The sequence below is a fragment of the Chelonia mydas genome, chromosome 2, assembly GCF_015237465.2.
Source record: "Chelonia mydas isolate rCheMyd1 chromosome 2, rCheMyd1.pri.v2, whole genome shotgun sequence".
NCBI lineage: Eukaryota > Metazoa > Chordata > Testudines > Cheloniidae > Chelonia > Chelonia mydas.
Window position 1 is genome coordinate 203,012,084 of NC_057850.1, and position 288,358 is coordinate 203,300,441.

At 42.4% G+C, this 288,358-nt stretch overlaps 6 protein-coding genes, 1 long non-coding RNA gene and 1 other non-coding gene across 35 annotated transcripts; 5 read left to right on the forward strand and 3 right to left on the reverse strand.

Moving 5' to 3' along the window:
• Window positions 1-4,529: 4,529 nt before the first annotated feature.
• Window positions 4,530-88,958, forward strand: FAM126A (family with sequence similarity 126 member A). Of its 11 annotated transcripts, none has more exons than XM_043541072.1 (12): window positions 4,562-4,676; window positions 11,195-11,251; window positions 42,570-42,658; window positions 45,891-45,992; window positions 51,442-51,621; window positions 57,529-57,609; window positions 58,042-58,157; window positions 61,188-61,283; window positions 70,398-70,514; window positions 71,390-71,477; window positions 72,040-72,199; window positions 84,081-88,958. In XM_043541072.1, exons 3-12 carry the CDS (start codon window positions 42,608-42,610, stop codon window positions 84,641-84,643), a joined length of 1,554 nt encoding a protein of 517 aa, XP_043397007.1. In that variant the 5' UTR covers window positions 4,562-4,676; window positions 11,195-11,251; window positions 42,570-42,607; the 3' UTR covers window positions 84,644-88,958. The 11 variants fall into 11 exon arrangements, with proteins under 11 accessions (XP_043397006.1, XP_043397007.1, XP_043397001.1 ...); XM_043541066.1 differs by lacking the exon at window positions 11,195-11,251 and adding an exon at window positions 82,892-82,906 and having other exon boundaries at window positions 4,565-4,676; window positions 51,421-51,621; XM_037890548.2 differs by lacking the exon at window positions 11,195-11,251 and adding an exon at window positions 82,892-82,906 and having other exon boundaries at window positions 4,565-4,676.
• Window positions 88,959-93,817: 4,859 nt separating this feature from the next.
• On the reverse strand, window positions 93,818-151,100 carry LOC122464708 (zinc finger MYM-type protein 1-like). Of its 17 annotated transcripts, none has more exons than XM_043541081.1 (7): window positions 150,926-151,100; window positions 149,324-149,445; window positions 146,374-146,489; window positions 144,015-144,378; window positions 140,179-140,235; window positions 104,366-104,796; window positions 93,818-103,924 (listed from the first exon to the last, which is right to left on the reverse strand). In XM_043541081.1, exon 7 carries the CDS (start codon window positions 100,877-100,879, stop codon window positions 99,710-99,712), a length of 1,170 nt encoding a protein of 389 aa, XP_043397016.1. In that variant the 5' UTR covers window positions 100,880-103,924; window positions 104,366-104,796; window positions 140,179-140,235; window positions 144,015-144,378; window positions 146,374-146,489; window positions 149,324-149,445; window positions 150,926-151,100; the 3' UTR covers window positions 93,818-99,709. The 17 variants fall into 17 exon arrangements, 5 of the variants coding, with proteins under 5 accessions (XP_043397016.1, XP_043397014.1, XP_043397015.1 ...); XM_043541079.1 differs by having other exon boundaries at window positions 144,015-144,381; XM_043541080.1 differs by having other exon boundaries at window positions 144,015-144,381; window positions 150,583-151,100.
• On the forward strand, window positions 109,009-119,346 carry LOC102935694 (solute carrier family 40 member 1). 2 transcript variants are annotated; one of them, XM_037890554.2, is made up of 7 exons: window positions 109,012-110,300; window positions 110,912-111,008; window positions 112,648-112,715; window positions 112,950-113,109; window positions 113,673-113,788; window positions 114,676-114,802; window positions 116,010-119,346. In XM_037890554.2, the coding sequence occupies exons 2-7, from the start codon at window positions 110,921-110,923 to the stop codon at window positions 116,270-116,272; spliced, it is 822 nt and encodes a 273-aa protein (XP_037746482.1). In that variant the 5' UTR covers window positions 109,012-110,300; window positions 110,912-110,920; the 3' UTR covers window positions 116,273-119,346. The 2 variants fall into 2 exon arrangements, with proteins under 2 accessions (XP_037746483.1, XP_037746482.1); XM_037890555.1 differs by lacking the exon at window positions 113,673-113,788 and having other exon boundaries at window positions 109,009-110,300; window positions 114,676-114,778; window positions 116,010-116,133.
• LOC119563558 (solute carrier family 40 member 1-like) lies at window positions 122,177-123,205 on the forward strand. The gene has a single exon (XM_037890557.2). It carries the CDS (start codon window positions 122,371-122,373, stop codon window positions 123,070-123,072), a length of 702 nt encoding a protein of 233 aa, XP_037746485.1. The 5' UTR covers window positions 122,177-122,370; the 3' UTR covers window positions 123,073-123,205.
• Window positions 140,007-140,095, reverse strand: LOC114020924. The gene has a single exon (XR_003565646.1). It is a non-coding gene; the product is annotated as a small nucleolar RNA SNORD93 (small nucleolar RNA).
• Window positions 146,090-213,107, forward strand: LOC122464709. The gene is made up of 3 exons (XR_006289001.1): window positions 146,090-146,212; window positions 180,198-180,264; window positions 207,836-213,107. It is a non-coding gene; the product is annotated as an uncharacterized LOC122464709 (long non-coding RNA).
• TOMM7 (translocase of outer mitochondrial membrane 7) lies at window positions 153,566-170,411 on the forward strand. The gene is made up of 3 exons (XM_037890559.2): window positions 153,566-153,961; window positions 167,817-167,865; window positions 170,181-170,411. Exons 1-3 carry the CDS (start codon window positions 153,859-153,861, stop codon window positions 170,194-170,196), a joined length of 168 nt encoding a protein of 55 aa, XP_037746487.1. The 5' UTR covers window positions 153,566-153,858; the 3' UTR covers window positions 170,197-170,411.
• On the reverse strand, window positions 173,631-181,821 carry IL6 (interleukin 6). The gene is made up of 5 exons (XM_043541083.1): window positions 181,558-181,821; window positions 181,250-181,437; window positions 180,422-180,535; window positions 180,102-180,248; window positions 173,631-178,338 (listed from the first exon to the last, which is right to left on the reverse strand). Exons 1-5 carry the CDS (start codon window positions 181,574-181,576, stop codon window positions 178,147-178,149), a joined length of 660 nt encoding a protein of 219 aa, XP_043397018.1. The 5' UTR covers window positions 181,577-181,821; the 3' UTR covers window positions 173,631-178,146.
• Window positions 213,108-288,358: the final 75,251 nt, after the last annotated feature.

The following is a 288,358-nucleotide window of genomic DNA, read 5'->3' on the forward strand; positions in this document are numbered from 1 at the left end:
AGACTGAAGTCTTCTGTATAGCTACAAGGGAATACATCATGGGTAGGGGAATTGCAAGCTTTCACACAATCTTCTACTACCATGCCTCACCCTATTCTAGAAGGACAAATTTGAGGGTCAAAGTATAGTTCATTCCGGCACTAGCCTGGCAGACTTTTAGGGTCCCAATCCATAACAAAGTTAATTGCATTCAATGGAAGTCAGTCTATTGACTTCAGTGGTCCTTCAGTCAACTGCTTTGTATGAAAGTAACTTCACACGTGAATAGTTCTATTTAATGGACCTGGTTTCAGGTTTAAGTGTCTGCATCATTGGGACCTCAGCCCTTGATCTCTTTGAGATTGCTAACCAAGGTTCCAATGAGTGTCCACCTCGAATCTAATTCTGAGATGTGGATAAGTTTCTGCTGAAAACTGAAGAATGACTACTCCATTCACACAGGCCACCAATGGTCATCAGATGATAATGACTTCCAGCTGCAATTGATCTGACCTAGATTTGAACTGTGACCCAGGAACAAGAAGTCTTAAGAGTCCCAATTTCAGTACCCCTTTCTAAACAGTGTCCTCTATAATGTCTCATATGCTATAGATTTGATATAAGATAATATAACCAGAAGTAACTTCAGATTTTTCATAGCAAAGGCTCAGATTTGTTATTTTAATAATGTGTTACTAGTTGAATTGAGCTCTGGGTACCTAATCATATGACCCCAGATTACAGTTAAGTATTAGTTATCAAGGATTTCTGCTTTTTAAAGAAGCTTACAAATGCATAGTAGTTTGCAATCTAAATACATGAAATTAAAATTAAAACTTTAGTGCCGAATGAACTGCTAACAAAACAAGTGAAGTTGAGGGTTAGAAATTATTTTCCTGGGGAACAAAAATATTTTCTGAAACCTACAGTGAAACAACTTTCTGGAACACTTATTTTAAAGGCAGCACTGAGTTTCACCAATTGTCAGTGGAAGTGCAACTAGGGTGACCAGATGTCCCGATTTTATAGGGACAGTCCTGATATTTGGGCCTTTTTCTTATATAGGCTCCTATAACCCCCCATCCTCTATCCTGTTTTTCACACTTGGTATCTGGTTACCCGAAGTGTAACTGAAGGTTTTATTCTTTATAGTCCTTATCAGCCTGAAAGGAACTCTTGCTGGGTAATTTGAAATGGCCCTTTGCTAGCGATAAGAGAGCTGCAATGAATAAAAGAAAAAAAGGTCATAAATTTGGGTCACGTGCACACAACAATAAAAATATGATTACTGAAAGAAGAATCCACATACTCCTGGGAAAGTATGTGGACCATTAATAACAGTACAAAGCCACTATAGCTAGAAAAGCCATTTAAAATGCTTGAAGCACCAAAATAGTTTAAACAGTATTAAAACCTGTTGAGATAATACAAGGAAAACTAATTTATTTTGATAACATGACCTAAAATCTCAGTATTGTCAGTGTGAGGTATTCACCTTCCTATCACTTTATGGGATTCATAACACCATTACTTGTGTTAACTATTACAATCGTAACTCTTCAGTGACAATAAAACTCATAATTGATTAGCTGCATTTAGGATTATGATCATGCTATACCAGTTTTGCAATTAATAGGTGCAATCAGGATGGTTGCTGCTTCTAAGTCACTTTCAAGCTATAGAATTAAAAATAAATCAAAACTCTCTCTCTTACCTCACTGTATGCAGATGAAGTACCCACCATGCTCCTAGCCCAGTACACACACTGCAGCTGAATCTCCTCTCACTTACATATATCTAAATTAGAAGACTCAAGCCCTGTTGGAGTTATTCAAATTTATCCTCTTCCTAAGATTAGCCTTTATTTTTAGCTTTACTGAACATAAACAACCACTTGGTTGTTCCAAAAACGATTCTCTCTAACAGTCCCCATTCCTCTTTACCATGGACTGTTGGGGTTGATAAGACCCACCTCTTCCGGCTGCCAGCCTGAGTAAGGAAAATCACTGCATTTTTATCCCATGTCACAAAAACTACCACCCTATTAAATTAAGACTTTTCAGTGGTAACACACTAGGAGTGTGGCAGAGATGAATAACTGAGCAATGGAGGCATACGTAATTATAAATGAACAGGTCTTTAAAAGTAATCATAGATTTGATTGGAAACAAAATAATCTGATATAATTTGATATACACATTGGATTATATGCTTCTACATGTATCTATGTCAAAACATCCAAGTATACATCCAGTTCAGCAAGTAAGATATGAATAGGTAAATACAGAGACCTGGCTAAGGCCCCAATTCTGCAACAAGATCCACACATCACACAGACATATGTTGAAGTTAGGGTGACCAGATGTCCCGATTTTTGGGTCTTTTTCTTATATAGGCTCCTATTACTCCCCACCCCCGTCCCGATTTTTCACACTCGCTGTCTGGTCGCCCTAGTTGAAGTCAACAGAGTTTTGTTGGAGCATAGGTATCTACTAGTGCAGGACCATAGGGTGTACTTCACCTGTTAATATTGTCCATATGATATATAAGGGCAGGGCTTTGAAATGAATAATTGTTTGAGAAAACAGCATTATAGAGTAAGTGTCAAAGGGCCCAATCCTGAATTCCAGTGCTGGGTCTGACACTGATTATCATTTAACTTTTGGCAAGTCAAAAATCTCTATGCCTTAGTTTTACCATGTGTAAAATCGCACTACTAACAGTGACTCATTTAATCCTTATAAATCCTTGAAATTACTGTGTAGATATATTTTCATAATTAATACATAATCTTTATAGCACTTTTACAAATGATAAAGTGCCTTCAATTTTATTTTAAATTAATTCTTCATGATCATCCACATGGTTACTCATAAAAATAAATGACTGAGAAAAAAATTAATTTTGTCTTGTTCCTCACCACTGTAACAGCATAAATTTGACCTTATCACTTAATTTTTCCTTTTTAAAAGTGAAGTATTTTTTCTTTTTACAGTGTAGGTTTTGAAATTACAGAGTGTCTGTGATAGAAGAAAGACTTATTTATGATTGATGCAAAGTTGAAATCATCCATCACAGTTGTTTCATTTCCAGGGGGTTGGTAAGAAGACACTACATATGCACATAAAAAAGTTGACAGCGCTGATCAACATTTAACATTTATTCTTTATAAATGGAAGAGATTAAAGGCGAGATGTTCTCATTAAGGCTTCTGAATGCACCACATAAGGGTCTGTCAGCATTTCCATTATAAGCATCTATTTGTCAGGGCTGTGTAACTCATACTTCAGATCACTTTAGGTAATAATTTGCTTACATTGTCAACCCTATTATTATTTCTGAACAATTATCAAAATTGGTTGAGATATAGAGAACAGTAAAACAAGTATATGTGGCTGTTCATGCTACCCTACCAATGTGCCTGAACACTGACTTAAAGTTTAAATTGACACATTTCAGGCCTATTGGTCCTTAGTGGGGTTTTTAATTCATGAAAATTTTCCATCCTTTTTTGAGCTCCAAATCTGAGACAATTTTTTTTAATCTTGAGTTAAGATTTTGTTTTTGCCAAATTGTATCCTAAAATGAAAGCATCAGTCCTTAAAGTGGATCAAGCTCTTTCAGTGTACTAATTTCTTCCTGAAATTTCATTACGATAATATTTTGTCTGAGTAAGAAATGTTTCCTGAACCTGTGGTGAATGAAATCAGGGAGTGTAGAGCTAATTGGTTATTATTAATAATTTATGTTACAATTTAAGTGTACATGGTTCACATTATTTGGTAGCTAGTGTACTTGCCCTGATTTAAATGCACAACCAAAAGTAAGAGAACTAGGCAAAACAGAACATATAGGAATGGGTGTGTGACCACTACAGTTGCTATACTACATAGACTAGCTAGCTTTAAGAAGGGTTATTAAAGGAGGAGCTGGTATGTATTATACAGATAGAGCCTTGTAGTTCAGAGCAGGATCCCCAGTGGTTTGGGCCTATCTCTGTTTAAGAGTGAGGCTAAGGTAATGGATTTGCTTCCATTAGTTTCCCTGTAATCCAGGCCATAATGTTGTCACCGCCTCTAATGTTTATGGGCTCCATCATGTGAAGTGCTGAACCACTGCTGCAAGATGCTGAGCCCCTCCACTCCCCTCCTCTGCAACAGCCATCCAGGCAGTCAGCATCTCACAGGATCACGTTCCCGTGTCACTGTCAAGGCACCCGGGCCCCGTGTCCTGACAGAACAGAGCAGCTGCACCCGCAGGGGGACGGGAAGGACACTCTCACCGCCCCTGACCCCAAAACACTGGGGGCTGAATGGACCCTCTGCTATCAATCAGATGTCGAAAGAAGTCTGGAAACCACGCCCACAGCCTGTATCCCCGCCCACACACTCCGCCTCCTCCCTCTTCTCCCCCACCCGCTCGAACAGGACAGCTCCAACCAGTGGAAAAAGGAGGGAGGAGCCCGTTCTAAATCCCACCCTCTGTGCCATCCCATAGGCTAGCGTGACTGCTCGCCGCCTCAGGATTGGCTGACGCCGCAGCCAGGCAGGGACAGGCTGGGCGGGGTTGGCCCCTTACTTTCCCCCCTCGGCGCCAGGCAGCCCCCGAGGCTAGTAAGTCAGTGAGCGGAGGAGCGGTGGCATCTCGGGGCGAGGGTGCGGCGGACCCCGGAGCGCCGGCGCCGCTGGGCGGGAGGGGTGAGTCTGACTAACGGGCGTTCGGGCTGAGGGAACTTTTCTTGGCGGGGCTGGGAGACTTTGGCCGTTGGGACTGTTGGAACCGCCGGGTAACGGCAGCGTGGGGAGGTACCGGCGGCCTCCCGGCTCCCTCTAGTCCCGCGTCCGAGAGCTGTCAGGCGCTCCGTGCAGCGGAGTTCCCCTCTCTTCCCCGCCGCCGCGCCTGGGGCTGAGCTGTCACTGCCCGACGGGCTCCAGGGTGCGGATGCCTGGTGCTGCCGCTGCCCCGGCCTGGCGCCCTGGGCTGGCCGTGCTGGGGCGCCGTGACCCGAGGCGGCGGGGACGGTCCCCCGGCTCGAAGCCGGCAGCAGGGGTCGGTTTGCGGAGCCTGCCGACCCCGCCTCGCCTGGGTCATCACAGCGGCGAGGACTGACCTGATCGCTTGTGCCGGGCTTGGGGCCGCGTGTTCCCGGCGCCCTCGCAGCGGGAAGAGAGAGGGTCTCTGCCCCAAGGCGTTTGCTGGGGCGCGCCCGGGCAGCGCCTGGGGCTGGCGGGGCTGGGAGCGCAGCCCCCTGCTATGTGCCCGCACAGCGCGCCGAGAGGCAGCTAGGGACCCCTCCCGGACAGATGGGAAAGCGGAGGCACAGGCAGCCTAAGCCACTTGCCCATCGTCTCACAACCAAGGAGTCTGGCGGAGCGGCCTGCGCGTGTTTCGCTTTAGGAGAGGGCTTGTGGCGTGTGTGTGTATGTTGCCTTGTGGCACTTTGGTTATCAGCACTGGTGACTCTCTGATCTCTTGTTCACATCTTCACAGGTTGAGAGTCCCCGAGTCTCTTGGTCTCCTTTCACACAGAGATGGGGTCATGGGGAAGACCCGGAGAGATAAGGGGATGGGCTTGCTGAGACTGCTTATTCATAAATAGCTGTACATATCCATCTTGCTTCACAAAACGTAGAAAAGACAGCTTGTGCCTTGGAGTGCTTGCAGTCTGCTACAGACAAGACAAAGACGGCTGCTGCTATTTATCTCTTCTGTTACACTAGGATGAGTGTTTCAAATGTCACTTGTGATGTGCTGTTACTTGTAGAATTTCTGCTTCTTATGCTCAGTTATTAGTCTCTACTTCTTATGTCACTTCTGTTTGTGTTTTTGTTTAAGCATCTGTAATTATAACTTTTTATGGAAAGATTTAAAAACCAATTTAGTGCTGTGCTGGTTACATTAGTGAAAATTAATCTGCTTTCATTAATCTCTCCACTGCTTTTCCTTTTCTGCATTGATTTCAATCCACTCAGGCACGGGATGTGAAGGTAGCAGAAAGAGCTGTAGTTGTTAGGTAGTAGGTGGCTGGGTTTGCTGCTATGCAGATTTCCTTATCCAGTTGCTTGCATATTAAATTCAGGTAACTTAAATTTTGTGTTGTGTACTTAACATTTTTTTGAAAGGCAGAGATCAATGTCTATAGACTTTAAAAAAAAAAGTCTCTAACCCTGGAAACCACTGAACTTATCCCTCTTCTCATCTAATAGTATCTCTGCCTTGAAAAGCCTTTGGAAGGATTTTCCATTCAGAAGTGTCAGATGGCTGACTGCTATATTTTCACATATTTGGAGGGTTTGTGTGACTTCTCTGATTTGATACTAACTTTGGCAATTTAGATTGTTCACAGTGAAATGTTTTGGAAGTTAGTCCTTTGAGAAGAAGGAAATGGATGGGTAAAAGATGCAGGTGTCTGTGTAATGGCTACTTCTGAGTAGTCTTGATGGCTGCAAGTTCAGACTTCAAAATAGGAACAAACAAATGGTATATCAAAGAATATTTGTGAAGCAGACTGTGTTGTAACATTGGTAGTTATTTTAGTGAGATTTTACAAACATTGCTATTATAAAATAGGATGGTGGAAACTGACCCCTTTTGAAGGTTTTTCTTTTTACAGATTAGTGGTCTATTTTTGGGGTACAAACTGATTTTTAACAAATGAATACATTTGGAATATGCTTTAGTCCAGTGGTTCTCAATCTATTTACCATTGTGGGCTGCATATGCAGCTCTTTGTGTTATGTGCGTCACATCCATACAATATATATACTACCTGTGTGGAGTTGAGGGTGTCACATGGGCCAGAGCTGTGTGCCGATTGGGCTGCAAGTGGGTTGAGAAGCAGTGCTTTAGTCTGCTCTTCATAGAATATCTTTCCTCTAGCATATCAGGTTTAGTTCTCTATTGTTTTGCAAGTAAAATCTTTCTTCAATTTTGTTGCTTTGGCAATAGGGAATACCACTATAATGCTTGGTTTAATTTCCAGAGTGTTTTAATTCCTAAGATGAAATTTTATTAAGAGTAAAATACTTTAAGTGTAATTTGAGGGACACAATTTCTTTGTCTTAATTTCTTTGGCATACTTTCCTTCATTGTAAGAAAACACAGCATAAATCTTTCTTCCAAAATGAAGATTTTATTTTTGTGTTGTACCAAATTAAGATTTTATTTTGTGTGTGATACCAAAAATACAAGTCACAAGATAACAAGTTTTTAACAAAGCTTACGGCAATTTTGAACTATAGTGTTTTGTTGGCTGTATTTCTAAGTGTAGTAGTTCTTTTGATTTCAATATTGAGGTGCATTTTAATAGATAAAACTGTTAAAGGAATATCTTTTTTTTCCCTGTATTACGCTTTCACTGGTGGTGGTGATATATTTCTGGTCTGCCTGTTGGTTCCCCTCCCCCATTTCATTTGTTTCTATCAAGAGATTGTGCCACAGGAAGATTGACAAATAAGCAGGAACAGCTGGATACTTACTTCCTTAAGCCCCAATCTTGTAAAGACTTTTAAACACATGCTTAACTTTACTAACAGTGTATAAAGTTAAGCAGCGCATGTGCTTAAGTTGTTGTAAGATCAGGGACTTATGCCAACGTCTTGTTTGAACTGTGCTTAGCACAATGGGACTGGCCAGAACCCATGACTGGGGTGGCCCCCTCATGGTACTGCAATACAAATTATTAATAATAGAACTGTTTTTGTGTACAAAATTGAACGGTATTGTTGTGATATGTGCATGCCTTGGACATGTTCCTTTCAGGCAGGTGATAACAGATGCTTATGTCTCTGTCTGGTCATTTTTGTGTTGTCTGCCTCACAACGAAAGGTTATTTGGATACTGAGCCAGGTGCCAGTCAAAAGGTTGCAAAATCTGCAAGAGAATCTACAGGAAGAAAGAAAACAATAGAGGGGTGGGGAGTGACAGCCTGCTTATGAATGAAGTCAAAGGATGGGATTTGTATATATTGGGAGATAAGCTAACAGCATGCCTGCCTTGTGAAAGGAGAATCACAGCCTAGCATGTCTATAAAATGCTGCAAGACCTTTGGGTGAGCATTACTCTACTCTACAAGACACCAAAGTATCTAGTTAATTAAGTCTAGGTCCTAGAATGTGTGTTAGGACTTCGTTTTATATGTAAACATTTGTTTTCAGTGCTACTACTTGCTATTACTTGAATCTCTATGCTTTGTTAAATAAACTTATACTTGGTTTCAATATAAATATATCTAAGTTCCGTGTGTTAAGTGGAGAGAGAATCTGAGGTGGAACTGGTAAATTGGGGCGCCCTGTTTCTTTAGAAGCAGCAAATTGGTTAATACTGTGGGTATAATAACATAGGTCTTCCCCATGTTAAGTGGAACAGAGGCTGGACACTGAGCCCTTCGAGCATCTCCTTTGAGGGTTGGAGTGTACATATTGCTAACCTGTAGAGTAACAGTGGGGCTGGTGAGGCCTAGAGAGAAGTGCTTGTGTTGCCTGTGGCCATTGGATTTGGGGATATGACCCACGGAAGGCACAAAGCTTCCTCATGCTAAGGTTATGTGGTAGTGAGGTGCCTCTCAATCATGGGTACCCTGGGAAGCATTTTTACAATGTTGGTTAATGGGTTAGGAGAGAGCTTAGTGTTTCCCTTGATTTGCTAGCACATGTTAAAATTTTAGCTGTGTTGTACACACTATTAGAGAGAGGAGGTGGGGGCAAAAAACCTAACTGGTTTCAAGACTGACCTTGATAAGTTTAAGGAGGGGATCGTATAACCAGACTCCCTACAATGGCATGTAACTGATCTGCAACTGCTAGTAGCAAATATCTCCAGTGGCCAGTGATGGAACAATAAATAGAGAGGGATTTGAGTTACTACAGACAGTTTTTTCCCCAGGTGTCTGGCTGCTGGGTCTTGCTCATGAGCTCACTGTGTAACTGATCACCATATTTGGGCTTGGGAAGGAATTTCCCCTGAGTCAGATTACATATGTAAGAACGGCCATACTGGATCAGACCAAAGGTCTGTCTAGCCCAGTATCCTTTTTTCTGACAGTGGCCAATGCTAGGTGCCCCAGACGGAATGAACAGAACAGGTAATCATCAAGTGATCCATCCCCTGTTGCCCATTCCCAGCTTCTGGCAAACAGAGGCTAGGGACACCATCACTGCCCATTCTGGCTAATAGCCATTGATGGACCTATCCTCCATGAATTTATCTAGTTCTTTTTGGAACCCTGTTATAGTCTTGTTATAGTTTGGCAGAGACCCTGGGAGTTTTTCACTTTCCTCTGCAGCCAGGGTCACTTGCAGGTTTAAACTAGTGTAACTTGAAGTCTTTAAATCATGATTTGAGGATTTGAATAACTCAGCCAGAAGTTTTTGGTCTATTACAGGAGTGGGTGGATGGGATTCTGTGGCCTGCAATGTACAGGGGCTCGGAGTGGATGATGATGATGGTCTCTTCTGGCCTTAAAGTCCTGTGAGTCTCGCCAACAGAAGTTGGTCCAATAAAAGATGTTACCTCATCCATCTTGTTGTCTCTCTAATATCCTGGGACCGACAAGGCTGCAACAACATTGTCTGCACAATGATTTTACTTTTGTACTAGGCCTGATCTACACCTAAAACTTAGGTGAATTCTTCCATCAACCTAGCTATTGCCTCTCAGAGAGATGGATTACCTACGTGAACGGGAAAAACACCATAAATTGCAGGAAGCATCTACATTAGAGCACTGTAGCTATGCAGCTGTAGTGTAGACATGGTGGTTAACCCATGGTAAAAATGCACCTTTTTTCCTAGTTAAGATGAGGCCTAAATGAATAGAATATGTTTACTAATTATGCCTCCCATAATAGCAGATGCATAGTTTTGAGGAATTCGCATGAATTATAACAGGGAAAAACCAATTTTAAAGCAGAGTTTTTCTTTAAAAGTTAAGGTATTGGGAGCACACTTGATACTTGAGCTTTTAAAATGAAATCTACATTTTTTAATTGAAACTTGAATGTTAAGATTGCTGGATGTATTAAGTATACTAGAACTCGGGCACCTATCAGAATTACACTAGACACTCTAGAAAAACATGCTCTTGCAAAGACACTGCTCTTGTTCTGGACAACTTAAATTAATTGATCAGCTGACAATCATTAATGGATTGATCCCAAAGTCTTTATACAAGGTAACACCCACTGGAGTCAATGTGGAATTTTGTCAATCTCGGGGCCACAAGATTGTGCCCAAAATATGTTGTTTATGTGCTGTGGGAGTTTATGCAGGTAATGTGTGAATCACTGTGCTCTGGAGGGAGTATAATTCAAAGATTGGCATTAGTTGTCAAGCATTCTATCTTCCAGAAGTAATATGCATAAAGTTTAAACAAGATATTCTCAAATTGTATCGATATGAAGTACCATGATATAATCATATAATTATACTTTATACTACTTTAAACAAGATAAAGTACAATTATACTACTTTATTTATAATTTTATAAATTTATTTATTTATAAAGTACAATTATACTACTTTAAACAAGATAAAGACAATTATACTTTAAACAAGATACTCTCAAACTGTATCGATATGAAGTACCATGATATAATCATATAATTATACTTTATACTAATCTTGATACTGTACATGCTGCTTCTAACATTTTATTGGAATCTAGAAGGCAGGGTCCAAATTGTAATCTCTTCTGTTTTTACCCATTAAATTTGGAAAACTGGCTCAACCAATGAGTATAAAGTAATTTACAATGGTGTAAGTGATATTATATAAAAGACTGTTTCCAATGCATGATGAGGATGTGGGTGAAAAGCAAATCTGACTTGATTCTCCTGGTGTTGTGTATTGGAAAACTATTTCTTAGAGATAGTATCAGATTACAATATGCTAACTGCTCAGCTAAATTGTGGGTTTTGACTTGTTAATGCCATTGCACTTATTTATTATTAGTATTATAGTGGTGTCCAGAGGCCATAATTAAAATCAGGGCTCCCTCGTGCTCAGTGATGTATAATCATATGTAAAAGACTACGAACTGTTTTAAGCAGGGACTGCCAAAATAATCAAGATGTAACTGGTGACTCTAGACCAGCATTGTAGAATGACAATGATTGGGTAGTCATCTGTTTTTTAAACCTCATAATCCACTGTTTTTGCCTTAATTTATATAATATCAGAAAGATTCTTTTTAAAGCTTACATCCTTTTTTTCCCTAGGCAAGGATGTGGAGACATGTGTAAAGCCATTTTTAAGACTTCAGTAAAGGGTAACAGGTATGCACTGGCTGTTTGTGGGGAAACTAACTTAAATGTTTATCAGTATAATGACTTAGTCTGGACTTCAGTGATATTAAAATTTAAGCTCTGTATTTTACCTGCTTTTTTTATTTTCTTCCAAGATCTTTGTATGGAATTTTCTTTGAATACAGCTTTGTTTTTGTATAGTATGTGTGAATGCGTAGTGTTCTCTTGTACGGATGATTGGAGTCTGTCTTTTCCTTGGTGGCCTGCAAAGGATGTTTCTAAACTGGTTTAGTGAAATTGGCACAACTTTTGTGTGTAGACTGTTTTACTTTAGAAATATTAGGGCTGTCATCTCTGGTCTTTCCTGGTTTTGCTGGAGTGAGAGCCCCTCTGCGAAAGGCTCTTATGGAAGTTTATTTTGAGCTGTCACCTGAATTGAAGGAGTGGAATGCTGATTCATTTAAAAAACAAAAACAAACCTCCTTTCTACAGGTATTAGGTATTGGAACTAAAGAGACATTGACAAACTATCCCCATATAGCATTTTTTTAACTGTCTCATTAACAATTCCTTGCTTCTCAAGTGCTTCAATTTCTTGTGATATCGTTATTTGGCTAATGCTCAGGTTGACCATAGCCTTACAATCTGAACAAGATTTAAATTTCTTATTAAAATGAAAGTAAGCGGAGGAGCATCCTCCCCCACCTCTTTAGGCTTTCTTTATACATAATAAACAAGTGAGAGGGCATAAGATCAATTTTTCCCATTTGATGGTGACTTTATTAAATGTGATCAATTTATTGGTGACTTTATTAAATGGGACTTATTTATGGAAGTTAGTCTTCATTGTGTAGGCACTTGTAAAGGTACTGTAAGCAACTTTATGGGTTTCTCTTACATTATTCCATTTGATGTCTTTGTTGACAAGTCAAGGTATGATTAAAAATTGCAGAATATAAACACACAAGGGCAAATCTTCAACTGGTATCAAGTGTCATAGCTTCATTGATGTCAGTAGAACTATGACAACATACACCAGCTGAGGCTCTGCCCCATCTGATGGAGTTTCACTAGTATCAAGCTAGAACTAGCTGCTGGCTGATACCTTGTCACAAGGTGACACTAGCCCTTTAAGAGGGAAGAGACCTGTGTACTTGTGACTGGTCAGAGGACCCCTTGTTAGGCTTAAAGTAGGGGTGGGCTAACTTTTTGGCCCAAGGGCCACATCTGGGTATGGAAATTGTATGGCGGGCCATGAATGCTCACAAAATTGGGGGTTGGGATGTGGGGGGGAGGGCTCTGGGGTGGGGCCAGAAATGAGGAGTTCAGAGTGTGGGAGGGGGCTCCGCGGACTGGGGAAGGGGGTTGGGGTCTGGGGGGGGGGTGTGAGGGCTCCATCTGGGCATGTGGGCTATGGCGTGGGGCTGGGGATGAGGGGTTGGGGGTGCAGAAGGATGCTCTGGGCTGGGACCGAGGGGCTCGGAGGGCAGGAGGGGGATCAGGGCTAGGGCAGAGGGTTGGGGCACAGGAGGGGGGTCAGGGGCACAGGCTCTGGGTGGTGCTTACTTCAAGCAGCTCCCAGACGCAGCGGCATGTCCCCCCTCCTACTCGTATGCGGAGGCACGGCCAGGCAACTCTGTGCGCTGCCCCGTCTGCAGGCGCTGCCCTTGCAGCTCCTTTTGGCTGCAGTTCCCAGCCAATGGGAGCTGCGGGTGCAGCACTTGGGGCTGGGGCAGCATGCAGAGCTCCCTGGTTGCCCCTACGCTTAGGAGCCGGAGCGGGGACATGCCCCTGCTTCCCGGAGCTGAGCGGGGCAAGCCCCGGATCCCGCTCCCTGGTGGGAGTTCGAGGGCCGGATTAAAACGTCTGAAGGCCTGGATGTGGCCCCTGAGCCATAGATTGCCCACCCCTGGCTTAAAGGAAGGCACCTGGGCCTTGAGAGAGGAAGATTAGAACGTCAGAGTTGTCTGAGACCTGGAAAGTTGGGGTCAAGTATGTGAGGTGCAGGAGAGAGCTGCCTGAGACTCAGACAGGAAGCAGCAAGAAAGGTGTTCCCTAAGACTGAACTTCAGGAGACCCAGTAGAGGGAACTAGCACAAAGTTTTTGGAGGGAACTGATCAAAGCTGGGGATGCTTGATGGGCAGTGGGCCCTAGGAAAAAGGGGTCTATCCAGCTTGGACAGGGGAAAGCAACCAGAATTAAAGTTTATTGTGTAAGGGTGGATCTTTGCTGCAGAAATTGCAGCTTTTCCGTCACTTTCTACCAATTTGGCAAGATTTCTGAATGGTAAGTTCTCTTTGTTTGACAGCATTAAATATTGTTTTCCCAATACCAGATAGGGATGACAGTTGCATTCTGTTAATGCATGTACAGCTAGAAGCATTTTGCAGAAATCAGGTGGCATGTCTGAGGTGACACTTGTCAGTTGAGCTGGGAATGGTGCCTGTTTCAATCCACATGTTATCTGTGTGTTTTGGAAAGTAGTGAGCAGCCAGGACCAAAACATGTGTACCAGGTGATCTAACTACTATGGTTCCTTTGACAGCAAGAGGCCCAAAAGCATGTTGGCACAGATAGCATGCAGAAGCTTCTTTGTGTCTGCTTCCTCCTCAGTATTGTACAAGTCTTAAGCTTCTTCAGAACCTCTACTGGTAATGGACTTTGCTATTTCGACACAAGAAAAGCCTCCAACAAGTGAATTATACAAGTGCTTGTTAGATGCTACCTTTAGCAACATTTGCCATGGAGACACAGGCACTGGTGTTCACCAATCACCTGGCATATCTTACATTCAGCCTTAGAGCTGCCTGGCGCTGTCTTGCAGTTTTCAGAGTTTGACAGATATGACAACAATAAAACTTTTGATTACGGAATTAGCTTTGTCAAATCCTTTTAGGACCTGCCTCAAGTACTCCGCAGCCAACTCCTCAAATGTGAGGAATTAAGTCTCCAGTCATCATTTGTATGACTGCCATGGCATCTCTGATGTACACTGTGGTTTCTTTGTTGCATGCTGGTAGCTCATGGATTATTTCAGCTTGAGCTTCCAGCTAATACCCTAATTCAGCCTTGTCTATTCTTATTGATCCATCAGCATGGAAGAGGGACATAGGCACAAGTCCTATTGGGTAACTAAGAATAGTTGCCTTTGAAGCATCTGTTCTGCATCTTGCAATTTCTGGACTGATAGCTTCTGGTGGTTGTCTTCTGTGAAATCGACTTGGCTGTGTCAGCAGATGTTTTGATGCCAGATTTCTTGACGACTGAGGAAGCTGTGTCCCCCATCAGAATCAAGTGCACCTCTCTCAAATCTCTCCATTTTGTTTTTTACCAACATCTGCTATTTTCAGTTGAGACTCTTGTAGATCTGATGTCACATGCAGTCCAGTGAATACGTTGATAAGAACCTCTGGATGTGACTCAGGGTGAGATGAATTTGTCATATTGTTGATGTGGTTGGTAAGAGCAGTAACCTGCACTTCATCCCTCTTCTGTGCAGAGGCAAGAACTTGTTTGTGGACTTTGTCTTCATTACTTCTTGGGACATTTCTTTCTTTCATAGCTTTTGAATATTCATAATATGAAGCTGTGTAGTGTCATCTTTGACACTAATACTGATCTGTGCATAAGAGTCATTCTAAAATTAGGTTTTTAATTCAGTATTTCAAAGACTAGTACTGCAGACATAGGCAAGTACAAATTAAAATGTTCTACCAGGCAGACTAGATGCTACATTTGTACGTACAACAACTTATTAATGGAAGAGCATTACATTAAGAATTCATATACATTTGTAACTACCCATTATGCAGAACAAACTATGGGCACGCAGTGTTCTACTACTGTTGCACAACCTTCAGCATGAGACTAATCTGGTCAGCAAATTTCAACTGAATATATAGAAAATTATTATAGTCTTATGAGATACTTTTGACAATTAAGAATATGTGATGTGAAAACACTTCATATTAGTGTATCACAAAAATTGCCATTTTTGCCACGTGCTAACCACCTTGATCATTTCTGGAAAAAATACTTGCCCATGCAAAACCAATAAAAATCTTAACACATTGTAGTTTTGGTAGCTTTGACCAATAAATGACACATTAAGGTGTTGAAATTAACTTAAACTGTAAGAATTGTAATCATAGCCATGTTGCAGTATTTCTGGAACTGTGCAAAAAAAAGACACTTTCTCATTTTGGGTACCATTGTTTCACCTCACCTACCGGCTTATAGCACCACTTGACAGCTCCACATCCAACCTGATCAAAATGTGTATAAAATAAACTCTCAAATGATATGATGTGGGTGTGTGTTAGGGTGTGCACATTACACTCCAGAAATATCTCCCTTTTTGGAGAATTGCCTCATGCCTAATCGGCCTGGTTTTTGTTGTTTTTTTTTTAAGTCACACACAAACTAGTGCATCTACTGCACAACATTAAAAACCAGTGAAATATTCTGGGTGTACTCTGTCAATTATGGTAAACTTTCGGTTCATGTCATGTTAATGTCCTGGATGCTGCTTTACTAGAACTGAATTTTTTCTTGCATTTTTTAAATCTACTGTGCAGTATCTGCCCTAATTGGAATTGCAGTCAGAACCAAAGACATAAAAAATAGTAGGCAGGCTTAAAGTCTGGTAAAGTTGCTGTGTTTAGTTTTGGTCTTTGACAGGCATTTCTTTGCATTCATCACCATGTTAACTAGTGAGCACTTGATTGCCTGAGGCATTACAACTGGAAAGAGTGACCAAAAATATAGTATGTCTTGGATTGCAAATGAATATTACAAGGAAGCAAGTGTTAACATCTGGGACGCAGCCTATCGTAGTCATCATAGTAGTGGCAAGGAATAGGTGAATGTACTTCACCATGCCTAATGATGGGTTCTGTTTCAGTGACTTTCTGTGCAGGTATTTTTGTGACTTTAAGATTACTGGGAGTAGAATTGGGTTGTTTGTCAAGTTAGTGACCTATCCATGACTTTTACTATATAGCTCTAACTAAAACTCTAGGTGGGGGGGCCACGGGTGCTCGGGGGCACTGGTGCTGGGGGGTGGGCAGGTGGGAAGGGCTGGCAGGCTCTCTACTCACCTCTGTGTGTCCCTGCATCTTCTAGGCAGCAGAGGTGCCGGGGGCTCTGTGTGCTGCTCCCACCGCAAGTGCTGGCTACGCAGCTCCCATTGGCCGGGAACCACAGCACATGGAGCCCCCTGGCCCCTCTGCCTCAGAGTTGCAGGGAGATGCCAGTGGGAGCTGGGGAGCCCCCCACCTCGAGGTAAGCACCACCCTAGCCCTGAGCCCAGCACTGGCTGCTGCAGAAATCAGAGGTCATGGACAGTCACGGAATCTGTGACCTCTGTGACAGACTTGCAGCCTTACTCATAGTAACAGTCTATCAAAGGTGGAGCCACCAAGATAGCATGTGAAAAGTAGACAATCTCTTAATCCTATTACATTTTATGGATTGAGACGGTGAGTGGAGGCTCAAATAGGTACTACAAAAAGAGGAAACTAAATGGCCACTGTTGTGGAGGATATGACCTAGCGAGAGGAAGATTGAAAGTTGGTTATCTCTCAAGAAGACATTTTCCTCCCTATTTGACCCCCTGAAAAAATACTGCATGGAAAGCATGGCAGAGAAATTAAAATAAAAGTAATACTGGCTAAACAGCTACGCTAGTGAAGGCATTTTTATATATGCTTATTAGCTTCCTTTGTTTTTTGTGGACGTACATTCATTCTGTATAAGAGGTAAGTTGGCTTTTTTTTCTTTAAAGCTAGAAGTTAACCTTTCAATTAAAACAGCACAGTATGGTTTGAAGCACTGCACAAATACTAATTAATTCACTTCAATGCTAAAACCATGCTGTCTCTTATGGCTTCCTGTTGTTTGCACTGGATAAATGTTTGTGCTTCACCAAGGCATTAACTTCATCCAGATGATGGATTGTGTATAAAAAACAGCTTCACCTTGTAAAAAATTAATAGTGGCACTTAAGATGATTACACGAAACAGGAAGCCTTTAGGGAATCTTACTAAAAGTCCCATTTTAACACAAAATCACTTAATTGCTTTTCTTTTATTTCAAAATATGGTAAGTCGAAACTATAATTTCCCTACTGGAGAATTTCACTTACAGCAATAGTATAAAATCCCTTAAACCTAACAAGTATTCTGTAATTAATTTATTTAAAAAATTTGCACTATTAAAATAACTTAAAGCCATTTTGAGTAACACACACAGTATAGAATTAAATGAAACTCTAACTCCGATGTCACAGTAATACAAAAAAAACCCCCCCACTTTCTTCATTTTGACTTCTTTTGTTTTCAGTTTCAAAAGAGTACTGGTAGAGTATTATTTGGCATTCAAAACTTTAAAAGTTAGCTTAGCTTTTTAGTTTTAAACTGACCTAATAAAACATGGTTTTGAAATACTTCCAATATAAGGAAACTGTTGGAGTATTTCAGATTTTAATTCTATTTTAATATGCAAATTATCTCTTCTGGACATGTGGAGAAGAAAGGAGATTTGAATTATTGAAGAGCTACAGATATTTTCAAACATCAGTGAATCTCAGAAGGCACAATGGTTATGCTTTATTAATATAGACCTTGGGATGTGGAAGTGTCTCTTGTTAAAGTAGTTTTTGTTTTGTTGGGTTTTTTTGTATACAAACGAGAACTTTTCTAGTAACTACTTCTTAGAAACACTTCCTTCTTAGTGGTAATTTAACAGAAAGCGACAATACAGTCGACATCAAGGGAGAAAATGGGTCATATGATTAGGTTGCAACATCAATCATTCTGAGCTGGGATTAGGGATTTGAGAGGTGTGGAGTGGGAGAGAGGATGTGAGGTCGAGAAATAGATAATGGGTCATCCTTCCGCTCTTAGTACTTAAGCACAAGACTGAAAGTTAGGCACTTCACCAGTCCTTGCAGTAGTTTGGGAGTACACACTAGTGATGAGATAATTTAGAATCTGCCCTACCATTTAGGTGTAGCAGCTCATTTTTGGCTGAGTAATTTCCTCTGATAATAGCAAAGGTCATTATAAGATATGCCACCTGCTATCTTCTTGGAGTAGTCATTTACGTACAGATAACATACCTTACAGACTGTATAATTTTGAGAAGGAATTTTATTCCCAAAATGTCCTTTCAGTGGCATTGTAAATACAATTAACTTTTTATTTATTTATTTACCAAATTATTTTAATAATATTGTGGAACATAGCTTGCACTGTCTGAAGTACAGAGAAATTTTTGGTGACTCATGTTTCTTTGTGGCCTATACAAAAAAGGAAACAACTATCTTGTAAAAATATTGCCAATGTTCTTTTAATATGGGAACACTACTGCTATATCCAGTGCCCTTCAAAGGTTAAGACAACTTTAAAAAACTGAAAAGATTTTTGTGTGCCAAGGTCTGAGTTCAAGGTGCTGTTTCTTCTGTTTGCAACAGATAAAAGTACCACTTAAAGCGCACGGGGAGCAGCATTTATCAACTATTCAGGGACTGTTGTTTTCCTGCAACTTAGTTATCCTATGTCAATAGAGTATTTTCTTAGCTATTTTAGTTTAAAATATTTTTAACTCAAGCCTACTAATGTATTCATACATAAACATTTTTTATACAGCACTAACAGTATTTATAAATCAAAGATGGTCTAGAGCTTATCTTGTATTTACAGAGGTTTGGACAGTATTCAGTCATCTGTGTTCATGAAGCTATGTCCAAAGAAGTTAAGTAGAGAAATTTATGCTTGTCTCCCCTTCATTTAATTGAACCATTGTAGTTCCTCCTGAACGTGGTAACAAAAATGGTGTATGAACTTAGAAGCAGCACAGGATTCAGATACCTTTTGTTTTCATATGAAGAAGGAACCACAGAAGGTAAAATGGAGTGCATATTTAACCTTTTTTTAGTGGTACGGTGAAATAAATGTGTAAATGTTAAATTCAGACATGGGGGGTGGGGAGGGAGTATTGAAATGAAACTAGATCAATTCTTATTGCTATCTTGCTGTTTCCCTTAGCCTGCATCTGAAGTAGAGGTAGAATTTAGCTTCTACCTCACAAAGTACGAACACTAGCTATTTTTATACCCTTTGGTTGGAATTTTATTTCTGCTCTTAGAAACCAGGAATTTCTATTGTCTATCTTTAGCAGTCAAGCTAGCCTCTGAATCAAACTGGGGAATATGAACAAGATGTTAATTAGGTGATAACACTAGTAAGTACCAGATTTTGCCACTCTTAACTCTTTTTAAGGAGTTGCACTGAAATCAGTATGATTGAGTAAGGTCCTATTCAGTGTGAGTAAGGCCCTGTCTACACTAGTGAATTTACAGTGGCACAGCTGTCGTGTGCAGCTGTGCCACTGTAAGATCGCTCATGTAGCCACTCTATGCCGGCGAGAAAGAGCTCTTCCCATACAGCAATCAGATCCAGTGTCCCATTTGCTCCATGCTGGAGCTTGTTTGCGATTCTGGGACTGCATGGTCACCTGTACTGCTGAGCTCGCCACGCTGACCAAACAGGAAATGAAATTCAAAGTTCCTGGGGCTTTTCCTGTGTACCTGGCTAGTGCATCGGAGTCGAAAGTGCTGTCCAGAGTGGTCACGTTGGAGCACTCTGGGATAGCTCCCGGAGGCCAATGCCATCAAATTTCACAGTGCTGCATCTACAGTACCCCAACTTCGACCCAGGAAGGTCAATTTTTAGTGCTACTTCCCTCGTCGGGGAGGAGTACAGCAGTCAATTTTAAGAGCCCTTTAGGTCGGCGGAACGGGATTGGTTGTGTAGACTCATTCCTTATAAAATCGACCTAACACAGTTAAATTCAACCTAACTTTGTAGTGTCAACCAGGCCTCAGTCTCTAAACTTGTGAAATAGCTGTTAGAAAGGCACCATGAAAGCAATAAGGGGGTTGTTTAACTATTTTTTTGAGGAAAATCTGTCATTATTTATGTACCAGTAGGTAGCATGGCAGTGCTTATCTCCTCCTCTCCCCCTTCACTTTGAGAGGCTAATGGTAAGTTCTGTCAACTTAGTGCAAAGAACAAAAGGAAATACTGTGAAATTTAAGGATTCCCCAACCGAATGTTTTTTAATATAGCTGTCCCCCTATGTTGACAAAGCTTATCTCTGTCTAATGTAGAAGTTTACTTTGGTATGTCATTTTACTGGGCTACCAAAACACAGGCTGTGTGGTAGATCACATCAAAACTTTCTCACAATTCTAGATCGGAAAAAGTGGTAGAATACTCGTATTGGGAACATCTCCATTATCCCTGCCCTCTTCACATATGCTTTGGGAGAAGTGCTGGAATGGAAAGACTGCATTGCTCATGTATAAAATTATTCAAGGAGAACAATTCTGTGAATAAGCGGACGATATTTGGTGATATGGAGTTGGCAGAATGTTCATTTTATAAATATGAAATATGGCTCTGGCAAAAGAAGGGTCAAAATGAAAATCATTGCCAAAAATTGATTTGGAAAAGGACTAATGTGTCTGAGTTCTAGGGGGAAAAGTGAGCCTAGGCAAAACAGTAATGGCCTATCTGACAAGAGCTAATTACAGTAATTTGGATTCACATGTAATCTAATGTGTCTTCTATTTACCTTGATCATTCTCAGTCTCCTGCCCTCCATTTTATTAATCCAGAACTACAACTTTTCCCACTAGTTCTAAAACTGGATCCACTGCTTGTATTTATGCAGTACTACCAGTGTTAATTGCTGCTTGATATTTATTTTTGCAGCATACGAATTATAGTGACATCCTGACTATAGTGACTAAGGCCTGGTCTACACTAGAAAAATCCACACTCCAGAGCAACATAGTTAAGATGAACTAAGCCCCCCCTCCCCGTAGACAGCTCTGGGCTGACAGAACTGAAGAATTCTTCCATTGACCTAGCTACCACAAAATCTACTAAACTCCCCTCCCAAAAAGCAGAGTCCAGAGTAGCAAAGGATGGATTCTCCAAGAAAATCTGAAAGTTTAAAAAGATCTCACTAAGAAGAATGTTTCTGGCTGACAGCATGGAGAACCCTCTCTCTCCAAGTGAACACATGGCAGACAAATGAGGCAGAAATGCCAGAGCTGAAGATCATCAGATGTCTACCAAAGACTACAGTCTGCAGATCTCTGAGTTTATTAAGGCCATTAGAGATGATCTGACAATCAAGCTTCTTGAAGTAAAGAAAAAAGTTGCTAACTTGAGAGAGAGAGAGAGTGTCCGTGTATGCCTACACATGAGTTAGATGCCCGCAGCTGACCTGTGCCAACTGACTCAGCCTGAGCCCCACAAGCCTAAGGGGCTGTTTAATTGTGGTGTAGATGTTCGAGCTTGCAGTGCAGCCTGATGTCTGAAGCTCTCCCACCTTGCAGGGTCCTAGAGCCTGGGCTCCAGCCTGAGCCTGAACATCTGCATTACAGCCTTTAGCCTGAGCCCTTTAGCCCGAGCTAGCTGGCATGGGTCAGCTGTGGGTTTTTACTTGCAGTGTGGACATACCCAGTGCTAGAGACTAAGAACAAAAGAACGGACATACTGGGTCAGACCAAAGGTCCATCTAGCCCAGTATCCTGTCTTCTGACAGTAGCCAGTGCCAGGTTCCCCAGAGGGAATGAACAGGTAATCATCAAGTGATCCATCCCCTGTTGCCCATTTCCCAGCTTCTGGCAAACAGACGCTAGGGGCACCATCCCTGCCCATCCTGGCTAATAGCCATTGATGGACCTATCCTCCATGAATTTTATCTAGTTCTTTTTGGAACCCTATTATAGTTTTGGCCTTCACAACATCCTCTGGCAAAGAGTTCCACCGGTTGACTGTGCATTGTGTGAAAAAATATTTCCTTTTGTTTGTTTTAAACCTGCTGACTTAAAAGAAGCAGGTGAGAGAGAAACAGCTTCATTTAGTGATGAAGCAAAGAGAAAAAGATGCAGCTTCAATTGGATGATATAGAAAACAAATCAACAAGGAACATCATCAAAATTAAGGGACTGCCTGAAAAAGTGTAATGAGGAAACATAATCTAGTATGTAAAAACTTTTAATTGTGGGAGATATTACATCTTAGTTCTCTGGAAGAGGTAAAAGTGGGAAGAGGACGTGGAGCGCTACTCGACTGATCTGGGCTTCGTCATAATAATAACTAATCCCAGATGGCTAATTGTGAAACATCATGATTATCAGCAGAAAAATTTAATTATGAAAAAAGGCACAGCGCATTCAGCGCTCATCACAAGTTGCAAATTTGAGTGCCTTTTTTTCATGACCTCTCTGCCCTAACTTAAAAAAAAAGAGTGAGCGCTGGGGGAAATAGAGCAGCACTCTGAAGGACAGCTATCTGCTACAGATTGCTATTTAAATTGTCATTCAAAATCAGTGTAATACAATAAGAGATTGTAAACAAGGAAAAATACACTCTAGTCAGTTGGGATAGAAATCCAAATTTCAGATGTACAAGACGACTTTCCAGAGGTAGTAACTTTAGATAAGCTACTAAACGTTCTTAGAAAATGGTGAAAGACAGGAAAAGAAAAGACAAAAGACTCTGGAGACCATATTGGCAATGGAAGAAGTGAAGTTGAACAAGAGAACTCAGATACCTGAGTAGTAATCAAAAACCCTAATCTGAAGGGACTTCTTGGGAGTCACCAGGAATGAACAGCCGAACAGTAGTTCAGTTAATGTTATAAAGAAAATAGTACAAAGTTCACTTTAATTGGGGTGGTCAGTAATAGCTGTGTGTTTTGAATTTTAAAATGTAGAGGAAATAAAGGACAATAAGAAGGGAGTGGGGAAGGGATTTCAAGGTTGGAGAAGATTAGGGGGGAATAAAAAAGAGAGGGGACGGGAAGGAGCCATTAGGGGTTTTGTTTGAATCCTCCACATAACTCAAATGTCAGATGGTAATCTGTTCCTGTGGGTGAGGGTCAAGGTCCCACAGATGGAGAATGTACCTCCTTTGGATTGCAAGAGGAGCAGCCCAATTGCTGATGGGGAAAGTACAGGAGTTCCAGGTTCAGCAAAGCAGTTTTTTGAGGACTGTTTTCTGTGTTATGTTGATATTTTGTTTGTGGATTTAGAGTAAGGGGAATGCAAAAAAGGAGAAGGAACAGGGAAGGCAAGGGGGAATTTAATACAAAACATGGATATGGAAGTTTCCAAACAGAAACTAAGCCATATTCAGGCATGCAATAGTGAATGCAACTTAGCCCTGGTCTACGCTACAAGTTTAGGTCGAATTTAGCAGCATTAGATCAATTTAACCCTGCACCCGTGTACACGCAGCCATTTTTGTCGACTTAAAGGGCTCTTAAAATTGATTTCTGTACTCCTCCCCGACAAGGGGATTAGCACTGAAATAGACATCGCTGGGTCGAATTTGGGGTAGTGTGGATGCAATTTGATGGTATTGGCCTCCGGGAGCTATCCCAGAGTACTCCATTGTGACTGCTCTGGACAGCACTTTCAACTCAGATGCACTAGCCAGGTACACAGGAAAAGCACCAGGAACTTTTGAATTTCATTTCCTGTTTGGCCAGTGTGGCGTGACCATGCAGAGCTCATCAGCAGAGGTGACCATTCAGTCCCAGAATCACAAAAGAGCTCCAGCATGGACTGAACGGGAGGTACTGGATCTGATCGTTGTATGGGGAGACGAATCTGTGCTATCAGAACTCCGTTCCAAAAGACAAAATGCCAAAATATTTGAAAAAAATCTCCAAGGGTATGAAGGACAGAGGCTATAACAGGGACTCACAGCAGTGCCATGTGAAAATTAAGGAGCTCAGGCAAGCCTGCCAAAAAAACGAAACAGGCAAACGGCCGCTCCAGGTCAGAACCCCAGAAATGCCGCTTCTATGATGAGCTGCATGCAATTCTAGGTGGTGCCCCTACCACTACCCCATCTCTGTACGTAGACTCCTGCAAGGGGGGAGTCTCATGCAACAGGGATGAGGATTTTGGGGATGAGGAGGATGAAACCGTTCTCCCCAACAATCAGAAACTGTTTATCACTCTGGAGCCAATACCCTCCCAAGGCGGGCTCCCGGACCTTGAAGGCGGAGAAGGCACCTCTGGTGAGTGTACCTTTTGTAAATATAATACATGGTTTAAAAGCAAGCATGTTTAATGATTAATTTTCCCTGAAGACTTGGGATGCTACTGGAAAAGTCTGTTAACGTGTCTGGGGATGGAGCGGAAATCCTCCAGGGACATCTCAATGAAGCTCTCTTGGAGGTACTCCCAAAGCCTTTGCAAAAGGTTTCTCGGGAGGGCGACCTTATTCCGTCCTCCATGGTAGGACGCTTTATGACTCCAGGCCAGTAGCACATAGTCTGGAATCATTGCATAACAAAGCATGGCAGCATGTGGTCCCGGTGTTTGCTGGCATTCAAGCAACATCTGTTCTTTATCTCTGTGTTATCCTCAGGGGAGTGATATCATTCATGGTCACCTGGTTGAAATAGGGGAATTTTATTAAGGGGACATTCAGAGGTGGCCATTCCTGCTGGGCTGTTTGCCTGTGGCTGAAAAGAAATCGTCTCCGCTTTTAGCAACGCAGTAGAGGGGGGCCCGTTCACACTGAGCTGTTTGCATTTGGCTGGCAGGGATCTTCCCGATACTAGTCACGCGGTGGGAGAAGGGGTGAAGTGATCATCCCAGAGAACTTTAGTTGGGTTTGTGATGCAGTTTAACCCGAAAACCACAGCCCCTCCTTTTAAATGGCCAACCCAACGGGTGCTTGGTATGGGAAAGGAGGGCGCTGCTGTTTGAAACCATTCACCGTAAAAGAGTCTACCCATTGTTCTCTAAAATGTCTTTTTCAATACTGCTCTCTCTTTTTTCCCCTCCCACAGCTGCAAATGTTTCAAACCCTCCCCCATCATCTCCGTCCCAGAGGCTAGCGCAGATAAGCAGGCGAAAAAAACACACTCGCGATGAAATGCTCTCTGAGCTCATGTACTAAAAGAGCTCAGCAGAATGCGTGGAGGCAGACAATTACAGAGTCCAGGAAAGCAGAAAATGAACGCGAGGAGAGGTGTCAGGAGTAAGATGCTAGGTGGTGGCAGCATGATGGGAGGAGGCAGGAGGCAATGCTGAGGCTACTGGAGGATCAAACTGATGTGCTCTGGCATATCGTTGAGCTGCAGGAAAGGCAGCATGAGCACAGACCACCGCTGAAGCCTCTGTGTAACCGCCCGCTCTCCTCCCCAAGTTCCATAGCCTCCTCACCCAGACGCCCAAGAATGTGGGGGGGAGGGTGGTGCTCTGGGCACCCAACCACTCCACCCCAGAGGACTGCCCAAGCAACAGAAGGCTGGCATTCAATAAGTTTTGAAGTGCAGTGTGGCCTTGTCCTTCCCTCCTCCCCCACCTCTCCTGGGCTACCTTGGCAGTTATCTCCCTATTTGTGTGACGAATTAATAAAGAATGCATGAATTTGAAACAACAATGACTTTATTGCTTCTGCAAGTGGTGATCGAACGGGAGAAGGGAGGGTGGTTGGCTTACAGGGAAGTAGAGTGAACCAAGGGGGTGGGTTTTCATCAAGGAGAAACAAAGAGAACTGTCACACCGTAGCCTGGCCAGTCATGAAACTAGTTTTCAAAGCTTCTCTGATGCGCAGCGCACCCTGCTGTGCTCCTCTAACTGCCCTGGTGTCTGGCTGCGCATAATCAGCGGCCAGGCGATTTGCCTCTACCTCCCACCCTGCCATAAACGTCTTCCCCCTTACTCTCACAGATATTGTGGAGCACAGAGCAAGCAGTAATAACAATGGGAATAGTGGTTTCGCCTAGGTCTAACTGAGTCAGTAAACTGCGCCAGCGCTCTTTTAAATGCCCAAATGCATATTCTACCACCATTCTGCACTTGCTCAGCCTATAGTTGAACAGCTCCTGACTACTGTCCAGGCTGCCTGTGTATGGCTTCATGAGCCATGGCATTAAGGGGTAGGCTGGGTCCCCAAGGATAACTATAGGCATTTCAACATCCCTAAGGGTTATTTTCTGGTCTGGAAAGTAAGTCCCTTGCTGTAGCTGTTCATACAGACCAGAGTTCCTGAAGATGCGAGCATCATGTACCTTTCCTGGCCATCCCACGTTGATGTTGGTGAAACGTCCCTTGTAATCCACCAGTGCTTGCAACACCATTGAAAAGTACCCCATTTGGTTTATGTACTGGCTGCCAAGGTGGTCTGGTCCCAAGATAGGGATGTGTGTTCCGTCTATCGCCCCACCACAGTTAGGGAACCCCATTGCAGCAAAGCCATCCACTATGACCTGCACATTTCCCAGAGTCACTACCCTTGATAGCAGCAGCTCAGTGATTGCATTGGCTACTTGGATCACAGCACCCACCCCCCCCAGTAGATTTGCCCACTCCAAATTGATTCCCGACTGACCGGTAGCTGTCTGGTGTTGCAAGCTTCCAGAGGGCTATCGCCACTTGCTTGTGAACTGTGAGGGCTGCTCTCATCTTGGTGTTCTTGCACTTCAGGGAGGGGAAAGCAAGTCACAAAGTTCCATGAAAGTGCCCTTACGCATGCAAAAGTTTCGTAGCCACTAGGAATTGTCCCAGACCCGCAACACTATGCGGTCCCACCAGTCTGTGCTTGTTTCCCCGAGCCCAGAATCGGCATTCCATGCTATGAACCTGCTCCATTGCCACCAGGATGTCCAAATTGCCGGGGCCTGTACTTTGAGAGAAGTCTGTGTCCATGTCCTTATCAATCTCGTCACCACGCTGCCTCCGCCTCCTCGCCTGGTTTTGCAGGTTCTGGTTCTGAACATACCGCATGATAATGCGCAAGGTGTTTACAATGCTCATAACTACGGCGGTGATCTGAGTGGGCTCCATGTTTGCCATGGTATGGCGTCTGCAAGAGAGCAGAGTTGCCGCAGAAGCGGTGGATGATGATGGTTAGCAGGCCTACTGCACAGTCTGCTGCCAGCAGCACAAAGGACACAACAGCGGCGGTGTCGGTGAGCTGAGCAGGCTGCATGCTTGCTGTGGTATGGTTTCTGTAGGAGAGCAGGAAAGCAGAGCTGCAGCGGAAGCGGTGGCTGACGACCTGCGAGGTGGATTCAGGAGAGCAGAATTGAAGTGGGAGCCTATGACAGCCAACATGGAGAAATTTGCTATCGAGACAAGAGCAGGAGAGCAGAGTTGCAGCAGAAGTGGTTTGATGACTATGGTTAGCAAATCCTACTGCACAGTCTGCTGAAAGCAGTATGGTGTCTGCATGGAAAAAAAGTGCAAAACGATTGTTTGCTGTTGCTTTCATGGAGGGAGGGGTGACTGACAACATGTACCCAAAACCACCCGTGACAATGTTTTTGCCCCATCAGGCATTGGGAGCTTAACTCAGAATTCCCAATGGGCAGCAGGAACTGTGGGATAGCTACCCACAGTGCACCGCTCCATAAGTCGATGCTAGCCACAGTACTGTGGATGCACTTGGCCGACTTAATGTGCTTAGTGGGGACACACACAATCGACTGTATAAAATCGCTTCCTAAAAAATAGACTTCTATAAATTCGACCTAATTTCGTAGTGTAGACATACCCTTATAATTAAAAACAAAAGAGACATTGGCAACAGAAAGATTCATGTCCTTATGCAGTTTTTTAAAAAAAAATCACAATTTCAAATTTTTCAGTAAGATAAATAATTACTCTCAATGTCTCTTCCTTTTAAAGTAGCATTTTTGAATGTCAAAAGGCTAAATAATGTAATTAAAAGGAAAAAAGCTCTAACAGAACTTAAAAACCCCCTACTCACATTATTCTATTTCAAGAAACTCCTTTTCAGGAGGGGCAAATTATGGATATGAAAGGTAACTGATTTCGACAGACATATTTTGCTTTCTAAAGAAGAGAAGAGTGAATATAGTATTTGCTAAACATGTACCTTTTCAGATTACAGATCAATTTAAGGATAAGGTGGAACGATTTATACTCTTGAAGGTCACAATCACTGGGTTATTAATAACAATATCAATACATGCTCCCAACCCAAAGCAAAACACCTTTTTTTTTTTTTTAAAAAGGTCTTCTTTAAACAGTGCAACATTTTGGGAAAGGGGAAATTATACTTGGAGGAGACTTCAGTTGTACGCCTATTCCATACTGGGACAGATCTGTTAAAAAAGACTTGGGGTATAGGGAATCAGGTACAGTACTGATGTCTCTGTGCCAGGTCTTTCAGATTGTGAGAGAATTGTACACAGTTGAAAGAAATTGTGTTTTTTGTTTTTTTTTTTTTGCACCTTCATCAGTTATATATTAAAATAGATTTAATGTTAATGACTGTATCCTTAATGAAGCAGAAAAGATCTGCAGAAATTGGCAACATTATGGTCAGATCGTGAACCAATGGCAGTAATATTTGATAAGTGGGTTGGGTCCCAAAGACAACTATATTGGAAAGTGAACTGCTTGATTCTCCAAAGATTGGTTTGCAGCAATTAAAGAGGACATTATTCAATACTTCTAAATAAATGATATGGACAATATAAAACAAGTCTTTCCCTGGGAGGCAGGTAAAGCAGTATTTAGGGTGTCAGTTGATAAGCAGAGCCTCTCAATTTTAAAATGAAAACTCAAGAAAAAATAGAACTATAACCGGAGATGCATTACAAGACATTCATAAAAACACAGGTTCATAAAAAAAAAATTAACTAATATTAGGGGAAAGTTGAATATGTTGATGACAGATGCCACTGAAAAAGCTAATAGGTATATGAAGCAGACGTTTTATGATAAAGAAACTAACAGTGATAATGTATTGGCTCAAAAACTTAAAGGGATTCAAGAGCAGCAAATTATTCCTCCAGTTAAGAACAATCGCAAAAGATCGTTACACACCCTAATGAAATATGTGCTACTTTTGCTGCTTATGATAAGAATCTTGGTACCTCAGATACTCCAAGCTTTGAAGTTACTCAATAGTACCAAAGTAGCAGGCTTGCCAAAGAGAAGCAAAATTGATGATGAAACTTTAGATAAAGAAATAACAGACGAAATGCTAGAGGCAATAGCAAGTATGAAAAGTGTTAAAACTCCAGGACCTGATGGCTTTCCAGCTGAATTTTACAAGGTATTTAAGGAGGTATTAGTGAGTTCCTTGAGAGGTACCTCGAATATCACTCTGTTACAGGAGGAACTTACACAACCTATGAAAGAAGCTACAGTGGTTCTCTCTAAAGATGGAAAGGATTTTACCTCATGTTGTTCCTATAGGCTTATATCGCTGTTGAATTATGGCATAAAGATTTTAGAAAAAATACTAACTAGTATAATGCTAGCAAAAGTCCAGTCTGTGCTCTTATCTTCTATTAATCCAGATCAAACTTGATTCATTAGGGATAGACAAATGTCAGACAATATTCTGAGTACTTGGAATCATCCATAATACCAGATGGAAAAAAGATCTATTTCTCTTATCACTAGACTCAGAGAAAGCCTTTGATGGAATAGAATGGAACTTTCTGTTTCAAGTCCTGTCCCATATGGAGTTTGTCTACCAGTTCCTTAAATGGATAAGGACACCAGTCCAAAAGCAGCTGTGCATTAATGGGGTTAAATCCCCCCCTTTGTGAATTACACAGAGGGATTAGGCCGGGATGTCCATTGTACCCTTGACTTTTTGCACTGGCTGTGGAGCCTTTTGCACAGAGGATGGATAAGGAACAATGGATCCATCACAGGAATAAAACTTGCAGGAACACATCAGAAAATAGCATCATCTGCATATGATGTAATATTTTTATCTAAACCAAGTATTTCCCTAAAATTAATTTCTAAAGTAATCCAGGACTTGGGGAAAGCGTCTGGATTTAAAATAAATTATGCCAGATCTAAAATGTTAGCTACAAACTTGACAGACTCACAAAAACTGCTCCTCCAGAAAACATTTGGGTACAAATGGGCAACAAATTCTGTAAAATCTCAAACAACTTAGAAGAGCTCTGTGATTTAAATGTCAAAACCACTACTTCAGCAGAAATTTTTTTTTTTTTTTAAAAGCCTTGAACATTGAGGGAAGTCTGCAATTTCTTTATTGGGAAGAATAGCCACAGTGAAAATGAATATTCTGCCAAGGATATCTTTCTTATTTCAAAATCTTTCTGTGACCATCCCAGATAAAACCATAGCAGAAATAGAGAGGATATTTGTTAGAATTTATATGGAATAAGAAAAGACCAAAAGTGAGATCAGATACTTTATAGAGAGCCATTAAACATGGTGGACTAGCCATTCCAAATATTCTGTGGTACTGTCAAGCCAGCCAGCTCAAAGCAGTAGTGGATTCAGGATGCTCTAACCCAGCCAAACACTAGGTCTTTCTTGAACATGAAAATTGTGGCAATGTAAACATTGTTCAGCTACTATGGATTAATTAAAAAAAACAACACTCAGTAGAAATTTATGCACATCTTTTAGCAAGGCTGCTCTATGAGTTTGGGATAGATCTAGAGATAAATTCAGTTCTTTTCCCTCACCAATGACTGCCATTGCAAATAATCCAGATTTTAACCCAAATCACAAACCAGAGAGCTTCAAAGATTGGGGGAACCATGGAGTACACACGGTTGGTGAACTATTCAGTAAAGAAACTTTTCTAACTTATTTAGAGATCAAAACAAACCTTAACTGGCCCAGTCTCCCCTGATACCAGTACTTTCAAGTCAGGCACTGTTTCTCAACTTTCTAGAAAACCTCTTTTATACAGAAAGCTAACTTTTTTAAATAAAAGCAATGGCATCTGGTCAATTAAGAAACAAAATTATAACTAATGTATATCAATCTTTACAGACAGCTTTCCTAACAAAAAAGTGTCCATCTGTGACATGCTGGGAAAAGGATGTGGATAGACAATTATCCCAGAGGAGTGGGGTTTGATCTGGAAAAGAGGACCGGCAATGTCAGTCTGGAGCACAATAAAAGAAAATTTCTTTAAGATACTGTTTCAATGGTATCTCTCACACCAGTCAGGTTAATATATAATTATCATTAGAGAGTATTGGGATGCAATTCATAACCAAATATCACAAACTGTTGGATATTTATTACCAAATAATCCTTTGATAATCCTGGGGCCTCCTACTGGGAATGGTACCACAAAAGGAAATGAAGAATTAATCTCTCATCTGCTAGTAGCTGCTCAGCTATTGATAGCCCATGATTGAAAAAAAGAAAAATAGCCTAGCTGTTGAAGAATGGTTAAAAAAGAATTGGAGGTTGTGGTTATGCAAAAATTCACACCGGTTATGTACCCAGCAAAATAGAGGACAGATAACCAAATATCCAAGTGTCTACCTTTTATTTAGTACTCAGAATACATTCACCTGTTCAAAAAACAAACAAAAAACCCAGCACACCTGACCAGTTGTTCGAATATGAACATTTGATAGACAATCCTGATCTGTTATGTGCGTGTATAATTCTTTAATTCAATTTTATAACATCAGTAGAAATGACTGGTGGTATTGTCATGCCCACCTTGTTAAATAGAAAGATCTGATAACTTTATTCCTTTATAATGTCTCTTTAAACAAAAGTTAACTGTTCTAATGATTTTGTTTCTGATATTTACATGGCAAGGATTAGTAAACTTGTTAACACTTAAATCATTTAAAAAATAAATAGAAAGATGTTACATGGACTCTGGTCCAATGTGTGTTGTCTGAGGGGCCAGATGATCTGCAGAGCAGTCAGGGTCTCAAATCCCTTTTCAGTTCCAGGGGATGGTCTGAGTTCTCTTCACACTGGGGGAAGGAGCTTAGATATAAGCTTTCTGCTTTTTCTCCTGGCTGAGGTCATTATCAATGATCAGGCTGTAGTCTTAGGTAGCCAGCTGAACCGTTCAACTGGGGAGTCACTTCCTTTACGATGATATGGTAGGTTCCCATAGGGGCTAACTTGACAGAGTTTCCTAACTGAGACTTGAAAAATTGGAGAAAAAAAAAACCCTGTCACTGTGCCTTAGAGCTGATGCTCTCTGGCTCTCTCTGCTGCATGCTTCCCTCCCACCCACCCCCACTTTCAGCTGTTACCTAGGAGGGAGCTACCACCCCTGACTCCTTCTCAAGTATAGAGACCAGGTGAGTGAAGTAATATTTTTTTTTTTTTTTGGACCAACTGCTTTTGGTGAAAGACACACTTTTGAGCTACACAGAGCTCTTCTTCAGGTCCTTTCTCAACTGTCACTCTAAAGGGAGGAACTACCTCCTTTCTCCCAGGCATCTGGTCTCTGGGTAAAGAACTAATCCGAGCTCTCCTTTTTGGGACATCTGGGGCTGCTGCTTTAGTTCCCGCCCTCTAGCCTCCTCTCTGCACAAGGGAGGGTTGCCTGGCAAAGGGGCAGCAATGCTCCTAGAGTGCAGTCTTTGGCCCTTGCTGGGCTCTGGTAAGATTCACAGCCCCCTAATGGTAATGGGGGTAGGGGTTACACTCAGAAGGCTCAAGAAGTAGAATGGGCAGAATTGCTTCAGAAGCAATAGTTCATATTTGCAGGTGTACAAAAACTTGTCACTATCTGATGCCTTTAATGTGCATCTCCAGTTAGTGAGTTTTTTTTAAACTGTATTTGGGAGTGAAGGGTGGCATTTTTAAATACATTGTCCTTGATATCAATAATTGTGTTCAATAAATTACATAAAAATATTTAATAAGTGTTTCTGAGAAGTCTTTGTGTGTGTGTGTGTGTGTGTGTGGCTGGCTAGAAAATATTTCTGGTAGGACACTTAAGTGACCTATTGTCTAGGGATGGGAACTGAAGTGGCAACAAATTCTGCAGAATTCAGTAAGTGGCAGAGGATTGGTCGTCGCAGGCTTTGAAGGAAGATACAACTCTTCCATTTGACTATATAACTTTTGTCATTCAGTAATGATAGTGGCCCCAAATGCCTTTTCTGCTAGCTTTATCCTTGTCGGCTGTGCTTCTTTACATATGAAGTAAGAAGTGAGATGATTAGAATGGCAGTAGAAATCTGCAGTCTGAGATTTGAAATCTTGTCATTTTGGCTGTGTGGGAGATTCTGGTTTTTTGGCTGCACTGTGGTATCCTTAAAGTCTTACCAGCAGAACTGTTTGGGTGGTGGACAGGCTAGTTAAACCACATTGTCTGTGTTTGGTTAGTTGAGTGTTTTTCTTACTGCAAGAGTTTTGTTACTGAGCTGACTATTTACATGGTATCAAGTCTCCTGAGCAATAAACATTTATATGTCTACTCAACATTTTGGAATAAACCTCCCAGCCCAGGTCGACAGACTCGAGCTAGCGGGGTTTGCACTAGTGTACTAAAAATAGAAGATGGGTAGGCATCTAGGCTTCAGAGCCTGAGCTTCAGTGCAAGCCGCATCTTCAAAGCGCTGTCTGTATGGCTATTGTTAGAGCACTAGTGTGAACCTCGCTAGCCTGAGTCGATTGACCTGGGCCGGGAGGCACATTCCAAAATGCTGTATAGACGTACCCAAAGAAACGGCCTCTCAGTGTTTTAGCCAGTGCTGCTTACTGTGGTGATGGGATGTGTTGAGACCTCTGACGTGCATCCTTGGTTGGTGAAGGTCAGTGGAGAAATACTGTCTGTTCCACTGTATTGCCTCCCCTTACAGGAGAGTGTCAGCTGATCTTGAAGCTATTGTGAAACCTCTGCTTAAGAAACACTCTTGACACTGCTAACTTTGCCACTTACTGATCTATTTACACGTTCGTTTTTTTGGGATAGGTCATTGAAGGTTGTGGCAGGCCAAATCTGGTGATAAGACGATTATTAAATTTCTTTGACCGTTGTCAAACTAATTCAATCAAACAGGAGAACCTGTCTTTAAAATTAGCCTTACCGCAGGTGAGACTGAACTCACTAATAATTAGGTTAAATAACAAGTTTCTGTCTGAACAGCGGTTGGTAATTCTACCTTTTCAGTGGTATTGAGAAGCTGGGGGAGGCACTATGAAGAACTAGAGTTCACAGTACTACAGCAAAAGTACTAGTTTTTGCTCTTAAAAGGGCCTTCAATTGATAATTCAAGCTTTTTACAGTCTGGGTTTCAAAGTAGTTCTTGTGTAGAACAGTATCCTTTCCCTCACCTTATTTATTCATACTTACACTCATACAAGTTTAGAATTCATTTGAATTTGGTTTGGCTTTGGGTGGAACTCCGTGATCACATTACCAAATACCGTACCTTTGGTGCCAAGAGGAATTACAGAATATGATAACGAATATAAATTCCTTAAAGTATCTCAAAGCATAGAAATATGCTTGAAACCAAACGGGCTCCAGATTGCTAAACTTCTGCAGATCCAGTGGTACAAGTTCCCTTATATGAAAAAAGGGTTAAGAGTACTTTTAGATGAATCACATGGGGATGTGGTTGGCAGCTCTAGACAGATTTCAGTCAAGAGGAGAGCTAGTACATGCAAAATGGACACAGTTTTTAACCACAGCTCTCATAAGAGCAGCTTTATGGAACAAGTTACTTTGAGTCCACGTGCCTTGGAATGAAAGTCAAAGAGGCAGAGACCAGAGAAGTGTCCTTTCAGTTGGCAACTTCAGCACTGTGAGTAGCCATCTCTTAATGTTGTTAAAAATAAAGTGTTTATCTAGAGGTTTGTTGTTTACTTCTGGCATTTATTTACATCATTTCTTAAAAGGACTAGCCAACATACATAGCTTTGATCAATATTTGTAAAGAGATTAGTCGTTCCCTCTCCCGCCCTTTTTTTTTTTTTTTTTTTTTAGTTTGAAGGAACAACAAGCATAAAGAAACTTTTTTTTTTGTTAAGTTGGTGTGTGTATATATAGAGTGAAGCATACGGAAGCTAATGAACCACAAAAAACAAACAATGTTTGAAGCATTAAAATAGCTGTTTCCTCTTATAGCCTGGTATGTGCAATACTCAAACATTTTCATTGCATTGTACATCTTAAAAACTATAAGACTCATTGCAACTGGAATGGCTCAGCACATTTGGAATGGAGTAAGGCCTCTGAGATAGAGGTTGTTGATCTGTGGGATATGATCAGGCTAAGTGGAATTGTAGGTAGCCAGCTCTAACTGAGCTTGTAGCCACTTACAGAACAAGAAAAAGCAGCAAAGACAGGGTGACAAAAGGTAAAGTGAGACTATATTTATAAATGGATTGTGAGGGCAAATACTGAGTTACCATTCAAAACTATTATTGTAATACCTTTACTCCCACTGGGGCCTTGAGGGCCAGGTTCTCCCTGCTTTAGGGCAGTCTTGTGCTGCTCTAACCATGCAAGACTGGTTTACTAGCCAAACAGGTATGACTAGGAGTCCTCAAATGGTGGAGAAGCCACTATATGGGTCTGTTGCTTTCCCTGTTGTGACGGATTGGATCACAGAGACCCCCTTTGGACTGCCACCTGATGTGCTGAGACTACCTCTGAGCCAGTTTTCCCTGGCAGTGTGGGACTTCAGAACCCTGCCTTGCTGAGCCAGATACACCAGTCTGCGCCAACACAGACCCAGAGTCTGAACCAAAAACTGCAGACTTAACTGAAAATGGCTTAGAAAGTGCTCCTGTCTCTAGCACCCAGATACCCAGTTCCCAATGGGATCCAAATCCCAAATAAATCCGTTTTACTCTGTATAAAGTTTATACAGGGTAAACTCATAAATTGTCCGCCCTCTAAAACACTGATAGAGATGCACAGCTGTTTGCGCCCCCAGGAATTAATTACTTACCCTGGGTCAATTAATACGCAAAAGTGATTTTATTAAATATAAAAAGTAGGATTTAAGTGGTTCCAAGTAATAACAGACATAACAAAGTAAGTTTTTAATAGATTCATAGATATCCAGGTCAGAAGGGACCATCAGATCATCTAGTCTGACCTCCTGTACAATGCAGGACACAGAATCCCACCCGCCCCCCCCCCCCCCCAGCAATAAACCTCTTACCAAGTTACCAAGCAAAATAAAACAAAACACGCAAGTCTAAGCCTAATACAGTAGGAAACTGAATACAGATAAAATTTCACCCTCAGAGATGTTCCAATAAGCTGCTTTCACAGACTGGACTTCTTCCTAGCCTGGGCCCAATCCTTTTCCCCGGTACAGTTCTTGTTAGCTCAGGTGGTAGCTAGGGGATTTCTCATGACTGCTGCCCCCTTTGTTCTGTTCCACCCCCTTTTATAGCTTTGGCACAAGGCGGTAATCTTTAGTCTCTCTGGGTCCCTACCCCTCCTTCTAAATGGAAAAGCACCAGGTGACATGATCACATGTCCTATGAGACCCCAAGCCTTCATTCTTCCCGGCCTGACTCACAGAAAGGCTTGCAAGTAAACAGAGCCATCTACAGTCAATTGTCCTGGTTAATGGGAGCCATCGAGATTCAAAACCACCATTAATGGCTGACGCTTTGCATAATTACAATAGGACCTCAGAGTTATATTTCATATTTCTAGTTTCAGATACAAGAATGATACATTTATACAAATAGGATGACCACACTCAGTAGCTTTGTAATGACACCTTACAAAAGACCTTTTGCATGAAGCTGTGGAAGTAGATACAGGGAATTTGGATGCAGGCCTCTGAAATGAGCAGGAGTCAGACTAACTCTAGCTTTAATAATGCGAGATTTGTAGAAGAGGGGATTGTGCAAAGCAAGTGGGAAAAGAACTGTGAGAGAGACTGTTGTAAGCTATTACCAGCAGGAGAGTGGGGTGGGAGGAGGTATTGTTTCATGGTCTCTGTGTATATAATGTCATCGGATGCATACTGTGGAAACTGCAGAAGAAGTGAGCTGTAGCTCACGAAAGCTTATGCTCAAATAAATTGGTTAGTCTCTAAGGTGCCACAAGTACTCCTTTTCTTGTTGTGACCTTGTATTAGATAAGAATAGAATGTAGACTATAAGAGAAATTGGTGAGGAAAAATAAGATATCATGAAGGAATATGTATAAACAATATGCAGCTGTTGCTCATTATTGTCTGTAATAAAGGTATAAATGCTTGCTCTAATTGTTTATTTTTAGAGAGACCTGCCCAGGTGAGGGAAACCCTGTGTCCTAGTACACTCTCTCCCTCTGTGCAATTGCTTGAGAAAATAAAGTGTATCTGACTTGCTGCACCCAACCTGAAGAGTGAGAACTGTGTTTTTCTCTGACAAAGCATATTCCAGTTACATTATATTCACACTCATTAGCATATTTTCATAAAATCATATGGAGTGCAACACCCGTCCTTGCAAGTGCCATAACTGGGTTGGTCCATTGGGGTTGTTGATAGCAACCAAAAGTTAGAACAGTCTGGGGACTGGTACAGAGTGACCCCAGGATTGAGGGTGTGCAAGGCTGGCTGAAAGCTCCTCCTCATCTGTGAAAATGTGCTTCTTGATGGGAGCCAAGGATCAGGATGAAAAATTTAAGAATTACAACTACATATAATATTAAAAATCTCAAAGAGTTTTGAAGAGTTGGTGTAGTTCTTGCTTTTCTCCTAATAAACTTAAACAGTAAACAGACCCTGCCAGAACAATAGATGCAAAACCTGCCAACATATACTACAATCAGAGGCAGATTAATATTTATTGGGGCCGTGGGCACAAATAACATTTTGGTTCTGGGGGCCTAGGCACACCAGCGCAGAGGGTGGGGGCAGCATGGCTGCCCACTTTTTAACATGGGCGTGGGAGCCTCAGGCAGGTGTGTAACGGTGACAGCATGGGCATAGTTTGTGAGAGAGGCCAGGGCATTGCCTCCCCCCACAAACTGCAAGCTTCTGGCCAGAGGTGACGGGAGGAGCAGTGCCACACGGGATTGCTGCCTCGGGCACAAAGCCTAGGCAGCAGTGGGGGCAGTCTGTCACTGGGAGCAGGAGGGATGTGGCGGGGACAGCCTAGCAACAATGGGACCCAGTGGGGGGAGCCCGGCAGCAGGAACTGGGCTCAGGAACTGGGCGAGCCCGAGCAGTGTGATGGGTGCTGAGTCTGGGCCAGTAGCAACTGGAGCTTTGCCGGAGAAGCCCTTCTGCCCGGCTCCTCACTGCCTGTGACCTTCCCGGGGTTCCCCACTGGCTCTCAGCCAGGGCAGGCCTTTTCTCCCTGAAGAATGTGTCTGCAGGCCCCGGGGAGAGGGCATGAGGCTGGACCAGAGCCCCTGCCCTTGGGTCCCACTGGCAGTGGCCTGTACCGCAGGGTGGGGACATGGGCTGGGGGCTCCTCTTGGGCACCCTGGACCCTGCCTAACACTTCCTGGGTGGCTCTTACCTTTGTCCAGCTCTAGCTTCTGGCCTGGCTAGGGGGCAAGGCCCTGGGAGGAAGAAGAGGAGCCAGGGGTAGGACCACAGTTCTGGCACTGGTGGCCCCTCCCACTTCTACTCAGGGTCTGGTGCTCCTGAGGGGGCCCCAAAGTTGGCATGGGCCCCTTGGGCCTGTGCATCAATCCACCCCTAAGTACAATGACCAACATCCCCCTCAACACACCTTTCAAGATCCAAGGGTTCTACACACACCTATCACAGCATGTGGTGTACCTCATCCAGTGTACTAAATGCCCCAATAGCAACGACGTGGGTGAAACCAGATAGTCACTACGCTCATGAATTAACTTACACAGAAAAATGATGAGACAAAAACACCACATCACCTGTGCGTGAACACTTTTCACAAAGTTATCACTCTGTATCTGACTTAACAGTCCTCATCCTCAAATGAAACCTACTCAACACTTTCAAAAGACGAGGATGGGAAATTTAAATTCATAACTTTGCTAGACACTGAAAATCATGGACTGAGTAGAGACACTGGATTTGTGGCTTATTACAACAATCTATAACCCACTAACAACCTCCTTCCCCAGCTGCTTCCCCCCACTCTTTTTTTCCTATGGCTGGAGGGGTATTAAAAGGTCACTTCACCTTGAATGAGCCCTTGAAATGTGTTAACTACTTACACCAAACAATCTGTTCCACCTTGTATTTAGCTGTGACATTCTGAGGTAAGTTTCCCAGACCTGAAGAAGAGTTCTGTGTAAGCTCAAAAGTGTGTCTCTGTCACCAAGCTGGTCCAATAAAAGATATTACCTCACCCACCTTATCTCTTTAACTAAAATAGATCTGGCACAAAGAAATGCCTCTCCTCCCTAACCCCCACCCCCACGCACTCTCCTTGAAAGGATTCTAATCAAAGTGAGGTTTGACTTCTGAAGCATTAAGTGAGCAGAGCACATAGCTTATACTGAATTCTCAAGACAGTTCTCAAACTTCTTTCTCTTGGAAGGCTATGTTAATAAGTTACAGGACTTCCAGACTCCTATAGCTCCTGAATATTGATAACAAGGAGCATGCTGAACTTGAAATCATCCTTTTCTTCTGGAATGTTTTCCAGTGCTCTGCCATATTACTCAAAATATACATACAGTTCTGAGTAATTGCTTTTAAACCAACTTTCATAGCTAAGAATTTGCTCAGTTTGATAAATTACTCTTAATGTAGTACATAATTTCTTATCCACTTAATATTTCATTTGCTTATAAGGCATTTAGAACTTCATATATTTACTATAGCTCATATCCTGCAGTTGTATCCATATGGTTGTAGCGACAGAGGAAATAGACATGTAAATTTACCAGAACCATAAATGACTTTCAATAAACATATTAAAGGAACATTGTAATTTAGTCCCAAGCTTTGTTATTTTATGTTAGCTAGTGAAGTTTATACATCAAACAGAGAACTTTGTAAGAGGAAATTCTCATTCTATATCTCCTGGAAACTTCAGATGAATTGGCCTGTTAATAACTAGAACCTGTTGATCTTCCCTTCAGGGCAACCTGAGAAACCTGTGTGCTGGATCTGTGCACCCATCAATGAGGCCTGCCTTAGCTTACTGCTCTACCACATTCTGTCAGCTATCTTTAGTAGCACAGCAGACTGTCAGCCTCCCTGTGCCAGCAGACACTCCACATAGCTAGCATCTGTAGGGGAAAAGGTTTTCTGCTCTCAGTTGTTTCATGTGCGCCAGAGCAGCCCTCTGTCTCCTCAAAGAGTAGCTGTAGGAAGGAAGTTTTCTAACACTCTGCTCCTTCAAAGTCTTAGGAATCCTGAGGTAATGCCCTTGCAGAATGTTGTAACCTGATGTGGACCTAGAAGATGATTGCTGTCATAACCTAACAGCCTCTTCGTCTGAGTCAGGGAAAATTGGATTCTCTCCCAAACTCATCGTGCCACCCTTAATGGGAGTCAGAAGTCTTCTCCTAAGGGAAATTGCCCTGCAATTAATGGGAAACATTGTCTATTCATATGTCATTTTGCACATCACTTCCTATAGTGTTGTCCAAGGTGATATAACATTGATTGCCCTCTTTTTCCATCTGGGCTTTTACATTTACTTTTCTTTAATTGGATGCCCTTCTGATGACTGTCTTCTAAAAATATTTCTCTTTCTATAGAGTCCAGTAACTGCATCAGCACTTTATTAATTTACTGAACAAATCCTTGGTATTGTCCATCTTGGAGCTCATTTTGAGATAGAACAATGGGAGAATTACCAGATTATGTAATTCCTAAAATTCTAGTTTTAATCCTTTTTTGTCTCTCTCAGGTGGTCTCCTTCAAATATTTATTGTTCACACTACTCTATTGGTGGTATGCATATATTGATCTAATGAGACATGTAGCACTCCATAGCTCTTCATCCTGAACAATTGGTGATAACTTGAGATTCTTAAGACTCCAAAGCAGTCAGTAATGGCATTGAAACACTGCTTCACAAAACTCTCCATATGGTTGAATTCAATGCGTCTTGTATTGAACAATGATAGTGACATGTGGACAACAAAAATGTACATAAACTACCAGGGAGTAACAAAGAACATGAATATGAGCAACGAGGCCTTCAGAATCTTTTCATCATGGAGAAGTAGGACTTGTCTATCGGGGAAAAATGTACTGGGTTCAAGGCATAAATCAGCTGGTTCAGTTGTCATGTGCATGCAGCAGACAAATGGGATGATCATCTGTCCACCAGATGACTTTCTTTCATTAAATTTATAATTTAGAACTGGAAGGTAAAAGTATTTCACTCTTAACAATAGCATCTCTGACTGTGGAAGACAGATCACTGTACTAATGTGTGATTATTTAGTTTCCTCTATTTTCTAAAATAGTTCAGAAAATAAGACTAGACAGAACATCTGTAATGCTTTCATGCCATATAGGCTTCACAGACAACTATTTTCTAGGATTAAAAACGGTAGACTGAAAGGCCTGGAGGTTCCAGTTTTTCAATAATCTGCATTATTCCTGATGACTTTTAGTCACAGATTGGGTTTATAGCCTGAAACTAGAGTCTGAACCTGCAACAACATGAATGCTCTTAGAAATTCAACTAATTCCTATCTGTCTTATGTACTCTGATTATGATGGTTTCTAAGGTTTTAGAAAACTTGTTCACACTGTTATGCAGGCCTTTGTCAAAATTGGCTTCAAATGTCTATCAAATCTTCATTTTCTCATGGGTGGCCTCCATGAGGATCAAGTCTTAGTTACCTAAAGATAATGGTTTTCTGTCCTTTGGGTTATTAATTTAAGAGATCTGGCACCAGCCTTCTCACATCTGTTTATTTGCATATAGTTGTGTAAATAGAATGTAATTCTACAGATCTTTGCAAAACCTTTTTTGTTTTCTCACCCCAGATCCTGTAGGTGAATAAATTTTCTTTGTGTAGTAATTATCATCTTGAAGAGTAAATTACTTTGGACCTCTGTCAACCAGACAACCTTGAAAAGATTGTTCTTAGTGTAGGTCCTGACTTTGAACAAATCCAAAACAAGAATAATATACAAATTTAAACCAATCTCGTCTTTTTTTTTTTTTTCTGTAAACTAAATGTTATTAGGAAAACAGTTTTATACTTTAAAATTTTTAAATTCTCATTTCATATCTATTTACACTGGTCCAAAGAATGGAGTACATCATCTTCAAGCAATAAATATCTGATTTAAATCCAAAATCCATTTTTTAAATTATTTTTATTGACCATGGTCATTATTCAGTAAACTTCCTGTCTCAGTGCATAATCTTTTGGAATCTAGTAAACTGCTGCTGGTGAATATTCCCATTTTGTTTTCAGCAGCTGGCATCCGTGAGGCAAAGTAAAAAAATTTGGAGCTGATGTTGATGTATGATAGGTTAGTGAGCTAAAAAAGCAAGATAATAGATTAACATTTATATAATTATGGTGGCTGAGTAAATGCTCTATACTGGAATAACTTCTTAATGATATATGCTATGCATAAATTGTCACTTTTTAACAAATGTGTCTCTTCTTCAGGTATTTAAGGTTGAAGGTATCAGATCAGATGTGGGAAGATGTTGGCTGTGGACACAGGAGTTGTGGAGGAGTGGTTATCAGAGTTCAAGGTAATATATTGTATGATCATTAGAAATAAACTTAGTTTTTAAGCATTATATTATTCAGTAGCAGTAGTAGTACCTGATCAGCTCTTACTTGTTGCTGAGATGGGTGCTGTAGAAAACCCCAAGATAAATTTAAGACAGTTGAATTTCAGTCTGAGAGATGAAAAGATGAAATACATTGTCAAGTATATGACTTGAATTTCCTTTCTTGCCATATTCAGGACTGTATGCTATGTTTGGCTCATGACAGCCCAATGAAATTCATGCTTGGAAAAAGGAATAAACTTTCAATGCAGTAAGATAAAATAAAATAGATAAAATCTGATTTAAAAACAAATCCTTTAAATGTTAGTGTACCAACTAAATACTCTTAGCTGAAGAGCTCTAGGCTTTCATGTTACACCAAAATGGTATTTTTTTAAATCAGGTTCTTACCATACCTGGCATTTTATTTTCATTTAGCCTTCTTCTTGAACGTACCAACAGCACTTACTGTTTGGAATGTAAAGTAACTCCCAAAGATTGACTTGAAGTTTTATCTGTACATTTTAATGCTGTGTGTTAGCAAGATAACCTTACTTACTTAACAAGTATTATCTTACTTCTCAAATTTGTGGTCTTATTCTGGGGTGACCTTCAGGATTTTTTTGTTCAAATCAGTGATTTAGAGGCAGCTGCTAACTTCTCTCCATCTCTTTGCTGTTTCCTGCTCTACCTGTTGGCACATTGTGGTGTCCTGTGTCAGACCCAGTGCTGTATTTGAAGGGAGCAGCAATTTCCTCTTGTGCTGTTTTTCTGAAAGTTTCTTCCCTACACATATTTTCACTTTCTCCACCTGACCTTACGATGGAGAATATGCCTTTGAAGGGAACAAAGGTGTAGTCATGGGATTCCCTTAAAGCCAACTATTTCCTCATCAGCTTTGCCTCCAGCCATCGTAAAAGCAGCTTCAATGGCTAACCAGAGAGCTGCCATTTTACCAGTCCTATCTGAGAGCACCACATGCAGACCGTTGTTCAGCCGGTACTCCAGCAAATATGGGTAAGCTGTGTGCGCACATCAGGGAAGACATCAGAATTCCTGTAGTCAGAACTTCAGGGCAAACCCCTTATAGCATGCCACCGGGCTGTACAGTATTGCTGTTAAGTTTCAGGTGGTATATAGACACACTGAACACATGATAAATTGAAAGTAGTAACTGAGTCCAATTATTCTGATGAGGTGGTGCACCATGACCAATGTCACAATTACCACAAAAGTTGCAGCTTCAGTGGGGTAACTGAATGGCATTGCCATGCTAAGAGGTACTCTGAGCCTTGCTTTGGAGAGCCCAAAGAAAGGAGGATCAGGAAATAGTTGTTGAAATTTTTATGGTGGCCTTTGTTATACAAATCTATCAAAACCAAAACCTACAGTTGGCAACTACCTATCTTTTCAGACTAGACCAGATCTGATCTTCTGGTGTGGGTGAAGTCATGGCCTGGAGAATCTCTCTTCCAGATGTAGTCCAGAAAATTCACAACTATTCCCACCATCTGCCATGACACTATGTATATATTATGTATCATGGAGAAAATGCAAGTCCCTCAGTTGTCCTAAATATATGCATATTACTAGTGTGGAGTTCAACCCTGTTACGTACTGTTCAGAAATGTCATGTTTTACTCCACTATGGAGCAACATAGAGTAGTATTCAGGCCTCATTTTGTTGAGATTTTGTATTCAACAAATCCAAGGTAGTAAATACACAACATCCTTGATTGTTAAATACTACTTTCTAGTAATTCCTAGGAAAATGCCGCAAACCAAGATTGTTGTTGCAATTTTTCATTGAAAGGAGAAGTGGAGGGAAGAAACCAGGTTTGCAGACTTATTTTTATGGGTGGTGTAGATTCACTTGCCTTGGACACACCACTTCTGGAAAATGGGTGCCCTGTACATAAATGAAATATCTTGCTTGAATCTTCTCAACAGTCAATATATTGTATAATTTGTAATAGTCCAACTACAAGATCTTCAAGAATCTAAAGCTAGTCTCCTAAAAGCCAAATTTAGGCACCTAAATAAGTGGCTTTATTTTTGAAAAGTACTGAGCATCAAATGTAAGATTCTGGGTGCTCCATTGCATTTGGAAAATCAGGCCATTCATTTAGGTACATAAATATGGCTCTTAAAGAACAGCTTTAGACTCCTATTTTCGAAAATCTTGGCTTTTCTGTATTTTTCTGGACATGGTTTCAGATATAGAGATTAGTAGTTTTGGTCTCATTTGTAATGTCTCTCTTTCTATAACAACACTCCTTATTTTGGAGTATAGAGAGGCAGTGTTGCCTAGTGGGCAGAGAAACAGACTAGGACTTGGTAGATTTGGGTTCTATTCCTCGTTCTTTCAGTTGCCTGCTAGGTAACCTTGGACAAATCACATAATTTCTGTGCCTGTTTCCGCATCTGTAAAATAAGGATTATGATTGCATCCTTTGTGAAGCACTTTGAGCTTTGTTGATGAAAAGCACTATGAGAGCTAGGAATGATGAGTTTAAGTGTAACAGCTCTATCTGAAAAATTTCGTAAACTATTGAAAATCTAATAGTGACCTCTGTAAGCATTGCCAGTCAGAACTCTGATTGGTGCTGGAAAGGGGGTGAAATGCATGCTCAAATGAACCATATTTGGTGCCCCATGTATGTATGTAGCAAGAACCCTGTAGCTTCCATATGGCTGTAGATATTCAGATCATCTGGAACAGAGGACCCATAGCTGCTTGCAGACAAAAAAACAAAAACAAAAAAGCACGCCTGATTGTATGCTTTTCCCAATCTCAAAGTTGCAGTTCCTGTTGCTCTTTTAAACTTATTATTCTTTTTACACATTGTTCAGGATGGGTAAACGCATGGTGAAATTGTGGCCCTTTAGCTGTATTTTCCACCCAATTTAATTAAATTCTGTACAAAACTCTGGAATGGTAAAATGTAAGTTTTAATAACTTGACTTCCAGCAGTTTGTCTTAAATACTGAGATTTTATTAAACTGTAAAGATGAATAGAAATGTTGTTTCTCTACATGGAACATATTGTCTCCTAGAGTAAATACCAGTGAATGGATACTATTGCAGTTGAAAGGATGTTGTAAAAACAGAAAAGCCAGCTGACACAATAAAATGGCCTTCTTTCAATGCACAGACAATAAGATATTGCAGTAATGACATAAAAGGAAAAATATTTTTGTTTGATTTCAGACCCTTCCAGAAGCTTCTATCTCTAACTATGCTACAAATTTGAAAGACAAGAGTTCTCTGGTTTCATCTTTATACAAAGTTATCCGGGAGCCACAGAGTGAGGTAGGTGCACATATCTCTAAGGTTTTAGTTTGGTGTGGCAGCAGACCATGAATGCATGGATGAACAGGAAAAAAAAAAAAAAAAAAAAGGCCACATTTGTAATTCAAATACTATTTATAATACAAATAGTTACGATTAGACTCTGAGTAGGACTCTGTTCTCTCATAACAAAATGTTAAGATATGGGTATGATCCATTCTTTGGCAGTGATATAATATCACGCAATTAGTTTTTCAGTCTCACTACTCACAAACCATATATAATCTTATAGTTCACATTCCTGTGCTTCAGGACTCAGGCATAGGATTAAAAAGTGAATTGGCAAATTGTATAATCTCAGAGTCTGACATTATGATTCAAGCCCAATTGAATATTGAAGCCTGTGTCTGGTTGTGGTGTTTCCATGAGAGGAGACCCTGATCAGTGTTTCCTCTTGCAGTTTTTGCTATAAATGTTTTATTACTTTGCTTATAGTTTTTAATTTAGGTGAGAACATCAGTGATTGACTTATACACATTTTTATTTTTTGTTTTGGAAGTGTTTGGAAAAGAAACAAAATGTTTGTTTACATTCAGGATTGTGTAGTTTCCTTCTGGTTGATTTACTTTTTTAACTATGACCTTAAGTTTCAATTACCAAAGTTTTTGAATATTGAGTTTGACATATATCTAACTGCCATGCACTTAAGTGCATGGCAATCTCTCAAATTATAGTTTATCATGTTACTATAAAAGTCAATTAATATGTGGTACTCAGTAGGTGTGGAGCAAAAGGAAAGGACTCTCCAATAGGAGTGAAAATCTCAAGCAGCTTGTAATTCAGATGGAAGCTCCTCATTGGACTTCTGGAAAGAAACTAATGGCCTGAGGGCATTAGGAGTCCTGAGTCCTAAAAAATAACATGCTTGTAGCTGATAGTGGCACAAGCAAAGACAAAGTCACAGACACCTCCCTGGGAATTGGAGGGGTCTTTAGCCATGTCCCTGGATATAATTTGAAAGAATGAGGGATCAACTCGCTTGGACCCTTTTTTTCTGGTTGTTGAACTTGCATTTTAGTCCAGCTTGCAACTGGTATTTTTAGGGCTGCTCTAATGCAAAGCAGTTCCTTGAGGCAAGAGAGTCTGTGCTTCCGTGTGTTTAGGTGTACATGGGCTTCCATGCAACTTGCATACCAATATGTCAGTATCTTGGGTCTGTGCTATGAGACACAAACATCTTTGTGGTTCATGTAACATTAAAATTTTAGCACTCTGTGGTGCTTTGAGCCAGTCAAACATCTCTGCATACCATCATGCTATCCCTCCCAAGGGCATAAAGAGTGAAGCATCCTCAACTGTCACTGAGTTCCTTCTTACTGCCTGTGCCTACTCAGTGTTTTCTTAGATACTGTATTGTCTCTTGATTGTTAAGTAGTTGTTCAGTAGTTCTAGGACGCCTGTCATTGTTTATATGAGCTCCTAGCTTCCACCTCCTGGAGGAGTTAATTGCTCGGTAATCACCAAGATGGGATCCACGTGTACAGATACTCAGAGAACAGTTACTTACATTGCAATAACTGTCATTCTTCTTTGTTCTGTATACATGGATTCCATATCCACTATGTTTTCCTGCAGCTCTTGAATCTTATTGGGATTCTGGGCAGCAAAGGAAATTACTTACAGGTTTTTTTGGGTGGGGACAGTGTTTATTGGGGGACAGTGGGGGACACAGCGGGGTAGGGGGACCCCACAGGGGGACCCCAGCTTCCCCCTCAGGCCTGGATGCTCCCCCTGGCGCTCAGGGCCAGGTAGTAGACGAGGAGCTTGATGGTGGCGGCCAGCACCTCCGTGGAGACCCAGGGTCTGCTCCAGGTGCCCTGGTGATCCATGCTGACTGTGAACAGGGCTCAGATCGCCGATACGTCCTTGTTGTTGCGCTGGGCCTTGCGCAGGGCGCTGTACGACTCCTCGTCGAAGAACTTCACTTTGTAGGTGCCCGACTGGGCATTCCTGTGCTCCATACTCCATGAGACCTGGTAGTACCCCACGTCCTGCCCCCGGGTGACAGGGAACTGTTTGCCGTCGACGTCAGCATACAGAGTCACATTCTGCGCCCCATTGTGGCAGGTGAGCGCGATCTCCACCACGAAGATGCTCTCGGAGGAGATGATGGCGTTGGCCGTGGTGTAATAGGACGGGACGATGGTGGGCTCCAGGTCTTGGGAGGGGTAGCATGAGGTCATGCAGGGAGAATACCCACCGCTAACAGATACTGCTGGCTAAATAAACTCTGATCTCCTGTGCATGGGGTGAATGTGCACAGAGTGGGATCCAGGTGTTACAGAACATCTTGAACCACAGTTACTGTAAGATAAGTTCTTTTCCCCTCCATTATTCACCTAACACAATGGGGTTTACCAAGGACTAATGTGCTGGAGAGGAAGACCAGGTTCCCAGGAGCTTCAGATAAATATTCTGCTTCCAAATTGTTTGGAAATTTGGCCTCATTTTCTAGTATCTGATGGTGCTCACCCTACTCTAGATTCTGACAGATCATCTGTACCAGAGGTGATTTGTATTCCTTGTCCAGTGGTGTCATCTCCTTCCTTGGTTATAGCTAAATTGGGGAGAAATACTTCCTGGTTCCTCAACAGTCTCTTCTACAAGCACACTCCCTTATAACTGAAGTTATAAATTTGGAAGATCACATGGGAATTAAGTGGTGCAGTGAGAAATAATTTTCAATTGACTGTACATAGTTTACACATCATAATTACAGTTACAGTAAACCTGAATCTCTATCTCAGTATTTGAGGGAGTTAAAAAATGTTCAATAATACTTTGTCTCATCATAAGTCAGTTCCTTTAATTTATAAGACTTACTTTGTGGGTAATGCAGTGGTGACTTTACTGCTGAATTTACTTTCTCAATAGAAATTTAGTACCACCCTCTCTCATACCCAGCATTATTTTGGTCCCATCATTTTCTAGGATTATAACTTTTGGATTTTGTGTGTGAAAAATGCCAGCAGAGCTGCAGTAGTGGCCAAATATGGTATAGAATCAGAAGTTAGATGACTTGGAATCCATTTCTGAGAGTCTGTCAGATGAACATTTTCAGTTTTGAGTTGTGTGCAACAATATTAATAGAAGGTCTCTGTCACGCTGTCTGGAGTGATTCACAACGTCGAGAGCCAATCTCAGAACAGATTGTCAAAAAGCAGGGCAGACACCCCGAACTGGTGGTACTGAGTTGGTGAAATCTAATTGTAGAACGTAACAAACATGAACTCCTGAAGCACCCTGACCATTTTACCATGGAGTCACAGTCAGTCCAGTCTATATTGCAATCCAGGCAATCTGGACTTGGTGATAAAGGGTTGCTGTGCTCCCCAAATCACAAAATATTCAGGTTGCTTCCAGTCCAAAGAGACCAGTCACTTACCCCGAGGTCAATTTGTACTTCAGATCTCACACCAAAGACAGTGCTTGTAGCCAATCCTAATAGTAAACTAAGGATTTATTAACTAGGAAGAAGAAACGAGAGAGTTATTTACAGGTTAAAGCAGGCTATATATATACACAAATGAGTTACAGTTTACGGTTTCAAAAGGTGACGGAGCAAGAGTCCAGCATATTAGTCATCGTTTCAGAATATTATATGGCCTAGTTACCTGGTTGTTATCAGCAGTGGGGTTGCTTGGTTCCAATAGAAATCCCAATAAACTTCCATTTTTGTGCATTGGAGTTAATCAGTCAAACTATTATGGGTGGTAAGGTTTTCAAAATCACCCACGGGAATTAGGTACTTAGCTTCTATTGACTTTCAGTGGGAATTGGAGGCCTAACTTCCTTAAGCTTTTGGAAATCTCATCCTGTAAAACAAAACTGCGGTATGTTGCAATTTTTTTGCACTGCATGATTTGAGTAAATTCATTCTTTCATCATCAGTAGTTGTTTTGTGCTCTGCAGTGAGTCTCTCTTTAAAAATAGAGGATTGGAAATTCTGTGCCACTAAAGGAATTGATCCTGCCATGAAGCTTGCATACTGTGTTATGTATTTACTGAAAAATGAAACCTGCAATAATTGCCAGCTTCTGGATATGGAAACATATCTTTGATTTAAATGCTGAAGATTGCAGAAGTGGTGCTTGATGTGGCTAACAGTTTCAACACTGAATGGAATAGTGGTATAGGAAACATGCAACTAATTAACACTCACTACTTTTGTTCTGGTTTAGCCCATAGAAGTAACTGAGAAAAAAATCTCCTTTCTGTGGGAGATAACCTTTCCACATGAGACCACATTCTGAAGATAGAACGTGGAATAGTATCATATGCAGTAAAAAGTTGTCAAATAACTTACAGACAGAATTTACATCACCGGGCAAGGAGGACTAGAACATGTAACAACTTGAGCTCTACTCTTCCCTAACACATGGCTGTCTAAATCCTACACTGTTGGATTGTGCATGTGTAGTGTAGTTTTATATACAATATAGAATTGTGCATTCTGTTGCAGTAAGATACATCAAAGGCAAGGTCCGATGAGACCGGGAAAACACTAATCCTCCAAGTATGTGGGTGCTCAGTAACTCAGCAGTATTTGCTCAGGAGTTGTTCTGTCCTACAAGAGTTCAGGAATGTGTAACTTGCTAAAATGTGATCATGGCAATTGTCATGGTTTAGTTATAAGTACTAACTGGAATTGGTTAAAATAAGTTATAAATTGCATGGAGAATCTCAGTAGTGCAAAGCCTGCTAATTTTGGTGCATCAAGGACCTATTTTCTAATCAGTTTCCTTAGGATGGACATACATCTTTATTTTATAGCCAGGATAAGAGCCTCTCCTCTCATTACTTGTAGATAAGAGATTCAGAATCTTGTACTTTTTGTGTGTAGGACTCAGCCCTCTTAAAATTTAGTCCCTGCCTGTTTCATACGGTGCTAACTTTATTCATTTTGGGGTAGGGGAGGAAGTTCTTTGTAGTCTTTTTCCTTAGATTGTGCAGGAAAGCTGTATATGCTGACTCAGTGAGAATACTGTACTGTATTCATACTTAGGTTTCTATTGTTTTGAAAGTTTTTCCCTGTTGTGCTGCTCCTACTGCTACTCACTTATGAATAGGAAATATTCACCAAGATCCTCCTTCATCCAACCTCTTTATGGGATTGGAGAGGGACAAAGGAGGAAGGAAAGGAGCCGTGGGAATTCTTCTGCAGGTAAAAGTGTAATCTTCTGTCCTATCCACTGGGCCAGATTGGAGGGTGAAGGTGGGTATAGGGGAGATTCAGCCAACCTCTCTCAGTCACTTCATACCACATGAAATTAATGTATAATTTGTTAATTTTCAAAGCAGAAGTAACCGAACTTTTAACATTTTGGCCTCCATATTTATTGAGCAGAAGGAGACAATATCCTGTGATCAGGTTTTATTCCATTGACAGTCGCATCTTATATTATTCCAGCTGCTAGAGCCAGTTTGCCACCAACTTTTTGAGTTCTATCGCAGTGGAGAGGAACGACTACTACGATTCACCCTGCAGTTTCTGCCAGAATTGATGTGGTGTTACCTGGCAGTCTCAGCCAGCAGAGATCTGCAGAGCAGTGGCTGCATAGAGGCTCTTCTCCTAGGAGTTTACAACTTGGTTTGTATATGTACATAATTATTCAAATACCTAAAATGTTAGTGGGCTTTTTTTGGTAGCAGATAAACTCTCGTATTGGAGTGGAGAGTAAACAATCTAAGGTTTCTTTCAAGACAAAAATGAAGAGTTTGTGTGTTTCTATTCTAGGAATCCTATATATGTTGCTTATATGCAGCTGAAAATGCAACTTTATATATTATCAGCAAGTCCAGTCCTTTAATTATAAAAGCTGCACTCTCTCCATTTGGCATCATAGGGCAAAGGCTGCCTGGCTGAAATCCATGCTGAAGATGCCTTCTTTAATCTGCTCCATATCAACTCTCCTTTTGTCATAACATCGTTGTCTTCAGTTTTCTGTCTCCCTCTCTCTTTTTTGGAAAGCTCTGTCTTGGAATTGCCAGCAGTCTCCTCTTCACACTTTAAACTATCATTGTTGGGATAAGCTAAAAGAACCAATTTTCTCACGTTCAGATAAAGAACATGTTTAGCCAAATCTTCTTAGCAGGGAGTATTTCAGAGGCACTGCATTTGAGACAGTTTTTTGTTTCTAAGGATTGTCGGATTACTTTGGGGAGATGTGCTTTTGCTCTTAAAAATAAAGGACCAGGAACTTGTTAAATTGTTGAGACTTGGGAACTTAAATTGATCTCCTTTCATGCTGTAAAATTTTCCATGGAGATCTTATTCATATCTAATATGAGAATAGTAACTTATTTTTCATTGAACAGTTCCCATCTCTATCTAATGGATTTTTGTTTTGTTTTGTTTGTTTGCTTGCATCACACCCAAAACTTGGAGCACAGGCACTGGTTGCTTCCCCATCCTGTTATTTCCAGTCTTTCTCTGCCTTGTACCGAGTGTGTAGTCTAAAAGCATAGTGTTTTCTCTTTCAGGATTTTCTCTAATTTAATTCCTTGTACTTTCTAGGAGAGAGACCAGGGCAATGAGGGAGAGGACAACTTTGTGAAAGGGGGCTTGTTTAAAATTCTGAGAAATTAGGAGGGGTGAAAAGGAAGAGTAGATGTGCCCATTTTGTGGCAAAGTAGTGAAAGAAGTTCAGCTCAAGAGTTTTTTCATGCAAACTTCAAAACAGTTCTGTGCAACTTTCTCTCTAATAGGCTAAATGCATACCTTCAACCATGCATGCATGCTTCTCCACAGACTTAACTGCAGCTGAAAAGAGGATAGCATTCCTAGACAATCTCCTGCACAGACAGGACCGTTGACTCTTGCACTGGGTTTATGCCTGGAATTGTGATTCATTTTGAACTAGCATCAATATCACAGGTATCCAGGGTGGTCAGAGTATAGCTGGATAACCCCTTGTGTTTTCCTGCTAGGATAAAGTCACTCACTTGCATTTCAGAAAGAAAAACCTGAAGCTGTACCCACAACCTTCTCCCTTTAGAATAGTCAGTTAAGAGATGTTTCGCAATTATTAATACAACTTTGTCTGCTGTTTCCATCTGTCTTCCAGCTTCTTGGTGCAATAAGGATTTGGTTAAGGTAGACTTACATCTCCAAGAGAGTCTCTGCCTAATATTTTTCCAAGACATTCTGAATTAACACTAACCTACTAATGCTGACTTTTTATTCCTCCTTCTCACACACAGTTACTCATGTAGCCATAAGTACTGTGTAGTGTTTTAAAAACAAACAGGATATTTCTCTGCATTCTGTGGTCCAAAAGATAATTGAAATGAGCTGTTAGACACTTGTTTCGTCCTTTCAGCTAATTTTTTTAAGCTCTCAAAAAATGCCAGCAAAAAAGACACGTAGGCTAATGCAAACAGTGATGATCCCTATATATTGAATGCTCTGGTTTCTTGGGGTAGGGGGAATGAGCCTCTTGAAAACACTTGAAAATTTCCTCACCAAAGGAGTAGTGATTTCAGTCCCCTCAGATGAGCCATTCTTATTGGTTTCCAACTTAGTTTTATATTTAATTTACAGAATTATCTGTAATACAGGGAATCAGTTTCATTAAAATTCATATAACTGGACCAATTGGTTACCTGTAACCAAAACGTAGAGACCTAACAGCTAGGTGAATGCATGGCAGAATGTCAGATGAAAGTGTTGACAAATGAAAGGTAATGCATGCTGGAAGGAATTACTTGAATTACTCATACATGTTGTTGGGTTCTAAACTGGCTGCAACTAACTACTCAAGAATGAGACGTGGACATCCATGTGGTCATTTAAATGGAAACATCCACTCATGCATATAGTGATAGTCCAAAAAAACCTTATTTTTAACATGTGCAAAGGATAGGATAGAAAATACTGAAACTATCATCCCTTATAGAAGTCAGGCTGACCTATCTCAAATAAAGCAGAAATAAAAGGGGTCTATTGATGACAAAAATGAGTTATAAAAAGACTTCCATGTGGCTCAGACTAGAAAGAATTGGGACTCTTTTAATTGAGTGAAGACATGAAGGTATGATAAATGGTATAGAGTAGAGAGAAATCCATTCACTCATTTTATGATAAAGAAAAGTAGTCTTTTAGTGAAATTGAAAGGCAACAAATGTAAGATTCTAGAAAGGGAGGCATTCATTTTTACATAATGCATAATGAACCTGTGGAACTTATTGCCACAAGATATCATTGAGACAAAAACTCGGGAGGTGCTGAAAGATTTTATGTTTATGTGGATGAGAACATCTGTTTACGTCTAGATAAAATAAACTGGGGGATAATCCCTCATGCTTTAGAGCATGAACCCACCACTGGCTGATGGGGCAGGGAGTAGGATGAATTTTCCCATATGGAAATGTTACTCTGTAATTGTCCAGGGTTTCATATACCTTCCTCCAAAGTGCCTGATACTAGCCTCTGTCACGCAAGACCCTGGGCAACATATTACAATTCCTATTGTCTGAGAGAACAAAACAGGTGTTGACTCTTGAACACTCTGCAGACAAATGTCTTAAACTGAGGGTTATATGTGAGAGAGAACATATTCTTCAAAATGTTTCTCTATCCCAAATCACCTCTGTCTTTCCAAGATTAGCTTAATCTAGCTGCTCCTCATTCAGGGGCTGATCTCAGCCAAGCCTTTTGACAGCTGGAGAACGGTGCTGTTTGCTTCTGAATTACAGGTGGGTAAGATCTGCATTTTGCAGACATTTTAGACCAAGCTGTTTCACAATCCCTCCTCAAGGCTTCATATAGATAGACTGGGATGTGGGGAGATGATGGATCCCTGTGGGACTTCTACAGATAAGGGTTTTGGTTGTGTAGAGGCAAGTACACCATCTGTTACACTGAACAGTGGTTTAAGTCCCGGCCAACTGCTTGCATGCCTTAGAAGTTGAGAGGAAGTAATTTCTTCCCTAAAGGAGCTCGTGCACTTAACTCATTTTGTTAAGACGTGCATAGATCAGAGTTTTAGTTCATTGTTCAGTTTTCCTGCTGTGCTTCTGGGCCTATTTCTGGTGTGAATGGGCCCAATTCAGATAGGGAAATTGTTGGCCAGGCCTACGTCTGTATGGTGCTTGGTATCCTGAAATATTGTCTTAAATGTAGTTGACTTTAGTTGAGAAATAAACTGATAGCATCTCACATTGAGAAGAACTAGGTACTGGAGTTGAGTAGAGGAACACTGGGTATATAGTTCAGTGGTGTCTGATTTAGCAGCTGCTACTGTAGAAGGCTCATACGAATTCTTTGCTGCTCCCATAGTCAAACTGCATCTATTCATGGTTACTCCTTTCTGGCTTTGTCTATCAGTTCTAGATCTCTGGAGCAACAAGGAGGGAATGAATGCTTCAGTGGAGTATCTCAGTGGCTCTGGTAACTTTTTCTCAGACTCGAAGTGTCAGTCTAGAAGTGGACAATTAGATAATCATGTCTACCAGCACTCATGGAAACGGCTCAATAGAACAGTTTTAGCACCCAAAGGCTCCCGTAATCATAGCCAGGCATTGCACCACAGTCGGAATTCTGCTTTTTGCATAAGCAGTTTGGTCTTGTAATGCTCTACAGGCAGAGAGAGAACAGTAAAGTACTAGGCATTCCCCCAAAGAGTCTGTTCTTTTTTTGTATGTTCTCTTTTCTTATCTCTTTCCCAGACAGGCCTAAGTAGGGTACTTGGAAAAGACCATTCTGGTGACGCCTGTCTGGCAGGAGGTGCTTTACTTATTCTGGCCACAGAGACTTCCTCCCCCTCTCCATCTTTGGGCCAGTTTGACTATGGGAGCCGTAATCAACTGCCTCTTTCTGGAGATTATGGGTTCATTGGAAGCTTGTGGAGACCAGACTTCTAGTCAATTACTCTTGCCTCCTGGCTAGGGAACGAGGGAATGCCAACAGCTGAAGGATCCATGGTGACATGGAGAATGATGGGGGCTTGTAGTTATATTCTGGCCAAAGAACAGTGTACCTGTGAGATTTCATCTGCTCAAATCTAACCATCTGTCCTGCTTTGCCACTCCCTCACTCCACCTTAATACCTTTGGCTTTCCAACATAGTGATGATATTGTCATAGAGTCCATCTTAAAATCCAATTCTCCTTAAACTTTTTCTCTGCTCCTATCTTTGGAGATATAAATTCTGATGCTGAAGGGTTCAGTTATCTAGAAAATGTTCCATGCTTTAGACAACAAATATTTAGAGTACACAGCCTTCTGTGTCCTGAATTCCATGTTATTTGACTGAATCCATAGAGATAAAGCTAAAAGATGGGGTAAATTATTCATAACTGAACATTTTTTTTCTAAGTATACCATCTATGCAAAATTTTAACTCCTGGATGTTAGGACCTTAACATGAGACTGAAATCCCCTAGCTCCTAGATGTGTTTGACCCTTGAGGAGAGCAGTAGTTGGGGTAGAATGTAAGCCAGACCTGCCTCTGACTGGCAGTCCCAGATGACTGCTTGCTGAGTATACATGTTATATCCTGAATGTCTTGGGTCCTTCGTGATCATATTGGCTGTGCTACATTCTCTGTTGCTCCCTCTTTCCTGTGGATTTCAACAGCACAATTGGGTATCATTTGTTGATTCTGCCCCCACTCTTCCAGTCAGGTTTGATTCAAAGTTTCCCATTTCTGAAGCCTTTGCTTTGAAACGCTGTGGACCAGTGCTCTTCTGTGGTATTGTTAGCACATCTTTGGTCGTTCTATTAATCATGCACTAAGATGCAGGGATAAAATGCCCGTTACTCTGAAGGCCTCATCCTGCAGGAGAGTAATTCCCTTTCTTTGAACCCTTGCATCAGGAATATAGTTTCTTTAGGGTCCTTCCCCCTCACCCATGTGTAGATATGTACTAATAAACTTTGGGTTTCTTGTGCAAATGTTCTGAGATATAATTTCGTGTTAGATCATAGTATTAGGCTGGAGTTGGATTTAAAACTTTTAATTAAAAGTGTTGTGGTTTTTTTTTTTTTTTTTTTTTTTTTTTAAATATCCAGTTAGCCATTATTATGCTATTGAGAAGCAGGTTTTCTTACCAGGTTTAGACACCTTCAGCCTTTACTCCTTAGTAGTAGTAAAGAATAGGTACAGTATAGCTTTTAAAAAAAATGGATAATACTGTTAAATCAAAGAATTATATATCTATTTCAAGACAAATATTTTGCAACAGACTCTATAGAAATGTATATTTCTTTTGTACACTATTAACAATGTCCAGTATGTATCAATTAACAAATACCAACAAATGTCTTTATTTTAAGTGAATTCAAAAATAGCCAACAACACTTAGTTTCGGGGAAAGTATCAAGGCTATGTTAAGCTTCTAGCTGACTATTTGCATTCTAGAGCAGATAATGATATTTAACTAATTCAGAGTTTTCCCCTAGAATATAAAATTTCTTGCATGTTAACTGAGCTCTTCTGATTTTCACAATAAAAATTTTAATATCGTAACCCTTGATGTCTTTTGTGTTTTACAGGAAATAGTTGACAAACAGGGGCATAGTAAAGTGCTGAGTTTCACAATTCCATCCTTGTCCAAACCTTCAGTGTATCATGAAGTGAGTGAAATTACTTAAATGCATGGTTGTCACCAGATGGACTGTGTAACTTCCTTTTATCCTGAGGCCAGTTAAAGAAGGCAATGTGAACATTTTGTTATACCTGATGATGTAATGACACACTTGACTTTTCAAAGAATACCTTTTGTGGCTATTGTCTTCTAATGAGGCCATTTAAGCTTGACTTGTTTTTAAAACAATTTTAAGTGCCAACTTTTTCATAGCTTTGTTTCTTAACTTTTTCTCCTAATCTCAGGGCAGTTGCTATATTACATAACATAAGAAAGCAGCCAGATAGATTTATGTAGGTTCAAAATGTATGCACAGGTACAACTTTTCCATCTTTTTTGTCGTTTTTTTACTCCACTTTCTAATGAAACTTTATGAGGACAAATGTTTGGAATCCTTTATTCAAATACCTGTTTACTTTAGCCTTCCAGCATTGGTTCCATGGCTCTTACAGAGGGAGCTTTATCCCAGCATGGTTTGTCCAGGGTGGTGTACAGTGGACCTCATCCTCAAAGAGAGATGTTAACAGCACAAAACAGGTAAAACTGTAGTAAGATCTTGCATGAAAATCCATAAAAATGGTTAAAGTAGCTTCATTATTTTTGGTTGTGTGTTATCCTGCCATCTTTTTCATCTAATATTTTCTAAGTTTACAGTTGTACGTAGGTATCTTGATAACTTAGAATCTTAGGAATTAGTTGCTAGACATGTGTGTTTAAAAATACTTTCATGAGGCATATTTTTAAAATTACATCTTAATCTAGAAAAAAGAAAAGGAGTACTTGTGGCACTGAAAGCTTATGCTCAAATAAATTGGTTAGTCTCTAAGGTGCCACAAGTACTCCTTTTCTTTTTGCGAATACAGACTAACACGCCTGTTACTCTGAAACCTATCTTAATCTAGATTTGCAAATAACTACTTGTGTTGTATTTCACTACATGAAGAGAACGTTGACTTGCAGATTTAAACCATTTAACTGCTTCTGTCTACAGCTTTAATGATATATGTTGCTAAGTCACTATGTGAGAAAATCAAAAAGAGTAAGGCACAAAATGAGTTACACCTAGCAAGGAACACAAAAGGCAATAAAAAGAGATTCTTTAAATACTTTAGGAGAAAGATGAAGTAAAGTTTAGGTCTTCTACTTAGCGGGAAGGAGAGCTAATAACTGATCACATCAAGAAGGCTGAGATATTTATTTTGGTTCCGTCTTCACTAAAAAGGTTAATGGTGACCAGATAGTCAAAACTTAATATTAACAAGGAGGAAGGAACGCAAACAAAATAGGGAAAGAACATGTTAAAGAATATTTAGATGAATTAGAAGTATTCAAGTTGGCAGGGCCTGATGAAATTCATCCTAGGGTACTTAATAACTAGCTGAAGCAATCTTGGAATTGTTAAGAATTACTTGGCAAATTCATGGAGGACAGGTGAGGTTCCAGAGGTCTAGAGAAGGGCAAACATAGTACCTATCTTTTAAAAGGGGAGTAAAGAGGACTTAGGGAATTATAGGCCAGTCACCCTGACTTTGATACCTGGAAAGATACTGGAACAAATTATTAAGAAATCAGTTAGTAACCACCTAGAGAAATAATAGCATTATAAAGAATCAGCATGGATTTGTCATGAACAAGTCATGCCAAACCAATCTAATTTCCTTCTTTAACAGGGTTCCTGGCCTAATGGATGGGGGGGGGGAAGTAGTAAATGTGATATATTTTGATTTTTAGTAAGGCTTTTGACAGTCCCACATGACATTCTCATAAGAAAACTAGAGCAATGTGGTCTAGATTAAATTATCATAGGTAGGTGCATAAATGGTTGAAAGACTGTAATTACTCAGAGTAGTTATCAATGGTTTGCTTTCAAACTGGAAGGACGTATCTAGTGAGGTCCTTCAGGGTCAGTCCTGGGTCTGGTACTACCCAATATTTTTGTTAATAACTTGAATATTGGAGGGGTGAATAGGTTTCTAAAACTTGTAGATGACGCCAAGCAAGGACGGGTTGCAAACACTTGGAGAACAGGATTCAGAAAGACCTTGACAAATTGGAGAATTACAGTAGAACCTCAAAGAACGAACACCAGAGTTATGGACTGACTGGTTGACTGGACACCATGTGAAACCAGAAGTAACCAAACAGGCAGCAGGAGGGGGAACAAATACTGTATTGTGTCTGTGTGGCATCTTAAAGATAAGCACATCTGGGCTGCCTGTCCCCATCCCACCCCCACCCCCATGTGCGGTGCAGCCACTTACTGCAAGACATGGGCTGCCAGCCAAATGCAGCCGGAGCGAGCAAAGCAGGAGCAGCGCTGGGGTCTGCGCCATATTCACCCTTTCCCCTTCCCCTAGCTGGGAGGGGGATGTGCTATTTTTACCTCCCTCCCCTGGCTGGGAGCGGGATGCACTGTTTTCACACAGGTATGGGTGAGGAGAGGGTCAAGCTTGCAAATTCCTGTTGGCACTGAGTAGGGAGCTCAGCTGCTGCTGAAGCCTGGCCTGGAGTGTCAGCTGCTGGATCTGGAGCCCGAACTGCGCTTTGTTCAGAGTTACAAACATTTCAGAGTTACGGACAAGCTCCATTCCTAAGGTGTCTGTAACTCTGAGATTCTACTGTAGTCTGAATTCAACAAGATGAAATTCAGTTAATAGAAGTGCAAAGTACTGCACTTAAAGAAAAATCAGATGCACATCTACAAAATGGGGAATAACTGGCTAGCTGATAGTACTGCTGAGAAAGATTTGGGCGTTATAGTAGGTCCCAAATTCAGTGAATCAACGATATGTTGTAGTTGTGAAAAAGGCTAATATTTTGAGGTGTATTAACAGGAGTGTTGTATATAAGAAACAGGAGGCACTGGTGAGGCCTCAGCTGGAATATAGTGTCCAATTCTGGGTGCCACCCTTTGGGAAAAATACAGGCAAACTGGAGAGAGTTCGGAGGAGAGCAACAAAAATTATAAAATATTTAGAAAACCTGACCTATGAGGAAAGGTTTAAAAAAAAACAAAACTGGTCATGTTTAGTCTTGAGAATAGAAGATGGGTGCAGGACCTGATAAGTCTTTAAATATATTTAGGGCTGGTATAAAGAGGACAGTGATCAGTTGTTCTCCATGTCCACTGAAGATAGGATAAGTAGTAATGGAAACTGCAGCAAGGAAGTTTTAAATTAGATATTAGGAAAAACTATCAAACTATAAGGATAGTGAGGCTCTGGAATAGGCTTCCAAGGGAGGTTGTGCAATCCCCATCACTGGAGGTTTTTAATAACAGGTTGGACAAACACCTGTCAGGATTGCGCTATGTTTACTTGATTCTGCCTTAGCACAGGGGGCTATACTAGATGACTTCTTGATGTCCCTTCTAACCCTACATTTCTGTGATTCTACGATGCTGTAAATTTGTGTTACTTATAGTAGAATCTCTTTTATATGGTTCCTGTGCATGGCATAATTTGTTAACTTATTCTTTATAGTCACTTTTAAAAAGGGAAAAGTACTAAAAATATGTTGATATTTTAAACTTACATTTTTGATCATTTTGAAAAAAATTTTCTTTAGGTTTGAAGTGCTGACATTCCTCCTGCTGTGTTATAATGCTACCTTAAGCTACATGCCTGCAGTTTCTCTTCAATCATTGTGTCAAATTTGCTCAAGGTAAACTTTCTTTAGGCTGACTATATTAAAGGGACACAGGCAACATGAAGTCCAGGCAGTTTTAAACTAGAGGTTAAAACAGTAATGTAGTATACCTGAAAATACTACTGTTATGTAGAACACCTGTAGTCCCTGAAACATCCTGTAAATTGTTTTGGTTTACAGTCACATTGTCTATACTTTAAAATGGCTTTTCTTTCCCTTCTTACTGTATGAGACTCATCAGTAGGGGAAACAATGAAACAATCTAGAATTTTTTTTTCTAATCTTAGTTATAGTAGTAACTTTTTGTTGAAGCACTGAGTAAAAATTGTCAGAAGTGATTTATTTTTTGATATTCCTTTAATACTAGTATCCCATTGCAAAGTTTGTTAAACAGAGTTTTGATGCTTTACAGTTTTGTTGCTATACAACTGGGAACTTGACTGACTTAATATTTTACTAAGATTTGAGAAGTCTAAAGAACTTATAATTGTCATGATATTGAAAGTGGCAATACATGTGACAAATGTGTATCAGTTCTTTGAAATTTTTTATTTCTTGTTTCTCATTTTATGAATGTTTGTAGTATATCTTACTTTTAAGCTTAATGATAACCTGCTTCATATATTTGTTACCCTTATATTTACCTTAAATCAGTCATTCACCTGAAAACTCAGACATATTTGCTCAAGTGTAAGAAATGCCCTGCATTTTTTTCCACAAGAAATATACAACCCAGTAAAGAAGATGCAGTGAAGAACATGACTCTCTTAAAATCTAAACATCCTGTCACAAATCCTGCAAATGTGTCTTGTGGCTAACTTTGAAGTGAGGTGGTGTTAAGGATGGAGTGACACTCTTATGCAGATAAATACAAGAACTAGAATCCTGAAATTCCATAAACAATAACACACAACAGTTTTCCACTAGTCATTAACTCAAAGATCTCAAGCACCGTCACACAAACTTCAAAAGAGCAGCTATTGCTGTCAGGTTTGGGTTTGTGTGTGTTTTTTGTTTTGTTTTTATCCTGAGGGAATAAGATTAGTAGGATGCTTTTTCTTTTTTGTAAGTACCATAAAGAATCCTTTTATACTTGGAGAAGCGTACCTGACATCTTGTTAGATGGTAATGGTATCTTGGAGACCTGAGGAGGAGGTTTCAGAAATGTGTAGCAGTTAAGGGTTGCATAGGAAAGTGTGGCATTGATTATCCTGCTTCATTAAGTTGTGATAGTTATCTTGAGGTTAACCAAATAGAGTGGCTGCAGATGCGAGGTGCAAACCAAAGTTCATTTCTGAGTAAACACTATGAGTTTGGGTACTGAATGATGGTCCATTTTGATGCTTATAAAACTATAAACATGAACTTCGTAATAGCAGGACTTAAATTCCCTCAGTCCCTCATACAGTCTGCCTTCCAAGTCTATAAGTCTTTCCAAAGATCTCCTGGCTGAAAGCAATTTAGGGAACCAGGGGAATGGAAGAGGTTTGCACAAGAGGTCCAGGATATGTTTCAGTGTGTTTAAGTCTGTAGATGTGGATCTGGTGATGAGCTAAGTCTGAGGAGGATCTGTGGAACAGGTAGTGGGATTCCCTCTAAAGAATTTTCCCTTTCTCCTCATCTTAAGTGAATCAGCAGGATATCTTAGGTGTTTCCGGTTCATATGGTTCTGCTGAAGGATCTGCCCAAATAAAGGTAAAAGTCTGAGTTACACTGAACAGCCTTTCTAGAAAGGTTAATTATTTTTATCAGAGATTTGGAAATGTAACGCTGTTGCTATTCATCATGACAAACCTTTAACAATATCAGTTTACAAAGGTCAAACTCAAGATTAGAGATAACATTGGCAGCACATCAATTATGTGAATTTACCTAATCTTTGATTTTATTATATATACAGAATTCTCTGTTTAGATTTTTCTGTTTAGATACCTTTAGTAATACTGGCGGAATGCCTCTGTTTTTATTATCTTTATCCTACTTTGATGTGGTGTAGCAGAGGAATGGTGCTCCCTTCTTTCCATTTTAGCTCATTTTTTTTTTGTGGAAAATAACTTGGCCTAGGGTACCTATTTAGAGTTCTGAGTGGTATTGGCATCAGATGGGTGGCTAGATTGGGAAGTCTTTCATGATTTTAGCAATTACAATACATCACAGATTTCTATTTTCAATCTAATACATCTTTTAAAAAAAATAAGTGTAGCTGAAAATCAGAACAAATTTCTGGTTATTTTCTGGTTATAAGCAGGGCCTTATGCTTACTCATGTATTACCGGTAATCATTCCATAAAATAGATGTACGCATACTAAGGAAGCTGTGCCCATTAAAGCATATAAGTAGTTGTTGTTGGAACAAAGCTAATGATCCCAATCATTGTAGCCAAATACCTCTGCTTTTAACCATAGTTGGTTAGCTTTCTATATGCCTAGACTCACACTGCTACTAGACTTACCAAGCAGCCATCTGCTATTGAGTGGTAAACAAGCATATTGTTCACTGAAGCTTATTTCATAATCTCTACTCCCTGTCTCAGATGCTGGTTCCAGTAGGAGTACATGAGTCTCAGCATGACTCTTTTTTTGTCTTTTGCTCTGATGATCCAAAGATAAAATCTTTTGGGTTTCTTTCTTGTTGGATGCATCCTGAAATCAACATGCAAAGTGTCAGGCAGAGTGAAAGTGATAACCATTGCAGTTATTGTACATTTATATTTGTCTCCAAAATATGCCTTTTTTAGATCCAGAAAAATGTGAAAGATGAATGGTGACAATACAGACTTTCCCGCAATAACCTGCTAATATACCTCAATCCTATAGGTTTGCTTCAGAAAAGGAGATTGTTTCCATCTTTGTCCTCTCCATGGATATCAGTCTTGTCTGTGGTTTTCTCACCATCTATCCACTAAAAAATTAGGTATGGGTATGCTACAGAATGCATACTGAGGCTACTGTGGTGCTTAGAGGCCCCTATGGGATTATGACCCCATTTTGTCTGCTGTGTAAATAAAATTGGATGTGTTTCCTGCCCTAAAGAGGGTATGATCTAATTTTACAGCCCTGGACCCTAGTCACATGTGCCCTAAAACCATTTATTGGACAATATGTGTTTTAGTTGAATGCTAAAGTGTGTCTTAAGTCCCTAGGCCTTGATCTAGGAAAAGCACTGAAGGAAAGCAAACAAGCATAAGTTTCCAGATCAGATAGAGTATAAGTCTTGTGACATAATCTTTATATATAAGGGACTTGCTGGATCTCAACTCTATCTCTTTAAGTGGACTATCAGAGAGCGTCCTGAGCAAAGATGAAATAGGTCTTGGGCCTCAGAGTGTTGGTGGCATCTCTTGAAATCCCAGCCTGTGGACTCATGATCTCATGTGCGACTGTCTAGCCTCTCCAGGTATATCACAGGGCTGACACCTGCAAGAGCTCCAGGCCAGTATTTGCCCCTGCAACCAGTGTTTAATGCAGCCAAATATTAAAGGACTCTGCTACCTGAACTATAAAGGGAGGAACAGGTGCCAATGTATTTTGATGGAAAAGAGGGATTGTGGGGGAGAAAAAAGTCCACCACCAAAAGATTGTACCTTCAGATAAGGAGACTGATTGAGTAAAGCAATCAATCAGCCATATTTCTCTTGCTCCTACATAGTGCCCATAATGCATACAGCCTGATGTAAAGGCATTGCCTTTCCCTACACATTACCTTCAAGTGGGACCTCTGCAGCAGCAAGAAGCACCAGCACCACTCCAGCCGTTATGCCTGTCCCTGCAGAAAAGCACCATCAGGGACCCTAAAATACCACTCTGGCGCTATCATGTGGGCCACTGTATCCTCCTCAGAAGTAAGAACTGATCATAAGGACTAGTGGTTCTTCAGTACTCACTTACATGTGCTAGCCCAGTCCCTGCACCAACATACAGAAGACATGGAGTTGAGCAGTTAGTGGGTCATGGTGGAAAATTAGTACTTGCCAGTGTCCTGATGTGTTCTTTTGACAGAGATGCAAGATTATGGGAAGATCACAAAGTAATGAAGCTATCATGCCTCAGAAAGTCCCCTAGCACAGAAAAACTGAGACTTTTTTTCTCTCTGAAATGAATGTTAGTCTTTGGGGCTTTTTCTGCCGGCTTCATTTGGGAGCCAGAGATTAGTTTGGTTTCTGCAGCAACAGAAACAAGTAGTTTGAGCAAGATCTTAGCCAAATCTGTCTTGTTCGTCTGCCTCTTCTGTGATAGCATGTAAAATACTACCAGTATGTCTTAATGTTCTATAGCCTCATTAGCCTCTGCTAGAAGGAGAGGGTGTGAATTAAGCATGGAGATGCTATAATGATGAGCATGGTATCAGTGAAGGGGAGGGGAAAAGTAGGTGTGTCCACTGTTCCTCCCTACCAACTAAATCAAAATTCCACAGAACTGTCCTTCAAAACCAAGCTGCCAGCTCTCTCATTTCAAGAAAATATATTTGGCCTTTAAAAAGTTTGTCACTGATTAAAAAGATCCTCCTCATGGGTGAGACATTCAGTATATCTCAAATTCCAATACATAAGAACATCCAAAAATACTAGTGCTTGTTGAGAAGGCAGAGATACCAAAATTGGAGCTCAAGAGAAGAAGCAGACTTGACTGGAGTAACTCTTTTTGTTCAAGGGAAGGTTGACATGAAGATCCAGACCATTCACAGAATGCAGTCAGAAGCAGAACATTTAAAACTATTTTATGCATGAGACTCTATAGCAATAGACCACTCTGGGTTGTATGCTGTGGCACTCAAGTATCTGATGGAGGATTTCATTTTTAACTAACTTTATTTGTTGCACTGTCCAAACCTTTTCAACAGTGAAACCATTGTGGGCTTAGATAAAGGGGCAGCAATAAACAACTTCTGTGAATTACTGACAGATTGGATAGCAGGAAGCATCAAAAGTACAGTGGTTTGATTAAAGTATCTTGCTGGTGAGCCTGGGGAAATGTGAAATCTTGTGGTAGAAAAGGAGATATACAGAAAATGAGACAAACTTTGACAGTGTATGGACCTCCAAAACAAACACAAAAGCAAGGAGGTAGTTCAGGAAGGTTTAAGAAGTCTGGGGCAAACAGATGACTTGATATGGGTTTTTTCTAGGCAGTCTAGCAGAACTTTGCCATGTTTGCATGGAAGTTAATCCTCCTGGCTCCAGACTGATCTAAGGCCCTTGTGCCCATATCTAATAAAGCTGTCCATGATTAAACCATGGACTGAACAGACGGTGAGTCAGAGGATTTCCTCAGAGTCCCTCTTGCTTTAGGCTTTTCTCTGGGAATGAGGCAATCAAACTTTACGAAAGAGGGAGCTGTCAGATTGTGGGTACTCTCCTGAAAACAACCTACCTCTCTAACCTACTCAGGGATTTAGAGATCTTATTCTTCTTTATGCAAGAGAGTGAAAATAGACCTCTCTCAATCTAGAGTTCCAGACATTCTGGAATTCCTGGCTTTGGGTTTGAGTGCTAGTTTAATTAAAGCACATTCCACAGCTTTTGCAGTGCTCTGTGGTGCAGGTATTTTTTAACCCATCACCAGGATCTGGTTCTCTGGGAACTAATTTTTATATAAGTTGAACAAACAAGAGTTGACAGCTCAAGGCTACTTCAATCAGACTCTTAATTAGAGGGGGAGCACCACCCCACAGGTGGTGTCTAACATTTTCTGTCATAAATGGTTGCATCATTTGTTTGAGAAGCTCAAATACCACTGTTTGCTGCAAGCCTTTGAAATTGGGCAGGGATAAACCAAGACCAGGGAAGTGCTTCTGCTTTGTCCCATTTAATTCCTTTCAGGTTTAGCCAAGACAAACTTTTGAAAATCATTTCCCCCTTCTGTCACTTGTTGTGGTTCAGTTATTTTGGCATAGTGCCAAAACTTTGTAACAGGTTCTCATCTAAGGGTAGGCCCATGTCTCTCCTGCAGCTGCAAAACACACTGCATATGGAACTCCAGGAGCAGGAGCGGAGAGAAGCTGAGTAAGGCTCTTCTAACAAACCCCTCTTCCAGGCCCAGCATATGATCTCAGTAGCCCATCTTCCCAAGTATTCACCATTCTTTGCAGGCTTTGTCAGGCATGCAGTAAGAAGGAGACAGGCCATTGACTGGATGATGGTAAAAATGTTGAACAGCTGCTTCATTCCCTGTGCACTGAACGAAGCAGGATCATGTAATTAGACTGTTTTTAATCTATGCACATGAGGGACCAAATTAAAGTTTCAGCGCAGCCTAAATTCAGCCATTTCCTAACTTCTGAGTGCTTGACTTTGCAACCTTAAAAGAACATGGAAAGCCAGAGTGAGTGATGCGAGGAAGTGCTTGATGCAGAATAGAGCAAGCATGGTTACCAAGGAAACTCAAAAAGAAAAGGAGGACTTGTGGCACCTTAAGAGACTAACAAATTTATTTGAGCATAAGCTTTCGTGAGCTACAGCTCACTTCACGAAAGCTTATGTTCAAATAAATTTGTTAGTCTCTAGGGTGCCACAAGTCCTCCTTTTCTTTTTGCGGATTCAGACTAACACAGCTGCTACTCTAAAACCAAGAAAACTCAGTTTCTGGAAAAAAAGAGGAGATGGAAAATGGATCCAGAAGAAATGACAAATGCCTCTGCTGTAGTGACTGAAAGCACTAATGTGGAAACTCTAGCTAGCATACTCATATAACTTAGTCCACAAAACAACTCCATAATCCTTTTCTCCAATCCCCGATTATCTTATAGCCTACAACCTCTTCTATTTCATAAACTATAGAGACTCAGAAAACACCCTTAAATATACAAGAAAAGTTCAGTTTTCCTAATTTCACATCTCTTATCCTTATTGCCATCTATCTAGACGTTCAGTATCAGAGGCAAGACTTTCTTGGTTAAGAAAACTTTTTCATTACCAGAAAAATACTCTAGTTTATGCCCTGCAAAGATGAAAATAGAAAGGACTATAAAAGTGGGATTTTTTTTTTGGAATCCATTAACACATTTTAACAACGTTTGTATTACTGCCTGTTGGAATTTTTCTAGTCAGCATTTGTCCAGAAGTAGAATGTGTAAGAGTAAACTGCATAGCTAAACCTGGCACTGTTTTTCACCCTGGCTGAGCACTTTAAGGAAAAATATTTGTGGGTTTTTTTTCTATTTGCTAAATCACCTGGAATCTAAAGGCTAAGTTGCATGCTTTGCTACTTAACATCATCACCAGTAAGGTTGACCCAACATATGTGTATTACAGTGTACTAGTTTAATTGTAATTGGATTATAGACCTTGGTTGGGTCAAGTTTACTAGTGATGAAGACATGCAGAAAAACACAGCCAGTTGGATCTAATGTTCTCTAAAATACCCTTCACATGAGAAGACTCTGTTATTTTGTGAAGCATGAAATAAAACTCATGAATGGTTGATGAACTCAGAAATGCAGTTTATTTTATGGGTTCACATTCTGAATGTTTCCCTTCATTGACTATCTGTTAAATCACATAAAATCCAAATATAAACTCTGTGGATCCAGATGCTGCTCAGATCACTTATACATCAAAATGAATGCTCGTAATCACCACTGTCAAGACAGCCTTGGGGCATGAGACCACATACTTAAGGATAACTAAATGTAAAATTAGCTTCATTCCCCGACAAGACCATTAAAAATCCTCTTCAGACTTGTAGGAGGCCTATAAAAATTCATGCAGCGTGCCATCACTCCTACCACATAATCAGAGCCCCGCAAATCTGTGGATATCCACGGACCATGTTTGTGGATCGTGGATGAATGTGGATCCAAATTTTATATCGAGAGTCCTGCAAATCTGTGGATATCTGCAGATAAAGCAGATATCCATGGACCATGTTTGGGAGCCTGGTGCTAGAATTATTTTTATTTAAACATGGAATAAATTATAACAGGAGGAAAATATTGATGTCTGAGGAATAGAGATTTGTAAAGAAGGGTTGGCATTACAAGAATAAGATAGAAATTGTGGAGGTGTAGCAAAAAGATTCAAAGGATTGAGAGGAAACATTCAGTCAGAAGTTGTACGACAGTAGTGCCTCGAAACCCAATCACATACAGAGAGAGAAGTTCTTCATCTAAAGAATTTACAGTTTTAAATAGGCATGACAAAGACTGGGTGGCAGAATGAGGCACAGAGAGATGAAGTGATATGTCCAAAAATGCACAGCAAGTCAATGGCAGAACCAGGATTAAAACATAGGACTTCCTAACTATGAAGAACTATGGGCACCTGAAGGCACTGTTCAATAGAAGATCTTTGGACTCAGTCTCAGATTCATTTCTTATGTTTATGGCAGAAAAAGTCAGATGCATGTACTAGTTACTGTAAACTGCAAACAGAAACCAGGGGAGTGTTACAAGGATAGAGTATCTGCTAAGAGAGTATTTCATTATAACAGTTCAAAATTAGTTTCTGATCTTTAATATCTTCCAGTCTCCACTTTGAGGAAGACATCATAACAAAACTTGATTAAAATACTGCAATTAAATTACATTATGTTCTTTTAGTCTTTGAAAAAAGTCTATTCATGTATATTCGGTGATTTACTATGTGTGACAAGTTTGTCATTTTTGATCTACAAAAGCCACATATGTTACAATCTGTGATGGAATCTAATTGAAAACTTGCATCAAAGCAGAAAAGATTTTTACCATTTTTAGATTAACTTTGTAAATGTAGAGCATGTAATATGCTGTAATACTGGCAAAGGTAATTTTCATTTTATGAGGAGCAACATATGGTAGATTCACTAGTGTGTGCGTTTGAGAAGTATAGTACAATGAGTAATCTGATACTTCTGTATTTCGTTGCTATATGCTTGTAGGATGAGTGACTTACATTTCTTTTGTGTGTAAATGAAGTATGAAGGACTCATACTCCACCAGTAGAGGGCATTTTGAACACTTATTTGACACACATTTTTCAAAATGGATACATAAGAGTGATCTGGTTCAGAAAAATTGATTGCTGGATGGATTCGCTTTGTGGTTTCCACTTGTAGCTGTGGCATATAGTAAACTCTTCTTAGCTTTGTAATATTTTAGATAAGGAGTCATCTAAATTAACAGCTGTACTAATGCCAAATGCATGGTTTCTCTAGAATCTGTGTCTGTGGATATCCTCGGCAACAAGTAAGAAAATACAAAGGAGTAAATAGCAGGATTCCAGTTTCTTCTGAATTCATGGTGCAAATGCTAACTGGGATTTACTATGCCTTGTAAGTTTACCATATACATAGGACAGCTTAACTTGTGTATTCTCTCTAGCACAGATGTTCTTTTGTACCTGTTAATTCATGATTGGCAGAATTATGTTTAGGATTATGTTCTCCTAATATTCTCCTAATGGGACAATTCTGTAAGCTGCAAGGAAGTATGCAATTTGAGAAGGAAAATTCCACTTGGTAAATTTAAGTAATATCAGAATATTTTTAATAACCATTTGCAACTAGTGTATCTATTCATCCCATATCCATTCTTACTCACATGTGTGTTCATGCTTAGAAATGACACATGTGGTTCCAGTTTTGGAAAATTTATTTCAATCTTAAATTTTTCTTGCCAAATCCACATTATTGCTTCTCTTGTCTTCAACACTCTTATCATCCACCGATGTTCCAAGGTAAAACTAACTAAATTTTGATGTTGTTGTATTAACTGAAATAACTGATCCCATAGACTTGTTCACAACATTAGTAAATATTCAAAATGTGGAACAGCAGACAGCATACTAGCTATGCAACTTCTATTGAAATTCCATGACTAAAATGCAATAAATTGTTGAACGTTTACCTAAAATTAAACCACTCAGGAGTGTAAGTTATTGATTATAAACAAACTGCTTTTAAACTTGCATTTCTTTTTCTTTAATTAAAAAGTAAAAACTATTTGTTTATAAGAGAATTGTCTCCCTGTACGTTTTGTTCTTATTAGTAGTAAGTTTAATGACTCACCTGAACTGATTTCTGAATAAGGTTATTGTTAATGTTTGAAGGTAATGTGACCAAGGAGAGACACTCGGCTTTTACTTAAGATAAAAATGAGGGTGCAGTTTATAAAACTTGGTAATCATACTAAATTATAATTTTTCTAGTTATAATGGAGAATGGGATCTAGCTCGTAAAGCAATGGATGACATTTTATATAGAGCTCAGCTGGAGTTGTATCCAGAACCACTGCTGGTAGGTATTATGTTGGGATTTTTTATACAAATCTAGATACAAAGTAACTAAACTGTAAATCATGCTGGTGATGCAGCATTATAATGAACCATAGGCCCACAAGGAATCATCTGTGTCCTACCTATGCTAAAGATGTTTGGAAGCATGCATTTTTAATACTCCTTCACCCCCCCCCCCCCCAAAGAAAAAGTAGTTTTACTTTATGCACTCAAACAATGGAAAAGTAGAATTTAAAGCCTTGGGGGAGGCACAAAAGCACCATGAAGGATGTGGTAAGTAGTCATTGTTTTAAATGGGGACTACCATCAAAGCAGCTGTTTAAAGCATTGTGCTGGTTGCTTGATTTAAGACTCCAAACCAACAGGAAATAAAGGCATAATTGCTAACAGATTTTAGTCTAATCTTTGATAATTACTTTGAACCATATGATCATAGCTGATCTCAGATTGCATGTGGTATTATATTTTTTCCAGAGTTGTAAAAATATTCTAATTACTGTAAATAATACTTCTGTTAGAATTCAAATCTTGATAAGAACTTCACCCACATTTTTCCTCCCTAGGTTGCTAATGCAATAAAGGCCTCACTGCCTCAAGGTGCCATGAAATCTAGTAAAGAAGGTACAAGATGTATTCAGGTTGAAATTACGCCCACTTCATCTAGAATATCAAGAAATGCTGTGACTAGCATGTCTATCCGGGGGCACAGATGGAAGAGACATGGTAAGAAACACACTGCACACATCAAATGTTATGCTTTTGTTATTAGAGCTATTTTTTTTAAAAAGTTGAAACTCTTAGAGTAATGCACACATTTTCTATTTAATTTTACTCTTAACCAAAATGTCTCTGGTTAGTGAGTGAAAGCTGCTATATACTAGTCTCTCTTTAAAAATCCAATATCATGGATCTTTCTCTGAAGAGTATGAACAGAGCAGTCTTAGCCACTCACTTGGTTCTGTATTGTGAATTTGACCAGATATTGAGTATTGCCCAGTTGGATGTTTGAGCCATTGTGCTATTGAGTTAGCTTATGCCTAGCTATTATATACTGAGACATAATTGCCAGTAACAGATTCCTTTTTTCTAACTGGGAAATACAGATTTCCTTGCCGTAGCTCTGAGTGAACACTTTCTGTTTCTCTCCTCAGCTATTCAGTTCTTCAAAATTTTTGGTTTTATTTTAAAATGTAGGACTGTACAAAATTCTTGAATCTGTAGCTAAAGAAGTTACACATACCATTTATTTAACTAGAAGCATTAGTATATCAAATATCTGTTAGTGTATCCCAGATTTGTGTCCAGAATGAAGCAATTATTAGTTATAAGAACCAAACTAATTTAAAGCAGGTAATGTTCTCCCCATAGAACCTTCATGCAAAATGTTCAAAGAAAGCTGGGCAGGGTGTAGAGTGGGAGAAGATGGTCATGTTACAATGGTATTAATAATTATTATCATTATGCATGAATAGAAGCTTAAAAAAAAACTTAATCAGAGGTCTTTAATCAGGCCCAGTCTGGGCTGGCAGAAAACAGCACGTTAAGGCTTCTGTTTCTGCGGTAGTCCATTATCTGCACTCTGCTTTTCCAGTCTGAGAAGGAAGAGCAAATCCAGCACAGATCAGTGCTCATGATCACTTGCTGTGCCTAAGGCCTTGTAACTACCACCTTGGGTTGAAAGCCGGTGAAGATCATTAATATTGGCTCTTATATAATATGGTCATTCTTTATCTTTAATTGATGTTTTGACTGTTTTGGGATGGGCTTAGTGTTGGTATTACTATGATAGGCATCATTATTATATAGGCAGTATAATAACTAAATTACTACAAGACTGTTTTAAAAATGGTGTATGACCTAATGATCTTGGATAAGTGCTGATTTTTTAAAAAATTATAACATCCAAATTTGTAGGCAATCTACAAAACTCTTGCTTATTTACCTTGACGTACAATAATGCCCACTGTGGTAGTATTTACATCAATCTCTTCATGAAAAATTTAAAAGTATCAATGAAAACAGGCTGAGTGCAGTGGTCCTAAGGGATGGCTGTTTATGGGTCAGAGCCAGTGCTGGAGAAGACAAGTGCTTAGATAAATTCCAGTAGTTATTACTAACTGAAATCATGGGAGTACAAGGAAGTATATCAGCCTACAGTGTGTGAAATGGCTACTGGCCCTTTCTAATTAGCGGAAGAAAGTAAGGCAGGATCTGCTGCTGCCTCAGACTTGTCAGAATCTCCTTGAAATCAGTAAGGGGCCAGCAACTCTCAAGCAAATGGTAGCACAGCGTTTTAATCAAGAAACCATCTCTGAACATGTTTTAGCCAGTTGTCACTCTGTCTTTAATCTTGCTCCTCTGTGTGGCTTTGGTGTTGGTAATTCAAACTCATTGATACAGGGAAACATAGAGCAAAGACAGTGGATCTGTTGTTGCTTCTTTCTGATAGAAATTGAAGGCAAATTTAACTCTCTCCTGGTGTCTTCTACTTATTGCTTTTGATAATACAGAATAAAAACATGGATTATAATGGGCCAATACTAACAAGTCTTATTTCATGCATTTTAAAGATGCTGATTATCCAGCAAAGATAAAGGTCTTGCAGTCTTTACAAAAATCATGCTTTGATATTGCCTTCTTGCAGGGATCATGCTTCATGCAGATGGCGAAGTTCAAGAGACATTGGGTGGGACAAGTATTTGCTGCAGCAGATAACAGTAAGGCAAGAGGTTTGATAGTGTTAGTAGAGACACAAACTCCCATGAAACATAGAAAAAGCTATTCACTTATGAAGAGAGATGGTGTGACCGTTAATAGAGAGAAGCATAATATTAATCTCATTCTAAGCAACTAGTGTGACCCAAGCAAGGAATTATGGTAACCTTTGGGAAAAAAATAAGGGCTCTTTTACAAAAAAATAAGTTCTTGCCAAGATTCCATTTGATTCAGGGAGGGAACTACAATCTAAGACTTTGGATGGTGGCACCAAGTGGTTTAACGGGAAAAATTGCACTCCTGGAATAAACTTGTGTAGCCAAAACTTTTCAGCCAAAAATGATTGGGTGTCCCTAATATCCTGTTACTAGACATCTCCAGTATGCCAAAAGTGAATCTGCAATATCTGTTCAATGACTGACAAGGCTTTTGGGGGGTTATAGATGGAAAAGGCTCTGTGTATTATACCAGTATCAGTCTACCTCATTTCCAAAATGTTGTTTATAAAAATTCTAGCAAAAACCCTGACTATTGGACAGCAGGAATTTCTTCCTGAATCATAAATCCAGGCCGGACAGGCTTTCTTAACAGGCCATTAAATGTAATATATAGACTGGGGGGGAAAACCCTCAAACATTACAGCTGCTGCTTTTTCTGAGGGGTCAGGGTGTACTTTTCTGGGTGGAGGAAAGACTTGCTTGAACCATTCTCCAAATTTGATGTAGACAAACTCATTATAAAGATCAAAATACTGTGAAGTAACTCTTGTGTTGCAGTGGGAACTGACTTATTAATTCCCGATGAATTTCTTCTGAGGAGCTGGATAAGATTTGGGTTTTGGACATAACTCTTGAACCAACAGCTCCTGCTGTTGATGATTAGGCACTCATAGACCAGAGAATCCTGAAAAAGATATTGCCATCACACTTGGAATAGTGGGGCTCCAAGGGCTGCCTCGCTTTTTCCTGGCCTGTGGGTAGAAGGTAAGAACAAGAACAGCAACCAGGGATTGGATGTGATATATCTCCTACCTTGCTACCTCTTATCCTTTACTATCATGAAGTCTCTCTCTTGTGGTGCGGCGGGGTGGGGGATGGATAGCAGCTGCTTTGAAACTGCGTATCCATCTGTCTACCAGCTCCCTCTCACTTTGCCAACTGCCCCTGGACTATTCAGCCATGGAAGCAACATGTTAGGAGGCAGCCACCTGCCCCACCCATGGGAGTAGCAGGCGGTGGTTGCTGTTTTATGAACTACTTGCAGATGTGGTAAGTCAGCAGAGACACTGAAGGTGGGAATGACAAGATGTGGTAAGTCAGCAGAGACACTGAAGGCGGGGAGAGAAAATTGGAATGCCCTTTAGGGACGTGTGTTGTGGAGAGAGGGTAGTCTGAACGAGGGTGAACATCCAAGTTGGTGGCAAGAAGGGGGAGGGCTTGTGAAGGCTACTCTACTGACTATATTGTTAGAATTCATCATCTCTTGTTTAATTAGTCTGAGGGCTCTTACTAGGATATGCAGAGAATCCCTGTTCATGACATGAATACAAAGTTAGTCTCAGCTGAAACTTGATATCAGTTTTTAAAAAAAAGGAGTACTTGTGGCACCTTAGAGACTAACCAATTTATTTGAGCATGAGCTTTCGTGAGCTCACGAAAGCTCATGCTCAAATAAATTGGTTAGTCTCTAAGGTGCCACAAGTACTCCTTTTCTTTTTGCGAATACAGACTAACACGGCTGTTACTCTGAAACCAGTTTTTAAAAACTAAAGGAGTTTTGAGATTAGTTTATTGTTTAGTAGAAACACTGACAAGCTAGATGTCTTGGTGCAGAAAATAGGAATTTAAATGGACTGCACAGTATAAAAATATTTGGAATACAAATCACACACTCTGACAAGCTGCTATCTCAAGAAAATTCTTTCTTTGCTATAGACCATTTATGGGCAGGGTGTGTGGACTAAGTTAATCAAAATGTGCTATTTACCCCAATCTTGTTATTGCTGGTGGCTGTAACATATAGATTCTGATAAATAGTTCTAAGAGCTTCAGTGAAATACTTTTATATTTGTTTGAGGAAAATGGCTTTGACTATCCAGTAAAATTTCCTCTATGCAGAAATCCAAGAGGATGGGGATTTCCTGATGTTTACAGCTATTAGCTGCTGATGTCAAATGCATTACACAATGAACACTTTACACTGAAAAGCACAGGCTTTGATTCTGTGAAAATGGGGTGACTTCTGACATCTCAAACTTCCTAATACCAATAGTTAGGTACCTGGAGATAGAACACCCTCTTATGAAAACTTTCAACATATAAGCTGAAAAGAAAATGCAGTTAAAATCTGAAAGATCTGTTCTCTGGAGACATTTTGGAATAATTTGAACTCTTAGAATGGAAGTACAGTATTATGATGTCTTCTAGTACAGACTAATCTTCACTAACTTCTGGGAGCATCCAAGTACAGTAGTTTAGTTGGAGAAGTGTGGACTTATGACAAAAAACAAAATAGACGGTTGATTTTTTTCATGTAATGACTTATTGGAATAAGTAGCCCACGAAAGCTTATGTTCCCAATAAATTTGTTAGCCTCTAAGGTGCCACAAGTACTCCTGTTCTTTTTGCGGATACAGACTAACACGGCTGCTACTCTGAAACCTGGAATTAGACACAACTGCAAAACTAAGATGAGAAAAACAGTGGAGAAAAATGTGTTAAACCACTTAATCCCAAAAACTGGGAAATCCATATGGAGATATACAAGGGCATCTGAAAAGCTGTGTAGTTTAAAATAATTATGCTACATAACTCAGTTGGCTCAGGATGAAATTTCAAAAATGTTCTTATTTAATTTTAGAAAGTATTTGCAATTGGAGAGGTTGTTGACAGCATAAAGCCTATTCAGTAGTTAAAATCTGTGGACTGGCTGAGGGTTAGATATGCTCCCTATGGATCTGGAGATACTGCTGTGTAAATTCTGATTTCATGACATAAAGGACTGGAAAGTACTTTGGTTAATTCTGACAACAGCTAGTTACTGCCTTTTATGAGGCTGATGTACTGATCTCACATGGAATGGTTAAATTTGAGCCACCAACCTGAGTATTGAAATTTGACTTATTTCCTAATACTGTGACGTGTATGCCCACCCATCGTCCCCTCCTCGTCATCATACACACACAAAATGGAAGACTGTAAAGCAGGAGCATGGGAGGAGGAGTTGAGTGAGACATCCTGGAGTAGTGGCTGTAGATTTAATAGAAAAATGCATTCAAACACAGAAGAAAATAAGCGTATGTAAATGGCCGTTGTATAGAGTATAGATAGAAAGGATAAGGACTTATTTAATATTAGATTTTTATCATATCTCAATGGTCTGGACTCTTACAATTTATAATCTTTTAGTCTAATTTTAAAATTTGCTTTTCAGGAGTAATCAATCTCTTGATAAAATGCATTGTTACCTAATGTGGAAAATTTGCATTGAAGTAAGCCTGTCCACACCAAGTTCACTATAAAATATAACTTACTGCTATGCTATAAATAAAATCTGTCTTTTGAGAAAGATCTGCATATTGTTTAACAGGCTTAGAAATATTACCCCAGTCTCTCTATTGACACTGAAAATCTAGCGAATAGTCTTCATTATAATGGTCACATTTATATGTAACTTCTACTGAAGAAAAATATCATTGTTCTTAGTTGTCTTTCCTGAACAGCACATGCCCTTTAATACCTGTATTCCAGTCATTACTACTATTCCACTGTTTCCATTATTCCTATAATATGTGGTCTCACTTCCTGCACCAGTAGTTCTAGTTCCTCCATTTCCTTGCAGTGGTGTACAGCCATCTCAGTTGTTCCTTTTTGCCTTCACCCAGATTCCTCACCTGATTAGTCTGTCATTTTACTGCCACTATTGCCTGTCTGACTGTTACTGTCAGTGGTATTGGCACGATCTTTCTTCTTGTTATCCATTCTTCCACCCTCTGTTCTTTTTTTCATTGCTGTTCATTGTCTTTTACATGATTTTCCTTTAGCTCAATATTAGAATGAGGCATGGAGATTATATCTCCCAACCATCTTCCCTGAATACCTAGCTTAAAGCTCTCTTAATCAGTCTGTCCTCTGGGAGACAGATATCTTGATCTTTGTCTGAAATAGTCCACCATCTATTCATCAAATTGTGGCTGGCTTTTTATTATTGTTGCTATTGACTTGGTTTTCCTGTAAATAATCTGCCTAAAGGCAAAATAATTTCTTGCATTATCAGTCCTTATAGTTCTATTTAAAAATAGGTATGTAGGGGCTGTTCTGTCTCCAACCATAAATAGAAAAATATGTAGGAAAATTGCATGTCTTGTATAAGGTTAAAAGTTGTATTATTTAAGGAAGAAAGAAAGAGAAAATTGAAAGCAAATGGGATAAAAGCTCTGGCAGCACTTGTCTAGTGCATCTTAAAGTCTTAGATGCAGACTAACAAATTTATAGTAGCTTTAAGTACATTTTTGTTCAGTTTTGTTTTTATAACGTTTTTGTTTTGTCTTCACTGCTGAAATTTTGACAACAGGCAAGCATATATATCTATATAGATACTGAAAAATATAAACCCCGCACACACCTTTCATCCTCAAGAATTCCAAAACACTTCACAAATATTAATTGCTATCTAGCATGCCAAAAACTACAGTGACCCTTCAGAGTTAGGTGTTTTTTTGTCTTGTTTTGTTTTTTTCTGTCTCATCCCATGTTCTTGGCAATTAGATGTATTAATTCCTTTGGCATCAAATGAGTAGACCTAAATAGTGTCATTTGAACCAAAACTGTAAAAATTGGCTTTTGGGGGCAGGGTGGGAGAGAGGAAACAAGTTGTTAAATTGCAGCTGAAATCTGAAAAATGTGAAGCTATAAATGAAAATACCAATCAATGAATTCTAACTGTGTGTTTAAATGTAACTTAGTAGCACTTTTGAGATTGGCGTTTCCAGTGCATTGTCATAATGGCTACACACTTAGGCATGTGCATGCAGACAATTTTAAACAGAATTTTAAGGTTCCTTATGTCCATTAGAGACAGTTAAAGGTGTTTTTTAGCTATAAAAGATGGGATGTGGAAGAGCTTTGTGGCCAAAATAGGTATTGCCACTGCAAAAAACTGACTTCTCTGCTGCTTTACATAAGTACAGAGGTGTGTAGCCATGTTGAAATGCAGTTGGTTCACCTTATTAGTTAGTACCAGGTGGTGTTCATTTGTTACCTTTCTTCCCTACTCTTATTATTACTCGCTCTAATCAAAAAAGTTCCTGTTAACTGAAATAGACACAATACAAATAGACACCTTTTGGAGGTAACCTTTGTGCCTTCACTCAGACTCCTAAAAAACCTAACAGTAAGTTTTCCTACTTAATCCCTTCCACAAGTGTTGAAATCAGACTTGTCTTCACTGCTGAAATTTTGACAACAGGCATGCATATATATCTATATAGATACTAAAAAATATAAACCACACACACTTTCATCCTTGAGAATTCCAAAACACTTCACAAACGACAGTACTGTGCTAAAGCCACTTCACTTAGAGAGGTTTCAGAGTAACAGCAGTATTAGTCTGTATTCGCAATAAGAAAAGGAGTACTTGTGGCACCTTAGAGACTAACCAATTTATCTGAGCATAAGCTTTCGTGAGCTACAGCTCACTTCATCGGATGCATCCGATGAAGTGAGCTTATGCTCAAATAAATTGGTTAGTCTCTAAGGTGCCACAAGTACTCCTTTTCTTTTCACTTAGAGAGTGGCAGCCTGCCAGCTGATAAAAATCGTGCTAAGCGGTATGGGAAAAGTTTTTGTTTTGGCCATTGACATACAGGCAAACCCCTAACCTAAACCATTAGAAAGGGTCTTCGGATGTTTGCTGATGCAATGCATGGGGGGGCCTTTTGCCATTAAGTTGTTCTTGAAAACGTTTCACAAACATTTCACCATTATAGTAAATTGTCAGGTACTTAACTTACCTTCAAATCATTCTGTCCAGCAGATAGCATGACTCTGGTGGTCAAACAGAGCGTGTAGTAGCTGAATGTTTGCCAGGTTTTATGCCCCTTGGACTTCAGTGTTTACTCAGATATTTATCCTAAATTAGTGTTCCTTCAATATTCATATGTAAGCTTCATATCAACAAGTTTGAAAGTAACCTTACAGCCCAGACAGTTGTTGTCTGCAGTTCTAAAAACTCAAATACTCTTAATCTTGATATTCTTTACTTAGTCCTGATGATTTTGAAAGAACTGTTTCACTAATAAATTAAGCACTTCAGAGTAAGGATGAGCTATCATTTCTGGCTATTACTATGCTTTCATTGGATTTTTTTCATTCTTGTCAAGTTTGTTACTATATGCTCTCAATGTACATAAATAGTATTCTTCTGTGTGATTCTTCTCTCTTCCTGTGCTTGCTTTTGTATAGTATAAATGTGATGATATCAGCTTTCATGATGGATACCCAATGACTGCTTACACTTGGTAGCTTCCCCCATCACAAAATCCAGTTCATAGTAGATCTAGTGATGAAAAGCCATTTGACTCCTGAATGTTTTTATTGTCTTAAAGTTTGGAAATATGTGGTCTAATTCTTTAAAGGTTTTTATAATGCTGGTAGGTTGCTGGGAGTGTAGTTTGTTACATTATATATTGTAAAGTTTGAAAGTTTATTTTTTTCTCTTCCTCCTTCCCCCTCCTCCCCATTCACATTTCTCTCCCTTTCTACCCTTAACCTCTCTTGATGGGTCTTCGTTTATCGGAATCTAACTTTAGATAGTAAACTTTTCAGGGAAGGAATTCCTCTGTAAAGTGCCTTGTGCATAGGGTGGGTGGGAAATAGTTTTTCCATTCTGCAAAAATGTTCATATTTGCAAAATATTTGCATTCAGGTGAAACCAATACCTTTCAAAATTTTGTACAAGAAACTGGAAGGGTGAGCCTGTTTAGGACACTCACCTTGAATGTGAAAGATGAAAGTTCAAGTCTCTGCTCTGAATCAGGCAGGGACTGTCCTCATCCTCGGTGAGTTCCCTAACCACAGGGCTATTGGCTATTCTAGGGAGGGTTTCTTTCTCTCCCCTCCTCCCAAGCCCCCTAAAAATTCCATCCTGGACCCAAGAAACCTTTGCTGATGAATGGACATAGAAAGTGATGAGTTCCCCTGAAAAATTTAGGTTTTAACAAATTGGCATTTTCTGATGAAAAATTGTTTTGTCAAAATTCTTGACCAGCTCTACTTATGCACCATTGCACTTTAGGTTCTGAAGATCTTCCTGTCCCTTTTTACTGTAGAAAAATACCACTTTTCCAGTTCAATGGTACTATTTTTATTCATGTGTATAATATCAAGAACTGCAGCAATCACTGATTTTTGCCACCATTACTGTAAATATCCAGGAATGTCAAAGTATGCTCATACTACTTTTTAAATGATGGCCCCCTCTTCTTTTGCTGTGGCTTTAGTATTGTTTGCTCTCTTCCCCTCCTCATCCATCAGTCAAGTTATAGTACTTTGAAGCTAAGATCATCACTTGTGCCTCAACTTGTTTCCATCATTCTCCAGCATTGCAACAAACTGTTTCTCCCTTATAGCCCATCGTCTCCTGTTTGATGCTGCAGTGAGGTAATTGGCTAGTACTTGAGATCAGTCTGACATGGAAGTGATAAGGATACTATAAACCAAGCTTCACTGTAAGCTCAAATAAGAGCAGAAAATGGGCTGAGGTCAACATGTTTATTGCGCTACTCGAAAGTGCTCAGATGCTATGGAGATGGATGTGATACACGAATTTCTATAGAATAAATATTCCGTGTTACACCTGCATAGCTTTTGGCAGGTGTTATTTTGCAGATTTTATATAAAGGTTAAGTGAGTTTTAAGTTGCTGTACTTGAAAGTTTTCCTAAGTATGCAGACCTGTTCCAGTTGAAAATAATTTTAAAAAGAGCACAGAGATCAGGTACAATTAGATTGCCACTTTAGCTGATCTGGCTTCTCCAGATGTAGGAGTTTCAGTTCAACCACATTCAAGAGATAGTGCTATATCAGTGCATACTGCAGGTATAATCTCTGCTCCTATGTGGTAGTACTTCAAGTTAACATAGAGATAATTGTAAAGATAATTTTAAAAACAAAGGTTTTCTTTACATCTTAGTACAGCTGATACAATATTATCATAGGGCTTGTCTTCCTGGAGAGCTTTCCTGTCGACATAGTGCTATCTACACAGGGGCGGGGGGTTAAGTTGGTATAACCATGTCACTCAAGAGTGTGGATTTTTCTCACCTCTGAGTGATGTAGTTATCCAATATAGGTCTGTACTGTAGATCTGGCCATAGAAGTGAATTGAGGGGAAAAAAGTTAAACTCAATTTTGATGTCTAAAATAACATTAAATTTTTGAATTTTCAAGAACACATGTTTCAAGAGCATTTTTCAGGTCTTTAACACTGAAAGAAAAAGGATATTGGAGGGGAGCATAGCACAGCATGGGAGAAATTCTATCCCATCCTCACTAATACTGTTCATTAACAAAAAGTTAATATGCAAACATCTGGCTTAATTCATAACGCTTCAGCCATCCAGTTCTGTGTTTTGTTGTTTCATGATTTTGTTTCAGACATCTTTTTTTTTTCCTTCTTTCTTATCCATCTTCATTTCTAGAACAACCAGAGAATGGTAATGATGCTCCTGAACTGGGAAACTTTGTCATACCTGAGATTAGTGTCACAAATGTGGCTGGAGAGAGAACCGGGAATGGGGAAAAAACCAGAGCACTAACAGAGAATGATTCTCAGCATATACAGGGTGTGCAGGAAACAGCTACAGATCCTAGAACTGACAGCAAAGGCATGCCAGAAATCAGGAGGCAAAAATCTGTAAGAAAAATGATGGAGGATGGAATAAACTCATCTGGCAGAGTGCAGTTTTAGCAGAGCACTTTGTAGCTGCCCTCTAAGGTACCATTGATGGAAAGGGTCACTGCTGCATGTTTGGAGAGTTGCAGTATGCAGTTACTGTGTTTGCATGTTGTCATTTAATAAAAACACAAATGCATGCACTGCAGACACAATTTCTTGTTGTGTCTGTGCCACACACAATGATGACATAACTTGGGGAAACCACACTGTGAAACTCAACACTGACAGAAAATACTTTCCTATTCTTCACTTTGAGCTTATTTTGCATATTTGTTGGATTTACAAATTAAGTTATCAAGGAAACAAAGTGGACTATTTCAAACTTATGCAAAAAGCATTTCAGTACGCTTTACGTTCCCCCTTCCCCCCGTTATACTATTTGAAACACCTTCATGATGTTGAGACATTCATACTCCAGTGTTAAATTTCTAACCTAGTTATACTGGCAAACAGATAATGCAGAAGGTGACCTTTCAGTCATAAAACTGAAACACTGTTGGGTTTTCTAAACTTTCAGGAGCCATAATGGGTATTTTGCGGCATTGATCTATCTTCATGATTAATTTGCTTTGCAAATAGTATGTAGAAGCATTTGCACATAATAGGATTTATACCGTGTGGTATCTTTCTGATCTGTTCCTAATCTTTTGCATGAATAATAGTGCTTTTTTTTCAAAATCACTACAAAATGAGATTATGCAGGCATGCCTTGTGGTTTAGTAAACGCAACTTGATGAAATTTTAAATCATAATGAATCATTTTCTACAATTTAATATAATAGGTAAGTGTTTTATGTTTTTCTACTTTGCTCCATACTCTATTGCCCTATTGCTTCGTGTTTGAAAATGACAAAGTCTAACTGTATATATTTGAATTAATCACAATATGAATAACACTTTTTAATTAACACTTTTCTTGTTCCTTTGCATAGATAATACTGATCTAGCAATTCCAGAAGAACTGATAGAAGTATCTGAGGTTGATGAAGGGTTTTACTCTAGAGCTACTTCTAGCACAAGCCAATCTGCCTTATCAAACAGCAACAACACCAGCAGCAAGATCCTTTTAGGGAAGAGCCAACGAAGGTCTGGAGGAAACAAAGCTGGGGGGAAAGAAAAAGAAGCTTCTGGGGAATCCTGCAAAGAAGACATTTCTCGAAAACAAACTCAAAGAGCCCTGAGTGAGAATTTAGATCTTCTGTCTTTAAAGAGACTGACATTAACTACTAGCCAATCCCTGCCTAAGCCTGGCAGTCATAGTTTGGCTAGAACTACCACTACTGTTTTTAGTAAATCCTTTGAGCAGGTCAGCGGTATCACAGTTCCAAATAACCGTAGTGGTGGAAATGGTACTGAAGCAAATAGGTTTTCAGCATGTAGTCTTCAAGAGGAAAAATTGATATATGGAGCAGAAAGAATAGATCTTCCCATTTCAAACAAACAGTCAAATCAGCAACGACCTCCTAGCATCAGCATAACACTGTCAACAGATTGATGTTTGACAAATTACTTAATATGAAAAAGGAATCTGGAGATTCCGTTGATAGTGTTGTACATTGTGCTCCCCATCTTCCCCTTTTAAAATCTCCTCCAAATTCTTGATATCGTTAGAGCTTGGCTTGCATTTGACAGTGTGTCTAGATTACAATTTCAAACTATTTTGCATTGTTTCAAATGTTATTAATAGCCTACAGCATTTTTTTTTACACTTGCACTTCCTATTATTTACGTCCCCCAGTTGTTAACAAACATTGGCAGCCTCTGTTTAGCCATGCTGGCATAGAGTGTCTGTGTGTTGTAAAATATAGACTGCAGAGCAAAGGGATCCTCTTTCTCAGGATGTAGCTGTTAAGTAACTACATTGCATCAGTGACTGAAGTTTTCTGTTAACAGGGGTTTGTGACTCAGGAATGAAATTTGGGATGACATTGGAATAGGTCCATACAATAAAATCAAGCATCGCAGACCAGGCCAGAGAAAATGTGCTAATGTGAGAGATGAACTTTGTTATAGGCCTACAGCTAGAAGCACCAGTTGAGTGTTCCATGTTAAATGGAAACTTTCATAACAGTGGGCCAGATCTTTGCATGTGCCTGACTTAATTCACAAACTCCAATGTGTTTGCACACCACTTGAGTTGCATATTCCTGTAAGTATATGGGTATATGCAAACTGAGTTTTTTGTACGATATGTCTCTGTAAACACTTGGTTGAAAACTTGGCTCCAAAAGTCATGCAATGGCAGATCAAACTTCTGCTGGGGACAGGAGTTTTCTGTGATGAAAATGCCATAATACTCAGAAACGTGACTAAAAATGGCACTGGGTGGGTTCCATGTTTGATTCTGAGTTACCAAATGTGCTCAGTTCAAAAGCGCCAAAAATAAACTAAACTAAATAAATAAAATTCCACCAGTCCTGTTAACTTAAAGTGGAGTCTAGGAGGGAAGGTTGTTTTTTTTTTTATTATTTCTGGCTCAAAGTTTCACTGGCAACAAATATTATTCAACTGGAACTCTGTGATCAATTCTGATGAGTGAGCTAGAAGAGCTTCCTGCTGTTTCCCCTAGCTGCATTGACTGCAATACCAGTCTGTTTAGTCACATTTTTTACCCGTAACCATGTTTGAAGATCCAGGATAGTCAGGCTGCTGGGAAAGACTGTAAACAGATTTTTCTTTCCATTTCTTCTGCGGTGTGGTGGGATGCAGAATTACAAAGGAGCAAGTCCTCCTCCCAAACTTCCCTCCTGCCCACTCTGAGCCACTATGTTCTGTCAGGACATGCAGTGACTTTGGTTTCTTATCTAAGTCATCAGGAGTAGGCACAAAGCTACTAATTAGAAAGTCATTATCAGCATTTTTCATCACTCTGTGGAAAATGTTCATAATTACAATATCAGTATGTTTATGCTGATTTTGACACCTGTTGCATTGAATCAAGCACATAATTTTAATGGAATAATGTGTTTAAAGAGCAGGCTTGTTCTTGAATGAGACTAGGACAATATTACAAAAGGACATATACAAATTAAGAATCTTGCAAGCACAAAGGGAAATGATACTGTAATTATTTTATACCTAATTTCATTTATGTTGTAACTTAATGTTGTTGTAACTTTCATTTATGTTGTAACATATAACTCATGTCACCATTATTTTGCCAGTTTGAAACTACAAAATATCAACATTCTTTAAGGTTACTATAGTAGTGTTTTAAAAAAATCTTATTAGCTGAGATTATAGCTTTAACAATGCTTATTGATTGCAAGCTACACACAAATGGGGAGAAGAGAAGCTGGCAATAACCACTCCTCGAAAAGTGAGGGAGTGTTTTACATTGTATAACTATGTGGTCTTTTCTCAGGGGAAGTGGAGAAAGTAAAAGGGAGGTCTAATGTATATCCATTCATGAGTATTCAGATCTCTTTGGTGAGGTTCCTTTATAGGCCAAAAATGTCAAAGGGCAGCATGACACAGAGCAAGGACTAAAGCTTTTTTAGACTTCCCCTAGTTGAGTTTTGCCCTGAGATCCGTTCTTGATTTGACTGAAAACTAAAGCACAAATACATTTAAATAAGCTCTCATTGTAGACTGTCTGCAGCCTCTTAAGCACCTTTTAGAGTGGGGTGACAATGTTGTGTTAAATTTTGTTAATTTCCAGCCATTGCATATTTATAGCATCCAAACCACAGGCAGTGGAAGAGTATTGGGGAGCTGGTAAGAGGTATTACTAGGTAATGTCTACATAATAGACATTCTGCATTTAAGATAACTTGAAATTCCTTCTGGGAGACCAAGAAGGGATGTCCACTAGAGTTTTGCACAAGATCCTTTCCTAGTTCTCACTAAGCAGAAAGCACAGCCTTCCTCTGATTTCCTAGCTGTAGGGTAATACAATTTTAAAATTTAACTTGAACTGTACCTTTAAGTTGACTTATAACTTATTGATTTAAACTGTAATTCCAGTAAACTTTTTATCATGACAGTATTAAGCATGGATTAGCTTTAAGAACAAATTTGTATTTTAAGTAGTTTCTTTTCTAGAGAAATTGTGATTTTTTTTAAAAATTGTCTCCATAGTAGTTAAACCCCCTTTTTGATTCAATAGTGGTAGAAAAGATTTTGCTATACTGGAAGATCCAGCCATTTAAGTTTGAAGCTACAGAGTAACCGAATTAACTGTCTTTTTTAGAAGTGTATTTGAAATGCCAGGGATACAAATGAGTAACTTTAATGTTTACAAAGCTGTCACTTGACTGTTCTCCAAACTACAGATCAAATGGTATTTTTTAAAAGGGTAAACTGGTTTTATCTTGCACATTTAGTCATTCTAACTTTGGCTGTTGGGTTTTTTTCTTCCTAGGCTTAAATAAATGTTAAAACAAAATGATAAAACCCACATTCCTCTTATACAATAGAATTTATATAAGGTTTTATGGTTTTCAAGTAAATGTGATTTAAAGGAAAGATTTCTTAATGCTAAAGGGCTACTGCTTCTTCTTACACATGCAGCTTTATGTACATAAGTCTTTATAAGCCTATCTATATGGTTTATTCATTGAGTACATTTTGTGTAACTGCCACAACCTAGGTCCTGACAATACTGAAATTTTACTCTAACAACCTTTTTATAACCATAAGTATTTAAGCTTATAACTGTATTATTTAAACAACTGCAGGAAAGTTTTAGGAATAAGTATGTTTAGCTTCGTATCTGAGACTGTCCAAATACCCACCAAGACTTCTACTTGGAGACCGTGTTAATTAGTGAATCTCGAGAGTTTTTAAACTTAAATTTTATACTAATCAAGTTTGTATTGAGAATATAAAAGTTTTCTTTTTTTAAAGTAAATGTTATTGTAGTCTTAAGAAATTACATCTATATTGTACAATGGTAGTTCATTTTGAATGAATACATTTCAGGAGTTACCACCATTTAATAGAATATTCTGTAGAAGTAAAAAAAAGATCTCATTTAAAAACAAAAAACTCAAATAAGTGGTACTAAAGAAAAAAATAGCTAATGCTTATACTTAGGTTTGAACTCCATTTCATTATGTCAAATGGAAATGTTTCCAGTGCTGCATTAACACAGCAAAATCTAACATCAAAGTATTTGATTACCTAAAGATTAACAGTGAACTACTATTTCCTGTTGTCTAGAACTAGGACACTTTTGTGCAAAGATTGTAGACATTTTAACCACCTTATGTAGCTATGTTCTGTAGTAATTTTTTTTGTTGAGAAATTGTTGACATTCATGAAAGGTTATTGGAGTTCCTATTGCTAGAAAAAGTAATACTTAAAAAAAAAAACTTTCTAGAGGTAACCAGGCTCCTTTTGATTAGCATAAGGATTATACAAGTTTTTAGTTTAGTAATTATGGCAAATATTTCTTTAGTCAAAGTTTAATTTTTGAGGTTTAAAATGCTGTATATAGATGTGTAACATATTGGATTTTGTATCTGTGTAACTCCATTTCTAAAAGACTGCAACAATGGACTAGATGTATATTTTTAGTAACACAGGTCTATGGAATAACTGCATCAGTTCACAGGTGTTCTCAGTCTTAACTTGAAAGGTTAAGTTGAAATGAAAGTGCCACACTTTTTCATATTTTTCATGTTTTGCATCGTTTGTGTGATTATTTTTCTGTCTTCTATTTTGGTAATGCAGTGTTTCACTTTCTATATAGTAAAATATGTTTTAAATTGTACTCTAGAGTTAATATTCCTGAAGTATAAACCATGAATTTGCATTGTTTTGTGTTTAATATTTTTGGCCATTGGAATAAACAAACTGGAATTTTGTTTTTCAAGTTGTATACATTTATAAATACTTTAGTACTCCACATTTTTCATAGCAGAGTTTTCCCTCATTGACAGGTTTTGTTGAAATAAATCTTGAGTGGTGAGATTATACTTCTCAAAACACTTGTTCACGTTTGTATGTAAACAAAGAATCTAAAATTGCAATAGGACTGATCATGCTACTACGATGGGGTAACTCGGGGTATATTCATGCATACCCTGGGCTCTACATATGGTATATACTGTGGCCATGTTGTCCTATCTACACTGCAAATAAATATGCTGGACAACAAATGTCTGTAAGCATGTCAACAGTGGCAAAGATTTGTAAGCCTGGCCTACACTAGGAAAATTAGATATTATTTTTCACTAGCAGTGCAGCTCCACTGATGGCAACATGGTGCTAAAATATCAGTCCTGTCTACAGAACAGTCACAACTGGTAGAGCTGCAACCGTGCTGAATTTCGGGTCTTTATTTTGCCAGAACTGATAGCCATAATATACACAGGGTGCCTTCACTAGCTCTCCAGTCCAGTAGTTTTTGTACTGCTGCAGTAAAGAAGCAAACACGATCAAGCAGGCAGTTCAGAGTAAATGGACTTAGTACTGGGTGTACATTCCTCACCCACTTCTCTTTATGATGTAGCTTGAGGAGTTGAGTTGGTAGCATGAGTAGAGAGGTAATGTTAGTGGTGGTGTTTGCTATCAGCTGGTAATGCTGCATGGAAAGGAAGGTATACAGTAGGACTTAATGTAGCATTGAGCTAGTATCAAGCTAATGCCATTGAATGATGTCCATTATTTAGCGTTTTTAAAACTACCTGAACTCTTCTCTTCTTCCTTCTGTGAATAGGAAACAAGATGTAAATAGCATCTTTAGGAAGGAAATACTTTGTGTTCAGGTGGATTAGTATAAATGTTTACTTATTTCTTGTTTTTAGTGTGTTGCTGTCCAGAATAGAGGTCACACTTAAGAGCTGCCTAACTTATTTGACGTGTTTAGAGTTTTCTTAAGTATAGTTAATACAGCCATGCCATGTATCTCTAGCATTAGGTTCATACTCATCACCCTAATTGCTTAAATTATTTATTTATTCCTATTGGACTTCATATTTGGGAATCAGACAGTGTAAAGCAAACTCTTATTTCCATATAAGCAAGTTCCTGGCTGAAGAGTCTCCTTCAAATGCCACCACTGTGCTTAGCTTAGTGGATGGGGAACTGGATGGGACTAGTTTCAGAGTAACAGCTTTGAGCAGGGGGTTGGACTAGATGACCTTCTGGGGTCCCTTCCAACCCTGATATTCTATGATTCTATGAACAGCCGTGTTAGTCTGTATTCGCAAAAAGAAAAGGAGTACTTGTGGCACCTTAGAGACCAACCAATTTATTTGAGCATAAGCTTTCGTGAGCTACAGCTCACTTCATCGGATGCATCCGATGAAGTGAGCTGTAGCTCACGAAAGCTTATGCTCAAATAAATTGGTTGGTCTCTAAGGTGCCACAAGTACTCCTTTTCTTTTTGGATGGGACTAGCATCCCAAGCCCCAGAAGGAAATGAGGTGGAGGTGGGAGCACATGCCGGGAGAATGCAGGTTGGCCCTCCTCATCCTCTGGAGGCTCTATCCATCAATGGACCAGCTGGAGGAGAAGAACTGATTAGCCCCTTACTTTCCCCTTTCATTAATTTAAACCTTAGCCTCAGTCCTTGGGGGAACCTGTTCCTTCCTTCGAAGCCTCTGTTTCAGCAACCTCTTTCTCCTTGTAATTAGTCTCAGAACTGTGTTTTTGCAGATGCTATGGGTCTGACTGATCACCTGTTATGGGCATCAGGAAAGGAATTTTTCTTCCTCATGGGGCCAAATTGACAGAGGCTTGGTGAAGTTTTTCCACCTTACACACAGCATCTGGGAGGCATAGTTAGATTAAGCAGGAGTAGGATTTAGCTAATTAGTGATAGTACAGGATAGGGATGTTAGTTTGTCATAACTTGCAGCCAGTTTCCAGTGTAGTTAAGGGGCTAAAAGGGCCACTCCCAGAAGTAAGACCTGGGATTTTGCTAATTGACCTTGTGTTTATGGGATAGGGGAGTCCTGGCCTTTTTAGTACCCTCTGTCCCCCTCACAGGCAGGGGAAGGGTGGGCAGCAGTGAAAGGATTCAGAAGAGTAAGCTAAATTCTAGGGGTAGATTGAGAAGAGTTTATTCTGAGTTATGAGTTCTCTGTGGGAGTTCTGTAATCCCTGTACTGCAACCACTTAAAATGCCTGGTATGTGAGAGTATGGGTGACAGGGTGGGTAGTGTCCCTTCCCTGTTTCAAGTTTAATAAAGTTGCAGTTACTGCTTAAAATCCATTGCACTTACTGCATAGAATGTAGCTGATCATTTTCATCCAAAGCCATTTAAGAGCAGAGGTGTGTTTTTAAGGTTTCAAAACAAATTTTGGGAACTCTGTACATTTCTTCCTTTCTCAGCTTGCTTTTTTATTTCAGAAAGTCAGATTCAGCACTCTCTCTTTTTCTGCTTCACTGGGGTAAGGCAAGAATGAGCAGAGTCTCAAAGGATATTAACCATATCCTTTCCAATGAGAATACTCAAACATACAAGCTTAAAACTTTGATCTTATAAACAGTCTTAACTAAAATTCTATCACTTGACTGTCCAGGAAAACACACAAGCTGTGCAATTACTAGGGCCCTACCAAATTCACGGCCATGAAAAACACATCACAGACCAAGAAATCTGGTCCTTCGTGTGCTTTTACCTTATATTATACAAATTTCACAGGGGAGACCAGCATTTCTCAAATTGGGGTCCTGACTGAAAAGGGAGTTGCAGGGGTTACAAGGTAATTTTAGGGGGGTCGTGGTATTGCCACTCTTATTTCTGCACTTCCTTCAGAGCTGGGCGGCCAGAGAGCGTCAGCTGTTGGCTGGGTGCCCAGGTCTGAAGGCAGCACCCCGCCAGCAGCAGTGCAGAAGTAAGGGTGGCAATACAATACCATACAACCCTTACTCCTGTGCTGCTGCCTTCAGAGCTGGGCGGCCGGAGAATGGTGGCTGCTTACTGTGAGCCCAGCTCTGCAGGCAGTAGCTCAAAAGTAAGGGTGGCCATAGCATGCCATCCTTACTTCTGCCCTGCTGCTGGCAGTGGCTCTGCCTTCAGAGCTGGGCTCCTGACCAGCAGCTGCCACTCTCCAGCTGCCCAGCTCTGAAGGCAGCACTGCTGCCAGCACAGCACAGAAATAAGGGTAGAAGTACCACAACCCCCCTACAATAACCTTGTGACCACCCCACAACTCCTTTTTAGGTCAAGACCCCTAAAATTACAAAACTGAAATTTCAGATTTAGATGGCTGAAATCATGAAATTTATTTTAAAATTCCAATGACCGTGAAATGGACCATGAATTTGGTAGGGCCCTAGCAATTACAGTCAAAGCACATTCATTTTTAAATTCAAGGGAATGCTCATAGTAAGCACTTTTTTGCTGTAATTGTTCAGTTCTAGTCCTGAGTTATTAATTCCCAACTCTGGTTCACGATACAGTAAATAATATACTATAACCAAAATTAATGATCTGGAGGATGGCGTGGATTGCACCCTCAGCAAGTCTGCAGGTGACACTGAAATGGGAGGAGTGTTAGATACGCTGGAGGGTAGGGATAGGATACAGAGGGACCTAGACAAATTAGAGGATTGGGCCAAAAGAAATCTGATGAGGTTCAACGAGGACAAGTGCAGAGTCCTGCACTTAGGACAGAAGAATCCCATGCACCACTACAGACTAGGGACCGAATGGCTAGGCAGCAGTTCTGCAGGAAAGGACCTAGAGGTTATGGTGGACGAGAAGCTGGATATGAGTCAGCAGTGTGCCCTTGTTGCCAAGATGCCTAACGGCATTTTGGGCTGTATAAGTAGGAGCATTGCCAGCAGATGGAGGGACGTGATCATTCCCCTCTATTCGGCATTGGTGAGGCCTCATCTGGAGTACTGTGTCCAGTTTTGGGCCCCACACTACAAGAAGGATGTGGAAAAATTGGAAAGAGTCCAGCGGAGGGCAACAAAAATGATTAGCGGGCTGGAGCACATGATTTATGAGGAGAGGCTGAGGGGACAGGGATTATTTAGTCTGCAGAAGAGAAGAATGAGGGGGGATTTGATAGCTGCTTTAAACTACCTGAAAGCGGGTTCCAAAGAGGATGGCTCTAGACTGTTCTCAGTGGTAGCAGATGACAGAATGAGGACTAATGGTCTCAAGTTGCAGTGGGGGAGGTTTAGGTTGGATATTAGGAAAAACTTTTTCACTAGGAGGGTGGTGAAGCACTGGAATGGGTTACCTAGGGAGGTGATGGAATCTCCTTCCTTAAAGGTTTTTAAGGTTAGGCTTGACAAAGCCCTGGATGGGATGATTTAGTTGGGGATTAGGTCCTGCTTTGAGCAGGGGGTTGGACAAGATGACCTCCTGAGGTCCCTGATATTCTATGAATCTTTATGGACTGATACCTAAATGTGCCTAAGTGCTGACCACGAACTGTCTAAATGCAACATATACATAGATTGCAGGATTTAACCAATCTGAAATCTTCAGAAGCAAGTATGCTTGATTCTCTTTAATAATTTGTCATTAGTGTGTTGAAATATACTGTGCATTGTTACAGAACACTTTTTCCCCTAAAGATCTCAAATGTGGCTAAGTTTTTGTATTTCACAAATGGGAAAGTTGGGGCAGAGATGTGGGCAGTACCACTGACACTCTAGGAACTGGAACATGGGATTCCTTACAGCTACCAGTAGTTCTGTACAACGCCTCAACCACATGGCTTTAAAGAACATGGCCTTTAAAGAACAAAGCTAATAGTATGCCCATCACCTTTTTATATGGGTTTTGTATTTGGCAAATGAAAATTGTATGATCAGATAAGTCCTGTTCCTTTTACCATATTTATGCATCCTGTGCAAGCACGCAAAACTATCTTATTTTATTAATATGCTCTAGGATGTCATATTACACAGATAAATACATGTGCATATTTAACACTGCAAAACAAGGTGGTAAATAATGAATAATCAACCGTTCAATGTCCAGATACATTACCTTGGTCATTATTGCTTTATGAGAAGATGTAACAGAGAGCAATAGACAGGCAATATCTGAACATATAAACATATAAACTCGTATAGGAAAAGAGAATGGCTTGCTGTTAAGAGGGGAAATTTTGGGGTGGCCTAGCAGTTTCCTTTTTTATAAAAGGGATTGGAAGATAAAAATGTGATACCTCTTTTCACTCTAATAAGGAGTTCCAAAATAGAACAAATTAGGAAAGCAGAAGGTGGTGGGGGGAGGAGGTGGTCTGGTAGGACTGCTTCATGCAAACGTTTAAAATACGACACGTTATCAAAAGGTGATTGAAGCAAAGAATACCCATGTGTGAGAGAGCATGTGACCTTAGATTGCCTTTTGAAAGGAGAGGATTACATGCTGGAAAAAGCAAGTAGGTGAATGAAGACAGACTGGAATGCTCTTTTCTGGGATAAGTGGCTTCTTATTCCTCTAGTTCTCTTAGTTGCAGATGACTACCCAAAGCAAAGAGCTTGAAACCAGATGTTCTTGGTTTCAGATCTAATTTGTAATCTACTTCTAAGAGTATCTGAATTTCCCTCTGCATAATCAAGAGTAGAGGCATGACGCCCCCGCCCCCATGCTACTTGGATTTTGTGATTTTTATTTTTTAAGACAAAATGAGAAAAAGGAAGCTACTTTTAATTGGCTTAGTAACTTTTCTTCTTGCCAGAATCAGTGGTACTTTTTGCTGATTAAACATATGTCATTATTCTAGCTGTTCAGTGCTGGAATAAACCAAACCTCAAAGATGCCAATAGCTTGCCAGGTGTACTGTGACTCAGGCAAGTACTGTAGGTCCTTCAGTAGCTAGGCCTTATAAGCACTAGTGCTGGTGGGTCCCAATAACCACTCAGACAAAGTCTTAAGGGAAACAGTATATTAGTAGCATTGTCAGGAAAAGGTTGCAGATACCCACGGTACAGAGGCTTAAACAGTTACAGTTCAAAGTGAGCAGCAGTGGGTCTATGAGTTTCTGAGGCAGTTCAACTGAAAATTAGGACTCATCAGACCTACTGCCTAGGCTGCTTCGCCAGTCAAGTCTCTATTTCAGGCAAATAGGAGCTTGCCAGTTTCCAGGCCAGGCTAACATTGTCTATACTTAAAATGCTACAGGGGAATGTGGCACTCCAGTGTACACGTTACCTATGTCGACAGGAGGGATTCTGGTTGGCAGCAGAATTCTTCCATTGACCTGGTGCTGTCCAGACAGAGCATTATGTTGGGTTACCTATGCTGCACAAGGGTGTGGATTCTTCACATCCCTGAGCAATGTAGTTATGAGGACCTAATTTTCTACTGTAGACCAGGCTTTAGTGGTGTCTCTCTCTCAAAGAGATCCCTCAGCATTGGCTCCCTGCCCAGTCACAACTGCTCCCCCATAAATCCTGCAGTGACCTGCACCTAGCTGTAATGTCCAGCAGTCACAGCCTGTTCCACATGCAGCTCTGCATACGGTTCCTGGGGATTCCTCTGCAGCAGCTTTCAGCTTGTCTTGAGCTACCCAGCCACACAGCTGCTGCTTCCCAAAAGCACCCAGTCACTTCCCAGTCAAGGTCCTTACTCCTTCTTGGCCAGGGGAAAAGGAAGCATAGTGAGGAGGGGGCTGATGGGAAATGTAGTCTCTTGTCCAAAAGTTCCTGGTAATTTCCTGGGCCCTCATCCTTGCTCCTACCTGGCCAGGAGCAAGTGTTATGCTTATAAGAAGCAAATGGAATCTTTTTAAAGGGGATAAGACAGGAAGCCATGTTTATTGAGAGTACAATTTAAGCATTAAAATCAGCATATGCTTCCATTCTCTGTCACACACTCACACTCACTCACTCACTCTCACACACAAAGGCCCATGGCAATACACCCTTCTTTTATAGTGATAAGTTCCCATACATGTGACCTTGCTGTATCACACCGGAGCTGTCAATCACGAGGTATTCAAGGTTCCTCTTACTTAGCATTATTTTGAGTTGTTACCGGGAGGATCCGCAGCTGTTTCTTATCTCGTCTCTTTGGCTCAACTCCTTTATCTCGTCCTTGGGGCATATGCCTTTGCTTTAGGGTCGTCAATCTGCCATTTGGGTGATTGATAATTAAGTTGGTGCCTCTTGACTCCTCCACTCCCTTCTTGACCACCTGGCCCAGTTGTCCTTTCTCAGTTAATTACCATACAGTCTGCACTCACACCAAATAGTAAATAAGGCAATTACAGCCATAAAACTTCTTCTAAGAACACATGTAAACACAACCAGAAAAAAATAAACTCAGAACAATTTCTTCTTACTAATTCAAAACTAGCAAAATGGAGTACAATTTTACTTGAGACAATTTCTTCCCATTCGTGTTTTGGCCTACACAAGTGGGATCAGACTGACCAAGTCTCCCAGTATGTTAAGGAGACTCCCATTTGCAACCAGAAAATTCCCAGCTCCTGATTTAATAATGTTATCTCCTGCATAAAAACGAAATTACCCAGAATTGTATGTCAGTCACACAAGTGCATCAGCCCCCTTCCCTCTCTTTGAATCAGGAGAGAGACTGGTGTGGCTGAAGTACAAGATTCTGGGTAATGTAGTTGATCTCTGCTCTGTTTTTGCTGATTCTTCCAGTGCAGAAGGGGCATAGTTGTCTGGGCTCAGTGGCCAATGGCAGGTGGAGGAGGGCAGATTTGAAGCTTGGAGCCGCAATGGTGGTGCACAGCATGAGGTGGAAGGGGGTGGGGAGGGGCAGGTGCGGGGAAGCTTGGGGGGAGTCATGCCCTATTCTTGTCCAGGCCTTGGCTGCAGCAGGGGAGGAACGGATGTTCAGGGCGGGGAGAACAGCCCCACTCACCCTAGAACTCAGTGTAGTATGGGGTCTTGGGGATCAGGCAAAGGGTTCATGCCATTTTCTCCCAAAATCTTTGGGTGCAGTGGGAGGGTGATTGGAGAGGAGATAATGCCCCTTCCTCTCCTGGGACTTGCTGCAGCATAGAGGGGGCAGGGTTGGTTCTTTTCTGCTACATGCATTCTCCTGAGAGCAATTGTCTCTGCTTCCCCAGGTGTAACAGCAGCCCTGCCTGCCTCCCTCCCCAAATACTGCCTATAGCCAAGTGTATAGCCCTGCTGGGACGGGGCCCTGCACGGCGGGAGGGGACGACAACTCTGCTCACCTCACTGTGTGTTCTATGGTATGTAAGGCACTGGGTAGGGGTGGAGGTTGAGACTGAATGGGGGCATTAGTGGGGGAAGCAAGGGCGTGGCAGTGTTGATGGGGCTGGAGGGAGGTGGGGCCAACAGTGGGCGTGTTGGTGGGGTGGGGAGCAGGATGCTCTTTGAAATTAATTTGAAAATGTTGGTCTGTATGAAGGGGATGTGCAGTGGGGAGGGGGCTGATGGGAGTTGTTGTCTGCTGCTTAGCAGAACCATCACACATAGAAATTCTAGTTAAGTTCATCCTTTCTTATATTTCTTAAACATTTTAGCATAAGCTGGTTTGGCGGCAAGCTCTGCATTGAGCAGCATTAGAAGATACTGTGCTTCAAACACCAGCAGTGGTTGGCCTACGTTCGGTTGTTTTTTAACAAAGACAAACGAAAACACATACCTATCATCCCCCCCAATCGCTTTGCTTATATATTCTTATCCCTTTCCTCCAGCCATAGGCTGTCTTTTGTGTAGTTGGACTGTGTGATGTGGCTTCCTGCATATATGGACAGCACCTATCCCAATGGGGCCCTAATCCTGAGGGGAATCTTTAGGTGCTGCTGCAACACAAATAATTCCATGTAATATTTTGTTACCTTCACTTCTTTACTATGATGTAGTGAATTTATTCAGCCACACTGCTCTTTTCTAAAGCCCAGAAGGATTCATACTTTTACATTACAATCTGTTACTCATGTATATACACATGACAGAAACCTCTGATTTTCATAATTAAATCTATGAATAGATCTTGTATTAAATAGCTTCCAAGAGTTTTCACAATCTGCAGCTGCTTAACTTGCTGCATTTTCAAGGTAGCCTCAGCTTGTTGGAGGCCGCTTCACTACGACAGAAGCTTTCTGAGCTGCTGCCAGATCTTGCTCATGCTGTAGATAGATAAGGCCTTTAAGCAAAGGAGCAATTCAATGTAATTTGAGCAGGGCCAGCCCACAACATTTTGGCACCTGGGGCGGGGAGCTCAAATGATGCCCCCATGCCACCTCGCTTGGGCCAAAACTTTGAAAGGTCTCAATTCTGCCTTCTTCCTGTTCTTCTACTCTCATGGTACTGCTCTGCTACCTCCCCAATAAAAAAGAACTAACAACTTAAAATGCCTCGTTCAAAAATTTGAAGTAACACTTAACTTTCAAATGCCTGAACAGGAAATGTAACTTTTCTTGTCTGCATAGTAAACACTGGCATTTTTATCTGTTTGAATAATCAAAGTGGAGCTTTCCGTGCCTTCTTGGTTGCAAAGATTTGAACTGCTGAACGTCCACAGTCTGGGCCAGCTCATGCTCTATTGAGATGGTGCAAGGCCGACCAGCCTCTCCTGTGTCATTGTGGAGCGTAGATGTGTTTTTATTAACTTCAGCTTGGAGAAGCTGCGTTCTCCACTGGCAACTGTTACAAGAAGTATTAGGAGTATGCCCAGAGCAACAAAAGCATTTGGAAAGAGGGTGGTCATCTTATTTGTGCACATATATTCCAGAACAGCCTTTGGAGTTGATCCTGCTGAAATGTATCATGAAAAGGCTTTCAGTTCATCACCTAAACCACTCGCATCAATATCACGCATCTCATTATGTGTCAACACTGTCTCTAGTGCAATGCATTGCTGGTGTAGGTCTTCTTCGGGTATAGTGAGGAGTTTTGGAATATCATACAACGTCCCAAATATACTGCTGTGTTCCTTGAGCTACATGAAACATTCTTCAACTGACTGTATTGCACAATCTAGCACCTGGTTAAAGAATTCAACTTTGAATTGTTGTTTGGGGTCTCTTATGGAATTATCCCGTGCCTCGTAATCAAAATGTTGTCTTCTTTGGTGATTCTTGTATTCTTGAATGGGTGGGAATATAGCTTCAGTGTGAAGTTCCTCTGCCAACTTCTCTGCACTCTTCAGAACGTTTTGAAATCCCTCATCTGACTGGTAAGACTGTAGGTATGACTTTGCTTTGTCCAGGTGTTTCATTGCTCCAGATATTTCAGGGTCAACACCTTGGAGTCTCTTGCTTACAACATTTATTTCAAACAGTATGTCATGCCACAACACTAAGCCACACAGAAATTTGAAGTTATGTATGTTTTTGGTAATTCCATTTCCCTCTGCCACTGTTCTCCCACAACAGTTCCTGTCATAGCATGATCCTCCATAATGGCTATTATGGCATCATCTATCTTTCCAATTTGGTGTTTGATAGGCTTTATCGCCTCCACTCGACTTTCCCATCGTGTGGCACTCAGTGTTTTCAGTGTCAGAGAGGATGTTCCCAGAAGTTGTTTCAAAATTTGCCATCAATGAGTTGATGCAGAGAAAAATACATAGATGCTTTGAATTACATTTAAAAATTCAGCAGCCTTACTAGAAGCTGATGATGCATCACTGACCACCAAGTTCAATGAATGAAAACTGCATGGACCAAAAAAAGCTCGCGGGTTTAACTCTCAGATCCGTGGCTGCACTCCTCTGATCTTTCCTCTCATCTTGGCACCATTATCGTAGCCCTGACCTCTCATGTCAGCTATCGCAATTCCCGTATCTTCCAGCTTTTTAAGAAGCACATTTGTCATACCAGCTCCTGTAGTATCATCAATGTCAATAAATTCTAGAAAATGCTCTCTGACAGTCACCATTGCAGGGACATTTTCACTACGTTCCGTTGTTGTTACAGAACGCACCATTAAAGTCATTTGTTCCGTATGGCTGATGTCAGGTGTGCAGTCCAGAATAACAAAGTAATATCTTGCTGACTTCAGATCTGCCACAATCTTCTGTTTGACTTTTGTTGCCAGTAACTGTATGATCTCATTTTGAATTGTTTTTCCAAGGTAGTGGTGTGTGTAAATTTCTTGGGTGGTGACTCTTCTTAGATGCTCCTGGAGTACAGCATCAAACTCAGCCATCAACTCCACAATTTTAAGGAAGTTTCCATTGTTCAGTATATACAGCTGATCTGAAGTGCCCCACAGTGCTAGGTTTTGGGTAGCAAGCATTCTCACAATGACAATGATCCTTTTCAGAACATTTTGCCAGTAAGAAGACTCTGATGTAATCTTCTCTTGATGCTGGTCATCTACGGTGGCCTTTAACCTTAGTCTCATTTCAAGCTCTTTCCACCTCTGGAATGCTCTCTGGTGATTTGCTGCCTTCTCATGCCAGATTTCTAGCCAGATTTTTCCAGTCCTTTGTTCCGGTAGAACCCGATGTGGCTGGAAGAGTTTGCAACAAAAACAGTATGGAGCATTCTGGGTTTTTGAGTACATAAGCCATGGCCTCTCCATTTTGTCACCATTGGGGATTTCACGCCAGTAATGTGTTGGATGAAAACTTCTATTTTCATGGTCTTTGGGGAACATGAAGTTTTCCACTTGCTGTGGCCCATGCAGTACAAGGAAGTCCCTCAGGCTACTGCTCAAGTGGGTCCACAGTCCTGGATCATCTAGACTTAAAGAACTAAACTCAGCAGCAGCTGTTTCTTGTGCCTCCACCACAAGTTTCTCTGATCTACACTTTTGTTCAGGAATGTGCATGGTTACATCCATTTGAGATGGAGATATGGATGCTGCAGAAGCTGCCAGGTCACCTGCACTCTGACTAACTGGAAGATCAGGCATCTCCTCACCCTCACATCCTCACTGGGGTGGGAAGACTCACTGTGAACATTTGTGTCTATGTATCTCAGGAGAGCTCCTTCCTGCTTAGATAGAAAAGTTTCCTTTGCTTTTTTTCTTTTTCTGAATGCTGCCCCAGAGGGGCATTTTCTTCTTCTCTCATGACTGCTGTTCTGTGCCAGCTATAGTGGCTCTCAACACTCAGTTGAAGAGGACAAATAAGCAGGCTGGTAGCAGGGCCTGAGTGAGGGAAGATATCAGCGTCTTAAGGGCCTAACTGGCTCCTACTACTTCAGTTGACTGCCTGTTCTCCTCAAGTGGGTTCAGGGAAGCAACAGGAAACAGGAAGCTCCCTGAGAAGCTGGTGTCAATCAGTCCAGGCTCCTGGGGGTGCTAGAAAGATATATAAGAGGCTCCTCCTCCTCTCTCTCCCTGCAGCTCCTGCTGCTTTCTGTTATTCCCTCTCACCTTTTCTCCTGAGTGCCTGTTATGTCTCTTGTGCCCTCCTTCCTCCAGCACAGCACTCCAACATCTCTGTGCATCTAGAGCAGAGAGAATACATAGGCACCAGCAGCAGAGACAATTTTCTACACTCTGGGTCCTAGTGGCACCCAAGTCTGGCACCTCCCCCCCAAGTCTGGCACCGCCTCAGTTCGCCTCATGGTAAGGCCAGCCCTGAATTTGAGTGTTGCATACATGTTATACTGTTTTCCTGTTTGAGTGATTGCACATGTGCATTCCATTCTTGCATGTGGATGTGCTCTGAGTACAGTCGCTGGAAATTTTTCCCTCAGTGGTACCCATCAGGGCAGCTCAAGTGCTATCTGCTGCTGTGTGCCACTTGCATCAATATATAGGCCCATCCGACCCCGAGCCCCCTCAGTGCCTTCTTAGGGCTTGTCTACATTCACCAGGGGATCGACACGTGGCGACTGATGTATCAACGGTCGATTTAGCGGGTCTAGTGAAGACCCACTAAATTGACCGCAGATCGCTCTCCCATCGATTCCTGTACTCATCTCAACAAGAAGCGCAAGGGGTGTCGACGGGAGAGAGTCTCCCGTTGACACAGCATAATGTGGACCCCACGGTAAGTAGATCTAAGTACATTGACTTCAGCTATAACTTAGATCGATCTCCCCCCGTAATGTAGACAAGGCCTCACTGCCTGTGAGACTTGCTGAAGCTCCTGCTCTTGCTTTTGCAGGTGCTCTCAGTGGACTGTATTCTCTTGTAGTTTATTGTAAATAGTTCAGTGTTTATTGAGTTAGTTAGCTTTTTAGGGTTTTGATTGATTCCTGGTGCCAAGGGATGCCTCAGTCACCCGGCTTCAGGTCCCTATGTTTCCTGCAGTAATGCTATGCCCATAAGCAACCCACACTCAGGTTGCTTGAAGTGCCTTGGGGAAGCTCATACAGAGGAGTGTTGCCAAATTTGCAGTGATTTTTAAGTCTCACACAAAGAAAGATTGTGAGTAGAAGCCAGCCTAAAATTTCTACTTGTGGAGGCAGCTTGAGACCTCCATCTGAGCCAGGTCAGTCAGACTTGGCGCTGAGTGCCTCAGCGTTGGTAAGGAGTGTGCCTCCTGCCATGCCTGAGTGCCAGCATTCACCATCCCCAGGGCCTAACAAGAGGCACAAGAAGCAGTCTGATCAAAGCAGGAGATCCCTGGCTCCAAAGTTTGCTATGCATGGTGTTAAGAGTACAGTGCAGTCTATTCGGTACCACAGAAGATGGCAACATTGAATCCTGTGCCTAGGCAGGTTCTGTCAAGTCTAGAGCCAGAAGTGGCTCCTTCCACGTCCACAGCACTACACAATACTGACACTATCTCAGTACCAACCCCACTGGAGGCGTTTGCAGCTGCCAGGGACACCCTGACTCTGTCAGTGCCGGTACAAGAGTTGGCCGTTGGCAGTACAAGAGTTGACACTATCGGCGCTGGCAGACACAAGAGAACCAGCAGAATTGCTGCAGTGCTGGGTATCTTGCCAGCCTCATGTAGGCATGCCCTTCAGTACCATCAAAGGGATAACCCATGATGCTTGCTTCTCTGAAGGCCTCTCGACTTTGGCTCTGATCTCCAGAACCTTCTAGAACTGCGCCTCTGTGGTCAGCAGAAGGAAAGTCAGCTTCTTCCATATCAGAGATTGGGTCGTACATTTACCATTGTTGGAGCAACTCTCACTACACCTCCTCTAGGTGTTTCCACCCTTCCATGGATCCTGTCAAAGAAGTACCGTCGAGTGGTTGGCCAGTAGGTCACTGAGAGCCTACAGCTGTTCATGGCCTTTTTGGAATCAGTGAGATTTCCCCCTATTTCCAGGCACTTCTATTCGGTGGCATCAAAAAGGTGTATATATATAGCTTCCAACTGCTGCAACATATGGAAGTGAACCACTCCAGTCCCTTTGGATCCAGGTTTTGTTTTCCATTGACAGTCCCTTTCTTAGTTTCAGTTGTTGTAGTTCTTAGCATGTAGTATAGTTTAAGCATACTGATAAGTGTAGATAGTTTAGTATAGTTGGTAGGATGGTGGAACCGAAGAAAAAGCTGGGATTTAAGATATGTGCTTCGTGCCCAACTGTCTTCCTGGCTTCAGACAACTGTTAGGTGCCTGAAGTGCCTGGGGGAAGGTCATTCAATTTCTGGGTGTCCCATTTGCTGGACACTCAGAGCATGCAAAGAGAGGAAGAATAGACTTCTTTAGGAAGCTCTATCTGCTAAACCCTCTGGTTCCGGATGGATATCAGATCCAAAGCCTAAGATACTGGATTTGGCTCCTGTGGCTTCCTCCAGGACTAAGCTGCCAAAACATTCCAGGATGTTAGGCTCCATTCTGACTCCATTTAACTTTGAAGAGCTGAGTATTTTTCTGGATCTGATGCTTCCCAGGTCTCTGCTCCTGTACTGGGACCATCCTTAGATCCAAAGAGGACTTTTACACTAGTGGTTGATATGAGTCTGAACATTCCTTGGAGCTGAGTGAGAGGAAGATGGTGATGAGGAAGAGACTGGAATTGTGGGTTCTGAGGTCTGCATCTTTACCTGAAGAGGGAAGAAGAGCAGAGGAGATTTAGCCTTTCTCAAGATCCATCTATGCTTCCTAAGACTCCTACAGCAGTGGTTCTCAAACTTTTGTACTGGTGACCCCTTTCACATAGCAAGCCTCTGAGTGCAACCCCCTTATAAATTAAAAACACTCTTTTATATATTTAACACCATTATAAATGCTGGATGCAAAGCAGGTTTGGGGTGCAGGTTGACAGCTTGCGACCCCCATATAATAACCTCACGACCCTCCTGAGGGGTCTTGACCTCCATTTGAGAACCCCTGTCCCCCTGTCAGCTCTTTCTGATCTTATATCTCTCTCTACCTTCCAGTACCATTGTTGTCTCTGGTGTAGTCCATAGCGGTTCTGAGGTCAGATCCTCATTTAGAGAAGGATAAAGGAAGAGTTAAGAGACCTGATTCATCCTGGTTCATACCTCTTCATCCTGGGTTCCCTCACTCCTTTGCTCCTCGTCCTATGGATGTGTTTCCAGATCCTAGCTATTGGAGAGACTGGCTATCCTGGTCTTCATGACCCTAATGGGTTCCACCACAACATTTTTTGAATCATCCTCATGGATGGAGAGGAGATGTTTTATCTGATAAGGATATGATGGCTCAGAAATCCTTGGTTCTTCTTCGAGTAGTGTCCCTGTGGGTGCTCCACTTCAGGTGGCAGTGCGTCCCAGTGCCATCGATTGGAGATTTATGGTAGCAGTGTCCATGTGGGTCACGCATGTGCAGTAGGCGTCTTGCAGTGCCGTTGGTGCCACGTGGAGCATGAGCACGACCCAAGCCCACGAGTTCCCCTCAACCATCCTCGGCTGAAGATGGAGCAAAGGGGCAGTGTTAGCACTTCTCCCTAAAACTGTTAAGAAATAGCTTTTAGATAGAGTTAGTGTTAGTAAAAAATACAAAAAGCAAAACAAAACAACCCTAAGATGAAACAATCTGATCCATCCTCTGTCTTCCTTGAACACCAGGCCTCAGACTTGATGTGAGGTTGAAAAGTCATTGACCAATCAGTGAGGACTCATCCCTTTCTTTATCTGGAGACAGGCTAGCCTGATTCAACAGATAGCCTTATTACATCGGATGTATGGACCCTAGAAGTTATGGAAAAGGACTATGGTATTCAGTTTGAAAAACTATCCCCTTTCAAATTCCCCCTACCTTTCCTTTTCAGGGAACTTTCACATGACTACTTTTGGAAGTACAGAAATTACTCCAAATAGGAACTGTCAAGAGGGTACTAAAACATCAGTGTGGTCAGGGTTTTTATTCAAAACACTTGGACTTTGTAGCAGGGAAAGCCTTTCTCCCAGAGGACAGGTTTCTAAAAATAGAGCAAGCTGTTTTTTTAAATTTGAACCTGTCAGACCTGGAAAGTGATGGTTTTCCCAGGTCTCCTGGATTTGATGGTCGCTACCACTTTTGCTCTTCTCAGAATAAGGCAAATGCAGCACTAGAGCTCAAGTCTACAGACCCAATCTAGAGAGTGTTCAAATGTTTGCCACCATACCTCAAAACGTTCTAAATTTGTTGAGGTGGTGGATGGACAGATTAAATGTTCTCAGAAGTGTCCTTTTTTATCCCCTTCATCATTGGTCATTATAGTAGATGTGGAGTACATTTGGGTCATTTTACAATCCAAGGTCACTGGGCTTTTCAGGAAAAGAACTTGCATCTAAATGTGTTGGAATTGAGAGCCATTTGTTTGACTTGACCATTCCTTGCTACGAGTATGGTATGTTCTCATAGAGAGGGGAAAGTTTTTTCTGGCAGCAATGGACAATACATGAACAAACACGATGGGGTTGCTCATTCTTCCAGTTATCTGCTCAAGCAACCAGTCTATGGTACTATGTATCCTTCACAAGGTCTATCTGGCAGCTGAGCATTTAGCAGGGGAGAGCAATATTCTGGCAGATTATCTCAGACAGTTCTCAGAGGCATGAGTGGTCCTTGATGGGTCAAGTAGTACAAGACATCTTTTGCAGTTGGGCTTGGCCCCGTGTAGACTTGTTTGCTTCAAGGTTCAACAAAAAGTGTCATCTCCTTTTACACAACCTCCAGCAACTTACACTCTGCCCAAGCTGCTTTCTTGACAACTCTCTTTTTCTACTTTGCTCATTCTATCTTTTCTGTCTTCTTTCATGCCACCTTTACATTTGAACAGTACTCCAATGAATGCTTAAACCTCCTCAGTTCCCTCCTACTGAAAAGGCACCTTTCCACAAAACTTTTCAGCTGTAAAGCCAATGTATATTGTTCATGACATTGTCCCTGTTAATGACTTTAAATTGTGAGCTCTTTAGGCCGGGGTTTCTTTTCCCTGTTGAGTGCATTGTACACCTTGGAGAACACCCTACATACTGTGAGATGTACATTTGTGATGGATATTATGATACTTATCTAGAAATAAATTAATTGGGAAAGAAAAGATTTCTGTGAGCTGCCTAAGTCTATTGTAACCTTATTTGTCCATTGACTATATTCTTGACTTTCTCTTAGTGTCAAGAATAGTATTACTTATGACCAAAACCAAATGGAAGGACCTTTGTAACACTACAAAAACAATAACTCTTAGTCAAAATTGTTCTCTGAACATCTTTAACACCAATCAACATTTCTTTAAATGTTTTGTTTGTGTTTTGGGAGAGGGTCTAATTTAATGTTAAACCCTTAATAACAGAAACTGAATAGTGGAGATGGGGTTCTTTCTGGTGGGAATTTGGTAGATTAAACAGTTGTGTGAGGCATCTAGGTTCCTGGTGTTCCCAAAATATGCATGAACACAATCCTGCTCTAACAGTTTTTCTGTTTCAGGAACCTCTAAAATAATTGAGCTAGTTATTCGTGAAATTCTGTTTCAAATAAACGGTGCATGATGGAACAAAGCTTAAAATCTTCCCTCTGCCTTTTCCTTCTCTTCTGTTTGGTCAAAGCTGCGATAATTTTTGCCTCACATCCAACACTTGCTGATATCTTGGAAAACCAGGCACTTTGCCATATGCTGTTCTGTAGCTGATGTATAAAAGTGATTTAAAATGTTGGGGAATCAAGCATTATGAACGGTAGGGGCACTAATATAATGGCTGAGTGCTCTGAGTTTTTAGATAAATTGCACAGGGGTGCTGCTCCTGCCCCTGTTCTCTGGTCTTGAATACTCTATATGTTTTCACAAATTCTCCTGTCATTGGTCTAACATCAGCGAAGAGCCAAGAAAGGATGCTCTTGTGATTAAGACACTGGATTGGATTTAGCAGATCTGGATTCAATTCCTGGCTCTGCCACAGACTTTCTAGGATCTTGAGTAAGTCATGCAATCTCTCTGTACTAAAGTTGCCCATCTGTTAAAATGGGGATTACAATCCTGTAACAGGGATGTTGTCAGGATGATTTCATTCATGTTTGTGAAGTGCTCAGATACTTTGGTGATGGAGGCCCTCAAGTATTACATAGCAGTGATGGAGATTGGCCACAGGCTTTTTACCACTGTCTTCAAGAGCTGGTCTGAGCATTTCTGAAAATGCTTTGTGTACAGGCAGCCTTTGGGATGAAAACAATGTTTTTGTAAAGTTCCTAGTGAAATAATTGTAGGCACACATGGAAGCCACAGGAAGGAACAAGGATATAAGGCTGGCTTTGAACGCTGAACCATGTACCTTTCTGAAATGCAATAGGTCTATCTCAGGTAAGCAAAAGAAAAATGCCCCACTGGTATTAGAATTACAGTTACTCCTAATGAACTATTAAAACATTTTTAAATACAAGGTTTTACTTCTGATGGGATCGCCAAAGCTGGCACCTCATCTGCTGAGCCAGCAGCCAACTCTGGTTTCATTAGGACCTTTATTTTTAAATGAAGGGGGCTGAGTCATTAGAACCCTGGGAGTCAGGACTCCAGGGTTGTATTCCCAGCTCTGTAGCTGATTCACTTACCTTGAGAAAATTATATGCTTTAGTCAAATACAAGTTATTGGGCTCTAGGAATAACTGGAAGAAATTCTATAGCCGGTTCTGCAGGAGGCCAGACGAGATGATCTAATGGTCCTTTCTGGCCTTAAAATCTATGAAACTGTGAAATTGCTTAACCCCTCTGGGCCTCATTCTACCTATCTGTAGAATGGATCTAGTAATGCTTCCTCTTGCATGGAGGTATTGTGAGGCTTAGTTCATGTATTTCAGACATATGGATTAGTGCTATGGGGTGGGATTGCAAGAAAGCCCAATCTTCTCACTAACTCCTCACACCAGTGGGAGGGCCAGTAGGCTGCTTGTGCCCTACCCTACAGAGCAGCCAGGCAGAGAATGCAAGAGCCTAAAGTACTCTCATTAAGTATGCTTCATTCCTGAGGGCAGATGAGATGGAAAGTCTCTTCTGTGTTTGTCAAGAGGTAGGTCTTGTCTTGGCACCTGCCTCTCATCTGTTTTGGCTTTTTTGATATATGTGTGTTTTTATGTCCAAACAGCTACATTATAAGTGGTTCAATACTCTAGTGTTCTACCTAAAAGTTCAACTAAATTGTTTAAGCAGGTTCACACTAACTTGATTTTAACACCTCCTTTAAAGTGGTTTTGCGAACATTGTTCTCAGCCCAATGAAGACAGGGACGTTGTCTCCCTCTTCCAAGCAGAACTACAATGCCATGAATTCTGATGTAAGTACTTAGTCTCCTCTGCTCCTTTGACTGTCACATCACATTCACTTTCCCTGGCGCTTTGGCCAAACCTAATGGAATTCCTTAGCATTATTGGAAGTCCCTGTCTGTCTTGCTGTACTGCAGTGTCTCTCAACCTTTCCTGACTACTGTACCCCTTTCAGAAGTCTGATTTGTATTGCGTACCCCCAAGTTTCACCTCTTATAACAACTACTTGCTTACAAAATCAAACATTAAAATGCAGAAGTGTCACCACACACTAGTACTGAAAAATTGCTTACTTTCTCATTTTTACCATATAATTATAAAATAAATCAATTGGCATATAAATATTGTATTTCTATTTTAGTGTATACTATATAAAGCAGTATAAACAAGTCATTTGTCTGAATGAAATTTTAGTTTGTGCTGACTTCGCTAGTGCTTTTTATGTAGCCTGTTGTAAAACTAGGTAAATATCTAGATGAGTTTATGTTCCCCGTGGAAGACCTCTGCGTACCCCCAGGGGTACACATACCCCTGGCTGAGAATCACGGCTGTACTGTGAGTGAGCCCTTCTAGAGCCACTGCACTCCCCAAGAGTACAGATGCATCTTGCTTTTAGACATTTTCATTTTGCCTGCTTCAACTTTTGGGTGCCCAACCTGAGGCATATATGAGTCCAGTCACCAGAGTTGTTGAAGTTAGTGGGAGCTGCAGGTGCTCACCACCTCTGAAAATCAGGCCCTGGATGTCTCAAGTTAGACACACAAAATGAATGGACAGTTATGAAAATCCTCTGCAACTAACTACTAAGGAAATTCCACAAACATCTCACAAAATGACATTGCAGTTTGACAACTGCTGGTGAATTCTCAGAATCCTACGAAAGTCATCTAATATTTTTTTCAGTTTTTTGGTGAATACTTTGTAAAGAACATCCCATAAGATTGATAAACAGCAGTCTAAGCATAGGGATTCAAGTGAAATTGATACACAAGCCTGCAGAAAACCATCAAATATCTCTGCTTATGTGTTCAGATAAAAATTGAAGTCACATGATGCTTTGAATTCAATACATGAAATTGTATTCTTAATTATTACTGCAATTAAAACAGGTAAATGATACTCCTCTTACAGCCAAAAGCATCTCCTCTAAAAGGACAACACATAGCCAGTACTGCAACGTTTAAAACAGCATGTATTCTCTCCTGAGGCTTCACTGAAGAATACAGCACATGGGGACTAGAGTACATGATCATAGCTCCATTGAAGTCAAGCCCTCTAATCTCTGCACTGTTTTGACGTGTAAATCAAAATGAAATGCTTGGGGCAAATAAAGCAGTCAGCATCTGTGTTAGCTAGGCTTTGCCTTTCTGCCCTTTTCATGCCAGACGTGAGATGCAGTGCACTCCCAGGATTAGCCTTTTCCCAGTGGGCTAATTTACATCGCACCGAATGACCCGTAGAAAAGCACATTGTACTAGCTTGTCACATGTGACAGAAACTGCTGGCTTTTCTTTTGAAAACAAACATGAAACATTTGCACCTCCAGCATTTTTCACACAACGCTATACATGTTAGCAAGTGTACGTGTAAGTTTCATAAACTGAGCTCTTCCTTTTTTTAAAAAATTCATCTTTCCATAGAGTTGTACAGCAAGTGACTGAATCAACTAAACAATAAGGCTAGAACACATGAAAATTTTGGTCCTGCTGTTCATGCATGGTAAGTAAAAATAAATGTATAATTGACTAAGGGAGTTGTTGGTTGCAACTAATTTCTACAGCATGTTAGCTAGTGAATAGAAGTGAAAATACCCAACTTTTTGAATGCCCATGGATTATATAAATGAAATGATCGTTTTCTCTTCGTATTTAATTTGCATTAATTATAGTAACTATAATGCTATGGGAGAATGGAAAGATTTTTTTAAAATGTATGCTAATGTAGAAATGTTTAACAGTCACCTACTGCAGGGCTGAAAAGAAATCAGGCTCATTTAGTATAAAACATAGACTATTTCCTATTTGTGGTAAGTTAGAACAGTTAATTACAGTGTGCGTATATTTATTTAGTCATATATAATTTGCACTTAGACAAAGGGTATTTAGGGAATTTATTAGTACATGTCCATTTGTTGACAATCTGGCTATAGTTGAAAGCAAAAAGTTCACATATATAATTTAAAGAATGACTTGTGTAAAGGCATAACAGTGTCTTCATTCAGACAATTGGAGGATCTGATTTCTATTGAAATTAGACCTGGTGTCCCACACTTCATGCCAGTGTAGTTTCAATTTGCATATATTTTCAATGTGTGTAACCTTTATTTGCAGTAAGAAAGAATGGTGGAAGACTCAGAAGACCTAAAAGACTCTGGAAGTCAGAGAATATGGACAGAAACATCCATCAGGAGAGAGAACAGATTTATTGGTAAATCTCCCAAAGAGATGAAAATGACTGTTGCCAGGTGTAATTCTGCTGAACATTATCAGCTTGTCATATCATTTTATCTAGGCCTTGTTCTTGAACTGAAGTAATCTCTCTGCCACTTTAAATTAATCAGAACTCTATGCAATTTTGTCTGTCCACTGAGCACTGCAGAAATGCATAAGACAGATACTTTTCTCAGATATTTGTTCTTTATTCAGCAATATGAAATGACTGCCTGACTTAAATGCTGCTTAGCAACTGAATCTGTCTTCCAAATGTGCCCTTCTACTGTTTTCATACACATGACTATTCTGCCTCTCATGATACAGTTTCAGGTCAGAAGGATGATGTGTGGGGCTACAGCTGTGACAACTAAACATGAAAATGAAGTCAGAGTTCCGGGCATGAGAAGCATAAATGTCACCCCCTCTAACTACAGACACTGATGGAGAATATGATTTTTAGAGATTGAGCTTTATAGAGAGTGGAGCTGATATGGAAGATTAAAACACATATATAGGCCATAGGGAAGGTGACTGAATTGCTCAGACTGAATTGCTCAGGGCCTGATACTCCATTGCCTTGCACCTCCTGTGGGCATTTCTACCTGTGGAAATTGGGTATAAAACATTACCAAATCAGAATGATAACATATCCCCATCTAGCACAAATGACTGCACAACAGGCCACACAATGGAGAATCAGGCACTACATTGTTAGCCAGACTAAAGGTAAGGGATACAGTTCCTCAGACTGATCAATTTGATAGTCAATTAGAATAAAAGCTCCACAATGATACCTAATATTTCTTTGAAAATAAGTATAAAAGACTTCATTTTTTAAAAATGGCTTCTGAGTTTGGTCCTTTAGTTGATTGTGGGTACAAAATTCCAGACATCATGAACTGCAGGAGAAAATAAAGAATTTTAAACAACCATCTTCCCATCTGTCCCTGCAAATCAGGTAACTAGAAGAGGTGTCTAAATGCCAGCACTTACTCCCGCATTAATTAAGAGTGCAATGTTGTGGGTGCAAATTAGAAGCCTGGCATAGCCTACTTTTAAATGAGGCCCTTTGATGTTAAAAGTTTGAGAATTACCAATTAATCCCATGGGTCTTACAACCAAAAGCATCTTCTCTGAAAACACAACATACATAGCCAGTTAATCCCAATAAAGTAAATTACACACTATGTGCAAAAGCCCATTTGGTGAAAAGAAGAACATCATTTTCCATTTTAACTGATTTGGGCCAACATGACCTCATTTAGCTTTGCTCCATCAGTGGGGAGATCTTTTGTTTATCCCGTTTAACGTTCTGATGTGGTGTTTTGTGCAACAGTGTTCCCACCTGTGAGAACTGAGAAGTGTTATTCTGGTTTCCATCATGGGATATCTTGGATGAAATCCTGGCCACAGTGAAATCAATCAGAGTTTTGCCTTTGACTTTCATGAGGGCAGAATTTCATCCCTTTTGTCTGTGAATGTGTACAGTGAGACTGTACTTTCCTATGGGTGAGGTACACTTTTTTACTTGGCTATCCAGCACCAGCCACATCAATCACACACAGATGCACATGCACATGTGTACATACAAAATTTACTTTCAAGTGTATTTGGTTTCTGTGTATGTGTTTCAGATGCAGTGCTGAGCTACCTCATGGGTCCAAGATTTCTGGTTTATGCAAGCTGTGCACTTTCTATATGGGTAAGATAAGCTCAGATAAAATTATTGCATTGTAAATGATCAAGAGAAGCCTGGTTTGAGAAGCATTTGTATTTCTGGAAGCACTGTAGTACATCTGGAAACATATTTAGAAATGAATCAAATTAAAATATTCAGACTGCCCCATTTTCTGTACTTGCATTTATTTAGTCCATGGTATTGCTTTATTTTGTGAGGCTAAAATCAAAATAAAGTTTTGCCTCTTCTATTTTTCAGGGAGATCGAATGTGGCACTTTGCCATGTCTGTATTCCTGATAGAATTGTATGGACATAATCTCCTTCTAACAGCTGTTTTTGGGTTAGTGGTGGCTGGCTCTGTATTGGTGTTTGGGGCCTTAATTGGAGATTGGATTGATAGAAAACCAAGAAATAAAGGTAATTGTCTGCGTTGATTTTGATATTCCTAACTAGGAGATACAAACTCTTGAATATAATTACTATCCATGTGATTTAATAATGCTTATAAGTGCTATCTTCTTCAGGGTGCTTTAAAAATATTAATAATTTCTTACACCTTTCCTATGAAGGAGGGAAGCATTATATCATCCTAACTGAACAGAGAAACTGAGAAAGAGAGATTAAGGGTAAAACTGTGCCTCAGTGATATAGAAGCCTAAAGCCAATGTGACTTCCCCAAGTCACAGAAGACAAGCTGGGAGTAGGAGTTCCTCGCTAGATCATCCCTCTCAGAATTTGCAAAATGTTAAATAATGTTCCTTATAATTAGCTCTGGTCAGAAAACACAATTTCTGTTCTGTAGTGAGAATGAGGTGTCATTCTTTGTCTTTCATACAAAGCTGAGACATTTCTTATTAGAAAAGTCTGTTCAGGTGGCTGCTAGGGTTTTGTCAGATTGTTTGTATTAAGTGACAGAATTTGTGAGAGTCTTTTAAAATCGAGCAGATATATATCAGATCAAGAGCTATTTCATTTTGCAGTTGCTCATGCATCGCTGTTCATTCAGAACTCCTCTGTCACTGGCTGCTGCGTAGTTCTGATGTTGGTATTCTCTTACAAAACCGAGATTGAGCAAATGTGGCACGGCTGGTTTAGTGTAAGTGTCTAAATGATACTTTGAATATTTCAGTCTTGCGTTCTTTATGTAGGTTAATAATGCACGTAAAGTATTTGCTTTAATCTTAGAGACTGACTGTGGGCCAGAATATCCTCTGTGCTGTGGCTGTTGTACACAGTACCGCCAGCAAAGCAGCTGGAAAGCCAGTATAGTCAGCCACAGGGTATCCTCACAGAGAGGATCCCATGATGGGGAAGAGCCAATGAAGCAGCTCTTCCTCTCCCTCCGTCTCCCCATCCCCCTTCTGCACCCTCGGCTTTGAGTGTAAGGCGTGCAGCTGGTGTTTCCTTGTATCCTGGTGAGCCCCAGCTGTTGTATTGGCCTTTTGGAGCTGTTAGCAGCCAGGGCAAGTTAAAGCAGCTCTCAGGGGGACCAGCCTGCCCCAGGAGTTGGGGGCCTTAAACTGCCATTGAACCTGCTCCCAAACTTTAACACTCTGCATTTCTTGGCTGGAGCTGAGGATCTGGGCCTTGGTGAATTGAGCCTCTTTAACATGTTTCCCTCTAGTGTTCACCTTTGATTTGAGGCAAAGTCACCTCTCGATATAATGGCAGAAGATTATAAGGTTTAGGGGCAAATTCTGCTTTCATTTACCCCTTTAAATCTAGAGCGACTCCAGTGAAGGCAACGGGTTCACCCTGGCTTTCGGGAGGTTTAACTGAGAACAGAATCTGGCTCATAGTGTTAATGGAAAAGAAGCTTTTGCTGCTCAAATTAGCAAAAATGTACTCACTCCTGTGGCAAACTTAACCTGTCTCTGAAAGCTTCCATCCTTATTGAGACTTTGTGTAATGTTCCAGCCAGCAATAGCTGAGTAACCTTGATTCTTGGATTCCAACTTCTGGCTTTTATTCACTTCCAACAAGGTGTTCTGTTATGCAGTGGTAATCATCTTAGCCGATCTGGCAAACCTGGCAAGCACAGCGCTGACGATAACCATTCAGAAAGACTGGATTGTGGTCATCACAGGTGATAACAGAGGCCAACTGGCTGGTGAGCTAGATATGGTTTATGTTCATATAGCCAAAGCTATATTTTATTTAATAGAAGAAACATAGTTACATATTTATTTAGAAACAAATCTCTAATCTCATTCCTTAATAAGAGTCTAAGAAGATTAAATAGAGCTGTGTTGAAAGCAGTATCTAATGTTCAGTCCTCTCAGGAGAAAGCCTGGTAATGTATAGGTGACAAAGATTTCAGTTTTTCACCAATTTCATAGAATCATAGAATATCAGGGTTGGAAGGGACAGCAGGAGGTCATCTAGTCCAACCCCCTGCCCAAAGCAGGACCAATCCCAATTTTTGCCCCAGATCCCTAAATGGCCCCCTCAAGGATTGAACTCACAACTCTGGGTTTAGCAGGCCAATGCTCAAACCACTGAGCTATCCCTCCCCCCCTGGTTTTCTGGGTGATCAGATAAAAAATAGGACTGTGCTTATTAATAATGAGCTTTTATTAACAAGTAAAAGTAGCAAAGTTACTTAGCTTTCTTTAACAAGTAAAAGTAGCAAAGTTATTTCAGGTGAAGCAACTACTGAGAATTGACAACGTCTTTTTAGACAGGAGCCTACAGGGCACAGTAGGTTAGTTATACTTGTCTTCTGCTTTGGGAGACCTGATTCAAACCCTGGCACAAATCATTAGTGAAAGGACATATCCAAGACTCTGTCTGTGTACTTCACACCACCACCATGTACTGCAATTAGGCTCTCTTGGAAGTCTCTCTATGGCAGCATCACCGGTCTAAGTTAGGAAGGGTTCTTGTAAATCAAGATTAAAGTGCACTGCCAAAGCTGAGCAAGGAAGCATACATGTCTCTCCATGCTCTCCCGGACTCAAACCCCTGTTGTTAGTCCCTGGCTTTCACGAGCACATCTTTATCTGTCCTCCCCACCACGCAATCACTTTATTTTTCATGTGGTCTTATGTAAAATATCTTGCTCATTCTGAATATCTTAAGTGATAATTTATTATTAATATTATTGGTTGTATCACAGTAGCACTTAAAGGCCCTGAGTGAAATTTGGACTCCATGAGATGCTGTATAAGTATATAGTATGAGACAGTCCCTGCCTGTAGAGCTTTTAGTGTTATTAGGCAAACAAAGGGTGGAAGAATTATCACGTCAGTACTGATGCACGCGTGCGTCCGTATATATGTAGAGTGAAATGCATTCTGTCTTTACACCATGTCTAGGAATGAATGCAGTTATAAGAAGAATGGATCAAGTCATAAATATCTTCGCTCCTCTGTCTGTGGGGCAGGTTATGACCTGGGCCTCTAATGTCATTGGCTGTGGATTTATTCTTGGATGGAACTTGATCTCTCTTCTGGTAGAATTTATATTCCTATCCAGGGTGTATCAACTAGTGCCTCCTTTGGCTGTGAAACCTCAACAGAATGCAGGAGAATATGCTATAGAAAGACAAATGGAACTTACAGATGTGCCAGGTAAGTAGTGTTCAATAGGAGAACAGCCTCCCACCAACATTTTAAAAATGTATTACTATTGAAATACAGGCTTGCATCCAAAATGTTGAATTACACATGAAATAATTAGAGTACTAGAGGGTATCCAATGAGTCAGTCCACAGGAACTGTATGAAGATAATAAAATTACTATAAAAAGAAAAGAGAAAAGCTAAGTAGCAAATATGCGGGGGTCAATTCTCCAAATCCAGGTACTAGGGTGATTTACATACACAACTCGCAATGGTGGGTGTGAGAATAGCAGAGCCTCCATTGTTTAATACCTTACCAGGCAGATTTAAAGACAGTTTAATGAATCCATCTGTCTGCATTATGTGCTCCTTGGTATAGAGCACTATCCTCAGCATGTCACTGAACCACTGATACTCATTTAGAATGATGGTTGTCATAGCAATTCAAGATGCTAAAAGAAAAGAAGTCAGTGAAGAATGATTTAATGCATGTAATCCCTAATATTCAGTTTATTTTTGCTACTCTTTTTAAAAGAGTATTGTATCCCCAGTGACCATCTTCCTGTTTTAGTGGTTCTCCATGGGGTCAATTCCTGCCTCATTGTACATGGCCATCTCCTACTAATGACAATGGAAATTATGCATAAGTACTGTTGCCCATTTTTGACCTGAACCGCTCATCAAAGTTTGGGGCCCTTCAGATGTACAAGTTGGAGGGAGAAATTGGTGATAGTCAGGTATGCAGTTTTATTTATATACAAAGTCCTGTGTCTCTGAACACAGGAGGAATCAAGTAACAAAAGGATCAGCTTCTTACCTTACAGAGTTCAAGTCTCTGTAGCCAGCACCCAACCCCAAAGCCCCCTCTCTAGCTTCTTCCAGGGTCACACTGTGCTTACAGGCTCCTGCTTGGCTTTTCTTTCCTTTTTTCCTCTGCCTCTCTCTGTTCTTGTCTGCCATATCAATCATTTCAAAAGCAGTGTTTTTTCTCACACTCTCATACACACATACCAAAACCAAAACTCAGCCCAAAAGCTTCTCAGCAGGTTCACACACACCTTTTGTTTTCCGTGGGGCTCATATTTACAGTGATGTTAATTGAAGAGTGAGTTCATACCCATCAACCTCAGTGGGGTTTTACCCCAACCCATAACAAGGTTTTACCCAGCTTATACCAGGAGACTAGATGACTTATGACAACAAGACAACTCCTCTGATATCGACCTTACTCCCTGGAGCTGAGCCTTACTAATACTAATCATCAGATGCCATATCAATGGGGGGTGAGTCTGTACTAGCAGCTAGAGTTGCGACATAATACTTCTTGATGCTTTTGGACATTTTAAGAAAAAAGACAGTAAAATCACAAATTAGGGCATGTCTACACTGCAATCTTAAGTCGACCTGTGTTCGGTCCACCCTCCTTCTGTCCGTGGTGTGTGTCCTCCTGGTGACACACTGACTGAAGAGGGGCAGTGTAGGGGGGCAGCTCTCCACTAGGAACCCAGCTGCCCCCCCAGGCTTCTCACCTCCCTACTCCCACATGGGAGCAGGGGGAAGCCACCCAGGGTTTCTCGCCTCTGGTAGGGAGATCTGTACCTGGTGTCCAGTGGGCTGCATTGTTCCCAATGGGGAGCTGGGACCACAGGGGCAGCAGGGCTCCCAGTAGGGAGCCTGGGCTGTAGCCCAAGCTGGGAGCCTAGGTGACAGCCCAGCTTGGAGCAAAGACCCAGCAGCAGCTGAGCTGGGGAGCCAGCTTTCTTGTCAATTTCACGACTTTGGCCATTAAATTGACAACACAGCCAACAGCTGATGTAAGAAATGCAGTGTCTACGCAGACACTGCGTCACCCTAACCACCCCGACATAAGCCCTACACCTCTTGTGGAGGTGGAGTTATGATGTCGGTGCCGTAGGGCACTTACATCAGTGGGAGCAAGGCTGTAGTGTAGACACTGACATAGGTCAACATAGGCTGCCTTATGTCAACCTAACTCTGTAGTGTAGACCAAGCCTTAGTCATGATTTGTTTGTTACACAATTGGTGCAGTGATGATTAGCTGAAATCTGTTTTATACTAACCTCCACTCCCCAAGCTCTTGTATGTGATATTCAGGCTAACACATTGTTCTCACTGAGGAAAAGTATCCTGTGCAATTGTTCACTCCCTACTATTTAGGACATTCTTTATCCATTATTGATGAAGAATTTTTTTTAAATACCAAGCAAACCACCTGCAGATGGACCTCCTGTGCAATTCTGCTACAAATGTGCCTGTTCAGCCCGGTCTACCTGTTAGATCAAGATGGCTACATAGCTCAGGGCTGTGAAAAATTTCACACCCTGACTGCAGAAGTTAGATCGATCTACTAGATGTGGCTAGGTTGACAGAATAATTCTTCCATTGACCTAGCTACCTCCTCCATAGGCACCGAGTTTCTAGCCCAGGTCTACCTCCACTCCACCCCTTCCTCCCAGGTCCTACCCCCCGCCTCTTCCTGCCCTATTCCGCCCCCACCCCGAATGCTCCCAGCCCTCGCTCCTCCCCCGCCTTCCCCCAGTGCCTCCTGCACGCCGCAGAACAGCTGATCACGGCAGGTGGCAGGCGCTGGGGAGATGGGGAGGCGCTGATTGGTGGGGCTGCCGGTGGGTGAGAGGCGCTGATGGCGGGATTGCCCGTGGGTGCTAATATTTTTTCCAGGGATGCTCCCCAGAGTCAATACCTATGACCTCCTCTTGGAAAGGTGGATTAACTACCTTGACAGAAAAACCCTTTCTGGCAATATTGGAAGCACACAGTGGCACAGCTGCAGTGCCATAGCTGTGCTGCTGTAGCCACTGTAGGGTAGACAGACCCTCTGTTGACTATACAATGAGAACATACTAGCCATCCACAAGGGTTTTTCCGTGAGAACAGACATCTCTATGTGTGGGGTGGATGGCAGGAATAACAGAGGGGGAGGTGAATGGGATGCAGGAGTAGGGGTTGAATAGGAGCAGAGGGGGAGGTGAACAGGAGTCAGAGAAATGGGCAGTTAGATAGGAAGAGAGGGGGGAGGAGCCAGGGAAGGGGTGGGGAGACTGGATAGGAGTAGAAGGGGAGGGGACAGGAAAGCTGAGGGAGCAGGGTAAGGGGTTGGAGGAGCAGAGGGCCACAGACACAGCCTAGGATCACAGTGGTAGAAGGGTCTAACTATTAGAACATGCTCCCCTACAAAACCTGGAATTGAATCCAGGAGTCCCGAGTCTCTACATTATTCTAAGCAGCTGTGAAACCCAATGGCATAGTGTGGCATTCCGCACTCTGCTTGTTTCACATAGAGGATAACAGCCTACTATGGCTACTAGTTATTCTATTAGCTCAAGTGGTGGAGGTCCATGCAGTGGGTCTAACGGTTCAAATCATGCTGCTGATCCAAGTGGGGGCAGGGGCGGGGGGGGGGGGGATCAGTGTGCTTGCACATAATAGAATTTCAGTGTTTTCACTTTTTACTTAGGTTCTGGACATTACATTAAAAAAGAAATTATATTAACAGTATGCTAAGGCTGTATAGTTGAGCACAGATTAGGAAATGCCAGAATTAAAATTACCTGGGCAATCTTAATTTCACCGTCTTGTGCGTATGCATTACAATACAGTCTTCAGTGACATGATCACATACTAATTTTTCCCATGGGGATCCCTGCCTCATTCAGTGCACTGGACTGATGGTGCTCTGGGGAAGAATCGGGGCTGTGTATGCGGGAGACTGTTGTCTGTAGGACACCTGTCTTGTTTATTGCAGAAATTGGAAGGTGTGGTAGTGAATGAGGCAGGGATTTTCAGGAGAAGAAAGCATGGTCTTATCTATCTGATTGCCCATCCCTCTGGCATCTGTTCACTGTGCCCTCTGCTCCTATCCACCCCCAACACAAAGTTCTGTTCCCACCCTTCACCCCACCCCGCCTTGGTTAAGACAAGTGAAGAACTTGGAGAACTGGATTCTATCCCTACCTCTGTCCCAGAGCCCTAAACCAAAATGTTCACAGGTGACCACTAACCGTATGTTCCTAATTTTCTGGATGCCAACACCTGAGACCAGGTTTGCAGAAGGGCTCAGCATTCACAGCTGCAACTGGAGTCAATTGAGTCTATGCTCTGAATATGTTAAAGTGACAGAAAATGCTAAGTACTCTGAAAAATCATGACCTAGTTGTTTCAAGTTGGACACCCCAAAATAGTGGATACTCTAGACAATTTGGCCTTGATCTCATTGTGTCTCAGTTCCCCATCAGTAAAATGAGGAGGATAATGCCTCCTAATCTCACAAGCTTGTTGTGAAGATAAGTGAATTAATGTTTGTGGAGCACTCAGATACTATGGTGAGGGCACTCCAGAAACATCCATGAGAAAATGAATAATTTTGTATCCAGTGCAGCATTTGGATGATGTGTGTTAAATAAGTCCTTGGACCACACATTGAATGAGGAGGATAAAAAGAAATATTGAATAAACACCCATTTACTGAACAAGGGACTGGATCTTGTGGAACAAATAGTATGTGATCATGTAATTAAAGACTGTATCATAATGCATATGCACAAGGGGATTGAATTAAGGTTGCACTGAAAGCATTAATTCTGGCATTTCTTAACTTTTGAGTGCTTGAGTGCCATCCTTAATATTCTTTTAATGTAGTTATTTTTGTATGACATATGAGATATATATTTATGCACTGACATATGAGCCCCACAATGACATTTTTACAATCATCTTTCTCACACACAGGGTAATTAGCACTTAGCACTTACATTTTCAAAGTACTCTACAAACATTAATAGTAATTAAACTAACTTACTCTTGATGGATGATATGATCACTTAGATGGAATTAGCTGGAGGTAATTGAAACTGACTATAAATATGAGAATAATTTACATTTTCTGAGAACTGTTATTCTTTCATAGAAAAAAGTATCATATGCCTTTTAAAAATTAAATACCTTTGATGGGGCAAATAAAACTGCATGTATATTATAGGAGTAGCTGTAGTGCTCTACACCTTCAAAGTTCTTTGTAAGAACTAAATGTCAAATATTCACAAAAGCCCTAAAAGTTTGAAAATAGTATTATCGCACTTTTATAAATGGGAAATCTGAGAGAAACGTAAGTAATTTACCCAGGGACTCAGTATTAGCACCAAAATTATAACTCAAGAGTTTCTGGGTCCTAGTCTTCTCCTCAGCTCATTCGATCATAGTCATCACATTTAGCTCCAATAACAGAGCTTAAAAACAATCTTAAGACCCAAAATCTGCACAATGAAGTTAACCATGTCTGAGATGTATCTAATTTACATTTAAATCTTTATTTTGTAGTTGTATCGAAACATTATTCTTTTTTTCTAAGCTCGAAATATAGATAAGGATGAACTGGATATTGCATTTCCAGCTAATGTTTCTTTTTTGTGTGTGCAATAAATCCCATACTGGATCTGGTGCCATTTTGAATGTCTGAACCAAAAGAGTAGTAACAGAGCCAGAAACCTTTGCTTAACAAGTTCCCGTTTAAGTTCATTAGTTCTGATTAAAACTTGCTTTCTCTTACCTTACGTTAACTTTATTTTGTGTGTGTGTGTGTGAACTTGTGTGGCAAACAGCCAAACTAGTATGAGATGTTTTGTTCCTCTTTAAAATATTTTGGTGTAACCAATATATAGACAGTGTCAATGGCTTTCTTTCATAATGTAGCTACCGACACAGTAGAGATTCAGTTTGTCACACCACTCTCTGGATAAGATGTAAGACTATGCCTGCACCCGAAAAGGTCAAATGAAGTAATTCAGGGCCAATTAATAACAGGTCCACTTTCAACTCCCTTTGTTGTTTGTTGCTTTCAAATGCCTTTAATATTTGCCTTCTAGCAGCTGCTTTGAACAGATCAGTTGGGGTCCACTCTTCCCGAGAAAGCAGGAATTCTTATTGCAGCTTACTGCACAGTGGAGCAGTTGCCACCAGAATCATTAAAACCTTCTGACTGGTATTTTACAGGGGATCTTCCCATTTGCTCAGCTGTTGTTGAATTCATCAACAAACCTGGGATTCCAGAGGCACCGACGGAGCAGAAATCCAGTCCTGAAATGCAACGCAAGTCAATCACAAAACTGCCTCTTTGCTTCAGAAAAACGCACAGGATGCTGTGTACGTGCAGAGATGGCTGGAAAGCATATTACAGGCAGTCTGTCTTTTTAGCAGGCTTGGGTTTCGCCTTCTTGTACACCACAGTGCTTGGCTTTGACTGTATCACTACAGGGTACGCCTACACGCAGGGGATCAGTGGCTCTCTTCTCAGCATACTCATGGCTCTTTCTGCCTTCTCAGGACTAATGGGCACAATTTTGTTTACTAAGCTAAGGAAGCATTATGGCTTGGCTGTCACAGGAGTTGTATCCAGCCTCCTCCATGTAAGCTGTTTAATGCTGTGTGTGTTTTCAGTCTTTGCCTCCGGCAGTCCTTTTGACTTGGGTATTTTCTCTCTTCTCACAAGTAAGAACTCTTCCTTAAACCACGAGACACTGCAAAAGAACCAGCTGCATGTTTACCCATTCCAAAGAAACATCAACCAACCCATACTGCCAGATCGTTCTTCAATTCATTGGACTAATAATACAGTGCTGTTGAACAGCGTGCATGGGGACAATCACCCAGAATCCTATATTTCAATCATTCTCTTGTTCTCAGGAGTGATACTAGCCAGAATTGGTAAGTATACATGCAATTTGCCACCACATGCAGAGTCGCTTCACTGGGTAAAATATTCTGTGAACAAAAACCAGATGTGATGATCTCTCTGTTACATATGGCCCACATCATCATAGTATTGACCGTCTCACAGTCTAATATATTTATCCTCACCACACCCCTGTTAGATAGGGAAGTGCTGTTATACCCATTCTAAAGATGGTGTTGGGATTCTGGGTGAAGGTAGGCAGGACTAGTGGCAGGAGCTTAAGAGCCAGGGTCAGAGCCAGTGTCAGAGTCAAGAGTCGAGCTTATAGTCAAAGCCAGAGTCCGAGTCAGGAGACAATATGAGGGTCAGAGCCGGAGGCAGAGTCAGGCCGAGGGTCAAGACCAGCTATGAGGGTCAAGACCAGCTATCAAGGTCAGTGTTGGGTTTCTGGTGGGGGGTCAATTGGGAGGCAGAATCCAGGTCAGAGCCAAAGTCAATACCTGGAGACAGTTCAAAAGCAGGGCAGTCATGGCAGCTAGCTAGGGATCCATATTGTTGCCTGGACACTTCCTAGTATGCCCTAGTATGGCTTATATAAGATACAGGAGCCAATGTGGGATTGCTAAAACAACTATCAGTTGGATCATTCGACGTGGGACTTCCCATGGTGTCCAACCTCTGCAAATTGTGGGTCATAGAGGTCAGCTAGTTTCCAGCTACTCCCAGGTGGCAGTGGGGGATGTTGGTTAGCTGTGTCTGCAGGCTCAGGATCAAGTCCTGCTGATCCTTTCAGATGGAGAACTGAAACACAAGGACTAGCCCAAGGTCACATCAGAAGTCTGTGGCACACCAGGGAATCAAACCATCGTCTCCAGCCACCAGGCTAGCACCCTAACCATTGGACAGTGCCTTCCTCTTACATGTTAGCAATGCATTAGCTTTTAAATATATACATATATATATAGTTGCTACTAATTTACTAATACAGCAACCTTCATAAGTATTAGGGTGTAGTACAAACATATATAACAGGCTTGGAAACAGAAATAACCAGGAACAAAATCTCTCTAATCTAATCTTAAGAACAGATTCATTTGAGCAAATGGATGTTCCATGGGCTTAGAGCCAGTCAAAAAAATCCCTGTAAATGAAAGCACAGAAAGTACAACAGCAGTTGTGCCAGACTGCTGTATGCTTAAATATGTAAGAAGCAGAATTAGTAATTAGTACTTAAGGTAAGAAAATTCAGATAATTTAATATGAATCTCCTCACAGGTAGCACCATTCCACAAACAAAGGTTTGTAAGGGGTGGGGGCGGAAGGGGGGGAGGATGTTGAGGCTTCCAAAGAGATGCCATTTGGAATGAAATCACTTTCTAGTCAATACTTTCAGAAAGAGTATCCTGTTTTTCATCAAGTTAATGACTGTATAGGCATAAACATACTTAATTTACTCTAGGGCTGGTGGAAAGCGAGGGCCTAATTAAGGATGCTTAGCACCTTGGCATAGCAGGCACTAATTTTCAGAGCCTTGTAATTGCATTTCTGCTCCACCATTCAGAACCTTATTTTTAAGTATGAATGCAAAGTAGTTGATTGTGTGGTATAGGGATTTTTGTTAAACATAGCAGCCTTATAGGGAGCTGCCTTATAAACATGATTTTACTACTATGACATCCCAGGGAGCAATCCAGACCAGTGAGAGGTTGTCACCCCTGCCCTGTAACCTACGGTGTCTCACAATGCTTTGCTCCCGTAGCTCCCCACCTGGGCCCCTCACATACAGCCAAACAGCATGCAGATCACACCCTGAATGTCTGTGTATAGCTGCATCCTGCCAGTCACACTCCAGTCACACTCTGGTTTCCACCAGCCTCGGTTATCAGTTGCAGGGTGGCCCCAACACAATTGCAGTCCTGAATTTCCCCTGAAAATGTATGTTTTGCACTATCCAGCCTCTCCTGGACAGTTCAGATATTTTAGGTCCATTGCCACTCTAACGGAATCAATATCCAACAAGTTTACTACTGTAAATGGAGTAACCCACACAGCTCAGTTTAACACAACACTGGATTAATTTTGATTAAGAATAAAACATATTTATTTAACTACAAGGAGATAAGTTTTAAGTGAGTACAAGTATAAGGCATTCAAGTCAGAAATGATTATAAGAGAAATCAATATAAAACGCTTCCTAGTACTAAAACTTAACAAACTAGACTTGGCTCAAGGTGAAATCCCTTACCACATGTTTCCAGTAACATTGCTGATGAAATTCTCAGGACAGGATCTGCTCCCAAAGTTCAAAGCCTGTTTCTTTTGTCTTCTTAGGTGTTTGTGTGTGTGAGAGAGAGATAACTTGGGGTGTTTTTGTCCCTCACTTTATAGTCCAGTCCCCCTTTCCTGCTGTGAGGATGGAGTCAGGGAGTGTTGTGGTGAAAGAGGTTCCATGTGTTTGCTAAAATGTAGATGGATCTGTTACTGCCATCCTTCTTTGCCAAAGAACAGCCACTTGACAGATGATGGCCCATCAGTTTTGATGACACATGACTAGAGGCATCAGCTTGTCCTATGTCTTTGAGAAACAGGTTTATCCAAACTAGTCTGGTAAACGCACTTCAGAACTGATTTCAACTTATGTTTATAACTTTACATATAATGTTACTACACACATTTCATCATGATATTATTGACCAGCGAGTTATTAGTTTTCAAATGATATCACAAGCATATTTTGCACAAAGGTTATTACAATAATCTGTAGGGTGTGAATACAGGGGTGTATTCAGTCACAACTACATTTTGTGTATTCATACTGCATCCATATTGAGATGCCTTTATATATTCCTTCACTATCTGTTACCCAGGATTACGTGAACTACTTGTCAATAAAAATGTAATTTTAGTTTCTCTCATGCACAATTCAGCATGTTTTTCAACTATTTTATGCAGATAGTGCATGTCATTTATGCATCTGAGTCTTCATTAATAGACATCTACCAAAGATTTCTAGTCAGTTTGACTGCCTTTAGCATATCTGTGTTTTAATAAAACAGTTATGTTGCATTCCCAGGATTTCCTCCTGTAATTATTGGTAGGGCTGCTCAGAGGAACAACACTGATCTACATGACAATGACATTTCATGCTACTATTATAGCATTGTTAGCCGACTTAAATTTAGCATTTTCATGGAATCCTAAGTATGCTGCAGAAATAGAAAGGATGGGGGAGAAGTAGCATCACAAAGGCTATACTTCTCCTATAAATCCTATTTTAGTAAACCAAATTACAAGGCGGGGGGGGGAAAAGAGGAAGTAGGTGACTCAACTGCTCAGCATGCTAGCCTGTCACCACTGGAGGTCTAGGTTCAAATCTGTATTAATTCATAAATGAAGAAAGGTAGTCTCATTTCAGGGCCATATTTAGTTTTCATCCACAAAACTATAATTGGTATAAACTGGCAGCCTGTTCAAGAGCAGCCCATGATGCAATAGCAAAGCCACTGTAGGTTAGCATTTAGGTATAGCTGTGTGCTGAAATCTATGGAGATTGTATCATGAAGAATTATCCAGTCAGTCTATTCCCATGGGTTTTTTTTTCACAGTTTAGTGCATTTTTAAGTATAAATTTGGTACATCCATTACATATTATTCTTGTTTCATGTAACGAGTCTTTTTGACTTTGTTTTGATTTTATAAAAGTCTAAACGTATTATGGAGGGATTGGTAACTACTCTATAGTTAAGGTTGAGTTGAGTTTTGAACATAAAGCAAGGATCAACCCTGTATGGTAAATATGCATGTCCTTCCCCCAATTACAGCCCTTGCTCTTTGAATACACAATTTTCTCTAAAGTTACAAATAAATTGGGGTAATTAGTTTAGGAATTAAAATTAATTGAAAAAGGGGCTTTTAAGAAATTTAGTGTCAGATCTCTTTTCATTAAAGAAAATGATTTAGTGGTCATTTTTTCCTGTTGTGCATAAATGAAAATTTCTCCTTCATGAGAAGCTGCAGGATACAATAGTTTACTTTAGTTCAGAGACATCAATGAAGAACTACCCTCTTTCAAAATGGCTGACATCTTCTATTGTTCTCAGTAAGACCAAAACTACAGCTGCCCTCAGTTGGTGGCCATTTTGGGAATGGTGTAAAACTCTCTTGTTCTGCATGGGATTGAGTGTATCTGCCTCCTCGCAGCCTAGGAAGAAATCATCTTCCCTATGGGCAGCTGTGCCTTCAGTCCCATTGAGAACATTAGGACAAGGTGGCCATTTTGAAAGAGGGCAATTCTTCCTGACAACTATAGGATGAATTACAAGGAAAAATTACCATTAATCAAAAGAAAAAAATCAAGCACACAAGAACTCAGTGAGTTTTAAGTATATGGAACGTTTCAAGAGTTAATTCATTTTGGTTGCCCTAATTGTACATTTCTATACTCTATCAAGTTTGGATTACTTCTACATTTAATCTTCACTGTGAATTTCTTAAGTTTACGGTGCCTGGTTTTGAGATCATTACAACATCCCTTTAATGTAGTTTATCCTAAAGTGTTGATATATACTCACAACATTAACTCCATTTTAACATAGTTTTTGTCTGGGAATTATACTAAATATGAACACAAAAGTAATAGAAAAGTTACATGAAGGAGGTCTAGAGTTTGACAAAAACAAAGACAGAGCTGAGATGGTCCTTCCATATTTTAACTTGCAGTTTCCTAGTGTAATTCTTTTTATATCACTCATAACAATCTCTACTATCAAGAGAGACGATCATAGAACCTTGCTAATCGGCGCTAACAACTAATACCCCCATTACAATTTTTTAGCAAAAAAGGAAATGAGGAAATAATGCATTATGAAATGCACATTCTTATTTTAACAATTGAAATTAGTTTCTTACACAAAATGGTAGATTACGTATTATAAGATTTAGTAATGTGAGGCCTCATAAAAGCACCCTCCTATTAATCCTTTCCTAAGAAGGGAGAAGAAACTAGTTTTTGTAGGTACAGTGTAAGGTGTGTGCATTAGAGAAATTCTATGTATTTTGTTATAATTTTAAAAAAAAATTATCTTGTGTCCTTCAGATGGGATATAAGAGAACAGAAATATATAGTTATTCCAGTGATATTACAATGGGTATTTTGAGGTCATTACACTCTTAGCTTTTTCACAATTCTTCCATCATTTAACAGGAGTCACTGGTTTATCATCTGAATACTGGTGGACAGGGCCACAATATGTAGTGTGGCTCAATGGACTTCCATATGTGGGTAGCCTGCTGTAGCTCTCCTAATTTGAAATTGCTAAATTTAAAGATGGGGGCTGGGAACCCATTAGAGTATTTGGTCCTTTCCCTGCCAATAGTGGACAGCTACTTACAATCTATTTTCTAGTATAATGTTCAATGTAGTTTTAAATGTTTTACATAGATGGGGCTTTTCATTCCCTTAGGAGAATATTATACAATCCAAAGGACAAATTCATGCACAATTTACAGCACTTGAGTTTTACTGTTCTCTTGCAGGTCTTTGGTCATTTGACTTGGCTGTGACCCAGCTTCTTCAGGAGAACATTCCAGAATCAGAGCGTGGGATAGTCAATGGTGTGCAGATCTCTATGAACTACTTGATGGACCTTGTACATTTCATTATGGTTATTCTAGCTCCACAACCGCAACAATTTGGGCTGCTGGTGATAATTTCCTTACTGTTTGTGATAACTGGACATGTCATGTATTTTATTTATGCTAAAAAATATAAAATTAAAGAAACTGTGATACCAACAAACTCAGAGAGGAAGCCACAGAATCCCTCTGTCTGAAAGTCTCATAATCCTTTATTTTAAAATTATCCTATCATTCACGGAGTATAGGTTACTTGCATAAAAATGTTGACTAAACTCAACACACTAGCCAAAATGTTCCTCTGTTTCTATTCCCACCCCAAACACACTGCTATATCATGAGAAATAAAGAACAAAATACTAAATGAAAGACTTATTTCAAAACACTTAAAGATTGTGTTTTTTAAAGGACCGTCTCATTTCTCTATCTGCTTAGTTTTTACAATCAACTCTTTTCAAGGACACACAAAGCCTATTCTCAGGGTTCCAGATGAAAATGACAAGGCAACTATTTTCCCCTTTGTTTTCCATATGTAGAGAACATTAAAACACAATTCACAATTTGCACATCACAACCTGCCCTTCCCAAGCAGATGATACTGTCGTTATTTTTTTAACCATCTTTTCCATCACATGAGATGGAACGACAGGAATGTGTCTTCCTAGATAGTTCGTAGAAACCAATAACTCATTTACAGCCAGCACATTGTGTTCAACTTATCACTAAGAAATACTGTATTTTTTACTTTGGAGTGGCCGAGTACTGACCCCTTTATTGCATATCAATATTTTCCCTTTATTTGAAAGGTTCATTGAAGTTATTATACTAGGTGATTTAGGGTTTTTTGCGGCACCTCTTTCTTTCGTACTTTGGTTTTATTTTTGAATGCAAAAAAACTAGCTCAGCATCCAGCTGTTCAAACAAGTTAGTGACTGCATGGGCAATTATTTCTTCACTAAAGCTTTGTTGAATGCAGTTTCTCTTTTTTAAAATAAAGTGATGTTTTCAAAGTTTAAATATGTGGCTGTGTATGTTGGTCAGATTACTATTGGGACATAAAATAGAGGCTATAGGTATGGTTTCCTATAAAGACTTGTTCATGACATGGAGTTTTCACTCCTTGACAAAGAAGCACAGAGCATCTTAGTGGATAGAGCATATGGGAAATGGATGATCTTGGCTGTACTCCTGGCTCTGCCAGTTGCGTTCTGGGTAACCAGCAAGTCATGTCACCTCTCTGTGCCCATTTTCCCAGCTGTAAAATGGGAAGAATGATATAGACCTGCTTTGTAAAATGCTTTGAGATATATATAATTAATAAGTAAACTGTGTGGATTCTCTTTTGTGAATAATATGCGGCTGCTAATACAGTGAGTCACCCACTCCCCCGTTAACATCTTTATTTAAACACACACAGCACAACTCTCTCCCTTTGTCAAAGCAGCAGTTGTAAAGTGGGGTTTATCAAGCACCAGAATAATTAGAGTAGTGGAGAACTGATGAGGGTACTGTCAGCTCTGAACACAAGGGACTAACTGGTACTTTCAGTTACAGTAACTTAAAATAACAAAAATAGCTTCCAGTTCAAGTCTGCCCTCCAATGGTTTTAAAGGAACACTGCTAATAAATCTTGGTGAAGTGTTAGCTTGAGGGTGAGAAGAACTAACCTGAAGGAAGTTGACATGACTTGTTAATTAGCAAGGTTTATTAGTATTCAGTGTTTCACTTTTTACTGTGGCAATTTGCTTTCTGAGACTCACTGCTTTCCCCATAGGTCATGGGTATTCAAGTCTCATATAGCTTCTCTGGCACGTTATGAGCTTCAGTCATAATAGTGTTTTATTCCTTAACCTAACAAACAGAATTGAAAGTAATTGCTCTATGCGTCCGCCTACTCCAGCTGAATAGAATGGAGGCAGGGGAAGTGAGGGGAAACTATTTTGCAAGAATGCAGCTATTGTTGCTAAAGTGTGTTATATACTGTATTCAGTGGTGAGCTGGAGCCGGTTTGCGTGAATCAGTTGTTAAATTTTGAAGCAGTTTTAGAACCGGTTGTTAACCTGCTTCCCTGTAGGGGGCGCTGAGGCTTTGATGGGCTCCGGCCCGGAAGTGATGTAATTCCTGCTCCGGCCACCAGGGGCGCTGCGCTGCGGGAGCCATGTGGGCTGCCGCCTGGCCCTGGGCACGAGTCCTGTTGCTGCTGCTGCTCCCCTGGCCCTGAGGCTCCTGATGCTGCCTGGTGGGTCCCCGGCTGCTCTGCTGGGCCTGGGCTGCGTCCTGCTGCTCTCCCCGTGAATACCCACCACCCTGCCTGCAGCCAGCCCCTGTCTCCAGCCACCCCCGCACCCCCTGCCTGCAGCCAGCCCCTGCCTCCAGCCACCCCCTACCCTGCCTCCAGAGACCCCCTGCCCGCAGCCAGCCCCTGCTACCCCCCCTGCCCTGCCTCCAGCCAGCCCCTGCCAACCCCCTGCCCTACCTCCAGCCACCCCCGCACCCCCTGCCTGCAGCCAGCCCCCATCTCCAGCCACCCCTGCCCTACCTCCAGCCACCCCCGCACCCCCTGCCCGCAGCCAGCCCCTGTCTCCAGCCACCTCCGCACCCCCTGCCCGCAGCCAGCCCATCTCCAGCCACCCCTGCACCCCCTGTCTGCAGCCAGCCCCTGTCTCCAGCTACCCCTGCACCCCCTGCCTGCAGCAGCCCCGCCACACCCCCTGCCTGCAGCCAGCCCCTGCCGCACACACCCCCTGCCCTGCCCGCAGCCAGCCCCTGTCTCCAGCCACTCCCGCACCCCCTGCCCTACCTGCAGCCAGCCCCTGGTGCACCCCTGCCCCTGCCGCACCCCCTGCCTGCAGCCAGCCCCTGTCTCCAGCCATCCCCGCTCCCCCTGCCCTGCCCGCAGCCAGGCCCTGCTGCACGCACCCCCTGCCCTGTCTCCAGCCAGCCCTGCACCCCTGCCTGCAGCCAGCCCCTGCTGCACCCCCTGCCCTGTATCCAGCCAACCCCTGCCGAACGCATCCCCTGCCCTGCCCGCAGTGAGCCCCTGTCTCCAGCCACCGCCCTCACTCTCTGCCCTGCCCACACCAGCCCCTGCCGCACCCCCTGCCCTGCCCGCAGCCAGCCCCTGTCTCCAGCCAGCCCTGCACCCCCAGCCCTGTCTCCAGCCAGCCCCACACCCCCTTGCCTCCAGCCAACCCGCACCCTCCTGTCTCCAACCAGCTCCGCACCCCTTGCCCTGCCCGCAGCCAGCCCCGCACCCCCTTGCCTCCAGCCAACCCTGCAGCCTCCTGTCTCCAGCCAGCTCCGCACCCCCTGCCTCCAGCTAGCCCTGCCCCACGCCCCTGTCTGCAGCTGGCCCCACGTCCACTGGTGCCCTGCAGTTCCCAGGGCAGTAACCCTGCACACCTGCTTCAATGAGGGGGGCAGGGAGCAGCTGGGACCCACACATGTGCACACCCTCGGGTGACCAGACAGCAAGTGTGAAAAATCAGGACAGGGGGTGGGGGGTAATAGGAGCCTATATAAGAAAAAGACCCCAAAATCGGGACTGTCCCTATAAAATCGGGACATCTGGTCACCCTAGCACACCCCCAGGGAGTGGCGGGGACCCACACATGTGAAACGGAGCTCATTTCTAGTTCAGGCCCATCTTTTTAAAAAAGAACTTTAGGCAGGGTTAACATACATCCGTATTTTCCCGAACAGGTCAGGCTTTTTGGTTCTTAAATCGCCGTCCGGGAAAATTCCTCCCGGGAAAATACGGATGTATGGTAATCCTGTTGGTACAAAAAATACATACTGGGGCACATCCCTTAAATCAGAACTTTTTATAGGGAACCGGTTGTTAAGATTTTGGCAGCTCATCACTGAATGTATTGTTGTGGAACCATAGTACATTAGGGTAATATTATAGCCACATGTATACTTCAGATACTGCCATGTTAAAACAGACCGGTACCAATCTAGTTTAGCATCCATTCTCCAGCAGTGGCCTGACACCTGATGCATGAATGGACAGTATAAAAACCTTTATTATTGTATTTAAACTTATTTTAAAGGAAAGAAAATTCCTTCCAAAATCCAACAGTGAATTACCTTTTACCCTAAAGCATGAGGGTTCTTTCCTTCCTTCATTTTTTTTTTTTTTTTTAGTTAACCTCCTAATTAAGGTGCTGTCTGGCTAGACTTATTGATGTATACATATGTCTAGCCACTCTTTAAATCCCAGGGTAACATTTGCTTTAGGAATGCAAAGGCTACCCCTGCATGCAGATGCCATCCAGCTGAAAGCTATCTGGTGCATCCATCTCCCCATCTAATCTCCTGCCTGTAAGCCTTGCATGAACAGTAAAACAGAACAGAAGTAAGAAAACAGAGGTTAACACTGGACAAAGCATAAACGCCCAAGTGGCCTTGTAAATAACATGTAGTTAGTAGATAAAGAAATAGTAAGAAGAGTTAATGTGTGATAAACTTGCAGCTGCAGCTTTGCTTACTAGCATACTTTGTAGCTTGTGGACAGTTCATTATCTGTACAGAGATTGGTACCAAAATTAGTAGACCAATCATAAAGTGACAGTAACCAATAGTATTAAGTAAAAGAGTGTATAAAAGCTAACTTATGATTATGTACATTGAAGGTGCGGTATACCCTGTACCCACCTGCTACACTTGAGCCTGATCAACTCAAGTGTAGTTTGATTGTATGCCAATAATGAAACCTCAGTGATGAGTCCAGAGTTGAACTGATTTCTTGGATTCGAGAGAGCTGGATAAAGTATTATCCCAGAACTGGAGAGGTGTTCTGGCTAAGCTGAATGGAAAAGATCTCTGAGGAAATCATAACATTGCCACTCTCACTTATTCAGACCTAAAATGAAGATGAAAAATGTGATGGCTTTAATTTGCACTTAATTATAAATTATTGTTCATGCTTTTTACCCCTTTGTGATAAAGTAGTAAGGAGAGTGGCTCGTTTTGGCCTTTCAAATATCTGAAGAACTGTATGAGCTGGGGACAGAGCTTCTGCCCGTGTCAATGGAGCTATGACAGTTCACACCAGCTGAGGATCTGACCACCTGACCTGTGATATATAAATGAATCATTTTGAATAATTTGCCTTTCCAAGCTGTGTAGTTCTAAGTATTTTTTCCAAAAGGCCATGCAAGCACATGTAATATATAACATTTTCCGAGGTTAAGCTCAGTCTCAATATGCTAGTTCATATGGCCATCTCATGCAAAAAGCTTTGCTTTAGGAGCCAACACAGCATTTTACAGGAAGCAATGGAAAGCACATGTGACCCTAGCCGCTGCTGTCTTTTTATGCAAGCTATTGAAATCAGATTACCAGTGTAGTATTTTTTTACTTTACAACCCCCCCACCCCATTTTGTGCTGCTATCTAATGGATTGAAACTAAAATAGCATCTAAAAACAAGTACCGTCCCAGTGCCTCTAACTACTATTTTTTAATCTTTAAACAGATAGAGGATACTTTGCTGGATAGTGTCCTATAAGGTAATTGTGCTCATTGCACTGGCAAAACAGGCTATGCCAAGATTAAAGATCTCTAAAATTATTGGTTGTACTCTCTTCAAAGTGCCTGTTCTTTTTTTTAAAAAAAATTGCTTACACTAGCTAGCTTACTCATACGTGGATTGTAGGTGGTTGGTGGTTGTGTAAAAATGGATGAAGATAGCCTAGATAAGTTTTGTTGCACAGGAAGCAAAAACTCTGACAGCATTTAAAAACAAAGTTACCAATTTTTAGCTGAATTTTCTATTTTTAATGAAATTGTCAGAATTTCAATAGCTATCAGTTACACTGCATTTAATCCTGATAGTTTATTAAAGGTGACCTGTAATGGGGAAAAATGTCTGCTGTTCTTTTTGATGTATAAAATAGGCCTGAACTGTTTTATTAGCTAGCTTGATTTTATAATACATGGATTACCAGGTCTTGACTGCTGTGTGTATTGAATAACTAGTGGAACAAAGACAGCACAATAAAGTGAAATCTAAGCTGCTGCGAAGGGAAAAAAAATTAATCAGGCTGTTTAAAACTCTTTGGATATTTTTGTTAACATCTATTTAACTCAGTCCCAACAAACATTTAGGAGAAAAGTATTTTGTGATATTTTGAGGCTTTCAAACCTCTGCCCTTTCTGTTGAAGCTTGGAAAAGGTCCCACTCAGATTCTCCACGAAGATCTGCAGCCAAAAAAAAAAAAAGAGGGTGGGGAGGGGGGGAAGAGAGAGCTTGATATTCCTCAAGTTATAAGAACAAACAGTGTTTTTCCTGGGAGTCAAGGGGGTGGCAAGGAAATCTTCAGATTCTCCTTCAAACACGATAAAGACACAAAAGAGGGCACATGCATTTTTTTCTCCTTTGCAGGTCACCTTTGCAGACCATGTTTCATTAGCATGCTGGTAAGGGCCTGATCCAAAGCCTAAGAAATCAATGGGATTTGGCTCAGGCTCAACGAGAACAATCAATTTCAGGTATTAAAGCTCAATGCATGTATTAATTCAAATAGTTTGTTCAAGGTTTTAATATGTTAAAGGTTGCTTTAAATTCTATTAATATAACTATCAGATGTGTGTACTTGATAAGATAATCATAGTGAAATTTTTAAAAGATATTGCATTACTTTAACCTTTTCTTATTGCATTCTAGTCGCCTCTGTAAGGAAATCCTATTATCAACATTAAATAAAAATGGATTATATAGATTTTTATTACTGTCCTTGAGTTAGCTCATAAAAGCAAAAGGGATTTCCTGCAATTATTAAAGATGTGTGTTTTTAATTAAAGTGCTGTTTATAATTTAAAATTGTGTTTAGATATGTCAGTCGTTCTGTTTAAATAGATTCTATACACTTCAAGCAAGAATTCTGTTCATTTGAAGAGGAACTTTGCTAGCATACGGGGTACAGATCAGACCTAATATTGGATACTCAGATATCTCAGTGATGGAGGTCGTATGGGAAACAAGGTAGATTATGAATAAGGCTACGTTTTAGTCACAAGTATTTTTAGTAAAAGTCACAGACAGGTCACTGGCAGTAAACAAAAATTCATGGCCTGTGACTTCTCCATGACTTTTACTATATGCCCCTGACTAAAACTTGGGTGGGTGCTGGGGGGTGGCCCAGGACCCCTGCTTGTGCTGGAGGGGGTGGAGCCAGCAAGCTCCCTACCTGGTTCTGTGCTCTCCCCCTACCCCCCAGCAGCAGCAGACTTTGGGTGTGGGAGGGGGCTGGGGGTTGGGGCACTGGATGGGGTGAGGTGGGCTCTGGGTGGTGCTTATCTGGGGGATTCCCCAGAAGCGACGACATCCCCCTCACTTAGCTCCTAGGTGGAGGTGTGGCCAGGCAGCTCTGCCCTCTGCCTCCGCCTAGAGCGCTGACTTTGCAGCTTCCATTGGCTGGGAACAGTGGCCAATGGGAGCTGCAGGTGCCGTGCCTGTAGGTGGAGGCAGCATGCAGAGCTGCCTGGCCATGCCCCCGCCTAGGAGCTGAGTGAGGGGGATGTTGCTGCTTCCAGGGAGCCATCCATGGAAGCACTGCCCAGAGCCCGCCTCACCCCGTCCCGTGCCCCAACCTCCTGCCCCCTCCCATACCCAAACTCAGCTGCTGGGGTGGGGGTTGCGGTGACCCAAGACAGGGCTGGATTAAGGTTATGAGGGGCCTAAGTATGAATTACATATTGAAAAAAAATTATGAAGTCATCAAACATTTCTCTACATACATATTATTTATTTATGTAAAATTAACAAGTTTATTCTACTCTTACTACACTCAATTCTTCAAACAGATACTTCTGAGTAAGAGGTAGCTTGAGGCATGCTACACTATCCTTCTCTTAGGCCTCCTTCCTCCTAGGTATTGGAGTGCTCTTCTTCATGAGGGTGAACACTGCAACATTCCCCATCCCGCTCACCTCTTTCAACCTTGTGCTTCTGCCCTCAACCCTCCACATGGCACAGTGCAAAGCCAAGCCTGCAGGTGTTTTCCCCAAGCTATGGACTCTGTCTACAGTACACCACATACCCTATCTCACTCTGACTGCAGCCAGCTTTTATTATGTAAAAGAAAACCACTCAGGTGTAAAATCCATGGAAGTAGAAGAAGTAGTAGTGGGAAAGTTACATTGGGTGGCAGTGTATTTTAGGCTGTCTTGCTCTGAAAGCTGCCTCCCAGTGTTGCACTGGCTGAGGACAATGAATTACTGTTTTCACACTGAACCCAAATATTATTTGTGGGATGATACTCCCATTTGTGTAGTTAATCTCCAATTATTCACCACATCAGGCCGTTCTATCACCAAGCTCTTCCACAATTAGAATAAAATCATAGGACTAGAAGGGACCTCGAGCGGTCATCTAGTCCGGTTCCCTGCACTCATGGCAGGACTAAGTATTATCTGTTCTAGAATGTGTTAAGCATGAGTTCTGTATGCCCCAGGCCCCTACACTTTGCGTTTGTTTGTTTTAAGCTTTTTGTAAGGAAAAGGTAACAGCTAGAAATGACACAGATCTTTAAATGGTTGCCCAGTCATAATATTTAGCACTTCTGTCCTATGTTAGCTCTTCAAAATCACTGTACAAACATTAAACAAACAAGCTAAAGCCTGTCAGCTTTTGAATGACTAGGAGTTGACAAAACAGAGCTATTCCCTGTTGTGTTCTCTGCCCCCCTGGACAAAAAGACTTCAATGAAAATCTGCATTTTAAAAGAACCATTAAGGATCTTTCAAAAGAACAGTCCAACCAAGGCTGCTGTTGTGACACCCTTGTTTGTTACATCAGGCCTGTTTGTTTGTTTAAAGCTGGTGTAGAAAAAAAGGAGAGCTTCCTGTTTCATTTGCATGTGTAAATCAAGCAGACCTTGTTTATTTTTTTTCCTTAAAGTGCTCAAAGTTTAGGGGAGGAAAGTGAATGAGATTCTGCTTATACCAGATGTGAAAAAGCAGAAGGGACCAAAATCTATTTTTGTGCAAAAATCTGTTCTCCCTGAAGTCAATAAGGCTACATAGGTGTAACTGTCAGTCGGAATTGGCCTGTGTTCTCATTCCCTTCTTGAATCACATTCCATGCTTATCCAACATTTTCCATTTGGGAAAGAAGTTCGTTTGAGTTGGGGCAGAAAAATGAGGGCTAACTTCAGGTTTATGTAGCTTTAAGTTTTTGGAATGAACCTCAAAAGAAATCAAATGTGAGGTACTTTTATGATGGATTGAACTGCTAGAGAACCAGCAAATGGACAGAACCTGCCTTTAGGCTATTCAGCCACTCTTTCTATCATAGCCTGCTAAGAAGCGGATTTAAAATCCTTGAGGGAGAAGGGAGAGAGAAACCTACAACACTGTGTATTGAGCTTCCTCCAGTGCTTTTGCAAACCCTTAAAAGTACAAAGATGCGTTCACCTGTGGAACTAGACTGAGCATAAGGAAAGAACTTGGTTGCCTGGGCATCCCAGTACAGAAAAAACACATCCAAGAAAAAAATTGGATTTCTTTGATTTTTAGAACAGTTCAATATAGTACTGAACACACTGCATCATAAATCTGAAATTTGTTCCTTATACATGGGAGAGGCAATAGTTCTGGCTGGAGCTGGGTAGTGTGTGTGCAGGTTCTGTGCAAGCTTCCCACCCTACTGCTCTGGTACTGCCTCTCCCCGTCCCCGTCCCCCCCCACAGGCACTTGCCAGTTGTCCAGAAACGGGACCAGGCACACATAGAAGATGACAGGGATGGGCACTGGGACCCAGGAGCTGCCTGCCAGCCTCAGCCAAGGAGAGGGCAGAGGGAGCTTCTTCTCTCCCTGACAGCTAAGCAGAGCTCCGGAGAAATCAGGGGTGGGGAGGAACTGGGGGTCACACACACAGTGCCTGCTCAAACTACACCCACGGCTGACACGAGTTCCCGTGGTAACCGGATTTTTAGTGTCTGGTCACCAATGGTAACTGGATACCTGGCAGTGTGTTCCTGCAGTGTGGGGGAGAGGCAGACGGGAGGGAGCGGAAGCAACAGGCTGCTGGCTGAGCTCCTTCCAAGCCACAGGCGGCTGCTTTGCCTTTCTGGCTGGCAGGAGCACTCCAGCAGGGCTGTGTGAGCAAGCTCGCTCCCCCCTCACCCAGCCCTGACCGAACCCCCTGCCTGACTAGTAGGGCCTAAAAAATAGGAGGGCTATAGCCTTATTAGCCTAATGGTTAATCCGGTGCCTGAGCTGCCCCCAGGCCAGGCACACCGGCAGGCTGCAGAAGTCATGGAAAGTCACAGAACCTGTGAATTCTGTGACAAACTCTCAGCCTAAATTATGAATAACAAACTCCTCATTTTAACAACATGTTCTCTTCGCAGGGGCACTCCAGAATATTTGTAGTAACTGTAACTGCCGAACTATTTTTTTTTTTTTTACATTGGCTAGATTTGAAGCTGATAATGTCCTTTTAAAAATAACCAAATTCAAGCCATAGCAGAAAATCATCCAGTAATGCCCTTTCCTGTTGCACTTGAGATGTTGCAAATCTTTGAGGTTATTCTTTCACTCTTCCCTCTCCTCCTCCACAATACCTTCCGTCCCAAAACTTCTTGTTCCATTTTCTAGTTACTGTGGGACTTTTTAGAAGTCCATCCCCTGACAAACTCAAAAAGCCTTTACCTAAAAACACTTTTAAAACAATGATGCAACTGGAGGGCAAATACTTTCAGGTAGCAATCAGTTCCCTGACTTAAAAATGCCTTATCACTGTCAGAGTGTTCTCTCTTTAGCATCATCTTGTTTGTTATTCACAGAGGCTAGAGAATGACAATTACAATAAGTGTGTGTTGAAATAATGAAACTGAATGTGCATTTTTAAATACAATTTTTGATTTTCAAGTGCTCCAATTCCATATCCTTATTATATCAAGGCACATGTAGGCCATAGTTGTGTAATATTTTGTGTGCAATTTTGAAATGTAGTCAACCCATATAAAATAAATTGCAGTGCTTTATTTACCCAGTTATTTTTAAAGTGCATTATGTCAATACACTATACCAAGAGTGGGATTGGTATAAACACTAACTAGGTTAATAGCAAAGTTGTCTTTAGGCCTACAGGGTAGTCAAGGTTTGTCTGCACTTTTCTAGCTCATAGCAAAAACACAGCTGAAAATAAATGTGCTCTACTTAATCCTGTACAATCTACATACCAGCTGTTATAGCAATTTATTCTTCAGATCCAGAAGTTCCATTTGCTAGTCTTGTAAGCAAATAATTTACAACTAGGTATTCTAACAGAAAAATCTTTTAAAACACTGTAAAACAACATAAATCTGTCATGCTTTCACTAGCAGAAGGGCAAATAATAATAATAATAAAAGGTTTAATTTAAAAACAAAAATACTTAAATATCATATGGATGTCAGTCTGGCCTCAGGTAAATCCTTTAACCCATCAGACTTGGGCATATCATTGTAAACAGGTATGCAATCAGATCATGGTTTTCATCCTTGGCCAGAAATTCCATTCACAATACCATACATTTACAATATTTAATAAGGTGTTGCATTTAAAGGTAAGTAAATTCTTGTGAGATATACCTTCACTGGAAGCAGCAGTTGAATATTAAACAACTATTTGCATCTTCATGACTGAATCTGGAGGGTGGGGAGAGAGAAAGTTGAGTTTTGCATTAGAACACTTTGTGCAGGAATTTATTAGTTAATAATCAATTAAGACAGCAGCTTTTCTCATAAGATCACTGTGAAATATTGCTGAGTACTGGCTTACCTCAGACAGGTGTTTCTCTCACTGGTTTCAGTGACTGTAAAGAATAGCTTCATTCTCTTAATGGATTTAAATGCAAACCATGCTTAACTGTCAGCTTCATTTTTTATACCTAGCTAGTTTAATTTGGGCTCTCATATTTTATTAAATAGGCAGTCAAACATTCTGCTTATTTTTCCTCTTCCCTGATCGCATCAGTAACTTTTTATTAGGCATTTCACAGTACCTCTTTTTCAAAAGTGTGCAACAGCAAATGTGACTATCAGTATCCAGTGGGCACCAAACACAATTTCATAAGCAAAAATATTTAACACGGCGTTAAGGTTGTAGTAACTCAGCACTGTCTGTGCTCCTCGTACCCTTTCAGAACGTGGTAATTCCCAAAACATCTGAAAAACCAAGAAATGCAGCGCTAAGGTCCTCTTACAAGACATGTAGCATTACATGAGAAAAACAAGAAATGCATCATTAAGATGACACTTCCCACACAACACGAGCTCTGCCCATTTTGATCCCTACCTAAGAAGTCTCTGGGGAGATCTCAGCACCTCAGCCATCACTTAGCCATTTTGAGAAGTGTGATCTCTGCAAACCAGCAACACGTATTCCACAGCTCATGGTGCAGCACCGAGCACTGTGGGACTCTACTGGATTGTATGACCTGGGGACTGCTGAATTGGAGTTGGGTTAGGCACAAAGATATGGCAGCTTTGCTTAGAAAGGGGTAAGGTCCTGTTCTTGTCCCAGTTCCTATTGCCAAGCCCAAAGGAGCAAAATATTACAGAAGTTTGTTACATTTCTATTGCCTCCTCGTGTTCTTTACTATTTACAGTAATTTTGTGGTCTAAGCATCAAGTATGAAGTACTTACAATAGATTCCCTTAAATCATGAGTTCAAGTCTCCATGGGGTCAGCTCAGACCTTTATTTTTTCAAAGCAGATGGGTTTCGTGCAGTTTTCTTGATAATGGTTTGAAGAGGAAACCTCAAAACCAGGCGTCTCACAGGGACAGCAGAGCTCTCTAGACACTTTCTGTGTAATAGCAGAAATTACAGTGCCCTGATGAGTTAGTCCGGGGCTAAAATTCCTCCTCACTGGAAAAAGGTAGTCCTTTGGACTCATGCCACAGCACTTTTACAAAGACTGGGATTCCTTTGTAGAGTTTATCAGAAGGCTCTGGAATTCTCTGGGATGAAGGGCACTATAGACTCAGAACAAATAAAATTATTGGTTCTATCCCTCCTACCAGGATGAGCCATTCTGCAGAATAACCTTTCTCACTTGAGGCAATGAGTGGGATTCAAGTGATTGTGCAGTAAATCAGAACAAGGAGTAATGGTCTCAAGTTGCAGTGGGGAAGGTTTAAGTTGGATATTAGGAAAAACTTTTTCACTAGGAGGGTGATGAAGCACTGGAATAGGTTACCTAAGGAGGTGGTGGAATCTCCTTCCTTAGAGGTTTTCAAGGTCAGGCTTGACAAAGCCCTGGCTGGGATGATTTAGTTGGGGATTGGTCCTGATTTGAGCAGGGGGTTAGACTAGATGACCTCCTGAGGTCCCTTCCAACCCTGATATTCAATGATTCTATGATTCTGCTATACCTAGACAAACATAAATCCACTCCCTCATCTTTTAGGTGACTCAGAGTCCTGCAGTGAGTTTCTATGAGTGACCTGAATTATTCCCTCAGCCTAAAAAAGGAGTTGCTTCCAGAACCGTTTGCTCTAAACAAGAGTTGCTAATGCATTTTTACTTAGCATAATTTCTTGGTCTTGTAGTCTCAGTTAAATCCTTTAACCATCAATACAGGAAATGAACTCTCCACTCAAATACAGCAGTCATCATTGACTGTATGAACTGCAAGTTATTGAAAGAGAAGGGAAATTCAAAGTTGTTTTTGAGTAGCAGCCACATTAGTCTGTATCCGCAAAAAGAACAGGAGTACTTGTGGCACCTTAGAGACTAACAAATTTATAAGTTGTTTTTGTCACCAAATCTAGTCCTCTGCCTCATCTTCAGGATATCTCTCTGCCTTTCAGCCAGGGACTAGGTTATTCCTTCTGCGTTGCTTCTGCCATCCTTATGGTCAGAAGTCAGTTTTCCTTCTCTAATAGATATTCCACCAATGATTTAGGAATTCTACCATGATTTCAACAATTTCCATCCCACTATCAACCTCAGCCTGGACCAGTCCACACAAGAGATCCACTTCCTGGACACTACAGTGCTAATAAGCGATGGTCACATAAACACCACCCTATACCAGAAACCTACTGACTGCTATTCCTACCTACATGCCTCCAGCTTTCATCCAGACCACACCACACGATCCATTGTCTACAGCCAAGCTCTACGATACAACCGCATTTGCTCCAACCCGTCAGACAGAGACAAACACCTATAAGATCTCTATCAAATGTTCTTACAACTACTATACCCACCTGCTGAAGTGAAGAAACAGATTGACAGAGCCAGAAGAGTACCCAGAAGTCACCTACTACAGAAGAGGCCCAACAAAGAAAGTAACAGAATGCCACTAGCCGTCACCTTCAGCCCCCAACTAAAACCTCTCCAGCGCATCATCAAGGATCTACAACCTATCCTGAAGGACGATCCCTCACTTTCACAGATCTTGGGAGACAGGCTTAGAGACAGCCCCCCAATCTGAAGCAAATACTCACCAGCAACCACACACCACACAACAGAACCACTAACCCAGGAACCTATCCTTGCAACAAAGCCCGTTGCCAACTGTGTCCACATATCTATTCAGGGGACACCATCATAGAACCTAATCACATCAGCCACACTATCAGAGGCTCGTTCACCTGCACATCTACCAATGTCATATATGCCATCATGTGCCAGCAATGCCCTTCTGCCATGTACATTGGCCAAACCGGACAGTATCTACGTAAAAGAATAAATAGACACAAATCAGACGTCAAGAATTATAACATTCAAAAACCAGTCGGAGAACACTTCAATCTCCCTGGTCACTCATTACAGACCTAAAATTGTCAATACTACAACAAAAAAACTTCAAAAACAGACTCCAACGAGAAACTGCTGAATTGGAATTAATTTGCAAACTGGACACCATTAAATGAGGCTTGAATAAAGACTGGGAGTGGATGCGTCATTACACAAAGTAAAACTATTTCCCCATGCTTATTTTTTCCCCCTACTGTTACTCATACCGTCTTGTCAACTGTTGGAAATGGGCCATCCTGATTATCACTACAAAAGATGGTTTTTTTGTTTTTTTCTTCCTGCTGATAATAGCTCACCTTAACTGATCACTCTCGTTATAGTGGGTATGGCAACACCCATTTTTTCATGTTCTCTGTGTCTGTGTGTGTATATATATATATATCTTCCTACTGTATTTTCCACTGAATGTATCCGATGAAGTGGGTTTTAGCCCATGAAAGCTTATGCTCAAATAAATTTGTTAGTCTCTAAGGTGCCACAAGTACTCCTCATTCTTTTTGCACCATACTTGTCACTCATTGCAAAGTCAGTTTGCCTTCATTAAAAACAGAGAGAAAAAATAACCAAATAAAGTTAAGTAAACATAACTACTCCCCAGACTAATGTATCACTAAAAGGGATAGAGCTTTAAGTTATAAATATGAAATAATACCTACAGCATGGCTGCAAAGTTCTGTCTCTGACCCTCTTCTTTGGGCAAAGCTGCCTCATAATGAATCCTCATGGTATTTGTTTCGCAGGCAGTTGCAGCCACAGTTTCTCGTTAGTCCAGCTCCCTTTCTCCTTAGCATGTGACGGTCTTTTTTTGAATCCACACCTACCACTCTTTCTTATGGGCTAGTTTAGACCAGTTTCTAAAATACGTTTGTACCATTATCTCACACCAGTTCAAATCTGTTTGGAAGGTGGCTCATCATTCTCTCTCCTGTCCTCAGGGCTGTTATCTCAATAACAAACTGTGCAGCCGCTTGTCTGTCTGGCATGCGAGGTATAACAGTAGCCATATATGGGAAGATGTAACTGCTGGACGAAGTAGATATTTTTACATTAGGCACACCCTGTTTTTTCCAGTTTGCACAACCTTACCAGCACAAGTTATTCCTACAGAACACTCTTTACAACTCAAATGTCTTACTAGGTCAGTTTCTCATTGTTATCCTAATCAATGAGATCAAAGACAGGCACTAAAGGATAAGAAAAAACACCCCCTTGTAAAGCAGTATATTATACAGCTTATAATACAGTGTTAGAACTTGAGTCTTGATAGAGATGGAAAGCAACTTTTCCCCTTTCCTCTAATTTACAGCTATCTCTTCACCTCCCCCATGATCAATTTAAAATATCTGCCTAAATTTAGATGATTAGCTATTCAGACTAAGCTTTCTCTTATTTGTCTGAAAAGTGTGTGTGCCATCAGGGGTGCTGGAACTAGGGATGATGGGGGTGTGGCAGCACTCCCGAGCTTGAAGTTGTTTCCATCATATTCAGGGTTTACAGTTTTTGTTCAATGACTTTCAGTGCCCCACACTATAAAAATTGTTCGAACGCCACTGTGTGCTGCACTATAAATAACAATTCTTTGCCACACACCCCCAGCAAGCTAAATGAGAGGTGTGTATTACACTCCAGCTTGGTGCTACTAGTTTGTGACTTTATAGGCGTGTGACACAAGCCTCACAGCAGCTTTTAGTTAGATTATACACAAGCGGAGGTGATAAGATACAGTGGGTAAGTCTCTTGGCTGGGAAGCTCATTCTTTGAATTCAGATGGGTGAGTGAAAACAGAGGGAAGCAGCTGCTGCACACGTGGCACTCTCTTGTGCATACCCTCCCCCACAAGCATTAAAACCCACAGTTAAGATATTGCATAAAACTTGCTACAGTGAAAACAAATTCTGTCTCAGAGGGAACAACACCTCTTCCTCCTACTGGATCAACTGCTGGATTGTATTTGCTTTTTTAGATTCGTAAGACCTCTCCAGCGCATCATCTGGATTGTATTTGCTTTTTTACATTCCTTATACACTAACATTACAACAGTGTTGAGGGCACCCAGTTGAGAATCCAATTTCAATATAGCTGTGCCCCATTTTATCATGTCATTTTAGCATGGCTAGGATACTGTTTCATTTGCAAGGAGTGAAGCTGAATGCAGATTAAGATGAACAAGTAGAATTTTATTAAACGCTCTGCACTGCTCTGTGGGACTTCATTGCTTCCAGCTTAACTCCCTGCAATCCCTGTTTTTCTGAGGGAAAAATCTCTGACAACTGTGTACTGGGTGCACATGCACCTACAGTAGAATGGACATGTACAATCACTCAAAAAAGAATGTTAACTGATATTGTTGGTGATTTTATATAAGTGATTGAAAATGTTTAGGATAAGGTTTTTATATTGTTTCCCCTCATCCATATGGACTTTGATATTTTTCAGTATGGAGTCGAATTTCCACTTGGTCCCCAAAGGTGGAAAATTAAGGCGCGAAAGCTGTGGCACGAGGGCTGGTTCAAACCAGTTGCAACTGACTTGTAACTGCCATCCCCTCAGAACTTTCCCGCCACTCACTCCTTATAAGGAACTGTGCCACATCGTCACGGGGCTGTCCGTCCAGGAAGCAGCCGTGTGTGGTTGGGCTTTTGCACGGGTCTCCGGATCAAGAGCTGTGAAGGATCCTGTGACATTATTGACTTACCTGCCATCCAGGGTCCTTTGGTCCACCAGTCAGCAACTTCAGTCTAGCAGCCGAGACCCAGTGTTCCTCCCCAAAGGCCAGCATTTGGCCGAGGGTAGAAGGTCCTGGACCCACCACTCACTACCATCCGACCTCACCATAGATGACATCTGATTAGCAGTAGGCTGTACTGGGGATTTGTTATATTCTTGTTGCCAAGAGGGAGGGGTCTGAGCTTCGGTCTGAGCTTCAAGCTCCTTAGTTGCAGTCCACCGTTTGCTGAATTTTATGCGTTTATGTGTGTTCTCTTTCAGATAACCAATCCTTAATACACTACTTACCTGTTTCAAAAGCAACTTTTGTCTCTCCTCCTCTTTCCTACACCATACTTGTGAGGGACAGTGGGACACAGTAGCTGCTTCCTCAGGTGACAGACCCTGATAACAAGACCAAGAACCTGTACCCGTAAAACAGAAACAGAGAGGCATATTGGGGTTCACTTAGTTTTGATTTTCCCTGGTTACAGTTGTGGCGACCGCGGCAGGACTTGTTTGGGAGTAGCTAACCCACTCAGGTCCTGTTGGGAATTTCTGTTGGTTTGTTTTTAAGTTGCAACAGTGACTGCTTTGACGGTCCATAGACTCGAGGAGAGAACTTCTTCGGATACTGTGGGTGAGCACATATCTTGTGGCCCCACAGGAGACTGGCCTGAAAAGCCGAAGTAGCTCCATGGTGGGTGAGGTGCGTCCGCAGGGGGCTGGAGTTGAGGCTGAAAACCTCAGCGAGATCCAGCTACCACCTTTCCCATTCCCTTGGGGCAATCAGGGCCTTTGGGATCCCTGAAAAGGATCTGGGAGTTTTCCCGCCCTGTAATAGAAAATCCTTTTCGGAGATGCCAAAGGCCCTGATTGCCCCAAGGGAATGGGAAGGGTGGTAGCTGGATCTCGTTGAGGTTTTCAGCCTCAACTCCAGCCCCCTGCGGACGCACCTCACCCACCATGGAGCTACTTCGGCTTTTCAGGCCGGTCTCCTGTGGGGCCACAACATATGTGCTCACCCGCAGTATCCGAAGAAGTTCCCTCCCCGAGTCTATGGACCGTCAAAGCAGTCGGGTCTAGTGGTTCCAGAGGGCGTGCACTGGTTTACCACTACCTGTTTTCCTGGTAACAGACTGATCAGGAAAGCAGGTAGTGGTAAACCAGTGGACCCCCTCTGGAACCACTAGTATCTGACTGGTATAAGCTAGATACGGCGTGGTGCATTTGCCCAAAAAGCTGCCTACCTCTTTCAGCAGTTTTGACTCTCCTAAAGGGACTTTGTGCTGCATTGTTGTGGCTTTGACTTTCCCAAGAGAGCCTTGTGCTGCCTTTTGACTTTTGCCTACTAGCCGGTTGTTGGGTAAGCAATCAAGCAACCGAATAGCACCACCAGGACGCAGCAGGTCTTCAGCCTTCTGGGGTGGAACAAGTTGAGCAATAAAAATAACACTGAATACAGTGTGGCTTTGTTTGGAAAGAATCAGAACCCCTGGAGTGAGGAATTCTTGGCAGGGGAAGACTCCCTACAAAAACTATCCCAGCTACGGAAAAGATACAAAATCTGTAAACCGATTCCTAAAAGAAAGGCACAGAAACGCGCCTTGCTCTATGGCCTGGCCATGGTTGGCTGAGAGCTGAACTGCCAGGTGCAGCTGCTGAAGCAGCAGACGGAGACGGCTCTGGCAGAAAAGCAAGATCTAAAACAAGCCTTTGAAAAGCAGGCTGCCCAACAACAAGCAGCAACTGCTTCAGTGACCAGCCTAACTAACCAGGTCACACAGTTGGAGGAACAGCTAAAAAGCCTCAATACCCAGCTTATAGCTGCTGAAAGAGAGAGTGAGATCAAGGCGAAAGAGCTAGAGGAGTCGCAGGCCATTGTGTGGCAGCTCTTAAAAGAGGTCCAGCGGGCCAGGGAAGGTGGTACAGTGGATCATGCGGTATGTCAGCACTGCATCAATAAGCTACAGAAACAACTGCAGTTATCTAGGGGAATGATTAATGCTATTGAATCTAACCCCCTAACTGGATTCATCATGGGTAATAAATACTGAGTCTGACTAAGACTCAGAAAACGGAGATCCACCACCGCAGTACTCCATTGCGGGCAGGCCCACACCCTCAGCACCCATTTGCTATGAGGAGCCAAGTCAGGAGCACCTCCTTTTGCTCCAGTGGTAACAACGGTAACTCAATATGGCCCTAATTGGGCCTCAGAGACCAAATACGAAATAAAAGCTCTGACTCCCGAACAAACGAGAGCTTTTGGAAAGCAAATGGATCTGTTAAATAAAGACACTGTTCTGAACTGGTTGGCCAGGTTAAGTGCCACTCCTAAGTTGAGTAAGGAGGATACCGTGGCCACAATGAGAGAATGCATGTCATTAGAGGACTATAATACACTGCCACAGAGTATGATGTTGGACCCACATGGTGAATTGGCTCAGGTGTATGCAAGTGTGGTAAAACTGTATTTCCTTTGTGACAATGTTATGGGTAAAGCATATGCTGAAAAACGATTGCCAGCTGAGAGACCAGAAAAGTATATGCTAAGAAAAAAACGGTTGTATTGGTTGGCAGGCTTGGGTCCAATAGTAAATGGTACTGTGCAATTTAATAATCCTGAATTTAGAGACCTATATATGCAAGGTTTGTCTCTGGCCATGAGCCCTGTTAATATGCAGGTAACACATCTGCTGGAATTAGAGGCCAGATCTCGGGAAGTGCATGAATTACAACAATTGGCACACCCCGGAGCTAAAAAGGAGGTGGCTGCTTTAAACACTGCAACTCAGGGTAACCGAAATAATAATAAGAAAAATGTGGGTTACAAAGGAAAGCAGCATACCAACTAGAGGCAGACAGAAAGAATGTTTAGTGGGACTTCTGAGGAAGTGAGGACACTCAGAAGGCTGTTATTCAAGAGGTTATGCAAATACGAGCCCTATGACAGTTTAGATGGGCTGCCCACCGAAGAAATTTTCCGCAGGTTAGCAAGGCATGAAAGTGCTAATGAGTGCTAATGGGGATGTTGAAAGCTGGGGTCAGTACCAGTAGCAAGAATCACCAGCTCCTCAGAATGCTCTCTGAGAAAGCTGAGCTTTCCAACCCCCAGGTTTTGTTGCCAAAGGAGGGGTATATTAGGTCTGAGCTTCAAGCTCCTTAGTTGCAGTCCACTGTTTGCTGAGTTTTATGTGTTTACTTGTGGTTTTCCCCTTACCTCTTTCATATAACCAACCCTTAATACACTACTTACCTGTTTCAAACATAACTTTTGTCTCTCCTCCTCTTTCCTACACCACACTTGTGAGGGAGGGTGGGACACAGTAGCTGCTTCCTCAGGTGATATACCCTGATAACAAGACCAAGAACCTGTACCTGTAAAACAGAAACAGAGAGGCATATTGGGGTTCATTTAGTTTTGATTTTCCCTGGTTACAATATTAATATAAAAAAAAAGGATTAAGTGAACCACAATCCAGCAAAATCATTAACTTTCCCTCACAAAGGATACTGAAACTTAGTGATGCTGTCACTCTTTCTATATTTATAAAAAGATATATTAATAGAATCCATGTTTAAAAATGAGTTTGGCTTAACACAGGTTGCTTGCACTGTGACTGGGCAATATGAACTAGGATAAAACATATTCAACTCATTTTGGAAAGCTATTTATGAGATTATCTATAACCCTTTTGACTTTAATGGGCCAAGAGTTCCAAAAATAAATGTTTCCATTGACTGAGGCCATGTCTACACTATGGCATTAAGTCGACATATGCCGTGTTGTCTAATTTATAATGTGTGTATCTTTACTACTGAGCCCTTTCCACTGACCTAAAGGGCTTCTAAAAATCAAGAGGGCAGGAAAGCATGCAGGGAACAAGAATGTAACATGCAAGAGGACATGTTGCGGCTTATAGGGGAGCAAAGAGACATGTTGAGGCATCTGGCTGAGGTGCAGGAAAGCCAGCTAGATCTTAGAATCCCGCTGCACCCAGTGATGTACCAGCTGCCCTCCTCACCAAGTTCCATATCCTCCTCTCCCAGACATCCTAGAATGCTCCAGGGGATGGTTCATGGAGCAGAAGGCTCTCCTTCCCACAGCTTTGATTGCTAGGCAGTGGAACTGTAATAAGCTATGTGTCCTTGCCCCTCCCCGCCCCCATGTTATCAGGCCCTTAGACCCGGGTTGTCTTTGTTATTCATTGCTGTCTCTGTTCAGTGTTTGTTAACATAATAAAAATGTATGGATTGAGGACAAGAGGCTCTTTATTCACTGTGCACACTGTGGTTGGTGGGGGTTTAGTTTACAGGGCAGTACATGCGAGAAAGGGGGCAGCTTGGTAAGGAACAACACACAGAACTGTCACATCAGTGTTAGGTCATTCATGAAACTGGTTTTCAAAGCATCTCAGCGTGCTCTTATTATTGCCCTGGTGTCTGGCTGTTCATAATTAGCAGCCAGGCGATCTGCCTTAGCCCCCTACCCCACCAGAAACTTTTCCCCCTTACCTTCACAGATATTATGGAGCACACAGTGAGAAGCAACAACAATGGGAATATTATTTTCGTCTAACCTAGCGAGTAAACTGCGCCAGCGCCCCTTTAGATATCCAAAGGCACATTCTACTACTATTCTGCACTTGCTAAGCCTATGGTTGAACTGCTCCTTACTGCTGTCCAGGCTGCCTGTGTACCGCTTCATGAGCGGTGGGAGCAAGGGGTAGGCTGGGTCTCCAAGGATAACTATTGGCATTTCAATGTCACCAACGGTAATTTTCCAGTATGGGAAGAAAGTTCCTTCTTGCAGCTTTCTGAAGAGACCAGAGTTCCTAAAGATGCAAGCATCATGTACCTTTCCCGACCATCCCACGTTGATGTCGATGATCCACTAGTGCTTGCAACACCACTGAGAAGTATCCCTTGCGGTTTATATACTCTTTGGCAAGGTGGTCTGGTGCCCACTTTAATTCCACTTCATAGACTGTGGGACTGGCCATATTGGTGATGACTACTGGTCGCACCCACCATGGCTTGTGGCGGTTCAATGATGAGACAGAACACAGATTTATTCAAGCAAGCAAGCTGGTCAGCTGAAATGGGCTGCTGCCTGTCAGCTTTCCACCTTCCCTTTTATTATATTTCTCCCCCCTGCGCATTACCTACTTCCACCGCAAAGAGACACAACAAAGGAATGCATGACTTTGATTAATATTCTTATTTTTCAGCCTCTATCTACTACAATCCTAATTCTCAGGCCTTGAGGCCAGGCCAAGGAAGCTTCCCACGATTACTGTCCTTAATTAACTTCCCAGGGTTCATATCTGGTCCTCGTCCTTGGACGGAGCAATGTGTTGCTCCTACACAACGGTCAGGGTGTGCCCTGACTGTTTCCAGGTGGATGGACTAAACATGAGCCTTCAATGGCTGAGTAGGTAAAGTGCTCCATTACAAACATGTCTGCTGTTTTGGCTATTTTTTCCAAGAAATGACTCATCCACCTCCTCATGTCTGTGGGGAAAATAAAAGATAAAGTAACCACAAAACTAGAAGAAACTGGTTTGAGTGAGCATAAAGCTTGTACTAACAGGAGAGGAGAGTTTATAAGAAAACAAGAGACTTTGGCTGTCTACACTACTGTTTATGTCAGCAGAACTTTTGTTGCTCAGGGGTGTGAATAAACCAGAGGTGAAAGTAAGCCAGTCCGGTCTGGTCTGGTGTACCGGTAAGAGCCGGTACACTGTACTGGACTGGCTTCCCCAGGCAGCGATTTAAAGGGCTTGGGTCTCCCAGCAGCGGCTGGAGTCCCAGGCCCTTTAAATTGCTGCCAGAGCCCCACTGCTGGAGTCCCCAGGTAGTGGAGTTGGCGGGGAGGCCCAGGGCTCCGTCAGCGATTTAAAGGGCCTGGGGCGGTAGCAGCAGCAAGAGCCTCGGGCCCTTTAAATTGCTGCCGGAGCCCCACTGCCGGAGCCCTACGGTAGCAGTGGCAGGGCTCCAGTGGTGATTTAAAGGGCCCAGGGCTCCCAGCAGCTGCTACCGCAGTGGAGCCCTGGACCCTTTACATCTCCGCCAGAGCCCCAAGCCCCAAGGTAGTGGTGGCAGCTGGGAACCCCTGGGGTTCCTTCGGCAATATAAAGGGCCCAGGGCTCTGCTGTGATAGCGGCGGCCAGAAGCCCTGGGCCCTTTAAATCACCGTCGGAGCCCTTTAAATGGCCCCTGAGCCCTGGGGCTCCCAGTGGTCTCCGCAGCTGGTAGCTCCAGCAGTGATTTAAAGGGCTGGGGCTCCTAGCCCCCTTTACTGCAGCCGGAGCCCTGGGCCCTTTAAATTTTGATTTGAAGGGCCCAGGGCTCTAAAGGCCCTGCCTCTTCCGGTTGAGGCCCCGCCCCTGCTCAGGACTCCGGTGTACCGGTAAGTCCTTTAAATTACTTTCATCCCTGGAATAAACCATCCCGAGTGACAGAAGTTACAACAACATAAGCGTCGGTACGGATAGCACTATGTTGGCAGGAGAAGCTCTGACGCTCATTTTATTATGCCACTGGGAGAGCTCTTTCGTGTCTGCATAGAGAGCCTCTTCACCAGATGCGTTACACCACTGCACCTGTAGACATGCTCTAATACATACCTATAAGAAAAGATATCAAAACGTTATACATAATCTTTGCAACAAAGGGAAGATGAAGCTGTGAATTGTCCAGTATTGGAAGGGACTGTGGTGAGATTGTCTTAATGTGCTTCCCACTTGTAAGTAACTGATACAGTTTGGTAATATTTTGCCTTAATAGAGATGTTAGACCCATCTGCTGAGTGGTGAATTTCAATCCAACAACCATCACTAGAGGTTTTAAGAACATGTTGAACAAACATCAGCTAGGTATGGTCTAGGTGTACTTGGCCCTGTCCCAGATGAGGGGGCTGGAATAAATGACCCTTGGAGGTCTACGTTTCTTATGATTGCAGAGGAATGCCTGACAATGTGACCTGATCACAGCCTAAAGGCTCAGGGCCCAGAAGGCAAATGAAAAGAGCCCAGCTTTTACTATTTACATCATGAGAGGTTTCAGAGTAGCAGCCGTGTTAGTCTGTATTCGCAAAAAGGAGTACTAGTGGCACCTTAGAGACTAACCAATTTATTTGAGCATAAGCTTTCGTGAGCTACACTGATGCATCCCATGAAGTGAGCTGTAGCTGTAGCTCACGAAAGCTTATGCTCAAATAAATTGGTTAGTCTCTAAGGTGCCACTAGTACTCCTTTTCTATTTACATCATGATTCAGGGGGGCCTCAGATGTGGGTTTGGAAGGCTTGTGACTGGTAACGCGGATGACAAGCTCCACTCTGCACCTCCAGGAACCGAGCTGGGCTCAACAAGCAGTGACCGTAATTGCTCCCAGGGCCCTGGAGCCGAGGTCCAGGCCAGGACTCAAGTCCAGGGCTGCAGCGAGGCCCCAGCCTGCGCAGAAGTAGCCCGCGGGTGCGTTTGCTACAGCGCGTTCCGGGGGCGACTGGGACGAGCCTGCGGGGAGTCCAGCCAGACCTCGTTCCGCTTCAGATAAAAGACTAAAGGCGGGAACGAGACGCTGACAGTGTCTTCTACCCCGCGCCCGTCGACAGGGTCCCAACACCCCGCCCGTAACGAGTGTATGCGCGCGACCCCGCTTCCCCCGCGCACTGTGGCGTGGAGGTGCCCGAGCAGGTAGCTACGTCCCGGCTGTCCCGCGGGCGCCGCGCCTGCGCAATTACAAGTCCTGCGGCCGCGCGCACCGCTCCCTTTCTCGCGCTGCCGGGATGCCGAAGCTGAGCAAAGAGGCCAAGCTGCGGCTGCAGCAGCTCTTCAAGGGGGGCCAGTTCGCCATCCGCTGGGGCTTCATCCCCGTCGTGCTCTATCTAGGTCAGTGCCAGGGCAGGAGAACGGAGCCGAACCGCGCTGTCCCCGCTCGGGGAGCCTGCCTGGTCACGAGGCCTGCTTGGCAGCGTGGGGCCCGGGGAAAGAACACGGCGCCATCCCCAGCTAGCCGGGGCGCGGGCTGGCGCACGCGGGGGTCCCCTCACCGGTCGGGGGGGGTCGGACAGAGGGAGATTCTGGGTCACGCGGGCCAGCCCCGCACCCCCAGCAGTTTTGGGCGGAGGGGCCGGTGCGTTCGGGCCTGGGGCCTCGCCTGACTCCTCCCTTCTAGTGGCCGTTGGAAAAAGCGGCTCTGGAGCGCGCGGAGCTTTGTTTGGCTTTTAGCCTGATGGGGCAGAGCAGCCGCCGCACTCCAGAATAGCCCCTTCCAACGGCCACTGGGTGGAAGGGACAGGCAAGGCTTCGCCGCTCCAGAACCGCCCCTTCCAACGGCCGCTGGGTGGAGGGGACAGGCAAGGCCCCGCCGCTCCAGAACCGCCCCTTCCAACGGCCGCTGGGTGGAGGGGACAGGCAAGGCCCCGCCGCTCCAGAATAGCCCCTTCCAACGGCCGCTGGGTGGAGGGGACAGGTAAGGCCCCGCCGCTCCAGAATAGCCCCTTCCAACGGCTGTTGTTGCTGGGGGGAGAGCGCCCAGACCCGCCCCTTCCAGTGGCCGCTGGAGGGAGTCAAGCCCCGCCACATGTGCTCCAGAACTGCTGCTCCCAGTAATTGCAGGCTTGATAGGTGGGGCCTTGTCTGGCTCTCTCTCCCCCAAGCAGCTGATTGGGTGCCCAAATTGGTCTGGTCTGGTGACCCAGAAACCTCTGGAGCAATAGGGTGGAGTTTGACATGTAACAAGTATCAGGGGTAGCCCTGTTAGTCTGTATCCACAAAACCAACAAGGAGTCTGGTGGCACCTTAAAGACTAACAGATTTATTTGAGCATAAGCTTTCGTGAGTAAAAACCCTACTACTTCAGATACATGGAGTGAAAATTACAGATGCAGACATAAATATACTGACACATGAAGAGAAGGGCGTTACCTCACAAGTGGAGAACCAGTGCTGACAGGGCCAATTCGATCAGGGTCGATGTAGTCCACTCCCAATAATAGATGAGGAGGTGGCAATTCCAGGAGAGGCAAAGCTACTTTTGTAATGAGCCAGCCACTCCCAGTCCCTATTCAAGCCCAAATTAATGGTGTTAAATTTGAAAATGAATTTTAGTTCTGCCGTTTCTCTTTGAAATCTGTTTCTGAAGTTTTTTTGTTCAAGTATAGCTACTTTCAAATCTCTTATTGAATGTCCAGGAAGATTGAAGTGTTCTCCTACTAACTTTTGTATGTTACCATTCCTGATGTCCGATTTGTGTCCATTTATTCTTTTACGTAGGGACTGTCCGGTTTGGCCAGTTTACATGGCAGAGGGGCATTGCTGGCATATGATGGCATATATCACATTAGTAGACGTGCAGGTGAACGAGCCTCTGATGGTGTGGCTGATGTGGTTGGGTCTTCTGATGGTGTTGCTAGAGTAGATATGGGGACTTTCCAGACTACTTTGATAGCTGCTTTCAACTACCTGAAAGGGGGTTCCAAAGAGGATGGATCTGTACTGTTCTCACTGGTAGCTGATGACAGAACAAGGAGTAACGGTCTCAAGTTGCAGTGGGGGAGGTTTAGGTTGGATATTAGGAAAAACTTTTTCACTAGGAGGGTGGTGAAACACTGGAATGCGTTACCTAGGGAGGTGGTGGAATCTCCTTCCTTAGATATTTTTAAGGTCAGGCTTGACAAAGCCCTGGCTGGGATGATTTAGTTGGGGATTAGTCCTGCTTTGAGCAGGGGGTTGGACTAGATGACCTCCTGAGGTCCCTTCCAACCCTGATATTCTATGATTCTATACTGTACCCCTTCCTGGAGTCTGATTTGTCTTGCGTACCTCCATGTTTCACCTCACTTAAAAACCTGCTTGCTTACAAAATCAGACTTGAAAATACAATTGTCACATTACACGATTACTGAAAAATTGCTTACTTTCTCTTTTTGTCTGTATGAAATTTTAGTTTATACTGACTTTGCGAGTGCTTTTTATGCAGCCTGTTGTAAAACTAGGCAAATATCTAGATGAGTTGATGACCCTATGGAAGACTTCTGCGTACCCCCAGGATATGTGTACCCTGAAAACCACTGCTTTAGGCCATAGCTGTGTTGGGGAGGGGAGTGTAATTTTTATACATGCTAAGTTTTAGTTAGTAAAGACAAGGCTTTAGGTCAGGGGTGGGCAAACTTTTTGGCCCAAGGGCCGCATCAGCATTGTGAAACTCTATGGAGGGCCGGGTAGGGAAGACTGTGCCTCCCCAAATGGCCTGGCCCCTGCCCCCATCCACCCCCTCCCACTTCCTGACCCCCTCAGAATCCCCATCCCATCCAACCCCCTCTGCTCCTTTTCCCCTGACCGCCATCTCCTGAGAGCCCCCCGACCCTAATTGCCCCCCGGGACCCCACCCCCTATCCAGCCCTCCCTGCTGCCTGTCCTCTGACTGCACTGACCCTTATCCACACCCCTGCCCCCTGACAGACCCCCCTGGGTTCCCACGCCTATCCAGCCCCCCCCCCCCCCCATTCCCCATCCCCTGTCTGTCCCCTGGAACCTCCTGCCCCTTATCCAACACCCCCCCCCCCCCCGATTCCCATGCCGCTCAGAGCGGCAGGAGCTCACAACCCTGCAGGAGCCAGCCATGCCACCCGCGCTGCCCGGCGGGAAGCTGCAGGGGAGAGAGAAAAGCGGGGGAGGGGCCAGGGGCTAGCCTCCCTGGCCGGGAGCTCAGCAACCAGGCAGGACGATCCCACGGGCCATAGTTTGCCCACCTCTGCCTTAGATTCTGGCTGCAAGCTACAAACTTAGTCCTAGTCTACTCTTAAAAATTAGATTGACCTAGCTATGTCACTCTTGGCTTTGAAAAATATTGCATCCTGTGCGATGTAGTTAGGCCAACCTAACCGTCACTGTAGATGCCGCTAGGTTGATTGACGGATTATTCTGTCAACCTCACTGCCACCGCTGGAAGAAGTAGATAACTGTGGTGATGGAAAAAAACCTTCTGTGAATGTAGGAAGTGTCTACACTATGGTGACATGGGTGCAGTGTCACTGTCATGTAGACATGGCCATAACTAAAAGCCATGCCCAGCGGAAGAGCTTTGTTTGCATAGCACCAAAGTATGCTGGTCAAATTTGAAAACAAATGAGGCAAAGTTTCTGCCCCAGGGAGCTTAGCCTTAGAAAAAAAGTTTGTTCATGGTAGGAGAAATGATGGGTTGTTATGATTGAAATGCAGCATGGAAGTCTGATTAAAAGGCCTTTGTTTTCCAATTAATAAGTCACTGGTAAAATTAGGTCTTCTGTGTCCCCCATGTACTCTTTAACAATTGCATATGTTAAATCTAATTACAATTTTGTGGATAAAACACCTTTATGATCAGTTTAAATTTAAAAACTTAATATTTAAAATTGTATATGTAAATCACCTGAATTGACATTGAAAATCCCATCCTAGGAAATTACTCAAAATCACTCAGCATTGGCCTGTCTCTGCCTCACTGCTTGTCTACACAAACAAGTTGTACTGCTTTAGCTACACCGATATGTTGGTGTAGCTTCATCCACTCCATAAGTTGTATCATAAGAATTGATTTTACAAAAGAATCACATTTCTAAAAGAAATAGTTAAATCAGTGTAAAATGAGCATGTAGACCGGGCTTAACTGACATGCCCAAGATCACATAGGAATTTTGTGACGGAGCTGGGAACTGAACCCAGGGCTCCCAATTCCCATGGTAGTGCCCAAATCTTTGGACTGTTGTATACATTAAATATGTCAAGAAAGCAGTGAATAAATATGTTGACAAGCAACATGACATATTTCCATAGCAGCTTTATCTATTTCTTGTCACAATTTATTTGGCAAGTATATTATTGAAACAGATTTATCTCAACTCATTAATCTAAAATCTGTTTTATAACATACTTATGTTTGAGATAATTGGTAATACATCTATTTTAAAGTGGATCAGAAACCACTTACTTCCTTTTGTGTACACCTCAGTGCATTCTGTGTGTTACTCTTCGTTTATTGAATGTACACTGGGAAGTTTTTACATAAGAACAGCCATTCTGGGTCAGACCAAAGATCCATCTAGCCCAGTAACCTGTCTTTCAACAGTGGTGCTTAAGAGGGAATGAACAGAAGAGGTAATAAACATCAAGTTATCCATCCTTTGTCGCCCATTCCCAGCTTTTGGCAAATAGGATAGGGACACCATCCCTGCCCATCCTGGCTAATAGCCGTTGGTGGATCGATCCTCCATGAATTTATCTAGTTCTTTTTTGAACCCTGTTATAGTTTTGGCCTTCACAACATCCTCTGGCAAAGTGTTCCACAGGTTGACTGTGCGTTGTGTGAAGAAATACTTCCTTTTGTTTGTTTTAAACTTGCTGCCTATTCATTTCATTTGGTGACCCCTAGTTCTTGTGTTATGAGAAGACCCTTATTTACTTTCTCCATACCTGATTTAATAGACCTCTATCATATCCCCTCTTTGTTGTCTCTTTTCCAAGCTGATCAGTCCCAGTTTTATTAATCATTTTGTTGCCCTTTTCTGAACCTTTCCAATTCCAATATATCTTTTTTGAGATAGGGTGATCACATCTGCATGCATTATTCAAGATGTGGGCATACCATGGATTTATATAGAAGCAATATGATATTTTCTGTTTTAGTATCGATCCCTTTCTTAATGATTCCCAACGTTCTGTTAGCTTTTTTTTTTTTTTTTTTTTTTTTTACTGTCGCTGCACATTGAGTGGGATGTTTTCAGAGAACTATCGACAATGACTGCAAGATCTCTTTTTTGAGTGGTAACAGCTACTTTAGACCCCATCATTTTATATGTATAGTTGGGATTATGTTTCAGAGTAGCAGCCGTGTTAGTCTGTATCCGCAAAAAGAAAAGGAGTACTTGTGGCACCTTAAGGTGCCACAAGTACTCCTTTTCTTTTAGTTGGGATTATGTTTTTCAATGTGCATTACTTTGCATTTATCAGCATTGAATTTCATCTGCCATTTTATTGCCTAGTCACCCAGTTTTGTGAGATCCCTTTGGAACTCTTCGCAGTCTGCTTTGGACTTAACTATCTTGAGTAGTTTTGTATCATCTGCAAATTTTACCACCGCACTGTTTACTCCTTTTTCCAGAACATTTATGAATATGTTGAATAGTACTGGTCCCTAGTACAGACCCCTGGGGACACCACTGTTTACCTCTCTCCATTCTAAAAACTGACCATTTATTCCTACCCTTTGTTACTATATTTTAAGAAGTTAAAAGATTCCAGTTATTTCTTTAATCCTGCTGCCTAATTTTGCGTCTAAATTTTCAAACTTAATACTTATTGTGCAATTGTTCCTGAATCTCCTCTAAACTTTTGCTGAAAATGTTGAGTTCCACTGAGCAATATTAGGTGAAGAGTTGGAACTGTTATCCTATGGTGTGCTGGAAAATCAAAAATGCACACAACTCTTTCCATCTTTTGGAATCTTAGCCATCAAAATAACACACTACCTCTCATCTGGAGTATCTTTAGCTTCACAATAACTAACTAAAATTGTAATGTGGCAAACAGCATGTATCATATCTGAAAACAGAATATCATTACAAGCCTACTAATGACAAGTGGTTTGATTATTCAGAAACAGAAAACAAATGTATGCTAAATGTATTCGAAAAAATTAAGATTGCAAGGCTAAGCACTCAGGAAAAGACACATATAAGGGTGCCCTGATCACATACTTAAAAAAGTTGTAAATTTTTTTTTCATTGGGAGCGGAGGAACAAAAAGTACAAGTAAAATGCAGAGTGCATAGGTAGCATAAAACTTTGCGCTTTCCTGATCTTGGGGCACTCAAGGCTGGGTAAGTGAGAGCTGCTCCAGTGGTCTCCGAGGACCAAAGCTAAAGGTGGGAGTTAGTGCAGTTTAGGAGCATCTTGGTCATGTTCCTTTTCTCTGACCATGTCACCTATTTTGGCAGTAGTACTGGGAATGGCTGTGATAGTTCTGTAGTGTTGGAGGATTCCTCTTGCACAAAATGAAGGATTTATGATTGGAATCCATCAGCAGTGCAGTGCAAAATGTCCACACGGCACTTGAGGATCAAACTTTAATATTGTATATTTGTATTCCAGACAAATAGTGTATGGCATTTATTTATGCAAAAAACATAGTAAACCATGCTTGTATTATCTGTAGTGTATTTTGTATACCTGGTTTTTAGCATGTTAAAATATCACTTCTTACTTTTAAGAATTACTCTTATTGGCTGTTGTCTGATGGACACATATGCTATATATGTGTAAGTAAAACTAGTGAAAAAAATAATATAGTGTATTTTTTGAGAGCTAGAATGTGCTTATGTGATTAAATCAGGGATAGGCAAACTACGGGCCGGATCTGGCTCATCAGGGCTTTGTATCTGGCCCATGGGATTGCCAGCCCTGTGGCGCAGCGGGGCTAAGGCAGGCTCACTGCCTGTCCTGGCCCCATGCCGCTCCAGGAAGCAGCCAGCCCCACGTCCCTGTGGGGAGGGGACAGAGGGCTATGTGCACTGCCCTCAACTGCAGGCACCGCCCCCTGCAGCTCCCATTGTCTGGGAATGGGGAACTGTGGCCGATGGGAGCTTCGGGGGAGGTATCCGCAGACGAGGGGACTGCGCGGAGCCCTCTGACCCCCCTCCCCCAGGGGCTGCAGGGATGTGGTGCCGGCCACTTCCAGGAGTGGTGCGGGGCCAGGGCAAGCAGGGAGCCTGCCTTAGCCCTGCTGCGTGCCGCTGCCACCCAGAGCCGCTCAAGGTAAGCTGTGCCGGGCCGGAGCCCGCACCCCAACCCCCTGCCGCACCCTGCACCCCTCCTGCATCCAAACCTCCTGTCCTGAGCCCCTGCCGCACCCTGAGCCTCCAACCCCCTGCCGTGAGCCCTCTGCCACACCCTGCACCCCAGCCCCTTGCCCTGAGCCCCTTCTTGCACACCACACCCCCTCCCACACCCTGCACTCCCTCCTGCACCCTTGCCCCAGCTCTACATTCATGGCCCTGCATGCAATTTCCCCACCCAGATGTGGCCCTTGGACCAAAAAGTTTGCCCACCCCTCGATTAAATGATAGTAATGTATACACAAAAAAGGGCACAGTTAAGGTTGCATGTATCTTTGGTATGTCTTTATTTGGGAGGCTTTAATTGTGTAACCTTATTCTAGTTTCTCTGACAGAACTGCTTTGACTTTTTAAAAAAGAAAGTCCATAATCTGGAATAAATTATGCACATAATGAGGGAAGTCTCCTGTCTCACTCTTTTCACACTTAAAATGCAGCATGTTTGAGGCGGCAGCGTTCTTCCACACACTAAGTAACTAAACTAGTTCAGTACATTTGCGCACAGCCTTCCTTTGCTTAGATAATTGGTGAAAAGTATTTTTTTTTAAAAATCATTCCACAAATACTGTGTATGCATAAAATGCACTCTTCCCCTAATTCCTGTGAATCTGTTAATTAAAAAACGGATATCACTGGAATGCTCCCTAGACTAACTCCTTGCACAATTTGAACTTTCTAATAAGGCAAAATCAGTGTTATAAATTTTTTTTTTATAGTAGTAAACAAATGTTTTGCCCTAAAGCAACTGAACTGTTATGTTAAAACTGCAAAGCAAATCTTTTGTCAGGTAAAGAACCAGACTAGGAAACTTCAGTATGAAAAGTGAAAGTTGTAAGCAAGGAGGGATAGCTCAGTGGTTTGAGCATTGGCCTACTAAACCCAGGGTTGTGAGTTCAATCCTTGAGGGAGCCATTTGGGATCTGGGGCAAAAATTAGGGATTGGTCCTGCTTTGAGCAGGAGGTTGGACTAGATGACCTCCTGAGGTCCCTTCCAACCCTGATATTCTATGAGTCTGTGAAAACAGTGTTAGAAAGGAAATGCATATGCACGTTTAACTACAGGTGTCATGTTTCTGCTATAATGTGATTATTTTTTTTGTTGGTAGAGATGTATTTTTTGTTTTAAGAAATTTAATAGACTGGCATTAAGTTTTCTGAAGGAAATATCCTTAATGCTGTTATAAAGTATATTAGTTCAAAATGAGAGGTTGAAGTGCAGACTTCATCTTAGAATTTTGTTAGTTTCCTTTATGTCTTGTGGGATTTTAACATCTGAATTAACATTTAAATGAATCTATTATTTATACTTCTGATAAAATCAAATGCAAATTAAATATTATTGCCCTGATAATATAGGATCCAAATATAGGATCACAATGGATAAAATTAAATGATATTTTTAAATTAAAAAATTAGGGTATGTCTAGACAGCCGACGTTAAAGCGCTGCCATGGTAGTGCTTTAATGTGGCTGTGTAGTCGCGGCTCCAGCACTGGGAGAGAGCTCTCCTAGCGCTGTAATAAAACCACCTACGTGAGGGGAATAGCTACCAGCGCTGGGAGCGCTATGTACACTGCCACTTTACAGTGCTTAAACTTGCATCGCTCAGGGATGTGTTTTTTCACACCCTTGAGCAAAGAAAGTTTCAGCTCTGTAAGTGGCAGTGTAGACAAGGCCTTAGTTTTTTTATTTAAATTGGATTTATTTTAGATATATTTTTAAAAGAATAAACCTGTTTAAAATTTGAAACTGACAACCTTCATTAATTCAAACTTACTATCATCTATTATTGTCATTTGACTTGAATAAAAAACAGTATTCAAGCAGTACATGTTTGTCAAAGTTTAAGAAAATCAAACCACTGAATTGGTGGAAGTCGCTGGCTAAGCAACTGGAACTAGAATTTGTTAAAATATTAAACTAGTTTCTGACAGCAGTAGCCTCTGGCAGGTGTGAAGAGACTACCGATGAAGTGAGCTGTAGCTCACGAAAGCTTATGCTCAAATAAATTTGTTAGTCTCCTAAGGTGCCATAAGTACTCCTTTTCTATTTTCTTCAATTTATTCAACCTGATTATTCAGAGTTGAGAAAGGTATTGGAAATTGAAAAAGCAGGAAAGCTTGTTTTCTTCTTTCAAGTGATGAAAAAAAAAAGAGGTGTGAGACGATGATCCATTACTTAGCTTGATAAAAAATGTGCATTTAAAACTATTTTCCCTTATGTATCCAATACATTTAAGATTGCTTTAGTTGGCTAATTAAAAACAAATTTGAAAATGTAATTTTGTACCTTTTTATAATTGAATTCCAGTTTCTATCCAAATGCAGCTTGACACACATCATGAGTAAAAAATTAGTAACCTAGTAAATAAAAAATGCTTCATTCACCATTTTCTGACATAAGAAAAATGTGAAAATTAAGACTCTGAATAAATGTATGTTAAGCAATACAATTGCTTTAAAAAAAGTGTATAAATAATAATGTATTTGCTTGGTTAGCAAACAGTAAGAAATTTTGTGTAAAGGCTATAGTTAGTTGAAAATCAACATGTTTTAATGTTTACCAACCAGTGAGAATCAATTTTTCTCTAGAGGGAAATAAAAAGGACAAATGTGAAATGAAATTAAAATAATGAGTTTGATCAAAGTTTTCTGCTTGCTGACTTAAAGCTAGCTTTAAGTCACATCTTGTATAGGAGAATCAGCTCTATGAGTTTTCCTTTAATAACTGTCAGCAGTCCAAAGTGGAAAATACAGTAACTGAAAGTTAATGGGTCAGATTCTTCCTTGCATTCTCAGATGATACTCTGGCTGTTTGTTCAAGGCCTGATCTAAAGCCCGCTGAAATCAGTGGAGGTCTTCCCATTGACTTCAATGGCCTGTGAATCACACAGGCCCTTAGTAATTATCTAACAGAGAGGGGAAAGACCTTTCTCTATAGAAATGGTACAGAATGTTGTGTAAAATAAGTTTTAGACATTGCATGTGCTTCACTTCTGTTTTCCAAACTTTACTATCAATTTGAAATTTGGTCAATATATTCAGTGCCTTTGGAACAAAAAAGCATGCTTTTTTGTAGCACAAGGTTACTTTAATAAATTAGAATTTTTCTAGTTGAAAGAGTTAATCCCCAATACAAATTTCTTTTTTAAAAACGGTGCATTAGCAGATTGTCAAGTATCTTAAAAAGACAAGCAGTAGTTGTGGCACCTTAGAGACTAACAAATTTATTTGAGCATAAGCTTTTGTGAGCTACAGCTCACTTCATCGGATGCATGCAGTGGAAAATACAGTGGGGAGATTTATAACACAGAGAACATGAAACAATGGGTGTTAACATACACACTGTAACAAGAGTGATCAGGTAAGGTGAGCTATTACCAGCAGGAGAGAAGGGGTGGGTGGGGGAAACCTTTTGTAGTGATAATCAAGGTGGGCCATTTCCAGCAGTTGACAAGAACGTCTGAGGAACAGTAGGGGGGCAGAAATAAAAATGGGGAAATAGTTTTAGTTTGTGTAATGACACATCCACTATCAAGCGTTCTTACAATTACAGTACCCACCTGCTGCAGTGAAGAAACAGATTGACAGAGCCAGAAGAGTACCCAGAAGTTACCTATTACAGGACAGGCCCAACAAAGAAAATAACAGAACGCCAATAGCCATCACCTTCAGCCCCCAACTAAAACCTCTCCATCGCATCATCAAGGATCAGCAACCTATGCTGAAGGACGACCCACCACTCTCACAGACCTTGGGAGACAGGCCAGTCCTTGCTTACAGACAGCCCCCCAACCTGAAGCAAATTCTCACCAGCAACCACACACTACACAACAAAAACACTAACCCAGGAACCTATCCTTGCAACAAAGCCCGTTGCCAACTGTGTCCACGTATCTATTCAGGGAACACCATCATAGGGCCTAATCACATCAGTCACACTATCAGGCTCATTCACTTGCACATCTACCAATGTGATATATGCCATCATGTGCCAGCAGTGCCCCTCTGCCATGTACATTGGCCAAACTGGATAGTCTCTACGTAAAAGAATAAATAGAAACAAATCAGACGTCAAGAATTATAACATTCAAAAACCAGTCAGAGAACACTTCAATCTCTTTGGTCACTCGATTACAGACCTAAAAGTGGCAATTCTTCAACAAAAAAAACCCTTCAAAAACAGACTCTAACAAGAGACTGCTGAATTGGAATTAATTTGCAAACTGGATACAGTTAACTTAGGCTTGAATAAAGACTGGGAGTGGATGTGTCATTACACAAAGTAAAACTATTTCCCCATGTTTATGCTCAAATAAATTTGTTAGTCTCTAAGGTGCCACAACTACTCCTTTTCTTTTTGCAGATACAGACTAACACGGCTGCTACTCTGAAACCTGTCAAGTATCTTATTTTCTTTACTAATCACAGTAAATAGCACTAGTAGTAATGTAGGATTTGAAGAGTTTATTTTTAGTGCTGGCACAATCATTTTTTATTGTGTTATGAATGATGCTAACAATTTTTAATTCATTTAAATTAGGGTTGTCAAGCTATTAAAAAATTAATCACGATTAATCACTTGATTAAACAATAATAGAATGCCATTTATTTAGATATTTTTGGATGTTTTCTATATTTTCAAATATATTTATTTCAATTACAACAGAATACGAAGCGTACAGTGCTCACTTTATATTTATTTTTGATTACAAGTATTTGCACTTTAAAAAAACAAAAGAAATAGTATTTTTTCAATTCACCTAATTCAAGTACTGTAACACAATCTCTTTATCATGAAAGTTGAACTTACAAATGTAGAATTATGTACAAAAAACTGCATTCCAAAATAAAACAGTGTAAAATTTTAGAGCCTGAAAGTCCACTCAGTCGTCCTATTTGTTCAGCCCATCACTCAGACAAACAATTTTGTTTTCATTTGCAGGCGATAATGCTACTTGCTTTACAATGTCACCTGAAAGTAAGAACAGTTGTTCTCATGGCACTGTTGTAGCCAGAGGACATGGGTCCATGCTGATGATGGGTTCTGCTCGATAACAATCCAAAGCAGTGCAGACCGACACATGTTCATTTTAATTATCTGAGTCAGATGCCACTAGTAGAAGGTTGATTTTCTTATTTGGTAGTTCGGATTCTATAGTTTCTGCATTGGAGTGTTGCTCTTTTAAGATTTCTGAAAGCATGCTCCACACCTCATCCCTCTCAGATTTTGGAAGGCACTTCAGATTCTTAAACCTTCGGTCGAGTGTTGTAGCTATCTTTAGAATTCCCACAATGGTACCTTCTTTGAATTTTGTGAAATCTGCAGTGAAAGGGTTCTTAAATTGAACATGTGCTGGGTCATTATCCGAGGCTGCAAGAACATGAAATATATGGCAGAATGTGGGTAAAACAGAGCAGTGGACATACAGTTCTCCTCCAAGGAGTTCAGTCACAAATTTAATTAATGCATTTTTTTTTTAACAAGTGTCATCAGCATGGAAGCATGTCCTTTGGAATGGTGGCCGAAACATGAATGGGCATGCAAATGTTTAGCATATCTGGCACTTAAATACTTTGCAATGCCAGCTACAGAAATGCCATGCTCTCACTTTCTGGTGACATTGTAAATAAGAAGAGGGCAGCATTATCTCCTGTAAATGTAAACAAACTTGTTTGTCTTAGCGATTGGCTGAACAAGAAGTAGGATTGGGTGGACTTGTAGGCTCTGAAGTTTTGCATTGTTTTGTTTTTGAGTGCAGTTATGTAACAAAAAAAAGTCTACATTTGTAAGTTGCACTTTCACCATAAAAAAAAGAGATTGCACTACAGTACTTGCATGAGGTGAATTGAAAAATACTATTTATTATTTTTACAGTGCAAATATCTATAATCAAAAATAATACACACTTTGATTTCAGTTACAACACAGAGTGCAATATGTATGAAAATGTAGAAAAACATCCACAATATTTAATAAATTTTCAGTTGGTATTCTAAAACAATGTGATTAAAAGTGTGATTAATCGTGATTATTTTTTTCAGTTAATTGCGTGAGATAACTGCGATTAATTGACAACCCTGGTTTATATTCAAATATACTTCAAGTGCTACATAAATCCTGCATCTGATAAACATTGCTTGTTAGAGTACAAAGGTAATGTGTTTAAAAATATTGTGGAAAAATATATAATGTGATTGGCTATTTGGAGAGTTGTATAACTTGCTAAAACTGAATAAACCCATGCATACCAATTTAAATTTTTGGAAGTACTTGGGCAGAGGTGGTGAGAAAGAAAATATAGCCTTGTCTTATCCTTTCCTCTTCTTGACCTACAGTTTCCTGAGTGGATTTTCTGTTCCCTCCTGTTTGCTTAAAAGAAAAGAGAGGAAAATCTTGTTTCATGACATATTAATGAAAGAGTTTCAGAGGGACCTTAAATGGGTTTTCCCATTTCTTTCTTGTTTCACTCCATTAACTTTACCCATTGGTTCTGTTCCCTGCACAATTCATGTTATGATTAACAGCTGGGGATGCTAATGCTAGCTAGAAGTAATCTGAATGTCTTCCTCTAAATGTTATGTTGCTTTCTAAACAAGAAAACAGAAGATGTAGCTTTAGCATGGGTGATAGAGGTTAGTCACTATGAAATTATAGGGCAAAGACACAGTCCATTAAAATATTGCTAACAAGATGTGCTAATCTTAAAATATTGAGAAGAATGTGAGGTTTCTATACTGGTTAGGGTATGATTTGTGTATATATAATTGTTTTTTTGACAGCTTTTTTTAATTTACTGAATTTGAGAGTGGGGAAAGAACCCCAATTTTGTGTTGGTTAGCTGCTGATATATGTATATATTTGTCACTTCAGGTTTTAAGAGAGGTGCAGATCCTGGAATGCCTGAGCCAACTGTTTTGAGGTACGTATACATCTGTAAATACACATGCAAAAACAGTGCAGAAAGCTAGGAGAGAAAATAAAACTTTAGGCTCAGATGTCCCCTCCATCGAGGCGTTAACTGCCAGGAAATCCTGTCTTCATTGATCATTGTCATCATAGTTTGAGAACTTCCTTCATTATGGGCTTCTTGTCAAAAGTGAATTTTTAATTAGCTTGCTAGTCATTAAGATTGATAGTGAAAGGGAGAAATGGTAAGTCATGAAAGAACTTTTAAAATTATTTAAGCACCACCACTGTGCTCCAACAAGTCTGAAATGAAGTTTGTACAGTGAAAAGTCAGGATGTGCTACAGGAGGATATTTATCTCTCCTGATAAGGAGGGAAGGAGCCCTTAGAGTATCTCTCTCCATGCATTGCAAATGGTGGGAGAGAGTCTCTCTCCACCCATGCAAAGTTCTCCAACTGATTTTTTTTTTTTTTTTTTTAAGACAACAGTGATTTGGGACACTTCACATTTCCCCTCTTAAGCCTGGGGGTTTATGACTCATTTAGAGTTTTCATAGCTCCTCTGTTTATTATGCATTCTTTTTATGCGAGCTCTTCATCCTGCACCTCTGAACAGCTTCACTGCTTTCTACTGTAAATTTAAAAAACACACACACACACACACACACACACACATTCTAGAGTGGGGATAGTGCCATGTACTGCAAACTGGCCCATACTTCTGAATAGATAGGCCAACTACACAAGCAGCTTTCCAAGTCCTCCATTACATACCAAGACTAGAAGACTGGGTAATTATATATTATTAAAACTTTAGGAGAGAATCATTTATGTGAAAGTGTCTTAAACTACAAAAAGTGCATTGATGTGTATTATTTGCTGCTTTTTGGAATGGGATAAATGAGAGCCATTCTATAACGATCAGCTGACATAACACTTTCACTACTTTTTTTTAACCCACGCAGTTCTTGAACTGATATGACTGGGAGATGGTTGATATAATGTAATATGATTATAAAGCACACAGGGAATGAGAAAAGGTGCCTGCTTCATTTAATGCATATCTTGTAAGTTATATGAGGCATATATTGAATTTGAGAAACAGATGATACTGTAAAAAGATTGTATCAATGTACAAACACAAGGGGAAAGAGTTAACATTGTTTCATTCCTACCTTTGATTAATTTTAATTCATAGAATCATTGAATATCAGGGTTGGAAGGGACCTCAGGAGGTCATCTAGTCCAACCCCCTGCTCAAAGCAGGACCAATCCCCAACTAAATCATCCCAGCCAGGGCTTTGTCAAGCCTGACCTTAAAAATATGTAAGAAGGAGATTCCACCACTTCCCTAGGTAATGTTCTCCAAATACTGTCTTTTGAGGAAATATTAATGCTTCACATGTAAATATTGGGTTTTTTTCTGAGGATCTTCAAACAATTTACGAAGAGTAAGCCTTACAACATCCTTGAGATAGGACATTCTATACCTGCTTTATAAATGAGGAAACAGGTGCAGAGCAGAGAAGTTAAGTGATTTGATGATGATTGTTAGACAAATGCTTCACTGTAACTCTTTTGTTTATTAAAAGACATTCATGGAAGAAGGCCAACACTATTATTTTTTTTAAGTACTGAATAAAATGAAGTGGAAAATATTGACAGATGTCTTTGTTGTGGTGCCAGTAACTTAGTAATACTGTATCAAAACTGATTAATATAAAGGGAGAGTATACTAAGATAATATCGAGCCCAGCTGGGGGGCCAGATACCCACAACCCTTCCCACCCCCCCTAGAGCCCAGCCACAGAGCCCCCCGCTTCTTCCCAGAGCCCACCTGTGGACCCCTGAGCCCAGACTCTCACCCCCTCTACCCCTCAGAGCCCAGGGATTCAGAGGGAGAAACAGCCTGATGCTCCACCCCAGGCTTGTGTGGAGTTTCCTGCATGCTGCCATCTCCTTCCCTCAGGGTGTGCTGGGAACTGCAGCTGCCGGGAGCCCTCTAGCTCCCTTCCCTTCCCCCCTGCAGTGTCTTCCATGTGTGAGCTGGCCTCTGCGGAGTCCAGCGTCCCCTAGTGGTGGCCAACAGCGTTGCAGCCCATTTCGGGGTGGCGGGGGGCGGGAGAGAGGCGGGGGGGGGGAAATTCAGCATGAATTTCTGCAAAATTCTTGATTGCGTAGTGGCACAGCTTTCCCCCAGGTGTAGTAATGTGTATTGAGCTAGAGTTGTACATCCTGTCTTGTGTTTAGAAAGACCCATGTTACTTCCATGTTACTTTAATATATATATATATTACAAATCTAACTTTAATTTTCTGTCTATTTTAGTCTACTTTGGGGATGAAAGATTGGCCATACTGTACAGGAACCATTTGATGGACAGAGAAAATGAAGATGTGAACCTTCACAAGGCTAAGGAAGGAGTACACTTTATCACTATTACATTAGCTGGCCTGAACAGCTTCCTGATGGCATAGATGTACATACAACAAAATGGAATTTATATTGACCTAATTTATTTGGTTTACAGTGAAATTAAATAAATACAGTTTGAATCCATGTGTATAGTCTCTAATCCTTTAAGGTTAATTAGTATAATGGGGGAAATCTTGCTTTTTTTTAGTTTAAAAAGTAATTATTTTTAAATTGAATATCAGGTGTTTTAGTAAGTGTATTGATCCTTTTAATCTACAGTGCTATTCTTAACACCAGGGTGTGTCTTGAAGCTTCAGAATACAAGTTCACTACAAATTAGTTTGTTATTTTAACTAAATTACTATTAGTATGTCTCTAACCTATTGCTGTCTTCTAAGGCACTTCATCGTTCAACCCTTCTACTTAATTCTTGCTTATTGTGACCTTCCAAGCACAGGCTGCTCTATCTTCCATCACTTAAGAGCAGTCCTTTGAGTATTATGAAGTGTAAAGCTATAATTACCTTACTTTTGTAATCTAAGGCTATGTCTACACTACCTCAGTAAGTTGACCTATGCTACACAACTCCAGCTATGTGAATAACGTAGCTGGAGTCGACCTTAGGTTGAGTTACCGGGTGCAGTCGACGGGAGAAAATCTCCCGTCAATTTACCTTACTCTTCTCGTTGGGGGTAGAGTACAGGGGTTGACTGGAGAGCGATCAGCTGTTGATTTGGTGGGTCTTCACTAGACCAGCTAAATTGACCACCAGTGGATTGATCTCAGAGCATCAATCCCGGCTGTAGTGTAGACCTGCCCTATGTGTTAAAATTGTCCTCAGACTTTGAGAGTAGGATGTCAATGAGCCTTATGTTGATAGCTCTTAGTTTGCTCAAAGCTGTGTTGGCTGGATGTTGTTAAAGCACCTGTAACTGCTGTCTTCTCTAAGGTTTCTTAGAAGACGATACAAGTATATTGGATATGTTTGCTAGAATTATAGCAGTAACATAATGTCTGAATTTGAAGTTAGTGTATGTAATGTGGTGAAAATTAAGAAACAGTTTCCACAGTTTAGCTGAACAGTATACATCTGGATTAAAGTCTGAGCTAGAACATAAAAACACTTTTCATATCTGCTTTGCAGAAAGTAACTTTCTAAAGACTACTTCTTAATCATACCAACCATAAGACCTTATTTAATCTAACTTAGTCTATGTGTGTTGTTTGCCATTACTGTGAATAGATATGCAGAACATTTGGCCCATGAAAGTTTAAAAATACAAAATAATAATTGCTCTTTTAGAAAAATGAATCTAGGAATTATTTAACAATTTTTTGCCAGTCAATCAGATATTTCTTGAATTTCTCCATTATTTGCAAACCCCCAATGAAATTAAAGATATGAAGTGTACTTGCACTTCACTATTAAACAGAGTATGTTTTTTTGTCTTCTCCAACTCTAATCAGAAAAAGCCTTACTACCTTACAGCCACTAGTGTTTAAATTTAAAATGTTGTAAACTAAAACTGTTTAAAATCCATGTTTAAGTAAAAATTTGGTCACAGCAAGTACAAGCTCTTAGTCTATATTAAAATAAGAAGAGTACCTTTGTGGAAATGTATAGCATACAAAATTATATGTCTTACATGGATATCTTTCATGTAAAAACAATGGTCTGGATGAGTGCACAAAACATAAAAGGAGTACTTGTGGCACCTTAGAGACTAACAAATTTATTTGAGCATAAGCTTTCGTGAGCTACAGCTCACTTCATCGGATGCATTCAGTGGAAAATACAGTATTTCTAATGCAGTATTGTAGTTAAAACACTATTACACATTCCTTGTGACTAAAAATTCTTAAAATGTAGAATAGGTTATATAAACATGCTTTAAGTGGTTTTGGAAATACCCTTTTGGAAAGTTGGAACTAACCCTATGCTTCTATCTACCAAAAAAAGTTGGAAATAATTCCCCCCACCACCACCACAGGATTAAAGACCACATCCTGATAAGTTGCATGACTGATTTAATTTTTACAAGTGACTTGTTTAATACATTTCTAAGAGCCCTTGCCCTCACTTTTGTGCTATGCAATGGCCAGTCCTTAAATTCGTAAAGTATGAGCTTGCATGCATTATTTCTAGGTTCTACGTACATTAATTTAGTATTTTCCATTTGGGAGATGGATATGCAGAGCAAGAGAAGGTCATTGGTTAGAAGAACAAAGACGTGTACTTTCTTTTGGGCATGAAATTAACTGTTCAAAAGGGCTTTTTTGAGTTAAAAGCCACGTTCAAATACACCAGCCAGCGAGGTCAAATAAAGTCCAGACTCATAGTTCAGTTCAAATCCCTGTTCTGAGAGTTGGTTTATTAAAGACGATTCCCAAACAGGATCACGCTTAGCCCACTGTACTTGGTTGCAGTCTTTCCAGAACGTACATGCTCTTCCTCCTATGCCGTAAGATTCCAAGGCCAGAAGGGACAACTGTGATCATCTAGTCTGACTTCCTGTATAACATAGTCAATGGAACTTCCCTCAAATGATTCCTCATATCTAAGGCTACGTTTTAGTCAACGGTATTTTTAATAAAAGTCATGGACAGGTCACAAGCAGAAAACAAAAATTCATGGCTCGTGACCTGTCCATGACTTGTACTATATACCCCATACTAAATCTTGGGGCAGCCTGGGGGGATGCTGCAGGGGGAGCCACAGGTGCTCGGAGGGGTGGTGGTGGTTGGGCGGGGCTGGCTGGCTCCTTGTGGCTCCCCGGAAGTGGTGACATGTCCCTTCCTCAACAAACATGCAGCCTTACTCATATCTTTTAGAAAATCTCCAATCTTGAATTAAACGTTGCCAGTCTAGCTTCAACTTCCAGTCATTGGATCACGTTATACCTTTCTTTGATAGACTGAAGAGTCCATTATCAAATATTTTTCCCCCCTGTAGGCACTTTGTGATCAAGACACCCCTTAACCTTCTCTTTGTTAAACTAAATAGACTGAGCTCCTTGACTCTGTCACTATAAGGCAGTGGTTTTCAAACTGGAATACACGTACCCCTAGGGCTATGTGAGCTCTTGTCAGGGGGTATGCAAGAAAAATCCTGCAGTGGTGAACAACTCACTTTATTTAGTAAGACTTGGCAATCTAATCATAGGTATATTATGACCCTATCTCAGATTGGAGTATGCAGTAAGACTACATTATTTGGAAAGGGGTACACAGCCTAAAAAGTTTGAAAACCTGTGCTGTAAAGCATCTTTTCAAATTCTTTATTCATTCTCGTGGTTCTCTGAACCTTATTCTATTTATCAACATCCTTTTTGAATTGTAGACACCAATACTGGACAGTGTTCAGCCGCGGTTACACCAGTGTCAAATGTAGAGATTTGAGATTTTGTTATACATCCAAGGATTGAATTAGCCCTGCTGGCCACAGCATTGTACTGGGAGTTCATGTCCAGCTGATTATCCACTATGACACCAAAATCTTGGTCGCTGTTTATTAAAATACATACTGTTTATTTGTGCCTTGTTTACCAAGCAATCCAGATCTCTCTGTTTGGGTGACCTGTTTTCTTCATTATTTACCAGTCCGAATTTTTGTGTCATCTGCAAACTTTATAATTGATTTTATGTTTTCTTCCAGTTCATTGATAAAAATGTCAAAATAGTGTAGGGCCAAGAACTAATCCCAGAACCCCAAGCGAAACACCCTCTCAAAGATGATTTCCCATTTACAATGACATTTTGAGACTTCTCAGTTAATTAACTTTCAATTCATTTAATGTGTGCTGTTAATTTTATATCATTCTAGCTTTTTAATCAAAATGTCATTCAGTACCAAGTCAAATGTCTTACAAGAAGTCTAAGTATATTATGTCAATGCTATTACCTTTATTGACCAAACTTGTAATCTCATAAAAAATCAAGTTAGTTTGAAAGGATCTATTTTCCATAAACCCATATTGATTGGCATTAATTATATTACTCTCCTTTAATTTTTGATTAAGACCCATATCAGCTGCTCCGATATTTTGCCCAGGATTGATGTCAGACTGACAGGCCTAGAATTACCGAACTCATCCCGTCTATACTTTTAAAATATTGGTACAACATTAGCTTTCTTTCTCCACTGTTCCAAGACTTATTGAAAATCAATATTAACAATGTTGTTCATTAACATTAACAATCCATGCTTCTCAGCCAGCTGTTTTAAAACTCTTGGATACAAGTTATCTGAACCTGCTGATTTATAAGTGTCTAATTTTAGTAGCTGCTCTTTAACATCCTTATGAGATGCTAGTGGAATGGAAAGAACATTTTCATACGATACAACTACATCAGATTTTTCCCCAATACAGAACAGAAATATTTACTGAACACTTCTACCATTTCTGCATTATTATTATTGATCATTCCAAGATGCAAATGGTAGAATTGACCAGTACTGTTGTTAGGATTCTTTGTTCATAATGTAAGTTTAAAAAATTCCTTATTGTCCTTAACTCTGCTGGTGATAGATATCTCTGTGTATCCCTTTGCTTCTCTTACCAATTTTATAGAATTCCTAGCTTCAGTTTTATATTAATTACTATTGACTTCCCCTTTCTTCCATTTGTTATATGTTATTTGGTGGTCTGTAACTAATACCCCATCTTGTGCTTTCTGTTAGGGCATTGATCTGTAAGCATTCAAAATCATTTTCTTCTGAGTTGTCAGCTACTCAGAAACAGGTAATGCCATTTTTTGACATTTTACCTAATTGATCCTTTATAACTAGGTTATAACAATTGATTTTAATAGTCCAACTATGTGAATCATCCCATCAGGTTGCAGTAAAATCAACTGGATCAAATATGTGCTCATAAATGAGCAATGCCAACTCCTCTTGATTGTTAACCAGGTTCCCTAGCATTGATGTATAGGCAATTAAAGAATTTCTTCTTTTCTCGTCCTTTGATTAATTTTGTTCTCTTAACATCTCGATTTTGTGCTAAATGAGTGCTCATGTTTTTCCTCTTTTTACTCTTCCCTTTTGTTATTATCCCTCCTGACTATACTAGCCAGCCTGAAGAGGTCGGTTCTCCTTCAGTGAGATGGATGTCATCCAAACTGTACAGCTCCCTCTCCTCATAGAAGATGGACCAATGTTATACAAAACCCAAACCCTCCACGTTCTGCCACTTACCTAGCCAGCAGTTCACTTTCAGAAATTTCTGTGTTCCTTTGCTTATGGAACAGGAAGGATCTCTGAGAAGATTGCTTGGATATTTTTCTTTAGCATGCTTCTGAGTTCCCTGAAGTTCTCTCTTATCTGTGAGATATCCCATGACAGCGCATCATTAGCACCACTATAAACTCTCTCCCCAATGGATCCTTGCCCATTGACTTCAGAAGCCTATCCAGTCAAGACTGACGGCTCCAGAAAGACGGAACACTGTCCTGTTGTCTGCCTGTCTTTGCAGAATGTGCTTTTGATTCTTCTGAGTACTAAATGCCCAACAAGGATCATCTGTTTTCCTGGGGCTGTTGAAGATCTCTTTTTCTGCCTGCTTGATTTTTTTAGTTTGGGCTGAGCTGCCATCCACAGGAGAGACCCAAACATCCCTCCAGTCTCTCAGGCCAGTTGGATTTTGAGAGAGATCTTCCACAGTTTCCATACTGAGGACCTGGCATTGATTGGAAACTTCTAGCTCTGGAATTCCTCTTGGCCCTCTTTTCTCTGGTGGCCACAGCCCGCTCATCCTTGTCTGTTTCCTGTCATGCAGAATGCTGCTGTGACCTCTTGCCTCTGGTGGTTATACACTGTCAAGCCTCTTCTCTGACTTCCTCTCTCTCTCTGACTTTTTGGTGGCTGTCCTTGAATCTGGGGTACTGGTGTTACTCAAACCTGGCTGTCTAGGAACTCCTCAGCTTCTCTCATTCTCCGTAGCGCTTCCACTTGACCTTCCAGTCCAAGAATCTTTTCTTCCAGTACAGTCACAAAATTGCACTTTATGCACAGGAAGTCCCTTCCGGCTTCAGGCAGGAAAGAAAACATGGGACATCTGTTCCAGGCTCATTGCTGGTCATCTTGAAATTGCATGTAAAGCTGAACCTGGAAGGAAAGTCTCTCACATTCCCTCTCCAAATTACCTACTTTACACTGGGAAGTACAAATGGCAAATAAAATATTCGTACATCAAATGGATCCCTTTTTATATATGGTACAGCATATAGAGGCTTTGTTAAATATTTTTTCAGTGGTATAGATCCCTTTAGCAATCAAATGTGGACTTGCTTGAACCCAATGGGAATTTTGGCACTGACTTTAATGGGAGCAGGATTGGGCTCTGTATATGGCATTATCTGGGAACAATCAGGTAGAATTAAGAATGATATGGTAAATCATGTTTCCCTGACTTTTTTTCTCATCTACCATGTCAAATCAATAAAAATAAAAAGATTGTTGATCAACTCATTACAGATGAACACTGTGCATGGAAAAAATCCAGATACTTTCTCCTGTAAAATATTTGGTCTGTTGAAAGGGACTTTGCTGAAGTTCAATAAATTCTTTTGAATGACTGCTATAAATCTAATAATCAGCCTGTAGGTTTTAGATTAAGGGTGTTACTATGGTATCTGAGCATTTTACACAGTGAAAATTTTTTATATTACTTACAAAATAAATAAAATTATAAGATGCTTTGTGTTAGATAATATAAGAACATGGGAAGAGGCAGTCCCTTACCTTGAAGACACAAGAAATTTCCATCTGTCCGTTCTTCCCCTGGCCCCAATAGGTTTTAAGTATAGCTTTGGAAGTACTCATTAGAATGTTTTATGTAGACTCCAGAAAAGACTCCATCAGATCTGTTACCCTGGACTGTGTTTGTCCTCCATTAGGGCAAGGGTCAAGACTCCTGTTTTCTTTATATGTGCTGCTGTAGATTGTTTGCTGGCAGTGGGATATATTTTTCTAATATCTGCATGTGGATCATTTGAGGCAAGTTGCCATAGGTGTTTTTGTTAATGGTTTTCAGCTTTAGTCTAACAATGTGGGATTACAGTAGTGGTTCTCAACCTAATTACCTTTGTGGGCCACATATGCAGCTCTCTATGTGTTATGCTGGCCACATCTACACAATATATACACTATTTGTGTGGCCCTGAGGATGTCACATGGGCTATAGGTGTGTGCTTATTGGGCTGCCTGTGGCCCGTGGACCGCAGGTTGAGAACCACTGAATTAGAGTTTACTCCTGTTAGGCTGATTTTTATCATTCTTTTTAATAATTTGACTCTTTATATAGCTGTTTTTAGAAACTTTGATCTAGTTACCCAAAAAATAATAATCTTCCAGAATGGCTGCTGAATGAAGGCAATGTAGAATATAAATAATTCTAGGGGTGAAGTTTGGATATATCAGAATTCCATACTTTTATTTAAATACATACAAGCTAGTTGTTTTTTAATCTGCTTTTATTTTTCTTTAAATATAAATAGAAGTTAAATACTCTCACACACATTTTCAAAGCATAAATTAGTCTGTCTTTTCATTCTACATACAACCGTCTCAAGTGAATTTTTTTTCTTGAATATTAAGTGAAATCAGTTTGTATTGTAAATAGTGGTAATAAATACTGGTAGTGGAAGTAAATATTGAAATAAACTAGGCTCTGTTTAAATTATCTCTAAATCCTGGAAAAATAAATAGGCAATATTTTTTAAAAAATAAATATTTTAAAAAACAATAAATACACTTGTAAAAGGAAATCTTAATAAAATATAAACTATTCTGATTACTTCTGGTTCTTAAAATAGAACAACACTGTCATCTGCCACATGACAGATTTTGTGATGAAGAAACGTGCCTGAATTAAAACATTCAAACACTGAGATTCCTGGTGTTTTTCAGATATCGAACAGCCCTCACAGTTTTCTCCATGAATGAAGTAAAGTCTCGGAGGATGAGATGGGTGCTGATTTTCTCTATCCATTTTTTATTTGACTTCAGTTTTGCAAAAAGCGTGCTCTGGGTAGCTGGGTCTGGCATGATCACTGCATCAGGATTTTTCATCTATGAAAAAGAAAATAAAAATACATTGGTTACAATACTATAAAATGCTCTTGATGGACAGGATCTGCCTTTATGCGTGTGAAAAATGTAAAAGATGCTTACAAGAAAGCACATGCTTTTCTTTGCTGTACTACTGGGTCAGCAGATAGTCTGATGGGGCTATATAACCTTATTTACCTTATTTATCCCCACTGTAATCTGTGGTACTTGAGTTTCATTTGTAGCCTGTACTACTTGTGCTAGGGAATCTTTTTCGGAATCTGACCTGGCAATGGTTCTATGGATCTACTTCACCACAAACTAACAACAGGTGAGCAATAGGCTATGTCCCAAAGTCATCCCCATACTCAGTAGCAGCTAGGGCAGTTTGGCTGTATGGGTGGTCCAGGCCCCACTTCCTAATTGGGAAGGCAGACTCTATTTCTACTCCCCAGGATCTCTCATCGTTCCCACAGGCACAGGTTTTACTTGTGAGCTTTTTTTAGGCATTACATTTAGTTCCAGCCAGTTCAATCAGTTTCTCACTTTCATGAAGGCTAAAGTCTCACTGAGTTCATCCAGCTATAGAGCAACACAAACAATTGCCATAAATCAATGTTTTCAAGATATACAGGTGAAATCAATGGTCGATTATCTTTCCATAACAGGACTATTATTCTAGGTTATCACTGTGTGGAAAAAGTTCAGCTCCCATTCATCTAAAAACGATGAAAATAAATACTATGCAACATTTATTTTATATATACAAATGGCTTTTCAAGGAATTGAAAAATAGCTTGTAGGAAATAATGGCCTATAGTTTCCATAATTCTTGATCCTGCAACCCTCACTCACTTAAGTGGTTCTTATTCACCCGGTAGCTCCACTGACTACAAAGAATCTATTCACATGAAGAGCTATTAGTGCAAGTAAGAATTGCAGGAATGGAGTGAATTTTAAAGAGTTACATTTCAAAGTATTGCAAGACATACAAGCACAGCTAATGTGTCCTTTCAAGGTATTGCAAAACATCCAGAACAGCTATTAGAACTGAATAGCATTTAATTTTCTGAGTCCACAAATATTCAGGCTTTTGTAAAATGTTACGGTGTTATCAAATGTGATGCAAAAAGCAAGTGTTTCTCTGTAGGTGGCACTTGTTATTCAGCCAAGTCATTAACCTATAGGTTGTGTTTATCAGTAATTCTATAACTTGTACATTTGATTTTAAACTGAAAATTTTTAATCATACCATACGATCCTGCATGAAAGCTTGCTTTTATGAGATTTTAAATATTTATATTGTTTGTTAAAGGTATTCTCTAGTCTTTCTCTGGGTCACTTTAAGAGTATTTGTTTTTTACTTCAGTGGGAGTTTTGGGCATGAAGAGACTGCAGGATTGAGTCCTAATTCTACAACTATTAGGAAAAAATGAACAGAAAGCAGATTTCTCTTTGTCACCAATCCAGCATCTACTTTTTTGTGTCATTTGCAAAATAATGTGGCACATTTACTTGCTAGAGCTGGTGTGCAAATTAGAGATAACAATAAGCTGTAGAAAGAACAATCTAATTGTCAGAAAATATTTGTAAAATCTGTAATTTACCATTGATATCCTTTCTGATAAATATTGAGAGCATGGATTTGTGGAGCCAGTCTGCTTCCGTTGTAACCAATGGGATCACTATCAGTGTCTACGTATTTTTCAGAGCATAATATTTCTGACTCCTTTTCAAATCAAAGTCAAAACAATTATGTATGGGTAAACATAAAAATAACTCACCATCTGCCTCACAGTATTTGCCAGATGCTTTGTACCATAACATATGGATTCCACTTTTTGCTTTTCACTAATAAATGTTTCTCGTACATATTCCAGGTATGTCTGAAATGTAAAAAGTCCACTGGAGATTCCTCTCAAGCATTTTTCCTAAAATGAGAGAAGGGTAAGGAAATTACTTATTGCAGAAAACATTATTTGATGAAAATATTGTTTCTATGTATCAGTTAACTAGCTAATGTTTATACAGTGCTTCAGTGAGCTTCAGATAAGGCCCTATGTATGGGGTTATTAATTTATTATAAAAGTTATTGATTCCTTGCCTCATTGAATCCAGAGAGTAGACATCCATCTTCCTCTGTGATCTTGGGGAGGTTCAGATTGTTTTGGGCAAGCATCTCCATACTGTTGTCACACACAGTAAACTTCTCACACATCTGGGAGTAGACACAGAGAATTTATTACACCTTTATCACATTACCATTTCCCAGGCAAAAGGCACTGTATAACTATGTCAGTAGAAAGGCCTTGTGCATTACTGAAATCTCCACAAAAATGTTTTTTTAATCAGCTTTAAAATTATTTAGCAGAATAGTCAAATATGTTGTCCTAACTAATTAGAAATCACTGTTACATTTTCTATGCTTTTCATAATCTCCCATCAGAAACAATTTGCACTAGTCTGTCTGATACACAGCATGATTACACTAATGCAGATTGGTATGTTTTCTAAGATGTATGTCTCAAATATTTGCTCCTGTAGAAGGTCAGGAGACTTGCATGTCCTGTAAATAAAAATGCTCTGGGTGGCTGTGCATTGTGCCTGCCTACACTCACTCCACTTTTGACAAATATCTTCGTGGCCCACGAGCTTTTCAGGACTAAAAGGAATTCACTTCCATGCTCTCTTAGGCCTTGCCCATGGAAAACCAGCATAAGCCACCCTGCAGCCCAATCAGACAGAGAGGTGGCCAATTCCATGGCCAAGCTCAAGACAAATGACAACAATATCCCAGATAAAACAGCTGGAGGGAAGGAGAGGCATAAAACACCAGATAGTCCCCTTTGCTGTTAAAACCTGCCTAGTGCAGCAAAGAACTGACTAACTCAGGTTGGGATCCCAGTCCCAGCTGCCTCCGTGTATTACCCACCTCGTCCTTCAGCTTGGCCGCTTTGCTGTGCAGCAGCCATGCCAGGGATTCACAATCAGGCAGCAAGGGGCTTCTGGCAAGCGAGTCCGAGGGATCATCAACAAGTTCCTCTTCCCCGGAGGAATCTGGGAGGGGGACAGCTTTGGTCCCGAGGAGCAATGTCAGGGCTGCCGCTGCCAAGAGAGAGTCTGAGAAGAGGAAATAGACAAGGGAGTGGAGTGAAATCCTGCCAATTAAGTTACACACACTGTCAAAAAGACAGTGGGAGAGACTAGCTCACTCTGCTGCTGAGCATCTGTGTTACTTACATCCCCGAAGATAATTCATTTCCTTCTCTTTTTTCCCCCCTTTGCTCTTTCAAAATAGTTGCGGGCCAGAGGGCTGGAGAGCAGAATGAGATGCAGGAATCCCTGATCTTGGGCATATTTATATTCATTGCCACCGGTCACTGGGAAAATCCAGTATTAGAAAAAAACTTTTTTGTCTTTTGTTGTAATGAAAACTGTTATTGGGCTTCTAATGAAGGGGAGGTATAGGGATACTATTGTGAAACACTTCAGGAAAGTGAGCTCATTATAATAATGAATTAAGGATGGGAAAATAGTAATAAGACAGAAACGCCCCTGCAATGTGTTCTGGACTACAGTAAATGACTCAAGCAGCAGGCTTCCATCACTTGCTCTGGATACTCATTTCACCCCTTCTTACTTGGCATTAAACCAAGGGTGCAGCTATCCCAAGAAGCAAATACATTCTTGGGAGAAAACAGACATTTAATAATTATTATGTCATGTGCAGCAGAAGCAGTCATCCTTTTAAGGGAAAGGAAGCATAATTTAATTCACTAAATAATTGGTAGACCATTCAGAAAAAAATACAATTCATAAAAATATACAAATAAAAAAAGACTGTAATTCTCAAAAGGATGAATTAGATGGTAGTTGATGGATAGCAGTGAGTATCAGTTACTGTTAATTATTTTCACAGAATCCAGTAGTGTGGTAGGCATGTCAAAGTACATTTAGGCCTGGTATAAATGAGAAAAATTTGCTGGTTTAACTAAATGGCTTGAGAAATTGATTTAAGTTGGTTGAGCCTAGTGTGTGGATACTCTTATTTGGGTTTAAGAGTGCCTTATAATAAAGTGATTTTAGCTAAATCAGTTTCTAAAGAGATTTGTTGAAATTGGTACAGTTTTTTCATGTGGAGAAGACCATAAAAACACGTTTCCTTCACTAAAGACAGTAGAATACCAATTGAAATTTATTAAATATCTTTGGATGCTTTTCTACATTTTCAAATATATTGATTTTTATTACAGAATAGAATACCAAGTGTACAGTGCTCACTTTATATTATCATTTTTTATTACAAATATTTGCACTGTAAAAATGATAAAAGAAATAATATTTTTCAATTCACCTCATACAAGTACTATAGTGCAATCTTTTCATTATGAAAGTGCAACTTACAAATGTAGATTATTTTTTTACATAACTGCACTCAAAAACAAAACAATGTTAATCTTTAGAGCCTACAAGTCCACTCAGTCCTAATTCTTGTTCAGCCAACTGTTAAGACAAACAAGTTTGTTTACATTTACGGGAGATAATGCTGCCAGCTTATTATTTATGATGTCACCTAAAAGTGAGAACAGGCATTCGCATGGCACTTTTATAGCCAGTATTACAATGTATTTACTTGCCAGATATGCTAAACATTCATATACCCCTTCATGCTTCAGCCACCATTCTAGAGGACATGCTTTCATGCTGATGATGCTCGTTAAAAAAGAATGCATTAATTAAATTTGTGACTGAACTCCTTGGGGGAGAATTGCATGTCTCCTGCTGTTTTACCTGAATTCTGCCATATATTTCATGTTATAGCAGTCTCGGATGATGACCTTGCACATGTTGTTCATTTTAAGAACACTTTTACTGCATATTTGATAAAACACAAAGAAGGTACCACTGTGAGATTTCTAAAGCACTCGACCCAAGGTTTAAGAATCTGAAGTGCCTTCCAAAATCTGAGAGGCAGGAGGTGTGGAACATGCTTTCAGAAGAGTTAAAAGAGCAACACTCCGATGCGGAAACTTCAGAACCCAAACCACCAAAAAAGAAAATCAACCTTCTGCTGGTGGCATCTGACTCAGATAATGAAAATGAATGTGCGTCGGTTTGCACTGCTTTGGACCATTATCTAGCAGAACCCATCATCGGCATGGACATGTGTCTTCTGGAATGGAGGTTGAAGCATGGAGGGACATATGAATCTTCAGTGCATCTGGCACATAAATATCTTGTGATACCAGCTACAACAGTGCCATGCAAACACCTGTTCTTACTTTCAGGTGACATTGTAAACACGAAGCAGGCAGCATTATCTCCTGAAAACTTGTTTGAGGATTGGCTGAACAAGAAGTAGATCTGAATGGACTTGTAAGTTCTAAAGTTTTACATTGTTTTATTTTTGAGTGTAGTTATTTTTTTGTACATAATTCTACATTTTTAAGTTCAACTTTCATGATAAAGATATTGCACTACAGTACTTGTATGAGGTGAATTGAAAAATACTCTCTTTTGTTTCTTACAGTGCAAATATTTGTAATAAAAACGATAATATAAAGTGAGCACTGTACACTTCGTATTCTGTGTTGTAATTTAAATCAATATATTTGAAAATGTAGAAAATATCTAAAAATATTTAAATGAATGGTATTCTATTATTGTTTAGCAGTGCGATTCATTGTGAGACGAATCGCGATTAATTTTTTTAATTGCTTGACAGCCCTAATAAAATATTAATTTACTTTCTATATGTATCATGGGAGAAGTGAGTGTTAAGGACGGACAATGCTTCCCTTTTCTTCAAAACACATTCAGCTGTTCTTACAAAAAGTGCTACAATATTTGATGTCATACTGGCAATTTATAGGAAAGTGCACTGTAGTAATTGTACATAATTTGCTGCAGTGTGGAAATGTGGTCAACAACCCCCTTGTGGCAAAGTTCAGAGACCACCAAGCCCATTTTTACTTGACCATAAATCTGACTGGAGCCATTTGAACTCTAGTTGAGAAGCCAGAGCAATGACCTTCTTGACACAAAGCCCTCTGATACCCCCTTAATTCATAGCATTAATTTCATATGATCAATGCATATATATAAATGTAACACTGACATTATATAATCTAATCTAATGTATCAGAACATTAGAACCAGATCAGACCGGTGGCCAGATGGTATTCAGTCTGGTATTCTCTCTCTGAGACTGGCCAATTCAGAGGAAGGCATAAAACACACAGCCACAGGCATGGACAGTTATACCTAAGAGGAAAGTTTCTTACTAATCACAGACAATAAGTGGCTGATCTGAAGCCTGGAAGTTGAGATCCCTTATATATATTTTTTGTCCTACCTAGTGAAATTGAAGGTATTCTTATTATTCATATAAAAATCTAATATTTTTTTAGAATTATTTTAAGCATTTTTCTTCATTACTATCTTATGGCAAGGAGTTTTGCAGATTAATTTTGTGTAACATGATCAGTGTTTGCAGTGGTGTTGTAACCGTGTCGGTCCCAGGATATTGAAGAGAGACAAGATGGGTGAGGTAGTATCTGTTATTGGACCATCTTCTCTTGGTGAGAGAGACAAGTTTTAGGTCTGGGAAACTTAGGACTTGTCGTCATGTACCCTGCTACAGACGTGCAGCTGCGCCACTGCAGTGCGTTAGTGAAGATGCTGCTAGGCTGATGGGAGAACTTCTCATGTCAGCATAGTTAATACACCTCCCCGAGAGGCAGAGAGCTTCTCCCATCGACGTAGCTGTTTACATGGGGATTAAGTTGGTATAACTACGTCGCTCAGGGGGGTGGATTTTTCACACTCCTGAGTGACATAGTTATACCAATGTAGGTCTAGTGTAGTCGTGGCTCAGTGTGTCACGGCTAAATGCAGGGTGGAAAATATTGTTTAGGGTAAATAATTAACACATATTTCAAGGGACCATATCAGGTGAAATGGAGGCCATCTGTTATCCGTACAGTAGAACATAACACCTACATGTTTATATGATAAAAACTCCGTAAGGGTGGGATTTTCAAAAGTACTCATTGTTGGCCTTACTCAACTCCAGTGCAATCAATGGGAGTTCTACCATTAATTTAAATGGCTGCAGAGGTAGGCCAATACTAAGAGCTTTTAAAAACCATACCCTAGTCCCCCCTGCCCTTTTTAACTACTGATGTTCACGAAGGTAACTCTGAATACAAATGTTTTTTTCATAAGGATGAGGGGAAGTGTAGGTTACTCCCAAGGTTGCTACCCTCAGAGGAAATGGTAATACCATCGGAAAATTCTAAAGAATGCTGAGGTGTAGGAGTCAGAGCATGTCAGCTGTCAGATGCATGCTTAGAAGAAGCTCAAACAAGGGTGGAGACAGAAAACAATGCTAATGTCAGCAAAAGAAGGGTGTCTGCTAAATGAGTAAAATAAATGGATAAATAATTGCCATTTCTGTATAGAAAAGAAGTGATTGAATAAAGATTTGAAAAACTACTGCTAGAGCTGCTATATATTCCACTCTACTCTATTTACATTCTGTTTTTAAAAAAATGTCCAATATTCTACAGTAATGATCCAAACCACTACAGTTTGGGATGTGCTTATTGCATTATTTGAGCCTATTACTATAGGATACTATAATACTTTTAATAAAAGTAGGAATGCTACTAAGCATGTAGTTTTGTGCTTCTGTAGAGAAATCTGTTCAGAGTGTGGAAAAGTGCCTCCATCATTTGTAGCCCATGAAAATTGGGATCAGAATAAAGAATGAACAAATGGCATATACATGGCTGACCGTCTCTTGAGAGGGAATTGAAGCCAATTTCACTGACATAGTTTTGGTTTATATTCTCAGATACTTTCCGCAGCATTTATACAGGACTCCTGTGAATATTGAATTAGGGGTCCTTGCACCCTCAACAAGACAAACTTCTTTCTATTGAGGAGCCTTTGTGCTTATAGTCCCTGAAGTTGCAGGTCCTGTTGGTGCCCAGAGCTGATTCTCTTCCTCAGTCTTCTGAGGATCCATGGAAGCTAAATATGATAACCTCAGCCAGAAACTGCCTCCATAAAAAAATACCGAGCTTCAAGAACTGGGAGAATTTCTACTCCCAAGTATTTCCAAATAAATCTCCGTTGGCTCTGTTGGGTGCTATTGAATGAGGCAGCATTAAACCAAGGTGCCTTGTGACACAGCTGAAGTAAACAGGTCCTTTACTGTCCTGTCTTAGCACAGTTCATAGCCAGAGGGATTTCTTCATTTGAAAATGTACACCAAAGGATTCCTTTTCATTAAGAGAAGTCATTTTGCTGCATTGCAATTTACTTGTTGATTATTTGCCAGATCTTAGGGGAACTGCAGAGGCATTTGGGATTTTTGCACAAAAAGTGCAGGGGAGTAAACATTTTTCTCCCCTTTTAGCACATTCTCATCATTTTAAAACCACAGGCCTAGTGAAAGACAGTCAGAAATTTCCTCTCTGAGCATTTCAACCAGCCGCATATGCAAACTGTTTGGATTCCCTTGCTTGTCTGTGTCTGGATGGTGGTGTTATGAGAGAAGCCTTTAGTTTGGGAGAGAAGTCCTTGGTCATCTTAAAGTTTGTACGGTGGTTTTCCAGATTTGCCTGCTAACTCAAGAGGAGAATTTTTGTCATTCATTCTTCTGGACAAGTTCTATGTTTCCCCTAAGCCAATCCTGTTTTGTAGGCTACTGTAGATGAAAAAAGGCCATAGAGACAACTACTCTCATGGAACACTGGGCAATTTAAAGAGACTGAGTTTTGTAATGGAGTGCCTCTCAAATCAAAGTTGTCACAAAGTCAGAGGAGGAGCGTGTGTAAGGGATGATAGATGCCCTTTTGTAGACTCTCAGGCTACAAAGTGCTTTCTAGTGCCAGGCTGATCAAGTGGTAATCGTATTACAGTCATTTTTGCTCTTGAACCACTGGTCACGGAGGCTAGGTCCACAGTGGGAGCAAGTTTTGGCAGTACAGTTGTATCTACAGTAGGGCTTTGCCCAGCACAGGTCAAGGCTCACACCTCTTCACAACCCCTGTCCGATCTAGCTATGCCAGCAACGATTTTTAAGGTAGACTTGGCCTGATGGTTACAATTAAACATCATGCATCTATGAAGAATGCTAGAGAGACCTGAGAAAACTAAGCGACCAGGCAGCATGATGGCAGATGAAATTCAATGGGCAGATCCTTAGCGGATGCAAATAGGCATAGCTCCATTCATTAGGTAACTGGTTCAAATTCAATCCAGGTCAGTACTGACAGAAGCTGATAACATCTGTATCAGCAGGCAAAATGAGTTAATGGTTGCTGTCTAGTTCTTAGTGATAGGTATCCATATAGTCAAAGTATAATAACAATTGGTGCCCCTGACAGAGGCTAACATTGGGATGGGCAATGGAGATAATTTAATCTCCTCACCTATGCAGATGGTCATTTCAGGATAATATTTGTGCACATTGGCTGAGCAGCATAGCAATCTCCAGGGCTGTCAATCTTTTTCATGATTATGAAATTCACACACTTCTTAAATGCCTGCCTCTAAGATGCAGTGTTGTTATAACTCTTTTACATTTGCTATCTGGGTATCTGCTTAATACCCTAGTATTCAGTGTTGACTTTCTGATCATTTTTGGCTTATTCATAATGACTATAAGATCACTCACTGAGTCATAAGACTTGTTTGTCAAAAGGCCCCATTTTGTGAGAATTGCGTATGAATAGTGATTTGTTTAGTTTCCATAGGAAGTAAGCCCACCATTTCCAAAGAAACAACTCAGTTAAAAATAATCCGACTTCAAGTTTCACTTGTCTTTGAGAAACCTTTCAGTTTCTTCTTGGGATTGCTTTGTAAATATAAAGTGTTAGTTCTGAAAATTTGTGACAAAGAGAAGTTGGGAGGGCGAATGTTGAGATGAAAGAAAAACAAGGACAATGCAATCAATATAAATGTGGGCGATACAGACGTTCATCTCAGAACAGTAATAATTTTTTATTGAGAAGACAATTAGATTTTTTTATTATGTATAGTTTATATAACACTTTACATGTCAGTGGCACTTTACAAAAGGCCAAGCTCTCTTCTCCCAAAGAGCTTACTCGAATCGAAAGGAACATAAAAAGCATAAAAATATGTGCATTCACAGACACTTCTAAGCACTGTGATTTCACTCTTGAGCATTTTCACTGGATCCACTGCATTCAGAGTTGCAGCTTCCCTTTGCTGCCCACACACTGATTCATTTCTACATAAAATGCATTTTTCCTAAATTCCCCAGGTGTTTAGTGCTTTATAAGCTTCAGTTTGTTTGTGCCGTCTTGATTTTGAGGCAGTCATACTTCCTTTGGGGCATCCACCTCTTACAAGTGTATGCGTATCAGTCAATATTTCTTCTTAAACTCCTTTTCTTTTTTAAAGGCATGCTCACCTAACTTTCCTAATCCTTCTACCTGGCTATAATTCCTATGTCCATTTTACATCCTAATTACACTGTTTGCAACTTTTCCACTTACAGAATATGCTTGCTGAGTTGCCATCAAATGGCATCTATACGGTCTGTGTCTAGTGATATCACCAGTTTTATTCACATAGAGCTCAATCCTCTACCTTTGAAGTCAATGGGAGTTTTGCCACTGACTTCAAAAGTAGAAGAATCAGCTCCATAAAACATGATCCAGAGTTCACTGAGGTTAATGGGAGTCTTCCTATTCAATGAACCTTGCATCATCCTGCAGTGCAAGACTTTATTTCCCATTTCCTTCTCTTGTTTGCTTTTATATCTACTGCCAAGACAATGAGATGATGGGTTCATTTAAATGTCTTTCTTATTGTTATTTCAGCTCTTTCTGGGAAAGGGAATTATTGTACAAGACATTACAATGAAACAAGATAAGCAGGATACATATGCACATTGCACTGCAAATTCAAGCTACAACAAAGAAAAGTGATTTTTTAAATTATCCTTGCAATTTTAAACCTATAGCTAAATGGATATATGTATAGCTGGATTATCACCTCTAGTTTCTTATAAGAGAAAAGCCTTCAATTAAACTTTAGCACCTTCCTATATAAAACCACAAATATGCTTCATATAATTAACAGACAAAAAGAGGGAGGCCAATGTCCTCATGAGTTACATGAACAGAGACCAACGAGATATGAATAAACTATTAAGAATATTATAATACTAATTATATTTTGGGCATGCATTCAGGAGTTTTTTAATTATTGTCAATTTTTCCATATTTAAAATATCTTTAATTTTATTGAACCATTTGAGTAGTACGGAGCTGGATCATGTAGAATGTGGACACCATTTTATTTTATTCATATATCCAATAGTTATATAAGTTTTAATAAACTGAATGCATTGGAAAACTGTGGCAGGATAATGTAATCATGTTCAATATATTTCCCTTTTATCCCAAGAAGACATTCCTATTCATTAGAAGTGATTTAAATTTCCACATACTAAAAAGGGAGAAAATTGAAATAATTTTTTTGCTAATTTATTTTCCCATTTTGACCAAATAAAGTTGCATGGAATTATTTGCATTTTGGAATTTGAATGAAATTTTTCATTTCAAAACGTTGAGGGCAAACGTTTCTGAAAATATTGAAAGAAATGCCCTAGTTTTCAACAAGCTTCAATGGTTAGAATTTGACTAAACTGGATAAATCACTTAAGATTTTGTTCAAGTGTTTTCCAGAGTATTTGTCATTTACTAGCTGATAGTATTCACAACATCACCCCCCGACTAACATTATAAAAATCAACAATGGTAATATAATGTGCTTTCATCTCTAAGGCTGATCTAACCTATTCTGGGGGCCAAATTGGCCCCAGCTTTAAACCATTTTAGCCCCACTGCCCTGAGCTAGGCATATCTCAGTTGGATGATCTAAGCCTTTGTTTCTAGCTACATTTGACAGATGAGATCCATATCTCTGCTCTGGCTCCTTTATGCCAGCTAAAAGGGCCAAAGTGGCATAAGAGGATGCTAAACTCCATATCCAGCTTGGGAAGGATTTTCCTGGTGCTGGTACTGTGGATGACAGCTATAAGGCTGCTCTGTGAGGACCGTCCTAACAAACCCTACTGTAGGGGGGATGCTGGCTGAGAGGTTGGGGTGAGAAAGACGTGTCATTGGCAGTGCCACAGTACTCAATGATGCAGTGATCCCAGGAAGGATGTTCTAACTTAGATAATCTTAAAGCCACTTTATCTCTCCTGCATCCTTATGGGCTGCGTGTTCTGTATTGTGCCTCTCACCCAGCACATCAGAACTCACTCTTCCTTTGAACTAGTTTAGTTAAAGGTGTGATTAAAACACAAAGGCCTGTGTGAGCATTAATGTTCCCTCTAATTTTTTACATCTGTGTGCGGAACGAATTTTGTTATGTGCACCAATATGGAGGTGATGTGTTGCGGGGGGTGTGGCCAAGGGGTTCAGAGTGTGGGAGGGGACTCAAGGGTGGGGCAGAGGGTTGGAGTGGGGGGGCTGAGGGCTCTGGCGGGGGGGCGGGCTCTGGGGTGGGGCTGGGGATGTGGGGTTTGGGGTGTAGGAGAGGACTCACGGCTAGGGCAGAGGGTTGCGGTGTGGAGGGGGAGGGCTCTGGCTGGGGGGGCGGGCTCTGGGCTGTGTCAGGGGATGAGGGGTTTGGGGTGCAGGCTGCCTCAGGGCTACGGCAGGGAGAGAGGACTCACCCCAGCCCTCTCTCGCCACAGCAGCCCGGGGCCAGGGGAGAGCGCCTCTCCCGGCCAGGGCAGCACCGGGGCCAGGGGAGAGGACTTGCTCCCCCACCGCTGCAGCTCTGGGGCCAGGAGAGAGGCACCTCTCTCCCACCGCTGCAGCTCCGGGGCTGGGAGAGAGGTGCCTCTCCCCAGCCACGGCAGTTCCAGGGCTGGGGGAGAGGTGCCGCTCCCTGCCTGCATAGCCCTTGATAGCTTGCTGAATAGCCACACAGCTTAGAGGTAATATGGATGGGCATTCTTCCATGTGTAAAAGCAGGCTTACTTCACTTTATCTGAAAGCTACGTCTGTACTACAAAAAATTATGTTTCACATTGAGACATCTAACTGAATGTAAAAAAGAAAAGGAGTACTTGGCACCTTAGAAACCAACACATTTATTTGAGCATAAGCTTTTGTGAGCTACAGCTCACTTCATCATAGGTCTGTAATCGAGTGACCAAAGAGATTGAAGTGTTCTCTGACTGGTTTTTGAATGTTATAATTCTTGACTTGTGTCCATTTATTCTTGACTTGTGTCCATTCTATTAATTTATTCTGATTTGTGTCCATTTATTCTTTTACATAGAGACTGTCCAGTTTGACCAATGTACATGGCAGAGGGGCATTGCTGGCACATGATGGCATATATCACATTGGTAGATGTGCAGGTGAATGAGCCTCTGATAGTGTGGCTGATGTGATTAGGCCCTATGATGGTGTCCCCTGAATAGATATGTGGACACAGTTGGCAACGGGCTTTGTTGCAAGGATAGTTTCCTGGGTTAGTGGTTCTGTTGTGTGGTGTGTGGTTGCTGGTGAGTATTTGCTTCAGGTTGGAGGGCTGTCTGTAAGCAAGGACTGGCCTGTCTCCCAAGATCTGTGAGAGTGATGGGTCGTCCTTCAGCATAGGTTGTAGATCTTTGATGATGTGTTGGAGAGGTTTTAGTTGGGGGCTGAAGGTGGCGGCTAGTGGCATTCTGTTATTTTCTTTGTTAGGCCTGTCCTGTAGTAGGTGACTTCTGGGTACTTTTCTGGCTCTGTCAGTCTGTTTCTTCACTTCAGCAGGTAGGTATTGTAGTTGTAAGAATGCTTGATAGAGATCTTGTAGGTGTTTGTCTCTGTCTGAGGGATTGGAGCAAATGTATCAAAGAACTTGGCTGTAGACAATGGATCGTGTGGTGTGGTCTGGATGAAAGCTGGAGGCATGTAGGTAGATATAGCAGTCAGTAGGTTTCCAGTATAGGGTGGTGTTTATGTGACCATAGTGTCCAGGAAATGGGTCTCTTGTGTGGACTGGTCCAGGCTGAGGTTGATGGTGGGATGGAAATAGTTGAAATCATGGTGGAATTCCTCAAGGGCTTCTTTTCCATGGGTCCAGATGATGAAGATGTCATCAATGCAGCACAAGCAGAGTAGGGGCATTAGGGGACGAGAGCTGAGGAAGCGTTGTTCTAAGTCAGCCATAAAAATGTTGGCATACTGTGGGGCCATGTGGGTACCCATCGCAGCACCGCTGATTTGAAGGTATACATTGTCCCCAAATAGTGAAATAGTTATGGGTGAGGACAAAGTCACAAAGTTCAGCCACCAGGTTTGCCGTGACATTATCGGGGATACTATTCCTGACGTCTTGTAGTCCATCTTTGTGTGGAATGTTGCTGTAGAGGGCTTCTACATCCATAGTGCCAGGATGGTGTTTTCAGGAAGATCACCGATAGATTGTAGTTTCCTCAGGAAGTCAGTGGTGTCTCGAAGATAGCTGGGAATGCTGGTAGCGTTGAATGAATGATGAAGTGAGCTGTAGCTCATGAAAGCTTATGCTCAAATAAATTTGTTAGTCTCTAAGGTGCCACAAGTACTCCTTTTCTTTTTGCGGATACAGACTAACACAGCTGCTACTCTGAAACCTCTCTGAATGTAAAATCCTAGCAGAGAGAAAGCACATGTATATTTTACCTCAGTGTAATTAGTTGAGGTCAGCCCCAGGTGGGGAGGGGATCTAGGGTTGACCTCAACTAGCTACACTCAAGTAAAAAATACCTCTGTCTTGTCTCCACTAGGATAGCTATCTCTATATGAAAACACACCTTTTTTTTCTTTCCAGTAGCGAGATAGCCAAATCAACTAGGAACAGGTTTAAGCTAAACTGAAATAAGCCACTGTTAAGGGAAGTAAGTGTCCACTTAGGGGTTTATGCCAGTTTAACTGAATCAGTTTAAAAACTAGTTTAAATTAAACCTGTGCAATTTACAGGGGATATGTCCTCAATTAACACAGACAATGGCTTTATTCTCAGTCCTTGATACTGTTGGTTTTATCGTTCTTCTATAGTTCCATTATGTTTTTCTCAATAAATCCTCTTGCTCTGTTTACTGTGGTTTAGTTGTAGTTTTTGGAAAGTGTTACCATCCTTTAAGCTTCCCATTTTATGAATGCTGTATTCACAATCTCACCTAGATCCATTTTAATTACCATTTTATCGGATATGAACTACTTTATATATATAATCTTGGTGTCTTTGGTTTTTACCAAATTCCCATTAATAAATAACTTTTATTAGGTACCATAAGCTCCTTATCAGGTTATTCAGCTCCCTTGCAATTCAGTCTCTCTCTGTCTTTACTAATGACCAGCCTTTATAATTTCATGCCATCTGTAATGCAGTGTTGTTGTAGCCATGTAGGTCCCAGGATATTAGAGTGTCAAGGTGATCTCTTTTATTAGATCAGTTTCTGTTGGTGAGAGGGACAAGCGTTCTGCAATGTCATATATTGTTTAGTCCTCTTCTAGGTCATTGGTGTGTCTTGTATTTATTTATTTGGCTTAGTTCTTCTTTTTCTGAATAGTACTGAGAATAGAAGCTAGGATATAATGAGGGCTATTTTTGTCCATCATATTCAAAATGACATAGACTCCCTGTTTCTACATAGAAAATGTTTTGTGGATATGAAAAATGCAGAGTACTACAGAAAGCTCTCGTGATGTCATGTCTAACAATGTTGCAGTAGTTAAGAAATATCACACTTTGTTTCTTTATCCTATAGTGGGATGTGGGAAGATGGTTAATATCAAATTATGATGATGAAATTATTATCATAACTTCATATCATATCTCGGTAACTAGGAATGTAGACTGTCAGCCGAAATTTTTCTACATATGATATAAAATGGTCATGCTGCTTCTTTTAAGATATAGAGCAGTAATAACCAACAACAATGGATCAAATTCAGTCCTGGTAAAAGGGGGTACAACTCCATTGCATCAAGCAGAGGCACTATCTGAGTGAGCTTTAGCTGTTAAAAGCATAATTTTGGTAGATAATATTTTGCAGGCTCTGGATATATGTTGAGGATTTGTGTTACAGTATTTTGGGGGAGAAATATTGTTTAAAAATAACTGATATACATAACTGAAGAACGGTTTATTTGCATGATGTTTTTATTGTTGATGATATGAATCCAATGCCATCATGATGGACCTGTTCTGGGGCTCTTGTCATTGCCATTGTACAATTGGCCTCTGAATGTTGCTTATGTATCATTAAATTCATAAATCTCTGAGGCCGTGATGCGATACTTATGGTGGTGGTGCCTGGTACAGCCTTGCTATTCCCCTTGGGAAGTGGCTTCTTGGTTGGTTATCTCTGGCTCTAACGAAGGTCTCACTGTTGGTGGGGAAATGTCTAGAGTAATATATTCTCCCTATTTTGGTAAATGAGTGTATTTTGAACTGAATTTTGTAAATAGTGCTTAGATTCTATAGTGATGAGAGCTTTATAAATGTGTCCAGTGTAATAACATGGTGATAATAGGTTCTGCGGGAAGTTATGTTGGTAGCTGTCATGCTTCACTCTTGGTTACTGCTGAATCAAGGCCACAACATGGGTTTAGATTACCTTATAGAAGGGTGATCTTGTGAACAGAGCTCTGGTTTTGGAGTTGTGAACTCAAACTCAGGCTTTGTGTATAAACTTGGGCAAGTCACCTAATCTACTTTGTTCTTCAATTCCTGAACTGTAAAATGAGACTAATATTTCCCTGCCTCCCAGGGGTGCTGATTCATTAATGATCATGAGGCACTCAGATACCTTGGTAATAATGGCAATATAAATACCTAAATAGTCTTAGGCTATGTCTACACTACAGACCGTACAACTGCACAGCTGCGCTGCTGTAAGATATCCTGTGTAGCTGCTCTATAGTGACAGGAGAGAGCTCTCCTGTCGGCATAATTAAACCACCAACTATGTCGGCAGGAAAGCGTCTCCCGCCAACATAGCGCTATCCACACTGGCGCTTTTGTCGGTGAAACTTATGTTGGTCGGGGTGTGTTTTTTTCACACCCCTGACAGACAAAAGTTTTTATCTACAAAAGTACTAGTGTAGACATAGTCTATGTTTCAGAAGATGCTGTCTCTATAATCAGATTCAAACAGAGCTCCTGACAACTTGCTTTTGGCAAGGATGGGGCATTAACCCTGGCATTAACCCTGGGCAAATTCCAACTTGATAATTATGTTCCACCTACTTATCTTTCCTACATATAAAATTCTTTTTCACTTCCTTTCATGTAGCTGGAATGACCACATTTTCATGGCAAGTGCTGCAATCCTAGTATATCAAATGCCCTCACAGAAATGTGAACTTTAATGAATCAGAAAGCACTTTGAACTTCTCAGAAAGGTGCTGGAGAAGTCCAGATTATTCTTGTTGTTTTTCATTGCCTTAAAACAATTAGTGTATTACATGAAGTTATGTATTTCTGGGCTGAAAAACATTTAAAAATATAGACTTTTCGTTACTTTAGACAGGTGCAAATGGAAGAATGGTGACAAAATGCAGAGAATGTTTAAAAATTTCTGAGCTGGTTTTAAAAGAATATGTTAAACTAGGAGAAAACCCCCTGACTACCATATATAATTATGGCAGGTATGATGTGTAGTGGGAATAGAGCTCTCCTTAATTCGGTATGCAACTCAAAAGCCTCAGGCATCACACCTTGCTGCTGTTACTTAGAACGTGGTCCTTGTTATTTTATGAGGGCACAAACTTTGGGAATTCCACACTCTAAAGTAGTTTCTCTGCTTGTCAGGACTGCTTAGAAAGAATCATTGTGAGAGGTGATTATTTTTTTTAAATGTATCTGGCAGCAAAGCCTGTTTTGTGTATTTCCTTTAAGAGTAATACATGTTGAAAAATACGAAACAAGAGCAAAGGCTCTGTTCATAACTACATGCACTTCTATGGGAGACTAAATGATGCTTTTGTTTCTTGCTCCACAAAATGCAAGATCACATGGGAAATTTTTCCGGTGTGAAATTTCACCATAGTTTATAAAATATAAAATTGCTATTTTCCAAATGCTTTTTAACTATACAATTAAAAGAGAGGATTTCTTCAATAGTTTTTCATAACGTAATAGCAGGTAATGTGGAGGGCCGTTACTATCTCAATTTCCCTTGCTTGTTTGTTGTAGCCTTCTGTTATTTTCTGTTTTATACTAATCTGTAAGCTCTTTAGGGCAGGGTCCCTCTTTTTATAATCTATTTGCACAGTGCCCTGATTTGTGTTCGTGGCTCAGAGGGCAATACAAATAATAAGTAAATATAAAGTCAGTATTTTGGTGCTCTAAAAGGGACAACTTTTCAGCTGATCTCAAACCAACCTCCAAGTTTTGCTCTTGGAGGAATGCATCTGCAAAATTGCATGTACACTTGAAATTGGGTATGCAAATCGGGTAACTGGTAGCCCATTTGCCATAGTAATAGGTACCTTAACAACAATGGAAATAGAAAAGATAGAATGACTTGATTTGCATGTATAAAAGCCCACTTGTACAGAGAAGGCCTGAGTCTTCATTCTGACAAGTTTTTACATTGGTGCAACTCCACTGACTCCGATGGAATCACTCTTGACCTTACACCACCGTAAGTGAAAGGAGAATCAAACTCAGAGTGTTGCAAGCACAAAAAATAGTCTGTGCCAGTCTGCAACCTAAACAATTGAGCCCACAACTGAAAATTTGATGCTAATTTGAAAATTTGACATGGCTGCAGAGTCCTCTAAAAAACCTACAACTTTTATAAGAATGAACCATAACTTCTGGAAATCAGACCTTTAAAAATGGGCTTTAGCACATAGATGGATGATATCGCAAGAACTGTCTCCATTCTCTGACTTGCTGGGATTCATTGTAGAATCCTAAGCCTCTAATTGTTAAGGGAGAAAAATGACTTTTTCTGGCATCCTGTGTTATAGCAGCTTTAATAAGAAACAGACCAGATTTTTTGATGTGTGTGTGGGAGGGAATCAGTCTTCAGATTCTCTAGAATTGCTACTCTCTTAACCATCCCTTAAAACTGATTTCATATTTCTTTTTTCCATTATGTGTTTATTGGTCAAATCTGTGGGTGTTTTTAATATGTTTTGTTGGAAATATACAATGAAAATGAATATTCTGTAAACACAAGAGTGAAAGGCCAGTGGCAGGTGTAGGGGAAGTTGATATAAAACAGGGACAATGGTACTGTAAAACTAATTTAATGAGTTGATTCTTCTCCAATTGTAGTCAATGGCAAAACTCCTACGACTTCAGAATGAACCTCATGTGGTATAGGGAGGAGATACAAAGGGAAAAAGTTGGAATAACCCCACTCTCCTCCCTTACTCACCACAGTTTATTAAATCTCTATTTAACTTGAGCTATTTATCATCATGCCTATACAAAAATTTCTAAACAAGCAGTAATGCAACAAATCTTAATACATGTTGTCATAACCATACAGCTAAAAGTAGCCTAGAATTCCTCCTTACCTGTAAGGGATTAAGAAGCTCAAATAACCTGGTTGGCACCTGACCAAAAAGACCAATGGGGAAAGAAGATACTTTCAAATCTTGCAGGGGAGGCTTTGTTGGTGTGCTCTCTGGAGAAAACAAAGAAGCATCAGGTCAAAAACTCCTTCTATAAACCATCCTGTACAAGTCTCTGATATTACGAAAAGAGTAAGTAAATCAGGCAAGGCGTGTTAGATTACCTTTTGTTTTCAACTTGTGAATTTTCCCTTTGCAACAGGAAGATTTATCCCGTTTTTTTGTAACTTTAAGGTTTTGCCTAGAGGGGAATCCTCTGGGTTTTGAATCTGATTACCCTGTAAAGTATTTACCATCCTGATTTTACAGAGGTGATTCTTTTACTTTTTCTTTAAATAAAATTCTTCTTTTAAGAACCTGATTGATTTTTAATTGTTCTTAAGATCCAAGGATTTGGGTATGTGTTCACCTGTAGCAATTGGTGAGGATATTATTCTCAAGCCTTCCGCAGGAAAGGGAGTGTAGGGCGTGGGGGAATATTTTGGGGGAATAGGACTCCAAGTGGTCCTTTCCCTGGTTCTTTGTCTAAATCACTTGGTGGTGGCAGCATACTGGTCAAGGACAAGGTGGAATTTTTGCCTTGGGAAAGTTTTTAACCTTAGCTGGTAAAAATAAGCTTAGGGGGTCTTTCATGTGGGTCCCCACATCTGTACCCCAGAGTTCAGAGGGGGAAGGAACCCTGACACATTTAACTAACTATTCATAAACATATACTTTTTTTGGCTACTGTACAATAAAATATGTCCAATTATGTCAGAAAAGGATAAAGTAAAGATCTCAAATGGTATAGTAAATCTGGAAGTCCTCTTGTTCACCATTCCGACTGGTCAGCTGAGCTAATGCAAGAGTGCCACTGCCTGATCCTTCATCCCATCTTTGAATTAGTAGAGGTTCATTGACAATTTAGCCCTTAATATTATTTCTAAACAAGTCATAGTGTTCTTGCAGATGAATATAAATGATTATGTGGAACTGAAAGATTTAAACACCATGACCACTGCCAGTTCTTATTAATATTTGTCAAACAGATTCAGTTTCCTGTGAACTACAGTATTTATGCTGTATACGGCAATGCAAGTAGAAAACCAGTAAAAGCTGGCACTACATGTTTCTGTTAGTATTGGTGCTGAGAGCCTCAGATTCCATTCACTTCCCCCATCCACCCATTCTTATACATGAACCTGTATTTTGGAGACACTTTTGTTAAGTGTTGTATCTTGCCATAAAGCTGCTGGGGTAAAATGGTTCTGATGTATGCAAGCTGAAAGTATAGACAAGTGAACTAGAAAAATTAATATGCCAAAAAGACAGGGACAGCTTCACAACTGGTGGCGGCTTGAACCAATCTGTGGACCTAAACATCCCTGAAACTTGAAAGTTTGGATCCAGATAAGAGACAGCCCTTGCCTGGAAGAGCTCACGATTTAAATTAAGGCATAAGCTTACATAGGTGCTGGAACTAGAGGTGCTGGGGTTGCTGCCACACCCCCTGGCTTGAAGTGGTTTCTATTATATACAGGGTGTACAGTTTGGTTCAATGGCTCTCAGCACCCCCACACTATAAAAATTGTTCCAGCACCCCTGTAAGTTTAAGCAATTGCCATGATCCAAAGTCCACTGAATTCAATAGAAAGACTCCCCTTAGCTTCAGTGGGCTCTGGGTCAGGTCCATGGGAAAGAAAGAGGGAAGGAGGACAAGGGCAACACTAATAAGAACATGTGGTTATCATGTAGGTATGCCCAGAGCCAATCTACATATCAGGTCAGACAGGGTTTTTTTAACCTATAGGAAACATCTTCAAAAGTGCCTAAGTGTCTTAGGCTCCTAAATCACTTTTTAAAATAGAATTTAGACTCCTAAGTCACTTAGGTGCTTTTGGAAATTTTACTAATAGGTAGATATGTGACTGTCTACCTAGCCATGATCACTTTTCACCTTGTCACTTTTCTCTCTTGTGGCCCTTCAAGACAATAGCTCACTAGAAGGCAAACTCTGTCCCACTAGCAGACATCATGGCCTCCTCCTGCTTACCAGAGGATTAGCCTGACTTGACATTTCTTTTTTTCCAAAGAAGAATGTGCGTATCCAAAGTGGGGCTCCAGAAGGAGATAGCTATTAGTTCACCAATGATATTTACACTTTTATCAAAGCCCTGGAAAAAACCATAAAATCATCACTGATACAGTTTGAAGGTAACACACAAACTTAGGGGGGAGGAGGGAAAGAGGCAGAGGGGAAGCTGGTAAATAATGAAAAGGACCCATCACTGATTCAGAGTAATCTAAATTGCTTGGTAAACTGGGCACAAGCAAACAATATGTGTTTTAATACGGCTAGATGAAAATGTATACAGCTAGGAACAAAAAATTTAGTCCATACTTACAGGATGGCGGTCTCTATCCTGGGAAGCAGTGACTCTGAAAAAGATTTGGGGATCATGGTGCATAATCAGCTGAACATGAGCTCCCTGTGTGATGCTGTAGCCAAAAGAGCTAATGTGATCCTGGGATGCATAAACAGGGCAATCTCAAGTAGAAGGCTATTTTATCTCTGTATCTAGCACTGGTGCATCTGTTGCTGGAATACTGTGTCCAGTTCTGGTGGCCACAATGCAAGAAAGATGTTGATGAATTGGAGAGCCACCAGAATAATTAAAGGATGAGAAAACATGCCTTATAATGATAGACTCAAGGAGATTAATCTACTTAGCTTAACTAAGAGAATGTTAAGGGATGACTTGATTATAGTCTGTAAACATCTACATGGGGGAACAAATATTTAATAATGGATTTTTCAGTCTAGCAGAGTGTGATGAAGGGAGAAATTGCCTGCCAGCATGGCAGAGATTAAAGAGAGCCATTGGACCAGCTAGCTGCACCCTGTTACACCTGCAGCCAATGCCAGGCCTGGAGCCGGGAAAAAAGGGAAGAACCTGGCTCAGTTCAGGGCTGACAGGCGAAGAGCAGGAGCTAGCTGCTTTTCTTCCTGAGGGGAAGGATCACTAGCTTGCCAGCCAAGGCAGCCACCAGGGAGTAAGCACTGTCCCTACGGCCAAGGGAGACTGTGGAGGAGACCTAGGAGCCTCTGGCAACTGAGGTAAGTGGGTGACTGAAGGGCACAGGTGCTGACTTTTGTTTTTCCTGGTGGGTGTTCCACCCTCGCTCGGCCTCTTCCCTTGAGGCCCTGCCCTTGCTCCACCTCTTCCTGCCCCAGCTGCATCCCCTCCCCTGAGGTGACCCCGCTCTCTCCGCTCTGCCCCCTCCCATAGGCATAGTTTGACTGCTATATTTGGGGAGGCAAAGCAGGGGTGTGCCATGAACGTGCACACTGAAGCTGGTTCCCTTGGCTCACTGCCTCTCTCCCCCTGCTGGAGTGGTACTTGGGCTGCTGGTGCTGCGGGGCAGGGGAGATGGGCCAAGTTAACAGGGGACCCCAGCTGCTGCCTGCAGCCATTCTGGCACCGGTTGCGGCAGCGATGTCGCTGCTCTGGTGCTGCTGCGGCTGCATCCCTGCTGAGGCTGCTGTTGCTGTCAAGCAGACACCACAAGCCGGGCACCTTCTTACCCCAGCCCATTCCTGTGACCCCTTCTCTTCCCGATGCCCTCCCCACAGTCCCTTGCCCCATCCTCTTCTCTGCCCGCTGTCCCCTCCCCCTCTCCCCGCCCACTGTCAGTGAAAAGTATCTTTATGTTATTCCACAGTAGGCCAAGGTCACTGGGCAGTCTTTCAAAAGAGATTTTAATGTTAGTTGTAGGTTATTTATCCTCTCTTCCAAATGGGTCACTCTTTGCTTACTTGGCATGTGTTTTAGTAAAACAGAGGTAGTTAATGTTAAATAGGAAGACCTGCTGTTCAGCTGGGGAATGATCTAATAATTATAGGAGACTTGCCTGTGTCCTCAAAATAGCTACGGTACAGATGGCAGCTGAAATTGATTCTAGATGTGCTCAGTTTCATCAGAAAGTGAGTTAGAGAATAGAGGTGCCGCAGTGTTTTGTTTGCAACTTGGTGGTGGTGGTTGTAACTTGGTACCTATGAGATGTTGGATCTTCATAAGCCTGCATTGGCTGCATATCTATGATGGCATAACTAACCTTTGCAATAGGATAAACTGCCCTCTGTGTCTCTTGCTTTGTCCTACCGCGAGTGACTTCCTTTCTTTTATTACACTTAGACTATGAGCTCTTTGGGGCAGGAACTGTCTTTGCTACCTGTCTCTGCAGGGCTTAGTACAATAGGGCCCCAATCCTTAATTGGAGTTCCAAGGCATCACCTCAAGTCAGATAATAATAATGACAATAATCCTGAACTGCAACTCCTGACATCTCTAATATTGTCCTCAGTGAAAATGTTGCCCCCTCCGCAACACTCAACAAAAATGGGTGCTTCCAGAAACAACAACACAGTGTCAGTGGACATTCATTGGCTGATTCTGTAACCTCTAATCCCCCTGCTCAGCAGGAGTGAAATCAATTTGACAGCTGGTTAGTTTCATCACCTTCTCCTCCCTCTCTCAAAGTGCTCAGATGAGCCTCTCAGATTCATTGGAGCAGGATGATGGCAATGATTGTTAGCATATATGTAGCATTTTATATATTCAGAGCAAAAGGAATTAACTCTCTACCTCCTCTGTGAAGTGGATAATTAATAATACCAACTCATTTTATACAGATTGAAACTGAGATGTAGTGAGGTGCTTAGTACCGTGATTTCTAATCCTGGCTCTGAGACTGACTTGCTGAGTAGCCTTGGGCAAATCACTTAGTGGACATTTAAGAAAAGAATCTGGCTAATTTTGAGTGACTCAATTTTTGGGTGCCCAACTCAAGACACTGAGGTTTCTTTCAGTTATTTTTCATTTGATTTCTCCAGCTCCTATCAAAATATAGTGATAAGTTTTAGCTTATGTTAGCCTTGTAGTTCTGCAAATACTTTTGCATGGACTTAACTTTAAGTGTGTGAGCTAAGCACTGACGTCCTGGGGACTACTCGTATGTAAAGATGAAGAACACATGAAAGTGCAGGACTGGAGCTCTGTTACAACCAGGCTTTTTCTGGGAGCTGCATGTCTGAAACCCATACATTTCTCAGCTGTCATTAGCAAAAAGAACCTTCCTGCCATGCACTGAGCAGACAACAAGGACTTAGCTACTAATTCCAAGAGGCAGAATTTTGCAGAATATGTCAGGAATGTGTTAAATGCTTCCTGAAAGTAATTGCAACCTCTCCAAAAGCCTGAACCCGAGAGCATCTCCAGAGAGCGTGAGGCAAAGAAGTAACCTTTCGCCACTTGAGATAGTAATACCGTGGAATAAGCGAAAATGCTTAGGCATAAGAAATCATTTGTGATGCACACAAAAATTAGTCTGTCTGATCCTATTACATCTAACCATTACATACGTTATACTTATGGCCTGTGTCCATTCCTCTCAACTAACTTCTAACTCTGTTCCTCTGCCTTTTTTTGTTGCATCTGACCAATGGTGGGGTTGAATCCCTCTTAAACAATTCATGGTATGTAGGTATCAGTTTCTTTTATTGAATACCATTGACTTCACAATGAATTTTTAAGGCTAGTATATTTTATTCCAGAGCTGGAGTAGAGGGTTAGACTTCTTTTAAAAGGTGGCTTCATGAGAGATTTTGTAGGTGAAAGAAATGTGTGTGGATCCTTTCTGGGGTGTAGATTTTTTTTACTGAATAAATTGTGCATTACCTGGAAGTCTACAGCATGTGCTTCTCTGGTAACCTGCATACAGAAGGGTTAAGAAATGGTTGTTAAGATAAAGTCCTATCCATGTTACAGACCAATTTTGAGTCTACTCATTGCATGTCTGGTTTAACTTGCCAGGCAGAAATTTCAAATTTCCTACTAAGGTAGATTATAGTAATTTAGGGTATGTCTTTAACATAAGATATGGGAATTCTATTCAAAATGGTATTTGGAACTTATAAAATGGGACTTATTAAATGTTAATGGAACTAAATCCCTGTACACCAGAGTGAAAATGTATCTGTAAAACTAATATTACATAGGGACTGATTACAGAGGGACAGACTCACTGACATCAGTGAGATCTTTGCCATTGATTTCAGTAGTATCAGGACTGGGATAATACAGTTCATCATCTCTTAGCCTTTTTCCGTAGTTTAAAACTGCTTTAGCTACTGGTTCCATAAAAGCAGTGACTATAAAAATTTGCCTGGAAAACTCATTAAATGGGCTAATGCAACTGGGATTGACAAACATCTCTTAGGAGGGCAAGAGATTTCAAGGGAAATTGAAATCTAGGGTACTGTTGGCCAATCTATCATCTGCATTCCCACAGTAACTGATTTTTTAAGTACAAGTTCCAAAGATGAAACTGCAAAGCTATTGCAACATCAAAGAGGGAGTCACTGACTCTCATTTCTCTCAAATTTTAAGTCTATAGTGCTGAATGGCACATTTGTTACTGTCTCATCACATTCCCTTTGCTGTTTTTCTGCCTCCACTCCCTGATGATCAGCAGCTCGTAGATCTGTAAATCCCAAAAGAATTCATTGCTAATATCTGCCTGACAAAGTTAGAGCTGACCAATAAGGTGAGTTTGGCTCATTTGTAAGTATCTTGACCAAATACTTATAAATGTTTTGTAAATGTTTGGATATAGAAAATTACTTAGGATTTAGGCTTTTTAGGCATGTTCAGAGCAATTGAACAAATATTATGCGGCCTTTGGATTTAATAAAGAAATTTATGATTAAATTAGTGTCTGTGGTAATACCCTTTATAAATAATAATAATTCCAACATTCTGGTGACAGCGGTGTAGGAAAAACACTAATTTCAGTTGTTCTAAGTCCCCGGGGGTGAAGGGGTAGCAGTCTATCCTCTGGGGCAGAGCACCACAGAGGTCCATTGAATGTTACTGAAATTTTAAAGAGTAAGGCCTGTGGGTGGCCATGGAGAAAACAGTAATTGTAGCTAAAGAATGAGTGCAAAAAAGCACAAAGGTAAACTCAGAGCTGCCAAAATCAGCTGATAAATGCATCATTGTGGGAGATAACTGATTTAAGGCAAGAGAGTGAGGAGTTAAGAGTTTGGAGGGAATTAAACAGTTCAGGGTGTGGAAATGTTAAAGAGTGAAAGCGTTAAAGAAGAGGTTGCTTGGTTTGATAATAAAACCCAGTTATGGCAGTACAACTCGGTATAGTCATGAAACCCTTAGTAATAAAACAAACTATGCAAAGTGGAGGTTAGGTGGTGACCAGTACCACCAGAGACGATGCATGGGGGGGGCATGTGGAGTCAAGTGCGCCCCCCCCCCCCCCCGATTTCTGCTTGGCCTGCAATGGGGCAGGGAGAGGGGATCTGTCTTCTCCCGCTGCGTCTGCCTCTTGGAACGCTCGGCCCTGGTAGGCATCCTGGGCTGGGAGTGGAAGAGGCAGGAGCAGCCACTTCTCATGCTGGGTATTGAGTCGCTGCTCTGTGCCTGAGAGAGAGCCCGTCTGGGAAGGCAGCAGCAGGCCACCCTCTGCCCAGGCCTGGCTGCTGGGAAGAGCAGCCAAACATGCCGGGAGGCAGGCGCAGCAGCAGAAGTTCAGACCTCCACCCCGCAGGTAACTCTTGGGGGGTGGGGAGAGCACAGCGGTCCCGGGCTGGGTGCAGGGCGGGGGGGTCACAGGGCAGGGGAGACAGATGGGGCAGTCACGTGTCCTCCCTTTTAGATTGTGCCCCTCCAGTATGGGGAGGCACGAGTCGTCTATGGGTGCCACCACTATGTGTTTGTCCCTAGAAGCTTTTATAGCCACTCTGAAGGAAAACGGGGCCATTTCCAAAGGAATGGTCTGTAAACAATCAGCTGTAGATAACTGCTGCACGTAGAAAGACAAAGGTCCCAGTTAATGCAGTGGTTTTTGTGATGTGGACATTTTTCCACTGAACATTACACACACACTACGAAATTCATTTATCAGGGGCTAAATTCTCTGCTGATGTAACTCCATGGAATTAAAAGGGATTTTACCTTTAAAACAATAAATATAACATCAGGGGGCAGATCTACATCTGGTGTAAATTGTCAGAGCTCTATCAAAGTCAATGGAGCTCTGACAATTCATACCAGCTGAAGATCTGCTCCCCGCTATGTTAATATGATCCTGTGGATGCTGCAAATTAAGGACCTGATTTTGTCAGACTTGTACATGCTGGGAGTTTACTTTACTATACAAGATATGTCTCAGTGATTTCAGTGTTATTACTTGCATTGTAAGGTATGACCCGATGGCCCGACATCAGGAAACCACTTAACCATGTGCTTAAGTCCATTGCTGTTCTGGACAGTAGTTAAGCATGTTCTTTAACCTGGGAACACAATTACCCTGTTTTGTTTTTAGGTCCAGATTCTCAAGGGCCTGACTTCCTTTGTGCAGGTGCCACCAAAATTGCATCTGCTATTTTTAGCAATTGCATTGCTAACTACTGATTTGCATCTACAGTAAAGGACCCCTGGCTGGGGATCTACGCCTTAATGAGACAAGAGTAAGCCAGAACATGGTGCACAAGAAGAAGCTAGACTCCTTTCACACTGAATACTTAAACACTATGCCTGTGCCTCTTGATAAGCTATGATGACACATGGTTTACAACTAGCTTGGCAGTTATACTTGTGCAGATACGCTGCACTGTCAGAATATTAAGGGCATCATCCTGCTCCCACTGGAGTAAATCGTAAATTTCCCTAACCCCTGTAGATGGTTCCATATGGAACCATTTTTATTTCTTATTATTTTCTGTTACAATACAGGCTGGGGACCCCAATCACGGATTAGGGCCCCACGGTAGCAGGCACTGTACAAATAACATGAAGGGAGTCCCTGCCCCAGAGAACTCACAGTCTATGATTTAGACAATATGGAACAGGCAGTTAAACAGACAAGCAAAGGGAGAGGGCATGGGAGGACAAGGGAACAGCAGAGACCACTGTGACAGTATGGTTGCGTGAGTTAGTAATCACAGAAGTCTCAGTGTCATGAGTTCTTGCTGGATGGTGGTGATTTGAAAACAACACAGCACAGGGGGATTTAAAGGAGAATAATACGAGGGCTTTATGAATTTCTATATTGTGCGATGTATAAAACCAAGAGTGAAGGGTTTTTTTTTAGATTCATACATATTATTTTAATTAACATCATTAACAGTCTTTTTTTCCATTACACAATCTCACTCTGAGGCTTTTGAGTCTTATTACCAGAAGTCCATTGGGGATCCTAAACTGGAATATTTTGGGGGCTCCCTTGCCCATCATACTCCTCTTAAAAACACTAATCGCGTTATTTCTGCAAACTAAACAAATCAAAAAAACAATACAACACTGTCCCGCTGTCTGGAGTGGCTCACCACAACAAGTGCCAACCTCAGGGCAGACTGTCAAAAAGCAGGGCGGACACCCACAAACTGGTTGTATGTTCTGTAATTAGATTTCCTCAACCCAGTAACAAATGTGAACTCCTGGATCACTGTAACAGTCTTACTACAGAATCACAGACAGTCCCCTTTAGTTCTGCATCTATCTTGCCACCCAGGCAAGCTGGTCTTAATGATAAATGGTCACTTACACCCAAAATCACAAAATATTCAGGTTGTTCCTGTCCCAATAGACCAGTCACTTACCCCAGATCAGTTGTATCTCAGATCTCACACCAAAGACAATGCTTGTAGTCAAACCTATAGGAAACTAATTAAGGGTTAATTAACTAGGAAAAAGAAATGTGATACAGCATGGCCAGGGGGCAGCAGGAGAGTACTAGAAGGGAGCCTTATTCCCTGTAGAGGGAAGAAAGTTTGCTATAGACTAATTAAAGCACCTGAAGCCAATCATATGATAAAACCCCCCTGCTTCACTCAGACCAGGAGGAGTTGGAACAGAGTGCAGTTTGAAGGAGTTGAAGAAGAGGAGAGTTTGGAGAAGTGCCGTGGCTGGCTAGAACACCAAGATCCTAGGTAAAGAGACACCCTACCTGTGCAGAAAGAGAGAGCACGAAGCCTCACAAGCTAATGAGCAGGAGAGGGAAGTAGCCCAGGGAAGGAAGCACTAGTTCAAGTGGTTTACCACTATCCCTAGGGCCCCTGGGCTGGGACCCGGGGTAGAGGGCGGGCCCAGGTCCCTCCCTCTCCGCTACCCTTCTCTGGGTTACTAGTGGGACAGTAGATAGCCTAGTTCAGGGGCAGGAAACTGTGCCCTGAAGCCCCACCAAGAAGAGGAAGCACGGGACCCATCATAATCGTACCGGCGATTTGCCACAGAAATTAGAAAGTTATTTACAGGTTAAAGCAGGCAACATATATACACAAATGAGTTAGTCTATTGTTCCAAAAAGTGACAGAGATGTAGTAATCTGTCAATGCTGAATGTCTTTTTAGGGCTAACCCAAGCTGACCCTGGGAATATCTGCCTTTTATTTCTTAGCTACTGCCCTTACGAGAGTCCAAACAGCAAAGAGAGAACAAATCATCATGTCAGCTATCTTTATTTTCCTTTTCCATAATTCAAACTGATGGGACGAGCTTTCTCTCACATAGCACTAATTGGTGTAAGGGCCATTAAACCAATCTTTGTGTTGTGATGTTCCACAATGGCCCGCTTAGTCTTGAGAATTCTTCTGGGTGGGCAGGGAAACCACTTTTCCTTCTTGGGTTCACAAGTTCAGAGCAGGCGTTTGTACAATTATAAAGCAAAACTTACATATTACTTTAATGCATGGGATACAGACATTACAAATAAGTTCAATGCATGCAGCAACTTACAAGTATTTCATAGAGTCTAAACGCTAAAACACATTCTTACAAGTTCATCAATGAACAATATTAACATATAGGTGAGCTGGTCTTGTTTCCAGCTATGAATTTGTCAGTGTTCAGCTAACGCCTACAGACTTGGCAAGAGCTGGCACGTGGTTTACCAGCGTCACAGACATATATTAATACACTTATTGAAGTCCATGTTAAATAAGATGAACAGTATGGTGGGGCCCTAAGCAATTGTTTCGTCTGCTTATGCCTACCACCACCACTGCTCATTACTCAGCATCATAGCATCTCTTGAAAGGCAATTAATATGAGCAACACTGGCTTTTTCAAGATTTCTGCTGACAAATGTTTCCTGCATCAAAGTGCCAAAGTATACAGTTGGTTCTCTGGGTACTTGCCAAAACATGAATCAGACGCAGAAAACACAGGGCAAGAGGAAGCACCAAAGCAAAGCATTTTATCTCGTCTTCCAGCTGCATTTGCAATAATGGTCTTAAGCTTTATTTAGTCAAGCAACATCATGAATAACTGAAAACCAAGCTACAGGACTATGGATTGACTCATTCATGCAAATGCTGTACTATTCATGTGTTTTGTCTCAGAGACACAAATTCCAATAACCACTACTTCACTCTCACCTGAAAATCTCCCCGGCAGAGTCCCACATTACATTATTTAAACTATGGGCAAGAAAAAATTCGAAGGAGGCATAATAAAACCTTGAACATCTCTGTGTAAAGCTCTATTCAATTTGAATTTCAAAATCCACGTGGCATGCTTCAGTGCCAGCTTCTGTAACCAGAGTTTAATGAACACATTCAGAGAGTAGCATTTAAAAGAAAATGCCAAGTGGTATTTCCCCTTCAATCTCCCAAATACAAAACTAATAGAGCTGCTGAAATATGTGAGCACATTCTAATTTACTGTAAATGGGTATTTTATTTTTATAGGTGCTTTGGTCACATCCTCCCCTCCACTTTTAGGCATGATGGGGGATGAAAGGTGCTCTCCTGCCAGCCAAAAGTAGCTGATAAGCATGTCCAGAGAAGAGAATAGAGCCCTGGGTTCCTGGGTCATCACTTCCTCCCCTCTCACCTGAATCCAAGAAAGTCCCTCTGCTGGATCACTGCTCATGTGGAACTCTGAACATAAGAACGGCTGTACTGGGTCAAACCAAAGGTCCATCTAGCCCAGTATCCTGTCTTCTGACAGTGGCCAATGCCAGGTGCTTCAGAGGGAATGAACAGAACAGGTAATCATTAAGTGATCCATCCCAGATCACTCATTTCCAGCTTCTGGCAAACAGAGGCTAAGGACACCAACCCTGTCTCATCCTGACCGAAATATTGGTATAGAGGGGTATAGCTTGTTCAGGAAGGACAGGAAGGGAGAAAAGGGAGGAGGTGTTACATTATACACCAAGAATATATACACTTGTCCTGACATCCATAAGGAGGTGAGAGGCAGACGAGTTGAAAGTCTCTGGGTGAAGATAAAAGGGGAAAAATAGGGATGACATCATGGTAGGCATCTACTATAGACCATCAAATCAGCAGGAGGAGGTGAATGAGGGATTTCTAGAACAAATAACCAAAATATCCAAAACACAAGACCTGGTAGTAATGGGGGACTTTAACTACCCAGACATCTGTTGGAAAAGTAATATGTCAAAATGTCCAATAAGGTCTTGGAATATGGAGACAGCTTCTTGTTTCAGAATGTGGAGGAAGTAACTGGGACGGCGGGGGGGGGGGGGGGGTTGAGGAGGCAGCCATTTTAGACTTGATTCTAACTAACATTCCACTAATCCACTTGAACCATCCTGCCTTGTCAAGATACAGGAGTTTCTGTACATTTTTTGTTACTGAATCCAAACAAAGACAATGAAAATTTTTGCCTAGGTAATGATTGTAGGATTAGGTATGTGGAGGAGTCGTGTATATTTGCTTCCTTTTTTACCTTTAATGACTCTAAGAAGATATAGAAAATAGCTCCATTTAATTCATCGGAAACCAAGGTTAAATTTAGAAAATTATAATTAATTTTTAAAAAGCTGTGAACATTTCTAGTCTCTCTCATGCCTTCATCTGATGAAAAGAACTTCTTGTTATCCTAAAATGTGTCAGCAGCCAAGCCAAAATGAGGCCATTCCTTTAGTACTTCAAAATATTATATTTAATTATTATTCACAAAATATTGTAAATTTACATATTTCTAAATTAAACAAAGGTATAATAAAGTTTCAAAATAAGGCCCCAATCCTGCACACTTACATGTGGAAAAACTTAAGTAAATGTTTGTAGGATCAAGGACTAAAATTATAGTTTTCTTTTCACTGTAGATTTAAACCAAACTTACATTCCCAGAAGCAGCTACCAGTTAATGTTTATGCAGTCTCTATTCCAAAGTGTCATTTAAAATGAACTTTAAACAGATAAATAAACACAATTTACTAGTATATAACCACTTGATTGCCAAACGAGGGTCATATTGCAATACTTCCATTGAATTTTATATACATAAAGACAACATGAAGAATTAAATGTTAGGTAATTTATTTAGCCTACGGCTGTTCTGCATTTTTGTAAAAGCGGTAATCTATATCAAAGAATGGGAAATTTTAATTTACGATGCTGACTGCTCTGCTTAGCTCGCTTTGACGTAGATTACTGCTTTTACAAAAATGTAGACCAGCTGGAGGGTAAACAGATCTTCTATGTCTTAATGTTTCATGTTGATCTTTAACTATATGCAAGGCAGCATAAAGCCCAAATTTCAAGTTAGGTGCCTAACTTTAGGCACCTAAATTGTTATTTAGATACCTAAATATATAGATAACTTTAGGTATCCAAGTTTAAAACTGGGGCCCTAAATTACTAGAGTATGATTCTAATTTAGTATGGACCACAGAAATAAAAGAGATGGTTAATGAATTAAGCATATACTCTATGGCTTTATGGCCCCAATTCCGGAAAGCATTCCTATTCACAACAACATTTAAAGAATGTCTCTAATTTCAACGGGATTTAACAACACGCTTAAACTTAGGGTATGTCTACACTACAGTAAAAGACCTACGGCATGGCCATGGTTGGCCTGAGTCCACTGACTTGGATTTGCAGGGCACAGGCTGTGGGGCTATAAAATTGTAGTGTAAATGTTTGGGCCTGGGCTGGAACCTGGGCTCTGAGTCCTTTTATGGGGAAGGGTCCCAGATCTGGGCTCCAGTCCAAGCCTCAGTGTATATACTGCAACTTTATAGCCCTTCAGCCCTGAGCCCTGTGAGCCCCAGTCAGGTGACCCAGGCTCTGATACTTGGTGCCATGTTTTTTTTTTAAATCTCAATGTAGACATACCCAAGAGACCAGCCCATGTTGCTTCATTGCCTTTAATGAGTCAGAAAGGAGAGAACTATTAGGTAGAGCAGACTTCCTAGATCCACATATGGAGGGATTATTTTCATATGAATCCTTTCCACCACATGGATGGGGACTCAGCCACCTTCATGGTTATCATCCCTGTCCTCTCTGGGCCGTATAGAGACCTCTTCCCGAGATGAGGGGAGAAGTAGTTGGGGTGGGCACATTGGGGAAACATATCAATGACCTACTAATCTTATGGGGATTCCTGGAAATGATGAAAAAACCTGGGGACATATTATTTCTTCTGTAGAGCATCCCCCTAAAATACCAGGGACCACTGTAGCCAGGGGGAATTCTGATAGCACAGAGCCAATGGAACTGTGCTGCCCGGGAGCTGGGGGGACTGGGAGCCAGAACTGAGGTGCAGGCACAATGTCTCAGTGCAGATGGCCATGATCTCCCAAGTTTGGGAAAGGTTAATGACCTGTTCACTGGTGGGGTAAATCCCATCCCCCTTGAGTTCCCTTATGTTACCTCCCCACAGTTCCCTTCTGTGGGATCTACTATAGGAAGGGGTTATCTGGGCCATGATGATGATTATTTATTTCAATTGCTACAGTGCCCAGAAGCCCTTGTCTGGCTCAGGATCCCTTGGCCTAGGAACTGTACAAACATATAGGAATACAAGGTCCCTGCCCTGAGGAACTTAGAATAGTTAGAAAATCTATGATTAAATGTACTTGACAAAACATGAACAATATAACCATTGTTTCCATTTCTACTGGGGCATCTTACCTCATACTGACTACAGAGATCAACACTATCATTGCCTTTCTATTTATGCTTTTGAATTGTTTCCTCTTATCACTGTGTTCTCAAAAACGTAAAATAAAAAATTAAAGACCAGAAGAAAAGTTGTTGGATCATATTAAAGAAGTTCTGTATTAAAATCACAAAAATTAAAATAAAAATTAAAATTAAAATGAGTTTGATTCCCCATAGTTTAAATTCCAGGGTATTACTAATTAAGAGGTCTCTTGGTTTTTGGTACTGTTTCTCTCCCTCTATGTGTGAAACTTGCAAGCTGCTAATTGCGTTAGTACATTCTAAGACAGAGTCTGTTCTCAAAGCAATTCACACAGAGAGAGACTCAAAGCAATACTCTGTAACAACAGAAACAGCACCCAGAGACTCCCCGCCCTTTTGTTGTATTAACAATTGTGATTAAAATAGAGATAGAGGATGTATGTGGATGGATGCTTGGTGTGGATAATAACTGAATGATCAGGGAGGTGCCAGCCTAAGAATCCAGTGTCCATCAGCTGAAGAAGGCGTCAAGTGGAAATAACCAGAGGACCCCCGGAGGGCAGACTGGAATCCACCCAACAGCCTCAAGAATGGGAGAACCAAAGAACAAGATAACATCTGGCAGCACAGAGCCGTCAGAAATGTGCCATCTGCTGATTGATTCAGCAACAGCATGATGAAGCAATTCCCATAGACTGGCATAGGAAGAAATTCCTATAAAAATGGACTCTGGAAAGTGAGAATTTGGGGGGTCTGATTCTGCAAACCAACTTCCAGGAGCATCAGATGAGCATCTGACAAGGCCCTGCTCCCTCCTCATGTCCAGGCCACCTGGCCAGTGGCTTGGCATGAGCAACTCTAAGGCTGGTAACTATGATAACAACCTTGCAGAACCTGTGTGTGTGTGTGTTTGTATGAATGAATGTGTGAATAAATATGAGATTGAATGAAATGTTACAGCTATAACTAACTGCTTACTATGATTCTTTCTGTATTCACAATAAATGTGGTATTTTGCCTTTTCCCCTTTAATAAGATCCTGCTGGTTTTTATTTTATTGGTATAACAAAGTAAGCATGAGAGAAAGTCCATATGTTAAATTCCAATCTTCTCTGACTCTGCTCCTGCATCCCAGCCATGTTCTCCAGGTACATTAGCTAGTCAAACAAATAATTTTTCTGCAGATTCATAATCCTCAAAACTCAGACTTTTTCCCATTCATCTTCAACCCAGAGTTTAATTAGGAAAAAAAGTAGCAAAGCTGCCTCTAAACTCTTTTTTGAAAAGTAAAGAGTGTGTCTCCTGGCCTGGGTAAAGTAGGCCATGTCTGGGAAAATATAGATTCTGCTCCCTCTATATTACATCTCCGCCTTCTTCTTGGCTGCTATTAAAATCCTATTATATTGGATCAGGCCACTTGTTCAACTACCTTGTGACAGAGGGCAGTGCCAGATGCTTTCTGTCTAGGTTTTCTCTAGCACCCTTTGCTATAATATCCAAATGTTCCGGTTGTTGCATGTTCTGCTCCTACTGTACATTACACCAGCCTATAAGCAATTTCCACATAATATATTGTCACCCTTTACATTAATGACAAAAGATAACAAAAAATGCTGCATGTGTTTGTGTGTGCACGCACGCATGCACACCAGAGTCACACTCCTTCACAACTGGGCTAAAAGTTTTGGGAATGGAAGTCTTTGACATGGAAGGCTTTGTCGATTTCATTTGCATTTTATCTTTGGGACTGAGCTGCAGAGTATTGTAAGGAGTAAGGGACTTATTGCAGCCAGCCACCGACTAAAAATAAAAAAGAAGAAGTAGCAGTAAAAACTTGAAACATCATTCAAAAATACATGGTTAAAAAAATGGAAATCCCTGACAATTCACCCAACTGAACATGGAATCGAGTCAAGTCATGACCCTCAGTTTCCTTAATATGTACAAAGAAACTCTGTTGCAAGATCCTACCACTTCCTATCTGTTTTATTTGTCCGCTTTGTTTGAAACCTTCCAGTCCTTAAAGAGTGATATGAAAAACAGCTGTCACATTTCCACAGACCGAATTTTTAACATGGGAAGCTGGAGGGGGGTAAACCTAAGAGTATAACAGCTAATGCTTGGCTGCAGGAGGAGAAGGGGGAAAAATTCATGATTGAAATTTAGCCATTGTCATTGTGAAATTATGAAATAGCCAAAATGTAGACCGCATCAGTAATGTCTTTCAAATCTTCAATGTTTCTCACATGCCACAGTCACTGGACATAAGAGGCAACAAAATCAAAGCAATGTATAATGTAAGATGTAATTGGGAATGAATGTTGGATGACCAGAAGCTCGCTGATCAGCATAGCAATTGCAATAGGATAAATTCTACATTATTGTGACATTCCAGAATGCCAGATAAATGTCTGAAGAGAATACATGTGCTATTCCACTCCAGTAAACCCCTACACATAATCGGTGTGCAGTATCTAATTCACACGAGGGGAAGCTTCTCTGCTTATGTCTTCATTCTTACTTCTTTGCAGCTGCCTAAGTTCCCTAAAAAGTACACTGAATAGAAAAAGTGCAGTCACACAAGAAACTGGATATGCCCTGCTCAAAAGACCCAGGTCTGCCTGAACCAACACAAACAAGCACCAAAACCCACAGTCGGTTGAAACACTATGCACTCAACTTATTTCCAGAGGGGAGGTAGTGAGGAGACAGGAGGGCTTCAGTCAACTCAGTCCCCCTCCCTCCTGTTCTGTTTCTGAGGTTCCTACTGCTACACTGTCTTGCCTTGGGTAATTGAGCCAGCTCTTATGTATAGTTGAGCCTGCACCCTTAGTTATCGAAAGGCTTCAAGAGAGCTCTGAATAATCAAGACAGCAATATATGTAAAAGGCAGTTGAACAGAGCACACCATCAGGAAGTGATTGCAAAACCCTGACCCAGGGTTCTGTCTTGGTTGAATAACTCCTAGGTTTTGCAGGGCCTCTTCAGTGTCCTGTCCGTGTGAAATCTGCTCTGCGGTACACTATATGACTAATGAATCTGGTGAGTGTAGAGAAGATCCCTAGTAAGGAGACCAGATAGCAAGTGTGAAAAATTGGGACGGGGGTGGGGGGTAATAGGAGCCCATATTAAAAAAAAGCCCCAAATATCTGGACTGTCCCTATATCCCTAATCCCTGGATGATTTAGCAACCACTAACTGTAGTAATATTACAACGTATGTGAATGTGAGCTATTTATAAGATCAGTAACAGTCATTAGATTCTGTTCTATAGCTCATTACTTTACAGTTTCAGAATTATATACAAACATTAATCCTCACAGTCCTTTCTCAGTTAGGTACTATACTATCCTCATTTTATATGAGGGGAACCTGAGGCACAGAGACATTAAGTGTCTTGTCCAAAGCCACATAATGAGTTAGTGCCAGAGCCAGGTTTAGAATTTGCACTAAACTACACTGCCTCTCAAGGCCAATGCTAATTTCAAATGCCTGCATGCATAGCTACACATCTACAAAATCCTTTTACTTCTCCTTTGTATGGACACACACAGCTCCTGATTTTTCAAACGATATGACTATGTACACCAAGGTGTTTGACATTAGAATTAAGGGTGGGACAGCTCAGTGAGGCCTTATGGTTAATGACTAAATGCAATGAATCTGAACCCAATCTTGAATGCCCACCTGTGCTCCACAGATGATGCTTCAGTGGGAAGGGTCTCCTAATGTGATAGCTGCATCCTGATGCTACTTGCACTGAATGTGAATGCATACATTTGGGTTAGGTGGTATAGGCTAGAAAACAGCCCTAGCAGAAAGTCTAGAATTCCTATCTGAACCTTTCCTCAGCCTTAATCAGAACAGAGACAGAGCACATTGCTGTAAAGAAATTGTTGCATCACCCAAAGCAGTTAATTAGACTCATGATAACAAACCTTTTCTTAATATTCACAGCACTAAATTATAAGTGACTGACTGGCATCTGGACTCTTATTACATATTCATTAGGGTTGGATGAGCTTTCTGTTGTGGAACTGAAAATTACACACAACTGTCTTGATTTCAGGTATTGTTACAAACCTGAAAGTCTACTCATGGCAATTAAAAGGTAGGCTGAACTTCGTGAATCTTTTGAATGACTTTGGATCAAGTTTCAAGAAATCTTCCACCCTCACCATAGTTTTAACGGAAGGATCAAATTAAAACCATATATGGGAAAGACACCATTCCCCTGCTTTTCAGAAGGTCTTGTTAGTTTCTGCAGAATGAATTTAAGCTTTAATTTTTAAAAATATTAAATTTCTAGCCCTTATGCGTTAAAAATCTGAATGAATGGGTGCTGTCTTACAGATGTCAAAAGAGATACAGCAGGGAGGAATCTGATCCATTAGTTTAAATATGAGCTGCTTCCATTCACCTCAAGGGGTGTTTGCTCTGAAGACTAACATTATATAGTTAGATGTCAACATTGTCAATGATTTGCAAGGTTAGTAGAAACATTCAGGTTACAAGGAGAGCTTGGGGTTATGGGAGGAGATTGGATGAAGTCTGGGAAAAGATTTATGGGTTCTTCTAGTGCTTGTTCACGTGGATTCCAATGAGGTGTGCGCGCACCGCGTGCACGGTCGTCAGAAAGTTTTCCCTTAGCAGCTCGCATCAGGTCGGCTCGGGAGCCCCCTGGAGTGGCGCCTTCATGGCACTCAATATATGACCCTGCCGATCCGACCGCCCTTCAGTTCCTTCTTACTGTTGGAACTGCAACTCACTTGCTTTGCAAGTGCTCCCTTAGTATAGTTACCTAGTCTAGTTCTTCTTGTTTCTTGTTTTGTAGTTGTTAGCTGTTAGTATAGTTATAGTTAGTATAGGTGTTTGTGAGCCAGATCTTCCCTATCCCCTCACCCCTTCTTGGGCTTCAGGGCATGCTGCAAGCCCAAGGCTTTAAGTTTTGTAGTGCATGCCATAAGCCCATGCCAAATAGTGACCCCCTCCATGACTCTTGCCTGAGGTGTCTGGGGGAGGCGCATCAGACCGAGCACTGCAAAATCTGCAGGGCTTTTAAACCTAGGACGAAAAAGGAGCAGGATTTCCATTTGAAGCAGCTGCTCATGGAATCCGCACTTTGTCCATTGGCTTCAAACAGCCAAGGCTCGGGCCTGAGCACTTCAGTGTGGAGCTCTCCGGCATCGGTTCACGACTCGGGGCTGAGGAAGGACTATAGTGCGAAAGACCCTCGGCACTGGTGATCCCCGGCTCCGCAACAGGGAGCAGCAGCCCGCCACTGCTCTACTTCCCCAGTGCCCCACAAGCAGCATAAAAAGACTGAGAGAGGGCGCTCTTCTCAGAGAGCTGCAGGACTACCGGTGAGGAAGGACCCGGCTCCCGGACAGTAAGAGTCGATGCCGTCAACTTCGGCACCCCAGAAGGCACCGTTGAGTCCGGCACATAGCTACTCTCCGGCAGGGCAGTGCCAGGTGGAGTTGTTGGAACCGCCTCCACTCCGGACACTTTTGAAGCCACAAGCGATCTCAGAGAGATGACTGTGGCTCAGCCCTCGGTTATTAGGGAGAAGCCTCCAGTACTGTTGAGACAAGTATCGTCCAGAGGCAAGCCCACCATGATGCGGTGCTCTCAGTTGCCGGACTGAGACCGCACCTGGCACCGTTCCCAATCTCTGTCACTGTGACATCACGCCCCGGCACCAAGTCCAGTGGGAACATGCCCGGCACTGGGGACACAGCGATCTATCTCCCCAGCACTGAGGATGGATCAGCACCGGTCCACAATGCCTTTGCAGGACCGGCACCAACGAGTGGCACCGGAGCCCAGCAGGTGATTGCCGGCACCGGTCCCTGCCACCATAGCTGCTAAGGGAAAAATTTTCTGACATCCATGCATGCGGCGCGCCCACGCCTGATTGGAATGGACGTGAACACCACATCTCGAAGAACAACAGTTACGAGAAGGTGAGTAACCTTTTTTTTTTTTTTACAGCTTGCCGTCTGCAGGAAGAGACTTATTGCAGCCATAGGTGGCGAGTTATATGGGCCCGTGGTACCCGTACTCCACCAATATTCAGAGCATAGGGACCCGGCTCCACCAATGTTTGGGGCTGGGCCCCTCCCCCATCCCCACACGCTGCCCCCGCACACCTCCCCCGGAGCATCCCTGGGCAGTGGCTGGCTGCCACTCCCCGCGCTGCCCTCCCTCACCAGCCACTGGCAGGCTCCTTTCACACTGCGGCCCCCGCGCCGCTCCACTGCTCCGGCTGTAAGGGAGTAGGGTGGCTGCTGCTGCTGCAGTCTGCGGAGGGAGGAGGCACACGTGATGTGATGGCAGCCCTCCCAGGGCCCTGACCCTTCACCAGTCAGGCTACTAGATGACGGGGCGCATCCTCCTTCCCTCCCCGCCCCGGCACTGGGCAGCGCGCACACAGCGCCACGGGGGGCCAGCGGAGAGGGGCCCCAGGAGCACATGCAGTGTGGTGCGGGGTGAGTGTGCTGTCAGCATCAGGCCCACTGACAGTAATTCTGGGCCCCAGGGCATATCAATCAGTGGGCCCCTTGCCCCCCTTCCTCAGCTGCAGCCCCATCCCCCACCTGCCTGGAGGAGCCCCAGGGAAGCTGCACCGCCCCAACCTGCTCTGGGGAAAAGCCACAGCGTCTGTTTATTCAAAGACGCTTTTGATATGCCCCGTGCAGGTTCTGGGAGAGCTGAGGCAGCGGTATTTGCTACTCTGCTGCCTCAACTGATTCGGAACTTGCACAGGGCATATCAAAAGTGTCTTTGAATCAAGAGATGCTTTTCCCCAGAGCAGGCAGAGCTGCAGCGGCCGGGGGCACCGGGCCTTTTTAAATTGCCTGAGCCCCTGAGTAATTGCCCCCTTTACCTCCCCACCCCGTCGGCGGGCCCCTCCCCCAGAGCTCACTGCTGTTGGTGGGGAGAGGGCTGGGGGAAGTCGTCCTCTGGCCCCAGCCCCAGAGCAGCCTGCCTGCACCCCAAACTCCTCATCCCCGGCCCCACTCAAGAGCACGCACCCCCAGCCAGAGCCCTCACCCCCTGGCACCCCAATCCTCTGCTCCAGCCCTGAGCCCCCTCCTGAACCGCTCATCCCCAGCCCCACCCCAGAGCCCTCACCCCACTCAGAGCCCTCATCCACCCACATCCCCCACATTGTGCAGTATAGGGAAACTGTTAAATGCTTACTGTTTCCAGTCCATTTTTACATTATTTTTAAAAATATATATTGACTTACAAGGCAGGTTGGGGGGTGGGGGGGGGAGGAGAGGAGGCAGGACTTGGACCCGTTCTGGGCACCACCAAATATTATACAAACCTGGCGCCCATGATTGCAGTGGCATTAAAGTGAGGACGGTCCGGACTTATAAAGAATAAGTAGAATAGGTCTGTAAAACTTTGTAAATATGGTCTCATGTTTCATCTTTTTTGAATGAAGCAGGTTTTACATAGAATCATAGAATATCAGGGTTGGAAAGGACCTCAGGAGGTCATCTAGTCCAACCCCCTGCTCAAAGCAGGACCAATCCCCAATTAAATCATCCCAGCCAGGGCTTTGTCAAGCCTGACCTTAAAAACTTCTAAGGAAGGAGATTCTACCACCTCCCTAGGTAATGCATTCCAGTGTTTCACCACCCTCCTAGTGACAAAGTTTTTCCTAATATCCAACCTAAACCTCCCCCACTGCAACTTGAGACCATTACTCCTTGTCCTGTCATCTTCTACCACTGAGAATAGTCTAGAACCATCCTCTTTGGAACCACCTCTCAGGTAGTTGAAAGCAGCTATCAAATCCCCCCTCATTCTTCTCTTCTGCAGACTAAACAATCCCAGTTCCCTCAGCCAGCCTCTCCTCATAAGTCATGTGTTCCAGACCCCTAATCATTTTTGTTGCCCTTCGCTGGACTCTCTCCAATTTTTCCACATCCTTCTTGTGGTGTGGGGCCCAAAACTGGACACAGTACTCCAGATGAGGCCTCACCAATGTCGAATAGAGGGGAACGATCACGTCCCTCGATCTGCTGGCTATGCCCCTACTTATACATCCCAAAATGCCATTGGCCTTCTTGGCAACAAGGGCACACTGTTGACTCATATCCAGCTTCTCGTCCACTGTCACCTCTAGGTCCTTTTCCGCAGAACTGCTGCCTAGCCATTCGGTCCCTACTCTGTAGCGGTGCATTGGAAGCATTACCTATTGCTGCCTAGTGTAAAATTTTCCAACCCTCTTACAATTCCCTTATGACTGTTAACAGTTACAGAGTAGTTTCATTTTGCTTACTGTGAATACTACTAGACCACAATCAATATAAAGGATGTCCCTTAACATGTGTGCCAAGTTAGCAACAGGCTAATGATATGATGACATTTACACTGGATTAATAGGCCTTTTATGAAAAAAAAAATAAAGAAATGCATTGCCTGCTACACAGATAATTTAAATGCCACTAAACAGAATGTTTGGGATCAGGGCTATGTTAAATGATACTTTGCACTGTGATACAGCAGAGCCAGAGGGCAGCAGGAGAGTGATCCATGGGTGGCATATAAACCTCAGGATGATCAGAGCCTTATTTCCTGTGGACTAAGGAGAGGTTACTACAGGTTAATTAGAGCACCTGGAGCCAATTAAGGCTCCACCCAAGACCTAATAAAACCCCCTGCTTCACATAGACAGGAGAAGGGATGGAGAGCTGACTGTAGTTTGGAGGAGTACTGTTGTTAACCAGAGGACCAGCGGAAGGGAGACCCTGCCCAAGCAGGGTAAAGGGATTCCCCCAGCTCAGAGGACCAAGAGAAACTCTGCCCAAGGAGAAAGAGGGTAAGAAGCCGGCAAAGCTGAAGGGGCTGGGACTGGAGTAGGGAGCAGACCTGGCTCCCTTCCCCACTCCCCTTCTCTCCCCCTCCAGGGCACTAGCGGAGCCCAAAAATAGGGGCAGGGCCAGCGCTCTGATCCATCATACCAAGGAAAAGCTCAAGACCCACCACAATAGCATTGGCCATTTGTCACACATGGTGTCAGGAGTGGGATTACTGTGCCATGGATTTAATCCAGGGTGAGCTACCACCAGCCCCTCCATCCCCAAGATGGATGACATGGTCAAGGCATCGGTGCAAGCCACAGCAGCCCAACAGGAGGCTACCTGGGTCCAGGCAGCAGCCCAAAAGGAGGCAGTACGGCTGCAGCAGGAGACCAATCACCTGCTTATGAGCCAGGCTGCCCAGGACCGCGCCGTGCTGAAGGAAGTGGTGAACCAGGTGAAGGCCCTCGCGGAGCTGAGCCGCAGCTACGACAGGACGCAGACCATGTGGGCGAGCAACTGCCTGCAGAAAATGACGCAGGAGGATGATGTGAAGGTGTATCTCCTGGCCTTGAAGAGGGCAGCCCTGCGGGAGGCCTGGCCCCGAGATGAGTGGTCTGGCATCCTCACCCCGTTCCTATGTGGGGAGGCCCAATAAGCCTACTACTATATGGCTGTGGAGGCTGCGGCAGACTACCCCCAGCTGAAAGCAGAGATTCTCGCCAGATTTGAGGTAACAATGGCATTGCGAGCCCAGAGATTCCATAAGTAGCGGTATAGTGAAGACATGGCCCCCCGGTCGCAACTGTTTGACCTAATCTACCTGACCTGGAAGTGGCTACTCCCCGAGGCCCTCAGCTCAGAGAAAATGAGGGAGCTCCTGGTACTGGACTGGTATACGAGGGGGCTACCCTTGGGTCTCCAAGCCTGGGTTGGCCAGAATGACCCTTCCACCTATGATGAGTTGGTAACCCTCATAGAGAGACAGCTGTCTGCCTGTGAACTGTTCCAGACCCCAGGAGAGGAGACAGGGGCAGACCAGGAAGGCCCTGGATTATCAAGAACTCCAGGAGAGCTGTAACTGGAGGAAGGGGACCGAGGAACAGCTCGAGATCCTGAAGGGACCTGGGGGTTTGGGGGGAGAGGGCTGGGGCAGGCCAGATACCCCGGTTGTCGCCCTCTGCCTTGGGCTAAGGTATCGGTGTTACGAGTGTGGGGAATTGGGGCACTGGGCTGCTATGTGCCCTAACAGGGAGAAGCCCATGCAATGCAATCTAGGGGATCATGGGGAGCCATGTAGCCTAATTGGCTTGGTGGGGGTAGCAATGATCCCACATGGGTACACCAGGCCAGTAAAAATGAATGGCATCGAGACCACAGCTTTTGTGGATTCTGGGAGTGCTGTCATGCTGGTCTCGGGGAAGTCAGTAGGGCAAGACCAACTGACCCAGGCCAAAAACAGAGGAGTAATGTTTGTCCATGGCACCATAAATTTCTACCCCACAATCCCACTATGGATTGAGATCCAGGGAAATACTACCAGGGTGACCACAGGGGTGGTTCCCAGACGCCCCTGCCCAGTCTTAATCGGTAGAAACGTCTCAGGATTCAAGAACCTACTCCCCCCAGTAGAGCTGGGGAGGGTAGCAACCCCCAGACTGAGATCAAGGCACCCACGGATAGTCCTGTCCCAATTTTTGCCAGACTTGCCCCAGAATTATTTTCACCCCCGGAAAAGCCCTGGAAATCTAGGTGGGAAAGGAGGGCAGATAAAAGGTTAGGAACCAGGATTTTGGCAGGGAACCAGAAAGCCGCCTTGGTTGGTAGGCAAACTTGTCTGGGAAGCCAGGAGACAGCTTGGACCAGTGAGGACCCGGAGGCGGTCCCCAGCACCAATAGGAGCAACTCAGGGGGCGGAGTTGAAACCAGCCCCACAAAATTAGGCCAGATTGGCCCTGCACATGAAAATTTCAGGTAGGACCAAGCCTGTGACCCGCCATATGGAAACGTGAGGGAGGAGGTAGTGGAGGTAAACAGCGTGCCTGTTGAGGGGGAAACCATACTAAGTGGTCAAATGTGATCTATTGTACTGAGTAGCGCAAATATGGGGGGAGGAAGTAGAGCAGCTCTTAGTACCACGTAAACACACAAGAGCAGTGTTAGAGCTAGCTCACAGCCATTTATTTGGGGGACATCTAGGAGTAGATAAGACCCTGGATAGAGTCCTAAGTAGGTTTTACTGGCCAGGAGTACGGGCGGAAGTCTAGCACTATTGCGCGTCCTGCCCGGAATGTGAATTGCAGAGCCCCTACCTCATTTATGGGCCCCATTGGTGCCTTTGCCTGTTATTTAAGTCCCTTTTGAAAGAATAGCCGTGGACCTAGTGGGCCTGCTAGAAAGATCGGCCCGGGGCCACTGAAGCTTACTCGTCATCCTTGACTATGCCACACGGTATCCAGAAGCCATTCGCCTAAGAATTCCCACGTCCAAGGCAATAGCAAAAGAACTGCTCCAGGTTTTTGATAGTGTGATCATCCCTAAAGAAATCCTGACTGACCAAGGAACTCCCTTTGTGTCAAAATTAATGAGGGACTTATGTACCCTGCTCCTCATCCAGACCTCGCGGACCTCAGTCTGCCTCAAACGGATGGCCTGATCGAGCGATTTAATCGTACCCTCAAAAGCATGATCCGGAAGATGGTGGCCCGGGATGGAAAAGACTGGGATACCCTTCTACCATACCTGATGTTTGCGATATGGGAGGTCCCTCAGGCATCAACGGGATTCTTGCCCTTTGAGCTACTATACGGATGCCACCTATGCGGCATATTAGATATCGCCATGAAGATTGGGAAGAACAGCCCAACTCAGGGAAGAATGTCATTGAGCATGTGGCACAGATTAGAGATAGAATAGCCCAGGTGACCCCCATAGTACGAGAGCATTTGGAAAAAGCACAAGAGGTCCAGCAGATTTACTACAACTGCCAGGCAAAAACATGGAGATGTCAGCCAGGAGAACGGGTGCTGGTGCTGGTACTGACAGAAGAAAGCAAGCTTCTGGCCAGCTGGCATGGGCCATATAAGGTAGCGGACGCCATGGGGAGTTGAACTACAAGGTAAAGCAACCGGACTGCTGAAGGCCAGAGCAGATCTACCATGTTAACTTACTGAAGCCCTGGCGCAACCAGGAGATGTGCCTGGTCACCCAGGGAGCTCCACCTCAGGCAGAGGTCCCACAAGCACAGGTGAGGATATCCCCTGAATTAACCCTGACACAACGAACAGAGGTCATTGATATGATCCAGCGGAACCAAGATGTGTTCTCTGCGCAGCCAGGCCATACAACGATGGTCCAACACCATATTGTCACCTGTCCTGGAGTAAGGGTAATGATAAAACCATACTGAATACCGGAGGCCAAAAGGGAAGAAAATAGGACGGAGGTGAGGAGGATGCTTTAACTCGGGGTTATTGAAGAATCCCACAGCCAGTGGTCCAGCCCCATTGTCCTAGTCCCCAAGCCTGATGACACCCTGAGGTTTTGTAAGAACTTCTGGAAGTTGAACGAAATCCCAATTCGATGCCTACTCGATACCACACATTGAGCTAGTTGATCAGTTAGGCAAGGCCCGATACTTGACTACCTTGGTCTTGACCAAAGGCTATTGGCAAATCCCCCTGGCCGAGGATGCCAAGGAGAAGACCACCACCTATACACCCTATGGCCTCTTCCAATACACCATTCTCCCTTTTGGACTCCATGGGGCCCCTGCAACATTCCAATGGCTAATGGACAAATTACTGTGGTCCCATGCCAAGTATGCTGTCGCTTATTTAGATGACATAGTCATCCATAAACCTGACTGGGAGACACACCTAGGAAAAGTAGAAGCGGTACTAGACGCCCTTAGACAGACCAGCCTCACCGCTAACCCTCCCAAATGTGCGGTAGGGCTGGCTGAGGCCAGATACTTCGGTTATGTAGTAGGAAGGGTCTTGGTGACACCCCAATAGAACAAAGTAGAGGCAATACAGGGTTGGCCCCAACCAGTCCTCAAAAAGCAAGTCATAGCATTTTTAGGGATAGTGAGGTACTTTCGCAGGTTCATCTCTCACTTTGCCATGAGGGTGTGGCTGCTGACGGACCTGATAAAAGCTTGGGGTCAACAAATACTAAAATGGACCGATGTGGCAGAAGAAGCATTCACAAACTTAAGGATGGCCCTTTGCAGTCATCCAGTGCTCATAGCCCCAAACTTTGAGAAGGAATTCATCCTACAGATGGATGCCTCAGAGTTAGGGCTAGGGGCCGTCCTCTTGCAGATGTTGGGGGAGGAGGAGCACCCGATCCCGTACCTTAGCCAGAAACTCCTCCACAGGGAGCAGCAGTACGCTGTCATCGAAAAGGAATGTCTGGCTACGGAGACTCTCTGATCCTACTTATTGGGGTGGCAGTTCACCCTCGTGACAGACCACACTCCGCTCCAGAGGATGCACAGAAACAAGGAGAATGCAAGAGTGACTAGATGGTTCCTATCCCTGCAACCCTTTCAATTCCAGGTACAGCATAGGGCTGAAAGCCAACATGGCTACACTGATGGCCTGTCTCAACAGCACTGCCTCTCGTCCCAAGTAGCCCAACCCCATGGTGTTGAGTGGGGCGGCGGGGTGCGGGGGGGAATGTGTGATACAGCAGGGCAAGGGTGGACCTGGGTCCCTTCCCCACTCCCCTTCTCTCCCCCTTCCTCCCCCTCCAGGGCACTAGTGGAGCCCAAGAATAAGGGCAGGGCTGGCACCCTGATCCACCACATCAAGGAAAAGCGCGCGACCCACCACATTAGCACTGGTTACATAGCACCTTCCAACAGCTTTTTCAAACATTACTCAATTAAGCCTTTCAGGTGTTTGTCTAACCTGCTCTTAAATATCTCCAATGATGGAGATTCTACAACCTCCCCAGGCAATTTATTCCACTGCTCAGCCATCCTGATAGTTAAGAAGTTTTTCCTAATGTCCAACCTAAACCTCCCTTCCTGCAATTTAAGCCCATTGCTTCTTGTCCTATCCTCAGAAGTTAAGAAGAACAATTTTTCTCCCTCCTCCTTGAAACAGCCTTTTATGTACTTGAAAACTGTTATCATGTCCCCAGAGTATGTGTCAATTAGTGAACATATGGTTTTTTGAGTACTTAACAGCTTCTAACAGTTTCTTACAAAATAGATTTTTAGATGATTCCTCCCCACCATATAATCTTCCCTTGTGTTGTCCTGCTAAATACTCACTCATTTTTAGCCCATTTCAGCTTTCCTTTGTACTGTATGTATATGATCACAGTCTCAAGGATTGCTTTGGGTATGTCTGAATTTTTTGAACACACAGGTTTTTCCATACTTTTCATCCTGGGCACACAGTCATCTTTCCTGGGTTTTCTCACCCAACCAGGAATGCCGCTGTCTGACATGATTTCATAGAAGTGATTATCTTTTCTGCTGTGATATCAGCAGAGTAAATGGTGCAGTGTTATTCCTTTGGGGAGCCTTTAGATAAGGAAAGCTATGAAAGATTATAAGCCAGAGGAGCACATACCCTTAATTGATATGTAAGCTTTTCAGTGGTGAAAGGGGGCAGTACTATATGGGTCTTCATCTGTACTGGAATTAATTCTTCTGACTTGTGTATATAATTCAGTTCTAATTTGTAATTTCACTGTACATCACTCTTCTGGGCATGTGATGCAGTGTTGGCAAATTTTAAGCAATAGAAGTGTTTACTATCTAAAAAGCACATAGATTCTGTATTAGATTCATAGTATTAAAGAAAATAACCATAATACACTCAAGTCTAGCTTTGAAAATTTCAGTGTCTTCTGCCCAGATTCAGCTCTCAGAAACTACTTCCTCTAATTATTGCCTGATCACCAGTGAACTTCCAGTATGGATTCAGCCTTTTATAGATGCTTCCCAGCATGCAGTTTTGGCAGCCAGCTAAGTTCCCTGTAAGCTGCATGGCCAGGCAATCAAGGGCTGCGCAGGTGGGGAGAGGAGCCCTGCCCTGGCCCAGCCCAGCCTTGCCAGAGTTGCAGGGGAAAGGAGCCTCTCCCCAAGCTGGGCCCAGGCCCGCCGGAGCTTCTGGGGAGAGGAGCCCCTCCACTAGCCCAACCCTGCCGGAGCTGCCGCAGCTGAGGAGAAGCCCTTCTCACCTGGCCCTGAGCTACTGTGGTGAGAGATGGCTGGGGGGAGTCCTCTCTCTCCCCGCTGCAGCCCCGGGGCAGCCTGCACCCCAAACCCCTCATCCCTGGCCCCACCCCAGAGCCCACACCCCCAGTCAGAGTCCTCATCCCCCCATACCTCAACCCTCTGCCCCATCCCTGAGCCCCCTCATCCTCAGCCCCACCCCAGAGCCTGCACCCCCAGTCAGAGCCCTCATCCCCCCATACCTCAACCCTCTGCCCCATTCCACACTCCCAAATCCCTCAGCCCCACCCCCACCACACATCTCCTCTGTATTGGTGCACATAATAAAATTCATTCTGCACATGGACATAAAAAATTAGAGGGAACACTGTCACCCAATCCTTTAAATCTGGGAGACGCAGTTCTTGCATCTCACTTTTGTGGGCCCAGTGTCAAATATATTTGTGGGCCCCCATCGGGGCAATGGGGTATGGCCGGGGCGGTTGGAGGGGTTAGTCCCCAGAGCGAGAGGTCAGTCTCTGGAGTGAGGGTCTGGCCCGGGGCAACTGGGCATGTTGCGGTGGGGGTGGCCCCACTCCAGCCAGTCCAGCATGGGGGCATTGTTTACAAAGCAGCAGCGGCCAGATGCACACTGGCCTGCCTGGCCTTGTGCTGCCAGTGCGCCCCTTCCCCTCGGTGGGCTCACACTGTGTGCCACCACCCCTCCCCAGCATCCTCCTGACCTCCTAGCCCAGTGCCTCCCAGCCCAGAGTCCCTCCCACAGACTCCTATGCCCAGCAGACCCCAGATCTGCTATGCCTAGTGCCCCCTCACCCACAGACCCCCCCCCCACTGCCCAGCACCCCTCATAGCTCCACCGCCACAACTGCACAGTGCCCCACACAGACCTCCCCCACTGTCCAGTGCCCAAACACATACAAACCTCCCCCACCTCCCATTGTTCAGTGCCCCCCACAGACTCCCCTATGCCCAGCACCCTAAAATAAGCAAACCTCCCCCATTGCCCAGTGCCCCCTGCCCCCTCACTGCACAGTACCCCCCACAGGCCCCTCAGTCACCCACTGTCCCACACCCTGCCCATGCTCACCAGCCCTGGTGGGAGGTGACCATGTCCACAGGGCTGAGCCGGCAGCGGGGCCAGGGCCAGTCCCAGTCAGGGATCAGTCTAGCCCCTCGGGAGTGGCAAAATCAGCCAGGCAGAGCGGAAGCAGTGCCTGCCCAGGCCCAGCTCCCTCAGGACCCACTTTCCTGGGGGGAGGGGCTGGCTGAGCCCCCTGCACTACTCACCCCCCACCCACCACTGGCCAAATCCGGCCTGGCCTCTGCAGCCATCCCAGGAAGTTTGGCCCTGGGGAGATTGGTAGGGCCCTGCAGGGGGCGGACAGCAGAGACCTGTTGGAGAGTGGGGCAGACCCCTGGGACACAACCTCCGAGAGCCTACCCGGCTTGACTGCAGCCATTGGGCCAGCAGCCCTGCCCAGCCCACGTGGCAGAGCCTAGCTGCTGGGTGGCAAGACTCCTACAAGCGAGTGGGACCTGCTGACTGGGAGCCACTCACATAGGAAGGCCTGGGCTCTGGACTGCCCCAGGCAAGGAGCCAGACCCGGCTATGTGGATGGGTAGATGGGTCCATAATGGGTCCCTTCCCAGTGTGGGCCTGGTACTGCTGACTGCTAGAGGATGTTCCGCCCTCCTTTCCAGCTGGTAAGTATTTTCAGCTCCTATTATGTTTTCCACTTCTCTTATTCCATCCTCAAAATATTTAGAGTTAGAATCATAGACGATTAGGGTTGGAAGAGACTTCAGGAGGTCATTTAGTCCAACCCCCTGCTCAAAGCAGGACCAACCCCAACTAAATCATCCCAGCCAAGGCTTTGTCAAGCTGGGCTTTAAAAACCTCAAAGGCTGGAGATTCCTCCACCTCCCTAGGTAACCCATTCCAGTGCTTCACCACCCTCCTAGTGAAATAGTGTTTCCTAATATCCAACCTAGACCTCCCCCACTGCAATGTGAGACCATTGCTCCTTGTTCTGTCATCTGCCATAACTGAGAACAGCCGATCTCCATCCTCTTTGGAACCCCCCCTTCAGGTAGTTGAAGGCTGCTATCAAATCCCCCCTCACTCTTCTGCAGACTAAATAACCCCAGTTCCCTCAGCCTCTCTCGTAAGTCATGTGCCCCAGCCCCCTGATCATTTTCGTTGCCCTCCACTGGACTCTCTCCAGTTTGTCCACATCCTTTCTGTAGTGCAGGGGCCCAAAATAATACTTCAGATGTAGCCTCACCAATGCCGAATAGAGGGGAATAATCACTTCCCTCAGTCTGCTGACAATGCTCCTACTAATGCAGCCCAATATCCCATTAGCCTTCTTGGCAACAAGGGTACACTGCTGACTCATATCAGCTTCTCATCCACTGTAATCCCCAAGTACTTTTCTGCAGAACTGCTGCTTAGCCAGTTGGTCCCCACCCTGTAGTGGTGCATGGGATTCTTCTGTCCTAAGTGCAGGACTCTGCACTTGTCCTTGTTGAATCTCATCAGATTTCTTTTGGCCCAATCCTCCAATATGTCTAGGTCACTCTGGACCCTATCCCTACCCTCCAGCTTATCTCCTCTCCCCCCAGCTTGGTGTTATTTGCGAACTTGCTGAGGGTGCAATCCATCCCATCATCCAGATCATTAATAAAGATGTTGAATAAAACTGGCCCCAGGACCAACCCCTGGGGAACTCCGCTTGATACCGGCTGCCAATTAAACATCAAGCCGTTGATCACTACCCATTGAGCCCAACAATCTAGCCAGCTTTCTATCCACCTTATAGTCCATTCATCCAGTCCATACTTTTTTAACTTGCTGGAAAGAATACTGTGGGAGACGGTATCAGAAGCTTTGCTAAAGTCAAGATAGATCACGTCCACTGCTTTCCCCATATCCACAGAGCCAGGTATCTCATCATAGAAGGCAATCAGGTTGGTCAGGAATGACTTGCTCTTGGTGAATCTTGGTTGACTGTTCCTGATTACCTTCCTCTCCTCCAGGTGCTTCAAAATGTTTTCCTTGAGGTCCTGCTCCATGATTTTTCCAGGGACTGAGGTGAGGCTGACCCCTCTGTAGTTCCCTGGTTTCTCCTTCTTTTTTAAAGATGGGCACTATATTTGTCTTTTTCCAATCATCCGGGACCTCCCCCGATCGCCACAAGTTTTCCAAGATAATGGCCAGTGGCGCTGCAATCACATCAGCCAATTCCCTCAGTACCCTTGGATGCATTAGATCTGGACCAATGGACTTGTGTATGTCCAGCTTTTCTGAATATTCCTTAACATGTTCTTTCACCACTGAGGGCTGCTCACCTTCTCCCCATACTGTGTTGCCCAGGACAGCAGTGTGGGAGCTGACCTTGTCTGTGAAGAGTGAGGCAAAAAAAGCATTGAGTACTTCAGCTTTTCCCACATCATCTGTCGCTAGGTTGCCTTCCCCATTCAGTAAGTGTCCCACACTTTTCCTGACCTTTTTCTTGTTGCTAACATACCTGTAGAAACCCTTCTTGTTACCCTTCATATCCCTTGCTAGCTGCAACTCCAGTTGTGTTTTGGCCTTCCTGATTATACCCCTGCATGCTCAAGCAATATTTTTATACTCCTCCCTAGCCATCTGTCCAAGTTTTCACTTGTAAGCTTCCTTTTTGTGTTTAAGCTCACCAAAGATTTCACTGTTAAGCCAAGCTGGTTGCCTTTCATATTTGCTATTCTTTCTGCACAGTGGGATGGTTGATCAAGTTATGCTATGGTATTGTGGATCAGTTTAGCAATTATTAAAACTAGTGGCTCACTTTGGAGGACAAACAGCAGGAGAATATTATGTAATGTCTAGGAATTGGATAATATCCCTTTTAATAGTTTGAGCTCTCTAGCGGCCCTCACCATCTTATTTTAAAGCTACCAGCACCCTGCCAGAGCTGCAGTGTAGGTATGTAGTTAGTCCTTACATGTTGCATATAGTTAGTGACAGAATTATTGGGGCTCCTCTCTGCCCATGTGACTCCTTGATAGTAGTTTTGTGTAAAAAGTTTTGTGCAAGTGTCTGTTCTGATCTGTACAGTTTTGGCTGTGTCAGCCTCTGAAGTCAGAAGTGAGCCATTTACCAGGAATAGCCCAATGTACACCGTAAAAGTTCTGCACGTACTCTCTGCTTGCCAGCCCAACTCATGAATCACTCTTTAAAAGCAAAATGTTAATCATAAATAGTTGTGGTGGACACATGCACACATAAAAACTCTCTGGAATAAATCATTGTATTCGTTACTACGTGGTATGATTGCCAGACTTGCCGTAAGAGGTGGAAGTGAACAAGAATTGTTCTTGGACCTGATATAGAAGTAATAGCAGTGGAATGAAGCATTTTTACAGAAGCGAAAAGTATCAGTCTAAAACCAATGTAATGTAGGCTGCTGTAGGTAGGAATTTGCCCTGCTAACTTCGCTGCACAGAGTGGTAGAATGCAATGAATTCAGCCCCCAATTTGCAGGTAGGCTATGAGGCTATAAGTGAACCCTCTATACCCACTGTTCAGCCTAAAGCCTGCATTGGGAGCTCCCTCTATCTTCTCTGCAGAGTTTTGGGGTCACTGGATTAATGTAAATTACTTCTAATTGATGCTGTGAACATTCACCACATCTCTATATATTTAAACACATTAATATTAGAATTCCACTTAAAAGTCCCAGTCACTATGAGGCCCTTATTGTGTTATACAAACACACAAGATGTGATCCCTCCCTATTAAGAGCTAGGGACTGATTCTCTGGTGCTCTGCATTGTTTGTTTAAAAAAAAAAAAAAAAAAGAAGATTGATGCCAGTGCAAAGTGAGTGAAAAGGGCATGTACAATGCTACTGAATCAGAATGGTAGCACTGTACACCTGCTTTTCACTGGTGCAAATAATCACATGCTATGCAGCACAATGGAGAATCAGTCCCATGATATTTATTGGACCTCACAGTAAAATTTGAGGTCTACCAATGTTTTGCATTGCCTCTTGTACTTAGTTATGGTGTTGCAAGGAAATTAAAGGGTTGTAGAAGATGCTGAAAATAACATTTGATGTGGTAGACAGTCAGGACAGAAAGAATGACAAAAACATAGGTCTAACAGACTGTTCTCTGTGCGGTGAGCAAGCAAACTTAATCAGTAAAACCAACACTATCCTATAAAAATGGCAACAGATTCCAGCTAATGAGACTGCTGTGTTAGGATGGGGGAAGGCAGGCAGACCAATAGCCAATGTTAACTTATAGCCATTGTGGATTAGTGAAGATACACCAGGAATGAATTTGGCCCTCTGTTACTAGAACTGTAAAACGATCTGCATGATCATGCGAATACATCATTTCCCCAAATGAGTTTATTTGGATTCCACCATTTGGTTTTTTTTCCTTTTTTTTTTTTTTTTCTGGCAGTGAAAAGATGCTCTGGAGAAAATCTATTCCAAAAACATTTGCTGCTCAGACATTCAAAAGTGTTTCTGGTTCTTAGGAATGGCTTGCTTTTCAAACTGACATAGCTGACCAGGGTGTGAAAAGATAGGAACTTGGACATACTACTTTTGTAACTGTAAAGCATTGTATTCATGCCAAGAGAAGCTTTACTTATCTATGTGTAAGGGACGGGGGCATAGGTGTTCTGGTCTAGTGGTCACAGCTGGGCTGAGTTCTGCCTACCATGGATGGTAGTCACCAGGCACGAAATGGAGGAATCGTGACAGCCAGGTCCTGTAAATAGCAGTTGGGGTCAGAGTCAGGCCAGGATTGGAGACCAGAGATAGTACCAGGCTGGAATTAGGAGGCAAGAAGCAGGATCAGAGTCAGGCAGGAGTCAGAAGCCAGAGATCAGAGACAGTACCAGGTAAGAATCAAGGCAGGAATCAGGGCCAGAGTCTATCTGGGAGACCGGCGATCAGGAGATCAACCAAAGTCTGGCATTGGAGCAGGCCAAAGTCTGTCTGGTTGCCCAGACAACTTCCTGGAGCAACCCATGGGGTTAAATAGGGCTCTTAGCCAGTCAGCGGCTGCAGGATACTGTTACTCTGGGTCTTTTGGGCAGTACTTCCTATGGCCCCTCCTCTTTAGCTGTGCCTCTCTGTATGGCCTCCCGGTGGCACTGTCCCCGTCCCAGGCTCTGTAGCTCTGGGTTCCAAATCCCTTGGTCCTTATGATAACATACATAAGAAGCAATTGGATAATCTACTGATGATTTCTATCAAAAGCCACAAAACAGCTAATTTTATTTATGTTTTTTAAGTAAAATGTGTCTACTCTAAATAAGGGGCTCATGTTTAGTTAAGAATTTCAAAACATTTTCATTTACTCTTGAGCATTTCTAATATATGAGATTTGTACCTTTATATAATTTTTATTATTCTTTTAATTGCATGAGTTGTATTTATTAAGAAAAGTCTTCCCAAAGTATCAGAATTCCTTTGTACTCTTTTAGCTTTGCTGAATAGGCTGAATACACCTGCCACTTATTAGTTAATCTTCTTCATCCAAATTATTGCCTGTACATTCATACTCTACAAAAAAACATTTAATTCAATGTTTTGTAGAACCTTCATTTTCTCTTATATTGAAACACCCACAAAAATCTAATGATTACACTAGAATGTAGCAGCCATGATCACGAGGAATACAACGCATTATGAATATAGAAGAGAGGAGGGATAATTTATGTAAGTATTGTTTCATAAGGGCACTTTTCAACCTTTGATCTGAAAAAGGTCTGTCTGTGCTTATTCGGGTTGGTTTAAAAGCCTCTTAAAAAGACATTTGGGGAATATATAATCCTTGGTCCAATCCTTTTTAGAGTGAGTCATGCTTTCTGCTTAGTAACTCCAGATAATACTAAAACTCCACTATGTGTGGGTTAATGTACGTTTTTACAACCTGGTCATTTGTTCAGCACGAATGCTTCTGGGAAGTGTTCTGGGTGAAATTCACATTGTCATATTCCCAATGTTTTGGCACAGAAAGCACAAATGTCCATTGACTAGAGAAATGTAGCTGAGTTACAGAAATTGACACACAGTAGGCTGTTGCTTCCTACTTTTAGCTGGTTTCCTGGGGGGAGTGAGAGGAGGGAGGGCTGGGGGATAGGAGTGACAACACTGAAGCTTTTCCGATTGTAAATTGAAGCATTTTTGTTACTTATCCTTTCACATTAGTGTAAACTTTGTTGCAGTGACTCATCAGAATATGGAACTGACACACTGCCTTTAATTTATTCTTTTTTTAAATGTCCTCCCTTGAAGTCCTGATTAAATCCTGTTCCCGTAAATCAGCAGCAAAGTATCAAGCTCCAAACAATGTTGTTTTAGCCCTTACAAACTGAAAGTACAAGTTGGAAATAACTTCTATTGCATAGTTGGCAGCCAGTCACGTAAAATCCCACACATACATGTACATCTGCCAAATGAAAGGAAAAGTAAAATGAGTGAGGGAGAGTGATTATCATACCATACAATGTTGCGGTTCAAATACAAGACAGAACAACGCTTTAAGCAAGCAAGCAGGCTGGTCTGCCGACGGGCTCCTGCCTGTCAGCTTTCCACCTTCCTTTTATTTCTCTCCCCCCTGCGCATTACATACTCCAACCGCAAAAGGAAAACAACAAAGGAAATAATATGACTTTGATTAATATTCTTATTTACCAGCCTTTATCTACTACAGTCCTTGCTCTCAGGCCTTGAGCCCAGTCCAAGGAAGCTTCCCACGGTTCATGTCCTCTGGGCGACTTCCCATGGTCCATGTCCTTGGATGGAGCAGTGTGTGCACTGCTCCTACACAACACTCAGGGTGTGCCCTGAATGTTTCCAGGTGCATGAACTCTACATGAACCCTTCAGTACAATGTGTTATTAGGAGGTGAGTCAGCAGAATGACTCTCCCTTGGTTTGGTCAGTACAAGACTGCAGGGAGTCATGTACCATTACCTAGGTTCATTTCTCATTAGGCCTTTGGCCATTGCTGGAATTGAATTGTGAAAGGAAGCAGAAGATTAAGAATGAGATCTGAGAGGAACAGTGTTTGATAACCTGCCCTGAGACTTCCAGTTTAATCACCTTCACTGAAAGCCAAGTATTCTGGGTATTAAGAACATAAGAACAGCCATACTGGGTCAGACCAATGGTCTGTCTAGCCCAGGAGCCTGTCTTCTGACAGTGGCCAATACCAGAGCAACAGGGGGAATGCACAGAACAGGGTGATTGGAGTGATCCACCCCTGCCTTCTTGTCCTGGCATCTGGCAGTCAGCGTTTAGGGTTGCCCCAAGCATGGTGTTGCATTCCTGACCATCTTTACTAATACCCATTTATGGACCTATCCTCCATTAACTTACATACTTCTTTTTTGACCCCAGATTTACTTTTGGCCATTGCAACGTCCCATAGCAATGAGTTTCACAGCTTAATTACACATTGTGTGAAAAAGTACTTCCCCTTATTTGTATTAAACCTGCTGCCTATTCATTTCATTGGGTGACCCCTGGTTTTTGTATTGTGGGAAAGGGAAAATGAAAGTTTTCTATTCACTTTTTCCATAGAGAACAATGGAGCCCTTTAGAGGCAAAAGGACATCCTTTAATATTTGTAAGTCAACTCCTAGTGAGAATAAGAGGATTAGTTTCCTTTTAAAGAAAACTATGTAAGGGTGGGATATTTTATTTTCTATGTTACTATTATTTTAGTCCTGGAAGTGTTTTAAAAGTGTGGCTTCATTGAGGTATTTTATAATCAAAAATGTAAAAATTGTACACCATACGTACATTACCTCAAAGGTTGCTCTTACCACTACATTAAAAACAAATGAGGGAAATGTGTTTACTGAAATTACAGATGCAGATTCATTCCTGAATCAGGGCAGCTTTGTGCTGCTTTAAGGCTAGTTTAGCTGGTCACAGGATGATCATAGAATCATAGAATATCAGGGTTGGAAGGGACCCCAGAAGGTCATCTAGTCCAACCCCCTGCTCAAAGCAGGACCAAGTCCCAGTTAAATCATCCCAGCCAGGGCTTTGTCAAGCCTGACCTTAAAAACCTCTAAGGAAGGAGATTCTACCACCTCCCTAGGTAACGCATTCCAGTGTTTCACCACCCTCTTAGTGAAAAAGTTTTTCCTAATATCCAATCTAAACCTCCCCCATTGCAACTTGAGACCATTACTCCTCGTTCTGTCATCTGCTACCATTGAGAACAGTCTAGAGCCATCCTCTTTGGAACCCCCTTTCAGGTAGTTGAAAGCAGCTATCAAATCCCCCCTCATTCTTCTCTTCTGCAGACTAAACAATCCCAGCTCCCTCAGCCTCTCCTCATAAGTCATGTGCTCTAGACCCCTAATCATTTTTGTTGCCCTTCGCTGGACTCTCTCCAATTTATCCACATCCTTCTTGTAGTGTGGGGCCCAAAACTGGACACAGTACTCCAGATGAGGCCTCACCAGTGTCGAATAGAGGGGAACGATCACGTCCCTCGATCTGCTCGCTATGCCCCTACTTATACATCCCAAAATGCCATTGGCCTTCTTGGCAACAAGGGCACACTGCTGACTCATATCCAGCTTCTCATCCACTGTCACCCCTAGGTCCTTTTCCGCAGAACTGCTGCCTAGCCATTCGGTCCCTAGTCTGTAGCGGTGCATTGGATTCTTCCGTCCTAAGTGCAGGACCCTGCACTTATCCTTATTGAACCTCATCAGATTTCTTTTGGCCCAATCCTCCAATTTGTCTAGGTCCTTCTGTATCCTATCCCTCCCCTCCAGCGTATCTACCACTCCTCCCAGTTTAGTATCATCCGCAAATTTGCTGAGAGTGCAATCCACACCATCCTCCAGATCATTTATGAAGATATTGAACAAAACGGGCCCCAGGACCGACCCCTGGGGCACTCCACTTGACACCGGCTGCCAACTAGACATGGAGCCATTGATCACTACCCGTTGAGCCCGACAATCTAGCCAGCTTTCTACCCACCTTATAGTGCATTCATCCAGCCCATACTTCCTTAACTTGCTGACAAGAATGCTGTGGGAGACCGTGTCAAAAGCTTTGCTAAAGTCAAGAAACAATACATCCACTGCTTTCCCTTCATCCACAGAACCAGTAATCTCATCATAAAAGGCGATTAGATTAGTCAGGCATGACCTTCCCTTGGTGAATCCATGCTGACTGTTCCTGATCACTTTCCTCTCCTCTAAGTGCTTCAGGATTGATTCTTTGAGGACCTGCTCCATGATTTTTCCAGGGACTGAGGTGAGGCTGACTGGCCTGTAGTTCCCAGGATCCTCCTTCTTCCCTTTTTTAAAGATGGGCACTACATTAGCCTTTTTCCAGTCATCCGGGACTTCCCCCGTTCGCCACGAGTTTTCAAAGATAATGGCCAAGGGCTCTGCAATCACAGCCGCCAATTCCTTCAGCACTCTCGGATGCAATTCGTCCGGCCCCATGGACTTGTGCACGTCCAGCTTTTCTAAATAGTCCCTAACCACCTCTATCTCTACAGAGGGCTGGCCATTCTCTTCATCTCATGATGTCTCCAGTTCAGAGGGATCCTTCTGTGGTATAGAGCCACTGTAGCGGCTCTGAACATCTGCACTGCAAGCTCTCACACCTTAATTGAAGGGTATGGGGTGTTGACTCATTTAACAAAGTTATCCTTCTAAAAAATGGTCATGGAAGTTAAATAGATATTTAAAAACAACAACAAAAAACCTATAAAGCTTTAACCAGCCTAACTAAAATCTTCTCAGTTGATCAACTTTCACTCTTTACTAGCACACATTATCATCTAACTAGTTCTCTAATCTCTAGTTATCATGGAGTTTCCTTGGAAAGACAAGACCTGAAATTCCAATGTAAAAATCCCCAAAAATTAAAACCCCAAACTTCTTTTTAAAAATAGTTATACATCGTGAAGAAGCATAACGGAAGAAGAAGCCTCTATTTGTTTTTCCCTTGCAAGTCACTTTAAGATAAGACACAGTTCAAGTCAGATTGAGATCTTCACTACACAGCGTGTGGTATGTAGCAGAGGATTCCCCACATGTGCACAGCAAGTACTTTTATGGTGGCATGTGTATCCAAGAGCAGAGACTTGAGAAGATGTGGCAGCCCACTAGCCAGAAACAGTATTATATCGATGATAAAAGAAATGTTAAAATACAACATCATTTGGAGCCAATTTTTTAGTTGGTTTTCTGAAACTAAAATTTAAGACATCAAAGTAATGGGAAGTAGGAAGTAATGGGAACATATTGGTCAATATTGTAGATCACCAAAAAATCCCTCTTTCCTGCCCTGACACCATGCCTCAAAATCTGCAATAAGAAAATGAAGTTGGCAGACTAATTTCTGTTCAGAGCACGTTATCTTCCTGTAGACTTGCAAGAGTAACCAAAACTAAAATATGTGAATCAGGAGCATTGCAAAAGGTAGGACAGAAATTCTGAAAGATTTATATCCTGTTTTGTTTGGGGAGAGGTGAGGGATTTGCTTAGTTAAAAGAAATGGAAATTCAGGTTATTCTGTGGTTAATTCTGTGACTGTAGAAAGTTGCAACAGTGAAATGAAACCATGATGGTCGCTTGCCAGGCAATAAGGGGATTTCTGCCTGATATTCACTGAGCCAACTTTCTCTTTATTGAAGCACACTTTTGTTGTTTTTTTACAAAATTTTTAAAATATTAACTGTACCAATCTTGTCATCTGATTATCAGATTAATAATTTTACAGCCTTCTGTAGCAATCTCCTAACACACTCCCATTGAAAGCTGATTCCTGGATCAACCACTCCTGCCATCCTAATCTTTAACAAGTTTTTAACTTAATGCAGAATAAAGTAACATTATTGTAATATTAATGTAATGGTTTGGCATATTGCTTTTAAAAATAAAAACCATTTTTCCTCAGTGTTTGAATGATTGTATAATCAGTGGCAGCAAGTTGATTGTACAGTAACACTCCTTTTTTCTGACCTGGGAAAAATAAGACCTTCAGCTGCCACCTTGAGAAATGATTGTGAGGGATCATCATAGATCAGGCCAAAATTCTCAGTCTGTGTCAGTAATGAGTTTTTTTCAGAAACTCCCCCTGTGGCTGCAGCACAAGTACAGCTCTGCTGGTACGGCACACAGCACAAATACTCACGCTGAATGGCCCGTAACATTTTTAACTTTCTTGGCCATGTTCTGATCAGCTGTAGGCTACATGATGGTAAAAATACCTGCATCTGGTCTACTCTCCCACAATCACCTGTAAAGCTGCACTTGTGTTTGACCAACAGTGGGTAAAACTAGACTAAGAAAAAGACTGTGTACATTTTCAAACACTAATGTAGTCAGGTTTATCACCTCTAAAATAGGTTAGCTTCTTGTGGCCAGTCTGAAGCTCCACATAGGGTTGACCACAACCAGTTAACACATGTTAAGAGGTGTAAAACTCTGTCTACATTCGTGTGAAAAAGCTTGTTAGTCAACATGTTTTCAAATATCATCTATTTTCCTAGTCTAGACGTGACCAGTGGGAGAGCTTCTAAAGTGTCTCAGTATAAATGAGGTGTCAGATGTAATATCTTTAGTGCAGAGAAATGCAGAAAACACAACCGAGTATGCAGCAGAAAGAACTTGTCACTAACACTTAGACATACCAGAGGTCTTCCTGTTGGATGGCACACTGTGTCCCAAATTGGTCAGTGGGTTTGTCTCCTGGCAAATGTACAGCTCTGTTTTTGTATTTTTTAAAATTATTTACGATTTGTATAAAAAAACATAAAGGAGGCCATCCTAGTGTCCAGGTGCCTTTGTATAATTTTGTTTATTACTGACACCCCAAAACAATGGATGGCTCTCCCAGTGTATAATAATTACATAACACAGCTACAATAACCCCCACCAAACAATAGTCCTCTCCAGCCCTCAACTCATTCTTTCCCCCATGATCTGACCCTGTGCCCATTGAAGTCAATGGGAGCTTTGCTATTGATTTCAGTGGGTGCAGGATCAATCATCAAGTTTAGGAGGAAATGTCCCCAAATGCTTGGAAGCAAAGAGGAGCCTTGCAATGACCCCTGTTGGCATAGGCAGTGGGCGACTAGGGCCAAGGCTCAGACCCCAAAATCTATCTCTGCACTGTCACCATACTGGCCACATACATGCCCAGCTCGGCCACATCCTGCGGTGCCATGGCCAGAAAAGGGAGAGGGCAGGGCGGGGTATCATAGTGGGAGGGCCCCAACTGCATGCCAGATTCCTCGTAGGTGGAGGTAGATCCCTCACTCCCAGCAGAGGGTGCTGGCTCTTGAGAGGCACTTCCTGGGAAGACTGAATTTTGCAAAGCATAGGTTGCGGGGGGGCTCTGCCCGATGGGGAGGCTCAGGAGCAACTTGTGAAGCAGGCCATGGGGAAGGAGGAGCAATGGTGTCTGGGGAGCCCCAGTAGGTGGGCAGGAGAGACCTGACTGAGTGGGGATCTGGGGGTTCCTGAGAGGAGGAGATGGAGCTGATGCAGAGTGGAGAGTTGAGTCCCTGTGTTGGGGATGGGGATTGGGATGAGGTTCTCTGGGATGGGGTGGGAGTCCCTGGGGAAGGGGCAATCCTGAGAGGATTGGGGTGTAAAAAGGGTTCCTGAGGAGAAGGCAGATCCTGAGGGGATTGAGGGATTGGGGGGAGGGGAGTCCTGAGGGAAGAGGGGATCCTGAGAGGACTGGGGGAAGGGAAGTCCTGGGCAGGAGGGGGATATTGAGGGGGAAGAGAAGGCCCAGGGAAAGGAGAAGATCCTGAGAAGCCTGGGGGGAGGGTGAGTGGTGGGAGAGCCAACGGACCAGAGTAGGGAGCCAGGCCCTGACCTGCAGGATAGGAGCCACTACTGTGAGGGGAATGCAGGATGGGCTCATCCCCCACAAAGAATATTTTGAACAGCAGCCTATGCTTGTAGGTTAAAAGATCTGGTGACTCATGGCAGGTGATCATCATAATATTGAGGAAGTACCAACTCAAACACATCTACTGATCTCAGAGGTGGTAGTGTGTCACGGGAAGAAGACATGATCTCTCAAGTAACCAAGTCTCAAACTATTCAGGGAGATGGATAATTTAATACTAGTGTTGCCAGCTCTCCAGGATTGTCCTGGAGTCTCCAGGAATCGAAGATTAATCTTTAATTAAAGATTATGTCATGTGATGAAACCTCCAACCAAAACTGGTAACCTTGTTTAATACCAATAGCTTTAATTTCACCCTGAAACTTGCTGGCAGCTATGAGAGGTTGCAGAGCACTGGTGTAACATGCTCCCAGTGTGAAACTCAGCTTAAGAAGCAAGCTGCAGCCTTCTGAATCAGCTTCCGTTTCTACCCCATAGCTCCATGCACAGTGCATTTTAGTGATTCAATCTTGAGATGACAAATCATAGAATATCAGGGTTGGAAGGGACCTCAGGAGGTCATCTAGACCTTGATAACTTCAATGAAGTTCTACCATCACAATTTCCTTTTTACCCAAACCCTTAAAAAAAAATCCAGTTTTGCGCTCTTTAATCCCCAGCATGCATATAGCTGGTTTAGCTGGCTCCAGAGACCACTGGCATGTAGGGTACATGTGGTTCTGCATGTAGGGGATGTGTTGGAGGTAGTGAGGGGACATGGCCAGAGCATGCTGCACTTCAGCAATCCCTGGCTAGCAGATGGCCCTTTGGGGAGCCATAGCCATCCACAGTAGATTAGAACAGACTGAAGGCTGCTCTAATTTATGCCTGGGCTGGCGTCCACATAGAACCACTCCAAGGATCATAGAGAGAAGTCAGTGGAACTACTCACAGTAGTTAAACATGTGCATAATTATTTGCAGGATCGGGGCCACAGAATTTACTTGGGAGAGCACTAGGATGCTAGTGCTATATTCACAGGGATCAGGCTTGGTAGACCAGTGTAATTCCATTGCTATGCTGAATGTCATTGAAGTCATGTCTTTGCACTGCAATAAAATGTGGGATTTTTTTAGACATACCAAAAATAAAAAGGCTATCCAAATGAGTAGGAAGCACTTTTTTTAAAATCTGTTTTTTATTCACAAAATTAAATGTAATTTCCCCCCCCAAATCATTGTAATTACCCTGTTTGCTATTCAAAGCATTTGTCATTTCAATGTATTTTCCCTTTCACATTTTTTGGACCAGAATATAAAAGACGTCAGAGCTTAAAGTAATATGCAGGGAGATCTAATTTTGGTGGGTTTTTTCTTCCTCTATTTTTCTTCCTCTTTAAGTGGTTACATAAGATGCTGCAATCTCTGCATCTTCAAAAACATTACAGCTCATAAAGGAAAATATTTTTCTGCATTTTAAGAGGTGAGAGATGTTTGCATGCGTAAGTTTATGGCGTAAACATTGTCCAGGTTTTGTGCTGGGTTTTCCCCAGAGCAGTTATTCCATTACATGTATTTATTTTTAAGAACATAAGAACGGCCATACCGGATCAGACCAAAGGTCCATCTATCCCAGTATCCTGTTTTCCGACAGTGGCCAATGCTAGGTGCCCCAGAGGGAATGAACAGAACAGGAAATCATCAAGTGATCCATTCCCTGATATCCAGTCCCAGCTTCTGGCAAACAGAAGCTAAGGACACCATCGCTGTCCATCCTGGCTAATAGCCATTGATGGACCTATCCTCCATGAATTTATCTAATTCTTTTTTGGACCCTGTTATAGTCTTGGCCTTCACAACATCCCCTGGCAAAGAGTTCCACAGGTTGACTGTGCATTGTGTGAAGAAATACTTCCTTTTGTTTGTTTTAAACTGCTGCCTACTAATTTCATTTGATGACCCTTAGTTCGTGTGTTCTGAGATGGAGTAAATAACACTTCCTTATTTACTTTCTCCACACCAATCACAATTTTATAGACCTCTATCATATCCCCCCTTAGTCGTCTCTTTTCCAAGATGAAGAGTCCCAGTTTTATTTAATTAATATAGCATCTCTCACCATAGCAATAAGGCTCTCTAATTACAATGACCCCTCCACACACATTACACAATCACACCTAAATTACATCCTGCCTTCAACAGATGGTGGTACTAAAACTGCTGCAACTGTATCTTTTACCAGCAAAGCTGGGGTGTTGATTCAGGACTCTGGTTTGTGTCCATTGCATATGGGCCCAAGATGAGTTCAGATTTGGAAATGGAGCTGCTCTTGCCCAAAATTCAGGATGCTGGAGAGGAATTCTGGTTGAAGGTTCCAGTTTGGGCCCATCTCTACAAGTGAATCTTAACTCTCCACTATATTCCCACTGAACACGGGACTCAGAATGCTTAAAGTGAGGGAATATTACTCAGTTTCTTTATTACTCCAAAGATTTTCCTGCTGAGTCTTACTCAATTTTATAAATAACCTGCTGAGCCTTAGAAGAAAAAAACATTAAAGGGGGATTCAGAGACTTCAGAGAAAGTGTGACTGTGCATTCCTTGAATATAATTGTAGTGGGTTGTGGGACCACCCTTTCCCAGTGCCACATATTGCATTAAATCAATAACATCCTCATGAACGCTCCCTTCCATATGTTTCCCCCATACTCCCAGAGGCCTTGTGCCTGCCGGAACCACACTGGGGCCCATTGTCCACCACGTTGCTCCTTGTGTTGTCATTTGCATCTCTGTAAATTGCTGCCATGCTGGCTTGGTCACATTTTGCACTGACTCTGCACGTGTAGGAATGAATGCACAAGACAGTGAAGAATCAGGCCCTCAGTCTCTTTGCAAATGCCAGTGTAGATGGATCAATAAATCAACTACTACTTTAGGAAAAAAATAGAAACCCAAGTCCCTGATTTTAGTTTATATTTTACAGGCTAATTCCACAGCAGTTTTCCAGCCCAAGAAACACAAAAATAGAAACATCAACAAGATGGAGACCTTGGTCCAGAGCCAGCAAAGCTCAGAAGAATGTGCTTAACTTCAAAAATCTGAATAGTTCCATGGAAGCCAACCTGAACAAGGGATTGATTCAGCCTATAGGAGCCCAGAATGTTGCAATGCTTAGAATTAACCGAGATGGATTTTATGCTGCATCTTGCAGACCACTGCCAGGGCCGGATTAACCTTTTGTGGGCCCGGCGTCAAACATATTTGTGGGCCCCCATGGAGGCAATGGAGCATGGCACAGGGAGGTCAGTCCCCAGAGCGAGGGGCCAGCCAGAGGCAATGGGGCATGGCATGACAGGGGCAGCCCTGCTCCGCCCAATGCGAGGGCACTATTTACAAATCAGCAGTTGCCAGAAGCATGGTGGCCTGCCCGGCCCTCTGCTGCCAGCATGCCCCTTCCCCTCAGGGGCAGGCCCATTCCATGCCACACAGCCCCCCTGCCCAACACCCCCTGACTCCCTATGGCCAGAGCCCCCCCAGACCCACCCACAAATGCACAACACCACACCCTACACAACACCACCCCTGCCCACAGCCCCACCACAACTGCCCAGCACCCCCACACAGAACCCCCACTCCCTAGTGCCTCAACACACACAGATCTTCCCCGCCCCTTCACATCCCAGCACCCCCGCAGACTCCCCACAGACCCACTCCCACAAGCCCTGCCTCCTGGCTGCACTCACCGGCCCTGCTGGGAGGTGACTGTGTCTGCGGGCTGAGCCGGCAGTGCAGCCAAGGCTGGTCCCAGGGCCAGGAATCGCTCCATCCCCTTGGAAGTGGCGTGATCAGCCAGGCCAGGACCTGCCCCAGCCAGGATCCCTCAAGACGCACTTGCCTAGAGGGGCCCAGCCAAGCCCTCCACACTGTTCCCCAACCCCACCCCCACACCTGGCTGAGACTGGCCAGGCTTCTGCACCAATCCCAGGCGGCTCAGCTCCAGGGAGACAGGTGGGGCCACACAGGTGGTGGGAAGCAGCGACTGGCCAGAGCCGGAGGTGCACTGGGGTTCGGCCTGGGGGCTGAGAGGAGCAGGGGGTGGGGCCAGGGGGTGGAGAGGAGCCCTCAGCCAGCTGGCAGGCAGCCTGAGAGGAGCACGTGATGGGCATGGGGAGCCAGTGGGGTCTCGGGGCGCAGTGCAAGCGAAGCAAGCCGGGGCCCCTTCTGAGCATGGGCCCGGCTCCATGGAGCCACTGTAAACCAGGCACTGACCACTGCAGACTAATTTTCAAATAGCTGGAAAGCACTTCTATAGCTCATCGACAATGAGCTCCCCACATCTCAGTCTCACCTATCCGCTAAGCCCAGGATGGGGGATCAAATGTGGAGAGCAAACTCTTATGCCAATTAGGAAGAGACTATTTGAGTTTCGTAGCAGTTTTCATTATAAACATATCTAAGGGTGTCCTCTTCATAAATTGAGAGTTAATGGCTTGTAAATAATAATGTCTGATCTGAAAAGAGACATTACTGTAAATGGGCATTGAGTACATTAACCCCTCCTCCCTTGTAATGTAATTTAAAGCAAACCATCCACTTAAAAGCAAACCTTTTAATGCTGAAAAAAACACCCTTGCTCAAAGCCACAGGAATACTGATACATGCATCCATTCCCAGCAAAAAGAAATTGGAGTAAAATATATTGGTAACAAACCTGCTGTTGTTAGTTGTTTGGCTTATTGATATTTTAAAAATAACATTTTAATATAGTACCTTTCATCCTAAAGAACCCAAGAGTGCTTTACAAACTTCCTGGGTGCAGTTCTGCTGTCTGAGTCAGACTGCACAGTGTGGTTCTCTGTTGGAGAGCCTGCATTTATCCTTTGTGCTGAACTCCCATTGACTATCCACTGTACAGATCAGGGAGGAGAAATTTGGCCTTTGTTGAGCATGAAGCACTTCCCCTGCAAATGAAGCGCAGCCAGCTTCTGGGATGAAACAGGGCAGCTATTTAAAAGCTCTATCCAACAGTCATTGAAGTCAATGGATGCTGTATCAGACCCAAGACCTCCTGCATTACCACAAAATAATTTGTCAGGAAGCAAAAAACAAAAACAAAAAAACCAACAAAACGTGTTCAAAAGAAATTGGAATGGTTGGGAGACATCAGGTCACTATAAATGGCACCTTGAGGTATTAAAAGGCTTTGGGAAAATAAAAACACAATCATCCAAATTGATATATCTGTAATTGTTCAGCAGTGTTCACCCTGCTCATGACCTCTCATGGGAGCCTTCACTAGTTGTCTTACATTGGTGGTTTTGCAACAAATTTCTCCAATCCTGTCTCCCATGAGCAGCGGGTATTGAGGGCCAGGTGAGGCTAAGCCTCTCCTAACCCAGGCATGGCCCCACCCATTCTTCACCCCAAGGTCCTGCCCTTGCTTCCCCTCTCCCCTGAAGCCGGCGGGAGTTCAGCTATAGCTGGCAGACTGGAGCCTGGGGCTTGGGCCGGTGGCCAGGAGCAGCTTGGGCCAGTGATCAGGCCGTCTGGTGGCTCGGGCTGGCCTGGGCGCAACTGGGGTGGCTTGGGCCCACTGGCCCAGCTGGGGTGGGATGGCTGGGGCTCCTCTGGCCATGTAGAGGGGTGGGTGAGCAGCTTGGGCTTCCAGTGGGCAAGGGGTGGGGTCTTGGGTGGAAGTGGCTCGGCTGGGGGGTCTAGCCTCCTCAAAGGGGTGATTCACCTGCCACCCATGCTGTCTCCAATCCCTTTCCAAGACAAATTTGCACTGTCCTCTGTAACTGCTACTCCTCAGATTCCAAAAGCACCTCATACCACTGAGCCAATTCCCAAATCACTGTTTTGTGTATTGTGGTACCTGATGCAAAAGATCCTGCAGTAAACTGGAGGAGGACTGGTTACGTTGGCAAAATAGCAGATGACAAAAAGTTGAGAAGCCTGCATCCAGAAGTTTGCTAACACCACAGTCAAGGTGATGTATAATGTAAGTGAGACTCTTTGGACCTAGCAATTAAGCTGCTTCACATTCTGAGTTCAATTGTCAGCTATGATCATACAGTGCTCAGCTCAGGAATTGAAGTGGGGAAAGGCACCAAAGATGGCTCTTTGTGTTTCTCCCTATTCTGAGCCAGGTCCCTGGCATAAATTAGAGCAGTCTCAGGTCTGCTGTAGCTTATAGCTTACATTCAGACAGCAGCTGAGAACAGTTGGGAGTGCAGCAGCTCTCTGACCACACGCTTCTGCTGGCTATTCCTGAATATGGCGTGTAAGCCAAGAACTGTGATGGGTATGGTGTAGGGTTTCCCTAGACTAAGATTTAAAGGCATGTTAGTTAGAACGTTACTTGATACTTTCTAAGACTTTAGTATAGAGAAGGGTCTACACAAGGGGTGTTAAGCAGTGGACCAATCTTTTGGCATTGTGACACAGCATGGCATATAGGGGCGATATCGCAATGAATAATCAAGCCTTATATAGTAGGTCTATACTGTAGCATGTAGCGAGCCTCCCCACCTGGGTGGACAGACTCACACTAGGCTTAAGCCCTGGAGGTGAGCTTAAGAGCCCAAGCTCCAGCCCAGCTGTAACGTCTACTCTTAGAGCACTAGCTCGAAGTCTGCTAGCATGAGTCTGGCTACCCAGGCTGGGACTCTTGCTCCCAGCTACAGTATAGACATACCCGCAGAACATGTATTGTATAAGGGAGCTTAAACTGGTGTCATTTACACACAAAAGAGTTGTAAGACGGAGTACATGGCATTCTGATATATATATATATATATATATATATATATATATATATATATATATAATATAGTTTATACTTAACTCCTGACAAACTGCCTCTCACTTTACTCCTCTGTTCCGATCCCTCAGCATGTGACTGACTCCAATTTAGGCCCTGTTTACATGTAGAAGTTCTACCGATTTAACTAAATGGGTTTAATAGATAGGGCCTTAGCCTCCCTGTCAATCAGATTCAGTGGGGCATATTCAGAGCTGATGTGTCTGAGAGCTGAGAGTGTATTGAGTAAATTACATGTAACCGAGGTTATGTCTACACTACAGCCAGGGCCGGTGTTACGACAATGTGAACTAGGTGGCCGCCTAGGGCGCCAAGATTTGGGGGCACCAAAAAGCGGTGCCCAAAAATTTTTTTTACACTATTGCTGCAAGGGAGACAGGGTAACGGGGATTGATTGGGACAGGATGGGATAACGGTTAAGGGGGCCCAGGGCTGACGGATGCTGAGGGGAAGGGCTTCCCGCGGGGCTCGGCCGATCCCACTCACGCTATGCGCCAGGCAGGCAGTGTCCCGCTCAGACCAGCTGCGCTCCGGCAAGTCTATGGCTGCCCCGCCACGTGCCGCGCCCACCGGTTAGAGGCGCGAAGGGCGGAACGACCACTGCAGCACCACGTGGCAGGGGCGCAGCTCATGAATATTCATGAGGGCAGGGCGAGGGCAAGCACAAGAGAAGAAGGGGGAAGGAGGGAGGGAGAGAAGCCAGTCGTGTGGGGGCAGGATTTCTTTGCTGTTGGGCCCGCCCCAGGACACGAAGCGGGTTCTCTGTCCTGCCCCACCTTGACCTGTCCCAAGGTGGGGGGGAGTCCCAGCCCCACCCCAGGGCATGAGGGGGGTTCTCTGTCCCGTCCCACCCCAGGGTACAAAGGGGGTCTCTGCCCAGCCCCCGCTTGCCCCACCCCAGGATGTGAGGGGGGTCCCAGCCCCACCCCAGCTTGTCCTGTCCCAGGGTGTGAGGTGAGGGGTTCTCTGCCCCTCCCCACCCTACCTCAGGGTGTGAGGATGTTGCCTCCCTGACCCCACCTCTCTTTCTCACTGCCCCACTACAGCCAAGGCCTGGGCTCTCTGGGCAAGGAAGCAATGGCCAAATGGACAGATCTGATGGGCTGGGCGTACACCCTCTCTCCCCCCCAGACCGTGCTCCGAGAGCCACTGCACATGTACCCCATTCTCACACCCATACAAAGTCCACAAACCCTCTGCACTTCACCCCCACCAGCTATCACAGCAGTAGGTTCACCTCTGGGCTCCTGTCAGCACCCATCACCACAGGGGCTCAGTGTGGCTTCCACTGACAGCACAGGCAGCTGCATGCAGGGCACGCTTATGAGAACGATAGCTAGAGAAACCAGGCAAAGCAATTTTTTACATTGGGGCCCCAGAATGTAGTCCAGAAACCAGAAGAACCAAGCACCAGTTTCTATTCCTCCTCTGTGAAGGAAGAAACAAGAACTAAGAGAGAAAGGGCGTTTATTTTTTATCAAAAAGAACATAGTCACCAGGTTCCTTTCAAGTCATCACTGCAGTCCTTGGCATCTCAGAAGCTGTGTATCCCCTGTGTATCCTACAAATACACGGCCTATCAAGGAATGTGAAAATGGCTGATATGCCTACTCTCAAATGGCTTTCTTAGGCCGCTGGCCTCCCAAGACCACTGCCATGCAGGTTCGTGGTCCTGGTGGACTCCATTATGGGAACCACTACTTGCTTGCACTTTTTCAAAGTTCTGTGTCATTTTCTGACAATATACATTAAATGATTTTTTAAAATCTTCCAGTATCTTACATTAATAAATCCAGGCCCCACAGTAAGACTACAATCATCCTCCAGTTTGGGTTCATTACTGTAGTACTGTTTAACAGCTTATGCAGGCATACTTTATGTCACTCAGGGGTATGAATAATGCCCCCCCGCGACAGAAATTACGCCAGCATAAGCATTCATGTGCACAGCTCTGTGTTGGTGGGAGAGCTTCTCCCACCCACATAGCTTCTGTCACTAGTGGAAATGGGTTTTTTATGCTGACGGGAGAACTTGTCTGCATCTGCATCGGCATAGCTGTGCTGCTGCAGTGCTGTACATATAGACATGAGCTAAATGACTATAAATCTCAGGTGCAGTCTAATGACAAAGTTGTTTAGCCAAAAGCATGCTTTTAAATCAATTTAGTTAACTGGTAAAAACTCTGTATGGACACTTCTCATTTGATTTCATCCTGGCTTGTATTGATTTTAGCTAAAGTCGATTCCTTAAACTAAATCGATATAAACCAGGCTTATATTGCACTAAATGTCCACATAACATTTTGCACCAGTTTAAATAGTTTGAAATGAAACCCCGTTTTACTTAAACCAATGCAACATTTGGGTGAAGCAAGCCCTCAGTGAGACTAGAAAACAAATCTAAACTAGTGTAACATGAATATTGGAGGGGCTGCAAAAAGGTGTGAACTGCACCAGCCTAGTCTCCCTGTACAATTGCACTTCTGAATATGGCCCACTGTCCCTGTGTAAGCAGTGTCAAGATGAGCTCCACCCTGACATCTGGTGGTGAGGTGTGGCAAGTTGTGGAAAAGAACTTCAGGGGCCGATCTCATTTGCATAGACACACCCACCCCGCCTAGAATGAGGCCATAGCTGCCCAAATGGTCACTTTGGCTGCTGTGGGATCCCCAGTGTCTCTGTTATTGGGGCAGGAAGAATAAATTGTTATTACCCGATTATGGGAACTGTGCTTGGAACTGTACTTGACCTTCTGTTATGATGGAGGGACTCACCATCAACTAAGTAGCACTCGCTAAGCAAGGGTCATGGGTTCCAAAACTCTGTGAATTGAGAGAGGCTGGGGATAAGTATTAATACTTGGTGGCATGGGCCCCTGGGTGAGGGCCTTACATGCTAATTGCACTTCCTCCTCTCTCCACTGTAGAATATCAGAGCTAATTTTGATTCTATTAGGAGTCTAGTTACAGGCTGCTGAGCTCACTTTGGGCTAATGGTGCACCAGCACTGAGGCTCCCCTACTACGAGCTGAACTGACTAAGAGCTGAAATCACTGAGCATTGTGTTAAGTAGTGGGGGAGCCTGAAGATATATTGTGGAGCAGTTTGTGGGACAGCTGGAGTGCCTTGTGGACAGGCTGGTGGAGCAGTTCATAGGACGGCAGGAGCTGCTTGTGGGATGTGGAGCGGAGCAGTTCGTGGACCGGCTGGTGGAGCAGCAGAGCGGAGCCGAGTGAAGCAGTTTGTGGGGTGGCTGGCGGAGCGAAGGCCTATGGAGCTGTGGGGCGGTCAGCTTCAGATCATGTAAGGTGCCCCTTCCCCACCCCCCCCATCTCCACCCAGGTTGGGAGGTAAAGCTCTGCAGATAAACTTTCGAACCCTGGGGCTGCCCTGACCAGGGACAGAGACTTCTGGGTCATTGGACTTTTGGGACTTTGGGTGATTTGGGGTTGCTGGACTCAAGAACCAAAGGGAAAGGACATGCCCCAATTTGCTTGGGGTGGGGTTTTTTTTGCTCATGGGTTGTGTTACGAATCCTGTTGGTGGTGTTTCCCCAACATAATGCCACATTGTTTCTCTCTGTTATTAAAAGGCTTTTTGCTACACTCAGACTATGTGCTTGCGAGAGGGGAAGTATTGCCTCTTGGAGGTGCCCAGCGGGGGTGGTATATATTTGTCCCAGGTCACTGGGTGGGGGTGCGAGCCGGTTTGCATTGTGTTATTGGAATGAATCCCCTAGATATTGAACCCGACCCTTGTTGCTGCCAACTCTGATGGGCAGAAGGGTTACACCAGTATACAGGTACTATTAATGATGCCTTTTGCTGGAAGGGATGGGGGCACAGTTACAAAGGTATCTTCCAGATGCTATATAAATCATTTAATAGTTTCCTTTTGAGGCATGTGACCATTAATGCTGTGAAGAGTCACCCTGAAAGCATCCTCCTTTCCTGATTCCTTGTTTATCTCCCCCCCCCCCCCACTTTAGAGGAATAAAAAATGATTGATTTGTAAACAAAAGCTTTATTTGCTTTTCAAACAAGAGAGGAGCATCAAAGAAGGCTGGGCTACACCCAAACGTATCTCCCTTCTTTCCAAAGGTTACCCCCCCTCCCACATACACATACTTGTACCCAGGGAAGCATGAAATAGGAGCTCAGGAATGAGCATCAGAAATCCAAAAGGGGCTTTTTCTGACTTGAAGTAGAAGATTTCCAGTATAAAATGGAATGTCAAGTGCTGGAATCTGTGCATACTGCAGCTCCAAACTGGCTTCATTGTCTTAGCCCAGCTACCAATTTACAAAAAAGAACCAACCCTCTGTGCTGTAAGAAGCAGAACAAACTGTGCATAACCCTCTTCTATTTCTGTTCAGTTAGAGACATTATTTACTTAGGAGAATTAATTCTCCTTCACTCTCAGAAATGAGCTGGTAAATCAACCACCTTGCAAGTATTTACAGCAGTTTCTACTTCTAAATAGCATTGATTGTCACTCTCTGCTGGTAGCACATTGTAAATGTAGCCAATGTCTGATGGTAAAGTGAAACTGTCAGGCTAAAATGAATATATTAAAATGTACTAGCTACATTATAATCCAAATTTCTTCCCTCTGACCTGCATAGTGGAATCAGTGGGAGTTCTGCATAGAAAACAATCACAGACTCTGCTATAGAGAACCACACAGTGCAGTGTGAATGAGATTAGAGAAGTGTAACAATGGGCACCATGTATAAGAGTCTTGGGGAGGCTAAGCTTCCCCAAAAGAAAAAAGGCTGGCTATGCAGGGGGCAAATGCCAGATGTGGCACAGATCACATCCCTTTGGAGGCGCTCTGGCCCTCCACCTTTGTGTTGGCCAGGAGCGCTGGAAGCTCCCTAGAAGTAGGGTAGTCACTGGTACTCGGACCGTGGCCCCGCCCACACTCAGCCCACGCTCTTCCCCGACGTCCTGCCCCTGCTTGGCCTCCTCCCACCTGCCCACCTCTGGCGTGGTGCTCCAGGTCTGCCTGCTCACAGGTGACGCTCTGGGCTGTTGGCGGCACTGCACCCAGCCAGGCAGGGAGCCCTGGGCAGGACGCCATCGGGAAGGTGTCAGTGCAGCTGCCAGCACAGCCCGTGAGCCCGTGCCCAGCTCCCCTTAGTGCTGACTTGGCTGTAACCGGGCACAGGGAATGTGTCTGTGTAAGATGGGCCTTGTGGATGACCCAGATGTGTCCGTAAGTGCCATTGAGAGGGTAGCGGTGGATGTGCACTGGGCCAAGGAGACCTGGGCCCCATGTCTAGCCCCTATTTGGCTGGGGAGATGCAGCTGGCCTCTATAGCTCTAACAAACGAGCAAATGAGAGACTATGAGTTTATAAAGGCGGCCATCCTGGATTGGGTGGGGCTATCCGCTGAAAAATACAGACAAAAATTTTTAACTGCGAGATGGATTGAGGGAGTCTGGCCCTAGGCTTTTGCCCAGAAGCTGATGGACTGGGCCACCCATTGACTGAGGTCGGACACCAAGAGTGGGGGGAGGGGGCAGGGGGAGATTATTGATGGTCTGATCCTTGAGCAATTTCTACAGAGTCTCCCCAAGAACAGCCAAGTATGGGTCAGACAACTTCAGCCTGACACACTGAACACAACATTTAAACTGATGGAAGAATTCATAGATGCGGACCTTCCCAGGAAAGAGAGCCAACCATTTAGGGGGTTAGACCAGGGGAGTAAGGCAGGGGAACTTGCTATTGGAAAAGACAAGGAGAGGAAAAAAGGAAGAGTCCAAGAGAACTCCTCAGGGGCTCGGGCCATTTCCGTCTGGGTGTCAGGGGCATGTAAAATGGAATGTAGCTGGGATGGGTTCTGTGGCTGGGCAGGGAAATAAAAAGAATCTGTCAACCATGCCTGTAATGGTGGGATTGAGGAGGCTAAGAGGCCTGGTGGATATGGGCTCTGCCTGTTCGCTAGTCTGACGGAAGCTGGTGAAACCCACAATGATTTTAGGAGGGAGGCAAGAACTGGAATGTGTATATGGGGATAAGAAGTACTGCCCTATGGCTGAGGTACCTGTGGAGGTCCAAGGGAGATTTTGGTGAAAACGGCTTGGGGTAGTAGGCAGGTTGTCCCACTCTGCTGAATTGGGCACAGATTGGAGCCCATTCCCATTTGGGAAGCAGTGTGATGCCAGGGGGCCCACGCATTGGAAAACGAAACCAGGCAGGAGGAGATAAAACCTGAGGAGGAGAAAATACTGAAACTTGGAGGAGACAGGTTGGTAAACACCAAACCTAGGACAAGCTATCAGGAAGGGAAAGAAAGCAGAGACCCCTGAGAAACAGAGGGAGAGGAGAAGAAAAATGCGTATGGAAATAGATGTTGGATCATATTAAAGAAGTTCTATATTAAAATCACAAATGGGTTTGATTCCTCATAGTTTAAATTCCAGGGTATTACTAATTAAGAGGTCTCTTGATTTTTGGTACTGTTTCTCTCCCTCTATGTGTGAAACTTGCAAGCTGCTAATTGCGTTAGTACATTCTAAGACAGAGTCTGTTCTCAAAACAATTCTTTGTAACAACAATTACTCACGCAGAGAGAGACTCAAAACAATACTCTGTAACAACAGAAACAGCACCCAGAGACTCCCCACCCTTTTGATGTATTCATCTCGCTTTGTTAACAATTGTGATTAAAATAGAGATATAGGATGTATGTGGATGGATGCTTGGTGTGGATAATAACTGAATGATCAGGGAGGTGCCAGCCTAAGAATCCAGTGTCCATCGGCTGAAGAAGGCGTCAAGTGGAAATAACCAGAGGACCCCTGGAGGGCAGACTGGAATCCACCCAACAGCCTCAAGAATGGGAGAACCAAAGAACAAGATAACATCTGGCAGCACGGAGCCATCAGGAATGTGCCATCTGCTGATTGATTCAGCAACAGCATGATGAAGCAATTCCCATAGACTGGCATAGGAAGAAATTCCTATAAAAATGGACTCTGGAAAGTGAGAACTTTGGGGTCTGATTCTGCAAACCAACTTCCAGGAGCATCAGATGTGCACCTGACAAGGCCCTGCTCCCTCCTCATGTCCAGGCCACCTGGCCAGTGGCTTGGCATGAGCAACTCTAAGGCTGGTAACTATGATAACAACCTTGCGGAACCTGTGTGTGTGTGTGTGTATGAATGAATATGTGAATAAATATGAGATTGAATGGAATATTATAGATATAACTAACTGCTTACTATGATTCTTTCTGTATTCTTTCTGTATAAATGTGGTATTTTGCCTTTTCCCCTTTAATAAGATCCTGCTGGTTTTTATTTTATTGGTATAACATAGAGGGAGGAGAAACAAATATCCGGCGATTGGTGGCTGGGGTCAAAGAGTCATCAGAACCTCCCTTGTGCTCCCCCACCCCATCACCAGACACAGTTCAGAAGGGTGGGAGAGATAGGGACCCTGAGCAGCCAGGCAAAGGTGGGGAGGCCACATGTGCACCACAAATTAAATGAGTTGAGGGTAAAGAGGCTGGTTCCCTAGGTTGCCCACATGTACCTCACAACATAGACAGAAACAGAATTGTCGGGGGGGACCTCTGCCTACCAAATGCTATTTCTGTGGGTGGAGAATGGGTGGACCCCACAAGTGGACCCCAGAGGACCGTGCCAGGGGCAAGGAGAGACTCAGGTGCTGTAACAGGTCCAGCAAGAGAACAAAAGCCTGAGGAAAGGCACTCTGGTCACTTAAACACGAATTCATTCCCCACAAAGTGGACCTGAAGAGGCCTAATTAGTGGATTAAAATGGGATGGGGGAGGACTAATGAGCAAATTGGCCCATTGACACAGGAGGTATAAGAAGGCACAGGAAGGACCCACAGGTGAAAGAGAGCCTAAGCCCGAGGTAAGAGATCTCTTCCCTCTCCTCTCCACAGAGAACTGAGGAGAAACTGTAACTGTAAATAATTATGGTTAAGGCTGTTTTAGTCACGGGTATTTTTAGTAAAAGTCATAGACAGGTCACAGGCAGTAAACAAAAATTCATAGCATGTGACCTGTCCATGACTTGTACTATACCCCTGACTAAATCTTGGGAGTACTGTGGGTGTTCGTGGGGGGGCTGTGCGTGTTCTCGAGGGGGGGGGGAAAGGAGGGAGGGATGCTGTGGGTGCTGGGGGGAGGGTGGTGTGGGTGCGCGGGGGGGCAGTTCAGATGCTGGGGGGATGGCCTGGGGGGCACTGTGAGTGTTGGGGTGGATGGCCCGGGGGGTGCTATGAGTGCTCAGATGGGGTGTACAGGTACTGGGGGCAGGCGGTCTGGGGGTAGAGTTGCCAAGTGTCCAAGTTTTTGACTGGAATGCCCAGTTGAAAAGGAACCCAGGTGCCTACCGAGCCGTTAAAAGTCCGGATGGCTGCGCAGCGGGGGCCCGGGTCTAAGGCAGGCTCCCTGCCTGCCCTAGCTCTGCATGTCTCCTGGAATCAGCCACCAGGTCCTTGCAGCTCCTAAGTCCATTAATGGCTATTAGCCAGGATGGGTAAGGAATGGTGTCCCTAGTCTCTGTTTGTCAGAGGGTGGAGACGGATGGCAGGAGAGAGATCACTTGATCATTACCTGTTAGGTTCACTCCCTCTGGGGTACTTGGCATTGGCCACTGTTGGTAGACAGGATACTGGGCTGGATGGACCTTTGGTCTGACCCAGTATGATCATTCTTATATTCTTATGGGCAGCCAGAGAGGCTCTGTGTGCTATCCCCACCCCGAGGGCCAGCTCCGCAGCTCCCATAGGCTGGGAACCGCGACCAATGGGAGCTGCGGGGGCAGTGCCTGTGGGTGTGAGGGGGGTACACGGAGCCTCCCTGGCTGCCCATACATTTAGGGGGTGCAGGGACCTGGCGGCTGCTTCCTGGGAGCCACAGTAAGCGCTGCCAGGACTCCAAAACCCCACCTGCACCCAACCCCCTGCCCCAGCCCTGAGACCCCTCCCACACCCCAAACCCCTCATCCCTTACCCCACCCCAGAGCCCACACCCCCAGCTGCAGACCTCACCCCCCTCGCACCCCAGCCCCCTTCCCCAGCCCAGTGAAAGTGAGAAAAGGTTGGGGGTGAGCAAGCGATGGAGGGAGTGGGGGATAGAGCGAGCGGGCCTGGGGCTTCGGAGAAGGGGCGGGGCAGGGGATGCGGCATGGGTGTTCGGTTTTGTGCCATTAGAAAGTTGGTAGCCCTATCCAGGGGGCGCCATGAGTACTAGGCTGGGCAGGCAGGGGGGCGCCGCGGGTGCTCGGGTAGGAGCAGCCCGGGACTCCCACTGGTGCGGTGGTGGGGTTGGCGGGGCTGCCAGGCTTCTTACCCAGCTTCTCGGAAGCACCGACATGTCACTCCCTAAGCTCTTAGCTCCGCATGCTGCCAGCTCCGCAGCTCCCACTGGCCGGATAGCGTGGCCAACGGGAGCTGCAGGGGTGATGCCTGTGGGTGGAGACAGCACGTGGAGCTAGGAGCTGAGGGAAGGACATGTTGCCATTTCCTGGGAACTCCCCCCAAGGTAAGCGCTGCCCAGAGCCCTCACCTCCTCCCACGCCCCAACCCTCAGCCCCAGATCCCCACACCCAAACTCCTCCTGCTGCTGCTGGTGGTGGGGGGGGGGGCAGTGGCCCAGAACTGCCCCAGCAGTGGCCCATGCGACTGGCCCAGGGGCTGCCTGAACTGCTCAGGCAGCACCAGCCGCACCGGCCACTGCAGAAGTCACGGAAATTCACAGAATCTGTGACCTCCGTGACTAACTTGCAGCCTTAATTATGGTGTATGGATCATTGCGGTGGGGGGAAGAGCAAATGTCAATAAACTGCCCTGAGGTGTTTAATAACTCAAGGTGCCTGGGTCTGTGGACAGAGCAGGAGACAGGAGCGGGATGTTGCCCTGTCACACAGAGGAATTGTATTAGCACTCCCCTTCTCAAGGAGTTGCATACAATTTCCCAAAAATACATACACAATTGCATTTTTAATACATTGGACCCCAAAAGTATTGAACCCAATTCAATAAGGTTTAACTTCATTCACTAAAGTTTATCTTTATTCCATAAGATTAGTCCAGAATATTGTCAGTCTGTCACACAGTGGAAATAGGGTAAGCATGTTGGGAAGAGATTTTGTAGAAAATCTTCACTGACTTTATTTTATGGAAATTGTTAATATAATTACAGGTAACCTGTGAACCCTTATATATGTTATGTACCAGCAATACTACAAATACACATGGGGCAACAAAGATTCAGACTAAAGATTATTTGTTCTGTATTTCATTGTAGGTTGTGTGGGTGTTCAGTTCAAGGCTAGCTCCCGTGCATGTTGAGTGTCCCATTAAAATAGCAAATAGGACTAAAGCGCTGAAAGATCTCAATATGATATTCTCTCCAGTTCAGTGAGCTGCCTTGGGGGGAAAATCTTATAGGATTAATGCTAATTATCTGAAAGCATAGAAACATTGGCGAGATAACCTTTGGAAGAGACAAGAGGCAGGTACGATCTACCCTCACCTACAAACAATAAACAGAGAAATATGCAAAAAAATGAAGACCAAACGAGGGGCTGAATGGAATGGAAAAATCTCTGCATAAAATTAATGTTAGTATGACTTGTCTTGTGTAGGAGCTTTGATCACTATAGTCAATGGAAGCTGTGTGTGCCCCACATTACTGAAAATAAAGCTAGAACAGGATAAAAAGGGAGCCAAATACAGGTTGAAAGAATGAGGAGTATTTGTGGCACCTTAGAGACTAACAAATTTATTTGGGCATAAGCTTTCGTGGACTAAAACCCACTTCATCAGATGCATGCAGTGGAAAATACAGTAGGAAAAATATATATACAGAGAACATGAAAAAATGGGGGTTGCCATACCAACTCTAACGAGATTAATCAATTAAGGTGGGCTATTATCAGCAGGAGAAAAAAAACTTTTGTAGTGATAATCAGGATGGCCCATTTCAAACAGTTGACAAGAAGGTGTGAGTAACAGCAGGGGGGAAATTAGCATGGGGAAATAGTTTTTAGTTTGTTTAATGACCCATCCACTCCCAGTCTTTATTCAAGCCTAATTTAATGGTGTTCAGTTTGCAAATTAATTCCAGTTCTGCAGTTTCTTGTTGGAGTCTGTTTTTGAAGTTTTTTTGTTGAAGAATTGCCACTTTTAGGTCTCAGAGTAACAGCTGTGTTAGTCTGTATTCGCAAAAAGAAAAGGAGTTCTTGTGGCACCTTAGAGACTAACCAATTTATTTGAGCATAAGCTTTCGTGAGCTACAGCATCCGATGAAGTGAGCTGTAGCTCACGAAAGCTTATGCTCAAATAAATTGGTTAGTCTCTAAGGTGCCACAAGTACTCCTTTACTTTTAGGTCTGTAATTGAGTGTCCAGGGAGGTTGAAGTGTTCTCTGACTGGTTTTTAAATGGACACAGATCAGATATCAAGAATTATAACATTCATTCTTTTGCATAGAGACTGTCTGGTTTGGCCAATGTACATGGCAGAGGGGCATTGCTGGCACATGATGGCATATATCACATTGGTAGATGTGCAGGTGAAAGAGCCCCTGATGGTGTAGCTGATGTGATTAGGTCCTATGAAATCTTACATAGTTCAGATAAAAAAACAAGCATAAGAAACCATTTTCTTTAAAAAAGAGGAAAATAAAGGAGAGACAGGAAAATTTGAGAAGGTGTTAAAAACAAAGCAGTGTGATACTGCTAGATATTACTATAGGTCACTTAGCCTTTTACACTTGTCTCCAGGCCAAAAATAGGGAGGAGGGAAAGCAGATCACTTAAGGGCTTGTCTATACAGAGAGCAGAGTGTGGCAAGCTGGGGTGTGAATACCAAACAAGTTCCATTGTGAGCTTTGATCTTCTGCTCTAACTATGGAACTTTTAGTGTACAGTAGCAGTGCGCTGCAGGCTAGATTGCTGTAGATTTACATCCCAGTTTGCTGTGCACCGATCGCTGTGTAGTCAAGTCCTGAAAAGGGCAATCCACTGCATTCCTGTCTTCACTCCAGGGCCACAAGGCACTCAGGCTGCAAATGGACTTGAGAGAGGGGCCAAAACATGACAGGAAGGCTGGGGATTGACAAATACAGTATATAGGTCCACAAGCCTATGGATCTTAGCCAGCCACATCTAGGGCCTCTCTACTCCTCTTCACCTTGAGCCAGCTGTGGCAGACCAGTAACTATAATGTCATTAGATGCTGCCCCATCTCCTACATGGCCTAGCCCAAACATTAAAAAATCACGAGTCAAGCCTCCCAGATCATAAACATTTTTAAAAAAGAGAATACTAAATGCTGGGTTCTTCTTATTTGCCTTTTGGTTTTTAAGGCTTTAGGCTACACTCGGGTCATGTTTTCCAGCTTTTCCCTGTAGCTAGAAACTTAATTTTCATTTTAAATAAAACCTGAGATTCTCGTACAATTACATAACTCTAGGAGAAGGAGCTTTAATGAAAGCATCAAACATCATGAGACTCTCCATAAAACTGTGGAAGTTGGCAACAGCGCATCTCTGAGCCCCCTCTGAGCTGGGGTCATAAAGTAAGCAGCGGGGGCAAACTTGAAACAGCGTTAGTGCACACTTTATTGTAGATATGGGGAGTTGTTGGTGAGAGGTTGCACACCGCTTTGTGTGGATGCTGCCCAACTCTCCCCAGCCCCACACTGGTCTATCATGGCCATTTGGTTCTGTGAATTTTTGTGGAGACAGGGAAATGTGACTATAAGAAGGAAGAGCCATTCTGCATAGCCACTTCTCCCTTCTGCAGGGAACCACTATGGTACTCTCAGCAGCTGGGTTCCCTTCCACACTGCACAGCATTCAGTATTCTTAAAATCCACACTAACTTGGAGCCTCAACATAGGATACTAGCTGATGAGCTGTATTCAGCAAATAGCCTGAAGAAAATTCCTAGTTTTCTCTGTGTAATCGATGTGAGCCTTGTGCATTCTGAACACCAGGTGGTGCTAGCTTGCTGGCTGTTCACTCTAGGAAGGGGTTACAAAATCTCAATGAAAGCAATGGAAGCCAGAAGCACAGATGTTGAAAGGCTTTTTCCAATAAAAGACAAGCCCAAGGCAGCTGCTGCTGCTGTTCTGTTGCCTTTGTGTCCAGCAACCATTTTCCCTATGGCAGCTCCTCATCCAGGTCTTATTCTACGAACATTTACTGCAGGATTGTACAGTAAAAATGTATTCTGATTTACTTTGTTTTTATATCTTTGACATTTCCTTCCCGATGCTGTGGACTTGTCTGATGTTCATTTTATTAGTGCTTTGAGGGTGTATGTATTTCTTTAGCAGTGGAATCAGTTAAAATTTAAAATGAATTAATAACTAAATTCTAGCCTTTAGCATGAAAGGTAACTAGAGGATACGTTTTGAGGTTACAGGTAGGGTTGCAAGGTGTCTGGTTTTTGACTGGAACGCCCAGTCGAAAAGGGACCCTGGCGGCTCCGGTCAGCACTGCTGACCAGGTCATTAAAGGTCCAGTTGGTGGCGCAGCAGGGCTAAGGCAGGATCCTTGCCTGCCATGGCTCTGCACAGCTCCCGGAAGCAGTGGCATGTCCCCCCTCCGGCTCCTATGTGTAGGGGCAGCCAGGGGGCTCTGCACACTCCCCCGCCCCAAGCACCGGCCCTGCAGCTCCCATTGGCTGGAAACAGCAGCCAATGGGAGCTGCGGGGGCGATGCCTGTGGTGGGGCAGTGCACAGAGCCACATGGCCGTGCCTCTGGGTAGGAGCCGGAAGAGGGAGATGCTGCTGCTTTCGGGAGCTGCTTGAGGTAAACGCCATCCAGAACCTGCACTACTTACCCCAACCCTTGCACCCCAACATCCTGCCCCAGCCCTGATTCCCCTCCTGCCCTCCGAACCCCTCAGTCCTAGCCAAGAGCACCCTCCTGCACCCCAAACCCCTCATGCCCAGCCCCACCCCAGAGCCTGCACCCCAAGCCAGAGCCCTCACACCCTCCCCATGCCCTAACCACCTGCCCCAGCTCTGATCCCCCTCCCGCCCTCTGAACCCCTTGGTCCCTGCCCGGAGCACCCTTTTGCACCCCAGATCCCTCATCCCTGGCCCCACACCAGAGCCCATACCCCAGCCTCCTGCCCAGCATTGGTGGTGGGGCGGGGCAAGGGTGTTTGGGTTTTGTGTGAGTAGAAAGTTGACAACCCTAGTTACAGTAAGGAGACCAGTAAGGAGATAGAAATCCATATATTAAAAGCTTGAATAATGTCAGTGTTTAAAACATGGGTTCACAAGTGCCAAGATTTTCAAGTGACTTTTGGCTGCTCATCTTAACAAACCATAAAGGGACCTGATTTTCAGTGGCTTGATGCTCAGTGCTTTCTGAAAATCAGCTCCTTAAGTTCTCACATTGAGCACCCAAAATCAGTAGTCTCTTCTGCACAGCTTCGCCAGGGTGAGTAATAAGGGAAAAACACGTGTCCCCATGTGTAGTGGGGCGGCTGCCCCACTCCGATAAGCAGGGGTTAAAAGCAGCCAAACTAGGTTGATTGGGGAAGCAGCCACAACTGTGGCAAGCTCAAACAGGGCCCAGCTGGCCCTGACAAAAGGGCTGTGGGGCCAGGAGCTAGAGGAGTCTCTCTCCAGCCCCGGAGGGAGAAGGGCTAGCTGCCTGAGAGGAAGGTACCTGAACTGGAGCAATACTGGGGAATAGGGCTGGGGAGCTCCAGCCTGGTAAAACCCCAGGCTGCAGGCCTTGTTGAAGGCCTACAGAGATACTGGGGCTGCACAGATACAGCCTGGTAATAGGCAAAGGCAGCAGGTCCTAATCCCCTTGCCAATGATGAGTGGCCATTACAGACTGCACAGTGAAAGGGGGCTAGATGATGACTGGCAGTAGCCACTGAAGCAATGTGGGGATGGAAGGTTGGGGGTTCCCCTGGGAGGGGAGACCCTGAGCATGGGGACTGCTGTGGGGCAGAATACCAAGGAAAGGGGCACCGGGGTCCAGGAGGGACACAGGGCCTCAGGTAAGTGAAACACTGGCCAGCAGAGTGAGTTCTGTATGCTGGAAAAGAGCTAATTCCCAGATGACCAGCAGGAGGCACCGCACCGGTGAGTCGTTGCCCCGCTTACACCATGCCACTGATGAAGAAAACACAAACAGGTTCTGGAAATGTTTCCCATGAAAGAACGTTTAAGGTCAAGACAAGCTTATTACAAACACTAGGCCACAGTTTACAGGATATTACTGTGATAGGTTGAATGAAGAAGAATTAATAGGGGGGAAAAACAAGCCCCTCTGGACTAATTCAAAAGCATTTTCTATGCATCTGCTCCAGAAGGGATGAAATCAGTTGGAGACAAATGATCCAGAGAAAAATAACCTGAGACAAAAATGCAAAGAAAGTGCTATTAATTGAGACAAATAGGAAGACTTGAAAGGGAAATGAAAGGAAATGGAGATAATTTTGAATTCATCATCTTTTCAGCTATACCCATCAATCCAATGCTGAGTATTCTATGATCAGAGGGGTCACTTACTTAATTTTGCTGGGTACTATGTGAAATAAAACTGCTTCACCTCCAACTAGGCAAGGACAGTAGAGCTGGTCAGAAAATGGGGTTTTTCCCCATAAGCAATTTTTTCATCAAAATTTTTACAGAAAACCAAAAGTTTAATTTGCTAACCAAATATTTTGATTCAGAAATGCTGTTGCGGTGCCTCATGGAATTGTAACGCAGGTGACTGGCGTCCCCACTCTCCTCTAGGTGGGCCACTTCCTGGCCAGGCGACTTCTTCCATGGTGGGCCATAGCTTCCTGCCTTGCTGATCCACCCCATACGTCATGGTAGTCTCATGGCTGCATTGCTTCATGGGAGATGTAGTCTGGCTGGGGAGCGTACCATTCATAGAGGAGAATGGTGACATGAGGCACCCATACTGGGGATTCATAGAATCATAGAATATCAGGGTTGGAAGGGACCTCAGGAGGTCATCTAGTCCAACCCCTTGCTCAAAGCAGGGCCAATCCCCAATTTTTGCCCCAGATCCCTAAATGGCCCCCTCAAGGATTGAACTCACAACCCTGGGTTTAGCAGGCCAATGCTCAAACCACTGAGCATCCAAACTACAACGTCCATGAGGCACTTCAGCCGAACTTCCAAAGAAAATTTTCAGGTTTGCAACTGAAAAGGTTTAGGTTTGCAGGGGGGTGTGGTGTGTCAAAAAAGTTAAAATTGGAAAGTTGACACTTTTTTAGTGGAAAAAAATTGTTTTGTGGAAAATCAAACTTGATATTGAAAAACAGTTTTGATGGAAATTTTTCAATGAGTCCTAATACCCTCTCTCAGCTGCCTCCTGAAGGCTCACATGAGATAAGAGGGAAAACAAGAATTCATCATATTTCTCAAATTAGTTATGCCTAAACTAAAACCAAAGCCCAACATTACTGTATATTGTGTTTGGATTTAAACCTACAGATCAGAGTAATTGGTCAATTTGGTAATAGGTCTAGGGGAATTTAAAACATAAACAAGCAAAAAGTGATTCTCAGCTCCAGGCGGTTGGTTGGAGGACAAAAGCAGCGAGGTGAGACAAGAGGACTAGTTGTACAATGTAACGCCCTGTCAGATATGATGAGTGATCTAGGACTGGGAACCATTAGTGCCATCAAATGATGTGATGTCCACTGCAGGCTGTGGCTGACTTACACTGCTTCATCTGGCTGACCCATTGGCTCCTGATATACATGCCAGCTTGGACACCCATATGTTTATTTGCAATATCTTATTCAGCCACTCAGTGTTTCAATGTGCTAGACAGAGATCTGGACAGGGTGTGGGCCTCACTAAACAAAGAGAATTCAAGCTCTGTGCTTTTGTAGTTATTTTCTCCTGTTTTTAAGGAAGTCTGGAATTCTACATATGGAATTCAGCAGCCCTGGAGTTTGCACAGGCTACTGATATGCCAATGTTGCTGGGGCAGGCAAGATAGTCAGCAAGCCAGAAAACAAAGCTGAAGGATAGGGAAAAGGAAGAAGAGAAAGAAAGTCATCGAGGCAGGTAGGGAAGTCAGACCAGGCCATGAATGGGGATTCAAGGGCGATGCTCTGCTTGGTAGTTTGTAGTGTGGAGCTTTATATGAAGGCCTATTGCTGTCATCAGCAGTGGACCTGCAAAATCTGGCTTTCATTCTAGATAGAACTCTTGGAAGCTGAGTGCTGGTGTCCCAGGGCTATAAGACTGTTACAAAAATGAATATATTTCACTGCAAATGATCATTGTACTGCACACCTCTGAGCATGACTTCTATTTCATCATCTTCTGCTTAACTCTGGCAACTTTTAATCACTTGGTCCATATAGGAGAATAATAGTTTACTACAGCTCCCAGTTAAGGGAACTCAAATGGTAAAGGCTCATGTGTTTAGTGCTGAAGGTCCAGGGTTCAGACCCCGGTGATGGTCCAAATAGGCCATTTATATAGATGTCCTAGATAGCAGATGCTTGCTCTTCCCAAGATACTGCTTCAGCACTTCTATTCCTCCTGGTGCAGCATAGCCCATGCTCTCGCCTTGTCTACACTAGAAAGTTTTGCCAGCATACAGGTGCTGATATAGCTATTTCAGCAGAATGTAGTCACATTTGACTGCCTTTACCAGTACAGCATGTCCTCACAGTGCCGGGTTGTACTGGCAAAAGACGTGCGGCAATGTGGGTAGGCTCCCAGCATCCCCTGAATCTGGCCCACTGCATTGTGGGAAATGTTTGCAGTGTATTATAGGTTACCAGCAAGCCTCTCAGAAATGTGGGAGTTTGGGGTCAAGTTCCCATAATTCCCTCTGTTCCATCCCATAATCTTCTCTTTTTTTGTACCCTTTTTAAAATTTCCATAGGTCTCCCTGTTCCATTCCATAAACTATTTTCTCATCAGTTTTCAATCTCTCCACCATCTTGCGGTCAGAAATATGCATGCAGAACGGATCAACAGAGATCTCTTGTCCATTTTACAAACATGGTGCCTGTTTCTTTTGTACTTGTGGAACCACAGCCACTACCACAGCCACCAGTCATGCAGCAGAGACCCTGAGAATATTGAGATGGAGCGGATGACATGGATGGAGAATGAAAGGGGACAGCTGCTGCAGGCATTCGCTCACCGGCTGCATATGGTGGAGGAGCAGTTCTGGGCCCATAAAACAAGCACCAAGAAAATCGTATGCAAACCTGGGTTGACCTGTAATGGCTGCAGAACTTTTGGATGTGGAAGGCCACATTCCTGGAGTTGTGTGCTGAGCTCGGCCCAACCCCACAGTATAGAGACATCAAAATGAGAGCTGCTTTGACAGTGCAGACATGGGTGGTGATCAGGCTCTGAAAGCTTGTAACCTTAGATTGCTGTTGGTCAGTGGGCAGTGTTTGGTGTTGGAAAATCTATGGTGGGGGCAGTGCATTCAAATTTGGAATCTGAGGGGCTTCATGATACCTTGGTGCACCTCTCAGTCTCTGTCTTTCCTCTAGCATGCATTTCCTCCATTACCTGGCCTCACGTGCTCTGGATTCAGAACTCTAGTAGTTCTGAGTGTAACGCTAACAGACCCCAATCTTCAGGATTGAACCTGGGACCTCTGGAGCTTAGTGCATGAGCCTCTACCTCATGAGCTAAAAGCCACCTGGCTCTTAGCTAAGGCTGTAGAGCAGACTCATTTAACTCTCTCTCTAAGTGGTCTTGGTGCCACTAGATGGGACAGAACACCACACCCTGGAGGTGAGTGGGTTACATAAGCACATCCTCTCTAGTCCATGTGATTTTCCTCCTTAACCAGGTCAATCTTTCAGCAGATGTGGAGGGGATTTGCTCTCAAGGATGCCACACCAGTAGTCACTTATAAACAGTCAAATAGACACCCACTGTTAGATTTAAGGGGGTCAGCAGACATCAAAAGATAAGTGGCAAAACTCCCTAAAACTTTTCCCATATAGATGTTTGTAAAAATATGGACAAGGTCACACTCACCACCGCTTGCTTCAGGGCCATGGAACAGCATACAGCATGGTGAGTATATGGGGGCACTTTTCAATCCCACTGGTTGTTAGGAGCTGGTGGACTGGGTAACTTTGGGGATACTGTAGTAAACATTGCTAAACTTATTACCGGAAGTAGTGGTCCTGCAAATATATCACTCCTAAAGGTTCCAAAGGCCCAGAAAAGGCAGTCGCTTGAGATGGCTCATGGCTGCCTGGGCCCATATACCACCAGCCCCATGTCCTCCGAGAGCTCATTGTGGTGTGCCCTACAATGGCAGGAGCAAAAAGTCTGCTCTGGCTAGAAATGTGTGAGCAAAGCTCAAACGCTACTTGCTTGAAAAGTTCAGTGAAATTGAGCCAGAGAACAGGAAAGATGTCCAGATCAAGACAAATTTGCATCGCTGCAAGTGGAGGAAGGTCATGAGTGCTGACTAGCTTTGTGAGCCTGTCCAAGACAAGCCCCCTAAACCAGCCACAAATCGTTCTATCTTTTTCCTGAATCTGACCACAGCAAGTAATTTGTTTTGGACTTAACTATTGTTAGTGGGGTTTTTTTTTCTGCCAAATTATGTAGTCTGAATGCCCCATTACTGGCTTGCTTGGAAACATTCTTTTGAATTCTCAATGTGTTTAATTTGAATGCTCAGGTGTTGGTTCATTTCTTTTTTTTTTGTTCTGAATGCATTGACTATTAGTTGCATTTTGTAATTTTATTTGAATTATTTCGCCTGCAGAGGTATGTGCTTTGATTGCACCTAAGGTATTTGCAAAAGTATATATCCTGTTTTCTTTCTATAGGTGGTTGGTGTTTTTTTTTTGCATTGTACTGACAGTGCATGCTCTTAAAATAAACTGGCTACTTTAAAACAGAATTCCTTTGCTCCCTGACCATGTGAAGTCAGCTGCCATTATGAGAAGGGGAGGGCAGGGAAGGAAACAGGGACAAAATTTCTCAGGCTATGGAGGAAAAAAGTGCATTAACCAGGGCAATAAATCGCACCAATTGGAGCCCCTGTCCCTTTCCTTAGTGTGTTCTCTCTGGGTTCAACTTGGTCTTGAAGAGGTCCTGGCTGTCTGGTTCTGAATCCTCCATGGCCCCCTCCTCACTAAGCTCTTCCTCACTGTGCAATTCTAGGGTGCCTGATTCTGGGTACCACGAGGTGTCTGCTATCACTCACAGGTGGGATCCCCGATCAGTATGGCATCTAGCACTGCATAGTAGAGACAGGTCTGGCGGACAGGACCATATTTTTTTGCTGCCTGGCAGCAGAGTTCAAAATTCCACCCCAGCTGTTACTGCTGAGGGGACAGTGGCATTGTAGGCTTATTTCTGGAGGAATGTTTGTATTGATACACATAACATAGCATCCACACAGGCATTGTCCCAGTAGCAGAATACCAGTAGAGACTTCTGTCAGTGAAGTTAAACCACTTCCCTGAGTGACAGAAGTTCGGGTGTTGTCAGGACTCCAATTTGAGTGTAGATGCATGCAAGGCTATGCTAACAGGACACAAGATGCATTGGTAAATATTCGATGGTACAGCCAGCTTCCTCAGCTGGCTGTACCGTCCAAAACTGATATCTCTCCTGCTGGGCTCCTGAGTCTCCCTGGAAAGTTATTCCATGCTGCAGGACAAAGACGTAGCACCCGAGAGTCATTTCAACATTTTGGTGCATTTAGAATTATTTAAAAAAAAAAAGATAATTGATTAAAATTATTCAATAAACACTACTTTAGTTCACTGCATAAATCAGGAGTCTTGTCTTACAATGTAGGGCTAATGTGCATAGTGTACAGTGTTGTATGCCATTGTTGTTCTTCCTTTCAATAGAGCATATTCTTGCTGTCACATAAACCCCTCTCTGACATCTCCCCACCCAACGACCATTGTTCCAACTATTTTCCCCACCATTCAGATTCACCGTCTTGAGTTTCTGATAAAAACTCAAGGTGCAAGGTTATAGAACTTCCCAGAAATGTCTCTTGCCTTCAGGGGGTATAAAAACCTCACTCAGATCATTCTTAGCTTGTTTACTCCTAACTTTTGCCATTCACATCACTTGCTTCACATATGTGATTCAACTGAAATGTTCTCTAGGTCTTCTGACAGATTGTTTCAGGAATTCCTTCAACTGTTAAGATTTTTGCTTATCATATCATAAATCTTGAGCTACTCTCATATAATAAACTTCTTAAAGATTATTTCTACTGGGTATTTCTCCTTTCCCCTATATTCTAGATGTCTTTTCTAACTTAATTCCTAAAGGTCAGGAGTGCTAATGAAGCATGATTAGTGTTGAGAACTCAGTCTGAAGATAAAATGGTATTAACTTTAAGAGCAGGTTCAGATTTAGATCAGTAACATTACTGGTGGTCACTATCTAGAGGTTGGTATACTGCAGAGTGAAAAATGCTTAGTGTTTCCTTTCATAAAATTGGTCATACATGACTGCAGTATCAAGCAGTATCAAAACCTGTTATGTAAGAAATAACTTGATAGCAAGTAGAGATGCCTGTAAAGCAAATGACTACTTATGCTTACCTCTACAAATAGAGTTCTCTGGTGGTTTATCTTCTTTTTATTCCCATTGATACAGATCAAGAAAGGAAGAACTAAAATCTCTGCTTTCGTTGGTGGGAAAGCAGTAGAGCAGTGGTTCTCAAACTGTGGGCCGGGACCCCAGAATGGGTTGCGGCCACATTTTAATGAGGTCGCCAGGGCTGGCTTAGACTTGCTGGGGCTTGTGCGCGAAGCCCGAGAGCTTCAGCCCTAGGCAGTGGGGTGCATGTTACAGGCCCCCTGCTTGGGGATGAAGCCCTTGGGCTTCGGCTTTGGCCCCCCCCTCCTGGGGCAGCAGGGCTCAGGCTTTAGTCCCCCATCCTGGGGTTGTGTAGTAGTTTTTGTTTTCAGAAAGGAGTTGCGGAGCAATGAAGTTTGAGAATCCCTGCAGTAGAGGATTGACATTAGTTACTGGTTTTAGTCATCTTTGGTTGTCTTTTCCTCTCTCTCTTTGACTCTCCATGATCTTGTGATCAAAGCATATACCTATGCAAAAAAGTTACAGATGTGTGTGGAGTGAGGCCAGCCCTGGTCTATGGATTGCCCTATTGGGGATCTGAGTTTAGGCCCCAAACTCCATGAAGGGTCAGAGATTGGGAGGGCATACAGATAGCTCATCCACTACCTAGAAGCATCATGTTGGAGTGTCCCTCTGGGTAATGGCTTGCTTGATTTCTTCTGACTGAAGTGTGAGGCAACTTTGACAGGCTCTAAGAAGAATTATGTCCAGTCCCCGTTTGGTCAGCAGAGGGTGCTGTAATGCCAGTGACTTTGAGGTGGTGTCAGGCAAACAAAAGGGAGGAAATTGAATGATCCTAATAGACAACCCCCACAAAGAAAGTATATGGAACAAAATAAAATATTGTCTATAAAAGCATGGAAAGACTACATAAACTGGAAATAGGAACCCATTAAATTATGTATCACTGGACAATTGCTTTCTGTTTCTTTAAATTTTTGCCTGCAGTTTCAGTTAGTATGCTATTCTCCAGTTCCTGTCCTAAACTGTTGCGTAATGCTGCTATGGGCTGCTAAGCAATCGCCACATTTCTTCCAAACCAGAGGTGGCTGTATTTCAGTGTCAGGCAAAGTAATTGCTGCACAGTCTGCAATGTGCTTCTTGTAGAGATTTCTTTATAGATCCCAACCCTGCAATGAGTTCTGAATGGCCAGACCCCTGAATCTGCACAGAGCCCCAATGAAATTTGTAAAGTGCCCTGGAATCCTTTGGGATAGAAAGGCCAATGTAAGAATATTATTAGAATTTTTTTCTATGTAGTTTTTCATCTCCTAACGAGCAAGCATGTGGAATCTTAAATTTCTCCTTTCAGGCTCTACTAACACATGTAGCTATTATATTCATGTATGAACTGACAGGAATAAAAATATACATAGCTGGCACGTATGTGGTTTATAATACAGGCTTCTCCTGATTTCTGGCAGAATTTTAAATCAACATTTTTCTGCCAGGGTGAACTGTTTCTGAACAAATTCTCCAGCGTGTTTTACAAACATGCTTTCTTTCCCTCAAACACTTTACTGCATCAAAGGGTTTTGGCCAAGTTTTTCACAAGTGACTAGTAATTTGTGGGTATATCAATTTGTGGGAAGTCTAACTGGAGACCATTTATAAGGGGCCTAATTATAATAAAATGCTGAGCACCTGCAATCTAAAAATCTCAGTAGTCTCAACTGGAGCACCCCAAATCAGTAGGGACTTTTAAAAATCTTGACCTTCAGTGCTTGGATAGTTCTCCATCTGACATATTGAATAATACAAACTAGTGCAGCTTTTTGAAGCGTAATAGAACTGGGAGAGTCGAGGATTGAGAGTAACACAACTCTCGTCAGTTTGTGGAACAACAAGTTCACGTATTAGTAGCATGCTAGCCCTACTAAGCTAGTTACTTCCTTGCCCTGTTGTTTTAAAATCTCAAAACGTTGTCTGTAAAAATCACTAGGAAATTAGCCCCAAAACAGGAAGAACAGAGGGAAGAGTGTTGGCCATTCAGGAGTAATGTCTGTTCAATTCTGACCTGCAGAGTGGAGTGACTGCCAGACAAGGAGCTGCAGGGTGATCTATAGCTCTAGGGGACTGTCTAGGGGACTAGTCTTTCTTTGATGTGGGTGTGTAATTTTTTTCACCCTGATGGACAAGCACTGAATGGAGAAAAGACCCCCTCATAGTGTAATGAGAAAACGAACCTTTTAATAAGACATTTTAAAATCCTTTAAAATATTATGACTTTGCAACAAAGTTTATAAAACAAATCTCAAAATGATCCCTGGAAACCAAGACGTGACTTTGATAATTAGAGTGAGATTTACCATTTCACTGTGGTTTGTGGGGAGTATTAATTATTCATTTGAGTAATACCTTGTGCAAGCATCAAAACACCCTGCAATATAACTGCAACACTAAGGGGCTGAGCCACGCCTCAGCCACATAGATATGCACTACTGTATAGTGTGAAACCCTTGAGAGCATTGCATGCTGACTTCACAAGCTGTGCAGGAAACCCTTGTCTTTTTATTGTGCATCTTCTCTATTTGGAATTGTGGTTTCTGGGTTAAGTTGTGGCTGGATAATTATTTATTGTAAGGTAACTCTCCTTTAAAACGTGACTCATAAAGAATATGAGGCATTGCTGTACAGAAATCGAGTAGTCTTTTATAAGATGCAGCAGCAGTTCTTGTGGAGCCCAGCAGTTCCCAGGGTGAGCTCCAAAACGTGCAGTTTGCTAAATGTAACTGCCATTGATTTCAATAGCTGGAAATTATCCATTTCCACCACCACTGTCATGAAGGCTCATTCTTGAATTAAATAGTTTATGTGAGTCCAGAACACTACAGTTCTCTCAAGTGTCAGTGATAAAAAGTATGTGCTGATGCAAACAGACTTGTATGAAAGAAGTTTCTGCAAACCTATGCCATTGCCATACAGAGATATCGATTTTCTGACATAGAAGCAGCAAGTTCACAATGGAAGAACTTTAGACTATAAACCTAGACTGTCTCCACTTAACCACAGAAACCAACACTCTTGCTGCAAGGAATTATTTTACTTCACAGAGAAGATCACTTGCATGTGGGTGATCTCACAGGACATCACTAACAGCAATCTGACTAGGGCTGCTAACTTTCTAATTGCACAAAACTGAACACCCCTGCCCTGCCCCGCCCCCTTCCCCACCCCGGCCCTGAGGCCCTGCCCCTGCTCACTCCATCCCCCCTCCCTCTGTCACTTTTCCTTCCCTCCCTACCCTCACTCGCTTTCCCCGGGCGGGGGTAGGGGGTGGGGGTTAGGGTGTGGGAGTGGGGTGAGGGCTCTGAGGTGGGGCCAGGGATGAGGGGTTTGGGGTGTGGGAGGGGGTGATGGCTCTGGCTGGGAGTGTGGGCTCTGGGGTGGGGTCAGGGATGAGGGGTTTGGGGCAAAGGAGGGGGCTCAGGGCTGGGGGTGGGCTCTACTTTCAAACTATTGAGTGTTCTTTATGGGGTAAATCCTAGTTTCCTGTTACCACCCCTCCCACCCTCGCCTCCCACCATAACTATATTCCACTGAAACAATGAAACCTATTGACAAATGGGGCAGACTGGTGAATGCAGGAGACAGAAGTTCCAGTCTAGATCTGGCTCCTGTGAAACTCGCTACCCAAAGAGATAAAAATACCCACAGACCTGCAATGTTCAAACTTAATGTAAAACTCACCTTTTCCACTTAGCTTTCCCTCTATCTCTTCTCACTTGCAAATACAATATCCTTCCTCCTCCTGATGCCTCCCCCAATGCCCTTAAATAAATAACTAAATTCTTACTACACATATCTGCTGGGAAAGTAAAAGAGAGAGAGAGATGGTTGTTCATTTAACTCTTGAAGTGCTCACATATTTTGGCAATAGGTGCCAAAAGAGGACCTAGGGTGATGTGAAAATTCAATCCATTATTAAAGATTACTGAGATTTTTTCATTTTATTATTTTTTTTAATAAAGGTGACCCCCAAAAGACTGTAAATGGGAGAACTCAATAGGGCTAGAAGTACACAAGAGAAAAGCAAAAGGGCTGTTCTATGAGCTGAAATGGCCTCTTATGGACTGTGGAACCCATTCAAGCAAATTTTGAATCCACCTGTTTTTTACAGGTTTGAAATTTCCTTAGAATTGGGCTTTTTGAAAGGTCGCTTCTACCCTGAAGGTAGGTCCTGTAAGCATTCATGTGTAACTTTTTCCTGCATGGATGCCATTCACTAAAAGGGCAGGTGGGGCTATATATCTGAATATGTTCAGCAACAATGGCATGACTTCACTGAGCTACTTGGGAGTCCTTTTGAATGTTGTAATTATGTATAATGAGCTAAATTCTCCTCTGAGATTCATGTGCATTAACTCCACTGACTATTCAGAAAAAATATTTCCTTTATGTGAACAGTGTTAGAAGAAAGAAAAGCATTGTCTTTCAAAAGGAAGCAGACCTCAAGCAGCACTGGGAAAGAGAAGTAAAGATAAGATTGGAGCCTGGAACAGAAATAGAGACTCTATACTCTGTAGGGAGAGAGAAGGGAGAAAGTGGCCTGAAAGTAGAAACTGAGAAATGAACATTAGAGAAAGCTAGTACTAAAGAGCTTTGCTAAGGGTTAGAATGAACTCTGGAAGCTCCATACAGCTAAGGGAGCTGTGAGTTAGATTGCATTAAATTGTAATTACATTCAGGGGCAACGAGTTGTATGGGCCCATGGTGCCCGGGCTCCAGCAAATTCAGGGTCCGGGGGGCCTGGCTCCACCAATGTTTGGAGCCAGGTCTCTCCCCTAGTCCCGCCTGCCATCCTCGCTCGCCCCCTCCTCCAAGCATCCCTGCCTGCCCTGGGCAGCAGGCGGCTGCCCCCTGCAGCTCTGCACTGCATTCCCTCGCAGGCCACTGCTGGCTGCAAGGAAGTGGTGCCGGGGAAGACTGAGGTGGTTGCTGCGCCTGCAGAGGGAGAAGGCGCATAACACCCCCACCCCAGCAGGCGACTCTGAGTTGACTCCGAAGGGGGGGTTTATCCTGGCTGGACCTCCTGAGCAGCAGCCTGTGGGGGCTTGGGTGAGTGTCATGCCAGGGGGTTGGGGAGGGGCCCGCTCTTTCCTGGAGCTTGCTGCTGCCGGCAGGGAGAGGGCTGGGAAGGAGTCCTCCTCTCTGGCCCCTTGCCCCAGCCCTGGGGCAGCCTGCCTGCTGCACCCCAAACTCCTCATCCCCGGCCCAGCCCCATGCCCCACACCCCCCCCGTACCCCAATCCTCTGTCCCAGCCCAGAGCTTGCACCCAGCACCCCAAACCCCCCTCCCGCACCCAAACTCCCATCCCAGAGCCTGCACCCCAAACCTCCTCCTGCACCCAAACTCCTGCCCAGAGCCTTAGGCAGGGGTGTGTGTGTGGCGGGGGGGAGCTTGGACCCGTTCTGGGAACCACCAAAAATTATACAAACCTGCTGCCCCAATTACATTTTGTGGCATAAAAGTTAAAGCTAGTTAATTGTTGAAATGTATTTTCATTGCATCAATGGCACATCCAGTTGTGTCCACGTGCTACTGTTTTTACATTACAGCATTTCTAAGAGCCGACCTCCTCTTTCTGCCCACATTACAAATGGTTTAACTATTGGCACTTGACCAGTAAGAACTAGTGCTTGGTTTAAACCAGGGGACCATCTCTTCACTGTCTTGCACCTCATGTAGTCATTTTGCAGTTGTACAATGTGAATTTTAAAATGCTATCAAATCAGAAATCTCCATGCGCTGAAAACAGGGGTAGCTAGATGCATACACTGGCGTAAATGAGTAAACAAGGTGCAAGGCAAAGGAGAATCAGGCCTATGTTGACTAGAAGAATGTTAAGCCTTTATTACCTGTGTTAAAGTATACTTTACAGAGTGCTTTTTGTAGTCAACAGTATTCTACAGCACAACACAATGGTTGTAACCAGGGGCATCTAGGGAAATTACTCAAATACGTTATGAGGGTTGTTTTAGATTTTGTATTGTCACAACATTGTGCTTTCCACTAAGGAGAAATCGCTTCCATCTGATGTTGGGGTCTTTTTTGCACAGCTTGCAGTTCCCACCAGCAGAAGGAAAAGTAGTTTGACAGCTTCTCTGTTCTGACAGCAGAGCAAGGGGAGAGCAAACCAATCACTCATAATGGACTCAGGGCCAAGGACTCTTGCCAATTCCTCCCTTTTTAAACTGCTGAGGAGAGGGGGACAGAGGAAGAGCCTTCAATGAAGAAGCTTCCTGCAGGTCTGAATGCCTGTGTTTTATTATCAACTTCCCCTAACTACAGTCTCATAGAGGGGGAGGGCACTTGTCCAGTTTTATACTGGACAGTCCTCTTTTTGGCAAGTTTGTCCCCCGTCAGGTATTGGGAGAAAACAAGATGTGGTTTTTGTCTGTCAGATAGGAGACAACATTTTAAACAGTGCCCCACTCTGCCCCCTCCAGCATGACCTTGTACACGCAGGCCGGTGGGGGCAGGGCAGCATGCTCTTGAAAATGTGTGTACAAGGTCATGCAGGCAGGGATGGGGTCATGCCGTTCCTGGAAGTGCCAGAATGTCCAGTATTCCAGGAACATGTGATTGGCCATATGAGTTGGTGTGTTGATGCAATAGCCCCATCTTTGGCCAGACAGAGCATTGCACCAGAGTTCACTCAATATGGTGGGGGCGGTCAGTCAATTCCCTTTACCTGAGATCCTACTGGGGTATGTTGGTTTTCCCACTATACTAGGTAGGGTCAGCTGGTCCTGGAACTCATGGGTCTGGACGCCCCCTCAGTTCTTATATAAAAACCCCAACCTGGTTATGAGTTCTATAATTTGATTTCACCAACCAAGTAACAAGTGTAAACGCCTCAAGCAATATACGGCCTTAACATAGAGTCAGATAGTCCTCTTGGGCATTCTGATCTATCTTCCTACCAGGCAAGCTTGACTCTGTGATAGATGGTCACCTTACCTCAAAGATCACAAAACAAAGGACCAGTCACTTACTGCAGGTCAATTTGCACCTTAGATCTCGCACCAAAGACATCAGGTATAGCCAATTCTGTAATAAACTAACTAAATATGTATTAACTAGGAAAAATAAATGAGTTATTTACAAGGTTAAAACAGATAACTATACACACACAAATGCGTTTCAGATAGTGATAGAATTGCTGAAATATGCCAGCTCTCTATGTCCATTAGAGCTAACCCAGGTTAGTCCTATGGATCTCTTGTTTATGTTTAGGAATCTTTGCCCCTTAGTCCTGGTCTACACTACAGAGTTAGGTCCACATAAGGCAGCTTACGTTGACCTAACTCTATAAGCATCTATACTAAACTGTAGCTCCCATAGATGTAACTTGCCCACTGCACCAACATAATAACTCTACTTCTGCAAGAGGCATAGCGCTTAGGTCGATGTAGTTAGGTCAATGCAGTGTCAGTGTAGACACTGCGTTGCTTCCATTGACTGTTGCTGCCTTTCAGAAGCCCTCCCACAATGCCCCCACACTGGCAGTTAAATCAGTGCAAGTGCTCCTGGTGAGGACCACTGACACAAGGAGCGTAGTGTGGAAATGCAAAAGCAATTTCATTATTTTGGTGGCTGTATGTCAGTGTATCTTAGGTCGACTTAATTTTGTAGGGTATCCTTTGCCCTTAGAGTTCAAAAAGCATAAAAAGACCCCAATTCCTTCTGGTCAGGGATTTTTATCAACCACTTCCTTAGAGTCCAAGTTGCTTCATGGGTGAGTGGGGGGAGCAATCGGCAAAGTCTTTTGTTCCACAATGGCCCATTTGGAATCAATAGTCCTTCCTGATGGGCAGGAGATAACCCCTTCTGTAGGAATCTAGCATTTTGCATTAGGTGCAGTTTTTCCCATTTGGTGAGTTACAGAGTTTCAGAACAAACACTTTACTGGTGTAGAGCAAACATTTAAGTATTACCTTATAGCATGGGATACAGATATTATAAGTAGAGTTAATACATGCAGCATTCTATGAGTCTAAACACATTCTTATAATACTAATATCTATTTTAACTATACTACCCACAGGTAAACGCCAGACTGGTTTTCAGCTATGCATTTGTCAGTCTTTAGTGAGGCCTGGGGCCTTAGCATGAGCTGGCACCTGATCTGCCAGCATCAAAAACCCCTAGAAGGTAAATGGGACATGAAGGTATTTTGTAAAGTTTCCTCTTATTCTCTTTCTTGGAATAACTAGGTCAGGCTGATCCACATGTGTGTAAAGTTGGGTTTTTTTAAAACCACACTCTGTCATTCATTATTCACTTGAGACTGCATTAGAATACATTAATATGAAAATATTGAAATGTAAAACAAAGAGTTTGAAATGTTACAAAGACTGATCACCTGAGATGAGAAGTCAGAGCTCTGTTAGTTACAGAACTGCTTGCTGCTGAGTTTAGGAGCCTCCATTTAATCTCATTAGCAACTATTTTTACTTTGAATGCTGACTGGACCATATTTCTGTTTCACTGAATACCGTTTGTTGAATGGGTGTTCATAGCTACAGCCATATCTGAATGTGCATGTTTAAATGCTGTTCATCTTCAAATTGTATCACGCTGGAGTTCAGCAAAAATAACATTCAAATCGCCACTGTGCAGCTTTATAGTCCAACTCTGTGTGTCAGTCCATGATAGTCATTTATGAGAAATATACAGCAAAGAATACTTACACCACATAGTGCACATTAAGGGCCTGCAAAAAGAACAGGAGTACTTGTGGCATCTTAGAGACTGACAAATGTATTTGAGCATAAGCTTTCGTGGGCTACAGTCCACTTCATCGGATGCATAGAATGGAACATACAGTAAGAAGATATATATACAGAGAACATGAAAAGATGGAAGTAGCCATACCAACTGTAAGAGGCTAATTAATTAAGTTGAGCTCTTATCAGCAGGAGGAAAAAAACTTTTGTAGTGATAATCAAGATGGCCCATTTAGACAGTTGACAAGAAGGTGTGAGGATACTTAACATGGGGAAATAGATTCAATATGTGTAATGACCCAGCCACTCCCAGTCTTTATTCAAACCCAAGTTAATGGCATCTACTTTGCATATTAATTCAAGCTCAGCAGCTTCTCGTTGGAGTCTGTTTTTGAAGCTTTTCTGTCGCAAAATTGCCACCCTTAAGTCTTTTACTGAGTGGCCAGAGAGGTTGAAGTGTTCTTCTACTGGTTTTTGAATGTTATGATTCCTGATGTCAGATTTGTGTCCATTTATTCTTTTGCATAGAAACTGTCCAGTTTGGCCAATGTACATGGCAGAGGGGCATTGCTGGCACATGATGGCATATATCACATTGGAAGATGTGCAGGTGAACAAGCCCCTGATGGCGTGGCTAATGTGATTGGGTTCTATGATGGTCTCACATGAATAAATATGTGGACAAAGTTGGGATCGGGCTTTGTTGCAAGGATAGGTTCCTGGGTTAGTGTTTTTGTTGTGTGGTTTGTGGTTGCTGGAGAGTATTTGCTTCAGGTTGGGGGGCTGTCTGTAAGCGGGGACTGGTCTGTCTCCCAAGATCTTTGAGAGTGAGGGATCATTTTTCAGGATAGGATGTAGATCTTTGATGATGCGCTGGAGAGGTTTTAGTTGGGCCTGATTTGCCATTGCTCTGCACCATGTATCATAACATGTGCTAAGTAGGTGAAATACATTACTGCAAACTAATGTGAGTGAAAGATTTGTCTGTGGTTTACATCCTCTCTGTATTCACTTTGCACAGGTATAAATGACTACATGAGGTGCATGGAAGAGTTGAGTCTGTTGCTAACTATATAAGCTAGAGACTATATTGTAGCATATTTAGGCCACCTACATTCACAGCTGTATGTAACTGTTACTACACACAGTATGTAACTGTACTATATGGGAAAACCCCTACCCAACAGGAGAAGTGCTCTGCTCCCACAGTTTTTCTCAGCCGCCAGGAGTATCCCCCAATCGTTACTGAAAATATCCCAGAATGCACTACTTCTGGCAGCTGTACTGGGAACTAATATCCCAGAGAGTTGTATTGGTTTAGTAGTGCAGGCAAAAGTGCTAGTGATTCTTATTATGATTCAGCGTGGCTACTGTAGATACACCGAACCATTTGTCCTTCAATAGAGACCAACCAATCACATCAATTACAATTCATTGAGCTCTCTGGTGTAGACAAAACTCACGGTTCATCCACACTAGGAAAATGTTCATCTTGTTGAGAACAGCTGTCAAGAACAGGTCTCCTTTGGCCCAGATAATAAAGGAGAATGTTTAGCTGCTAAATAGGACAAAATCCATTTTAACAGCATTACTGAAAGTGTGATAAAGTCCTGGTGGATCATGATGACCTCATGCTTTCAGGAACTGTATTAAAAATAGATTGTGTCCCATCTAAACCATTTTCAAATATCAGTAAAAGGGGGAACCTGTTGTTAACAACCACAGTTGATGTGCCATTTTCCTGGGGTAGACAAACATAACAAAGCTGGCTACATCTAAGCATGGTGTAGGCAGCTGATTCAAGGCCAGAAGGGGCCATTGTGATCATCTGGACTGACACCCTGCATAACATAGGCAATAAAACCTTACTCAGTAATTCCTGCATCACCCATAACTTCATTATATGCTTTAGAACTAGATTATGTCCTTAAGAGAGAGATCCAATCTTGATTTAAAGACTTCATTAGGCAGAGAATTCACCACATCCCTAGGTAAATTATTCTAATAGTTAACTACCCTCACTGTTGAAAATTGTACTTTATACCTATGCAACCTTCCCTACACAGCTAATTACACTTTTTCTTAACCCATGCTAGCTACAGTCCTTGACATTTGCCTATCAGATAGTGGCAAAAGTACCAAACTATGGGCAGTTTTATGACGTGGACAAACAGGTACATGAAGCTGGGCTGAGACCTCAAAAATTCAATTTCACGTGCGTCCTATCTAAGTGGTACATATGTGCAGGGCTCTAGGGGTAAAAGGTTAGTACATAAATCCTTTGTCTATTCATCTACTGTCGCTGGCTATGGTTTTTATAAAATTGGCTGTGTCAGTTTGGCGCCATGGGCTGCATTGCTGGCTGGTAGTGCTGTGAGTGTATATGAACTAAGTCCTTACTCTCCTCAAAACAGCACACACAGTGCTCCCTTCACTAGTTGTGATCTTCCTTTATTCTTAACTTGAGAACCACAAATATAAATCTTCACTTGGGCTTCTCCCAGAGTAGGCTGTTTTTAGGGGGTTTTCTCCAGAAGACCACCTGTCTCACCCCTAGTCCTGTCTGACTCAGAGACACGTACAAACCCTCTAGAGCTCAGGAATTGGAGCTAATGAGATTCAACTGGTCTGACTGCCAGCATGAATCAGCAGAGTAACCCTGTGTGTCAGGCAGAGACCTAGAACCTGATAGCTTGACACAGTGGGCTCAAAACTTGTGGAGGGTACCAAATATTGTGTGCTAGATTCAGTCTGGGTTTACATCAGCTGCTGCCAGTGTAAGCCAAAGCTCAGGACTCCAGAAGTGGAAAGTCACTGGAGAATGGAGATTGAGGGAGATGTACGTAGTCACAAGTTCTCCTCCACCAAGGGGCCCACTGGGCAACTGGCGGTATGTCCACATTGCAGCTAGGGCCAAGCCTCCGAGCCCGGGGTAGACAGGCTTGTGCTAACAGCGCTTGAGCTAAAAATAGCAGTGTGGATGTTGTGGTTCAGGCTGCAGCTCAGGCTCTCAAGCCCAACCCACACTCCTAGACTCAAGAACCTGAGCTGCAGCCCCACCTGTAATGTCCACACGGCTATTTTTAGCATGCTAGCTCAAGCACTGTTAGCAGGAGTCTGTCTGCCCCAGGCTCGGAGGTTCACTTCCAGCTGCAGAGTTGATAGATGCTGGCAGGGCTTTATTCCTGACTATATAACATAAAACTGCCCTCCCAACCACCTCCCCCAGGTGAAAAACCCCAGGAGAGGGTAGGGCTGGCAACCCCAGGAGACTGCACTGGCACAGGGAGATAGAATTTATAGCTCCCTGCCTCCGCTTCTGTGAATCTGGTCCAGTGAAAACACTCTAATTCTTAATTGTCATATTGCACTAAATAAATTCATATTCCTGGAGTCATTTTTTCTACTGATTGTTGAAGTCCATTTTGTGAGAGATTGTCTTTTACTTATATTCTTGTTGGATCTCTCTCATTTAAGTCCAAGAAGCTTAAGGTTTCATATTTGCAGCTTTGTGCAGGGGTGAAAGTAACTTAAAGGACTTACTGGTACTCCAGAATCCTGAGCGGGGGGGCGTGGCCTCAACCACAAGAGACATGGTCTCAACAGGAAGAGGCGGGGCCTTTAAAGACCCGAGCCCTTTAAATCAAGATTTAAAGGCCCCAGGGCCTGGCTGTGGCTGGGAGCCCCCGGGCCTTTAAATCACCCCCAGAGCTACCAGCTGCAGAGGCAGCTGGGAGCTCAGGGGTGATTTAAAGGGCCCCGGGCTCCAGCCACCGCTACTGCAGCAGAGCTCCGGGCCCTTTAAATCACTGCCGGAGCCCTGCCGCCGCTACCCCAGGGGCTCCAGCAGCGGGGCTCGGGGCTCTGGCCGCTGCGGGAGCCTGGTGCCCTTTAAAGCGCCAGCCTAGGGAAGCTGGTCCGGTCCGGCACGGCGTACTAGCTCTCGCTCGTACGCCGTACCATACTGGCTTACTTTCACCTCTGGCTTTGTGTCATATTAGTGAGAAGATGACTATAAAATGAATCCAGTGGATTCAATGTGCTGGAAGCTTGAATCACTGTGTCTTCTTGATACCTAAGCAAAATAAATATTTAAAGGGACATGGTCAGGTTTTCAACAAATGGGCCCGATGCTGCTCTTGCTTGCATAGACCGTCATGGGTCCCTCCCGGAATGGCTGTCATCCAAATGTTTAATAATATATTTTAAAACTATATAGGTCCTTATTTTGTTACTAAATCACTTGTGATTGTGCAACCCTGGGCCACTGGGAATCATCTAATAGAAAAGCTCGTGAACATATTCCTTTTTGTGACAGAACTAACATGATAAGAGTTAATGCTTGGCATGATTAAGATCTATATAGATCTTATAACTGATTTGGTATCCTAGGGGCATCTTGCGCACATCTATAAATATGCCCCTATAGTCATGTAGCACATGCTCACATGGTTCACTGAATGTTCACATGACCCCTATGTGGTCCCTGAGTGTGCATGTAGTGTGAAACTCAAGAAGCTAAAACAGTGCCCTCTCTTTATAGATGGTCATCATAAGTATCATTTAAAGCAAATAAATGCAACAAAAGTAATTTAATATAGTGTATGTTGCTGGGGCTTAAGAAGTAGGAAGATGCCCTTGGAAATATCCATGCATCTGTTCTCAGACTATAGCTTACTTTGTTTTTTAGGAAGGTTTTTTCTATCTTTCAGAAAAAAAGTTCTCCTAGCACACAAAGCTCATGGGTTGAAATGGAATATAGCCAAAAGTTCAGTGTTAGCTGCTAGAAGAAATACACCACTTTGATGCTGCTTCATTAGACTCTGGCTCCCAAAGTATTGAAATGCACATATTTTAAAAAAAAGAGCTCTAAAATATTCTGTTTTTTTCAGGCCTTCCCCAGCCAGAGCATCTCACTCCGATCTCTGATTAAACCAGTGCAGAATGATCTGTGGGATTAATGAATGAAATATGGCTGCAGAGGAAATAACATGACTGAAGAAGATACTTCAATAGCCCTTTCTCCCTCTGGATAAGTGCCCATAGGGGGCAGATAGTGTAAAATGTTTTCTCCATTTATTTAAAATCTTGTACTAATAGCTCAGATACACTGGAGTGGGCAATGCGGGCTCTGCTCCTGGTTAAAATTCTGCTGTCAAACTGAAGGGAAGGTTAGGCTGATTTTCCCAGATCTATCCCCCATCCCCCAGTGTCTTCACACACATTCCTGTTCCCCTGTGTGAATGATGTGCTATACTAACAATATACTTTACACTTTGTTCCTGAAAAATAGACATACATACCCAGTAGGTTTGCCCAGCTTGTTTGCACAGTATTGTTCCCTCCCTGCTTGGTTATGGATGAGGAGTTTTTGTTTAAATGTGAAAACAAGTGAATAGATTCCACTGTCCCTCACCCCCTCTTCTGTACAGCACATGCATCTTTGTGACATGGGGTTTATCGCAGGCTAAGATGCCACATTTTTCTGGAAGCCACTTGTTAAAACTTGCAGCATGTTACTGATGAATAGTCTAATTTAAAGCACAGAAACAAAGAAGTTCAAACTCGAAGCTGAGGGCCCATGAAGGGACTGCAGGTGCTTCCCTCTGGCTAACTGCTTCTCTGATGTTTTATTAAAGTTCAGGCTAGCTGACAAGACTATGATCTATAGCAGTGGTTCTCAACCAGGGGTCTGGGGCCCCCTGGGAGGGCCACAAGCAGGTTTCAGGGGGTCTGAAAAGGACAGCTGGCATTCGACTCACTAGGGCCCTGGGCAAAAAGCTGAAGCTGCAGCCCAGGGCTAAGCCCCACTACCTGGGGCTAAAGCCAAAGTCTAAGCAACTTAGCTTTGTGGTGTCCCCTATGGTGTAGAGTCCTGAACAACTGCCCTTCTTGCTACCCCCTAACACCTGGCGCAGCTGGGCGGTGGAGTTTTTATCGTATGTTGCGGGGGCCTTGTCAAGAAAAAGGTTGAGAACCCTTGATCGGTAGAATAAAAAATCCTGTTGGTCTGACTTCTGTTGACTGCTTCCTTTTGTATCTGCTGCTGCTTCTCACTGATTTTGTGTACTGAACTAATACGTCCGCAGCAGGGCACTCATGCCAATGGAAAGAACTGCAAGGCTGGCACATGTTTGAAGAGCAAAGAGCATTCTGGGAAAGATGCACCCCAGAATTCTCTCTACCTTGCTGCAATGCAACAGTATCTCCAAGGAGCAGAATAGACCAGGCCGATGCTTTGAGGCAAGAAGTATGCCCGTGGCACTTAAAAGAAGCAGGAAAAGTTGGTGTGGGGACTTGTGCCCCATCGGCAAGAAGGTGGAGGCATTGCTGCTGAGTGATTGACAAGTAATTGTTCTTTCACATGTTCTAGTACTAATGGGGAATGGTACTAATCATGGAATGGTGTGACTAAAACTTTTAAATTAGTGCAGTTGGTTCCACACAAAATTTCCAGCGCGTTCCAGGAAAAGACTGTAATGAAATAGAAAGTGTTATTGGGTTCCTTCTCACACTGCTTGATAAATGCCAAAGTGAATGTTATATTTGCTGAGGTTAGTACATAAAGAAGAGACTGCACTTGGAGAACTGGGCTAGCATAACAGTGCTTGTTGAACTCTAACACAAAACTGCCCCCAGAAAGACTAGCCTGCATCCTATTTCTGAACTGCTTCTAGCTCATTCATCTCAAAGGGACCATATCAAATAACTGCTAATTATTTAAATAGACCCTTAGACACTACAGTGAACTGACACATTTATTAAAGATCTAGGCAGAGGCCCATTTGTTAGGGAGAGCATGCTCATCCATTAGGGTGACCAGATTTAACGGAGAAAATATCGGGACACATGAGGGAAGAAACACACACACAAAAAAAGAAAAAAAAATGCCAGAGCGGCCAAAGTCGCAATATCGGGACAAAAGACCTAAAAATCGGGACAGTCCCGATTTTATTGGGATGTCTGGTCACCCCATCACCCATGCATGAAAGCAGTTGAAAAGTTTTCTTTTAGCTTTTTAAAGGTAGGGCAGTTATTGCTAGTTTGAACAGCTATACCACTTTTTGAGTATAGAGGATATCTGCTCAAACTAATAGTAACTTACCTATTTAACATATTAAAAACATACATAATGTAAGGTTGGGAGGATGAGAATTGATTTCCCAGGAAAAAAATCTTTGTTCCAATTTAAAAAAAAAAATCCCAAAAACAATCTGAACCAACAAGAAAATCTAGAAATGCTTCAGATGATTTTTTGCTGACACTGTAAATTTGAAATTCTTCTAACTGGAATGGGTCCAGTCTCAGGCTAGGTCTACGCTACAAACTTTTGCTGGTATAGCAATGTCAGTGAGGGATGTGATTTTTTGGGTGTGCAATATTTATGAGGCAAAAACCTAGTGTAGACTCAGTTATATTGACATATAGGTGCATTTGCTAACGTAGCTTAATTCACTTGGTGAACTGGTGTAAGCTATACCAGAAAAAAGCACCCTTTCTGCATTTACACAAAGAGGGTTTTGCTGGCATGGCTGTGTTGCTATAGCTATATTGACGACACTTTTAAGTGTAGACTAGGACTCAGAAATCTCACCTAGTGACACAGATTGTAACTCTGTGAGACCCTATCTAATATGCTGCTATTCTGACAGATCCCACCATCTTCTTAGGTGCCTCAGCCAATGGCGATACTAAGAAGAGTTTTATCTGCTCTCCATTTGGGCTTTACACTAAAGAATCTGTTTTATAGGAAACATTTCTAAAAGAAATGGCATGTAATCTTCATCTGAAGGAGGACAGATTTTTCTCTAAGACTTTTCTATTGAAATTTGACTGCTTCCATTTCCCAGCAAACACCAGAATTTTCTACCTTTCACTTCTGCTCTATTTTCTGCAAAAAGTAAATCAATGCAGGTTTGGCCATGGCCAGTTGACCTCCGTTAGTTTCTAGATAAGAGAAGGGTTATAGTAGCCATGGAGGTAACAACACAGAGTTGTAGAAAATCCTTGGAAATCATCCTGCTCAGGAATGTCATGTAATCCTGCAGTCACATGGAAGAATCCAGACAGTTTCAAATGGACATTTATGCTCTGACAGGGACAGCAATGTAAAATATGGTGCTGGGGAGAATCTCAAAAGTTTTGCGGTTTGGTTCAGATAAGCAAAAATTTGGATGCTTATCTAAAGCTTATCTGAACTGTTTGGTTCTGCAAAATTTGGGCTGGAAATCTCACTGGAACAGGTTTCCTTGTGCAATTTACAGTATTTCCTGTTGCCAGTCAATGTGGCACCTAGAAGGGCAATGGAGCTCATCAAAGAAAAATAATAGTGGAAAAGTTAAGCAGCCTTTTTTTCAAAACTCCAAGAAGGTTGAAATTGGGTCTGAGTTTTGTGCAAAGACTCAGATGGTTTGGGGCTCTTATTTTATCTGAGTCATTTTGAATATAGGTGACAAAGCTGATTATATTTAAAGGCTATCTAAATATCTAAAAAAAACATGAGCTTTTAGTATTTTTAGTTAATTAGTTTATTTATATTGATTGTTTCATTATGGGTTGAAATTGGTGGTCCATATTCAAGAAAAACATTTGCTGAAGTCACTGAGGCCAAAGCCCCACTGAAGGCAATGGACTCTCCACTACATAAGGACTGAAGGATTTGGGCATACTGATATGGTGTACAGTGGGCTTTTGATAAAGCTAAGGATGTTTAAAATACAAGTGGCTTTCAGTGTAAGAGAAACAAGTTTGATACTTCTAGAGATGGGTCTGAACTGGAACTTTGGACCCCAACACCTTTGGCCTTCGCGTAAATTCCCACCCAATCTGAATTTCTCATCTGAGGGCATCTCTGGATTCAACTGTGTTTCCATAATTACTATTTTACCAAATTGGACAGTGATCAGCATTTGAGTCTCTCAGACTAATTTCATTTAATTGACATCCATGACTTCAGTGGAAGTTACTCCTGATTTACACTGGTGAAGTGAGATCAGAATCAAACTGTGTGTGTGTGTAAGAGCGCACTATATCTCTGGATTTGATGTAAATTTAACAGACTGTTTTTAACAAATGAATTACAGCTTCAATATTGTTGTTTTTTTAATTTCCTTGAATTGCTTTTCATTAAACCTCCATTGTAACTGAGAATGTCTGTGCCTCGTGCTAAACTCCAGTCAGACATAATCCAAATGAGGTTGGTCAGCTTCAGTGTGCATGCTTTTAATTAAATTAAACGTTTTAGTTAAACTTTAATTAAAACCTTTGGTAGAGCAAATAGCTCTGACATATTCAAAGCTGGAAACGTGTTCTGTGACACTTTCTATTCCAATGACACTATCTCTTTAATACCAAATAACTAGGGACATGGATGCTGTTATT

Excerpts from the sequence above, each read along its gene's own strand:
- FAM126A (XM_043541066.1), top strand. The coding sequence starts at position 42,608 with ATGTTGGCTGTGGACACAGGAGTTGTGGAGGAGTGGTTATCAGAGTTC. Across the intron at positions 42,659-45,890 it reads AGTGGTTATCAGAGTTCAAG|ACCCTTCCAGAAGCTTCTAT; the intron begins GTAATATATTGT and ends GTTTGATTTCAG. Across the intron at positions 70,515-71,389 it reads ACTGGGATTTACTATGCCTT|TTATAATGGAGAATGGGATC; the intron begins GTAAGTTTACCA and ends TAATTTTTCTAG.
- LOC122464708 (XM_043541081.1), bottom strand. The coding sequence starts at position 100,879 with ATGCCTGATCTTCCAGTTAGTCAGAGTGCAGGTGACCTGGCAGCTTCT.
- LOC102935694 (XM_037890554.2), top strand. The coding sequence starts at position 110,921 with ATGGTGGAAGACTCAGAAGACCTAAAAGACTCTGGAAGTCAGAGAATA. Across the intron at positions 112,716-112,949 it reads GCTGTGCACTTTCTATATGG|GGAGATCGAATGTGGCACTT; the intron begins GTAAGATAAGCT and ends TCTATTTTTCAG. Across the intron at positions 113,789-114,675 it reads TGTGGCACGGCTGGTTTAGT|GTGTTCTGTTATGCAGTGGT; the intron begins GTAAGTGTCTAA and ends ACTTCCAACAAG.
- LOC119563558 (XM_037890557.2), top strand. The coding sequence starts at position 122,371 with ATGCAACGCAAGTCAATCACAAAACTGCCTCTTTGCTTCAGAAAAACG.
- TOMM7 (XM_037890559.2), top strand. The coding sequence starts at position 153,859 with ATGCCGAAGCTGAGCAAAGAGGCCAAGCTGCGGCTGCAGCAGCTCTTC. Across the intron at positions 153,962-167,816 it reads CCCCGTCGTGCTCTATCTAG|GTTTTAAGAGAGGTGCAGAT; the intron begins GTCAGTGCCAGG and ends TTGTCACTTCAG.
- IL6 (XM_043541083.1), bottom strand. Across the intron at positions 180,536-181,249 it reads CGGCCAAGCTGAAGGACGAG|ATGTGTGAGAAGTTTACTGT; the intron begins GTGGGTAATACA and ends GTCTACTCCCAG. Across the intron at positions 180,249-180,421 it reads TACTCTCTGGATTCAATGAG|GAAAAATGCTTGAGAGGAAT; the intron begins GCAAGGAATCAA and ends CTCTCATTTTAG.